This window comes from Temnothorax longispinosus, chromosome 1, assembly GCF_030848805.1.
Source record: "Temnothorax longispinosus isolate EJ_2023e chromosome 1, Tlon_JGU_v1, whole genome shotgun sequence".
In the NCBI taxonomy this organism is placed as follows: domain Eukaryota; kingdom Metazoa; phylum Arthropoda; class Insecta; order Hymenoptera; family Formicidae; genus Temnothorax; species Temnothorax longispinosus.
The window spans coordinates 1251651-1538250 of NC_092358.1; the positions used below are offsets into that span (position 1 = coordinate 1251651).

Here is a 286600-nt window from a genome sequence, read left to right on the forward strand (position 1 = left end):
TTATCCGCGGCTCGCGGATACTTATATAGGATATAAACATGTCAGACAAGGAGACGACCGATCAGGAGATCCAGGTAATATCCGAGAGACTCCAGAGCGTCACGACCATCGAATCGGCGTGCAACAATGCCCAATCACAGCAGCGGCAGCAGCAACAACAACAACAACAGCAGCAGCAAGCGAAGAGCTCGCGAAAGAACAATAATAACGATGCGGCGCGTCAGCCTGTGGACAGCAAAAAAGCTGGAGTCGCCGCCACCACGACTCCCGCGGACGATTATGCCCGCGTGAGGAACGTGCCCGAACTCAATCTACCCGAGAAGATTCTGCTCGTCATCGACACGGTGAGGGAGCAGCAATGTACGCCCTTCAAGCTGGGAACGGGCGCGACGTATCTACCGTTGTTCATGATAAAACGCGTGGTGGAGAACTTTGTTAGCGCCAAGTCCACCATACAGCCTGGGATACACGAATACGCATTGATGAGCCTGAACTCGCGCGGCGCTTGCTGGCTCTGCGACTACACCAGCAATACAAAGACCGTCCTTAACCACTTGGAGAGCATCACGGAGGATGTGCCGGACGAGGAGCAGAAGACCTACGACCTGGGGCCGCTGTTCGAGGTGATACACGCGCGGATTGCGACGCCGGTGAGGAATCAACCGACCTTCACCTCGCGCGTCATCCTGATATATGGACGATCAAATTCCGTCCCGAAGTTCCACACCGGGCAGAAGTATCTGGAGAGTCTGACGGAGAATCCGTACTTCTTCTTGGACGTGCTGTTCGCCCACGAACCGCCCAGCGACGACAACATGTGCGAGGCGGTGTACGCCGAAATCGCGGCTCTAGACACAACGAGTTTCTCTTATATCTTCGAGGTAGGCAGGAACGCTGCTAAGATACACGACAATATGGCAAAACTCCTGGCGCATCCCCTCCAGCGCCCGCCGCAGAAAGACACTTCGTATACTCTTTTCTCAATGACTGCCAATCAGGAAGTGCATACTAATGTGTAGTGACAGGTAACTTATTGTATTTTCATGGAAAAAGTTGACGTATTCTCCGTCGTATATCAGATTTACTTTATTAATACGATATAATTCGAAGGCATTATCGTATTTGCTCGTACCAGTAACATCTTTTAAACGATTTTATTTGTGTTTATTACAAAAGATATAGCGAGAAAGAGGTAGTTGTATATTATATATATTGTTGTCAAACAACTGTCATCAAATAAATCATTTTTATATAGATTTATAAAATAGTCTGTCTTGCGCAAGCAAATCAAACATTACGTAGCAAGTCGGTTCTAGAAACCACTCTACAATGTCTAAGTGGCTAATACGTAATATTAAAATACATTCTATTAATCTTTTTTTTTCCCTTTACAATAATGTTAGTTCTATTAACTCTTATCATTTATTACAGCCTATTATTGTTTTTTTTTTTTATATGTCTCATTACTTCATAATTTATATTACATTATATTATATCATTGACCGATTAGATTTCAAAGCTTCGTGATGCTTTGCCATTAAGTGGGCGGAAAGTTTGATTTTTCGGGTAAAAGTGCGTCCGCAAATCTGACAGCAGAACGGCTTTATCCCAAGATGTATTTGTTGATGTCTGACGAGATTAGACGACGTCTTAAACTTCCGTTCGCACATATTACACGCGTAAGGTTGTTCACCGGTGTGCTTCCTCCTATGCTTGTTGAGATCTCCCGCGTGATTGAATTCTTTTTGACAGAATTCGCATGTTAATTGTTTCTTCCTTATATTTTCCGTATTTTTGCGAACTTGCGAATTGTTGATACCGGCTTTATTTTCTGTGTCAATAGAATCAACGCTTCTTTCGGGTTCAACGTCAGTTTCCGTGGCTTTCCCAGCTTGAAAATTTTCGTTGACTCGCGACTTTTCCATTATCTCTAAATCGTCGTTATTCCGATGGGTGGTAGATCCCGTTGTTGTTGTTTTTTCGAAAGGTGAACGTATATCGGGAAAATTTCTTTTGAAATTATCTTCGAGTTTGATAATACAAGGAGAACAAATTGTGTTCAAAACCTAAGGACAAAGGCAAAGTATTAAAATTATAAAAATCTATTTATGTATAAGATGTAATAAGATAGGATAAATGAAAAGATATAAATTCGATTGTCCACCGATTTTTCTAAATGCGTCTTAAATGAATTGCAAAATACGTTTTATTTAGCGTAAGATATTTTTCATGGTTTCTAGAGGTAATTACAATGTGATATATAATTTACAAGTTGTTTTTAAAATATTACAATAATAAATATAAATACAATAAATGTTACAAAAATTATAATAGTTCAATAAATTTCTCTATTACACAGTCATCTATTGTAACATTTATTTGTATCCTGATAAAATAGATAGATGACACTCGTCGAAAATCGTTTCAGTAATTTGTATAAAGATAATTGACATCACTTTATCTGACGTCTACATTTGACATAATTCTCAAGACATAATATAATTTTGCGTTATAGGTAAATCTCGTTACAGATAACGTCAGTTATCTTCAACCTAGATATATTTTTCTAATTATTGCCTATTTAGATTTGGCATAAAAGATTTCAATTTCAAATTCTTCGAAAGCCACAAATCGATATTAGGTCTTGCAGAACAATTGTAATTGATACGATACTCGCTTGCTGTCTATCGTATATAGTGTTATATGTGCTTACCACAAGTCTGAAATTCAATTTTTGTAGAAGTGTATATGTCTCCTTGTCGCTTCCGAATACGGACACGGTATGTTTCTTGCAGCAGAAATGACAGCGTCCTCGAGCATCGCACGACATACTCCTGAATATTATTATTAACGTATTCTTAAAAGTACGATTAGGCAAAAAAATAGCGTATTGGCGGTTGCCAATGTGCTTGGATAATGACGTAAAGTTCTCCGGGAAAACAGATGATATTGTGCGTTGTATAGTGTATAGTGGAAGTACCATCACGGGGAATACCCGATTGGTGTGTCCAGACAAGCCTTTGGTAAATGCGTATAAACAGATACAGATGTACGTTACACGTATATATGTATGCGTAGTAACAGATTCTATAGGAGAGATAAAAAACACACAATAAAAGAAACAATCTTTACGAGTATCATAAATAAATATTAATTGTATCAAGAGTCAATCTCGCGTAGAAAAGTTGGGGACATTGTTTGGATCCTTGATCCGTTTGCATACTTGAGATCGCATGTTAGATATATGATCAATTGTCAAACTCGGATAAATCGATTTCTGTAAACGATGAGTTTATATATGTTACAACTACGACTGCAAATACATTCCGCGAGTATCCTCTATAAATATCACAAAATGTCATACGTGTCGATCTTTTCTTAACAAAAATCGAGATATCAGTAATTTTTTAATTAAGAAAGAGTTTTTCAAGAATGAAGATAAGAATTTAAAGATATTCTGTATATTTAAAAATAATGATACACATTTCCTTGATAAAAATACACATACACATATCCAAAGTAAAGAATACACAATCATACAGTTGATAACGCGCTTACGAATCGTCTATGGATTATGTTAGATTAAACGCTATATGTACAATATGTGGTTGTAATAATTACAGTCAGGTATCTGTCAAGATGGTCCCGTTTTTATAGGATTATATTTAGATAAGATTTAAAATATATTAGTCTGTTATTAATTAATAAAAGATTCTTTGGTCTATTATTAGAAGTTTGATCAACTTTTTTTAAAGAAAATGTATAGCGGTATCAACATTATATATTTTTATAAGTAGCTTCTAATTCTGTTCAAGAAAAATCATCTGAAACTGATAATTTTATTGTCTATTTCTTTCTTCCAAAGCTCAATTTGCAAGTTCTTTTCTGAATCACGAATGATATATTATTACCACCTGACATTTTCCTTGCGGAGGATATATCGATTCAGCTATATAAATAAAATCGATTCGTTATTGAAATTAATAAAAGTTAAGTTAGAATAACACCGCGTCTACATTATCAGATAGCGTAGTTGGTAATCTGGCAATTATAGAATAATTGTAATCTATTTTTATATCACAGAAATGTAAATCACTTGTTAACATAACGTTAACATAACGTCAGCTCTCTCGTCAGAGATAAATACGCAATATCATCACGAAGTATATAAAAAAATTTCTATCATTTCGTCTAAAATCGGCTTTGCGTGTGTGGTTGCACTTATCTGACCAACGATAATAAAAATGTGGACGAATGCTTTCTATAAATATTAATACTTCGTAATAGTTATGACTGAACGTTCGTCTATTGTATTGGCACATGATTATTTTAATTTATGATCACGTTTTTATACATTACGTGCAATGATTGTCACATTTTTTCGAAATAAGGCGAAAGAAAAGGAAACGCTTGCCAACAAATTTGTGATCATATCGGAGTAAATCTGCTGCAAAGCTTTTCCATAATGTGACTTTAGCACTTTAGGGCTATTTACGTAGATGTATGTCTTAAAATGTTTGCACGCGAATCACAGAACTCAAAAGACAAACGATAAAAAGCAGTAGCGTTACACTCGAACTGGATGCCGAGGATGTCTGTACTTTCAAGAGCTGGTCAAAATATGTCAGATACATCGCGAATTGCTTTATCATATCCGCGATACGCTTGTCGTATCCTGACATTTGCATTTCTTCGGTCGACGAAATTTGAGTAGTCTCGGACTTGTCCTCATTGTCATCAACCGGCGGTTTCCAGTCCCCGCATTTAGGAAAATTATTAGGCACAGGTGGCAACTCCTTGTCTTCGCCCACCTTGAAGATCAGCGACATTCCTATCTCCGCGTGAAACTCGATGTGACAATGGAATAACCAATATCCTGAAGAATATCGATCAATTCAATTATTTCCAAGGCCATATTGATCCCTCGATCTTTTTTTCCGCTGTTTATATGAATGCTATTGTGAATTCTTACCTGGATTATTGGCGTAAAATCGTACAATAGTATAACCACCGTCAGGCACGGTTACTGTGTCCTTCAGAGGTGCTCGTTTGAGTTTTCTGTGTATCAAACCTTGATTATCTAGTTCTCTCACTTCAGCGACAGTAGTATTAGATCCTATCTTTTCCATAGCCACCACGCGGAACTGATAACCGTGAAGGTGAAACGGATGATTCGCATCGAAGGCAACACCTGTCAAGGATCATTAGTTACACTAGTTATAGTAAAGTTTAGACAGAGTTTAAATAATCAGAAATACGAAAGATATATCTATTGCTTACACACCTTCGTCAACCAGAATTAGTTCCACTACGCTGTTGGTCTCAACTTGAAGCACGTGAGTGCAAGCGCAATAATCATTCTCGCATTCCTCAACCGTACTGGAGTTGCAAAACTGATCCGGTTTAATAAGGTGTCTTTCAGATAGGAGAGGAAACGGTGGTAACTTCATTGATATGTGGTTCAATTGCGGTGTGAGCACTTGTTGTTTCACTAAAAATTCACAATCGAAATGTTTTATGAAACAATAAACGATATGTATGTGTACAGTAAAATAAAGTAATTGAAAGCATTATTTAGTAAAATACTTTTCAATAATTAAACATTTAGTTATAGACTTGTTAAAAGATATAACGTACATTCATGTAATAGACATAGAAAATTAATTATATTATTTTATTTTTGAATATATTTTATTATAAATTATTATTTTTAAATATTTGAATATATTTACCTTGATTGAAGCCATACAAATTTTTGCGGTGAAATTGCGGATTATCCTTCCCGTAAAAATCGTACGATATGTAAAATTGATAATCAGGTTCTCTGGTGTTTGAAGCGTCATCGTTGTCCGTCGCATTCAACATTGGCATACTGATGCTGTTATTCGATTCAGTTCCTTCATTTAGAGCGTTTACTTGCTGAAACCAGAGAAATGTTGTTTTTTAAATTTTTTTAAAGAAATCTGAGATGAAGGTAAAGTAACATCTCATCAGAAACTGTTTAAAAGATATTATAAAGAGGGCATGAAAACATCAATATACGTACTAGTCCATAGGTATCATTTCTTGTACGATTGTACGAAACTTCTAACAGCGGTTCTTCCTCAGGTGCGCCTTCGTATCGCAATATTGCGACTTGATAGGCACTCAAAAATCTGTCGTCGCAATCCATCAGTCCTCGAAATCTCATCCAGTAATTGTCCACCGGTTGGTCCATCTCAATTATAAAATCGAACCTTTCACCGGCGTAACTTACCAATGATTCGGCTGCAATCGTTACGTAATATTTATGTATCAAAAAATGACACTTTCGATAAACGATTTTGTGAAAAAGTAGTGGCACGTAAAGGTGAAATCGTACCTTGCACCGGTTCGACATCGCGCCCGTCTGAACTGACTACGTACAAAGTATGGTTGTCGACAGAAACTTCTATAGGGCAATTCAGGAACTCTGCATTAATAAGTCTGAATCTGTATCGGAAATTCTGCAAGCAAATGAAGAATAAAAACTTGATATAAAAATACATACAAATTATATAACTTTATTTTAAACGAGGAAAAAAAGCAGAAATAATCTCTAAACCTTAGAAGCAATTTCAGAATAAAGTTACTCCAACTATAAGATGCTCCCTTTGAAATAAATTGATCTGTAAGATATTTAGTTGACTTTAATTTGAAACACTTTTCCGTATTTTTAATAACATCGAAGATATTTCAGAAAATTTTGCTAAATAAAATATTTCATTGTTTTTTCTTTTAATTTGTCTTTGATGAAAATATTTTATCTTTTTCTTATATAAATACACATTTAACAAAACAAAGATTTTTAAAAATGTTAAAAGTAATAATTGCTTTATTTTAAAATCGGGCACCAACTCGAAATAGAATAATGTGAAACATCTTACAGACATTTGTCAGCCTTTTATGTTACGAATACTTTCTCCTGGAAATTTACCGGTTTTACGAGGAACGTCGTAATAGGCATATCGGTCAGAGTTTCATTTTCATCCTGAATAAAACGGCCCAGACCGTTTATGAGTAAGTTCGGCGCTTTATTATGACCATCCGCATGGTAATGTGATAGAAACTTGGCGACACTTAGTTCATGAATCCAATCAGCGACTACTAGCGTATACTCATCGTAGTCATACAGATCCTTGTGCCAGTCTATTTTAGGAGGTACACGAACAATCAACGGGCCAAACACACCGTCACCTCTTTGAAATCCTGCAGACAGATATGCAATACAAAACACTACAAACGAGACTCTTGGAAACAAATCATTTGCCATAATATGTTATTAATAGCTATCAATAAATTATTATTAATTAAACAAATTCGTTAATTCAAACAATTTTTTTTTAACTTTCCACAAACAATATCAGATTATATTTGGGAAGGACTTAGCGTACCTATGTGAGAGTGCCAGAAGTGCGTGCCGGCTTCGGTGGCGATGTAATTGTATCGGAAGGTCGCTCCAGGATGGATAGGGCATTGCGATACGTAGGGTACACCGTCCATGTACGGCGTGGTGAGATGATGCTGGCCGTGCCAATGCATCGTCGTGCTTTCCGCGTGCAATAAATTCATCATATCAACTATTATCCTGTCGCCTTGGCACACCTATAATTAAAGTAATTCCCCTTGAAATTTTTCATTCTCATCACGCTTAATTTGCGCTGATTCGCGGCAGCCGCTTGTCGCAGATCGCGCTAAAATTAGATCGCAGACCAGATATCATTATCGACGATCGTTCGTGGCTTGTAATTAAAATAAAATTATACACGCGAGACTGAATCACGGTATGTTCCCAGACACTGCGAACAATTCTATTTTCGTATCTAACTGTGATGAAATTGCAAGCGAAATCTAGAGGTGGGAAACGAACGAATGCGTGTCCGCGTAGACAAACAAAATAAACGTCACGCGGATGATTCCTCGTAATCCTCGTTGAACAATCATTACAAGATCTCGGCCTCAAAGTGAATTAAATTATAGGAAATACGATCTTTGCAAAGTGAATTCCACTGCCCTACTCTCGTGATGTCATTGCATAATGAGGAAGCATTGGCGAGCGGCAATTAAGCTCTGCAGACGAAGTGGTGAATCATTTCTTTATGTTATTGATCGAACTAAAAACAATCTGACTAAGAAAATACTAATTAGAGATAAATTGAGTGATAACAACTTGTGCGTATTTCCAAATAATTTTTTTATATTCGCGAAATTTAAGACATTTAGAGATGAAGATCGAAAGAGGGATAATTAGCAAATATTGTATAATTAAATGGGGCTTAACATCTTTTACCTCTCCAATTTAATAAGATATTTAAATTTATATTTATTCGTGAATTTTCCTAATACCACATAAACTTGTAAACAAAAAAAAAGATGACTCATGATCTTCCTGCTGAATGAAAATGATATCAAAGTGAATGAAGCAGGAGCACAGGCAAAAATCTAACAAAAATTTGTTTTTCAATATTACCTCGATCGGCGGGCCTGGCATTTGCCGGTTCACGACCATGAGTGATCGCTTCATGCCGTCCGCCGGGACGCAATGAGGCCGAAAACAGTCTGTAATATTGAAGGGGCAGTCGTAACACGCCTTGCTCATTGTATGATAAGACTCCAGCTTGAAGGTGTAATAGCAGTCCAGAGGCGCCGCATCATCCTCACATGTTCGTCGACATGCGTGACGCTTCCAGTCAACGACATCGGCAATTTCGGGATCAATGGGTGCCAGACCAAAGTCATCGTCCGCCGTTATTACCATTTCTAAAATCCGATAAATGCCGATTAAAAAAAAAAGATTCTCTCTAAAGCCTTATTTTATTTCAATCTAAACGCATTCCTAGACAAGATGCGCATACATGAAAGTTTAAAAAATATTTGATAGCCACATTTTTAATAAATATTTCGATTGACTTTCAAACTAGTTTCTCAGCTAGTACGCGCGATCATTTCTCCGTTATTAATTCTCGCAGAGCAGATAACTCCGATAATTACTGCTCAATTAATTTTGTTTTTTGAAAGTTATATTTTATTTGATTATATTTGCGCTATAAATTATCTTAATTATGTATTATTCTAGAGTATTTTAGATAAAAGATGCGGAATGCGAATGTTTGAACATATTTTTCAACTACAGGATAAAAACTCAATTGTTGCAAGATCAAAAGTAGAGAAATATGACCCAGGCATGTACGAAAATAGAATAAAAGTGAAAACTCCAGTTCAATGTCGCAAGCAAAATTAATATTTATCATGAAAAATATCACTCACCTGATCGACTTTTATAAACAACTAACTGAAGCAGTAAGAGCAGCACGTTCCAGATTGTCATTCTCGATCTGTAACAAAAGTAGCTCATTCAGGAAGACATCAAGCATGTGTAACGTATAATTTGAATTATAACGTTTTGCGAAATCTGATAAATTACGGAGATAACAACTCGACGACGATAACCGAGTGAAACTCAAAAGTCTACTGTATGTCCGTGTTTTACGCAATGCGTGAGCGTGAACTTGTGAGTCTGAAATTTGCTTAAGGCACTGTATAATAGTACAAAAAATAAGTAAATTGATTCGAGTTGAGAAAGAATTAATTTCTAATCTTCGAAAATGAGAATTAATTAGAAAATATTTAGATCTTCATTTTTTTACACTCTAAAATCATTTTGTATATGTATATCACAAAGCAATTAAGCAATAAATCAATTTTCTAAATTTTCCCTGTATAAAATAGTATATTCTTAATATTTTCTTCATTTATATTACAAAAATTATTTATCGCTCAGCTTACAATCTTTCAATTATAAATCAATTATGATCTTGCTTAAGCTGATACTTTTTTATGACGTGTTTCATATCTTTATATGGAGATACAGTCACAGATTTCTCGTACAAATAAATCAGAAGTGTGAAATTACTGAAGATTCAAGGGTATTATTTACTCAGTCAGTTTAGCTTGAACGATCGCGAGGTTCATTTAGACTTTACGTTTTCTTACGTCAAAGTAGCGATAAAGCAGCAATGGTAAGATAATACACGTGTACAGAATGTCCCACTTCTGATGCTTTTTAATGATCGGTTAGTCAACGCGCGCGCGTGCGTCAAGATTTTTTTCTCAACAAAATGGCAAGGATAATCATTTATCAACGATTTTCGGATTGCGTGGCATTACAACTACTATTCTAATTAACAAATTTCGTTAAAGTAATATATTGTAAAGTAGTATAAAATCATCTAACTTGAAATCACTCAATAGACACGTTGCCTGCTTAAACTTAATTCGCGAGAAACCTTTTATTTTTAACTATATTAATTGTGAAAGTTATCTAGGATTAGAGTTGTTCGTTGAGACGGTATCATAAAATCCATTTTGTTTCTTCTTACGGACTTAATATATCCAAACGTACTTCTTTAGTTTAATAAATATATTTTAACATAAAAATTGTCACACACACACACACACACACACACACACACACACACACAATAATGATTATTGCTCTCACGGAAAATTTATGCGAGAGATATACCTCGTTTAATTGCCATAAATTGCCGCGTATAAAGTAGCGTTTTATGTTTCAAGAGGGAAATCGTCAATCGTTATCGGTAATGTTGAAATTCCTAACGCATCTTACAACACAACGTGTCATATATATAGCTTCACAAATTTAGCACACTTTGACGCAATGTGCCTGCATCGTTGCAGCACGCGAGACGTAGCTGTTATCCGCAATTATGTTAATAATCGTTTCATTATTGCAAAAGTTAATTTTACCGTTCCGAGCAAATTTATCGCAGTGCTTTTCGTCTTTTCTTGACGATGAAGCAACTTTAAATATCAAGACAATTATCGGAATCATTCATAAATAAATCCGTAGAAATACGTAATATTATTATCATTAATATTTTTATTGTTAATTATTAAAATATCAACTATCCATCGAGAGAATGCTTATTATATTATACGAGAAAATACTGGCACGGTTGTGGCTGCGTCGCGGCAGTAATAATAATTATTGTGTTCTCTCGTTTTCTGTTGTAACTTTATGATAAAATAAGTTTTGAATCATCTACGGTTGATGCATGATTAATAATTGTAGGTTTCTTTTCGTAATTGTACGATAGAAAACTTAAAGTTTCCTTTATTATTATGTATACACAATTGATTACGGGAGATTTTCAATCATTTCTTCTCGATAAATTCCAACAAAATAGAAAACAATAAATTAATATTCTGTCTCAAAATTCTGTCGTACGATTGAATCCATTTTCAACAGAGAACAAAAGAAAACAATAAGAAATGATAATATTTCTTTCGGAACAATAGGTTACGACAGGAAACGATAAGATTCTTTGTAAATCGTATCGGTTCCTATCGTTTTTTATTGATTTCTTTTATCAAGGATCTTTGTCACTGTACGAAATCAAAGATCGAGATGCGTGCAATCAAAATTATCTTGAATGTATCACAATGCAAATGATATTAGCAAAATAACGAAACCTATAAAAATTTGTGTACATGCGCTAACAGGGCAGTTAATTATATTTAGTATTTCCATTACATCATCTCAATATGTTCTTCGGATAGAGAAAATCATTAGAGAAATCCAAGAATTTCAAGGATATTTCAGTAACCCGAATCCTACGTCATTCTTAAGGTAATAATCGAGAGCATTAGTCAGATAGTATGTAAATAATGTAAAGATTTTTTACATCTAATCACTGTTGGATCCGATACAAAGTCGCTGTATATCATTAAAAAATAATTTGCAAGGGAAATCTAGATATACGTCAACATTTTTTAAATATTACTCTTTAAGTTGATGGAGAGATATTTCGGCAAACATAATGCGATTTTTAATGATACTGTGCTTCTGCGCCTTTTTTTTAGCAGTGAAAAAAATACAAGCAGACTACCGCGACTTACCGCATTGTGCTCTCAATTACGATAAATAATATAATTCGAGATGCTGAGGGTCACGGGGATGACGAGCACTAACACACAAGAATAAAACGCACTATTATAGCCGATACGCGACACGCGTCGTCGGGCGTTCAACTCTCCTGGTCACAGGCCAGATTCGGATGCACTGTGTCACACGGAAATCGTGTCTCTTCTCTCGTCCTTGCCTTGTGACGAAAAAAAAAGAAAATACGACACACCACCAGAACGTTTTACGTGGATGACGCTTTATAGAGGACTGGACCGGCGTCACGACCATTCGCTCCTCTATATGACAGCAGGAGGTCCTCTCCTCTCCCGTTAAGGTTGCACATACCCCACGAGAGGGGCCTCTTGTCTTACGTGTGGTCAGGTATAGACGTACGTACGATGACGACGATACGAGATATAGGGTATTCACAGATTCCTCCTCTTTTGTGGTTCTCAGGTTCCTCGCCTGACCTCGTCGCTCAAGCTTGAAACCAGTAATTCTGCGTTCCACAGTTTTTCCCGAAAGAGAATTCGTCAGTGGACTTTCCACTCGTTATCCGAGCCTCGTTGACCAGCCTGCATGCGTGCAGGTAGATACGCAGAGCATGCGTGAAATGATGACCCGGCGATATTTACCTCCTTACAGAAAATTAATACGTACAGAATATTAATATGTTTCCACAACAACTGACTGGAAATAATAGAAACTCCCGGCAAGCTAAACTACAGATGAAAAAACAGATGATAAAATTTAGATCAAATTTTTCAATTAATCTCACACGAACTTTACTCGAACGGAACTGTAATTTGGAGCTTAATTATACGAAGATACATAAAAACTGCAAAGACGCAAGGAATGAACTTCCTTAATATTTTCGGAAGAAGAAATCGCTTCAGATTAAAAATAGCTTTCGCTGCTTAAAATCCATAAAACGCAATAAAAACAAATTCCAAGTTTATATATAATTTCTTATATTAAACGCACGTACTTCTGCTAGATCTGTTTTCTTTAGTTCCTGGATTGAATTGAATATTTATGAACATGCGATGTTTTACATAACTAGGCGATCTAGCCAATGCAAATAATAAATTACAATGTTACGCGTTAATAAGCTATACATTGATAAAACTGTTTTAAGAAAAGTATACTCATATATTTATATATGATTAACGTAAAGATAGAATTGTAATAATTTATTTGACAATATCGTATAAAAATATAATTTGAAATTCAATCAAGATTTGAGTCATCTTTTATCGATAAATCACCTGTATTACGCATTAATCCAATTGAAAGCGAAATGCAAAAAAGACAAAGACAATTTATCGATCAAATGAGATAAGAAATCTGATGCTTTTTAGAATTTCGAATCGTCTTGAAAACACATAAAACGCATACAATTGAATATACAAATATAAAGCAGTTTACGTACAAAAGAAATTGCACATCGTTATCATCTACATCCATAATACTTTTGTGATATGATATGTCAGCTTAATTTATTATTTCCTTTAAAATCTTGCAACGATAACGATATATCGAATGTATTACGAAATTTTATCGGGTTGTAAATTCCATAATGAATAAAACACCATATAACTTACTTGATATTTATAATCTCACTCACTTTCGGCGTATGTCAAATTTCAATTCTCTCGTAGTCGGAAAAAAAGATCACTGGCTACGTGACATCGTAGCTCCCAGTTTCGGATTCGCGGTTTGATAATGCTATTTCTTAAATATGACGGTTGATGTTTATCAACCGACTTATCTTGTCGATCGACGTGACATTATTCACAGTTCGTCCATCGCCGACACCTTGACGCGTTTGTTTTATACGAGAACGTGGTGTTGAGATGATAAAAAGAAGAAAAAGAAAAAGAAGAAGAAGAGAAAGAGAAAAGGAAAGTGAGGAAAGAAAAAGAAGAAGAGGAGAAAAGAAGGAGGAAGAGAAGAAGAAGCGATGTCGAGTTACGCGTCTTGAAAACCCGATAACGCACTCACTCGTGAATACGAAACGCGCGGCACGCTACGTATGCAATTTGAAAGAAAAATCCCCGTTATCTTTGGCGGAATCGAACTTAATACCCGGACCCCGCCAAATGTGATAAGTAGATTAGTTTCGCAAATCCCAGAAAGACTTGGACGTGTCGTGTCACCTTGCCATCTCAATTCGCACGTATGTAATATCGGCATAATTTCGATCATTTCAGGGTCCTCCTCCTCTTCCCTCCTTTAAAGATTCCAGAATATTCCTCGCAGAGGACATTTATGTATTCTTGAATATTATCCAGTTTTGTTAGTTCTGCAATTCAATATTACAATTCATTAGTGCACGATATTGCTATATCGTTTTATTCAAGGTGCATGTAAAGCATATATCTTTCCTCGGACACATAAAGCGTATCAGGTATATATTCTCACGTCTTATTGCGCACGTTAAAATCACGTGTTTTATCGATATTATCTTCTATAATGAATTCCATTCTTGTCAATGTAATGAATTAATCGAGAATGAGTTCCTAGGATCAATCTACTACATCACCATACATAAACATAAAACACATACACACATATACACGTTAGGCTTTATCGCGTCTAGAATGAAACGGATCGACGTATGTTATCAATTGTCACACGTCGCATATATTGTTTTCGCGAATCGCAAAAACTAAGCGCGTGTTTCGCGATCGTATGCAGGTAAACGTATGCGCGATTGCTCCGAAATACGCAAGCGTATGTCTCAATTAATTAATGACGCAATATTACACCATAATTACTTACGATGCGAACCGAGCAGCTTGTGTAATCGCAAACGAGAGGTGAAAAATGAGAGGTGCAAGTATTCATATATATTTTTAACCGCGACGTGTTTTTGCATATGATTGATGAGAGGTCTTTTTACGAACTTGAAATATCTACTTGCTAATCGGATTAAATCCTGTAAAAAAATGGGTAAACAAAAAGGATGACGCAGTCTCTCTCCATTTCGTGATATACTTCTGTGAATTTTTTATCCTCGAAATCTTTTGTTTTCGTGGTAAAAAAGAAATATGAATCCGATAATATGAGTAACCGACTAATAATCTGTGTACAGAAAACTGTAGTCAATTATGATAATCCTCAATCAAAGATTGAAGATAATCTATATAATTAAGATCGTAAACATCGACCCTGGCACGTCAAAAAGACTAAAGAACAGAAATCTAGAAATATTCTTAATCTCAAGAAATAAATCTTTTTTGACATTAAAACAGAATTGACTCAATTTTACGAAAACAAGTTTTACTTGTAGCTTTTTTCAATTACCTATTGTTCATAATACAAAACAGATGTTTGTGCGCAAGCAATAATATCACTTTAAGGACGCAACAAATTCCTTTTAAACGAATTCGATACATTTAATTTATGTTCGGCAATTCTTGCTCTCTTATATTTATACGACATTTAATGTGTGAAAACGACATTATAACTTTCTAGAGGCTGCATATGGTGACATTCGTATCTTAATGAAACACTTCCGACACTAGAAAGCTAGAGATTCAACTGATAAACACTGATATACATTTTATACGCACGTCATTTTCTTGAGATAAGATACGATTAAGGTATGTTTTCGAGACGAAAATTCCGTTGTGATTTTGCGTTTGTCCATTATATCGGTTTTAAACATAACAGATTAAATCCATATACATATATTTAATATGTAAATCCCGGTACCGGATTACATCACAAAACAAATATTCGGAAGATTAATAGAGGCGGAAGTAAAAAGAGGAGCATTCCGCATTACAAATCAGATGCTATTCTTACTCGGCATGGTTTTTACAAATAAGGCAGTTGAAATCGGTATGGACATCGACTTGCACTTCTTTGGCAAGAATCCCATGAAACAGGTTCCGAAGGGAATTCCCCGTTCTGCCCAGGTCAACGCCAAACGGGCAACCGGTAATTGCCAGCTCGCGTCAATCGATGACGTTTAACCGTTTTATAAGAACTTCCTAGTTTATTTCTGTAACCCGTCTATTATAGTTTATGATGTAAGCGAGTACTTTTTTATAGACTTTATTCACCAATTTTTCGACTGATTATTATCATTATTTTGTGTATCATAATTAACAGTCGTTCTCCTTTAGTTCTTTATAGCTTGTCGAAGAATATAACATTTTGCTACCGTTTCTCGACGGTCATCCTACAAACGGCAAGTGCTGCGATTTTCGTTACGTATTACGATTACCTTGACTATCCCCCTACGCCTCGAAGAGTGTATGTAAGCGTAGCTAAAAGAAGCAGAAAATGGATTCTCTACAGATTAAATTCGCCAGATAAAAACAGATGTGTTTAAAACGTAAAAGAGAGAGAAAGATGTTGCTGCACATTACATAATTTGGAACGGGCCCGCGATTGCGAAGGTCGCGTGATGAACGCGTAAGGAATAACGACAAAATGATAACCATAAGGCAGGAGAGCATTGTGAGAGTAAGAGGCGAATTATCCATATTGTACGGAGACTTACTCAATCGACCAACCAACCGCGGGCCATGGCCGCAAAATCCAAGGGTCATGGAAAGCAGATGCGAGTATAAGATGCGTGTAGATGCAGAAACGTTACGAAACGTTACGACCAACATCCGTGCGTGATACTTCAGTTTTCCTTCTCGCGAAAGAGCGTTAATGTTCAATTTTAATCATTACACATTATCGCAGCCACGCGACCGCAAAGAATATACCAGCATATGATTTTCATAATTTGTCCATTTAGTATTTGCGTCAAACCGTCATACGCGAGGTTTCCGTATTAAAACTTGGAATACGAGCGTAACTACGAATGTAACTTTACGTTACACTCGTTCCAAATTTTAATATATAGCAGATATTTTTCTCTCAACTTGTTATTGAAATTGGATATTTAATGTATTACTACTTATCTACATATTGATAAGCTACATTTATAAGATAAAAATTTTGCCACTTAAAAATTTCACTTAGGTTGCCTCGCTAATAGTGCTAACGTTAAGAACAGAAAAGAAGAAAGAATAGAATAGAACTAAAATAAAGTACAAAACTTTTAAAATTATATTAATATAAAGTTATATACATATGTGTGCATACGCGCAAGTGTATAACAATGTAATATTTTTCAATAATATGGGAATTTTAAATATTGACAATTTTATTACGATAAGTATATAGTTACTACTCCCAAGTAGCAGAGTGACGTCAAGTGACGTATTACTAACGTCTTAATAATGTCTTAATAATATATCATTAAGACGTCTTTAGACGTCATCCTGCTACCTGGATTCTTAACGATTTCACAAGATTCATTATCATCTTTTTTCGCTAATATAGACTGCAAAATTAATTTCTGCAGTCATGTGTTTACCTGCAAGTCCAGATTTACAACCATCCAGTTGCGCCGTGTTAGAATCAATTTTTCACGCGAATCCTCATCCCAGTAACGATCCCGCCAATCTCGACGGACGAGGCGAGAGAAAGTCCAGTCCGGAGTAGGTATATGTCTCGGTGGCGAACGTAACGTTGTCAATGTTGACGAAAATAAAATGCGCGTAACAGCATCATGCAACAAGGATGGAAAGGAACATTCCTCTCGACCCTGCAAGCAAATAAAGCAATTAAATCACTTGCGTCAATCGCGTTACACCATAATTCTTCTCTTTCATCATATAAATATAAATTCTTTTTTTTTTCGCGCAACTCGTGACGATCTCATTCGACAATTCGACGTGTATAAGGACGATGCTTTCGGGCAATTCGTGCCGAAGCAGATAGCAAACAAGTGAATAATATTTGATTTCTTGTACGTAGTATTGAAACCATCTATAATATTGACATAAATGAGATATACAATGGGATTTCGAATGTTCAAGTTTCAAGTTAACAGAAAATTATTTTGATTCAATGTGAAAAGTTCAAGAATTAAAAATAAAATATATAGTTTAATAAATAGGACATTTCGAACTGCACTGACAAGTCTTCTTCAACGTTATTTCGATTGTTGTTTCTTTTGTCCTATTTCAGAGCTTTACCTTCACGTTTCGCGTATTGTCTTACCTTTATCTTTTTACTTTTAAATTCTTGCGATTTATACTACAGCAAAGCAGACAGCTAGGCCTTCACGCATGCCGTTCGTCAGAAATAGCTGAGTAATTAGGAATTATCTTCAGCTTTTTGTAATCGGCTCTGTAAATGAGTGCGATAATAAATGACTTTTTTTTACCGTCCTCAAGGAAGTTGCTTTTTTCAAATATTCCCTTCTTTTGAACGTTTATTTAAAATACAATTATTCAAGATTGCCAAGCATATTACAATTTCTTTATTAGCTGAAATTAATTAGGATTTTTTAAAAATTTCTGGTAAGGAAGAAAGAACAAAATTCAGGTGAAAACTAGGCGCAACAGATAAGGTTAAGGAAATTTTGTACAAATTCACGTTTTACCATATATGTTATTTTTGCATGCGATAAGATTCGAAATCGAGAAAGAAATACTCTACTGTCCAATCTGACGTGGATCGCTCCGAATGTATCCAGCTTGACGCGATAAGACAGCATCTGAGAGCCTCTTCTGAACCTCTGAACAACCTGAACGTCAGTGATAAGGCGGGTTGCGTCGCGCTCGCGCCAGAAACTGAAGAAAGAACAGAAAGACACTCGGCGCGCCCTCTGTGGAAACGCGGGGGAAGCGGAAAGCGGAGTACTCGGCGACGAAACATGGCGTATGTTTTGTTTGTGTGCGCGAGGAGGATGGTTACGCGTTACGCGCCGCGGAGCGTACGGCGGCGGCTGTAAAGTTTAGGGGTTTGTGATATTTCGCGCCCGCGAAGGGAGGAGGCGAGAGGGAAGCGAGAGGGTCCGGGCGCGGAGAGCGGAGCGGAGCGGCGCCGGGCGCGTGACGCGTGACGCGATGAACGCGACGAGCCTGTACGTGTCGACGTGTCGGCTGGTGCTGCAGGCCGACGCCGACGACTCCAACTCCTGGACGGATCTCTACAGGCTGGTGCCGTATTTGCGGCAGAGCCTCAGCTGCACCGTGTGCTCGAACCTGCTGATCGAGCCGCACACGCCGACCGAGACCAACTGTCAGCATCACGTGTGCCGCGGTTGCCGCGGCGGCCGCAAGAAGCTCAAGCCGTCGTGCGGCTGGTGCAAGGACTACGACAAGTACGTGGAGAACGTGCAGTTGCGGATACTGCTGCAGTGCTACAAGAAGCTATGCGAGTATCTCACCAGCACCAACATCTATCGCACCCTGTTGCTCACCGTCACGTCTGCCAGCAACTCCACCACCAACGGCGCCCCGTCCACCATCGGTGCCACCAGCCTGATGGAGCTCATCCAGGAAGGCGCCGGCTTCAAAGATGAGTTCAAGAGCAACGCCGGCCTGTCCAAATCCGCTTACAGTATCTTACCATGCGTTTATACCAGCACTACCTCCACTCAGACGCAGGGCAATAACATCCAGACTACTGAGGCGATATCCCAGAGCATACCTGGTACGGAGTATAAAAACGTTCCCTCGATACGACTATTGTCGCAAGTTCGTGCGAATAAATATGCGAATAAACATGCGAGTAATTAATTATTTACCACTATTGTATTCTTGCTGTCAAATTAGAGTCACCAACGATTCGTACGGTATCAAACGGATCCTCCATATATTCCGTAATGTACGCTGGATCTGGTAACAAAATTACGATAAAACGGAAAGCGGCTGCTACGGAAGACACGGAAAACACGGGGCAACAGGAGACGGATGGAAATCAGCACGGCTCTGTAGGAGGGGTAAAATGCATTCCGTCTTCCCACCTTAAATATGGGACTCCTTCTGAGAAAAAATCTTCAAAGAGCAGCAAAGTAATTTCAATAGATATTCGGTTAATCTTATGCCTTACAGGATTTACATTGCACTGTAATCTTTATTTAAATGCTTAAAGATGTTCGTCCTTGGTTAACACTTCTTGTAAGGTACAATAATTTTTCTGACTCACGTCTATTAACAATTATAGTTGAGCTTAATTAACCTGTACATATTTATCGCTCTTATGTTTTATACTAATACTAGTCTTAAAGAAATCTTGACTCACATTCACTTAGGTCCCATAAGAAAGATTAATGCAGACATTTGTTGTTTTGCCTTTGAAAAGCATATTCGTTCTAGCTTTTAATTTTGACTACTTCTGCATTGATCTGTAATACTTAATTTACTGACATTTCCTTGGGAGTATCGACAATAATGTAATTCACTTTGTTATAAGCAGTCTTCGGGCAGTTTTAAAAAGCCAAGGTCGAGTTCTGCTAGAAGTAAAAGAAAAGGATGCAGATGTGGTAATGCCACCGCGATACCTGGGAAACTTACCTGTTGTGGTCAAAGGTGTCCCTGTTACGTCGAAAGTAAGCCCTGCGTGGAGTGTAGATGTAGAGGTTGCAGAAATCCTCATACGGCAGATGGATTGAAGGTATTCGTCGCTACGCGACTGAGTTTGTTGTATATTCAATTCTATCTTGAAGTGTCTTATATAATTTCTATATATTTCAGATCCGTCCACATATACCTGAACTTCATAATTTACAATTACAATTGTCCACTTCCTTGGATTGCGACGCGCTAAGTGGAGATCCTTTAGGATCCGTGCCGCAGTGTCTCTCGACGTCTCCCACAACGATACAAGTGTTAAATGTGTATTCTACTCCGAGACTAGACATTGACAATGTACCACAGAACTTACCCGCTGCCTTGTTAGTAGGGGAAGATGCTATGGTAAGTACTGAAAGTGAGGCGGAAGATAGTGATATACAGATCGATGTGTGACAAAGTATTTAAACGGACATCGTGAGGAACTATACCGTACCAGTGATTATCCAAGTGTGACAAGTACACCTCTCAACAGAGAAAAACGCGTTATGTAAATAGCTCAACTAGAACCATTAAAAGAAACAATTATGAGAATCAAAAACATGTAATTACGAATTTGCAAGGGTAAATTAGTTTAGAGAAATATATCGTATATAAGAAATGGGGCAGTTCACGTATGGTTCACTATTTGAATATTTGTAAATATTTCAATATAACGCAAAAAATACAGATATTTAATATGATGCTTAATCATGGTGACAGTCAATTTTGCCTATAAAATTAATCACTGTTATGATTTAGCATCTACTATTTTGTTACATATGATGCGTTATATGCGTTAGCGCTTCTAAAATTATGCGAACACTCGCGTAATCTGAACATAGTTCAGTTAATTGTATAGTATAAAAGGCAAGTTTCATAAAACAAAAATATTTCTTATTGATTAGCTGTATCACAGTAATTTTAATAACAGATGAAAGTGTTCCGTTTATACATCCTGTATTTATGTATAATGCTGATTATTCGATTTTATATATTGTATTTCATGAATATATTGGAGCATGTTTTTGATCGACACATGTATGTTAAATGATATTCATCTGTTCGTTCAACAATTTGGGAATTTTTATAATAAATTTAGCTTACTGAGACCACAAATACACGAATTATCAATGTGAATTAGTTGAGATACCGCAAGTTAAATTTAAATATACAAAAGCCGATGAATTTAATATTTACGCGTCAAAAAAATATCCCGTTCAACTTGCCAGTTGTACATACAATGACAAAAAGATCGTTATCTATTTTGCATACTGATTTTTACAATCTCTAAGTATAAAACGCAGCGTGTGTGGAACAGCGATCTGTTAAATTATCCTACAATTTAGGATTGCATCGAAATAATACTCTAAGTGAATCGCGTACACTAACAAAAAAATCTAAATAAATAATAAACGCGAAGAGTGACGTCTATAGTCTATACGTAATACGGATTGTAAAAATTTTTTATTTTATTTTATAGGAAGTTGCAAATGTATTTAGATAAACATGAAGTTCTTATTTGCCTAAAATTTGAAGTTGAAAACGATTTCAATAAAACGTTACTATCAGGGTTCGAGTTACCAGTAGGCACTATAGACATCGGCCTAGAACCGAAATTTTTCACAAAATTGTCTTTAATAAAAAAGATATAATTTTATTATGTTATATTTGAAGAAAAGAAATATTGAATATATTAGAAATATTGAATATATTTAATAACTTACACTTTCTTTAATTGAACATTCTTTTCTCTTCTAATATAGCCACAATTTGGATTATGTCAATTAAAAAGACGAATGGCATTTAAACAAACTAGCTTTCTTTTCAGTAGCACTATTTACGTGTCTATAGGCAGCAAACGAGTAAATCCGATCCTGGTTATTGTATATATTGCATAAAACTTATTTTTTTACGTATAAAGGTATCTTATGTATCTCAAAGACTTGTAAGCTGTATCTAAAAATATTTCTGTTGAATTATTTGTAATATAAATAATATCAATATTATAGCAAATCTCGGGATATTATTCTATTCACGCGAGTATAATTAAATGTGTTAATCATTCATTAATGCATACGAAACATTAGTACAAAATTATGAAATATACGTAGGATACTCTTTATTTTTGCGTACGATTGTGTGTTCGTGGGTACATGCGTGTATGTACGTGAGCTCTTCTGGAGCATTTATGAATCCATCAATTGTTATTTGTAATCGCACTTAAATACAAATAGCGTACATTTTTCTCTTCCTCTCAATTCTTTCACGATAGTCAACAATAGAATATACTTTCACAATATGTAATTGTGTGATCTCATAGCTATCTGGTGGTAGTTTGCGATAAGAAGGTTCGTGCAGCGATCGTGCAAAGAAAAGAATTCATGTAAATGCACATGCATATAGGCTAATTCCTCTTTAAATAAAAAGCGAAAAGATTGATACACAGCATATAACGTACACGTACTCGCTTACACGTTATATAAAAATAAGGCAATATACAATAAAGCTCAACATAAGATAAAATTAATATATATATATATATCATATTTTTCTATATATCAAAGTTAATATTATCAAGTTGCATGTTACATTGCCATTTTTATGAATACAGCTCATAATTTTGAAAATTATAAATATACGAAAGTGATTAAATCTGTTTGTTAATTTTGTCTTATGTAAAGCTAGCGAAAAAAATTGGGAATATATTTGAATTATTTAAAGACTTATTATTTTTTTTTACAGACTAGAAAGCATTGCAAATTTTTTAAAACCAATTGTATTAGATATCCCGTTGCATTTTAATCAACATTATACACTGATTACTATGTTTTATATGTACATATTAAAGTAAGATAAAAATGGCAGTCGGGACCTAGCTACAGCTTAAAATTCATAGTTGAGGAGTGACTTTTAAAATATCAGATATGATCATAATTTGATCATCGATCATCGATCATCGAAAAGCATAATACTTGTAGTAAATAGTTATGATATAGATCATATTAATATGTAATTCACATTCCAATGATTTTATTGGAACGATTTCGTGCAGGCATGTATCTGTTATATTTTGGACAACTTATTTCAACTCTTTTAATATAAACATTGTCGAAGTTTCAAGTGAAATTATACAGAAAGCTAATTAAAAGGTACTCCTTAATAGAAAATCAATTCATGATATTTAAAAAACGAAACGTTATTGAAAAATACAATTGATTCCCGAATGGCGAATATTTTATTCGAACGTAACGTCTTGTATGTAGTATATATAGTGTTCGTTATAATATCTCTTTTTGTTATTCATTAACTATTAATGTATCATGTACATTGTGAAGTTAAGGGACGTATGCTTCAACTATGTAACTTATCAGATGATGTTAAAACTTATCTTAAAGAATGAAAAAAAAAAAAAGAAATTGCGAGTTGCATATTGTCATGACATATAGAGCTAATAGAATAAAAATATTTTACATACTAGAATTTGCATCATTTTGTAAAAAAAAAAGGAAAAATGAAAAAGATACGAGACGAGAGAATATGTATCTATTTTATTTGTATATAAATGACACGCACGAGAATTCTGCGATAAAAACATATTTATAAAACTCTTTATTTGAAATAAACATTTTTGTACATATTATATTTTAATAAGATGCGACAACATTTTACTGAAACCGTATAATATACAATATAGTGTGTAATAGATTATACAATACAAATAATATGGGGTAATGTGGCGAAGGAATATCAGGACATATATCATGATAAAAATATTTGTGCAGAGATGTATTTCTATAGCGTTCTAACTTTTGTTGCAATATTATAAAGCTCTTTTCTATGCTCGCCGACAGTTTTATAAAATTCTTCGAAAAACCGTTTGGCAGCTTGCTTTAGAAACATCTTTCTTCTTATAACTGCATCTAATTTGTCTTGTGCCTCTTCTATTTCGAAGTCTTCCGCTTGTAAATCTGGCATCATATCTTCCATTGCTTTAATTTCGTTTTTCAAGTCTTCTATCTGTTTTATAAGTTTGGCTTTCTCCTTCTTCGCACCTGCCTTCAGTTCATTAATGTGAGATATATCTTCTTTCAATTTGTTTTCATCCGGCAAAGATTTAATTTCTTCTTGGAGTTTCTCCAATTTCATGGTTTCGAATTGAATAAGAGACTCTATCTCGTTGCATTGCTTCATCAATGTCTCTTTGAATGTTCTTATTAAAGAAGCCTTTTCTTCCATTATATCCATCATCTCCGGTTTCAACAATTCTTTTTCCGGGAGCTTTACGTCATCGAAATTCAGACCAACATCATTGTCGATAAGCATAAAGACCTCCTTATTATACGCCAATATTGCCATATTGAGATTATTATTGAAAGACGCGAATTTGATATCTAAACTGTACGATTCCTTTTGGTAATCTTTCAAATGCTCGTCAAATTGGTGTATGTAGTTTTGAATCTCCGTGCATTTTTTAATGATATTTTCCTTTTCAATCTTAGACATGGGTTGATTCTTCACGATTGAGAATAATTCTTCATATTGTTTATTTCCTATTCGAATTTGCTCATTTAAAACTTCACGTTCAGTATTTAACTGATTTGTCTCAGCGGAAAGCTTGCTTATACAATCCTCCATGCTTTTAATATCGTTTAATTGTTTAGATTCCTTGGCGCGCAAAGACGCTAATTTCTGTTGTAAATATTCAATTTTTTTATCGAGTTCTTGTGACTCTTCCTCATGGATCTGCAACTTCACTTCTTCTTCTTCCAATTCTTTATGTGCCTGAGCTAGATCGCAGTCAGTAATGCCTTGTTGAACTAAAACGTTCTGCAGATATCGGTTCAATAGTTCTACCTCCTCGTGGGCTTTTTCCTCGTCATTCCAAACTCTATAACATTCCAACAATGTTTGAAACTCCATGCTACAACTCTGAGCCTGCTGCTCCGTTCCTATGAACGGCAAAGTTTCCAGTTGGTATCTGTTCAATGCGAGCTCTCTCACTTTGTATGCTTCCACCAACCAGCCGATCCAACCGAGAACATAGGGCCACGAATGCATTGCGTTGGCAGTCTTAAGCCATGATTTGTTCATCACGCCAGGATAGTGTAACTTCTTTGCGCATTTTGGTAATTCATCTATGTAATTTGCCATCGTGAGAGTATGCTTGACGTCGAAGTACTTCAATAGAAAGCCAGAGACCTCCACGAACATCTTCAATGTAATTGGTTTCAAACTCCCGTTGCTGTTTAACATCGTCGAGCACTGATTTATCTCAAAGAACTTATCGATCTCTTTTAATAGGTCCATCTGATAAACCTTATCCGCTAGGGGTCTTGTGTCCTTTCTGGGGCCCTTAGCTCCTATGGTGCTAGCACGGTCGCCGGACGGTGATCGACCGATTGATAACGACGAATGATGTTTGCTAGAACTTGCTGTAAGCACTGTACCTGGGATAGCATGCTTAGTGGCGACTTTCACCGGGGTGATTGGAGTTGTTGGTTGCCGTAGCGGAGTTTTGCCTACACACACACAATACATACACATAAGTTGAACATAATTTAAAAAGAAGTCGGAACGATCTCGAATAAAATAAATTAAATTAAATGTTTGTCTTATTGAAGACACGTTTCTATCCTGTGCTGGCTCATAATATCAAGTAATTAGAAAAGATAGAAGTCTTGAGTATGCCTTTACATGTTATACTTTACCTGTTACTTTCAAGTACGATTTTCTGCCGAGCGATCCCGCTCGGTCGCTGGAAGAGCTCCGAAAACGAGCCCTGGGAATATGAGAGACCTCACCAGTCGAGATTCCCTTCGGTTTCAATGTCTGTGTCTTCCGTTGATCCGTTCGAGCTCCTGTCGAGCTCTTATCTTCCCGTTCGATCATGGATATCCTTACGGGATTACTGGACGATCTACGTCTGACTGAATTCTGTTGCATGATTATTATTTTCGTGAGAGAAAACGAAAGCAAAACTACGAAATCCGCAAGCAGGTTACCTCCCGTGAAACTTGGAAATGGAATTTGAATTTTCGGTTAGTCAGCTGAGTCCAGTATCGCCAATCCAAGACGGCAAAATTCTCTCACTTGGACCAACTTGACTTGCTCTTTACCACTCTTTACAAGCTGATCAGCTGATCTCTGATCTTTCTGTACTTTTTATCCTCTTTTTCTTTGATATTTATATATTTTTATTTTATTTTAAGCACAGAAAGTTAAGAAAGATGTTTCGAATGTACTTTTTACGTTTCTTCTCAGCTTTTTCCGTTCAAAGTTGTATATAATACATAATACAGTGTTATTTTGAACGTGTAAAGTGCATAGAGTTTCCTTCATCACGTCAGGTTAGGTTAGATCGATAGTTCTGTTTTGTAGCTGCACTTTCCGTACTTTCCATCTTTTCTCTTTCTCTCTCTAACGTCAGTAACGTCTATTTATTCCATTTTAGGTGCAAAAAGCGCAATATAACCTAGCTACAAAGCAGAGCATATTTTTCAGTACTTACATGTGGGTATTTATTTGTATTGCTTGCACATAAAAATTAAATTTACGTCGAACACATTTATAGAGCTAATTATATATATTGGTGCATATTGAAGACGTCAGTTGAACGTATAATAATGAGATGATTAATAATCAATTGTATTACATTTTGTGTCAATAATTTTACGATAAAATGTGGAACATGATGTTGACGAGATTTTTTAATACAGTTATTAAAAACCAAAGAGCGCAGGTAAGATTTTGTATGTTCTTTGCAATTACAGAGATTAATAATTTTTTAATAAAAAATATATAATTATTTTATGATAGTATCTCATGCAAACTTTATAAATTTATATTTTTGGGTTTTATAACTTTTCTTTAAAACATTTCAATTTTTCTTTTTCAGAGAATTTGATATTCTCTGTCTTATTTCTTTTTTATCCTCTCTTTACAGATCTACAAGCATCAGACACTGAGCGCATTTATTTTTAAAGTAAACAACATGTGCACTGACACTTTTGATATAAACCTTCTCTCTTCAGAAGATAAGGAGAAAATACTCCAAGTAATAAATAGCAAAAGCATGAAAGATCTAGCACAGTGAGTTAATTATATTTTTCTTTTCGTGTATTAGAAATTTTCAATCGTGCATTTATTACTGTTAAAATTATTTTTTCAAAGATATTCCATTACTAAGAAGCGTGCAGAGAAATTAGAATTGCACCGTGCAAATAATGGACCGTTTGAATCGTTGGACGATTTATTAAAAGTACAGAGTATGAATAACAAATGCGTGTATAATTTTTATAAGTCAATTATATGTGGTAAGAAAAAGCCTCCTAAGAAGATTACGTCAGGCTTGGTTGTAACACCACAAAATACTGATACTAGTCAAAGGGTACGAGATATCAAGTTCTCCTTAATTTTCTAATTAAAGAATTATATGAGAAAAATATTAATTGATAGTTTCCTCCCTTGTCTCCATACATTCTAGATCAATTCCATTTATATGTTACAGGATGTCGATACAGTGTTAGGGATATACGTAGGACATAACTTGATAAGTTGGTCATTATTAAATCGCGATTGCGAAGTATTACAGTGGAGTTATAAATCTTTTCCACGAAAAGGGCCAAAAGAAAATATTCATACTTTACTTCAAGAGGTAAGTATTGAAGCATTAAGAAGTTTTTTGTTTACTTCATAAAATAAGCCTGTTGTTTAGAGATCGCCAATTGTAGGATATTTTGTTATCACAACTCTTTCTTTTTATTTAGACAATACCAATTGCCAAAAAATTACCGAAGGCTGATCGGTATATAATGCAAGAGACCGGTGGTGACGTGGGCCGTATACAAAACCGCCACTTTTATCAAAATTTTGTACAACAATCTATAATAGGCGCTATCATTCTGTCGTATCTGACAATGTTGGATAATAAATTTAATGGTATGAAAATTATGCTTTATTAGTGTTTCTCAACGACAAAAATTTATCAATTAGAATAATTATCAATTAGAATTATTTCTTTTTTTTTTCTTTATGAATGGAGATAAAAATTGATTCACGAATAAGAAATATAATTTTCTCTTCCCTAATTTACATTAATTGTTTCGAAAATATATGTTTACTAACAGTTTAAGGAATCAATCAGTCTAAAATAAATGTAAAGATTTTTAGCTACACCCATGATTCAATTCGAAAGATATACACTTTTATCATGTTGATTTCTAGTGCTGATATTTTTGTTACACGTTGCATGGGGAAGAAAAATCTAATATAAAAATTTTGTTACAAATCTTTCAGACACCACAGTATTTGTGGCAAACAACATCTTTATACTTCGGCAGCGTGTATTGCGAAAAATCTATGGACTTATAATAGACAACGAGGGTATTTCTACACAGTATATGGTGCAAAAGCTATTGCAGGAAAGCAACGAACCGATAAAAACAAAGGAACCAAAAGTGTTAATAGGAACAGAATTGAGAAACATGTACAACGCACAAAGTCCTGTTTGTCAAGAACAAATTGGTTGGTCGTTATTAATATCGTTAGCTTTCATAGAATTAATTGTACATAAAAGACCTGACATGATCCTTCGTGAAGCTCCTCAAAGATAATAAAATATGATGTTAGCTATTATTAATTTAATAATAATGCCAACAAAAAAATTTTATGAGAGAACATCAGAACACATCGTTGATGAATATATTTTGTAAAGTAAACAGATCGCTTACAGTGTGAATAAAGAATATTTTTTTTAATGATTGTTTCAATCTATATGGTAGAACAGGAAGAATAAATCCGAAACTACATCAATCCCAAATAAAGTCTGTTATACTTGTATCATTTCAATCAAGGAAAGAAATTGGATGTATCATAAAACAGAGCAAATCTGTCATTTATAACTATTTGGGCATAATGCCGTAATGAAGCAAGTTTAGAATACAATAAAAACTGTTATAAGGCTAAAAAGATTTACATGTTACATTTTTGTTTTCTAACACTGTTCAGATAAATAGCAATATTACTTACAAATTCCAATCTATATGATTGACTTTATTATTTAATTCTGGAATTTAATTCTGGGATTTAAATTACAAGAGGAGTGTTAACAATTCTCATAATACGCAAAGTATTTATCTTCGTATTTCATTTAATTTAAAACAGATTATTTGCGTAACGACGAAAATTGTAAGTGCATAAACACGTGTGAGTTACCAATAATAATAAATAGATATAATAGACTTCTGTACAGGTCCATTCATTTATTATATTCTCACTTTTTATTATGTTATTTATTTATAGTATACCAAGTGTATATTGTTGCTCGCTGCTCGAATACAAACTCGCATCCGGTTATTTCACATAAGATTGTACAACGTACCGAGGCGTTTGCCAAAAAAATAGGATCACCCGGACAATGTTTTGCAGAATCACCGAATGTGTACGAGAGCAGGAGGCGAAGCTTCGCGAATGGGACACGAGAAGTTTCCTGGTGAACTGAATATACATCCTTCTATAGAATTCTTCGTGCCGAGATATATGAAACCACGACGACTGTGAGACACGGTGTTACACGGGGGATATATCAAATGCTGCTACTTAAATCTCGGGCAGTGACGCTGTGACAAGCGTGTACGAAATGTTGGCTGATCAAGCATAAAGGGAGACACACCAAATATTTATTTTCCATTGTATGCATCTGAGACTTGACTTATTTGGTTTACAACCGCGCTTAGGCTCCATCGCGAAAATACGCACATGAACGTCCGAGAGCTCAGCTTACGCGCGACGAGACGCGTACACTGTCGAGTCGAGTATCGCGGAAAGGATTTGGAAGCTGTTTAAAGGGAATGTTGTGATGGTAAAAGTTGATACATAGCGAACTGCAATGACGATGACTGTAGAGACGCAAAGACTATAACATAACTCTCTCAACTTATTGGGAGATCCGGTTTATGCGAGTTGCTCTCCTCTCGTTTCGATAAGCACAACCTTTAAAACAGCATCCAACTTTTCTGCGACATCCTGTACGAGAAGATGATTATAATGATAATTACATCAGCGGTATGCATGGACAAGCTCATTCGATTAATTCCAGTTTCTCGGTATAGCTGTGAATCTCGATACTGATACGTGTTGTTGAACAAATATAGATATGTCGCTAGAAATCTGTTCCCCACTTTTGCATCGAGCAGAAACACTTGGAAAAGAAATTTAATTATAAAATATTCAATAAGAAAAAACTTGGTATGATAATTAATAATCGTTCAAATTAGAATAATTTTTTAATAAGATTCGAATCTTTTTAGTTCTAACGAGTATGTTAGATAAAAATATGTCTGAAGACATTGTGATTTGATCCGAATCGTCGAATATAACAATCACAAATAATACACAATACAATTGAATAAGAAACATAATTAGCTGCTAAGCATCGCTGAGGTACAGGCATACAAAGGCGAACTTTCTAATGTTCAGTTATCGATTATTCGATTGCTCTATCTTGGCCCATATAATGTAAGCATAATATTGTTATAAATATTACAAGTCTGTGTGAGCGCTTGCGGCGAGATTCGTTTTCTTTGTATAAATAAATTTTTGTATTATCGGATCGGAAAGAGAAAAAGAGACTGGACGACATGTGATCGCGCGTCTTACAAATTTATATTACAAAGCACAAAATACTCGTTCAATTTACCCTCGTCCTTCAATTATCGATATTACCTCAGTTTACATCTATCTATTGTACGTAGATAAACCTGCTGCTCAGCATACAGAATCTTTAGTAAAATCTATTTACTTCTCGATACATATTATTAACAAATTATATATAGACATACATCTGCATTGTATCGTACAATAAATCGGATCGTGCGATTGCGCATTCGGTTCTAGATTACTTCGAATCATATCGCTGCCAGATCAACGCATTATAATTATTAGAATGATACCCGATCAGACCAGCTGGAAACGAGTGTCGACATATATACTGATATTTTATATATATATATTCGTATATTTGCATGCATACCTAACGTGTATATGTATTATACACTTTAGATATATATGCTATATATATATCTAACAATTGTGTACAATATACTATAGGTATATGCACATATATATGCACACATACATATATACATATATACGCGCATATTTCGTTATACAATACTATAACACATTGCGAAACGAAGGGGCGTTAAGTACGTACTATCTTGTAATTTACAACAGTTTGTTATAGCTAGAAACGCGTTTCTACGTATGCGCATATGTGTATAAAATCTATTAAATGTACAGGGGAGGAGGGCCGCACTCCAAACAATATTATCAAACATATAGGGTACGGACTGGACAATAATAATGGGTCTATATACGCGCGTTTAAAAGAAACTTTGCGAAGTCTTATTAAAATATAAAATAAGCGATATGTATACGGATATACCGATTGTTCTTAAAGAACGGTTACGTATCTAAGTGCGTGTCTCTTTTCTCATTTTGTCGTTTTACAAAGAATTTTGACACACCAGGCGGATACGTCGTCGAACGAATTACAAAATAAAAAATACACTTTGCAGTAAAGCTTTGACGCGGTTCGCTTTAAACGGCACGTTAAAACTCATTCGAGAAATTCGCTAAAAGACTTATATTACTAATGGAACACAAGGAGAACCATTCTGATGTTATCCGCTATATATATATATATATATAATACGCTTCAAGCAACGTGTACACAGACACATTTTAAGGCTAATTATATATTCTAAATTTATTCAACATTCACAGTACAATCAGAGAGGTTCCTCTTTATAATGCTTTGGTTCGAAGACATAATGGAAAATGGGACACAACGGGAACACGCAAAGAGAGAGACGTACATACTTCTGGGCCCTCGAACGTCCCAATTTTTGCCCGATTGTTCATATATAACCGCAAATAGGAAGTGTACTCTTCTCTTTCATTTTACTCTAATTGCACATAAGCATCCGCGACGCGCTAACTTACATGCTGTCGCTGTCAAAGGAATTTAAAAGCATAATCTCTTTCTTTTTTCGTGGCGAAACATTAATATTATCAGCATCTAAGTATGAAGAGACAAGTACAGTGTGGATTAAGAACGAAGAAAGTGTCGATGTTTAAATGCTAATAGAGATTTCTAAAAGAAGAAATAACGGTAGAAAGTATCAAGATAGTTTTAATGATACAAGCGTTCTTGTATGATGACACCGGACGATTGTCAGCACGCAATCGAGTTTGAGACTCGTATTGCTTTCCTTAATTGCATTAATATGGGGATTTGAGAATTACTTGAAAATTTACTTTTCGCAGATATTTGTTGAGCCATGTACAGGGCTCCAACTTTGTATAAATATATTTTACGGTCACGGTGCACGCGCGTGGAAATAATATTTAAATCACCATGGCTCACCGGCAGGGGCAGTAAAGTTATTAGTATAGGTACGCATGATATTTTGAAATTCCATACAATGGGTTTTTACATCGGCGAAGAATACGCTGTTACGGTACGAAGGAATACGAGCAAAAGGAAGAAAAGATAGTCGCAAGCTCAATTGCTCCTTGAAATTGGTCCGATGCAAAGTGCATTGTTACATGCACAATGACACATTGCTAATCATACATAACAGCTACTAACGCGCTACGTTTGATAAATTAAAACAAAAAAAAAAAAACAGGAATATCGTTGCACAAGGAAAAACACAAGTCAAATGAGAAAACTAAGTATTACTGGCACATTATTAGCCGTTACGGATATTATTACCGCCGTCAATTCATCAACTCTCTGATTCGATACATGCTATTTGGTCGGAAACACTTCTCTATGTCGCATGTCACTCAGGACTAGAATTGCGATGTAGCTTTAGTGATGGATTTAAACAAGTGCTTTAAATCATTACGACAAAAGTTTTGAATTATTTCGAATATTATCTGAAATAAAAAGTTCTTGAAAGACTAGTGACGAAAGATCATTTTAAAAGCCTCCTCAAGTTTTATCTTGAAACATTTGTGTTTATTAAAAATTTTTAAGATAAATCTACATTAAGAAAATAATTAAAATTATTTTCCATGTAATGTAGTCATGATAATTAACTAATCGCAATAATTCATAATAGCTTCAATAAATGTATTCGTTCAAATATTGATACATAATATTAAATTTCTATCGTTCTGTCAAATTATCTTTTAAAAATTCCAAGATTTTCGACGTCTTTATTTAAGAATTTGAAGGATTTTAATGATTTTCTAAAACACTAGCAAGTTCTTCAGATGTTGAAAATTCAATAAAATTAATGATTTCCATATAATATTCAAAATCATTCGAAACTTTAGGCTAGCAGAATTGCTTGAAAACTTGCGAGAGAAAGAGAATCGAACGCCCATCGCTGGATATAGCATGTGAATACATAATACATTGCTGGACATAATGATAAAACACCGTGAAAGTTCCTGGGGCACGATTTTATATCAAATAGCATTATATGACAAATAAAAATGTTAATATTAAATAATATTTTAATAAATAAAATTTGCAATCAATTTCTAGCTAAAAGGGAAATAACGGAATTTTAAATTGGACTATAAATTACAAGATACATTCTTGGAAAAATATTGTAGATAAAAATAAAATTCAATACTTTTTTTCTGTATTAATAAAGAAGTTATTCTGAATCATTCTTTAAGTAAATCTTTTCTTAGTTATCTTATATAATCCTTGTCAATGTCTTGCCGTTCATATGAAATTTTTAATTCGCTAATGTTATTGACTTATGAAGGCATTTATAAAAATTTACTAAAGTGTCGAATCGTTTTATCCAGCAGTGTAGATCGCGGATGTACGACGAAATCTGTATCTTCGATATTTCATAAATCTTTCTCCCTTTGAAAGCAGAAAGACGAAGATCCAGTGGCACAATAAGGCATACTGCTATTACAATATTTATCCGTAGGACATATTTCGGTGTATTGCATTACCTTTAATGACGATAACATGAATTATACAACTATTGGAGAGTGTAAACTATCAATAGTAGCAACATAAATTAACAAATTACTGGCTCGATCGTCACATACACACATGCAAACACATCCACACTCATAAACCACAACACGCAACACATAAGATAAGTCTCATGATAGATACATACAGCAATGCGAATTGGACAGATTCTAACTTCAATACTTCACACTTAATTTAGCGAATGTAATCTAACACAAGTAAGTACTTATGCGTATCGAGTTTACTCAGTATGCGAATTAGCTCTTTTTCTTTTCTTTTCTTTTCTTTTATACGTGTAGAGTTTCTCGTGTCCAACAATGATCAAGTCACTTTTGTTAATCCATTAAAATCTCTGTTGCACTTACATATGTATATAAGAGATACGTTGGTTGAATCATTTAAAACAAATCCATCAGTTTGATGCCTCGCAAATTCGATAACGATTACAACATTTTTTTACGATTTTCTCTTATGAGAGATTACAAGAAAGGAATGAAATACTCAGTCGAAAATAATATCACAGCCTGGAGATACAGTGGAAGACTAAAGATACTGATACTATGTCACAAACTGCTTTTCAACTGTTAACGTTTTAAAATGCGAATTACTTTTAGATCGTTGAAATATTAATTTGATTTATTCAACTATTTATTTGAAAAATTTCAAGAGATTTGGTTAAGCTGTTTATAAGAGAATGAGCTTTGCATGGAAAAAAAAGTTAAAGGCCATGCAAGACATCAGTGTCGCACGTGAAGAATAATTGATACTACAACAGTTATTAACAATTCCTATATTATTCTCTCTCTATTTCACTTTCATAGGAGTCTCCCTCTTCTCCCTCACACGATTGTGATATTATTTAAAAAGCCCTGCCGCTTCATCGCGAGTTTCAGTTACGTGGTAAATACAGTTCACCGTATTAAAAAGTATCTTTTCTTTTTTCGTGACCAATGTAATTGCCAGAAGACAATGTGACAAGAACACGGTCATAAAAAGTGACTAGCATTCGCACCTGTCCATTACTATAATCGAATCGGTTTTCGACTGGACTTTTATCACGATGATAGACGTATATCATCATACACGTAACGTGTCCCGTACTGTAATAAAAATAAGTTGACGGATTCTCGTAATCGATCCTCGAGTTACCATTATTTATCGGCAAGACACACTTGAATTTAACGTTGGCTTAAACGCGCGGTTACCTTTTTACGATAAAATTTACCGTTTTTACCTAATCTGATACATGCAAGTTCAAAGTAATTAAAAAGTGTCACGCCCCTTTCTTCTCTCATTTCGCATTTATGTATGCATGTTTCTATATATGTGTTCTTTTATATTACTTTGTACATGTACACGCGCAATGCATACATATTCGTTTAGCGTCATTATATCCGCGCATTTAAGTCAATTTTAAGGCTCCTTTAGTTCTGGACTTTCTATGACTTGCATTTTTGGAGTACTCTATATCCGAAATAGAATGCGTTTGTACGACTCTGACGTTTATTGATTTCTATTATAATAAGGAACATGTATAAAATCTTTTATCTAAATTTATTTTTTGCTTACTAGAAAATAATTGATTTTTTCAAGTAAAAATCTATTATATACATAGCTACGATAACTTCTGTGAATGAATTGTTTTTAACATGAAAGATATCTTAGTATACATAAAAAAGTAATTCATACATAAGAGTCGAGTGTCTATTTATAAATAAAATAAAATTAAAATAACATTATAAATTAAAAAATTATTTTACCACTATGTGCGCGTTACGTGTAATACCTCTTTGTGTATGTATATGTGCATATTTATTCGCAAAGTGCGTATTTATTACTCGCCGCGAATAATACACAAAATCTTGATTGTCTGACCTGATATTTTATCAAGATATTACATTGTTAAATGGATGTATCAAAGAATATTGTACAGTTCTTTCTCATTAAAAATGGCAATGTTACTTTCATTATCTTCGAAAGAATGATATGCATATTAGGTAGGGTAAAGTGCATATTTCGGATCAGCAAATTTGAAATGCCTCTTTAGCTGACTGTATTTATCATATGTGGATTTTTTCCCCTATCGTCTATATTTTCGCTATCCCTTATCGCTATAGACAATTAGTGAAAAAAATCCACATATGATAGGTACAGTCGGCTAGAGAGGCATTTCAAATTTGCTGATCCGAATTAGGATCTGATCCGAAATATGCGCTCTATTTCGTAGAAACCTTGCAAGAGATTTGTGTCAATATTCAATTACTAATATAGTCATTTCTCTTGTAATATATCTTTTGCCAGAAAGTAACGTTAGAAGAGCATTCAATTTCGAATATTCTATACTCCTACTATGTCTTATAAATGTAGCCGCTGATTTGTTTAAAAATGGATAATGCACGAGAGTATACACGAATTTTGTGAGCATATAGATTGAATACATTGAGATAAACTTGATAATGAATCATTCCGGGGATAAGTTAAATAGTATAATGTCCATGTGGGTTCTAGACTTCAAAATATTATATTCCAATCTTTTACTGGAGCAATAATAAATAAAAGATATTCATTTCACAAACGATCGAGCGCGAGCGACAGAATGCACTAATACTCTCTTTTTGATCCAATACAGTCTTAGAGAATAGTCATTAATACCGTCTCGTTACGTCATACACGCGCACATAATCGAGCAGCCTATAGCTTTGTTCAATGTGTGCCGTAAGTATAAACTTGGTAACTATTATCGACGAATCTTAATAGGTATACGTCTAAGTGAACAGTCATATGAAACAGTTGTTGATTCCGAGATGATACCCGAAACACGCGGGATGAGATTCAGAAATAGGTGGTACAAGTTCTTTTGTGCTCGTTATACATTACGTGCTGTACGAAAGTGTCGCATCCTTTAGTACAGCGCATGGCGACGTAGCTTTGTCCAGAAACAGTTCATCGAATGTCAGAGATGTTGGTTTTGCTGCCGAAAATTTTCACTAGTTGTTCTTCATAATCGTCGATATTACGTTTCATAAGTTCCATACACGGGCCGAGCAAACGTTCAAAAGCTTCAACGTCCAGAACTGTGTGTAAGAAATGACCGTTTGAATAAATAAAATAATTACTTTAGACATACAGAATTGTCATTTTTGTGAATTCATTAAAATGTGACATCTTGTAGACAAAAAATTTCAAAATAGATTTAAATGCGCAGAGAAAGATATCACATCACAACCATCTTCTGTCATTTAACAAGCCCGATTACCGCGGTGAATATCGATATCCGCAATTACTCGGCGCAAAGTTATTGATTACCTATCAATTTAGGAATCGTAGGCAGTAATGAAATATACTTACACGCCAGTTTGATGTTTCCCACAGCGTAGGCCGAAGCAGCGCGTGGTTTATGCGTCACGAGTGCCAGCTCGCCTAAATAACCGCCAGCCGGAACACGATTAATCTGCAGGATATTAAAGGTGGCCGAGTTAAGTAAGGAGAGAATTTTCTTGGCCCTCGTCGCCAGCGTAATCGGATCGTTTCCCGGGGAATCGGATTAATGTATAATATAAATAAATGCACCTCAATTTCACGGCCGTGCTCGCCGAGTCTGGTGATCCTGACGACGCCATCCTCGACGAAGTACATTCCATCTGCGGTGTCGCCCTGCCTAATTATCTGTTCGCCATCGGAATACTGTTTCGGTACAAGGGCATCCGCTAAATTCATCCGCTCGTAAGCCTGGAAGATTTTTCAATTTAATATATTTTACAATTTAAATCTTGTAAGAGCTGATATTTTAAAGAGTAATTTTCTTTGTACTTGAATATTTTTTTTAATTACAGAAAAAGAATAGCTTTAATAAACAAGATACGCAGTAATTATATTTAATCTTAAAATACAAACTCAAGAGCTATTTAAACTTTAAAAAAACACAAATATATTCTATAAATCTCTTGGAAAAATAATTATATAAATAACTACATAATATTTACCTCCAGAGACTTCAACATCGGCACTCTATTAATAAGGTTCTCATACATTTTACGTTTCTTGTACGCGGATTTAAGAAGAATACGTCGGAAGGTTTGCCTGTCCATGGCCCAGAGTGTGCCAGACGTGATACCTTTGACAGTGGCTGCTCTGGGCATATTGTACAGAAGGGCCAATTCTCCGAAAGCACCGCGATTATCGTAAGTGTGAATATGATTATCTGTATTCGTCGTGGGATCTTTGACGTATACTTCGAATTTTCCTCTGAAACACGAAATGCGACAGAGGCTATTGAAAATAAATTGAAGATAGAAAATTGTAAGGTAATTATACATTCATGTTCTTGTCTGAATGATTTCCAATTCTGACAAAATAATCAATCAAATAATTAGATTACTAAACATTATTGTTCGAATATTTTCAGCTCTGAGTAAAAGCACTGATCGACTGTGTGCATCACCTCTTGGTTCACTGGAGCTTCCCGCTGAAGGGAGAAGCCTATCGATACGTTAACTGTAATATATAAAGAAAAAGTATTACCTCTCGATCACATAAAAGTTGTCGCCGTCATCCCCCTGACGGATAATAAAGTCTCCCGGTTGAACGGTTTTTTCGAACATTGCGTCCAGTACGTCCGCCATTTGTTCCTGCAAAAATAATTTTATTATACACGTATAAATACGTTTTAGCACGATATTATCGTCCGAGATTTTAAATATCGGCTTTAAAATTGTAGTACGCAGGCAGGGGGGAGTCACGTTAATATCGCGATGATAATCGATGTATGTACGTGCTTCTACGTACATAAATATGTTTATATACGTGTACGAGGGCGTCTCATCATTACATATTTCCTTTTAATATAATTGATTCTTGACTAACGCGAAATCGATTTTTGCCAAGCGAGAATTTTTAGACTAACATTCTGTTTTCGTCGGTTCTCAATTTGCGATGTTACATAATTCAATATATGTAATTGTGCTGTGCATCAAATAAAGATTAAAAATTTGAATAAATTAAAATGGAATCTATTAAAAAATTAAGTATTTTTTATAATGCTCAATATTATCTAATAGTCAAATAATGGCCAGTAATTTATACTTGAATACACCAACCAATAACTAATGAGAGAAACAATTATACGTCAATTATGCAAATCGTCTTGTTGACAAAACCGATTGCTCCTAATAAGAGATTATTCGTGGATTTCTTGGTATTTCGCCCAACTGGCGCGGGTATATACCAAGTCGCTGTTACACCTAGGTATGCCTATTTGCGATCACGGCTGATGAACACACTATGTTTAACTCGGTTTAACTTACTTCGTCTAGAGCGCGAAACAGGAGTATGTTCTTGACGCTCTCGCTGAGCCTTTGTCGCTGCTCGTCGCTCTTTGGATGGACCATCTGAAATCAATGAGCTGTATGAAGACAAAATAAAGCTTAGATAAAATGCAGCTTAGACGAAATTCTAAATCTAGCACTGTTAAAGTACTAATATAATGAATTATATAATGAGACATCACCTCTTCGAGGCGTTGTCTCCGCGAGAAAGTTTTCTCCCTTGACGAATAATTAGAAAGAGATTTAACGCAGTTCGAATCTGAATAAGCAAAAATTGTGCAAAACGTACAATGTTTCATTCATTTTTTATTTATTAAACAGCATTAAAACATCGTTTATTCATAAATAATAATTATTATCTTTAAATATATATTAAACATTTAAAGTTATTTATTTATTGACTGTCATTTACTATATCGACTATTTAAAAATGTTCAATGTTCATTGCTTGTTCCTTCTGGGTTATTATTGAATTTTTGACTTCTGGAAACTGTGCAATAAAGTCTTTTGTGAGAGTGCAATCCTCTTTAAATGTTACGACGAGCAAATTCGATAGTTTGACTATACAACTTGAGATATTGCCCTTTATGCTAGACTTGATACGGTGAACTTTGACATCTCCCACAATTATTTCAGCGATAAAGCGCATCGTTTATTAGATTTTAAGAATTATCAAGTTATATTACATTTTTGCAATAAAATTCGGATTCTTGGCGAACGTATTAATAACTAAAACGTCACGAGTTGTATAAAAATTATGTAACAAAGCCTTTGATATGTATTTTTCTTTACGATAAAATACAAGATGTTTAATATTTATGTAGAATCTTTAATGTCTAAAAGCATCTGGAACGAGGCGCATAATCACTGTAATCTTCGAGTTAAAAAGTTTCATTCTTCAAAAAAGCCCTCGCTGAAGCTGCGGTTAATATCACATTACATTATTCGTTTACACCCGTAAAAGCTCGCGCCTCTGGTATTAAAAATTATTCGTCTTTAAAACTTGGTTCGCACGTTGGATAGCGACTTGCGCCGTTATATTGTGGCCAGCCGTACTTCCTCGCTTGCGGCAAGTGCACACGCGGTAATCGGTCTCTCCACAAGCGAAGCGAGCGGCGGGTTCTTTTGTTTCGTTATCGTTTCCAATTGTTGCACACAGAAACGATCAATTTCGCAGGGAACCGTTACTCCTCGTTCCCATTACCGATGTGTCCCATCTGCCGCGCCATTGTGCGGCCGGGGCGCGTGTATCGTATACGATTAGAACTTCGTCGAGGGTCAACCGTTTGCCACCAGCAAAACTGTTATTTCGCCGCGTATTCGGCGCATATTCTTTCCATCGCCGAGCACGAACGGTGTCCCGTTTCTCGCGCGTATTACATTTTAACGACAAAACTTTCAGTGCCAATATTTAAAATTGATTTTTCTATCTCTCCAACTCTTCAGTGTTCTTGTATCTCTTTTTAATTCTCCCCAAGTCTGAAGTTAAAATTTTAATTATAATAATTTTAATTATTAACCAAAGAAATTAGTTGAGATTTTTTTTATCTATTCGGTGTCCTGAGGTTTTATTCGCGAAAAGCCCTTTTCTTTTAAGCACCTCGGCATCTTCGCCGAGGAAAAATCGACTCCAAATTGGCCGAGGAATTCACCGTTAAAGAAGAAGAAGAACGCGCGGACCCGATGCACCCTTTTATCGTAAAACGCTTAAAGAAGGTCCGCACGTCGAAGTAGTCTTGTCTTGGCCTTTCTAAAAATCGCGAGTGTCCCAGTTTTCTCTGCTATTGTCCTAGCCGTAGCACGCGGAGAGAAAACATGGTCGGTCGGTCGGTTGGCCTGGCCTATAAGGGGAGAGAGAGAGAGATAGCCGATTTTCCTCTTCGTGTAACCGGCCACCACGGGGTGACGATAATCGGATTCACCAGGGCTGTCTTTGTGAAAATGCTCTCTCTTTCTCGTCGAACCCGACCCCATCGCCGGCGACCCTTCGCAAAACCCCCTTACTACCCCACAGATACATATGTACACACACATACACCGCGCACGTTCCTTTCTCTCTCATTCACGTGCGCGTATGTACGATACGTACACACGACGATGATGCATACATACATGTAAATCATTCCGTGCCAGGTTATCGAACACGAGGCCTGACGTCACAAAGGTACATCGCCGACCTCGCATCGCCGAGCAAAGTAACTCTTCGTCCGCGTTTCGTCACTCGCGCGGCAGCAGGTCGCGGGAGAGAGAAAGAGAAAGAGAGAGGGAGAGAGACTGCGCGCCAGCTATGCTTTAATAGACTGTGATATATACATTATGTACCGCGTGTGTGTATATACACACATATACATGCGCGGCGTATAACGACATTTCGTAACGAGAGAGAGACTCTATTTTCTGCCATCACCAAAAAAACGACCTAAACTGCTCCTGTATCGAAGACGGAGCCGTTGGTCACCGTCGCTCGAATCCTCGTCGAAGCGAAAAATACCGACGATAACGAATATACGTGCAAATGTACTATAGTGCGGAATGTTATATAAACCTGTTCTTTACGTGCGCGATTACTTCGCGCCACGTCTTCGGGGGCCGACCGATTTTAGAATCGCCCGTAGCTCTACGGAAATAATTAACGAAACACGTAAGAGCGCGTAATGGTCTTCGATTAGCATCGCGCCAAAAGTGAACGATCGATTCCGATATTTTTATCTTCGAGGAAATTTTGACCTTATCCGTTGGTTGTTCTCGTGTCGAAATTTCGTCACTTTTATATTCACGCGTACAGAATTTATCACGTCTCGATGCGACGCGCTTCGGCATTTTTTGCGGTCTCGGCGATTATTTACGCAGCTACAATCGACGTATCGGTTTTCGCCAATTCGGACGTGACGAGCGTAAAAAACGCACGCTTCCGAAGGCTTCGACGCTGGAAAAAAATATCCATTGCGACATCTGATGACAGAAGGTCTAAAAGCGACGGCGAGATGCGACGTGTCGAGACCAGAAACGGCGTTTTGTGACGGACAAATCTGCCGTTGTTCGAGCAGCATTAAGTCAATGGAGCATCATTACGCGAACGATCATTAGCGCGATTGCATCGATAGAATTTATCGTAGCATCGGCATGTAATTTATTCAATCAGCTTGACTCTTCTTTTCTCAGTCGTCCAGGCCATTTTTTCTCTTCTTTTTGGATAAAGATACAGACGCGAGACCTCGGCAAACGATGGCGTCATTCGCGTGGTCTCGTTATCGGGAACGTGCGTGACAGTTTGTAGAACAGTAACAATAACAGAGATGATGTGTACCTTGAAGCCGTCATCCTCCTCGTCATCCTCGGGATTGTAAGTCTCCGCGAAAACGCTCTTCCTTCTGGAAGCAAACCGACCGACTGGTGGCTCTGAAATACGAAAGAGACGTTTCGATTAAACTAAGAAAATATAATAAAATACAAAAATCAATTAAACTGGTTAAACGTCGCGTATTTGATAAAATATAAAACGAGATATAATTAAAGTGGGCAAAGAATGGCGCAGCCGGGCGCAGCTTACTCTGATTCTTATTAATTAGAAGAAGCAGCAAGAGGAAAAGTTGATACTTCCAAGTACCATTCAATGCGAATGATTTTTAATTTGGTTGACTGCGATTTGCATCTAGAAATGCACAACTGTCGTGAACAATAATAAAACAAAGGCCCGTGTTTTATTGTAAACGAAAATTATGTATGCGTGTTTACCACGTCGTTGGACATTTACGTAATTGGATGATTGTTTTCGAGAAACGAGTCTTCGACGTGGATTGCAAAAGCAGTCGCGTAAAATAATAGCCTATCGTTCAATTATGCAAATGCAAAAATCTACTTGGCTCGTTCAGTCGTTAACTATAGCGAAATCCGGTCTCCAGGCAACGAAGGAAGAAGGAATAGACGGCGATTTTCGGAGTTACGACATTAGCATTTTGAATGGTGTGGCAGAGAAGTAAAGTATCCCTTAACTTAAAGTTTACGCGACAGAAGCTCGCGAAAGTTTCATCTTCGATCTCTTCGCAATTTCTGGTGGAAATCTCGTCGAAACTTTTTTTTCTGCAATGACATACTGTCGACATCTTTCTCAAGTGTTGACCTTTCGTCTTGAAACACTCCGTATACGTCGAGTGCGGATATATTGAGCGCGATACCATGCTATCTTTCTTATTCAAGAGACACGAATTTCCTTATAAGGTAAAAATTGTATTTTGCCGTTTTCCTTCCCGATTACGACGTATTTTCCCGTTGTTGGCGTGCAACACACGATTCTTTGTAATTACTGGTAACAGAATAATAATTTTACAAAAAAGATAAGGATAAATCTCTTTACTTCCAGGAAAATTTATCTTGAAAATTGAAAAATTAATAACAGTTCGTCTCTTAAAAATTCTTTTGACAATTAACGATCTCTTTTTCTTTCGCGGCTTTAAGTGAACATATCTCTTGAAAAACGGTGCAACTTTATGCGGCGTGTTAAAAGACTCATATTTTCCAAACGAATATAAATTTGCGCATCTCTATTATTTCCTCCAGAAGCAATAACGTTTTCAGTGTCGTAAAAGTTCTTTTTGTCATTTACATAATTATCCCAAAGTTCGCCTCATATTTAATCATTTAGTTCGGACAACGGAGGGTCTGTGGGGTTTCGTTCTTTCGCACCTTTGTCATCCACTGGCTCGATGACGGAGATGAGCGACATTTGGCCCGCGGGAGAAAAGGAAGAGACGTGCACAAGAGAGACACGTTCGTCCTTCTTGGCAGCACGTTCACGCACACTTGACACGAGACAAGTATATCGTAAGCGATATCCTGTACCTGCTTACAAGCAGATTCACAGACACGAATTTATCACGATACTACGTGAGGGGAAAGAAATTCCGACGTGGTACGAAATGAACGTGGCGCGCGGTAAATAACTTCGAAACGAACATCCGCGTGTGGAATAACACGATCATAAATATCCTTGACGTTTATCTTCCCCTCTACGTGTCAGGTCCTACGAGCGTTTTACCTAACGGTCGCGAGTAAGCTGAAGAATCGAACGAATCGAGGTGATGGTGTCTCCGAAGAGGCTTTCAACCACGACTTTGACTTGGGAAAAGAGTGCGCGCCGCGAATTACACCTACGAGATCCGCGCCGGTCCTCGCTCGTGTCTTCGCGAGAATAAGGAATCGCGACCGGGATCGGGACACGTGTGCGATCGCGCCGCACGGAACGGGAACGACGCCGACGCCGACGCCGACGGGACGAGATCGCGGTCGCTGTGCCGGCTAAGCGCTTGGACGAGAAACTGTCGAAAGCACCGCGCATCCGAGAATCTCGCCTCGCGACAGCGCCTGACCAGACCGGACTGGACCGCGTTGGCGCAACTGGGCTCGAGCGAGAGCGATCGGGTTCGATTTCCCAAATCGCGCGCAGGTCTCGAAAAGTAACAAAGCCGAGTTAGCCGAGTCAAGCTGACGCGGCGTTTGTTCGGACTTTCGGTGAAACTTGGAACTTGAAACGACGCCGACGGAGCGTTCCGCTCCGCGCGCGTTTTCTCCTACCAGGTTCTCCGCGCCGCGTACGCGGACGCGCATCTCCGACAAGGCCGAAGCGCGGCACCCTCTCCCCTCGCTCCAGGCGACGACAGGGGTCCAAAGTCCGGGCTTTCATCCCGGGGTGGAGAGGTGGAGGGAAAGGGTGACGGACAGCGCGGAAAACCACGTGAGAGAATTTCCGGAGGGATCCCGATCGATTGCCGCGAGGCCGAGCGAGACGGGGAAACGGACAGCGTTTGGCGAATGATGAAAGACGCGAAAGTTTAGAATGAGTCCGGAATAATTTATTAGTTTCCTGCGGATCCCGTGGATCCCGGCGTAATACGCGGTATCACGACGAACCGCAAGGCTCGCGATGAGGCAACTCGCGAAGGAATCTGTATGCGGCAATAAGAAAGACAATTGGAAAAAGTAGAAAAAGGAAAAAGTTACATGTTGATGAAGAAGAAGAGGTATTAGCTCGAACGTCTATTTTCGTTTCCCCGAGGCGGAGTTCGTCGAAAGACGTCGAGACGTAATAGTCGGGGGATAAAATTTGATAATCCGTGCAATTTTAGAAAAAAAAATATAGGTATTTCGTGTGACTAAGGCAGGGATCAGGGATACTTTCTTTTCGCGTTCGACAGCAAGGGAGATCCAATAATACCCTAAAAATATTTATCTTTCCATGGCGAGTCTCTGCCACAAGAGATTTAAGAGATTTCCTTCTTGATCAGACAAGAAAGAATCGAAAATTGAGTTAGCCTGGGAAAAAGGAGGTATAGGAAGCGCGGTATTGTTTTTCGCAAAAGAACGGATATCGGTTATCGCAGAAGAAAAGGAAAGGAAGAGGAGAAGGACGTCTTAAGTTTCATCGAATTCGACGCCGACTTAAAATTGCGTTCGAACAGAAGCGTATTGATGTCGCGCCGTGCATTTCTCAGTGGAACACCCCAACGTTTGTTCAGACATCCTATACATTTCGCATTACGTGCGCGATTTGTTTGGAAACCAAACCCACCAATATCGTTCAGCGCTAATTCCAGATAACTGCCCATATTGCATCATTTGCGACGTTACGATTCCGGATCCGAGGCAAGGGAGAATCGCTTTAACTAACGGCGGAATTAATATTGGTAGAAAAATCCAGACAATCGACCGATTCGACCGACCCCCGTTCACCGGGTGATTATCTGGTATTGTTAAATTTATCAATGAAGAAAAAACGAGAGAGAGGGAGAGAATACGGCGTAGAACGCAATAAATGACGGATCGTTCGGTGTTATTAAATTATTATTCGTCGCTGTCCATCGCGCCATTAGTAAATTACTGACATTACGGTATATAGATACGGTATTATACCCCGGAATCACGATCTTTCCTCTCTCGACTCTCCGCCTACTCCTCCGCCCCCGATTCACCTGCGGAAGGAAAGTGAGAATCGAAACTACAGCGACGAGTCACGTGTGACGTTGATAGAATAACTTACAACTTACAACCGATATCGATTCGAGCGGCTCTCGACCAGCTCTAGCTTGACTCTAAGTACTAACGTCGTGCGTGACACTAATCACGATGAGTTAACCGAGCTGTCGGTCACTCTCTATGCCTGCGCAAACAATGTCTGATTCTTTCCGATAATTCGGATAGAGAGATATAGAGAATAATCTGTCGTTATTTCTCACGTAATTTCTCCGAGATGATGGTCACGTCTTGTTATCGGACAAATTTTTTTTAGTCCTGCTAATTATCTTCTCTTAATTTATTAACTTAATTAAGAAAAGCTAATGGGATGCTGTTGTTAGTGAAATAAAGAGATTTTGAGGAATCAACTTGGTCGACATTGCTTCTTATTTCTTTCTTTGTAAATCGCAGTACCGACGGTAATACATAAGACATCCCTTTCACTTTAGACCTTTTGATAGATTGCCAGAATCAATTTTTCCTCGTACAGAGAATTAAAAATGAAAGGTCTTCCGCTTAAAAAATATAATAAGGTCATCATTCGGAGAATTCGTTTTGATCACAAAGCTGCATTTAAAATGGACCTTAATCATGGATTTATCCATCTCGTTTTTAGACCTTTCGATTGGGTTAGCTGTAGATAAGCATCATTGACAGAATTGCGCCCCTGAAATGTCACGAGACGGAGACAGGGAATACAGGGATAGAAGAAGAAAGAGACAGAGATAGGAAGAAGGAAAGGGAGAAAGAGAGAGAGAGAGAAAGATCTTGCTCTCCCGAGACTCACCCTCATCGACAGACTCGTCCGGCGTGGACGAGCAGGTCTGGCCGTCCGTCTGGATCAGCTGCGTACGCCGTGCGTCGCGTAGCCGCGTGAAAAAGTCCACGGCGTAGTCGATGATGTCGCCGGGCTGTTCCAGCAGGTAGCTGATGGTGAACTCCAGCAGGACGTCCCGCAGATCGTCCGGTACCGTAATCTTGCCGGCGTTACGTTGGCAGCTCATCTTCCCGTGCCCCCAAAGACGATCGCCAGTCGCAGCTGTCGCGAGAAATGTCCTCTCTCTCTCTCTCTGTCTCTCTTTTTTCCTTTATTCAGCTTCCGACGTTCGGGAAGCTCGACGGAGGCCTCCGAGCTTCCGCACCTCACGCCACACAGCCGAGTTGTCACGCGCTACGGCTACGTCACGGGTTCTCGCGCGAGTCTCGAAGCGAGCGGCGATCGGGTGACAGGACTGATGGCAGATTAGGCTCGAGCCTCGAGCCGGAGCTGGAGTCGGAGCTGTGCTTTAAAACCGGGGCCGAGGTCGAGGCCAGGAGAAGAACGAGGAACGAGGAACGCTCTCGACGCTAGGTACCGCCGCCCACCTTCGGCGCGCTGCCGCTTCACCGCCGCCGCCGTCGCCGATGACCCGCTCTGGCTCTCCTCCCGTCGTCGTCGCGTCGCGTCGCGTCACGTCGCGCCGCGCCGCCGGCCGTCCGTGCACCGGCAAACCGTCGTCGCCGCTCGCCGCCGCCGCTGGCAAGCTCCGCTCGCTTCCCGGTGCGCCGCGCTGACTATCGACGACGGGGGGCTAGCTGCCTACCGTGACGACGCTCGACGCTGCGCACAGTCGCGCCGAACATACGACGGGAGCCCCGAGGACACGGAGAATGAACGAATGAACCGATCGCGGCCGCTAAGATGGCGACTGATAGCGCCCGCACCCGCGCCTCGCGCCGCGGATCGCGCGACGGGATGTCCGGGTACTCACGCCACGCCAAGTTCAGCTCGCGAGTCGACGTCGATTGTTCTCGAGTTCGATTCGAGATGAAATGAACGAAATGAACAAACCCGATGCGCGTTTCTTTTCAAGTTGACGCACATTCAGGCTGTTCTTTTATCGCGATTGTTTGTCGAAAAACAAAATTATAATTTTTATTAATAATCTTTTTCTAATTTGTTATTTGTTCTTCAATTTTATATTTGATAAAGAGTAATGAACGAACAACAGATTTTAAATGTTAGTTTACAAATTGAATGGCACATACAATGTAAATTGTAAATCGTGTGAAATGAGTAGAAGTTACTAATAAATTAGAAAATCTAGATACGTGTAACACGACAAGAAAAGAGAACGGGAAATTATTGTGAAGTAAATTTTTATTTTTCAGTCACTTAACCGCATGGAAAAAAAAAGATTACATCTGGCAGAAGATCCGTCGAAATGTGTGTTGCAATCTTATTTCTTATAACCGCAGCTGCGTCTACGGCCTCTCGCCCGCTCGAACTTTCGTCCCTTGGACCTGACGTATGGTTTCGTGTGGGAGTGCGGCACGCCGGGCGCCAGGCCGAAGTGCTTAACGCTCTCGCGAGCGTTACGCGGTCCCTGCATCAGGACCGTGCGTTTTCCTGTCGGAGCGCGTAATGCCAACTGATCGAACGTAATGATCTCACCGCCGGCCTTCAAGATGCGCGCCCTAGCCTTCTCGGTCACGCGTAAAGCGCACACCTACAAAATTCAATTGCCGTGTAATACGAAATTTAACGGTCAGTTAGATGTCAGTTAGTGGTACACTTGTAGTCACTTACCGTCAATTTAGGGACTTCGAAGATCCTAGCGTCATCGGTAACGGTACCGACGATCACGGCGAGACAGTTCTCCCTTCCAGGTTTTTTCATAAACCTCACGATTCGTGCCAGGGAAATCGGTGGTCGATGAATCTTGCTCATGAACAGTCGTTTCAAAATAATTTTGTTGAACTTTGAATTTGTTCGTCTCGCCAAGAACCGATATAGCTACAACAAAAGCGTTCATTGTTCAACCGTGATGATTCCAATAAACTTGTAGTTCTCAAATCTATGGCCTTCTTTAGAAACTTTACGGGAATATACAATTTATTACAAACTTATTAATTGCAAAAAAATTAATTGCAGAAAAAATGTATAAACATCTTATGAAAATTTTATAAAATTTTGATCCTATAAAAGGTGCAGCCTAATTACAAAATTTGAGAACTATAATTACAAAGTTTTGATTATGTGGGGCACATGTATCAACTATAATAATCGCCCTTCTACGTTGCAAATAAGCGAGATAGGATAGTTGACGAGTATTTTTCTAGCGAACTTTCAAATTGAATCAGACCCAAGCAAGACCTGACACAGAGTGCAGCTCGCAATCTTGAAAAGATAGATGATACACGGTCACTAAATCTCTCTCACTTCAACCAATTGACAAGTGAAAATTGAGGAAAGGTACGATACGAAACTTTTGCATCACATGTAATCACACGTGAAACTAACCTCAATGAGGAACCATCATGAAAGACAAACGTGCATTATTTCCAACGAAATTCGAGTAAAATGGAATTAAATATTTCCGAGTAACAGTTCGACAGTATAATCTGCTTCGCAAGTAAATAATATAAAAGCCAAGGCATTTACCTTGACGAGGAGCCGCAAATAAACATCCTGCGACTTGGGCTCCGTTCGCCGCACCTTCCGATCGTGCTTATGATTGATGTCAATACCCTGCGAAGAGAAATATCCATCGTTAATTGAATTCGAACAATTTTATATCCCGCGATCACGTTCATTTATCACGATTGATGAGCGGCGGTACAATATCGCTCGATTTTTCGATCGAATCGGTCACCGCCGTACCGCCTTACCATTTTGACACAACCGGAAAAGAAACCGCACGAGCAAGAGGCATACGATGCGATGCAAGATCAGAAGCGGAAACAGAGGGCGCAGCTACTTTCAATGAGATGACGCAGTTGGTATGTGATGAGAGTTTTGTTACCGACGAAACAACAGTCCCGTCAGTGCGCCCTGGCGTAGGTGTCGCCTTCGACGGTTAGATTTGAATAGTTTGTGTACAAACCCGCGTTAAAATCGGACTCCACGGGCAGCTGACTGTTGTTGTCATCAGGTTTATTCGCGTCTTCGGTCTGCGGACTAAAATTTTTAGTATTTTCAGTATTTATTCGAAAAATTCAGCAGCATGGCGAGCTTATTGGATTTATGCGAGCAGTACTTCGGCGCCCGTAACTTTTACGACGTGTTAAAAATACCGAAAACCGCGAACGACAAGCAAGGTAAGGAACTGGCGATGTCGATGATGAAGCGGTTCTAACCTCTTGAAATTTTTATTTATGATAATAATATTCGTTATTTGTGTCATCAGTTAAGAAGGCTTATCACAAGCTGTCGTTGCTCGTGCATCCGGATCGGGTCGAGGAGGACATCAAGGCGGAGGCGACGGAGAAGTTCAAGGTTCTCGGTAGGATACATTCCATCCTCAGTGACAATGAGAAGCGCAAGATTTACGACGAATCCGGCCAGTATGACGAAGAAAGCGAGGAGGTCGTGATGCGCAATTGGGCAGATTATTGGCGGTCCTTATTTAAACCAATCACCGTTGAAGATATCAATAATTATGAGAAGAATTACAAGGGATCGGAGACGGAGATCAAGGATCTCAAAAGAGCATACATAGACAGTAAGTTTATATATTATGGGAGCTTTCCGGCAAACGACACAAGTCAACACAAACATCGTTCAATGTTTCTTTTTTGGCAATTAATAACAAAAATAAAATAATATTTGTGTTGATAAAATGATTTGTGCCACTTGCTGCAAAGCTCCTTATGTATAGATGATTAGAAGCTATCAATTTTTTCGAATTTATTGATTATCTTAAAAATAATTTTTATACCGCAAATAAGAATTAATACATATTTGTAAAGAAAAATAGATTTGATTTAAAATTGTTCAAAATTAGGTATATAATAGAAGAAAGAGATATTTTTTTATGTCACATATCAATGTTGTAATATATTAATGTATAGGTCTTGTTTATACATGTCTATGCTTTTTTAGGTAAAGGAGATATGGATTACATTTTGGAAGCTGTTCCATTCACAAACTGTGATGAAGAACCCAGGCTGCATGCCATAATTGAGGATCTAATAGAGAGAGGTGAAGTTCCAGAATATACAGCTTTCACTAATGAAAATAAAAAGAAAAAGCAACGCAGGAAAAGAAAGGTAAGGTATTAAGTATAATATATTCCATTTATATCGGTTTATAAAAACTATGTTAAAAAGACTTCGAGAAAAGAGCTTTTGAAACTGCAGTAGAATGCAAAAGATCAATTAAAATCAAGTGAATGTTAGTGTGTCTGTGAAAATAGCATTCCCTCTTTAAAATTTTGATATAATTGATATAGTTTTGACTCTTTAAAGAATTTTAGAGTTTCTGATGCATTTGCAAAATTATGATTTTCGCAAATCCTATTGTCTGTTATCGTCGAATGTTTATAGCTCGATTTTCTAATATTGTTTTATGTTTAAAACTCGTTTTTAATTATTTTCTCATTTATCCGACATACAATTATATCGTAATAATGGCTATTGTGAATATAATTTTGTATTTCTATTGCTTTTTTATTGATTTTGGAATTTTTTAAAGCATTCAAACGAAAAAAGTTAATTGTTGAAACAAATAACTTGTAATGTAAGAAAAAACATTGTTGCGAAACATCGTTTCATCACCCGTTTGTCTCTCGTCCACGTCCTACTCGCGTATCGATCTGTAACCGCGATCGACCGCGTTCAATTGTACCGCGAATTTTAAATCACGTTAGCACATTCTTGCTAAATGTCACTTCAACAGTCTTTTAACGCCCCGCCGCTCTATTTTCAACCTTCTCTATTTTTACCGATCGACTGTACAGCTTGACGGGTGGAAGGTAGTAGGAGAAATAGAAGCATCACTAGGAGGGGAAGGTCTAGTAAATAAGTAACCTACGAATGCGAGAACTGCTTCAGTCCGCGTTACAATTAGTTCGGCCGTTTACCATTAATCACAAAGCTCCGAACGAGAAATTCCTCTCGCGATGATCGTTACATTTCGTTCCGTTTGATCGTCGAAATGAATTTAATACAGGACTGTTTCTTTCACGACGTTTATCTTTACCATTAACCGAGACGAATCGCATTATTTTGCCTGTAATCCCTTTACACGTCAATCCAAAAAATGGATAGTGCCGCAACTGTAGTGTTACTCGCCTTGCTAATCGCGTTCGTCGGCGATGCCGCGGCATCGTGCAGAGAGGTGACGAACGAGGAGATGCTGGAATATTTCTGCGAGGGTGGCCATCCCGCTGATTTGACCACCATACCCGAGACAACCGAGAAATTGCGAATCACCAAGATGCCACTTCGCAGAATAACCGCCGACACGTTTGCGAGATTCGGCGGGAACCTTTGGGTATTGAGCTGTTCGCATTGCGAGATTACCGATATTGATGCGAACGCCTTTCGACGCCTCGTCAATCTTCAGCAACTCAGCTTGGACAGCAACCGCTTGACTACCGTTAAAGCATCGTGGTTCGAAGGTTTGGACTCCTTGACGTATCTCGATCTCAATTACAACGACATACGTGACATCGAAGACGGCGTCTACAAGAATCTACCCAGTCTCGTGGACCTTAGAATCTCGGGAAATCGACTGCGATGCCTGAATCTCGACGAGATGTCAAACTTGAGGGAACTGAAGCGCATGTTCCTCAGCGAGAACTCCGAGTTTGCCTGCCCGCACGCCGTCAGCAAGTTCCTTGAGAATCAGGGCGTTGCTTTTGAGCAGGATCCCGAGTGGAGAAGACTCGCCAGTGACACGATCGACGTTCACGTGCCACCGAGCTACGTGGAGGAGGACAGAGAAACCTTGCCGGCGCACCGCGAAAGGTTGCACCCCGATAGAAGACCGCCTCCAGAAGAATCAGAAGGACCTTATGGGACGAGAGATAGGACGTTTTATCCGGACTCTTCGGAACATCATTCACGCCACAGGAGACCACCAACCACGACCGTGCGGCCAAGGCATCAAGAAGACCTGTCGCGAGTGGAACAGATTCCGAACACAAGACCCTTGCCCATACCGTCGTCGCATCAGGTAATGCCTTACTCAACGCCGGAAACGCCACGAGCACCGCCCTCGGAGGATATCAAGATGTCAGGAATTGACGAACCATCGCGAACGGGACACACCTCAATGTATCCAACGTACGAAACGACGCCCCGTTGGTCATATCCAACGCCGTACCCGCCGTACATTCCAACGCGTGAAACAACGCCTTATCCGTCGTATCCCACGTCTGAGAGATCACAAGTATTTGCTATAGGTCATCCTACAGAGGCCGAAGTGATGTCTTATCCGTCGTATTCCACGGAAAGATCGCGAGTAGTTATTCCTGCAGAGGCCGAAACGGTAGGAACATTCGGGAGATCATCACAGGCGGAACTAGACACCAGGACATATCCGCTGTATGTTACAACGTCCGACGGTCTGGAGAGAACGCCGCATGGATCCGTTCAAGTGACGCATCCATCGTCCGGTAACTCGGACATGGTTACTTTCGGGTCTTGGTCCACAGATGATTCGATCGAGCATCCGGCCAATCCGTCCTGGACGCGGGAACATCACGAACAATCTCGCCGTCCTGCTGGGAACGATAGAGCGACGTGGTCAACGAAACCGCCGTATTACGGGCATGACCCACGTAAAATGATCGTCGAAGAATCGTCGTCGGAGACCGACGACGACCTCTTTGTCGCCACGGATCGTCCTGTTGTGTACGATCGATCGCAGACCACGACGACGCGCGGCGTACATTACGTCAGACCTTCGCCACCGGAACTGATGCACTCACCGTCGACGGGCGAGTTCTATCCAGGTCCGTATTACGAACCGGGAATCACCGTGCATCCACCGTTGCAGAATTATCAGGAAAGCGACAGGGAGGCCATGGGTGTTCGTCCGATGGAGACGATGACGACGACGGACGAGCCACTTCCCGAATGCAAGAATTCGGCACCGAAGACCCGACCGGCCGCTGCACTAGTGACGTTTATTGTCGTCACCGTTCTCGGGCACGCCGTCGTGGAGCGATTTTAGTTTCGAGCGCGCCTCCCTTATCGTCCAGATCGGCGGGATAAATTCCAACATCACGCCATACAGAAGAAAATCGAACTGAGGTCTCGCCGATCTAAGGAACGCATCTAAACACCGTGTTGTGACTTGGAATTTCGAGCGCGCATTTATGTATTTAACATTGTAATATTTCCTCATACCTAGCTGCCGAGCATTTTCCCAAAGACGCTTCGTAGGATTATTAACCAGATGCAGATAATTAGCGAGAGTGGTCAGATGGGTGAAACTTTCTTCGGAATTGAAAATTTTGTTCTCCAGAAATGGCAGAGCCAGCTAAACTTGATGCGTAGGTATCATGTACAATAGATATTTAAAAATGCGAGGAAGAATTAATTCTGACATTTCTAATGCATTTTATTGCCAATTCCAGGCAATTCATCTAAATGTGCACGTATACAAAAGCTCTTTTCTAATGCGCAGAATGGGAAACGCGAACTTTGATGCTGTAACTTTTTCGATTGACACAAAAAACTTGTTGAACGTCGACTTAACATATCCCAAAGAAAATCAAAGAAAAAATATGCTAAAGTTTATCAGCTACTACTAAACTTAGCGAATCTTTGATCTCACGATCGAACGTGGTTCCGTTTCTCGGAATCGTTCGGGGCGCGGCCATATGTTGTAACACCATGAAACGTTTGCCAAGTAGAAAAGCCAATAGAGCGGGGTGTGTGCGTGTCGTACCGAGAAATGATTTTAATTGCAATTAAGCGGCGACTCGGTCGTCGCGTAGTAATGAAATAATTACAAAGTGTCATCGTCCAAATGCGCGGTCGCGCGTTATGTAACGACCTTGTAACGACTCGATCGGCGTTGCTCTTCGCACAAACGCGTTAAATATATGCTGAAAGGCGACACTGTTAGGAGTCAAGTTCGCACGGCAGCTTCCGTCATTCTTCATGCAACAGGTGCATCTCCGCGGAGAATCTGCCGAGGTCGGTCGCGCCAGACGGGAGGAGAGAACGAGAAAGAGAAAGAGAGGTAGAGAGAACGCGAGTTCTCTCGCGTAGAAATCGAGCGGCCTTGAATAAAGCGTTAATAAAGCGTCCCGTTATAACGAGAAGCGACGTTTATCTTCCTAAGATATGATCTTCATCATCGACTAAACGCGTAGCATTTCCGCGCACATGTTTTCCAAGAGTTTTCCCGCTTCCGAACGAGCGAACTTGAGGGCCGCGCAGTCAATTCTCCGTGGGATTCCATACCGATGACACGATCGTGTTAAATATTTCTTCGCGCCATCCGTGCTTCGATTGCTGTCAATTATTTAACGTCCATTTCCTTGGGCCGAGACGTGACGCGATAATCCCGATCAATATAGACCTCGGATCGCGCTGCAAGGTCGCGGAAAAAAGGTTTCCACCTTCGACTCGGGCTGATGCGCGTACGTGTTGACGGCCTCGCAGATATTTGGCACGGCTCGAAAGAGATCTGTCTCAAAATATTATATTTGCGCGAAGCAACGCTTCCCGCCCGTTTGCATGTTCGAGCGATAGTTCTGTCATCTCTTGATTGACGTAACTCGATCACAAGATAGAAAAATATTATTTATCCAAATATATATTATGTCATTCGTCATTTTCGCGTCTCAGTTTGGTGGTCAAGAAAGTCTTGTTTGATAAATAAGATCTCAACTCGTTACAACGACCACTATTGACTCAGAAAGACAAAGTAAGATCTCCTTCGTTTTTAACCGCTGACGAATCTACCGTCTCGCGACTCGGTATACAGTCAGAATCCCGCGTGACGTTGTGCAATGCACCAGCATTAGGCACCCAGCATTAGACGTACTTGCCAGAAATTATAAATAACGGAATTTCTTCAGCAGCGGATTATGGAGTAGGTCACGCGCGATATGAAGCGTCATCGACGCTTATGTATCCCGGAGGTAGCTAGGCGCTGCCGAAAGGAAAACCTCAGCCGCGGAAAAGCGGATTCGCGATGCTGCGTTCTAGGATTCATGGTCATATCGCGATCCAAGTAGACTCGATATTGTAGACTGCACATCGACGGTCTACTGCGTCTTTACTCTGCTTCGTCCGAGTCACGCCTATAAGTGACGCGTACCCCGCCGCTTCGACCATCGATAAAATCGATGACCCCCTTGAAATTAAACTGCGCCGTTCCCCAGAAGGAAGAAGAAGAGAGGCTTGACTTCGAACGCGAAGTCGCGTGCGCCTAATACTCTCGAGGATCAGCGGCGCGTGGCGCGTTTCGGAAATAGAAACACGTAACGTAGAGCTCTCGCGTCTCCTCGCTCTTGTTACGAGCGGGCTGCAATCAATCTCGTTAACAGAGAACGCGCTTGTGCGTCTCGCGAGCGGCCGTTATCTGCTCTGAAAAATCAATTCCCTTCCGCGGCGAGTCTGGATCGAATTATCAATTTAGACTAAACGCGCTGACTAAGCCGCTCTCCAGTCCGACAGTAAACAGCCATCGACTTCTCATGTTAATTGGTCTGATCGGTCTCTCTGATTACAGTGGGCCAAGGAGGCGGCTGAAGCCGAACGCCTGGAGATGATGCTGAAGATCGAGAATGAGGAAAACGCCACGAACGATCTCGCGCTGGTGATACAAAATCGTAATAAGGCTCGCGCCAATCAATCGGATAGTTTCTTCGACTCCCTGATCGACAAGTACGCGAAGAAGGCTGAAAAACCGACCAAAAAGAAAGCTTCGCCCTCAGAGACCACGAAGAAAACCAAGAAGAAGACATAGAGATAAGCGGTTGTGTCGAAACTGTTGCGCGTCCACGCCGCGTCTTCGAAAATTTTAACCTATTATTAATTCAATCGCAAAACACGAACTTGCTGTAGGTTTTCATAATGTGGGCGGTTGTGTTTAGTTTTTTGTATAAGTTCGAAACGTTCACCGAATCAAATGGACTAACTTGCATGGTTCAATATAAATATCGTCAATTAATCGCGCGTAACGCAAATTAAACCATATGTATCGAATTAAACATTTTCTCGTGGTAAGTGTGCACAACGGCGTAGAAGTATTGTACACTTTATATAAAAACAAATGTCGTATTTCATGCCGAGTTTCATGATATATAATAATACCCTTGAAACCAAGGTGCTTTTGTAATTATTTTCCGTCTAAGATGTGTAAAATAGAAATAGACAACTTTTTTTCAACATCTTTTTCTATAATTTCTTTAAAGGTCTAGTTTAGCTAAGGACGAGAGATCGAAGATAAACCAAGAGATAAGTATACTTTAGTATGGTTAGCGGTATAGCGCCTAGTGGTATAGATCCGCTGAATTAAATATGGAAATACCGCCACACAATTTAATTGAGTGACGATTCTGACACAGTTGGTTTAGCTACAGTTGTAAACGACTTGTTTTATTGTCACATATACGTAAGGTAATACTTTCTAGCCACATATTCGATCAATTTCTCTACATTATAAATAAAAATAATATATTTTTTAATTTGCAAAAGGAAATGTTACTCCTGATTAAAAGAGAACCGACAATTTGTTGACTAATAGGAATGTTAAGATTTCCTGCGAAAACGGTCAAGACTTTTCTAATTCTTTTAGAGACAATTATATATAAAGAAAATTTTTTTAAAGTTCAATATCTCGATATCTCGAATAGAAAAAGAGATGTGTTGAAAGAAAAGAGTTTGCTCACAAATCAATTTTTTTCACATTGCAGAAGCTTCTAAATTTATTTAATACAGTTTTATGTGAATAATCGTGGAAAATGTTATGAAAATCATAAATTTTGGAAAGGTTAAATTCTTATTAATAGAATGTTGGATCAAAATTTTCATAGTGTAGGCGATTAATCGATGCACTCTGCATATTGGCGCTATGCCAGTATTGCCAGCTGCACGCAGTGAATGCCGCGGTCGGCGCGGGCCATTCCGGCATCACTGCTCTCGGATTAAGTGCGGACTTGCGGAGTTAATACATAAATCGCCGGGTCCGACGGCTCAGATTACGAAAAACTGATATATCGCATGTTTATTTAATACATGTGCTTCGCGGATCTTATACGGATACCGAGGATATCGCATTCAATGACATTGACTTTCGATAACATTTTTTTGGATGATTGATCTCGCTTTTCTCAACCTGACTCGCGTCGTTACGTGTCGTGTCGTGTCGCGCGGCTCGCGGCTTCAGAATAAACACGGATAAAAAGATCGAACGGACCCTAAATCGAGTAACGTGTTTAATTAGCGCTCACGGTCTCTAACGTACGTTTAAAATCTGTTTTGATATTTGGCGATCGTGGAGGATAGATGCGAGAGATAATTTAATGTTCATAAATCGATGATTTAATCCAAGTTAACCAAAATCACAATTAATCAGTAAAGCAGCGATCGTATTATTTTCGGTTGGCACGTTGGTTGCGAATATTTCTCTTTGACCTATTAATTCATACATTTATTCCTCTTACGTCGCTTATATTGCAATACGTAAAAGTAATCTCGACATTATATTCCTTGTTCAAAGTGCGGGAAAGTACAGGTGTGGGAGCTGTGGGAGCAGCAGGTGTAGCGCGTCCTCGGTCCTCGCGACAGCTGCTCCGTTGCTCCTGCAGGCGAGTGAAGTTGGCCGCGCGATTTATGAAATTCTCTCCGCCATGTTTAGCGTCTACCTGCGGGGGCTGCGGGACGTCACGGGTGTCGAGCGGATCGTACATATGTTTATTCGTAGCTTTTCCGCCATAATTTTTCCGTCGCCATGTAAAAGTACGCGCCGCGTCGCGAGGTTAATATCGGGAGTGCCGTGCAAATAAGTGTCGCGCGATTATTAGCGACAATATTTTTGCGCGTGAACGTCGTGAGTGAGTGCGCCGACGAAGATGGGACAACGGAGAAGGACGGGGCCTGGGAGGCAACGGGCGACGGCGGGGCGACTGTAAGGTGAGTAATTGGTTATATTCATTTATTATTTTGCTGTCCTGAGCTGCGTTCGAAAACGTCACCCGAGTAGTGCACACGAGTATACTCCTTTCTCTTTCTATCTCAGCGAGTTAGAAGGAGAAAGGAGTATACCCGTGTGTACCCGGGTGACGTTTCCGAACGCAGCCCTGTTAGTCCTGTGGCGGATTCCGCCACTTTCTCAAACGTGATCCTTGATTCGCTCATTATATGTGATACTCATTATACTCGTTCGAGATTTAACTCCGGCGCAATTTCGGAGTTCGATCTCCGGCGAGAAAAGATATTACGTCGCGAACGTTCCTAGGTAGCAAGATGACGTCTGACTGACGTCTATTAGACGTCTCTAGACGTCATTAAGACGGCATTTGACGTCACTTTGCTACTGGGGTTGCGTCTCTCTTGGACACTGTTTTAATGTAAAAATATTTTTTCGTTACAGATCAACGCAGGGTTACAACTCCGCTGTTGCGCATCGGCCGGTAAGATTTTTTTTTTATTTCAATGCAATCGAGGCAATGGATTTAACTCAGTGACAGTGATAACTGAATGGGGCCGCGGCTGCTCCGACAACATATATGAGTAGCGGGGATGGAGTATGGGTAGGCTGACCTGGCTGACTAGTCATGGTGTGTTCGACGGCTCCATTCTGGTATCACTAATAATATGCCATGTTTGCGATCTTAGAAACAACATGCTTATAAACAACGCATATTTGTCTTGACATCGAAGGAATCAATAATCTCCCTTTAAAATTAACTTCGCTACATTTCAAAAACATATATTCCGTCATGCCTGACATTGACAGTTAATACATACTTCATGCATGTGATGTTTGATAATTTCGAGCGCGAAATACTTCAAAGATAAAATAACACGTACATAATTTTTAATCTTGTCGGGCTAATTATATGGGGAGTGAGAATTACAGTATACAGTACAGTAAATATTACATTATATATATTCTTGAATAAAATTACCTTTTATCATATATTTTATTTAATTTTTATATATTGTATATAATATATAGATATATACATGTTAATCAATTAATTTATACAGCTTGTAATTCTTCCATATCGATATTACAGAGAAAAGTATCAGGTAGATTGCTATAACTTCCAAAAGATCGCGCTAGAAGTATTTTCTCGTATTATTTGCAATCTAACTTATCGCTATACGACAAAATAAACATTCAAAAGTTCTTAAAATTAATTATACTTTTGTGATAAATAATTTTGCTGTAATATTTGTCACGTGTAATAAATAAATCTAAACAATATTTAAAATTAGATTATTAAATATTTGACACATATTCTCGAAATTAAAAAGCTTCAAATATTCTATAACGCATCATTATATCAGCGATATTCAAAATGGCCAAACAGCTTTGGCCATTTAAAGTTTAAACAATATGCGCTGAACGCACAAAGGCTCATTAAAAATATATAAGTTTTCTCTAATGCTTCAAAGCTAGGAATATATTTAAATAAAGTGATCAGAATTTTGTCAGTGCGACATAATTAATTATATTATTTTATTCGGCGCTCGTATAGTTTCTCAGACAACGCGTATGTTTAAAAAAAATGTCTTTACGACGTCTTTTATATGCATGCCGTCTGGGAATTAGTTCCGTCTCATTTAAGATCGTATTTAACATATTCGGAGAATATATTTTTATTAATATAAGTTATTAATATAAGGTATTTGAAAAATGCATTGTCAGTTTCACCCTGCGCGCAAATTCTTCGGTGGTCTAGGTGGCACCGTCATTAGTGTCACGGTCATCGATAAGCACCGGCACGGTGTCAGTCACACCGTTGGTCACACAGCTCGTGAAGGATGGGCACGAAGGGAAGAGGTAGAGATGGCAAAAGAAAAAGGGAGAGAAAGAGGGGCAGACTCCTGCCGAGCGCGTCTATTCTCTCTCGCTTGCGCGTCCGGCGCGTCCCTCGTGTTTCGTGCGGCTCGAGCTGATGATCATGGTGACCACGATGTTATGGTGCTCTCAAATCGGTGTTGGTAGAGATGGTATGTACACTAAGCAAGTGGCCGCCTCCTCGCATGGTCAGTCTCGTGTTACGTCTGGCCTGGCCGGAGCGACAACACGGTGCACATCGGGTGACACAATTCCCAGTCGATACCCTTCCTTTTTACATGCGGTTTTATGCGGTTTTATACGCGGTGCGCGCACGTTGGCGTGACATTTACGACGATTTTTATCATTTACCTTTAATCATATATCGACTAAAAAATGATATCCCTCTCTCTCTTCTTTGCATTTATTGTTTATCACGATAAATGTCGTACCGAGTCTCAGTGGTCGAATTGATAAAAATACCCGTCCCAAATAGTCCTAAAGTTCAGGTGTAAAATAAAAATTGAAATAATTTTGCAAGTCAAGAATATACAATACGAATTGCATGTTCATACGAGACTTCATGTTATTCATTTTGTCTTGTCCAATTTTGACAGAACTCTTTTGCCACGTTGAATCGGGACCAGTTGCATTTTTAATCGAACCTTCGACTTAATAGTGATATGAATTATCGTACTTGTTGAACAATGGACGAAAGATTATCTCTTAAGCGATTATAATTAATTACTTTTCTTGCTACCAGCTTTTTGATACACTTTTTGATCTCGATAAAACGAACGTCTGCGAAATCTGTACTGCTCGGAAAACCGAGCCACCCGTTGTACACGAGATTGGCGCACACTTTGACGGAATCACGTACGGGCAATTATGGATATGTGGTGCAAACATAGGTAGCAAAGTGTAAACCATTATTATTTTTAGCCAGACATGTAATAGGAGGCCGGATCGGAGTTTACCAAAGAACGGTAACACAATAGCCCGGCGAGTAACCGGGCTCGTATTTTTTCGCCTCATTAAGCAGCAATTATATCGCGACCTGTTGGCGATTGCGGCAGAACGTTCTCGCAGTTGTACGCAACGGCAAAGCTCGTGCTCCATCGAACAAAACAGATGAATCGTGTTGTGTAAGAGGATAAGCGGTTTGCCGTATTATGAAACAATTTGATTAGCGAAGCGTCGAGCGTTAGAGTTCTCAGGCTGCCACGGAATATTTCATTGTACGCGTTTAGGGATCGATAAATCCGCCGATATATCCCACAATCGATGGGCGGGATAAGTATGGAAAGCTAAGACGACACTAGAATCCGACATGTCGCGAAACTCTTTCGACCTCGCGTATATATCTGCACGTTACTCTAGAATTCTAAATCGGCTCGTTCGTGTTTTGAAAAAGCGTATTTCGCAATGATCCGCGGTTGCCGTTATTTAATGCCAATCGAGGATTGCGAATATATACGAGTGTAAAAAGTTGACACGTTGGCCACGTTTGCGGGTGTAGACCACGTAGCACGGCAGAAAGACTCGTAAATCATCGCGTCGCATGTGCGCGTCGAATAGAATCCCCTTTTCGCACGTCGTTTAAACCGCAGAAATGGGAAACGCATAATCGCAGTCGTGGCATTTAAAGCGGCATAAAGTCCGCAACCTATTTCCACTTAAATTCTACGATCTACTATCGAGTAGCGCCGAACGTGTCGACGACGCGCCAAGTCTCTCTCTCTCTCTCTCTCTCTCTCTCTCTCTCTCTCTCTCTCTCTCTCTCTCTCTCTCTCTCTTTCTCGCTAAGTGCACGGAGAAAGTAGAGGAGGAAACTGGCGAGCGCGCCCTCGGTCATGGAACAAAGCTCCTATCTTCGCTCTCTTCGAGAATCGTCATTAAGATACGTGATGTACGTGATACACCTCCGTCAAATGGACGGAGAGGAGGGAGAGGGAGCTTCTTTGTAGGAAAGCGGAGGAACATCGTCTAAACATCGGGAACCATTCGCGCTCTGTCAACGCTCCGCAACGCGATTCTATTTCTAACCATTTCTAACCATCGTATCCGATCCCCGTCGTGAATCGCATCGAGAGGTGCAGCATGCGCCGCGCGAGATTCACCCCATTGAATCCGAAAAGCAAGCGAAGGAGACGAGGAGGAGGTGGGTGGAAGGCGTGGGGGCGAAAGGGGAAAGCTGGCGGCAGGGTTGCGCCGGTGTGATAGAGCGAGAGAAGACACTCTGTTGCACAAGGGACGGTGGAGCAAAGGGGGAGACCGGTGGTTGTAGCCGAGAGACGGTAGTGGAGAAGGAGGAGAAGGAGGAGAAGGAGGTTGGTGCGGAGGAGAGCCGCAGGAGAAGGGGGGGGAGAGCGACATTCCAGAAGGCGGCGGCGGCGGTGGTTCTCGTGGGAAACCAAAGAGAGAGAGAGGAGAAAGATCTCGTCTCGAGGAGAGGTTGCGGGCCTTAAGGCACCGTTCTCATCTCCCCGACGTGTGACAAGATCGTAGAGGCTTCTGCTGAGGCGCGCTGCCACGAGTCACCGAATTTATAAATCCGTTTGGAGAGACGAGTCCGATTTCTCGTACTATTCTCATACTATCCCCAAGTTAAACGGTGCTCCTCGATTCGCGCGATTCTAACAAAGTCGCCTCGGGAGGTCAACGTCCAAATTAATTAAAATCTGCTTTCACACACCGCTCGGAATGATCTTAAATTCGAATCGGATTACAATTTAATAAATTTACTAAATTAACGTAAAATGGAAAATTGAGACCGCCGCCGATCTTTATGCACGTTTTTAATTATGTATGGATTTAAAGAAAGCTGATTATTTTTACGAGGCTGTTTAGATTGGATGATGTATTTGTTTCTACGGTATTTAACATAACGCCATTTAATTCAATCTTAAATAAAAATCTAAAATTTGAATCCTTGTAAATATTTGTAAAAATTAGGCTAATTTTATTAAGATATATTTTTTGAAAGTACTAATTTTTATTAAAATTATGTTTTTGTTCAGTATTTTTTAAGATTTGTTTTATGAAAGAATATATGATATAATAATTATGCAGAATATATTATATACTATTAATAGTCAAATTAATAATTTCAATGAAAATAAACATTTATCGTTGAATGTAGTCACACGATTCCAAATGTGTAATAATTTCGGAAGTTTTTTATCTTGTAAAAAATTATCTGAATAATTCCGTGAATTGAATCAATTGTCAATGATTTAAAAAATTAAAATATTGTGCTTACATAAGCGTGTTTATTAAAAATCAAAGTAGTATATTGCGAGGAAATTTCGAAAGCATCAGATATTTAATAATATTAATTAAGTATATTAGTAATAATTCAGTCAGAAGACAAAATTAGAAGACAATGATGATAAAGGTCTATTTATACAGCAATAATAAGCGATATTGCACTTTCGCACTTGTCTTTGGTCTTTTGTTTAGTTTCACGCGAACAATCGCTGCATCATATGCCACGGTTATCATTGCAATAATGCAACTCAGCGTAATCCGATTACCGCGCAGCCAATATCGATAACTCGCGCGATAAAGTCGCGATAAAGAAAACCGCCCCTTAAAGAAACGCTTAGCGAAGGCAAATCGGGTAACAATGATCTCGACTGTAATCCAATGACGAAAGATTTCTCGTGACGTGGCACAACAAAGTATTGTAGACGACGATCGACCAGGATCGATTTCATCCTGTTTGCTTGATCAGTGATATTTTTTTATGATCACATTGTCACATTAGAAAATTCTTATTCACGGTGCGACGCGATTTAGCATAGGGATACCGAAACGAGGAACCTGCCTCGGGCCCTGTGAATCGGCCCTTAGGGCGAATCCGCACAAGGTCTCGGGCAACTGCTTTCCAGTCAAGAACGAACGAGTCAAGAGGAGATAATGGCACGTTCACGAGGCGTCGAATCATTACCGACAATCAAACTCTATTTGCGTCGCATCATTTGCGATAAAAGGGTTGTCCCGCAGTCAGGATACGGCGCGAGAGAAGAGTCCTCCCATTCGCGCGAATTCTTTACGTAAAAATGTACGAGTTAATGAAAAGCGCGATATCCCAACAAATCCCGTTTGACTCTTATGAGAGGACGTCGTTTTACGACACACTCCAATCTCAGCTTTCTTCAACCCTTTTAATACCGGTGATAATTTCTCGATTCCATCGAGAAATCGTTTCGTTAACGCGAAGTAACGTGAAATATTGTCAACTAATCATATTATCGTACCGACGTTAGAGCGAGTTTGGCGAGATCGAGATACGATGCATCAGTCGTCTTCACGTGAGTCGTCTATCGCGACTCGCGAGAAATTTCGAGAGATACTTCCGTATCTGTATCTGCTTTCTATGCGCGAGCATACAAGTGTGTGAGAGCGCGGCCGTTCGCGTGAACGCGGATACGTTTTCAATTTCTGGTAACAATGTTCTTATCTCGTCGCGGCCACTTAACGAGCGACAGGTACGACAGGTCGTGTACGACGGGCAGTAAAGCGCCTCATTATTATTACCAGTGTCGTAAGAGTCGGCGCGTCAACCGCGCGCGGCAATTACGGCCGCGGCAATTACGGCGCGGCGGCGATAATCGCGCGCGACGTTATCGCCGGCGATGACACGCAAACACCTGATCTCGCCCGATCGCGAGAATATACCGTAATCGACACGCGGAAATTCAACACCGTCGCAATTAGCGGAACCCCAAATCGTCGCGGACGCGCGCTCGATTTGACTCGAGCGGATTTTACCCTGAAAGGAACGCGACGCGAGACTTTCGCCGCGGCCTGCGAATACCCACGGGGTTTTCGCGAATACCACTTATCCTGAAATCAAAGTCTCCGATCGAGACGCTAAGTGATGACGTACAGACGTCCCGAGGAACACCCTGTATAAGACAGGAGGAGGGGGAAGAGAGGGGAAGGAAAGGGGCGAGAGGGAGCAGCCAGGCATGCCAGCCGCGAGATGAGAAGAAAAAGGAGAGAAGAAGGTGGAGAGTTAATTGAATCCGAGCAGCGTATAAGTAGAATGGCCTATTCCTCCTTTGGTTCTCGCTTCTCTTATTCTTCTTTCTTCCCCTGCGCGCCTCTCCTCCCTCGCCGTCATCTCGGCCCCTACCCCGCGACACCCCGCTTCTCGCGCCGTCCTTCGCAGCTCCTTGTACCCTCTTCGGTCAGGGTACTAAGGAGGATCGGTGGAAGGACGCCGGAGGTTCCGGAGGGAGAGAGAGAGAGGGGGGAGAGGGAGAGAATGAGAATGAGAGAGAGAGAAGGAGAGGGAGAGGGAGAAGGAAGCATTCCTTTGTCTCTGCGCGCACGGATCTAGATCATATATAGCATATAATGCGCAGAGGCAAGCATACGGACGCGTGATATGCGTGCACACACCCGAGCTGTATCGACGACGCACACGTGAAACCGGTGAAACAACGTGCACGGACGAACGGTGCACGTGCGCTTTCAAAGGGTCCTGCCGCGATATTCCCTCCGGCCATCCCGAGGAGGTTCTTGTCTCGGATGATATACTCGGTATGAGTTACGTCCGCGTTAATTCGATTTGCCTCGCGCACGTTATACCCACGGGTACAATTATCATTTGAGGAGTTGAGAAGCCGAGCGCGCGGCCTCTTCTTCGCGGTACTGTACGATATGGATCTTACGGAACCTCCGGCGGAAAGAGAGAGTCGGTCGCTTAAAGAATCTCGTATAGCGAAGTAGTACAGCCGCGAATCCTTTAATAATGCCCAAAAATTGTTGGCCCTAGGCGCAAAATTTGATACACTTTTTTTTTCGAATTTTCGCGAATTATCAATAAACGGATAAACTCGGAATTTTGCATCACGCTGACTTTTGTCGATGATATTACGCGTGCTGGCCTCCACGGCTGCTCGTTGGCACCCCTCGCATACGGGCCGGGTGTATTTGCGTACCCCGAAATAACTCTGGGCTTCCCTGAGACGGCGGGAGAGAATGGCGTGCAGGAGGGCGACGAAGACGAAGAGAAGAACGGACGGTGTATACCGCAAAACCAGTTCGTTGGTGAGTAAACAAAAAACGAGAAAGGGCCAACGCCGCGGCGCGGTCTCGTTGTCCGTTGCGAAGGGGGAGAGAATCGCTGCTTTATTGCTAATTCGAAGACATTCGCCCGGCAGAAATGAAACTTTATAGTCCGCCCGCAGGCTAGGAGGGGCCCCACGTCGCCAGGACCCACGTACGCGAGGATTGACCCACGTGGGCACCGGCTACGTTCCTAGTTCGGCACCGTCTAGAAAAAAAAGAAAAACGAAAACGCTAATGAACTTTTTAGATGCATCATAAGATTGTTTGCGTCAAAATATTACTGGTGGGTGTTTGAAGCAAATAATATCAAAAGTTTATGAGCCAATGTAATCGGTTTGACGCTAAATACTTTTATTGCTGCCCGACAATATTAATCGTCAAAAGTTTTTTTAAATTTATGCATATTTAATAGGAAACGTGCACGAATGTTTTTGGAAATTGTTGTTTTTGGACATTGTTGAAGTTTTATTAATTTGTCTTATAATTTAAGATATAGAATTATTTATAATTCAACGTATGAACATGCTGTATAAAACAGTCTGATACTCGACGTGTTAAGAAATCGATGCTGGAGAAGCTATGGCGCGATATTGACGAGACAACGAGTCTCAGCGGGTGGCTTACGTCGTGAGAATCTTCGGACTTCCCGGAGCGTCAAAGCTCGTTACATCTCATTATGTCCAACGAGTACATAAAAATGCGTGATGCACGTTGTAACGATCGCTTGCGCGCGAGGATCATTCTGTAAATCGCGGTATATTTGGCTGTTCAACTTTCGGTAATCCTCGCGTCACGAAATTCGTAGGTGTATATATTTAGTATATCAATATCGCTAAAGCGAGTTTTCTTCCACCTATGAAACTAGTGATATGCGTGATGGTGTGTAAAGATAAAAAGATGGAGCGCACCTTGACGCGACAGCTGTGTAAAGCGTCGTGATTGCGCATTGCTAATGCAGGTAGGTGCCAACGTGGAAAGGGAGAGAGAAGAACAGGAGAGGAATGCCCGTCAAGGTAGCGGGAGATGCGCGTCAGGGGCCCGTCCTCCCCCTAATTGACAAATTGGAATCTTATTAGAAGCTCGTGATGCCGGTAGAACTGAGACGGGAGGGGCTCACGGGCTCCGCCGACGGGCTGCGAGAAAAGGAAGGTGAGAAGAAACAGAGAGTAGGAGAGGGCCTGGCGGTGGACGTGCTGTGAAAGACGAGGAGAATGAGAGGCATAATGCGTGGACGGCACGATACTAACAGGTTGTACGGCCCACGGTGAAACGAAGAGAAGTACCTTATGCTCGGCCTGCCGGCCGGCAGGCGAATGCCACCCAGGAAGCGTTCGCGCGTGCGCGATCTGTGTGGCCTCGGCGCAATCCGACCACGGGGCCCGACCGAGGACGCACGAGCTCGGTCGAGGTAGCGCGAAGATCCCCGAAGCCGACGTGTGCTGGCCCACCCGGTAGAGCGCGCGCGTGCCGCGTCCTGTGTGGTCCTTCGGGCTCTTGCTCTCTTCCCGTCTCTACCCCTTACTCCATTCCGCTCGTCCCTTCTGTTCACTACTCTTCTTGATGCTCGCTCCCTGAGTCGGCTACGTGCGCGCCACTCTTTCTCTCCCTCTTTCTCTCGCTTCCTCTTCGTCTCTTCTCTGTTCAGCCCATTGCCTTCACCGTCCGTGCCGTCTCTTAGCTCGGCCCGGGCTGCGAAGATGAGGTGGTTCCGAAGAAGAGAAGAGCGGGAGACGCTGACAGTGGCGCGAGTATTGAGGGACGTAGAGAACACTGCGACCACTACCACGAAATCTATTACGATCAGTAGACGCATTGAGTACGCAATATCTTTTATAACGGATTATGATGAATGTAATGTAATCTAAACGTAAATTTACAAAGAAACGTGATCAATCCGTTTCATCAGGAGCTAAAAGATCAACGATGAAAGACATCATAGGTTGATAAAACTATAGATAAAGCCAGTGGTATTTAAATCGTAATTTGAAAGAAATACGAGCAACAGAAAGATAGACCTTAGATCTAGAGATCTCACGTTATTCAGTCTTCTCCCCGGTTACTTATCGTGAATTATCGCAATCAGCCGATAATGTCTACGGCAAGGCTTCCTGAGATCGCGTCGACACGAGGGCTACTTAGAATTCCATCTACGTCAGTGGTTGAAGAAGCGAGATGAGGTAGTGAGCCCGCTTGACTCGTTCCACCTCTCCTTTCCCGCTTCTCGGTTTCCTTCGCACGGTTTGACTCGACCACGTGCTAACTTACGAGCTACGATCGCTGTGTGTACCCTTCCACGTTTTCTTCTCTCTCCGTTCCCCGTTCCATCCAGCTTTCTTTCTCTTCCTTCACCTCTTTCTCCCGCTCGTCCTCCTATCGGCCCCTCGTTCTAGCGCTGCCCTCACGTCGTCGTATCGTTTTTTCGCTCTCTGCGCGCGCGAGAGAGGGAGAGAGAGACCACTCTAGATTATTAATCCACCAACGAGAGAGGATCCGTGACGTTCGCGGAGAAAATTATGGGCTGAGAGCACGGTCAAGGTGCTGCTGCGTTAACAAGCGTCAGCGCGGAACGCCGAGAGAGAATAGCGGCTTCGAGGATGCAAGATCGTGTTTTCTTTAAGAGTCAGGCTTTAGAATCATCGGCGATACCGGATGTCAAAGCTGATATTCGGTGACAATTTGCTCCTCACGAATTCTCCGCGCGATCAACCTGTCCCTCCATGATTTTGCCATTTCTTGCGGCAAAATGGCCTGTCTCGGTGTCTCATGACGTAAACTATAAAGTTACGACGAAGGCACATTGTAAGGCTATAGCTATCGAGTTAGAATACCGTGTCCGAAAAAACATGCGTGTAAAAAGCACTGCTCCGCTTCACGTTATAATGTACTGTGAAGATTCAATCATTAGACGAGAGCTATCACCCACGGAGGATACAGATTCCCTTCATCAGCGAATGTATGCCAGACAGACGGTTTATGCAAAAACCCGACGTGGGTTTCTCAGTGAAGAAGAAAACGAAAGAAGTTGCTTGATACGATCGAGCTGATGAGAACAAGACAATAATTGGCTAAAACAATGTATTCTTACGTGCGAAATGTAAATGATACCTCACGATTTGTGAAAATTTGGCTTGTATATGAAGCAGATATTGAAGACAAAAAGATTAAAAGAGAAGGAAAATGATAGCGCGCTGAGCAGACGCGGCACGAAAAGATGAGAGAGAAGGAAGGGAGAGAAAAAGAGAGAGAACCGCGCGAGAGAGATCGGCAGGGTTCAAAGAGCCGACAGTGGTTAAAGAGCCTTCTTCCTCTCTCCATCTCGACACGCACAAGTACAAGACGCAACGTTTCGAGCTGACTAGAAGGGAGGGAGACCAATGTTCTCGCTTTTTTCTACCGCTTCTCTCCTCTCCCTTTCTCTCTCTTTCTCTCTTCTTCCCTCCGCCTTCCACCCTCCACCCTGCCGTCCTCCCTCTCACATCGGCGCAGCAAATTTATTTCACGTTCCTGCCTTTTCTGGACCTTTCACAATATTTGGCCACGCTGCGGCATCCAGTACTGGCGGGTACCGGTCACTAGAAGATACGGCTTTGAGCCATCCGTGATGGATGGTTCGCTCTCCAGGCTGCCACGAACTGCTGCCTCTATACTCTCTCCTTCATTCCGTTTCTCGGCTTCCTCCTCTATCTAGAGGATGCTAGACGATGGCGAAACCCAGGGCCGCTCGGCTTTGAGAAACGTGCACACCTGAAATCAAAGTTGCGCGTTCCCGCAGGACTGCCTTACGCGAAGCGCGGATCAGGACTTTCGTCGAAAGTACATGTTCCTTTCAAACGATCTCTTTTCTTTTCAAAGAGTCATAAATCCTCCGATTATTAAATTTATAAACGCATCGTCCGGTTTCACGTAGCTTGACATTCGAAGTTACCGAATGCCGAGATTCAAAACGGACCCGCGAAACATCGCCGAAAGTATTGTCCAGGAGCGCCAGAGCATTGTCCAATGAGCCGTCCCTGGGTCGGCGGACCCTTCCAGCCGCGGGACCGTTCTCCACCGAGTTCGTGCAGGTATATAAATTCTGGTGCTATTATTGGGGTTTGCGCCTTCTCACAAGGCCCTCTGGACCCCGCGGCGGCCCCTTTGAGCTACTCTTTCCGCCTCTCTCGCCCTCGGCGCCCTCTCGCTCCTGCTTATCGTTGTTGACCCCCCTCAGCATCTCCGCTCATCGTCCTCTTCCTTCTTCAATCCCACCACCACCTCTTTCCTCCTCCTCGTTCGCCGCTCGCCGCCGCGCCGCTCCGTTCTCTCCTTCTCGCCGGCTATGCCACGCCGCCCCTGTCCTGTTTGTTTTTCCTCGCGTCGTCTTCCGTTTGCTAAACGCACCTTAAATTACGCGCCCGATGATAAATATTTGAGCCGTCCATTACACGAAAGGCCCACTCGGACCGTCGTTCGGCCGGTGTTACCTCTGCTTGCTCGACATTAGGTTCCTCCAGGATATCGTGTTACCTCGAAAAAGAGACAGCTGAGCTCATACGTTCGCGACGCGACGCATCGTGGACCGCTCTCGTCTTGCCGACAGAAATTTTTGCAGGATAAAAAAAAAACTTTCAGCCTGCACCTTAATTTTTTTTAGTTGGGACGTCAATGAAGATCATTATTGTGTGCTATTGCGATTATGAGTTTGATTAGGAATGTGAATGCGAAAATACTTTTTACGATAGGGGACATACCCTGTGATATATGTCACAGATATTAAGACGTTGCATTGCAGTATCAGTATCCGTAAGAATCCGATAAGAATCGTACGTAATCGAGGCTGTTAGATATAATAGGTAGATACCATTTTGATGTGATAAAACCGATCGATAGCATGTTATTTTCGTCGGCCTCATAACTCAGCCGGAGTCAAGTGTCACGAAAAGACCGTCTAACGCGACAGAAGAAATTTTAATCGCGCTTCGTGCACAGGATCACACCGACAATATTCTCTCTCCTCCTTTATATTTTCTCACGATGCAACAATCTTACACGGCACGGCAACGCCGCGCCGTTACTTGCACCTCTCTCGATAGCAGAATTTTATTTTCAATCCCCGCGCGCGCACCACACGTACGTACACGGGCACACACGCCGCGGCTGGCCACGAAAGTCAAAGTGCCTCGTAACAGGATTATGAAATGTTCCGGAGTAGCGTTCCACGGATGTTTACAGCCCGCGAATACTCGTTACCTTTTATTGCCGGCAAGTTTCAGCGATTTCTGGCATTGGCTCCGTTAACGAGCGACATTTTATACTTTCATTGGGCCGTAATTCTCCCCCTTTCCGCGTAGGGCGATGCATACGGCTCGTAATTCGGCCATTGTGTTTCCGGATGCGCCGGGATGAGGAAAATTCACGGAAAATCAAGTTCGCGGCACTACAATGTTGGAACCCGTATGTATGGAAATTTGGATTCCATCCGATCGCCGGAATAGTTTCCAGCGAACATCACAGGCCTGTCTTTGCTAATCATTACTTTCTTGCTTCTAAAAGTATTTTCAATTTTATCTAAAACATTTGCGAGTAATAGGTGTTGCGAACTGCTGTTCTATAAATTTTCCTAGACACATCTGAAAAAAAATCTTACTATTTTTATCTGTCTACGTAGTATATTTGTTGATAAATTTGAAAATTGATTTTTATTTTGCGAAGCCTTATTCGTAGATTACTAATCATCGCATTATAAATGATTACGGTGCGTTCAGGTCAAACACTAACACTTACATTAACAAGTGCGAACAAGTATTTAATTAAAGTAATCTAGTTACAATTTGTACGATTATTAGACCTGCACGGTCAGAGAAATACAATAAATATTTTTATTTAAAAAGTATTTTTATAATTTTATGAATTCAATTAAGCGTCGTTATATTAAACGAAACTTACATATCATCAATTTACTTTCTCGTTTCATTCCTTTCTGCGAAATCGTACGAATAAATGAGCAAAATGTTTATACGATTAGTGTCAAGAATTAGGAAATATTATTTCCCGACCGGACGAAGAGCTTTGCTTTCTAACGCAATAGTAGTTATCGCGGTTGTAGTTATCGCCAGAAATGCCGCGGGCACGTTTCGGCACGACGTTGTGTAAATGCGGACAGGCCAGTCCGCACCGTCTGTGTATTCGGGAAAGATGTTTATTATCAGTAAACTGAACTCTTTGCCGTATCCCCCTTCTCTGCTTGTTCTCTACCCTCCGTGAGGTAGACTTAGACTTTCATATCAGTTGCCGTGTAGCCGTGCCCGGTCTCGTATATTTTACTCGCGCGATACACTCCGCCGCTTATAATGTCGATCAACGGTATTTGGCTCGCATAATCGGTCCTCCGACCTGCAAATACCATATTGCGTTTCTCGCAAACGGATCGAACGATGACGATGATCAATGATCGTGCAACACGCGCACATCTGTAATCGGAATGATTCACGTGCAGATTTTTTTCACGATATCTCGTGAAGCGTGAAGGTGCTCGAAATGATAACGAGCGACTTGTGCCAATTTACACGGTCATTTATCAATTAACAATAAAAAGAAACCACTAAAAAGACAACACTACAGTAAATAATAATTGCTAATTATCATTCACACGCGTCCATATTATTTAGTCTACGTGTAATACAATAATCGTCGAAAGTCACGCTATTTAAATACCAGTTTTGAAGTCCTTTCGTGAAAATCTCACAGGATGCGGGAAGGAATTGCGAAATTACGTCGAAGTGAGCCACGAGTACTAATGGTAGAAAAAGAAACGTGAAGAGTCGAGTGTGAGCGAAGAGGAAGAAATTGAAGAAGAAGTAGAAGATGAAGAGTACGAAGAACGGAATCCTACGGCGTTCCAAGTATCCGTCAAGGTCATTTTCGCAAGCTTCCTACACCTCACGCGTCACTTTTATCACATTTCTAATGCGTCCCTTGAGGGTAGAAAATCATTGAGAACTTGACAACGAATCCTATATGTAACATAATGTCGGAAGGCCTTACATAGTGGAAAGTCTAAACCGAGCTAAAAAAGAGAGCGCGATAGGCGGAAAGAAACCGACGCACTCCGATGAAGAGAAGAACGGAGTAACGAGGTAAGACGGCACGACGAAGAAGAAGTGTAATCCAATCGACGATAGTGGGATGGACGAGAAACGTCGAAAAGAGAAAGATAATCGAAGAAGAAGAGACGGGCGGATGATGAATAACGAAGAAATAGTTGGCGAAAAAGTGGCAAGAGAGAGAGAGAGGGAGAGAGAAGAGAGAAGAGTAGGAAAGAATGAGAGACTGATCGCGTCTAGCTGAGGAAGAAAAAAGCTGGAAGATTATCTTCTTTCTCTTCCTTTCTCTCATTCTCTTTATCTTTTTTCTCTCCTCCTTTCTCGCACTCTCTAACTCTTTCTCTCTTTCTCTCTCCCTCTTTTTCTTTCTCCCTCCCGGCATGTGCACCTGTCTTCGTTTACCTGGTGAACGCCCCGCCCCGGCCAATAGAGGTACAGCGGGCCTCGTGACGTCAGTCACGCGTACCGGGAGGCCCTAGGTGGAGGGGCGAGATCATCCACCACCACCTTTGGAGGCCACGAAAGCCTCACGGGGACCAGCAGCTAGCAGCAGCCAGCGGCGGTGGTCTCGCCGGCCGTTTGCCGCGAGGTGGGGGCAGGAAGAGGGGTACTCTCCTGGACCTGGTCAAACCAAAGAAACAACGCAGGAGTACCCACCGAAACCCATCCTGCATTTCCCACCACCGGCTCGTCCGGAAAACGTGCGCTAGCTTCCGGACGTCGTTCGTCCGAGTTCAGTCAAGTGAGTCGACTCGCACGTACCTCCTCTCCAACGAAAATCGCAGAAGGTTCCGCTCCGGAAAGGCGGGAGTGTTGGCGCGTGCCGACGAGAATTTAAAAGGCCCGGTACTGATAGGGAGAACGTCGATCAGTCGAGGAAACAGTCGCTTTAGAATAAATTTCCGATCGAATCCGACGACGTCTACGATGTAGAGAGATTCGTCTTCGTAGACCCTCCGACTTGGTGCCACGACTTGATAATATTCCGAAGTGGTGATCGTATGTCGGCTCCTTTCGGTATTTACAAAAGAAAAAGAATAATCTTTAACGATCTTTCGAAAGGTTTGTAGCCTCGCGTTAATTCGCTGATCGGTCGCGCGCGGAGTTTATCAACGCAACTACGGGGATCACATCGGTGGTAAGAGTGCGTGCACGGGGGGTGTGTGATGCTCTGGTTATGGTTAACCGTGAGTGAGGTCAGTGGCAAGAGGCGAAGAAGAAGAATCGGTAGCAGAACGTCAAGCGGATTGTCACCCTCGACATCGTTCCTGCCGCCGCCGTCGTCGTCGTCGTCGTTCTGCCAGCCGTTCTGGAGACGACGAGAGCAGTGACCGCGCAAGGTCGACCTCGAGGCAGAGGCACGCGATTATGGTGCACCATCATCATCGTCGCCGCGGCCTCCAGGCAACCCACCACTGTGCCATTGGGAGTCGCGTAGGCACACGCGCCTCGCTCTTCCAGGTTCTCATGTTGATTCTTAGCTTCTGGCTGCCCGTACTCGATAACGGTGGCCTTGCCCTGGCATGCGGACCCGGCAGAGGCGCCGGCCGACGGCCGAATCTGAGAAAACTTACCCCTCTGGTGTTCAAACAGCATGTGCCAAATGTCAGCGAATTCTCCTTACCGGCAAGCGGGCTTCGCGAGGGAGAGGTGAGGAGAAATGACGCTAAGTTCCGAGACCTGGTACCCAATTACAACACGGACATCATTTTTAAGGACGAGGAAGGCACCGGCGCCGATCGTCTCATGACACAGGTGAACGCGCGCGCTTTTCTTTTCAGAGATCAATAAAAGTGCGAATAAATGAAGAATAAAGCATCAATTTCTGATAAAAATAAAATATATAAAAAATTTCTACCGTTTCGTTTCCGTAAATCGTATGCAAATTATTCTTTTTAACTGTATAAAAAATTATATTATAATTTAGAATGATTTTTTATTTTATATTTTATCGATGTACTAAGGTAATTGAGATTTTGACTTGAGATAAGTCGTGATGAAATTAGAATAAAATCACATAATGATTTATTAAAATAAATGTATTGTCTTCATTTACTTGCACTTTTAAGTACTTATTCCAAGACTTATTCTCTAATATGCGACAGATATCTTTAGGAAATATTTATTTAAAAATTCCAATATTTATAAGTATCATAACTGCAAATGGAACCGAACTACCATCACGAAGATTTGCGTTGATAATTCTAACTTATAACATTTATATAAGGGAGGGCCGTTAAATTTTTCTTGAAAGAAAACACATTATTACCTTATTTCGTTAGGCGGCCAGTCAGGCTTTTGGGAAAGCGACTGTCTCGAGTAACCATCATGCTATGACTACAACTGACTAAGGGAGTTTCTTGCCAAGAAACGTGACGTTATACAAACAATAACGCTAAAGCACTTCCTTAGATCAATTATACGAAACGATAACTCTCACAGTCACACGGTCATTAAACCTATCACATATTCTTATAACAAAAACGTACTTCAGACTGCGCTTTTTTTAAACGATGCAATTCGATTCTGAGGCTTCGTTATTTGTTAGGGAACATTTTTAAATTGTAACGGTAATGTCGCCGATGATAAAACTAACAGCTCTGCTTCAAGTTGTGATAAAGACGGTCGTCCTTGAAGCAGTCGACGCACCGGTGAATCATAGTACGAAATGACACCGTATTTGCGGGGGATATCACACGTCCAATCGATCGGTCGATCATGGTCGCGTTTGGTCTCATATTAATTAAAGCGACAATCGGACGTGACACTATCGAGATCGTCGGGTTTCTCGCTTCCTCGTCCTTTGCCTGGGTGCAAGATGGTGAAGCATGATAATCAGAAATCCCAGGAAAAATGCAATCAGAGATTACTTTACATACATCGCTAATATCAGTGCTCGTACAAATTTTCCCAAGAGTTTGCATTATTTTTTTAAAAATGAGAAAGGAAATATCGATTATTTTTACATGTGATATTTAACACCTTAAAGGCGCACATATTCTCGGTAATCTCGTAGTCTGTATAACAGTAAATACGTTTAAGTACCTCGATAATTTCCAATATATATCGATCGACTGTCTCTTCCATGAACGGCGCGCACAGTAACGTGTGTTATTACTTTAATGCGTGTCACCGTACTGTAGTCCGTATGACAAACTGGCTACTGCACGTCGTTAAAACGTCAGCAGGTGATTCACGCGAAATGCTAGCCGGCGTGATAAGCGGCTCGATCATATTCGATCATATTCGCTTCATACGGATAAGATCGATAGTTTATGTACGATACTGTTACATCGCACGATTCTTCCTCGCTGTCAATTTCGAAGTAATCATATTTTCTCAGTGTCATCGGGGCTCGTTTCCCTAGGGAATTTATATAATAGAGACGAAGACAAAATAGTGGAACATCAGATTAATGACGATTAATTAGATGATCTTTGTGAAACGATCTTTCTCATGTAAATTTAACACTTGAGACTTAAAAATCATCCGCGATGCTGTGGGAACCGAATGCGAGAATAGGACCGTCCGATCGCTTGCCCGTCATCACCTTTAAGAAGCGAAGAGACTATTCGAGGTTTATTTCTCTTCCATGGAGGCTCCATTAGTGCTTTATTCATGCATTTTTTATCGGTGTTTGCCTTCCACTTGGCGCCCCCGCGAAGCGTGAAACGATTCTCCTAACTCCCGCTCCGTTGTATTCCAATTTGTAAGTCGACATCGCCGCGTCACACAAAAGGCAGCCTCGGCGCCGCGGACAGTGGTGCTTAAGCGGACAAAACCTGAATTCTTAAAAGCTTATCCAGAAAATGTCCAAATACCGATATAATCTTAATATATAGACCGATATAATCTTAAATTGTTAGCTAATGAGGAGAATCACGATGAGAACGTGGCAGATAACAGACTCTCTAGAAAGCAATTGTCAAATGCAACAAAATATCTTTCGTGCGTCGAAAGACATTTTGTGTTCGAGTGTATTAATAATCTTTTAAAGTATTTTTGATAATATTCTTACCATGCATAATTATGCCTAACATCACATTCCTGTATTTTACATGTAATATTTGCAATTTAATGTGTCCGATTTGTATAAAGCAACGAAGCAAGGAAAGCTGATAAACAAGAAGAACGTAAAACATTTCGAATTCGAGTGATTTTCGGGCATTATAAACACAATTTATCCGTTAATTCTCGCATTCCGCGTTGTGTTGTGCAACATACGAATAAAAGAAAATGATGAGAGATATACATATACACGTAGATATGGATCCAAAAGTTTAGCACTAATACTAATTATTTTAACACAACGTTTCTCATATCAGTATATCGGATGTGACTAAAAATAATTGAACGGGGCTGGATTCCGACCAAGCAGAGAACGCGTACAACTTGCTTTTCATGGCGCCGTATGTCAAAAGAAGATTGATCTACAAATACATATCTTTTGTCATTATGCCAAAAGGAAAGAGCTCATTATGTTTGTTCATTTTCGTCGTGAATGTTCGTTCGTGCTCTTTACAAGCTTGGTCCTGGGGTCCATTTTCAGGCACCACTGCGCGCCGCGCAGCGCCGGACCGGTTGTTGCTCTGTGTAAACTAACAGCCGAGGTGGAAATACGAAGAGTAGACTTTCCTGGGCTCGTATTTACCCGAATTTCGCAAAGAAGGACCGCCTTTTACCGGCACGCCGCTGAAAGAACACAAGGACCGACATCGAATCTATCAACGTCGCGGTATTTTCACTCGTTCAAACATTACCGCAAGATATAACTGCTGCCACTGCCGTTATTTTCTTTTTCTGTCAGGTGGTACATGCTGTGCTTTTGAAGCACACTATACAGGTGACAATAGTCTCGGAGCGCTGATCTTTGTCCGAAGAGACGATCCTTTGTGCCAATATTTCTTAAAAAGCTGAAAATTGCTTTTTGAAAAGTTAATGGGAATTGACCGAAAATCCGGTCCTTAGATACTCAAAAGTTCAAAAGTCACAAATAAAAACTGTTGGATATAAGAAGTTGGTCCAATAGAATGATATATTCTCCTATAAAGGTTCATAAATATTGGTAGCACTTTCTGTTTGACGTAATTTTTTTTAACTTGATTGCAAAAGAGCGATAATTTTTTTACGAAGAAGATTGATGAACTTTACGTTCATCTAATGCTGGTTCAATGATTATATTTATCCAACATCTCATCTGACAATGTTAATCCGATACGTTTTCGGACTTGTCCGGGCATCGATGTCTCTAAAACCGAGCCGCGATCCGTCGGCAGCTCACGTGCCCGTTAACGTCACATTTCATATATATGCATCTCGAAATGTGGAAATACGCTTTTCCGCAATGAGAATGTAAAAGGGTGAAAGTCTGACAATGTTAGGAGAGACAATGGATTTTCTTTTTGCTTGTTCGTAAATAATGACTCATATGTTAAAACGCTTCAAGCATGAATGAAGTAAGATATTTGCTTTCGAAAAGCATAGCAGTTATTTGCTACGATGATTAATGGCTACGTATAATCAGAGATTTTCTTACCACCTCGGCTAAATTAATTTTTGTCATTTATATAAGCAGCAAGACGTGAGATTTCTGAATAATTTACCATAAATTTATAATGATATTTTCAGCTGCAACAAGTGCTCTGATTAGAACCTTTGCTCTTACCTTTTTTGAAAATGTTATATACATAATTGCGATAATTACACTCGATCAATTAACGGAAAAGACAATAATAAATTTATGTTTTATGTCTATAATTACTAGATATGGTTGTGATATCTTGAGCTTCGTTTGCGAAAGTTATAACCGACGTTATAACAAGCAGAAAGTCCGTATATCCTTGGATAAGGTAGACGAATCAATACTTGAAAAAAAATTTAATAAATTCAGTTCATATTCGGATAATCCGAAGTCAACGTCGTTTTTAAGAGTGGCGGATCGCAGAATTGAAAATTGCGCTAAGCGGCAATAAAAGGTGCGCGCAAGAAGCCGAGGGTAGTCAGACTCGAGCCGGGGAATAACAAATCGCCGGTAACTCGTCCTCCGGTCCGTCCGTCGGTCCGTCCGCTTCGTCCTGCCGCTGCTCATCCTCGTGATCGCGCGCGGCGACTAGCAGCGGCCGGTCGCGCGGAATAAATAGGGAGAAAAAGCGCGTACCGCGCGCCAGCTCTAAGTGATTGTGGGTAGTTTTATGGCGGCCATAACCGGTGTTTGGTTTAGCGCGTTAAAGCTCCCCCAATTACGGCAAATAAACCTAATAGCCGCGCTTCTCGTTCCTCCATCCCGCTGTCCTCGCTCCCCGCCTGACCGTCGTTCTATCCCACACGAGACTCCCTTCCCCCCCGATTCCGTCCGATCGACCTCCTTCTCCTTCCTGCCTCTTTCTCTCTTCGAACTCTTTCCTTCTGCAACGTTTTATAATGTTCATCATCTTTATTAGCGATTAGCGAAATGAGTTTATCAATTGTAAAACGACGGAATTGGAGACGAGTTAACTTTGATAAGCGATATCAGAAGCGATTGTTGTTCTCGTAAGTTGTCGTTTCATGGAAGTCGCGTAAGAAACTAACACGTGATAAGGTCGAATGCTAAATTGCGCGCGTTTGCGACCCCCGTATAATCTCCGATTCAGAATAGTCGCGAATGACTATCACGATGAGATCGAGACGATTGCAGTAAGTGCCGTAGCGCATATAGAGTACGAGTCCCGAGCCGCTTGCAGTGACTTGCAGCCGGTGTCCAATGACGGTCGATGATCAACCGGGTAATCCGATAAGCGCACGTGGCGGCACGTGATACGCTCCGAATGCTCGCGAAGCTCGCAGGATCGGATTCACGAGCTGCGCGCGATCGCAACTTACCTCGATCATTCACCGTGTATGCCGATTCCGCTCCGCGAGAGATCTTATGCGCTCTGATCTTACAGCATTCATAGAAATTACGAACAATGCAGAACGATGTTGAAAATCTAGTACGCACGCACCTACAAATAATCGTTTTCTCTAACGATGAATTTCCTTTAACTCGCGGCATTTTTTAAGAACTTGGTTTTGGAAGAGGCAATGACTTTAGAAGCACCATAATGCATTCTCGGGCAGGTCTATTTGACAGACGCATCAACTATAAATGAAACTACTACGGGATTTGTTCATATATCTTTTCCTTCCCTTTATTTGAAAATCAATCGCGTGTCACTGTAATCAATTGGTTAACGCGATAATCGGCGTTGTTGGAAAGCGATAAACAGACCCGCTTCGCTTTCCCGTACGACATTATCCTACGAACGTGTCGGTCGAGGAAAAAAAAGAGCGCTGATTACAGAGCTCTCGCGCGGAGATCAACCCACACACGCGCGCGAGTTCGAATAATAATTCACTTGCCAGCAACGAAAAAATGGCGCCCGGGAAAATTAAGCATTCATCATGCTGATACCGGTTAAATATCCCGCGGCCCCCGCAAAAATTTACGACGCGCGTTCACTACAAATGATCGCACGTCCTGAGAATTTATTTATTGGCCGAGCCAACGAATAGGCGTCTATTTGCTGGCGGACAATAGCAACGATTTACGCGCAGCTGGCTTCGTTGTCGCAATATGTTTCGAGTTATTGGCAACGCAACTTTTCAATACGTACATGTATATATTGTACAAATATGTAGCTCCTTAAAATGTATTTAAATTTTACTAAATGTCTTAAATAAGCAGCAATAACTGGAGCATCATGTCTCCGATCTTTCTCTTCCTCATTTCTTCTCTCTCTGTCTCTCTCTTTATTTCTTTTACAATTAGATTTCCGAGACGAAAAAGTCTGTGATCGATAAACATAAATATGCTCGAACTTTCGCAACCGCGATACGCAACCGTATAGTATATCCTCTGCGTGTCCGATGTTACTTATTGCCGGCTGTCCGTGGCGGGTTTTACTAATGTGAGCGCAGGATTAGCGCTGCCTTAACGTTCCTTTCGAGGGGGCTACCCGGCCTCTCGCGCGCCGTTATCTTCGCACAGGCATAACCTCGTAAATCCACGAGCATTTGTTTCCCGCGCGTCCAGACGTCGAGGTTACCTCCGTTAACCCCGATGCGATCGTTCATGCCTTTACAGCGACAAATCGCTCTCCCTTCTCTCGATTTTCTTATGTTCCCCTCCTCGTCTTCTTGATCCAGTCAACGACGCGAAATGACCAAGACTTTTCAAAACGGATGATTACGTTTTCCAAAATCTTTATGATTAGCCGTTAATTCCTTTTGCGGGTCATTGCTACTCCTTTGTCCGTTTTTTTTTTAATGATATCTAGGATACGTGGTCTTACTTTTTTATTGAATAAAATTAATATAAAGGGCAATTGGCAAAGAATATCATTGAGAAAAGTATGAGTTATCCCAATGCCTCCTTGAAGCCGACGAATCCTAATTAAAGGCCCATTATAATATCGGAACAATTTTATATCGCGTATAGAACCAGTTATACGGACTCATCTGCCGAGGTGCGACCTTTCAAAGGAAATAGCTTTGGCTGTTGCAGCGTATTCCGGTGTTTCTATTCTACTCGGCTATCATCATCATTATTATCATCATCATCATTATTATCACCTTGCTGTTCTAATGGAACTCATCGAGATTAATCCGTCACGACGCATACAGCGTTCAGGGCGGAACCCGTTAACAGAATGTGTCATCAGGCTTCGCCTACGCTTTAAAAGTTTAGAATATCCTTCCGCGCGCTACTTGCGAGAGAGAATATAGACATACTCGAACTAGATTGCGTTATACAATTTAATTCGGATGAATATCACTGGCATAGAATTAACGAAAAGATAAAATCTTAAGATAATTAGAATTTTAACTACGACGTCGCCGATCGAATCTCTCTTGCGCTTTAGCAAGCTTTAATGATGATGAAAATGTCGATGAGAGTGATTTTAGTAGGATTTTTTTCAAACTTTCCTGTGAACGATACTTAAGAATCTGCAAACCGCAGACTGGGACCATGTACAAGCAGCAAAGGAACAGTAAGGAGCGAAAGCCGTGGCGTCTTTCTTTCTCGCGCGCGGCGTGTTCGATTATGTGTGGGATAATGCGGCAACAACAAGAAGGACAAGGAGAGGGAGGGAGAAAAAGAGATAGAGTAAGAGCGAAACGGCGGAGAGAGGACAGCCGAAGAAAGAGAGAAAGATAGAGCGGGTGAGAGAAAGAGTGAGATAGAAAGAGGGAAAAGGGTGAGGAGAGGAGAAAAGCAATGAGTAAGGAAGAGAGAGAAAGACGTAATCTGGTTGGTCCACCGAGTTTCAACGGGGAAAGGATGAAGGAAGGGCCGAGGGCCTTCCAAGCGGCCGCCATAATGCATCGTGAGAAGTGTGCATGGGGTCAAACGGGTCAAAAGAACGTCATGGCGTTGCTCGTCCTTATGGCGGACTTACTCCGCGCGCCGAGTGCCTCGCAATACCGTCATCGTCATGTGTGTGACGTCGCACCCCGACGGTACTGACCGCGAGGACGACTTCATCGCTCGATTACGTCGAAGCGCCAATCGTAAAAATGGCCGACGATCGCATTCGCATCAAGAGATACGATCGTATCTCACGCCGAGCAGGCAACGAGCCGTCTAGTTAAGAGTACCTTACATTATCGCATCTCAATAACGTCTGGACCGAAACTTTCAATAGGCTTAATCGATAGCTGGAGTTTTATTATACGCCGAACGTGTCTTTATTCTTACTTATCTAAGAATTATCACATTCGTCAAGTCGATTGGTTACAATTGTCAGAGAAATTCGTTGCGCGAAGAAGAGAGTTTTACGAAATATGTATCAGCGCTGTAAAGTGATCTTGTCGACCACTTCCTTCATTCGCTCATTCGAGTAAGGATCCGATGACCAGTTTGAGGTCGGCGATGACCGACGTGGGAAAGGATCGTCATCGCCTGGTCTTCCCCCGCGGGCCCCGATTCTCCTGCTTCTCCTTTTTTCCTCTCCTCCGCGTTTCTTCGTCGCGCACGTCAACTCCGTATAACTTATCAACTTATTGCCTTCTTTAACGTGCGCGACAAAAGGCTAAAATTACCGTTTCATAATACTGTACCTTGCGATAAAATAAAGAGACAGAGCACAAGTCATATTCTCGATTAACTCTGAGAATCATTAAAAATAGATAAGAAGAGAAGAATCTGAAAAAACGTGAAAGAAAGAAAAAAGTTTCTAATTAAAGATATATAAGATTGGAGGATGTGAACAACTCAAAAGTATTGAACTAAAAAAATGTGGATTTATTGGCTGTAGGGTCAAATGATGGTAAATAATCTGAAGATACGTTTCGACTTTCATTCACAAATTTAGATGAGTACAATCTTCGGAGGATTGCACACCGTTTTGTCTCGAGTCGCGCTACCAGTAGTCAAAGGAACTTAATCCGCGAGCCTTGTTAGCAGCACGAAACACGAGCGCGCATTTAATAAATAAATAAATAACCGTGTAATGTATGGGACGCAACCATTGTGCATTGTATAAGAAGATGCACAGCTCTTCCAACGGCCCTTACTATCTCATATCTGTCGCCGTGTGTATTGATACAGGGATACCAATGCATCCAATGACTCTCTACAGGCACGTGCAGAAACGCATTTCTATGGCCCATATTCAGAATGGCAGCTATTCTAAAGTTGTAAATTTCATCAAACAGAAGCTCAAAATATATATCAGTTAGTTAAATTTATCAAAATTACATAATGCTTTTCTAATTTAATTCGATCTTGCGTATTTGCTGAGCAATCCTATGGAAACACTTGCTAACTCCATTTCATCTTGAGAGTATATTCGGTGTATTTAACTGAGTACGTCATATGTCACTTATTTACGTTTTATTCATAAAATCTTATTATTTTATTATTAAAATATTATTATTTTTAAAATTATTAGATATTTAAAAAATTTAATTGTTAATGATTGAAGAATTTGTGTAAGATGATTATATTTCAAATTTATTGCCTATCGTCCCTAGATAGTTCTATGACTGTTGCTCTTTACTTTGAACTCCTGACACAATCGTTGTTGAATGCCGCGGATAAAAATCTGGATTGGGTCGTCCTAATAAGCGAAAAGAAAAAAAGACTTACCTCTGACTTCGCGTACAGTACGTTAACGCAATGAGACATGACGTTCGCATTTTTCTCGATGTTTCCACGAATCCGGCTTTAATATTCTTATTTTATTGGGCTCGCGACAGTCTGCCGCGGCTCAAGAAGATTTAATGACGCCTCTGCGGTTCGGTAATTAATCGCGGCCGACTGTGCGCGACTTATTTTCTTTGCGGGCGTTTTACTGCCGCCAGCTTTACGACGATGTCGTACATTTATCGAAGGCCATAATCGCGGCTTCTGTGCTCCTCAGAACGAGCGTCGCGACTCACGTCGGTCTTCCGGTCGCGACGCATCGCGAGACTCCATAATACGGTAAAAATATTTTATCTGGTTGCATGCACTAAATAAAGTACGTTAAAACGTTTAATTCTATATTAGACTTCGCTATATAACTTTACTACTTGCTATGCAGCAGCAGGACACATTTGTTCCTTCAGGTCGAGCAAATTTCGCACTGTACAGTCTCGCTCGCCCTTTGGAGCGCCCTGTAGCGGTTTGATCGCGACCACGGTTTATGGCTCGCGCGTGTTCGGCGTAGGTGGGCAAGTAGGAACAAGCGGCGAACAACGCGCTTATTCAAATACATTCAATTAATTTCCATAGGACGACAACAATGGCTTCCACGGCGTGTAATCGTCCCTGCCGATATGGTCCCCGCCGGTGCATGCCTGCCTGCGTTCGCGTTTTGTGGGATCGCTCGCGACGACGAGATCCCTTAAATATATAACGGCATTAAATCTTCTACCGTCTTATTTATCTCGTGTTCGCAACTTGTTTCTCCTTTCCGAGTTAATAAGCGTGGAACGAGTCTCGTTGTGCAATTTCCTGCAAAATCTTGCATAATCGTGAATGGAAAATGAGCGATATGAATAACGTCGATCCCTTAAAGCTAGAATTGAGAATTGAGAACGTAAAGAATGGCTCGTTAATAAATTACAACGGTTACAGATAATACCATGATAAAAATAGTAAGATATTTCAAGTGTGCTGCACTTATTTCTGTCTGTTTTAAGGCCACAAAATGATACCAATTATCTTACAGTCGCGAATCGTATTGATATATGGAGGCGAAGATAGCATACATGGATATAATCCTCATTTCATGTATGCAACAAAGTTTCGCTCTTCTGACAGACCTGTTTCCCCTTGACGTTAACTGTCTAACTGGTTCTGATGCAATTGCCATGGTGAATAGGCAACTTTGTTTGATCACCTTAATTAATATTTTCAACACAATGTAATCTATAAAGAATGTAAGTGTTCGCAGAACCATTATGCATCGAACTGCAACGCGTGTCGGCCTGAATTTGCAAGTCGCTCGCTTCTTTTCAATTGTTGATTCTTTGACGAACTTGGAATGAGTTTTACCTGCTGGAAACTCAAATAGTCGCCATCTTTTTCATAACTTCTGATATCTACATAATTTAAAGATGTAATTCGCCAACTCTTTCATTCTTTTATTCGTATGTCTCTTACTTTGCTTTGTGATATCTAAATTTGAAATAAAAGAGACAGAGGACACACTTATAAATTTTGTTACACCATTTTGAATTCATTTTTCCATCATGTAATATACTGTTACGCTCGAGTTGGAGTCAACGTTCACAGTTAAGATGGCATATATACCGCATAATAATCGTTAATTTGTAATTACGTCTCTTTTTGCATCTCGGTATAATTAGCCGCACGTTCGAGAAATTGTCCGAGAGAGGAAAAAGAGCGACACGATAGAATGAAACGAAGAAGTACGTGGAGGAGAAGAAGGGAGAGAGAGAGAGAGAGAGATCAGTGTAGCAAGCTGTGAATGGCTGCGCCCTTGGTGGAACGGTCGGGGGCGGAGGGCTGTCAAGAGGGGCAGTTAATTAATGGGGCGGCAACCGACCACTTCCCTTACCTGTACATGTTTTCTCTTTCTACCATTTTTTTTCACGGTTTGCCTTTTCCCTTGGCGGCACGTCAAGATTTTCCACCATTTTCAATCTTTGTGATCTCTCTCGTTTCAGAGATTGGTTCCATGCCAATTCACCAAAATTAAGACACAATTAAAATTATATAATTATCATAGATTGCGAACCCCAAAAAAGCTCGATCACAATAAAGATCTCTTGAGTTTTTAGTTTTTTTCATGATAACTATATATTTCTTATTTATTTATTTTTGAAATTCTGTGTATTTCAAGTAGAAAGAACTGTAGTTTAAGTCATTAATATAGAGTAACATTCAAGCGATCTACGCTGACTTTGACAGATTTAAATTGTATTAATTGTTGTACTTTTCTATTAGATCTGTGTTTTAAAATTAATTTCTATCTCTAGAGAATTAGATTACTGCAATTGACATGCTTGAAACCGACAACATGGAGCACACGTCTGATTTGCAAACGTCTCCTGCAGCTTTCTTCATCTTTTCCTTGTCCGTTTTCACCTCCCATCTTCTTCCCACGTCGATTTCGCTTACGGTAGACCGGTTCTCCGCTCCCGAAGCAATAATAAATTTCGCAAGAAGATCGAAGTGCCAATCACGATCGGAGATACGAATGGGAGTACGAAGCACGTGTCGAATCTGCCGTTTTTACCGGCGCCTTTATTTCATATACTTTACACCATGTATCAGCCTCCGATCTTCAATCCCTTCTCCGTTTCTATCTTCTTCTTCATCGCGCTACGACCGGTTTTGCGGCCATCATCCACGTTGCCATAATAAACTTCACGAAAGATTCCGAGTATCGATCGTGATAGAGGATATCGAACGGAAGTATTAAATCTACAGTGTTCCTCGATCTTTCCCTTTCATCTTTACGTCGCACGCGTACGCGTTATCTCCTCGTGCTTATATCACTTATTCTTGCATCGAGCATCGCTATTGACAATCGGCTTCGTCGTTCGATGCCACAAAGTGTAAAATTAAACAGAAAAAATTTTTGACTATTTTTAAAATTTCTTAATTTTGTGTAATAAAAATTTATCCAGAGAGGGACAGGTGATTCGCGAACCATCAAATGCAGATGACAAGACGTGAGCTAGTTTCTTTATCGACATGTAACTTTCATCGTTCTTAAATCTCGCCCTTCTCTTTAACAGCCTTCCAAAACCAGTTTTCTTATCGCGAATATATAAATTTCGTCAGCGAAAGCGTGGAAATATCGCCCGCAATCATATCTTTTTGAGTTTCTGCTGATGCCCGCTGTATTTCAGCGATCGCTTTTCCTTATCGTTATTTTATCGTTCGTCCTTGCGGATCTTTACCGATTTTTCGGAATAACCGTGCCGTCCCGCGAACCGGTTATTATGCACCCCCTTGGTATCAGTCGCGAGCGCACGATGAGCCATCAATCACCAATGCAGTGCGGGGGTATTATATCGACGTTCCGGATCGTCGACGCAGATTATTCTACATAAATCTGCCTTGCGTGCGAATTACGAGGCAGGAGCGTAAAATTATGCGTCGAAATTATGATTTCGTCGAATACAATTAACTACGTGGGCGGGTCATCGTTATCAGGCGCGATTTATGTGGGCTCTTTTTATATGTCAACAGATATATATGCCATATGTCTCGGTTAATATCACCAAATTACAGATGTGAAATTTTTCGCGATAACATACATCTTTCCCCTGTCATTCATTTTGCGTATGAATACGGTCTTCCATCGATCGGAAAAAGATTGCAAAATTGGTAGAAATCGTAATCCGATATCATCGAAATCGTTTTGGTTTTTGTGCACTCAGATCCGCCGCTTCTCGAGTTTCATCTGTCATCGATTTCTCGTGGCCACGCGTATTTATCCGAGAATGCATCCGAGAGATAGGGCTTCCTTCGGTTTCGAGGAAAATATCTGTTCCCTCCGTGTCGGGTCGTGTCAAAACATCCGCGCGACGGCCGTTAGGTCCGTCGCCGCGAGAGATTTTCATTCTCGAAGGTACCTATACATGGAGAACGCATTTCCCCGTCCCGAAAATGCCTCCATCCGGTACGATCGGACACGTCTAGATCAACGATAACGCCTAAGTAATTCTGATGGCCGGTAATTTGTCGTGAGACCAGCATCACGACCGCGCCGGCCGTTATCAAATTCCTTATCGCCGTTGGATCTGATACCGACCGGATTCATCGTGTGTTAACGCGATTGAGATTATTAATAATAAAAAACGAAAGCAGTTGAGATTATTAATAATAAAAATAATCGAATCACGAGTGCCGGCCGACGACGGCGCAGCGCGGCGTTCCATATATCCGGTCTGCGTGGCTCGCTTTCCACTTTCCACGAAGATCAAGCTCGCGAAGATCGCGCGCTGTAGCGTAGGCTCGTGCGCAAAAATTTACGCGCGCGAGATCACGGCCGGTCACGTTAACCGATATCATTCCCCGTTGACGATCGGGATCATCGCCGGCGATTAAACGAAGACCTTGCCACCGAGCGTATGCACACAATCAATCGGCCATTTTATCGGAAACATATTTTATCGATTGCGCGACAAACGAGATGTTAATAGAGAGGATGACGGCTCCGCTCGCGCGCGAGAAGGGACGCGTAAAGGGATAAAGGAACCAGATTACATCGACAGAATAATTGACATACTTTGTTGAAAACAAATTTTTTAAGCTTGCCGGCCATGTACGAACGTTCGACGTTCTTTGCCGAGGGGTCTCGAGAGTCACTTCTTCTAAAAACCGTCCATATTTTTCGTGGTACGGATTCTATGGATGAAGGTTTGCCCAGTCTGGAATTTCGCGATGAGGAATTACGGGACGGTTTTTCCTTGATGTCCGCAGGTCCATTATTCGTATCGTCCTAATTCGAAGCGCGTCATCGGGGCCTCCGGAATGTCCGATGGCATGCGCCGTTCCCCTTTTTCCTCATCTCTCTTGTTCCTACTTCTCCTTTACTTTTTCGTCTCGCTCTTTACCCCACCGTGTCCTGTTTTAGGTCCCAGTAATTAATTTAACTTCTTGTCACGGCGATAGTGGCCGCTAATGGTTTTCTTGTATCCTGCGTGAAACTCTCTAAGTCGTCTCGCCTTTGAATGCCAGTACCGAATGTCGCGATATCTATCATCAATGGAGAGTTCAGGAGATTTCAACCGGAAATTTCACGCATTTCATGCATTTATAATTAATTAATAAGTAATTTATGTTTTTCTTACGTATAAAAATTCTATACAAATTTTAAAGATTTAAAGATCTTATCGCTTATTGATCTTTTAAAAAGATTAAGAAATATTGTTGATAACTAATTAATGAATAATTTCAACTTTTATTTTTTCTTTATACTGAACATAATATTCCTATAAACATTTTGAAAAAGGGCAAGGTCTCGGAATATATAATCATGGCGATTATCGAGCGCATTATTAAACCGCAAGGAAAGAGATAGTACGATAGGATTTTGGTAAAGCCAGCTCTAAGAGCCAAAATACCAAAATGCCAGTTAAAAATATCGGCATTTCGTGACGAGGGGAGAGAAAAGAGGCCTTCGTTTTCACGGAGAGAGAGATGGACCAAAGAGGCGGCTGGTAAATAGCTGCGTGTGCAGCGTCCGTTCTGGCCGCCGCGAGGCGTTAACGAGGCGGGCAAACACGAAGAAGAGGACTAGGAGGAGAAGATGGAAGAGGTGCCGGACGAAACGAAGCGGGAAGAGAGAGGGAGAGAAAGCCGAGAGGTAGGAGAAAGGGAGAGGAGCCGGGTAAGGCACGAAGACGCCTTTTCAAGGTGAGGTGTAAACTCTGCCGCCCTTCGGCTGCCTCCTCTATCGGCCGCCTCTTCGTGCAACCACCAACACAAAGCACTTCTTTCCATCTTATTAAGACCCCCGACCCTACCGGCACACAACAACCGGACTCTCTCACGATTCTCTCTTTCTTCCTCTTTCTTTCATTCTTTCGCCTTCTCTTCGACATATTCCTTCTCCCCATTCTCTCTGTGTTCTTATCCACGAGATTTCTTCCTCTCTACGAGTCTTTGAGCTTACGCGCTCGCCGACATCGCGCGCCTATCGAAACGGAAATATCTTACGCTAGATTATCCAATTCTCCAGTGCGGAGAGTAAATGAAGAAGAAAATTGAAAGAGATTTCAACAGCAAAAAAGTCGCAATTAGACGATACAATTTTTTATTTATTAACCGATAAACTGATGAGATTCATTATTACTGGATCTGATAAATTTTTATTTGCGAAAATATTTGTTCTTTTGATTCCTGTGACAACTCGCAAGTTTGATTTCTCTATCGCCTTGGATGTCGTACGATGCGATTGGCAATAATGATAATTTATTAACGAGGGCAACTCAAGTCTTGTACGAACGCGCCTTCCTCTTGTTTCTACGTTGTTATTTTAAAAGTACTAATTGCTTTGGTAGCGCGGGTATAGCGCCTGATTGCGCGGCGTGTATTCGAAATACGAACTCGCTCGATTGGATATCGTGCGGAAACAGCGGCGAAGAGAGCAACAAAACGCGAGCGGAGGCGAGCAAGCGAACGAGCGAGCGAGCAATTGCAGGAGGCGGCGAGCAGCACCTTGTTTATTTTAATCGGGGCTCAACGTGCCTGCGAGATTGTTTCGTCTCGCGGCACCACGATGTTTAGCTCGCCGTTTAATCGCCGTTAACGAGCGGTTATCGTTCACCAACTGGAAACACGGCGATGCTAACGAGGCGATCGGCCGGAAGCACGAGCCCTTTCGCGTTCACTTGCCTCTTCGCTCTTCTTCTTCTTCTTCTTCTTCTTCGTCTTCTTCGTCTTCTTCTTCGTCTTGCTCTTCTTCGTGATGTTCTCGTGCTATCCGAAGAAGGACGACTCTTTACCTTGACAACGTGTACGCTACGTAATAATAACTAATTTTTCCTTCCCCTCGATAACTAAGGAAGTCGGCGAAACGAATTACCAATGTCACACATACATTTTTTTATACTCGAACAAATATGAAATATAAGAAATAGGTTGTACAACTTTCTTTTTGATAGATAAAATCCTTATTTTTGAGAAATCACGTTGGTGGTCTCCAACGTCGAGAAATGTGAAGCGAACGAATGCGAAATATTATAGAATTCCATGCTAACCTCCAGTTTCGAGTCATTCTGCTATTCAAACACAGAACTGTCATGTGTCTGGACAAATGTAATCCCCTGTTTCGCTTGTCGGAAACCTCATCGAACTAACATCGTCAATCGTTAAACAATGTTTGCTGTGAAGAGGTGGAAAATCTTTTGACGTGCCCAACCGTCACGCTCTCTTTCTCCAGGTGTTCTCCGGTTCTCCAGTCTCTTCGGAAAAAAGGAAAAGAGAGACTATTTTTCTTTTCCCGCAATGTAGAAACGTAGAATTTCATTCATCTCAAAAGCAGTCAAATTTTACTTTACGGCGCGACTAATCTGGCTGGCCAAATATTTAGAGCGACATGACGAGGGAAGGGTTCCTCTTGTTGTATTAGTACCTGTCACACGGTAGTTAATCCTTAAAATCTTCCCGTTGGGTTTTGTACCGTGGAAAATCGCGAATTAGAAAATCGCGGCTTAGCTTTGCTAACGGACTCCCCGCGGACAAAAATAAAAACTTGTCAATAAATTTTTCTCCGATATTCAGTTTCCATTCGAAATCTATGAATTTCCATTCGTTTCGCTCTTTTTCTGAGAGTCTTTTCATTGTTGCCGTCGCGAAATGTCTCGCACGCTAGATATATATGTATTTTTTTGGCTCTGCGTTATATCTTTATCCATTTCACAACGTTCGTTTGAGTTCCGTTTGAGAATGGCCGAACGCCATCCCTGACAGAGGGTATTAGCGGCGTAAAATACAGCCTAGTCGTCCAGCGGCTCGTTACATTAACGACTCTTCGCGAATCACACACACATCCTACTCGTGTTTACGGAAGCGTCAGTCGCGGTCCAATAAATAACAAGATTATTGCGCGGCATGTCGAACAAAAAGCAGCCACAATCTGTAGATAATGCACGTTTAATTTACGGTGTTTTTGATTCGGCTGATGCCAGCGGGGTAAGTTAAGCGGATGTTTACGACCTGGCGGAACGTTCAACGAGAGTTATCGGCTCTCTGAAATCTGAATTTGATCTGGTTACCAAAATCTCCGCGCTCTTTGGTGATTAATCGAGACTGGATTTGTCGCGATTATGACTCGATTAATGTAGTCGGATCCCCGAGAGACTGTGTAGCCCCCAAAAGGACTTGGCCAGAAGGATTGGAGCGACCAGCACTGTTATACACATCGCGATAGCGTTATGATCGTCATAAGATTTTACAACAGTCATAACAGGTCCGATCTTTTATTGTTGTTCGGACATCCTAGCGAAATCCGTCCCCCCTCGCCGCTTCGTCGATCTCCGGTCTCTGTAAATTTTGCTCAGTTAATCAGAACCTGCTTTGTGAGGGCATGGCGCATGTTTCACGAATAAATTATTGTGATTATTAATGCGTGTAATCAATCAAATGTACACTATTTAAAAAATCAAACTTTTACCTCGTAAAGTTTTATAGAGAGCATTCACGAAATCCGAACATCATCGTTCCGAAGGTGACCGACGACGACGACATTCTGTGTCGCGGACAAGGAGATATCCTGTTCGCCAGGATCGTTTTTCTTTTATTTACACATACGTCACAATAGTCGCCTGGCAGGCGTGATAAATTCTGGTAATAGTCGGCCATCAATCTGGCGGGAATTACGTGCACCGCACGTTCCCTATCACAATGGGCCCACACCGGGCTAGTACGGGACTCAACGTTCTACAGGGGGCCCTATTAATAAACCAACGTATTAACAAAGGATACATCCACTTGTTATTTAAACTGTCGGACGTCTGCCGTGGCGCTCCCCTTCCTCGATCAGACTTGATCGATCGTCATCGATTCTCATAGATTCAGCTATGATAATTATGGCGTCGACCTGATACCCGAATCGAGAAAGAGATATCCGCGTGACAAAGATCATTGCACCCGGAATTAAATTTCAATTTTTCAAAATGGAGGGTCCGTGCGCATACGAGAGTCACGGGTCACGGGAGAGAATATGTGTCAATAGCTGGAATTTTTACTCTTTCACCAACCAACGCGTTCGACTTCTTTCCGATCATACTACGTACCAGGTGTCGCGGTCAATTAAGTCAGCGGGTACAGAATCATTTCTCGAATGTTCTCTCTTTCTCGCATCGATGTCCCCGTGATACGGGGAGATGTTTTCTCGGTCAAGTGTCGTCGGTGAATAGCGATCCGTGAATGCTTATCGCATGAATGGGCCTCCCCTCGACATTCGGAAGCGACGGAATTCGCGTCGATCTTCGCGCCTCATCCCCGTTCCGTTCTCCCCTCTTCTCCACCTCCCCTCCCTTCCTGTTCCGACTCTCCTTGATCCTCTCCATGAATCTCCTGGGATGTAGATGGTGAGCCGAGATAAGGGGGCTACTTAAACTTAACCCTTGCACGAGCTCGTGCTCTCCAAGAGCAGGACGACCGGTGAGACCGGAGGCCACACACCAAGAAAGACTAATAGCCGAGAAGATAACGCTCTTAAACACTTTGCCAGGCCAATGCTTCTTCTCTCCTGTTGCAACCTGCTCTCCCGCCTCCCCTTCTGCCTCAACGAACGAGCTACCACTCGACACCGATAACGCTGCCGAACATTTAACCAGAGGCAGCGAACGACGGGAGCTTCTACAACCGGAGCGTCTCCTCGCGAAAAATCTGCGTGACCGCGTTTACGTAACTTTGCAGCGGAAGGAGTCAATTTATTTTTCACAGGAGGAACTAGCGACGCTTTAAAGAAGTTACGTTTACCTCTCGAGGTCATCTCTGAACTCGTATTCTTAAGGAATTAAGATTACATATTACAAAGCTGTTTCTTCGAAACTAGTTTCCTTCCTTTTTTTTTTTTTTTAAAGCTGAACGGTACTTGTATACGCCAACGCGATCGCTGTGAAGTGTCCCCGGTGTATCGTCAATGAGCTCCGTTCTCGCCTACAGCACGGGATAACGGCTCGATTATTGCTTTACGGTACGCCGAGATAAGACGCAGCAACGAGTTTATTGCTCCGTCGTACGTACTTGTAAATATCGCTAACGACCTCGCGTACACGCCACCTCTGAATGTTAATCTTAATTTCCCGTGACAAGACGCGCCGCTACCTGCTCCCGCTCGTGCACGCGTGAAAGATTGAATTAATACCGCTCGTATACACGCCGTGGAATCATAACGAAGTAGCGCTTCCGAGTAATCTCGCCATCAGCAACGCGGCAGCCGAGGAGTTACTTAGATTGATCTTATCGATTACGCGTTTAATCGGTGCAACCGGCATAATTTGCAATGCCGTGTTTAACGACGGAACATATCTCGCTACATAATTCCGAGACACGTTTGGCAGCCAACAAGCAATATATCTGAAACCGCTTGACAATATTAACGCGCATTTGTACACCGTTAATATATCCGAGATTTTTATCGAGATGATATAATTCGTTTCAATTTACATTAGTTTTCTTCCTCTGTGTACAGACGATGCACCGCATTCTCCATACATTGTGCTGGTAGTAATTGTTTATCTTTTAATATTAAATATATCCTTTTAATTCGAATTAAGATTTGACTATAAAGCAATCGAATTGATATTAAAAATATCGTTATCTACTGATAAACGAAATATTTCAGTTATCATCGTTAAATGACTTTGCAGTTACGTTTGTAAAATTTTTGTTAACGAGAATATCTGATCTAAGAGTTCATCTATATATAAATGTAACAAATTTATTTTTTAAGATACGTTTTGAGAATATGTGAACTTATATCTGTTTTACTGCATTTCTTTCATGTTACGATCTAATGAAATAACAGTAATACACGTAATAATAAATCCGAGATCCGCGGATCTTTAGATCTGAAGGGTGACAAAAAAGTAATCATCGATCTAAGAATCGTTTTATTTGTGAAAGGGCCGACGTGTACAAACACAAAGGCAACAGGTGGTGAGTGACTTCGGGTTTAGGTTACCGGTTCGGCTATTCAGTTTTATTCATGACTCGGGAGAGAATCGCGTATACAAATCTACTATCCGTGGGCTACTCGACCCCTCGAATTCTTTTCCTTCCGTCGACCTTCGAGGCTCCCGGTTAGGTTGGTGCGTCCTGCGGTAATGCGTTCACAATGGATTTAACGATCCCCTTACTTGTCGGGCGCGACTTCACGTCCCGCGGGGCACGGATATCGGATTATCGTTCACAAGTAGCGCAATTACACACGCAATTGTTTAACTAGAAGTTATTAAACTCCATTATCTTGCACCGAGATAGGATATCGATAGCTTCCCGTCGAGTTATCGTACAACTGCGCGCCAACTTGAACTAAATCAAACAGAACCAAGTACCGTAAAATCGTAATCTTGTTATCATTTCCTCTCCATTTCTTTTAATTACCATGATAATATAGCAATATTTTTTGGTCAGATACATACATGTCTCACAATCAGGGTAAGCATTTCGAAAATCATAAAATGGCAAATGTTATATAAATTATTATCTGGCCGGGAATTTGGAGAACGGCGCCAACTGCGCGCCTAGATTTAATCGATAATCGCAGGGAGTGAGATAACCGATACGTGACGGAATGCAAAATAAGAGGGCGATTCAGGCCAATCGTTATCTGCGCTCGATGGCGCCGTCTGTCAATAAACGTCAACGACGTAAACTTGCCGTGCAGGTACTTTTTGATATGTACAATCTATTGCACACTATAAAATATCCTCGATTTAAAAGACTAAAAATATCTTGGTGTAAACAGATTTTGCATTTCTTTTTTACTGATGAGATTATATTTTTTTAAATAGATTGATCCCCAAAACTGAAAATTTTCGAGAAAATACAGACATGTGATAAAGTTGTGAGAATAAAAAAATTAGAATGTCAATGAAAGAAAGAAAAAGAGAAAATATAATCTTGCCGGTAAACTAACTGTAAGAATGAAATATGTTCTATTAATAGAAATTAGTGAAAAATTCAATGAATAAACATTCACAGGAGCAATTTGCATGTGGCCAAGCGACGATTGCAATAAGTGAGTGATTTATAGTTATCACCGTTTAGAATGTAGATTAAGCCTACGATTAGAGCAAACGGCTCGTTGCTCTACGCACGTATTTACACGCGGATGCCTAATTGCGAATACGAATATTTTTCTTCAAGCGCCACTTTGCATGTAGCCGCGATGTACATGGCATGGTCGTCACAATTGTGTTTGAATGATGGGGTATTTATAAATCAAATTTCTAAATAGCGTAATAAACGCGATTTACTCTTGTCTCTCATACTAATTGTATGCAGATACGTAGTAAGCGGATCCGGCGAAAATAACACGCCGAGACTAAAGATCAGTACGGTCCAAAGGTCAATTAGCACTAATTAGCGCGGCTGCTACGACTGATTGATTTAGTGGACGTGCCGTGAACATTTCTTCGTCTCTCGCAATCTCTCCGTGCTTCTTTTTAGGTCTTGCGTCCAACTTCTTTTTCTCAGGTTATACTTTTGCGTTTCTTAAAAAGATGAAATAATTCAAGTCAAGATAACAATATTTTTTAAAAACAATTGCAAGTATCGACAAACTTTCGTTTTTTAAAATAATAATTTGTATGCTAACAATCTACCAACTAATCAATTTTTAAATATGGTTTTATAATTTAAAAAGATCATAACTAAAATGCATATGTATTTTTATAATGTGTTCTTATCGACATACATTTCAGTCAGAATTAAAAAGAAATTATTTAAATTTGTCCAATTCGAATACCTTTCTCCAGGTTGAGAATAACGTTTTCAACCCTTTTAGTTCCTTCCTTCGGAACTGCTTGTCCCACGCTTGTCGATGTCGGACGAGAAAGCGCATTGAGATTGCCATGGATGATTCACAGACAGGTGCTTTAGAAGTTCGTGCCGACGGCACGGAGTAATCACGCGAATGACAAGATAAATAATCGTCCGCCCACGTTGCAGATATTGTGTTGGCTAAAGCGCGTTGCATGTAAAGCCCGTGTGATGTGTGGAATCCCGCTCGAGGAAAATATTCATATATGTTTTATAAGGTATACATATATTTGCACTTTGCATACATTTGTGCAAACGAATCGCGAATCTTAGCTTCATGCAAACATTATACTGTGCACGATCGACAATTTTCTTCAACACAAATTGCATCCTGACAGAATGGTGTCGTGTACGTATGTGTGAAGAATAATCGGGATAAAAATCATTAATCTTTTATACCACGAATTCTGTAACTGTGTACATTCATTGACAATATATGTTACATGTCTTATCAAAAAATATGAAAGAGGAAGAAGATAAAAAACTGACGCAATCCAGATGCACGATGAAGCGATAGCAAATGCTTCTAGATAAATTTGCGAAGGTTCGGATAACATGTTGGAAACTATTATTAAACCGCGGGTAAGCTGTTTTGGAGATAGCTAGAGCACACAAACCGAAATTTTACGAATAGCATCGTTCGGTCAAACACGCTGTATTTTTAATTCGCGATTTGATCAATGCAAGATACGAATGTTCCTCTTACGCAAAGCCAAGGCTTCATTCAACAATTCGCGGAAAATCTACTTTACGAAACTGTATTTTCGCGTTTTATTTGCACCATCAGCGAAGCGTTTCTGTGGAATTTGCTTTTTCAACCGACAAATTTAGAATGCCGGAATCTTTAACTAATATCGAGAGTCATACAATAATAAGCAGAGATCGTTTTTACTCGCCGTCATTCATAGCGGCGATATTTCCGACGCAAGAAATACCCTGTTCTTTTTTTGGTTCTGCTACAGATCCCTTAACGTGACCTAACGTTATATATCCGACACCGTATTACGCATACACATCCGACACCGTATTACGTAATCTGCTATATTTATAATATGATTGCACATGAAAAACTTTTTTATTTTCTGTCTAGACACGAAGAGTCCGTTTTTATTATAACAGCACCTACAAATCATGCTTTTTATTTTATCTAGAATGGTCCTTAATTTTAATGAAATGTACGTTCTATGTGATCAGTGTTTCGAGCGATTTCTCTTTGGTTTATATATCAAGCTTCTTTTTCTTTTAAAAAAGAAAATGGCGGAGGGATCGATGTAGCTTAAGATTAATAATAATTCGATTGCTTAGCAAATCAAACCACTACATATTCGCAACTGTAATTTAATTCTGATTTATTATATTAACTAAATTCTTCTAAAAAAAGAGTTACGCCGCGTGCAGCTTCAACTTTGCGACTGCGCAACTGTGAAAGCACACCGGTTTAACGGGGCGAGACTTTTTGTTATGACTTCATCCCGACCACAAATCAAGGTGACTTATCACGCGCGGTAGAAATCACAGGCAAGAAGGCAGAGATAGGGAAAGAAAGGGAGGGAAGGAGGAAACTAGTCACGATTCCGCCTCGACAGACTCCTCCGTGCGGTCTGCCACGGTCTCCTTACGGCGCGCTCGACGAATTCGCCTTATAACCTGTGATTTACAATGGCATTTACGAGGAGTGTCGCTATATAAAGTTTCATAAACCCCCTCGCCTCCCCAACCACGTCGGCGAATTTTTCCGGAGGCGACGCGACATCCCTCGACTTGAGACGCGCCACGTGTGCAAACTTTCTTCAGACGTGCTAGCACGCTGTCGGTGATAACGATCTTTATCGTCGATAGGAAATAGAACGTGCCAGATACACGTCGATGCGAATCGCCGTGAAATGTCCGCTACGTGAATGTCCTTATCGCCTAGATATCGCCGTCGAGATTAACCCATTCAAAGGAACGCAACTGGATGGAGAGTTTCCGCCTCTATTTTCGTTCGGGCTAATCGAGCGACGTGACAAATTGACATTCGCCTATCTGATCCACATGGAAAGTCGATTCGTTAAATAAGCTTTGAGTATTCTAGGAGATAAGGTAAATCGTAAACAATCGTTGACCACTCAAGGGACACTCATCCCTTTCATTATGGTGATTGATAAGCATTTCATTCAAAACAATGCATGAAAGAATTACTGTCTCGTTTAGTAGGAAATTTATTGATCTTCCTTTGTATCAGCAGAGAGAAACGAGTTCTTTCTGCTGATAAACCGCATCTCTGATAGGGTTACGATAAAACGTTAGTGGATATTGCTACTTATTGTTAGCGCTAGCATTATCGACAAACGCGAACTTAAGCGGAGCGTGGGAAAGCCGTGTAATTTTCTGATTTAAGAGTACGCAAAACATGTGACACCTTTGTCACGTGTTATACGTGGATGTTGTGACGGCGATTAAAACCTCGTTAGGTCGGACGCGCACTAAGCATTCCTGCGGTCCGCACGCGAGATTTAAGGTCCATCTATAGGGTAGATCCCGGGGTTCTCGACGCGGCGGCGGCGATGGCGGCGGCGAAGAGGAACGAGAAGAGAGATAGGATCAGGCTGCTACATCCTGCGGGATCGTAGCGGGCCCGGGCAGGGCCGGCCCTGCCGCGGTATCTAATCTGGCCACTTTTGGAGCCGCGGGTAGCCGTGTTTTGGCCGGGGATCGTGTTAAGGGGATTTACATTCATTTCGATCCTAATAACCCGATCCCTCGGATCCCGATTTGGAACACGATATCCGTCCTCTCTCGTATACATATACCTTGCCCTCTCTCTTCTACCTTCTCTTGCTTTTTCTTTTCCCCTCTCGCCTCTCACTTATTTCTCCTCCTCTTCCTCCTCCTCCTCTTCCTCCTCTTCCATCAGCTTGGCCGGTGCAACAAGCTCTTAAGTTCAGGGCGTCGAGTGTCTCCCAACTTTCACCCCTTTATGAATAATTTCTCGTCCTTACACCGCTCTTTCCTCGGGTGCAGTTTGATAAAAATATCTACAGCTGAATAGAACATTCTTTATCTGCACATTTTATATTACTCGCCTTCACTCTATAATTCTATTGTACGTGTGTATCAGGTTCTCCCATAACACACGTGTCGCCCTGCGACTGCATGATTGGTATGATTTCACAACATATCAATAACAAATTACTCCTTCCATCTTCCTTTATTCCTCGTCGTACTTGATATTCTCTTTCGACCTGTTCTCACGCGTTCTCCGTCAGGTCTTCCAGTTTCTGGCTTGATACAATTCCTTTGACGTAATCTCGCACGTTCGTGACCGCGAAGGGATATCGATACGCGAAGGGATAGCCGGTCGCTTCGCAGGACAGAAGGAAGAAGCCGCGCGAGAGCGATCGAGCAGCGGAGCGAACAGTGGAAGCGACGAGGCGTGCTTTGATTGCGGTGGACGAGGCATCATCACCCGTGGTCGCCTTCGTGGAGTGCCCGAGGAGCCTGTCGACGACGGGCGTGACGTGCCTCGGGGCCAAAATAACACGCCCCTGGTGTCGTTCTGCCCCCTCCTCCCCCCCGTCCCGCCACGTTCTCGCTCGTTCTGCGGGTCCTCCTCGGGCTCTCCCCGCTCTCTCGTCGCCATCACTCCGTCTGATCCTCCTTCACCTTCTCTCTCCGTGGGTAATCCGTTCCCACAGACAAAAGGGCCTCGCGGTCCGTCGACTTCGATCTTCCTCCACCGCCTCGATTGTCCCTCCTCGCGGTCTTGTCTTCCGCTCAGGTATGTAATAAGGATGTAACATGAGCTCCCCCCGGGACACGGCGAGACCTCGATCGGTCCCGCGACAGGTTCGAGCCTCCTTGATCGCGCGCGATCCGGGAGGATCGATCGGGCTTTCCAGGAAATCACGCGGCCGGCCACAGATGTCGAGAGAAAACCAGAAGGATCCTTGATAACTCGATGAGAAATGTTCGTTCGAATGTTCTTTTCATTGATTTTATTCGCGACGTGACGCGAACAGCAGAATGCAACGATCAACGAGCTTGTCATTGCGAAGTAAGATTATATAACATTGGATATTTCTAAGACGTTTGGCTAAATCCGCGTTTGAATTTAACAATAAGACCGTTTATTCCATCATTTGGACTGATGACAAGTATTATACGATTAGTACAGTACGCTGATAAAGTCTGGCCAAATATTTTACCAACACTCTGTACACCAACACTTCACCCTGCTCCGAAAACATTAAAGAGCTACTTTTTAAAGTCCGCAGTTAATACCCGCCTGAACCTTTTAAGTTCTCCTTCGCCTTGTTGTCGCTCTCGTCTTAGAGTGTCACTGCGCAGGTAAGCAATAAGGATGTAACCTGATCTGCTAAGAGCGCAGAAACACAAGGATCGAAACCACGACAGGTTGAAAATTCCTTAGCGAGATTGATCGTCACGTCGATCGGCTTCCCGGAAATTGCATGTTGGCAAGATGACACGTTTGTTACAAGGAACTTATAATTCAGATTTTATAAAGAAAAGTAATATTGTGTAAAATTTTTATAATGAATAAGATAATTTAAAGAGTTTATTATTACTTTGACTATTATTTTCCATATAAACGAGCGCCTAAGAAGATTTGCTTTAACCAATAGCTTGAAAAAAAAAAAAAAATTAATCACTATGAATTGAATTTTTAATTCACAATCCGTCTTCGTCGAGTTTAGACTCGAGATATTCGGTTGTTTGACGAACTGCTAAAATAAAGAACGTAGATTCGTACGGCATACAAATATTACAAATGAAGCTACGAGACGAAAGAAATCAGAATAAAGATGAAGGAAGGAGAGACGAAGAGAAGCGTGAGATAGGTCGTCCCGACGCAGGGATTGCTCTTCAGTCGTTACTGCTGGGACCATCTAGAGAGCTCGACAAACACTCGATGCACCTCGCACGATTCTTTCTGAAAGCACGACTATCATTGTTGCCGTGTCATCTCTTTGGTCCCGGGCCATTGTCCTTCGTGCACCGATCATTTCGTCTCATTTCGATAGTCCCTTTAGCCATCGATTAATCAAGACGATCGCGCCGATCGCGATCGTACGTGAAAAGGGAGAAGAGACGGTGGGCTGAGAGTTTCGACAAAAATCTGCTGGAAGCAAGAAATGGTAGCCTCGATATATGGCAATCTTAAAAGTCCATAAAAGGATTTCAAAGTGTCCGCGCGCGCCACAGACTCCTCTCACTGTCTGAGAATTTAAATCCTTGGCGATCAGCGGAATTGATAAAAGTACGAACACGACGTCGAGCGTGTGGGTGTCACGGGGGTTACCGTCGAGGCGGAAGTGGCTTCCTGGAAGATCAGCTGACGCCTGGGCGGTTCGTTTTGTTGCGCGGTGAATGGAACATTGGGGACCCACTCCCGGGGCCCTCGAATGCAGCCGATATGCGGCCACGGCGGGAACGCCGGGAAGGAGGCGGAGGGTGGTGGATCGCGCGAGAGGAGGGGGTAAAGCAACGAGCACGTTAAAACAAGAAGATTGGAATAAAAGGTTGGCCTGGCCGCGGGAAGGTAAAGCCAGAGCGGGCCCGGAGGTGGAGAAGAAACGGAGAAGAAACCGGTGGGGGCGGGGCTCCGTCTGCGGATGCTGGTATGGAGCCCAGTCCCGCTTCGCACACCATCTTCCTTCATCTCGGACCCAACCCCCTTTCGAGACAGCAGTACGTGGCCCATCTTCGGGTTCCTTTGCTCCCGTCGTTTCTTCTATTTTAACGTGCTTCTCCTCTTCATCTTTCTCTATCCTCGTCCTCGTCCTCGTCCTCATCCTCCTCCTCCTCCTCCTCCTTCACATCTTCCTTCTGCTCCTTGACCTCCACACCCTCGGCCAGCGTCTCCAACTGTTCGGCAACACTCCGACGTCGTTTGTCTCGACGTCCCACTCCTTTGTTCTCGGCGATGGCTCGACAATTTCGCGGACGTTATCTGCGATTTAACGAGCCGTAACATGCACCGAGGGCAATTAGTACCATGCCAAACAGGGAAATTAATATCGCTTTAATGTCGCTACGTTGATTATATACCACAGGATACACGCACGCGAGTCAAGTTGCAGACGCGCGAGAGTTAACACGGGTTTACCCGCACGTTTAAGCGATAAGATACGAAATATGTAAACGAGGTGTAAGGCGACATGCGCTTCGTAATTAGTGGCCATCGGGGCCGAGTGATGAAGGAGAGATAAAATAACATCGGGGCAGAACGCCGAGAGAGAGAGCATCCTTCACACAACGCGACTCATCATCTCCCATCAACCTGACTGGTTTCTCAGCTACTGGCAGCCCGCTATTCGTAATACCACGTGTGCGTGTGTGCGTGTAAACTTTTTATTCGTGTTCGTAAGGATTGATTGGACTTAATTTATCTCCGTAAAGACTGAAAATATCGATAAACTTTTACAAATAATAGGCATATATTCTTATATTTTACTGTCCAGCGTATCACTTATGTATTTTATAGTATGTACAGAAGCCAAATTTGCTAGCATTGTTAGTACCGTTGCTCTCTTTTTCGATTAAATCGAGAACCATTATAATAAGTGGCCGAGCGATATTCCGAATGACGATGCTCCTTCAAACGATTTCCAGGAAACTTTCATCCTCATACCTCTCACAGAAATTGGGATTGGCCCAATTCCATTAAGGTCCTTTCTGTGAACTAAAGCCGCGGCTTCCCTTTTGCGTTTCACACGAACAGTCGTTTTCGGGAGGTTCGGCGCGCGTACAAGCACTCGGGTGAACTTTTTTCGATTTCCGCCGCAATTCTTTTCTTCCTCCCCTTTCCTCCACCGTCTTCGCGTAACGCTCCTTATCCCTAATGTATTACGGGCCGGGCCATTTTTTACTCGAAATGGATTTTCATAAGACCCGACATTCTCGGCTTTGGCCAACCGCGCGCACTCCTTCTCACTCCATCATATCCTGTATCTCTTCAACTCCGCCAAAATATTTGTAAATAGATGTAAAGTCTGGGAGGGGCCCAGGGGGTACCCTGCTGTGCGAACAAGGCTCCCCATAGCGCACTACGGCCGATATATCTCTCGAGCCCTTCACCATTCTTCCCTCTCTTTATATGAGACTCCTTCGCAGCCTTTTATACCTCCCCCTCCTCCATCTTCCTCTTCTTCTTCTTCTTGTTCTTCTTGACTCCGTCGTCATTCTCATGCTCTATTACCTCGGTTCTCATCGTGTATCGTGCAAGGCGAGGACTACGCACGAAAGCCAAAGGCGCATGAGAAAATTTTCGTGGATCGATTTTTTATCATAATCTTTGTATCAAGAATGTGTATTCAATATTTTGGTGACAGGTGAAGTAGGAATACGTATTCCTGCATACGCATCCTACCTTTATAATCTGCTCGACAATATCTTTACGTTCGAGGAGCAGCCCCTAGGAAATCAAAATATATCTTATTCCAATATCACTATAAAATGATTGATTCATTTTAAATCGATTTTTCCAAGGGATGCATGACGATAATCCTTCGCTTTCATGCGCCGGAAGTAACATGACAAGTCGATCGAAAGTTAGCCATGTTATGATATAGCAGATAGCTGAATCAACAGCCTTATAAATTTCGCGAAATGTATCACACACAAGGGAATTAAGGGCCGCCTATTGAACGAATTCGGATACGCTCCGTTCACAGGGGTTCACTTGAACCTCGGGGACTTTAATGGAAATTCATCTGACAGCCGACGGGCGTGCAATTCACTCGCAGCAATCGCGTGCACGTGGCGTGAAGGTTTCCATCGGCGTGGCGCGGCGCGGCGAGGATCCGATCTCGTGAGCGCGAGGAAATAAAAAGGCGGCGAGAAGAGGAGGAGGAGGTGAAGGAAAGGTGGGACCGGTCCCCCGACGCCCGACGAGAGGCCGTCGTCTGCACTCAATAGGGGCTAATTGCCGCAAGGAAAGCTGCAAATTCGTGGACATTGTTAGCTCCGTTCCATTCTCGGGTAGTGTCGAACGGGCCTCATTGTGGCCGCGCGAATCGCGAGCTGCTTCGTGTCCGACGGTGCACCGTCGGGTTGCGCGCCGCCATTGAAATACCACGAGAATGAAAAGGGGTGAGATGCAGGCCGCCGGAGTGTGTAAAATTCGTCGCGGCCGCAGCGCGTTCTCGCGATCGACAGGCACCTCACGACGGCTTCTACTACTCTCCCTTCACCTCCTCTCCCCCCCACTCCAAAGTTGCCAAAGTCGATTGTGCCCTCCCGAAAATTACCTTCTTCCGCGCACTCGGCTGGGAAGAAAAAGTGCAAAAGGAGCCCCTTGGGCAACTCGGGGGAGAGGACCCGCTCGATTTACACCGAGCGCGTTCACGCACAAGCGGGCCTGTCTGTGTTCTGATCAGTCATCCGCATGATACAGCCCTGCGTGGGCGATTGCCCTCCGAGAATCAATTTGAACACGGGCCTCGGACGTCTCGAATGCCCTTCGACAATGCCGCGGCTCCGGTCAATGGGGACTCCCTTGCGTTTGGCTTCTCGCGCCCTCGATACGCCGCGTTCCGGATTAAGCCCGGGTTTACACGGGTCCCGCGCTATTGGGGCCCCTGTCTCACTGAGTCGGGGCTCGGGGCTATCCATGCTTCGTTACGAGAACGCGTACCCTATTGACTCACTGGAGCACCGCCTGGCTGCCGTCGTCGTCGACGTAGAGGTAGACAATCAGAAGGAACGAGAGAGAGAAAGACAGAGAGAAGTGGTTCCAGGTGAGAAGAGAGGAAGCGGCTCGGCGTGACCGAATGATCCTCGACATCGGCCGTATTTATATTCCTGTTTGCCCGCTGATTCGCCACGGATCTGTGCCCGTTAAAGTCTCTTAAAGATCCAGGACAAACCTCATAACCGGTCAAAATACGCATTCGTTTTCCTAACCGGCGATTCACGCGATCGCTCTCTCTGTACCTGACGCCACTGGTCACGACTAAGGTCTCCTTTTTCCGCGCGCACCATGAAATCGACTGAATTCTCCGGGCTTGGAGCCGAGCCGAGCCGAGCCGAGTTGGACCGTCGCTGGCGCGACGTTTTCAAATGTGACGGAAATCGTATTAAGCGGAACTAACCGGAAAAGTGGGTTGCGATGAAAAGTCTCGCCGAAAGAAACGAAAGCCGGCTCTAATCTTGAATTTCAGAATGTATACTTAATCCGAATTCAAAATAAATACACTAAAAATAATTTTCTGAAAGTAGAATATAGGAGAAGTATTACGGTCTCTAGATTTTAATTCCTTATAAATCCTTATAATATTTTTAATCTTTAAAAATAGATTTCAACATGTCAGACGGTGTGAGCCTAATATCATTGCACCTAAAAACAAACTTCCCTCCGTTTGCCGATTAGATTAAGCGCAGCCTGCCGATCTGTTATCAATTTTGACTCGTGCAATATTACAGAGGTGCAAGGAGAAACTCAACACCTTGGCGATCTCGGTGATGAACCAATGGCCTGGAGTGAAACTGCGGGTGACCGAGGCCTGGGACGAGGAAGGGACACACGCGGTAGATTCCCTGCACTTCGAGGGACGAGCCGTCGATATAACGACGAGCGATCGCGATCTCTCCAAGTACGGGATGCTGGCGAGACTCGCGGTTGAGGCTGGCTTCGACTGGGTCTACTACGAGTCCAGGTCCCACATACATTGCTCCGTCAAGTCTGGTTAGTAGTTTCCGTCAGAACGCAGTAACAAATCAATTCGAAGGGATGTACGAGTCGCGATCGAATTGTCTTGAATCGCGCCGAAGAAAGCGAGAGCATTAAAAGCGGTCGATCCGCGGACCGTGTGTGGATTTTAATTGCGGTCATTTCGCGTTAATACCCGCGTAAACGCCGCGTCAATAAAGATGAGCGTATAAACTACCGGACAGTAGTTGTAATGATGCCGTTTAATGCAATAAAGATGCTGGAGTCGGTGCAGTTGTGTAATAACGTCGTTTAATGGAACAAGGATACTAAAGTCGCGCTGTTCTTAAATCGCGAATGACAAAGTGACTTGGCGCCTCGAGTGCATGTATTATATAGATAAATGACGACATAAAATCATCTAACATTATTGATATTGCTGTAATCTGACTGGGATCGTTAAACTTGAATAATTTTTCAAACCAACATCTAGATCCAGTTAAATGAAATAATTAAATGAATACCGTATTGTTTTCTACTTCTCTCGTGAAAATTGGAGCCACTACCTTGTATGTGTCAGTCTTAAAGATGCTTATTTTACCGACTCCTCCTCCCTCTGCTCATTGAGAGTTACGAGTTACACATGCAATGTAGCAATAATAGAAACGTACGACTACTTGTAAATTTAAATTAAATTCAATTATTTCTATCAAGTTTGATTTTAGTTCGGATATAATCAATTAATTAAATAATTCGAATATTTCTGTCTAAAATATCTCTGATATTTTTATATATCAGAAATTTTATTGAGGTTTTTGAAAATAATCCGTCACGTGACTTTTATTCAAATTTGAATCGAAATCGATTCAATTTTTGAAACGATCCAAACTGAATATCCGAATTTTCTCGAAAACATCCTAAATAACATGCAGACAGCAACACCACTAATTAGTTTTCTCTGTTAATGAAAAACGGTCCGCAGAAAACTACAAATTTCAAATAATTATCAGATATAATATCAAGTAGATGTAAATAATTTATAACATATCTACTCTATCATGCATGCTAAATTTTGAGGCATGGAGGAAATTTCTGCATACACCAAAAGATGGCTCCTACAGTATATATTTATTTATAGAGCATCCCTAATTTAACATTTTCAAAATCACGATTTTTGTATTTGGAGAAACACGAGAATGACCCCTTAGAGTAAAGTGATACTTAATTAACCTTGTCGCGCATCTACTTTCTCTTTTGATCCTGGATCCAGTAATATTTATCCGCACGAGAGCAATCAGCGATTCGTGTTCGTTCCAGGCCACGGTTGGGTCTCGAATTTCAAAATAAATGCCGATAAATCAAGGCGTGCCTGTCGGTCCGAATTAAAACCGAGCATAGAAATTGGCGCAAAATCGATACGAGTCGATGTCGAGGGGAACGAAAAGGGGAAACAATGAGGTAGAGGGGAACCGAAGTGTGCAACAAAAAGTGCGAACGCGATCCACGCGCGTTTAACGCTCCGCCAATTTTCACTATAATCACGTTAATTAATCGACAGGCGATTGCGAGCTTAACAAATGGCAACACTTACATTCTCTTTGTACCGTAATTAAAGGATATTCTAATTTTTGAAAATGTTATTACATTTATAAAGTCCTTCTACATCCGCACGCGTATTTTTATCGCAGTCTTCCTTATAGAATATGATTTTAATAACGCTTTGCTTATCTCGGTCGCGCGTAATCAGAGTTTAAAAGAATATAAATAATACTTAATTTAGAGGTAACGCCATTTTCGTCAAGACTAGATCTTGGTAGCCTAATAACATTATTCTCGCGTGAATTTTTGTGTACAATCCTTCGCCTTAGCAAATCCTTCTCTTTATTATTATATAAATAATACTTTTTATTATGATATACATTTTTGCTTTCTTTTCTCTCAATTGTTTCACTGTCTTATCTCTCTTTCGCTTTTAGAATCGTCGTCAGCAGGCAAGTCTAGTGGGTGCTTTCCCGGGAGGAGTCTGGTCCGGACGGAGGACGGCAGTACGAAGAGGCTGGACGAGGTGCATCTCGGCGAGCGTATCGCCGCTCTGGATTCCCGTGGCGACGTTGTGTACAGCGAGGTGATCGCCTTCCTGGACCGTTCTCCATCCGAGAGGAGACAGTTCATCCGCCTGACGACTAAGTCCGGCCGAGTGCTCACGTTAACGCCAGCGCATCTGGTGCCGGTAGAGGGTCGGTCGTCGGTGTTTGCCTTCAGCGTGCAACCCGGCGATAGGATCCTCGTGAGTGACACCGATGCGACGAGCGCGGCGAATGAGGTGGACAGTCGTCTGCGATGGGACAGCGTGGTCGAGACGAAGCTGGTCCTCGAGGAGGGAGTCTACGCCCCGCTTACGATGGAGGGCACCCTTCTCGTAGACGACGTTGTCGCGTCCTGCTATGCCGTCGTTAATAGTCAATCGGTGGCGCATTACTCCTTCCTGCCGCTGAGGATTTGGCACAGCATAACATCCTTTTTCCGGCAAAGGCTGGGCGACCCGCAACACCTCGTGGAGAGACATAACAATGCATCCAGAACGGAACCGACGACAGGAGGAGAGCAAGAGGGCGTCCACTGGTACGCGTCGATGCTCTACTCGTTCGCCTCCTACGTGCTGCCGTCGAAGATGCTCTACAACTGAGATCTTCGATAAGAACGATAGACCTCGTGCTCCGAATCAAGTGTCGAGTGAATCATCGAGCATACGCTCGAGTGTTCAGTGCAAGATTCGAAAGACTTCTCGAAGCCACGAAACTTAGTGTTGATTAATCATCGGGACGTCGCCTCGTCTCTCGGGACTTGATTTTTTATGGATCGTTGTCATGGATTCCGGTTACACGCGTGTCGTTGAGGACAGTTAACGTATGACCGCGGGGTTCCTGTTGTGAGAAATGCGTGTATTTTATACATGGAACAGAAGACGTCGTCGTAGGCGAGAGACATAAAGTTGGCCAGTGACCTACCAGTGTTCACCGAATGACGTGTGGAATATTAAATCCTAGGACGATAGCAAAATAGAAAAAATGGAAAACAGAGCTTTAGGGAGAATCGGGACTTTTTTCTCTTCACGTTTTAAATGTATGTACACATTATACTGATATACAAGTATTACTTCTCTATTTTTTTAGTGTTCGCGAATCGTGTGCGTCTTGTCCGGTATACTTGTTTCTGAGATGTCGAAGGGAATTGCCTTTGTGTCGCGGAAATGTGTGTAAGATAATTGCCGATTATTCTATTGTAACGTTATTCCAAACGATCTTCTGGATGTACGTGCGAGCAGTAAGAAAGCGTCTATATTTCTAAATATACGTTGTTGAAATCGTAATTAATTTAAAGGAATGAAGAAGTATCATTACTTTAAGTAGGATCCACAACGCGTCTTTATAGAATAATAAAAGATTATTGTATATACCCCGCTTTTTTTGTTTTCCCTTCTTCCTCTAACGCAATGAGGAGGGGGTGTAGCCTACTTCTTTTTCTCATTCTATTAACATTGCTTGTATCCCATAAATATATAATTTAATGTTACATATCCGAAATTGTAATTATAGGTCTATTCAGTTCGAGCCGCACTTTCTTTCTTTTGAAAGAAAATCGATATAGATTTGGAAGATAGAAACGAGAGAAGCAAATTGCAAAGAAAGTGCGACTAAAAAAGTAAACAACCTTATAGATATTTATTGTCACTATCGATTGTGGCAATAACTATCGATTACCGCTGTACAATAATGTTAAATCGCATTGTTCTCCGTGTCATATTTTTAACAATAGTCAATTATAATCAACATGTTAACAAAAGTTAATTAATTATTTTAATAATATAAGAACTATTTTTCATTAAGAAACATAACTTAAATTATTATCAAAATATTATATATTATTATATATATATATTATTTTATGTATATTATATTATATATTATAATTATTATTATTTCAATTATATTATTATTATTTGTATATTGCACACAAACAAATTATAAATTATGTATATATACCTCTTCCAAAAAATTGAATTACATCATTAACGAAAGCAGATCGTCGTGTCTTGTTATTTCCGTACAGCGAATGCTATTGATTAAATAAGTAAGTTAGAAAATTTAAGCAAAGAAAGACATAATCCATTACTTTATACCGTAGAAAAATTATTTTATTATAGAAAAATATTAAATATGTTAAGTCTTCTCTTAATTATACTTACAATTAGAAAAATAATTATTTCTCCTTCTCTGCCTCTCTCTCTCTCTCTTCTTTCTGAAATTTAAAATTCTATACTATGGAAGCAACTTCATTTCTATACTGCACCAATAAATCGAAACAAAATGTAATTAACATGAAAAATATCTTTGACATTTCGTTGTTCTAAAATATTTTATATTTAATGCCTGAATTTTTCGAGCGGTTCGATTTATATTTCGAAATAAATCTTATTTTATATAATCGTGATAAACGATTATAATCTACTGGTCACTCGTAATGACGGATAATGAGACAATAGCCGGCACAGAGGACGAATTTGAAAATGTAAGATTAAAAAAGATATTGACCCACAATTTTCTAGCACTCATTTTCTTTTTTCCTTTCTTCTCTCTCTCTCTCTCTCTGCTTAATCTTTTTAATATAAAAAATAAAAATGTAATATAATACAACCCAGGTTTATCTCAAGGTTATTTTATTGCAGCATGCTGGTGTGGCATATCCGCATTTGCAAGAACTCGAAAAAAGGTTTTTCGAAGTTGTCGCTGATGGAAGTGTCACCGAAGTACGGTTATTCCTGGAAAAACATCCAGATTTCAATATAAACGTCATAAATTTCCAAGTGAGTACATAAATTTGTAATTTTTCACGTAATTCTAAAAGTGTATGAAATATTAATGTGAAAGAAAAGGTATAGATCACTGTACTCAAGCAAGTTGAAGAAACTCATTCGCGCGGAATCAAAAGTATATGAGCTCGTTTCTTGATTTGCAATTAAATATTGATTAAGCACAAGAATGATCAAGGATACTATTTACAAATATCGTTGACGATCTGAAATACTAAATTACATCATGATACAATGAGTTTTCCATAAATCACTTGACTTTCTTTTCTATCTGATTCGTTGGACTACCCATGAAGCGGTGCAAACGGTTTCAAACCAAACTCTTAAACAGCTCATAAAGATTTCCGGATTTATCTTTCTCGTCACCGGCTTTCCGTGAGTCAAACGATACCGCCACTCATGTTAGGATTCACCGAAACGACGAAGCGTCAAAAGGAGATACGCTTTTCGCATTTTCGATGTTCAGGTCAACTCTGTCAATCTTTTCTTTAAGATCGCCTGGTGTTAGTAATTTAAGATGTTCTACCGTTTTGAATTTATACTTGACCTTTGATGCTTAGCAGAAAGAGATTCAAGAAAGATAGGTCGAAGTGCAACTAACGGAGTAATCGTTATCGTTTGCTCTAATTGTAATTTATGCTATTAACAAATATCAATGGGTAAATTTTTCATAAAAATTTTCGGAAAAGTTTTTGTACAATTTAATTAAACATTCAGTTATATATATCTTAAAGAATCCAACCGTTTCAAAGTCTTTGACAAACTCATGCGGTTTACCCCGTGCAAGAAACGGCGGAACCAATACAGGAAGAAGGGAGACAAAACGAAGAGAATGAAAGCGATACGAAGTCCAGTTATCTCAGATCTTTACCCTATAAAGGAACACGTACCCCCCGTGGAATGTTTCCTTCATCCATTCGGTCGGCATTGGTAATCACCTCAGTGTGCTCCTTTCTCTCTCTCTCTCTCTGAGAGGGTTCCAGAAAAGCGACCAAACTCTCGTTTGACTTTGAGACCGAAATGCCGAAGCGGCACGAAAAGAGATGGCACGCGAATGGAAGGAGTGGAGAAGAGAGAGAGAGAGAGAGAGAGAGACAGAAGAGGGAACTCGATGGAAAAAAGAGAGAAGGAAGCTGCGTGTTCTCCGGCTGTATCTCTAGCCATATTTCAGGCCGTCTTTTTACAAGACAATGGTTTCAACCGAGACCTGATAAAAATTATTCAAATAGCCCGACCCGCTGTAAATTCCATATGGGAATTCCCTCGACATCGGGAGCTCTTCCACGATCTACTTGCGTGCCTTGACGCGATCTATAATGCATCAACCTCTCTCGATGCGCCAATTCGACCCCGTTATTTTCTGACGGTACTTTTGAGAGTCCCTTTAAACTATCCTTTTTCCCTGTAAAATAGGAATTTGAGATATAAAAAATATAAACTTAGCGAGCTTCTCGTAAGAGGATTATCTCACGTTATGAGGCCACACCTCGGTCATTCTGCCGAGTGTTTTCGCTTACCATTCATACTTCATACAAAAAAAGAATATGGCAAAAACAAATGATAAACAAATATTTAGCCGGGCGTAAAATCTGGTGGAGTCACGGGTCACGGCATCAAGGGCGGCAGCTGTCTATTGTCAAGGGACAGCTAACAAGGGCTTTTTGCCGAACATATATCACGGAGTGTTATTGTCGTTAGGCGTGGATGTACACGGATACTCCCAGGGGCCTGTCGAAAAGCCAAAATATCAGTGAATATTGTGACTGGTGTCGGCGACAACAATGGTGCTGGCCCATTGTTGGGGCCCGCCTCTGTAAACGCACCGCAGATGGGCGAGAAACGTCGTCGAGCCATTCTTCCTACAAAAAGGGACACGGCCGAGAAAAAGAGTGGAGTCGATAGCCTTCTAAAAGTCGATCTCACTGCAGGAAGAGGACCGTGGTGGACTCACGACGGGAAGGAATTCCGGGAAAGTTCAGAATTTCGGTCGTTCAACCATTTGTGGCGTACCGCTTCGCGTTTTCTTAGGCAGATCGCCATTTCCGCAATCGATTATTGACAATTACAGGTAGCAGGGGCAATAGAAACGGAGGGGAAAAAAAACGCCTTCTGAAATTCATCCATTGTGTCACGTACGCTTCATTTTTCATCTTCTCGCTCCGTTTTCTCTCCTAATTTATAAAGAAGCGAACTTTCCCTGTCAGTCAATAAATGTCAATGGAATGTTTCATTTTCAGGGCGTTAGTGCGCTGCATATTGCTGTTAACGAGAGAAACTCGGCGATGGTCGAGTATCTGTTGTCTCATTCGGACATCGATCCGGGCGACACGCATCTGCACGCAATCAGAGATAATCAAACGAGGATCGCCGCGATGATATTGAATAAGCTGAATGAATTGACGCCGGGCCTCGAATACGCCGGTGTCACTCACAGCCCAGATTTCCCAGACGATACAACGCCGCTCGCGGTAGCGGCACAATACGGGCATTTCGAGATGATTGATATGCTCAGATTCCGACGTCACATTCTACAGAAACCACATCCGCCTAGTTGTAACTGCGACGAGATTTGCAAGTACGAAATTTAATTTACGAATTTTTTTCATCCAAGTCCAGACCAACGACTTGAAAATACCGCAATTAAATTGCTTATTCCATTCTTACATTTACCTTTATTTTTTTTCATTGTTATAGACCGGAAAGGGAAAGAAGTGATATCCTGACCATAGAAAAAATGAGATTGTTCATGTATAGGGCGATATCGAATCCAGTATACATTTGTCAAACTGAAGAAGACCCGATCTTAAAAGCTTTTCAATTATCGGCCGAACTTCGTAAAGAAGCTTCATTTGATAAAGAATTCTATCCCGATTACATAGCATTGTCCCATGTTAGTTAAATCTTATTTCTTATTGAAATTTATTGGATATATATTAATAATTATTATCAGCAAAATTGTTCATTTCATTACCTAAGGAAGACAGATCTGTAGAAGAGAGGAGACAATAAATTATCTATTATATTAATGTATTTTGATGATATATGCGACGTGACAAGATATTATCTGTTGCTCATGAAAAATTAATAATGCACCTAGTTTTATGATAAAGGAGGTGTCCCAATTCGCCACAGACTTAATCGGATGCGCTCGTACCTCCGAAGAAGTCGAATGTGTATTAAGACAAATCGCTGGTTTCGGTCGTACCTCTAGTTTCGTCTACCCCCGACTCTTACTAGCTTTGGATTATGAGCAAAAAACTTTTGTGGCTCACCCGAATGTACAACAGGTATCGTAACAATTGATATTCATGTTAATCTCAATTGATATCGTGTCTTACATTGCTGTAGTTAGTACTAAACGATTTAAAAAAATTCTTATCTAAAATAAAAAAATTAAAATTATTTGTCTTCTATAAATCTCTTAATTTTAATAATTTTTTAAATCGGGTTACACAGAATTCATGCTTTACAGTAATTGCTGAAAATTAATTCAGCTTTTCAAGCACGGGCTTAATTTATAAAAGTAACTTGCAAGCATCACCACGAAAGTTTTCGCAAATGATTTTGTTTCAGCTTGTCGAGAGCAAGTGGATTGGCACGTGGCACGAATGGAAGGTCAGAAATACGTGGCTGAAGTGCTTGACGGTAATTCCACAGATCGGCATGCTACCAATCATAGCACTCGTCGTATTGCTCGCACCGAACTCAAAACGAGCCAAGTTCTATGAAATCCCGATTAACAAATTTCTCTCCTCCGTGGCGAATTACCTGATATTTCTCACGTTCGTGTTTTTGCAATCGCGTAGCGACAAAACCGAACAGCTTCGCGGACCACCCAATACTGGTGCACGTCCAATTACCTCCGGTTAAAATTAGATCTTGGTCAAATAGCTTCTTTTTTTTTTAAGTGAATTTGTCCCTTTAGGATACGAATGGATTCTCGCTATTTACGTGATATCGTATGCATTTGCATTTGCTCGACTTTGCATCGTGGACGGTCCAGTTAGATGCTTCAGAACACGTACGAATTGGTAAGACGAAAATTAGTTGATAATAAATCGTAATTAACAATGAATTTTAAAAAATTATGTGCAAATTTTCTAATCTAATTAATAATAATAATCTAATTAATAATTAATTTATGATCACTTTTTAATATAAATATTTTTCTCGTACAATGCAGGTATGAGCTTGTTATGATCGTATTGTTCATTCTGACGTTTCTCTTCTGGATAGTTGCCGCAGTAGACGTTAGAATAAATGGTCAACGTGATTTGGAAAGAAAATACTGGCACAGATATGATCCGACTTTGATAGCGGAAGGGATATTTTGTATCGCGACTATCATGGCCTTTTTTAAATTATTATTTATCTGCCAGCTAGACTATGATCTAGGACCTTTGCAACTTTCCTTAGTTAAAATGATCAGAGACGTTGGCCATTTTGTCGCAATATTCGGTATCATCGTTATGGCATTCACAGTTGGTAAGATCATAGCACATATTAAATTGTGTAAAAAGTTTCTTTGAATCAGTGGAATAACTGTGAGTAATTTATTTAACAAAAATTTGCGTAATTTCAGCATAACATTATCCCAGAACTTTCCAGGTTAAAAGAATTTGTATCTGCAAAAGAAAACCAGTTTAAAACAGTTTCAAAAGGCTTTTTGCACAATTCAATATCTTTTTTTATAGCCCAATGTTTTATGAACTTGAGACATTGCTTTAGGATTGTGCCATCTTTATCAATATTATAATGGAATGGTGCAGACCGATGACGAATCAAAACTGAAGACGGAGCAAGAAAATTCCTTCGTCGACTTCAAGTCCACACTAAAGACTCTCTTCTGGGCTGTTTTTTGCATGAGTCCTGTAGAAAGTGCCGATGTGATCATCGAAAACCTTCCAGGGGAAAGAGAGTCAGAGACAATAATCAATCATCATAGCTTCACCGAATTTATCGGTTATCTTGCTTTCGCCAGTAAGTAACACTATTCCTATCAGTACTGACAATTTATCAAGCCGTTCTAATAACCTATTCTTCCTATTCTTTAGGTTTTCAATTTATTTCTGTAGTAATCGTTTTGAATATGCTAATTGCGTGTATGGCGAATACCTTCACCAAAGTGACCGATAACGTTAATGTGGAATGGATCTTTGGTCGAACTGAAGTTAGTGAATTCTTATAAGTACTTACATTTCAACGTTTACGTTTTTGACGCTTTAAAACAAATTTTTCAAGCTGTGTATTCAATGTAAAAAATGCGATAAATGAGAGAGGCGAATATGAAGTTTAACAAATCGTGGACCATTTATAAATGTCAATATCACATGACCGCTCTTTTTTTTCAGGCTTATGTTGATGTCATGCTTACAACTACACTTCCACCTCCATTCTGTATTTTCTCGATTTTCACGGGAATGCGACCAGTAGTCGAGTATATGAAAATACTAATTAAACCACCACCTGGCAAACGGGCACGATGGGACTTTATAAATTGTTGCTACATAGTCAGTATATTACTAAATCCTAACTGAATTTCACGAAGCAAAAGTACACTTTGCATCGAGCAATCCTTTGTTTCTCTTCATGGCATTTCATTTGTATTTTATTAAAGTATTTATTTATAAACATCAATGTTTTCACACACGATCGATTTATGATCAATAAATAAAAGCAGAGACGTACGTTTTGATTTATTTATTCAATCTATATTCCGTTGCAGGAGGATCTGGAAGAAAAAAAGGACAATCAATTCGCAGAAACCATGACGCAACTGGTGCAACGTTACCTCCGTCAACGCGAAAAGAAAGCAGAAGAAACGGACGTGCAAAGGCTAAGAAAAGAATTGATAGAATTCAGCAATATTCTGAAAGAGGCTCTTAGTCCATCTTAAAAGATATTTCATTGATATTTCATCTCAAAGAAATATTTCTATATTCGCACCTTTATATTAATTTTTTAATTCTTTACACAGTATGTGTCAGAAAGCGTGATAAGATCTCAATATCTGTAACAAAGATTAATTGTTTTTTACTGTATAGAAAATAAGAAATACTTTTTATCAGCACACAATTTTACTAAAATTTTTAGTAAAATGTGCCGTTTTTTTATCTCTCGGAACTGCCACAATTCTGGAAACGTCTGGGCTTGCAATTTATAAATTTCGCGCATAGTTCGCGTAGCGAAGAATGTTATTTTTACAACATCTTTTTGCATTGAGGGATTGCAAAGCTTCGACCCCAGATATCAGTGTTCGACCCTTCATCATAAAATTCCCCGTATGACGAGGCTGAAAATACATCTGTCTCGGACATCTAATATTTATATGAAAAAAACACGATCTCTTATATCCCGATATCCATCACGTTTACTCGAAATGTAGCTCTACGTGCGTCTTAATGTAAATATTATGTACAATGTTCAGGTCCTACGTTATTTAGTTCTTTCTCGTCCGCAATGTTTCTTTTCTCAAATACCTTACGTCCTCTAGGCGACGTGGATTCGGCTTGTTATTTCGTTTTTATTTTGATGGTAGCGAAGAGCATACATCCGAGCTGGGTAAAACTCGAGTAGATATACGGATGATCATTTGATCAAGCGAAAGTATCTTGTACATATTTAAATTTAAATGTTCTCGGAATCTAAAAATATTTAAAGCAAAAAATTTAAATGCCCAAATATTTAAAGGATGCGCTCTTTGAAATAATTACAATTATAAAAATTAAGTGTAGAATAAACGGGATATTAATTATAGCAAGGGAAAGGGAAGATTAAGGAACAATATACGCAGAAGTTTGATCGTGTATACGTATATTCATATATGTTATTTGTATAATCAGATTTACATGCATATACATATATACACTATATGCCATTCGTTTATCGCAAAGTGTTGCAATAAGATTTGGTAAAAATATTCGACATCAGTTGTTGATAATGACACTATATTGTACCTATCGGATGTATATAAAATAAACTTTTATTCATATTTCCCATGCATTATACTGTGATGCATGCAACGCACGTCTCTTTTGGTAACTTATTATTAAACGTCTGAAGATCTCAATTTATGGAAAATATCATTTCACACGTATCTTCACAAACTACAACAAGATGCTAATTATACACAAACTGGAGGATATCTATATTAGAGATAACTCACGCAAAACTTAAAAAAGTATACATAAAAGTAATACGTAGATTTTCTCAAGATTGTATGTATATAAACTAAACATTGCAGTAATAAAAATGCAATCAGAAAACCATCAATGTTTCTCATTTTAATCCGAACTTGTTTCAATTTCGCTTGTTTTGGGTTGTCGAGAACCTGCTCTATCGTCAACCAAATGAAAAAACTAAGAGATATATACTCTTTGTTTTATAAACTTGATTTTATATCTAGATGTTACATAGTACGTCATGTCAATTTTCCTCTTATAGACATATAAGGATCTAACGAATTCTTCTGAAGGACATTGTGCAACGAGTACCTTTCTCAAAGATGCAGACTTGACTAGCTGATTTGATTGTTAGCGATTGTGAACTCTCGTAGTACTGAGAGTACTACTTGGCGTAGAGTCTAGGAAATTAATAATAATGACATTTATCAACTTTCATGCATTTAAGAAAATAAAATGGAGAACGAGCAAAAGATATAGTTGTTTACCTGAGGTTTACAATGTTCCTCCAGCCAACTGAACACGCAACCAGATAATTCCGTAAAGTTGGCTACAGAAATATTAAACGTTTCGAAAAGGCGATTCATTATTGCCTCGAACTGCAACACAATCATACAATACAAATCATATAATTATAAGGGATCATAATTGCGATAATTTCAAAAAGAAAAAACTATTTTCCTTACCACTCGAAACTTCATCTCGTCCGAGACACGCATTTCCGTGTGTCCTGGCTGCGTCTGCTGTGCTTTGACAATCTGCTCGTAATTTGCCTGCATAATGCGTAACGCAACGACTTCCTTTCTCAGTGCATTACGCTCGTCCTCTTGCTTCTTCTTCTGTTGCAACAGAAACTGTATGTAATCGATAGATTTTTGAAGCACCGTAGCCTTGGAAATCTTATAGCCCGAGGAGTCCGTATGCTGGCAGGTCGGTACCAAATCCTGAAGAGAATCGTAACCTTTCTTGATAGCGTCCCGCCTCTTCTGCTCAGCCTGCGTGTGTGCCTCTCTCCTACGCTCTTTGTAGCTTATAGTGGAATTCTTGTTATCGCTATCTTCATCCTCTGAACAACATATCATTCATTGATTATTATCCATTCGCAATATAGAATATCTGTCAGTGCAAAAAAACGTGCGCTTACCTGTATTATGAGCGGATGAAGACGGCGTGTTAACCGATCCTGTACTACTACAACGGGAAAAAGTGTACTTCTCTGTAGGACTGGACGGCTCCAGCTTCATGTCACTGTCCGATCCCATATTACCACTGCTAGCACGCATCGTTAAGCTAGCTGCTTTCAAAAAACAACAAATGCACAATACATTTGAGTTCAAGTACGTGATATTGATTATTAAAGATAGAAAAAAATATGGAATTTAATAATGTTAAAACTAATAATTATATATATATATATATACAGTTATTGTATTTTAAAAATGAAGATGTGTCAAGTAAACCTAAATGGACAGGATTAAATGAATAAAATATGTTAGATGTGACTGTACACAGAAAACATACTTAAAAATGTTTATAAATAGAAATTATCTTAAAAAGCTTGCGTTATTATAAATTTTTCTTTTCTGAGACGACAAATAATACAAGAGTGATCTTACATTACTTACGTTTTGCTGCTTTATTCGTTCAAGTTAATGCGCAGTCTTATTAGTACTGAGGCTTATCAGCATTATATGATAAATGATGGTTATATAACAACGTAGCGGTCACAGAGTCAGATCTCTTTGAATGCGACAATATATAGAATATTTACTGTTAAGACTTGAGCCACCTCTCTTTCCTTGCATTTCGTTTGGCACTTTTTTCTATTTTTTTCCCAAATCCTTTGCATGTACCTACTATCTAATTTTGTGCCTGCTTTTTTTTTACATTTTACAATCTTAATATTAAAGCAATTTTTTATATTTCTTTCGCAATTAAAAAATTATTTTTCTATTATTGTTTTGTTCACATTTCTTGAAGACATACTCTTATTTTGAAATAAAAAATTATAGGTACGCCTATAAGCATGCAACTAAAAATAAATCAGAAGGTACTAGGTAGTGTTTGCAAACGGCTAAACTCCACATAACTGACAACTGACATAACAACGTATACTGTATGTATGTAAACACGAAGCTGCTGCCAAAGCAATCACGTGGTCGGTTGCGCAGATTCAACTGCGCACAAAAGAAACTTAGGTGGTGGGAGACACGTCCCCCCCTTCGCGATATCTCCAAGCAACAAGGCTGCGTTCAAAACGGTTATGCAACTGCGTCAAGAGTGAATATCAGGATGCATTCAAGAAGCATGAAGTTGAAACGTCGTCGGGTTGAACTTTGAACCTTCTCCCGAACGCACCATGATGGCCGAGTGGAATCGTCGATCGCTCTCCGCTCGGAGTTGCGTGTTATTTCACAACCTTCCGAACCGAACGCGACTGTTGTCGTTGTGTTGTTGTTGTTCCCGAGTGTAGGAAGTGCAGGACAGCGCAGGCGCAGGCAGGGGTAACCAGGAGCCAGGAGCAGGAGCAAGCGTTCTGAAGATCGTACGACGGGAGAGAACAACAATAGGGAGGAGAGCTTTGTTTCTTTTTTTTTCTCTCTATTTACTTACGGTTCTCGTATCCGTCCTTGTGTACTGAATCTGCCATGATTGGTCTGGCGCGACACCGACTATTTCTCGCTGAAGGGACAGGGAATCCAAGACGCGCACGTGAAACGCGGTTATAATCGAGAGTCGAGGGACGATCGTATGACGGATTGACTCCGAGATAACGTCGGATTCACATGCGTTGAAAAGAAAAATTTGGAATTGTCAAGGCACATCGGACCGCACCAGATTACTCGGTTACACCCGGTACCCGATCACGACACCGTGAACGATCTCGACGTGTTTGTCTCGTAACGATATCTTTGCGTGGTCTCTACCATCTTGGACAGAAATAGAAATGGAAACACTAGGGAATAACGCTAGTTCCTTTCAGCCGCGCTACGTTGCACCTTCTGCGCTCAGGTTGAAACATATACCGATTGGAACGAGCGCACGGTCAATTGAAGGCAATTGAAGGGGCGAAAGAGAATAGAGAGCGCAAAAGAAAGAATACTGATGCATTTGCTCGTCTCATGTCCATTTTTCTCAATGTAGATTGACTTTAATCTGAATTTAACTTACTTTTCATCTTTTTCTAATTCTTGGACCTAGACAGAAATAAAAAATTAATCAAATCAAGATTAAAGTTAATTTACATTGATAGAAATGGACATTACTCGCATATCTCCCCCGCATTTTTCTTCTTTCTCCCTCCAGAGCTGAAATGAGCTTATTTCGTGTTAAAAATGAAAAGCGCTTTGATCGTATTAACAAAACTGTTATAATGAATTCCATATCTCGTTAGCAAATTTGAAAGAAAATTTTTCTTAGTCGTAATGATCGTTTGATCTACTCGAATTCTACAGATATTAATAAAATTAATAAAATTAAATTAAGAAAGCATAAAACCATTCATTTTATCCCCGAGAACTTCAACTATAATTTCTTTACTATTATTTCATAAATTTATATACATGTAAAATATATATTATATATAGATATATTGTTTGATAAAACGTATGGCTTTGAAATTACTTCATGATTATTCATTAAGAGTATTAATATACATAATACTCATAGAATTAATGACATTAATAAAACATGATTAATAATTAATAAAACTAGATTGAACTGGTGCAAAAAGATGTCGTGTTATCAAACTTATTGTCTGTTGTGTTAAAAGAAAATTAAATCAAAATAAGCGAGGATTTAAAATGTTTTGAGAACTACAATGCGTCGATAAAAAAAATTATAAGTAAACTTTGAGAAATGTTTGGCATGTATCGGACCACGTGGATCAATAAGATCAATTTGCATTTTGTTACGAGTGACAATCAAAATTCAGTAAAGTCATAATTGTTGATATACGTATAATGTTCAACAATATAATAAAATAATTAAGTTGGAAATTAATTTTTAGCTCTCCGAGTAATGCGCGCGTGATAGACTGAAGTTAGAACGATAGATATGTTAAATTATGTTTATTATAAGGTGTATCTAATATATATATTTACAATCGCTTTAATACACGTAAAACCATTTAAGATAATATATCCGTTATTCCTCGGCGTTACCGCGCACCTCGCCGTAACGCTGGCAAATTGTGTTCCTACATCGTCGTTTTTTTTGTCTCCGTGAAGTGTACACGATTTCGGTATCATCATGGGTATTTGTCTATTGTGTACCTGAGGCAAGGACCGTTGCTTGCATTAAATACGCTTGCAGATAGCAAGGCTTCGGGGTGGAGCGAGTAATTCCACGATATATGTATATATATGTATAAATATATATATACACACACATATACATATATATATCCTTCTTTCCTCCCATTCGTTTCCCTTCCCCTCCCCCGCGCGCGCGCACAGCACTTCTCTACCGTCTAGAAAAATTATTCTACTCCTAATTCGCATATTCACTGTTATACTCGATCGTACGTCTAACTTAGATCCATAATATGCGTAGTACACGGTTCTACATTTGTATCGTTTCGGGGACGGATTATGTCGGAAAGCCGAGAAAGAGAGAGGAGCGTGAACTGTTTGAGACGGTGTCGTGTAGAAGACGCCGTCGAAGGTGTTATATTATATGTAATATATCATGTATTATATTACATATAATATGTGTGTATATGTGAGGTATGTTTATGTTTAGACTGAATTGCACCGAGACGGTCTCAGTCGACCAACTCAGTCTGGTTGGCGATTCTCTGTTCCCTTTTTCCACATATTATATTCATTATGAAAGAAAGATATTTCAGTTAGCTAAAATCATATAAAATCATACGCTAATGTCGCATTCTCAATTTAACTTTTGATTCGCATTGACTATTCAGATTGATAACTTGCCGTTCCTCTTACAATTAGTGTTAAAAAGAGGCAAAATCGAGAGATATTGTAGTCACCTGTAGAATAATTAAAAGAAAGGAGTATCGATCACAATTACAGAGAAAACAAGTTTGGTCATCAGCCAACCAGAATTAGCATCAACTGACATTGATGCAATTCGCCGCTGTAGCCGTCGATCCTGGATCTACATGTTCGTTCTTATAGGGGCCCGAATGACGAAATAGAGTCTCGATGCGAATTTCCGGGTAGTCTCGTCCTACGGATGTCCGTGATACACGTCGCCGCTGGTTCGCGAGCGACGTTCTGCAAGTGAACGTACAAGCATTTCGAAATTTCCGACACGTACGATTTGGCTATGCCCGCCCCCGCAATGCGCTATTCAACGTAACGTAAACATTAAGTGAAGTTTTACATGTTCGTTCGCAGCCAGAAACGTCCCACGTGTATTTTATATATTTTTCGGATAAAGGTCACTTTCCCGCGGTTAAATCGATAAAGCATCACATCGTAAATTCTCGTCAAAGTTCAAATTTAGTATATTATCTTCATACATATCACACATTCACCTCACACACGTATGCGCACCGCAACGTTCTCCCATTATATTCACACCCTAAGTTATCTCTGCTTTTCTTTTTCTCTAATTTCCTTTTGACATCGATAAAAAATTATATATATATATATATATATATATTTATATATATTTTTTTCATATATATTTCAATTATTTTATCGTTAATTAATTAATCGTTATATCTTATTGTTCCATTAAAGTTAAACTAAAGTGTTCTGCGTGTGGTATGCGCACCTCTGGCAAGTACCACTCAAATATATATACATACATATATATGTATATACATATATACGTACGTTTATACGCATATATATATATATATATATAAAGATATATGTACGTATATATTTGTAATATATAAAGTATTCACTTATATATTTATCTGTATTTTCCATTTTTCTTTTATAAGTATCATCATGAATAACTCACAATATCTAACTACGCTGCTTTGAGATTAATTGGGTAATCGGTGCAAATAAGACATTAATTGCTCCTACTGTACCAATAATTGTTTATCGCGCAAGGTAAACCATCAGACTTCCGGAGCCGATTGCAAATATCCTTGATTGTTATAATTTATAAACGTGAACGTCCACCATTTTAAATTTGGAACATGTTCTAATAAATACAAATTTCTGTCAATTTTTATTCATAACAAAACTTCATTTTTTTCCGTATAATATACAAAAATAGCATGATACCCAATTTTTTATCTAAATAGAATCATTCCTATAAATAATTATCTAGTTCTATTAATATTGCAATGTGTACGCCATTTCGTAATTGTTTTGGTAAAATGGCGCATTCATAAAAATAAACTAACACCCTTTCAGGTATCCATCAACATTTTGCTCTTTCGCGTACGATGTAAATTCTTTCCAGATATTTTCTGGTTGTTTCGCGTCTTAATACTGGGATGATACTTTTATCATAAAATTTTTTTGATTTTATCCAGCCACACGAATTCATATAATCTAAGTATGTGAACATTGACACAAATAATAGAGCTGGACGATAAAATATTTAATGATTGTAAAAGAATCAATTTTCTAATACAAACAAGCATAACTAATCAAAACGAATTGATATGGTTATTGGTTGTATTTGCAGTACCTGGACGAACCGTCGTAATCTCCCAGATATTTTCCCAGATACCTTTTAATCGATATCGCGAAATTAAATTTACTAGAGACTCTATCTCAAAATTTGTATGCAAAGTACCACAAGCTATGTTGTGTCATAACGCGATCCAAATACTCGAATAAATTTACAACTACTTTCCGAAAATTACTTGGTTTAGATCAATTCAATTTATGGAGAATACGATCCAAAAAAATTCTCAAATTTACAATTTTCTAAAAATTACTTGGTATGTACCAATTTGATTTATATAGGTTGCTTTATGAAATTTTAATGCTGTCTCCATTCCCGTATTATTTCATTCGATCGAAATGTTGAAGACGCGATTTTCAATCAACATTCTAGCAAGGGTACATTATTTTTAAAAATAAGACTGTACATTTTTGATCGAAGAGCAAAATGGAAGGCAAAGTGCCCGTCGCCACGACATTACTTAGTACGTTCTCTCGTACGATACCGCTGTTAAATGCATGACAAAAACAAACATGACAGACAGGATTTTAACCTTCTATCATCTTCAAGTGTACCGCGGCAATGACAATGAAAAAACAAATGAGTTCTAATAAGCATTTGAGAAAGTATAATTAGACGTTGCTTTACGAGCAAAGCGAATGATCGGCTAGGCTTCTTTAGAATATTCATCAATGTGCGCCATGTGCCGGCGACGTTAAGTCCAAGAAATAATCGCAAAACCAATTAGCGATGACAATCGCGGCGGCTAAAATTTTCAAAACGAGGTTCGTTGCGCGAGATGCAGGACGTTCGGTGAGGAATTTTGTACTCTTCTAAGATCATATCGGCTTGCTGACATAAAGAAACGCGCGTAAACCATCATAGAAAGTCCCCTATCTTCGGAAACTCATTAAACTGGTTGAATATTTGTACCATGATCAGTGTTATCAATTTATATCTTTGAGCGCTTAGCCTGACGAGACTTGGCAGTGCGACGTGATTTTTTCGCGGCATCGCCCGACGTTTCCTCTGCAGTAGATCTCCGTTTGAAGGATATCGAAGGCACGGGAGCCTTGGGGGGTGCCATGTCCACCGTCGGAGTCGACGGAGATTGCGTAACTACAGATTGCTGTATCACCTCGGTGGGGCTGTGGGCATCCGCGATCGGAATAAAGTCGTGCCCTTCGCCAAACGCATCCGGTAGCACTCCCTGATTGGCTAAAGCTTGTAAATCCTCTGTAGGGACTGGCATTGACTGGCCACAACCTACGCACACTGGTATTGCTGGTGACTTGGATCGCCAATATTGTAGTTCGGTTTTACACTTGTTCAATTCCTAGAAAAAAAAATGTGTATCTATAAGATGGGGAAATATAGATTTCTGTACTCAATTGAGAGTAAAAAAAACCAATTTACAATCCTACAATTTGTAAGATTAAGCTATAAAGCAAACCTTATATATAATAAATTAAATATTCATCTTTATTTCAAATTCCTGGAATATATCTGGATAAATACCTGTAGGAGTGTGCTGAATTTCCGCGACGTCTCTTCATTCTTTTTGTCGTTATCATCCAATCGAGTAGCGTACTCCACAATTTGTTTCTGTTGATCCGCAATTTTCGCCTTGCAACTCTTCAAATCCCTGCGCATCAATGTTAGCTGACTGTTGTACCGTCTCATGCCCTGTTTGATCTTGCGAATCCGTTTTCGCAAAACCATATTCGATTGCGGTGGTGACACATTGGACTCCAAAAGAGCAGGATCGTCTGAACAATGCGACGAAGAACCTTCTTCTTCTCCAGCATTGCCCGTTTTTCCATTTCCGACGGTCAGGGGCGCGGAATCCAGGCACATAAATGGTTTACTCACGCTACTAGAAGCTGCGACAACAACGTGCCATCAATAAAATTCTATTACGAAAGTATAGAAAAGTATTGAACCATTTGCTTCACTTACAGGAGAAGGTTCCTGCAAGATCCAGAAAATCGGCACCGAAGTAAGGAATTTCTGGTAATGTTGGTTCAATGTGCTCTTTGAAATATTCCATAGCCATAGTACTCAGATCAAACAATTCGTCTGTGACTTTGTAAGGTCTTTGTAATTTCGGAGTAACTTTTATGTAATAGAGAATGCGATAAACTTCGTCTAAGATCTGTAAAACGGAAATAGGATTTTTACTTCCGTTTCTCTACTATTGGGGGTTTAAACGTAATTATATATATACCTCGCCGGGAAAGAAGCAGCAATGCTTCCGTTCAATGTGCTTGCCGAAACTCATTTGCAGCAAGGTGAGTCGCATATGCAGAGTTTCTATAATATCCGACTCGCACGCTAACGGGTGATTCCGACGCGCGGACTCGCGTCTGGGCATTTGCGCTTTGATAGCCTGAAAACGGCTCAACATTTGAGCTTGTAGCTTTTGAAACGTAGAGTTCAGTATTGATCCACAAATGCGATCCAGTTGATGGCAAACCTATGGGATGAATGGGAGGTTTGCTACAGCACGTCACGTGGGAGAAATGAACTGACTTCACTTAGAATTTAGTGATACTTACCAGACGCATATGGGCTACCATATTGAAGCCTAGATAGCCGAAGATTTTCTCAAGGATCTCGACAGGTAAATCCAGGAGATTCAGGTTGCGTGATTCAATGGTGGCCCCATTGTTAGACGTGCCAGCCGTTACCGAATGGTGCTTTTTCAACGAGTTTACTTCTACTTCACCAACTGGTCCACTGCCACCGCTGCTTCCCATGTTACTCGACTGACGTGTCGACACCATCTTTTTTGTTTTTCAATAAGTGAGTTTATCCAAAATCTGAAGCAAAACAGGCAATGTTTTTCACAATAAACAGTAATAATACATATATAAACATGTTACATAAATATATGTAACACAATCAGAATTAGATAAACGGATATACTGTGCGTACGTAATTTAACATTTTCATATTCTCACGTATTTTCACAAGTTTTAAGAGATTGCAAGTTAGCAAGTGTTTTATAATAAAAAAAATTCTTTTAACATATTTTCAAGATTAGCATATTTACAGCGGCAAGATGTAGTATAAGTACACTCTAATAAATAATATTTAACAATAATTTTTATAATTTCTAGAAAGAAATATCAATAGGTGTATTTATAAAGAATGTTATAAGCGATTGTTATTGTACGTTGCGATTCACGGACTCCAAAGATAAAGAATGACATAGGTTAATCATTTTAAGTACACTCTCCGTAATGTATTCGTGTCACTAAAGCGTTTTATTTTTTTCCCACAATGAACAATGAAGTTTACGCGAGCTACTTCCTCTTCCCGCAGAACTTGTTTAAATACCAAACCCTGGCTGCAAGTCAACGAACTTGCTTCAGCGAGCATCTATCGAGGGTCCGAAAGTCCGAAGACCATTACACGAACGTGTATTGTGCAAGCGCTCCAGACACAAATCCAGACAAATAGTCGAAGAAATACAAACAGACGGATCGCGCGGAGCAGCACCGATGACACTCCAAATTAGAACGACGCGTCTTACGTGAGCGGAAACGCGCTCTTCGTTGCGAAATTCATTCTGATGAGGCGTTTTCGCCGTCGCTGCGGAATTATTCGTACCTAGGACGATCGCGCGAATCACCCGCACGTTGCGAGTGCCTCGGGTTCCCCGAGGTCTTTCGGGGTCACACAATCCCGTTCCCGTCGAGAAACGGAATATATCCGACGTCTAGAATCTGACGATCGGCAGGAAATTCGGAGGCAGACGGAGACTTTGGAAGAGGTGAACGGCACTGTGCGCGATGTGCGAGTCGCGCGCGCGTTGCGTAAACAAGATGCTGAGCGATGGTTACTCGGGTTCTCACTGATCACCGCACTCGAATCAAGTCCATCTCCTCGGGTCGCGTCGGCATCGCACGGCGGAACCGTGCTCGAGCACGGACTTTCGATTTTCCGACGATCGTACGTGGTCACTCTGACGTAGACGGGAACGGGAAGAGGGCCGGTCGTCGACCGAAATCAGGCTCACCCTCGGGCGGCGACGACTCCGTCTGGCTCGTGCGTGTCCCGCGTGTCCGTCCCGATCGCCAGATCGGAGCCGACGATCCGACGTGGACGTCGTAAACGCCAAACGTGTCGGAGTCGGAGTCCAAGTCGGAGTACGGCTGAAACCGCGGCCAACTCTATCAATCCAGGCCGGATCGGTACGAAGACGAGCGTTTAACGGTCGCGGGAAGAGATTCGCGCGGCGTCGCGGGGTGCCGAGGGGCGACGGGGGGCGGAGAAGGGGGAGGGAAGGAGACCGAGCCGCGGCGCGAACAAAAGGTCGGAGTCGAGTTAGGTGTCGAGCGCGACGAGCCGATTTCACCGTGAATGCAGCAGAGGGTTCGCTGCCCCCCGCGCGTCGTCGTCGCGCGGAAGCGAAGGAGGCTGGGGGGCCCTCTCTCCTGCTCTCCGCGATCGCCAGTACCTGGAGCGTGATATCGACTTCGGAAGCCTCACTCGCGAGATCGAGGTGTCTACTGTCTTCCCCGGAACCTGTCGCCCTTGTAAGGGAAACCGAGGAAACGGGGGACGGGGACGGGGACGGGGACGGCGACGGCGAGAGGGCGAGAGGAAAGAGGGATCCCGCCACCGAAGACGAGAGGCGAGACGCGAACGACGACGCGCGTAGAGAAACAAATGTTACAAATGTAGAGAAACAAACCGGGTGACCCGTGCGCGCGAGTAATCGATGCACCCGCGATCTTCTCTTTCTCCTCGCTACAAGACCGCTAGAGCCGCCTGGCTCTGGCCGAGAACGAGATCGGGCAGATAGAGAGGGAGAGAGGGGAAGAGGGGGAGAGAGAAGGGGAGGAGAAAGAGAACGAGGCTCGAGGGCTCGCAGGCTCCAGGCTCGAAGGGAGACGTCGAGACGACGAGTGCCCCGAGTTAGACGAGCGGCAACATCACTGTATCCGCGTTGGCGTTTTCAGCGACATTTTGACGGAGAGACTTCCCCGCCTCTCCTCCCCAACCCCCCACAAGCTACTCCCCGCTGCCGCGTTCGTTCTCGCTTCGTTTTACTGCCGAGCTTACACACACACACGCACACTCTCTCTCCCTCTCTCTCTTTCGCTCGCTCCTTTTACGTTCGTGATCGCTCCTTCGTCGTTTTCCTTTTTTTCGTCTTTCTCGTTCGTCCGCTCGTTTACTTACTCACTCACTCACACTCACTTACTCTTTCTCACTCTCTCTCTCTCTCGCCCGTTAAAAGCCCCGTGCAATTATGGCGCGGTTACACATAATCCCACAACCGAGGAAAAAATCGCCACTCCTCCCGCGGATAAACAGCTTTTCCCCAGTCCATTTTACCTGCTCCAGCTAGCTGTCCTGGCCGCGCGCATCCACGGGCACCCCGCACTGCCCCGCAGCACCGAGCACGTAGCTGTCGTAGCTCGCGTAGTAGCGAGTAGCGGCTCGGGGATCCGAGCTCTTTCTCCGTCTCTCTCCCTCCTACCCCGCTCTCCCTCCGTCCCTTCGCGAACGTATCGAAAATAAATGTTGTCACTGGCCGAGACAAGCAGGACGAGCTGTTGCTGTTGCTGGCTCCTCGCGAGTCGCGGGCACGCGAATGTCGCGAATATCGCGGACGGCGATGGCACGCGGGCACCGCGGCGCAGCGCACACCCGGGTTCCGCTTCCGCGGCGCGCGGCCGTTGCTACGCTCCAAAGCGGCGTACCGGGGGGGCACAACGCCGACGTCGTCGACGGCGGGCAACGGCGGCGCGGAGATGCGCACATACGTATTACCGCGGCGAGAATACGCGCTCGCGCTCGCGCGACGCGACACACACCACACCACCACACACGCTCCCGCTTTGACGCGCGCCGCGCCACACCGCGTACCGCGTGCGAACGTGCCACAACTGCCACACACGATCCACGACCGCACGCGTGCGCCAGGGGCCTTCTGATTGGTCGTCGCGACCAGTCGCGACGGTCGCGGCCGCGGCCGCGGACCAGTCCGCGTCGTCCGCGAGCCGCCTGAACGTAGCGACGCGAGCGGATAATCGCGATGCGCGCGCCGATCGAATCCTAGGGGCTTTTCGACCGCCGCGCTGGGGGCATTTCTTTGTCGCGCGACGCCCGCGCAATCTGAACGTTGTCGCGAACTCACGACTACTCACGACCGACGACGGACGGAACGTGGCGAACGTGCGCGGGAGGGAGAATGACGGGAATGACGACGATGACGACGTTACTGAATTTCCTGAATGCTCTTCTCCTCCCCGAACTCCGTAGTTTTTACAGAACGATTCAGTTGCGCTTGCGACTTGCGACATCGTCGACGTTATGCAAGCGTGCGCGTATGTTTCTTTTCGAATCTCGAAGCGAAATTTAAATTGTATTCTTTTGAACTTTGGCCCGTACTGTATTCATAATTCGTTCTTATTTCAAGACTGTTGTAAGATAATGTCTTAAGATGCTTAATTTTACGATTCTGTTATTGGTTTAAAACATCTTAAGATTGTATACTTAAGATTGTCTTAAATATAAGATCGGATTATAAGTACTGGCCTCTATAAGTCCGTGTAACACCTTCAGATCGTGTTTAAAGCCTGATGGAATCTGGGGTCTGAGGGTCGTTATCGTTCTTAATTTATCTAACTTTTTACATCGTGCCATTGAGAGTCATATAATAATTACGACTCGATAATTGAAACCATAAACGGATATAATATTTCAGTCATCGGATCAACGCGGTTTTGATAGCTTTTGTTGTAACGTGTATAGGTTGATGAACTTTCGACGATTACGTTTCTACAGAGTTTTCGCCACAAGAGAGATAACGTCTTATCTTTGCTGGATACGCGAATTAATAAATGAACGAAGTAATGAACCTACGTGAAAATGCATTTAATTTATTTACTTGGCGATACACATAATATACATAATATTAATATTTATGTAACGCGTTACGAGAGAAATAATTTCTGTATAGCGAGACAAAATCGCGTGTTAATGCGACGAGCAAGCTGATTGCATCTCACAGTAAATTAAATGCCGTATAAAATACATAAATATAATGACGAGAGAGAGACACTCGAAACAGTTGTAATTATTTGTCTTCATCACCTTTCCATTTGTATAGGCGAACAACAGGTTACATCGCGCACACCAAGCACCATGACGATGATACGCGGCGTCGACATAATCGGGTAACCAGAACCACAAATTGCGAGCTGTATCGCACGCATTTACCTTTACCCGATTGTTATCTCAATTTCTGGCGTTGTGCAATCGACAAACAATAGCTGAGCGGCGAGCGGCAACATTACGCCTCCGTCGTTCATTCCGGCGCTGCATTGTTAAGCGTGGCCACTTACGTTAATTTTCCAGAATTTCTAGCAGCGATATCTCGTCCCAACGTTATAACGCACGAATCCTAATGAGCGTGACACTTTGCATCGCACGCGCATCGGCTGACGGTTGATCTTTTATCATCATGCATTGCAGGCATAATATGCGCAATTCGGTCACATATAACGCGTTTGTCCTGCAGCCAGTCCAGAATTAAAGTCAACGTGCACGAAACGCGAATGCCGAATCGATCTCGAGGAGAAAACACTTGAATCATTCCTTGATTCCGCGCGATCGATCATTTCTTACGTAATGTACCGTTACCCGGTGCACGAACGTATTGTTCTCGATACAGATATTTCAATAGAGCGAGAACCTGGAAAAATTCCGTCTCCGATCGTGCTTTTTTGCATCAATCTCGCTCGATCCGTCCTCGCTCGCGGAGATTTCTATTATACATCCACCGCCGTTTATTATGGTGAAACGCTTGCGAAATCGAACGCGTTGCCCGACAGTCTCGATGAAATTCTTGTCTGTAACACTTAAGTATCGCCCGAGTCGACAATATTTCGCGCGATATTTCGATGTTTTCTCGGAAGAGAGCGAAATATTAAACCTAATTACCTAAACAGGTATTTTTTTTTATCTACGTGAAAATGATATATAAACTGGCGTGTATGCGTAAAATAAGGTCGAGTACAACATTAACATTTATACTCGACCTTATTTTACGCGTAATTATCTAATGCACTTTCCGCATTTCGTTTTTACGTATTTCTGTGTACTGTTTTTTTTTTTTTTCAGAAGCTACATTGCGCTAAAAGATTTTCTCGTGATTGAAAATTAGAGATGATGTATATATTGTATATATAATGCGAACGTAAGGATATAATAATTAGTCTCTCGTTGATAGAATCCGACGATAAAAGAACGTCGTTTTCCCCATTACGTTATTGATAAAAACAGGATGTTATTAATCTTTCAATAGCCAATTTGAGAAATGAGATCGCGACGTGTATAACAAATCTGCTGGGGATTACGGTCGTTGGGTTGGATTACGCCGGAGAAAACCGCAGAGAATAATTTTCGCGAAACGGAAGTCGAGGAATACCGAAAAGCGCGACGGTAGGAAGGTACCGTAAGTTATTCATCACATATCGCCGGATATATTCACGAGATTTCCGCCTGTGCTAGTCAAACGGACTGCTAAATACTAAATAACACAGCAAACACTAACGGGCTGCATTGCTTGATATTAAACGCGTGCAAAGTTGCACTCGTGAAACATATACGTCTATACAGAGCGTTAAATATATCGTAAGATTTGCTCAAGCGAGGACCTCGCATCTGATTGCCAAACTTTTAAGCGTTCCTCGACGTTCATTTTTTTTTGCTCCGAAGAATTTAAGTTGCATTGCCAAATTTATCCATTAAAAAATGTAATAAAAATAATATTTTAATATATAATTGTTTGGAAGAAATTAAAATAATTACTCTTAACAATTTACCTTTTCATTGAAAAATATAAAATAATTCCAATGCAGAGATTACTCGCAAAAAATTGAGCGCATATTTTTAAAATTCCGAGTCTTTGGAAGCCTTTAATATGACAAAAAGAAGGGGAACGAGGAGAAGCAGACATATATAAACGTAGACTTTTAAAAGTTAAACATACTTATTATCAGAATAATAGGAGTGATAGATTTGTACAATAACAAGCTTTTAAGCTGCCCATAATTTTCGAGCTAAATCGCGAATCACTGTATACATGCAGTACAAAGGATTTGAGCAATCAGCCCGCGATTTGCCAGTTTGATTATCAAAAGCAAGCGGATTTATGCCAGTCGTTATTTACGTCGCCTATTTTTTTTATCTATTGTAGTTTTCAAGGTCGCATCTCGAAATCATTACTCGCCGTGTTGATTTCGTAGATCGTCATGAAACAAATCGTGTTCTTCCCTCTTCGCTGTCGACGCGACGACGCAAAGTCAATCGCACGTCGCGAAATAGAAGCGGCGAACTCTTATTTAACATGGTCGACCGAGCCGGCAGTACTCAGTCTACCACCGGCCGTAATACAGAAATATTCGCATTACCTCGCTGATTCCTCGACGAATCGGCGAGTCGTTGGGAGTGCCGCGAGATTTCATGGTGTACGCGCTGACGGGGTGAACGATCATGGTACTTTCGGTCGTTTATCTCGGCCTCCTCCTCCTATCGGGTGAGTCTCCGCTTGAACCTTCGGCACGATCACTTTGGAACAGCTCCTCGCTCCTCTGCATAAACCTAACGTCGCTCGAAGATGCTTCTTCAAGCTGTTGTTCTCAGACATGTTGTTCTTTGCGGATTGTAGAATTGCAGATTCGGTAATCTTAAATATTCATGCGGCATTAAAATACAAAAATACCATGGCATTTGCGTTTTGACTTTAGAAATAAGATTTTAAAAATAAGATATCAGATAAGATATTAGTACTTTATAGTCGTTTTAATGATTACATAGAATAATATCATAAAACTGTTGAACATAAAATTGATGTTGTTTTATACGTAGAGGTCGTATCAAGTTCTTGTTAAATATTGTAGAAAAATATTTGTATGTCTGTTTGACTGACAATGAGTTGCGATGATTATTTGTTAGTAACAAAGAAAATATTAAAATCACGACATTAACTTCAACGAGAGATTATGAAGACAATGATAATGAAGACAATAATAAAATTATCCGATGTTTCCTGCAAGCTTGTCATATGTGAATCTCGCGATTGAAAATATTATGTCTCGATAACAAGCAATAGTGTGTAACTTACCAAAATCATCATGCTACAGACGTATTTTTATTTTCAAGTACGATAAAATGTGATTGAGCTACACGCGAGTAAAACGAAATAAAACAAATAAATTATCTGTCTCATTAAGTCGATTAATGTATATATAAGACACGTGACTTAAATTTCAACTACAATACCCGAATAGTATTATTAAAAGATGAATGTTTAGTGCACATGATGAAGTGCATTAATACATTGAAATTATTGCTGAAGATGACCGCAAAACATCATACAGGGAATACAGGACGTGCGATTAAGATGCCAATTATAATTTTATCAACAGAGATTCTGCTATATGTAACAAAGCTCAATAACAATTTAATTTAGCAGGTATTTTCGCAAGTTTCCGTTTCCAATACTTCAATATGTATTTCAATATTGTATGAACGCTATGTCAAACTGTAGAAACAATCGTTATAACTAACGATACAGATATAATGATCATCGTGCAAAAGTGATGAGCGTAATTTGACGGATTGTTCTCGTGACACACGTCAGGCGAATCATTATGTTAAGTTAAATCAGCACAAATAAATGTAGTTGTATATCATCATCCGATCGAGTAATTTTACATATTGAATGCAGAAAACTCTCTTCAACAGTCTTGAACAGAATTATGTATTATTGCGTTGTTCGGAACGGAAAAAATTGAATTTTTATCTGAAGCGACACTTTTTTCGTAATCCATTACGCCGTTAAATGATTGTCAACTAATCCTTTCGAGGTAGACTAATGTCTCATATTTTCTTAGTGAGTCGTCTGATAAAAGTTGCCATGTAGGTATCGAAACGGTATTATCATTTTATATAGGTTTTTATGTGTGTGCCTGGTGTGCGCCATTTCTGCTGTCGTTAAGACGCGCGTCTTGACGAGTAATCAGTTGTAATTAAAGAAAGGACCTAGAACTTGAGAATTGCATAATCCCTGATGATCATCACACGTTGTTGTAACGCAAGCACGAAACATTGCTATCGCTTTCGAGGCTTGTTTGCTATCGTAAAAATGTAAATTTACAAGCGATACGCATGTATGCATCATCCTAAGAGACAATATTTGATGGATCGACAAATGGAATGTTAAGGCACATTTAGTGAAAGAATTTTTTTTTATCAAGTACAGACGATGTTGCGAAAGCTGATGTTCGAAAGTTACACGCTTCAAAAGTTTGAAATTATAAAGCGTAATCGAGTAAAATCGCTTAATGTGTGAAGCAAAACGTCGTGCATTTAACTTTAAAGAGAAATTCTAACGATAAATTATAAGTGAAGGCCTCATGCGCAAACATACAGTTTGCATCGTTCTGTCAAATTGTCACAGACGTAGTAACTTTGGGACAATTCGCATAGCCAATAGCCACGCAATATCGATCTCTGTGATTTTGTTATACAAAATTAATGGAATCGTAATCGCGTCTACACGAACGTTCATCTTTTTCTGAATATATTTCAGTCTATTGTTAGAATAGGCTATTGTTTGAAGGCTGTTGTTTGAACAGCCTTTTTTGCAGTTGGTTAAATTCAATTCCCTCGTTTCTTTGATTTACATATGTTATTATCCTTATTATCCTTATTATTATATGTTCAAAAGCAAGCAGGTAATACTTTTAAGATATAACATTTTTTACCGATTCTTCGACCAGTAGCGATTATTATTCGATTTCGCGAGATATTTTTATCATGCATAACGTTGCAGTTTTTTTTTTTCGAAATTTCGCGTTATCGTCAGATGTCTCGGACCTCTGTAGACGATGTCTCTCTTGCATGTGTCTCACGTAATCGTACGTGCAACAATAAAGATTTTGCGTAATGGAAGAAGGACGCCGAGGATGTTCATCATTCTCAAGATAATCACTTTAAATCAGCCAAGGATTTCCAGACGGTGTCACGTCGACGGTCCCCACACTCCTCACGTAACCGTTTGGACTAAAAAACACGAAAACAATATTCTCGAGTAAAGCGTCTCTCATCGCATATGTCGAGCAGATGTGGGGAACCTTAAAGCAACCAGGTGACGACTTGCCCACCGAATAAGTACCGGCAGAAAAGAATCGCGAGTACACTCGTTAGCTAGATAATCAAGAAGCATTCTGGCGCATAATAAGCGCGCGGAAACGGCCAATTGTCTTTCAAGAGACAGAGAACTTCGAATGCACTTTCAACTTCCGCGAAAATCTTCGGCCGATCCGTTAGAAAGCGCATCGATAATATCTGGGCTGAGCTGAAAATATTAATATATTTTCTATAACAATTAAGTTATCAGTTATCACATCTCTACGAATTTCAAGAAGTTGAGATTGAAGTTATCTTCCTCTTTCAATAATTTTTTATTTTCAGACATAAAACTTTACCAGAAATTACTTGTTTATCGAAACAAAGCCGTATATATGTTTTCTTCATGTAACATTGCATTCATGTACTCATTCTTATTCATATCATTCATTATCGTAATCGAAACTTTATTTTATTAGCATCGCCCATTATTATTCGCTATGCGTTTTTCTTTTTACGAGATTTGTGTAATGAGCGACGTGTAAAATTAGTAAACATTTTTATTTTTTCAGGTCTCTGTCGCGGTCAAGAATTCAGTTACGAGGGAAGTCTAGGTGAGTCTGACAGAGAAGTTCGTTATTCGACGTTCATTGATAATGATGCACTTCGAAATGAGATCAATCTTGTTTTCGCAGGTCCGTCGCATTGGGGTGATGAGTATCATACGTGCATTGGGAAACATCAATCGCCCATTAACATAGAGGAGCACAATGTGAAGAACGTCAGCCTACAGCCACTGAGATTGATCGGCATTGACAATCCGTGCCAGTCGTACGTGACGAACACCGGTCACACGGGTAAGAATTTCACGGTTCGGTTCTACATTCGGCACGCCGAGAAAGAGACATTGGATTCGTTAGCTCGAGGTTTTCTCGCGGTTCGCGTTAAGTATTCCCGTTGGGAAACCCCTCGCGATTACATTCACGAGGATTAAAGTCGTTTCGTTACGATATAATTGGGACGATAAAACAAGGAAATGAGAAAAAACAGATACTTTGTACCTTGTAATTATAAATATCCTGGTGTACAAACGAACTCACAATAAATCACATGAATGTTAAATAGAAGTGACTAAAACGCTGACAAGATAAAAAGTTCGCAAACGATTCGTATACGTATCATTACTGGCGGTTAAATCAGCGTCGTAACGATCTCAATCATGTTAATGTAATACGTAATCGAGCTCAGATATAGAGATTACTTTTAACACGTAATATCGATGTTACATAAAAAGATATATATCTTTAATATAATTGCATACAACACACTGATGTCTTTAATATTTTAATAATTGCTGTTGCATGCAACTTTTTTTTTCTTCCAATCAAGTCATGCTGAAAACCAACGAATCCAAAGCAGCCATGCTGTCCGGAGGACCCTTAGAGAATAATATCTACGTGTTTGAACAACTGCATTTTCATTGGGGCCAGAACGATTACGAGGGATCCGAAGATTTAATTAACAACCATTCGTTCCCGATGGAAATGCATGCTGTGTTTTACAAGGAGGATTACAAGTCGATGGATGAAGCTCTTAAGCACGAAGATGGTCTGGCTATTTTAGCATATTTGTACGAGGTAAGAGATCACGTCGATTTCGAAATTTTACTTTGTATCTTTTATACGTTATTATAATTAATCTTCTTGCATCGTTATAATTTTTTTTAAAATAATCTTACATGTTAAAAAAAAGTCTGTTTTTTAATAAAATCATGCAGATAAGCCCTCAACCGAATCCAACGTACGAACCGATTGTAAAATTATTACCTGACATAGAAGCGATGGGTAAGGGAAAAGTATTGCAAGAGCCTTTGTTATTGGAAACAATACTTGTGCCAGATATTGCGAACATGCAGGACTACTTCACATATAACGGCTCATTAACTACTCCACCTTGTCTCGAGGTTGCTACGTGGATTGACTTTAAGGATCATCAAGAATTATCGCGCGAGCAGGTCTCTTAACATGATTTGCGAGTACTATAAACATTTCTCTAACGTTATAATATTATTTATAAATTGATAATTTTTTGGCACAGATTTTCAATCATTTAAACTATGTACATATATGTCTGCAAATTTGATACGTAAGAACACGCAGATTTCTTGTTTAATTTCAGTTGTCTGCATTTCGTGACTTACGGAACCCACAGGGCAACAAACTGACTCACAATTTCCGGCCGGTGCAGCCTTTGGAAGATCGAGTAGTTCTTCACAACATTCCGCAAGAGCATAGCACGCCGAGTAACATTTCTGAAGACCATCATTTTGATGGGCATTCTGGACAACGGAGTGTCAAGGTGCCGATTCTGTTCGTTGCATTAGGAGCTCTTGTGGCAATCTTTCTGTTTGCCATGTGAAATCCTTGATACGAAATATTCTAGTCAAAGAGTGTTTTTCAATTGTTATCGTAACCTTTGAAGGAAGAGAATGACGACAATTAGTAAACTATTACTAAGCGAAAAAGAATCTAATTTTATAATATTGTTTGACGGTTAAGATATTTAATTGAGTAAACGCTCTAAAATAAAGTTTTATGATTTCATGTAACTAGAATACATTTTATGTGATGATTTTTAATTTAACAGCAATAATTTAATTATTTCTTAACATTGTAACAGCGACATAAGCAATTCAAGATCATGACACACACAGCACACATATACATACATCAATTAAAACGTTATCTTTACACATACATTAATCGCAATCATTTAATTGTGATTAATAGTGACATATAACAGTTGCCAAGATAAAATGTTTGCATTAAGATTGAATTTTAAAATAAATAAATGTGTCATTCTCCATGCGAGCGAGTTCAAGTGAATATTTAATTCATAAGGAGCTATATCAATTATTTAGATACCTCATGTGCTACATATAAGAAATAATGATGAATTACAAATATATAAATGTTGATTATTAAATATATATTCTATAAATAAAAAAAATATAATTTATTACGAAATATACATATTTTTGATAACGATACTATTCATTCTTTGTGAGAATTATTTACGTAAGCTGCTAAATCTTGTTGGCCTTGTTTGAGACGTGCCCTCACTTCTTCTGCTATCGCTTTCTGCGTTCTCCTCTCTAATATTTCCAATTTTTTGGCTATATCTCGCTTCAGATCCCAATCAGGCTTTCTCGGTGCTAAATTACTGATATCCTAGTAAGTGAAAAAAGTAAACAAAATAAAAATTGTTTGTGAGAAATCGTGACAGAACGCTGCAGAAATATGGCCATATCGAGGAAATATATAATTCTATATATGTACATATATACATAGAACTTTAGCAGATTATTCTTGATCAATAAATTCTTTGACAATTTTGAATCACGTTCTAGTAAAAACATTGAAGGGCCATCATCAGTAAATAAAAAGTAGTTTAATAGTAGAACAGATTTTGTGGAACGTCCCAAACTTACCAGTTCCTCGATAACCACTTTACTGTTCGCAGCGTCCAGTTGCTCCTGAACTACAGCTTCCACATCGCCGGGTTTCGCATCCTCTATCACATTATTCTTCAAACTTTCGTCCTGCGGCTTATAACTCCGAAATTTTGGCCTGAAAACACAAGACTCTGAGCACGTCAACGGCAATGTGAGGTTAGATTTCAATCTGTATCTTTAAAATAAAACTTACTTTGGCAAATTTTCGACCGTGTCGTTCTCATTTTCTTTGCCCTCTTCATTCTTTCGTTTGAGCGCCTGAAGTCGTTCTTTTCTCTTCAAAGCTTCCTCCTCTAACAAGCCAATTTTCTCTTCCGTCATTTTCAAATAATAAACACTCGTAAAATCACAGATGACACTTGGCTAGTAACTCTGGAGCAAAGTCAGGACACACTACTGACACTACTAGGAACTACCGTGTTCCCAGATAGGCCGGGTTTTTCGCGCGTGCGCAGCGAATTTGATTTCAATAAAATGCTTGGTTTGGGAAGAAAGGTTTCGAAATACATATTTACATATAAAGGACATATTTTTATACAATTTAAAGTAAATATTTTGTTTAACAGAAATTGTATTTTTGGAGACACGTCACGCACAACTATTGTCAATATTAATGATGTTAGGTACCAACTTTTAATTCAAAATTAAAATACAATTAAAATTACACGTTGCGATAATTTATGCCGATAATAATTTATTTTAATAATCCGCATCGACTCTCTTATTGCCAATTTCTTTTATGTTCTTATTATTATTGAGAGTCCTTAATTATATTTTATTATTTTTAATAATCTGTAAAAAATTAAAAATCATTATTCTTCCTCATTATTGCAATTTTGATCAATATAGTCTTAAAAAATTTTAATTCGTATATAAATTTATATATTATAATAGTTTTTAAATATTAAAAACTTTTTCAAATATATTAACATTTTAATAAAGTTTCTGCATGTATTTTCCACGGTTAATTTGTGATAAAATAACCACTTTGTAAACAAATTAGTTTATTAACATTTATACACAAGAATTCGTACAATCCAGCGTCAGATAAATTATAAGCAAATTATATCGAGATTACGTCTAACATTTATCTATATTTTATTTTAAATGTTATTTTATTTTAACGTTACGTTCAGTCGCGCAAAGCCTCGCAGCTAGCGCTCGTAAAGAACTCGCATTTATGAACGAATCGCCATCAACTTTCGCTCACGCAGTCACTCTCGCCGAAGGTGCATCGCAATCCAACATCGATTTCAGTTTCCAGACAAAGCTTTAAATCTTTAATCAAGGCGCGTTTAGCGTTACTCATTTCCTCGCGTTGAGGCAGGAAAATCGCGTAGCGTTCGAATATCGAATCGAATAAATAAATGACGGCGCTGAAAAGATGATTCATGATGTTATCGGATTACTGTCGAGAGAATTTATGAGAAAGAGAATGGCAAAATATGCATTCTTTCCAACACGAATGAACACACACATGGGACACATATAATTCATATACGTGCGGGAGACAATGAGACAAATTATCATGGCGTTATTGTCGTTTGTTGATTACAATGATACCCCGAAAAGTTGTGACACACTCGCTAAATTAACGTAATTGTCTGTAAGTTTAACCGAAATTTTTAAGACAAGTAAAACAAGAGAGACGCCGATGTCCCACGAGATTCGCCGATTCGCCCGCCGGGTGAAATCACGGATCTGTGCCAAACGCTTTGTGAAATTGAGGACATACACGTACCACGTACACGTATACATACGCGCGAGAGATGTGTCTCTCGCGTCGCGTCGGCGGCTTCCTCGTCGGCATTGTGTGGTACCCGCCGGGGAAAGTTTATTTACAGTCGAAGAAGCGTTTTCAATCCCGATGTGCGGCTCGATGCACGACTTCGCGAGACCCCTGATCCCGTACACGAGCTCTCCGTGTGTGTGCGTCTCGTTAGAAGACTAACTCATTAGAACCAACTCGATATACACACAGGCTATGCTGTAGGCTGTAGAACGTCAGCTAATCAATAATATAGAGTTTTGATCTTTAATAAACTTGGATTTGACGGTTTTTTTCTTTTTTACTTATTTTTTTTTCAACGGAGATTTAACTAAAGAGTAATTAGACGGGTGAATTAATGTTTTCTTAGAGTACAAATAATAATCTGTTAGGCGCATATATTAGAAAGCTGGCATAAGATTTATTTAACTTGTCGAATTTCGAAAATGGCTTCGGCAAATTCGCGAGCCATATTTGCCGAGAACAAATTGCGAGATATTTTCCCTTTCTTTCGTCTCTCGAGCGTCAAACCCAAGTGGAACGTAATAACATAAAACTATGTAATGCGAGTCCGGCGAGATTTTCGCCTTCTTTCCTGTCATGTCAAGCGCATGGATTAATCCTTCTCTTCCTCTGTTAACATAAATACTCTTATTGCTACGGTTACGTTTTATGATTACGTGCTTCTTCGCGTTCTCTGCCGTTGAGCGTGCTCTAGCTATTATCGACGAGAACTGGCAGTGTTTTCACGTCGCCGAGCGCTATATCAAGAATGGAAGTGAAAATCAAAAGGGACAAGGAAGCGAGACTGGAGTCACACAATTATATACAGTGTCATGCGTCACGCGAACCAAGTGCGAACTTGCGTAATCGGGCACGGGAAGGCCGTTACACGGGCAAGGCCCTTGTTTTGAGATACATACAATCGTAATTAATACAGCATTATACGCTCGCCAAGGAAATAGCTTTCTCGTTGTGCCGATTCTCTCGCCTTTCCGAAGCGCTATGTTCGTACATCTTTGTCTCACGCTCCTATCGATCCTCGAGATTTGGCGGAGAGTAAAATCTCGCGGAGATAACACCGAGGGGGCAAAAACGATTCGCAACGATTCGATTTCACTTGGATGCTGGTATATTCAAGGTTACTATCGTCATGACTCGCGTACTATTGAACTTACCGAGTCATCCCGCGTCCTCTCGCGAGCTATGAATAACCGTTCTCCGTATGTACGTATGAGTGCGTCTGTACGTATGCAAAATCCGTGATGATATCCGGACTTTTGTCACCGATGTATGCGTGTATGCGTGTTTGTATGTGTTTCAATGCCAAAGATTCGAGAAATTAGAGAAGATATCCATATAAAGAGTAGGCCAAGATAGAAAGAAAACGGGTGAGGGACGAAAGAGAGAAGCAGAGAGGAAGAGGAGATAGAGGGACAGAGAGAAAAAAGAGAGAGCTCGATTTCACCTTGCTAATATCGTCCTGTAGTGATTTACACGACTCGTCCAAGTTTTACATCGATACGTCTATCTGTCTGTTCACGCGCTGCCCAATTTGCTGCGATTATTCGTGATGAATTGATTATAGTTCTTGTTGGGTAACGCGCCAACGTTCAGCGCCAATACCTTGGACACGATGTTGAGATCTTCGTCACCTGGACCCTGTATGTTGCCCAACTCACCGGCGACTCCCGATTGATAAATCAGACGTTGGATTTGCTTGGCGGGCGGCTGCACCCTTGTTGGGATCTGCCTGAACTGCACATAGGGATTGTAAACGAACGTATTCGGGTTCCTTGGTATCGCGTTGAAATTGAATGTGTTCCTCGACGGAGGCGGTTGCTTGTTATCCAGGTTGAAACCAAAATTGCCAACTGCATTAAAGGCTTCCTGCCTGTTAAATCTCGTGGCCGGCACAACGGGCGGCTGGAAGTCAGTAGGAAACGAAACGAAATTCTGTTGCAATCGCTGCTGATGCTGATGCTGTTGCTGTTGCTGGAGTTGAGGCTGTGGTTGGGGCTGGGGTTGGGGCTGTGGTTGAGGTTGCTGACGGAACTGCTGGAAATGTAACTGCTCCTGATAGTTTGAGCGGAATAATGGGGGCGCCGCGACGCTGGGAACCTCCAGGGACACACTTGGTTGAAGATGAACCGTAGGCTCCGAATGCGGCTGGGATGGCTGGGATGGCTGGGGTGGCTGGGGCGGCTGAAGCGGCAATACGTTCGATTGTTCAAATATGTGCGACTTCTGTAGCAATGGGAAATGATTGTGTTGATGGAAACGGTAGATCCTCTGCTCCTCCAGCTGCCTCAAACGCTGTTCCTCCAATTGTTTGATTTTAGCCTGTTCTTCCAAGTGCTTGATTCTAGCCTGTTCCTGAAGATATAGTTGCTGCTGTTTCTGTCTCAACTGCTGATCGTACAGTTGACGTTGCCTGGCGAGAAACTGCGTCTGCTGGATTTGCTGCTGCTGCAACTCCGCCAGCTGCTGCTCCAGTAATTTTTGTTTGAATTCCAGCTGCTCTTGAAGAGTCAGGGCCTGTCCATCGCCTGATTGCCTGTATATCGGCACGATGCTCTTCGGTATACCAAGCTCATCTTGTTGCACCGTGAAGGCCGCAACCAAAGGCGCTTGGAAAATTTTCACTTCCTCCGCTTGAGCTCTTTCCTTATTAGCGCTAGAAGACAAAGTGACATTGTTCCTGAGCGGAACTGTCGGACTAGATGCAGTCGGTTTCGGGGTGATCAGCGTGTTGGTATTGGTAATCCCGTTGCTAGCGCTTTGCGTCAAGCTCTCTGATAATTGCGTAATCGGTTTCAACGTGATACTCTCTACCTTGCTGACCGTGGACGAGCCCGCGGGAGTTTTCTTCGTTTCCGGCGGATCCACTTTAGATTCACGTCGTGGCGTTGTACTTTTATCTGAGAGAGCCACATTCTGCACGTGGAAGCTTCTGGCGTCGTCGTGACTCGCTTTTTCTATCATCGCCGACGGACTCGAGGAAACGTACCTCTTTGACTCGAGAAAGCTCGAATTTTGCAATTTTTCCTCGTTGACGATTTCCTCATCTCCCGGAAAATTGTCAAACGAGAAGGAAGCTTTCGGTATCACGCCGATATTATTATTCAGGTTTTTCTTAACCACTTCATCGAAAGTCTTTTCAACAGTCATAATGAGCGATTTTTCATCTTCATCCTTTCGTTGTTCCGCAGATTCGGCCTCTAGTTCCGTCAGCGCTCTCAGCAACGCTTGCCGTAGATTTTTGTCGAGTTTTACCGCAGGTGGTGCAGTTTCAAGAACCTTAGCTGAGATCTCAGACTTCTGAGACCTAGCCAGACTGAGGCAGGCTACTAAAATTGATATGGCCACCTGCAAAATTAGAATGAGATATTAAGACAATATTGTATTGCACAGACTAGATTACATTTATTGATAATTGCTAAGTGTCGATATTCTTTATCGTGCAATGAAGCTAAACTGTTGTGGAAAATTAATCCCTATGTCACTGATGTGTGTATCGATTCCTTTCAATCACGATTAAAGATCACTTTAATGCAACCAGGTTATTTGGGAAAAGATAAACCACGGGCAGTATTTATTTAAAAAAAAATGTGACGATATTAAGGAGATTTTGATGACACAAAAATGAACATTTATATGACTGGTTTCACCGTATTGATTCGAGAGAGATTGAAAGCTAAAAGTTTCTGTGTCCGCCTGAGTCTATCTCCGTGAGTCCCGTTATGAAGTGGAAGATTCACAACGACCCGTAGGCGATTTTCTCCTCCTAAAAACATGGTAAACACGTACCTATGGCTTTCGAGCCGTATGAGGGAGACCGGCGATTTGCATATTTTATGTAATTACGCGAGAACGCGCATACACGTAAACGTCTGTCGTCGCCGAAAAGACGCGCATGCATAATTAAATGCTTCTTGGAAAATTGAAAATTGTATATAATAACGAATATAATAACTTTTCAGCGGAAGCTATTTTCTTGTTAACTATTTTGCAGGCCATATAAGGTTTTTTTAAATATATGTATATTATTATTATTAGTAATTTTTTAATATATATGATTATTATTAAGTAATTAATATATATAATTATTATTAAATAAAAGAATGCATTTTTTAAAATTCTTTCAAATTTTGTCAGTTTGCTTACTTACACACTAAGATTGCCTAAGAATAATAATTCAACGAGTTAAAAGGTAAAGGAGACGAATATCGATCAAGGAAGGAAACGATAAACGCGAGAACTCAGCGGGGATTCCATTATGTTTCTGTTGAGCTCGAATGCAATTAGAAGCGCGTATCTTTAATTACGCACGTGTATAGAGCACATATGCGCGGGCTCTTGGGAATAAACTTTGGTATTTAAGTGGAGAGAAACTCGGATGGATGCCTCAGAGCTTTGTTACATTGCCGCGAATAATCGAAATTCAGCGTGACGAGGACTACCGTAAAAACGCCCGAGTTACGTGCTTCATCTCAACTCTCGCAGAATTTTCAAAGTATCGTCAGTTTTATTGCATTCCGGCATTGGCGTGTAATGTTTAGCATAATGGAGATGCTTTCAAATGTTTCCCGTTCTCACGGTATTAAGTTATGAAAGTAAAAGTAAATACACATCGAAAGTGCGTGCTCAAGAAATTTTTCCTATGCTCCTTTTGGTTTTAAGATTTTATAGAAATTAAAGTTAATGATTTTTAATCCGTTTTTCGCGTCATGTTCCCTCGGTGAATAAATAGCGAACAATTTTTTTTTCTATTAATCCATTCACAATAATCATCTTCTACTTGGACTCCACACCTATAATTATTTGTCGTCACTACCTCAGGTAGTTACGAACGAGCAATTTGGGAAAGTGCCGCCTTGATGATGCTTTTACGTTTAATGGCCGCGTTCCTTTCGTTTCCATAATGACACGTGACGATGATGAGCGATGTGAAAGACCTCTCGGACAACGGACAGTGTTTGATTATTCATTATCAAGGTAGCGTTCACAGATACCATTAAACGAGGTCGTCGCATGATCCGTCGATTTTATTCAAACGCATGATCTGCGGGATTTATTCAAACGGGTCGGCAACACACGTAATCCATCGTGATGGCACGATCGGTTACGCCCTAGAAAGGCCACGAGCTATCTAACGGAAGCGATTTGTGGGTTTTGAACTTTCACCCCGATTGTGATCCGTCAAATTGCCGCGGTGGGAGCATCGGTATGACACGTTCGCATGCGCGTCGTGGAAATTCCGTTTTCGCCGGGCCGTAAAGCGACGAGGGAGAAGGAAGAGAAGTTATTCAAGTACTAGCAACCATAATTCCCCGTCAACCGTGAATCGGAGAAAATGAGTGGATTCCGCACCGGCGCTAAGCGTTCGTAAGCGTTCTTAAGCGTGCGTAAACAAAGAAAGGAAAAAAAGAAGCGCCGTATCGCACCACACGAGAGCCGTACCTCTGACATTTGTAAAGAAAGTTACACCGCACCCGGAGGAAAACAACAGAACGACACGCCGCACGCCGGCCGGCCGGGTCAACGACGCGAACGTGGAGAATTATCAAATTATGTATTCATCGCGCAACAAGCCCGCTTTAAATGCCGGCGCTTTTGCCGCAAAAGGGGAAAGTCTGTTAGACGTCTGTAAACCATCCCGTAATTTACACATAATATAACAGGGAGCTGCGACGTTTAGCTCCGCTGCTGTAGAGCAGCCCGTTCCGTCCATTCGTTTGATCTCGCTTGGATGGTTAATTTGACTCGCCGCAGACTCTTCTAAGAGAAGCCATACCGGAGTATATTGCGCGAACGTGGCGGAGGCGTAAGATCATTAGAATTTTCATGAGACCTTTTGTTCACTTCGAGTCTCATAAACACTGAATATCCCCTTCGCGGCTATAAACTTGTGCGGAGCGTTGACAATAAAAATTAACGAAACGGCACGACGCATACCAACGATTAGTCAACTTTGGAAACTTTCTAAACCTGTAACAAGCATATCCTCCCGTACCTCCGCGTCGGTCCAGCGTCTCATTAATCTTTACGTACAAACGCGAGGGGCACGCCGACTTGCAGGTGTCGTATCTTTTAATAATAGTCTGGATGCTGGAACTGATTCACATCGCGCTTTTGACGTTGGTTTCACTTTCGAAACTCGCCGACCGAGAACCCTCCCCGCCTGACACGTGTCACCGCCGCGACGGATTTATAGACACACGTTAAGTAATTTCCCGCCGCACGTAATTGCAGAAACGCTAATTAATCGGCGACGAAAAAGTCGAAAGCCGCATAAATGTGTACATGCGCTAGGAAAGAAAAATTACTGCGAGACGAGCGAGGAAGACGAGCGTTGTCCGGACGATAAATCGACCACAACCGGTTGTTAAAAGGATCTCGGAGTCTCATATTTGGCTATCGCGAATCTTTGATTACGGACATTTTCGCGTGGCGAACTCCTGACCCGTCATTTTCCATCGCGGGGAATAACACCGCGAGTTTCACCGCGCCTACAACACAAGTATAGAATCGTTGAATTGACAATGCGCGATAGAAGATAATGCAAAGGAAACTTCGGATTTCGCGTCGATTAGTTATTAGTTGCGCGTCGTTGGGAATAAATGTTGCGTCATCGTTGGAATAAATTTTGCGCCGTCAAGATTAAAATTATATGCTTGAGTTATTAAAATATCGACGAAAGTTTAATAAATTATAAGAATAGAGTCGATTCTCTGTTCTACAGATCGGATTTAAAGCAGCATAATAGTGTCGAAACCAGGAGATACGCTATGTGTTACCTGAATGTTTAATGAACGAAACTACCTTAATTAAATACATAACGACAGACATAAGCAAGCGAAGTTAATTGCTTCACAATGGTAATCAGACTGAGACAATTAAATCCCAAATTATTATAACCATTTTCCAGACTTCAACACCTCCTATTTTATTCATTCAGATTGTACCGTGCCATTAAGGTGATCAGTTTTCAAACAATATAATTAACCCAGAGCAAAGTACTATGGATTCTTATATAAACATCGTGCGTTGCTGTACGTAAGTCAATAGTAAAATACAAAAAATGGAGCCTTATAGATAAATATATCTCAATTATAATTAATTTTTTTGAATACACTTGAATACAATTTTTGGTACATCGCTCGTTACGAATTTATACTCGCTTGACGAAATGTGCGGTTCAAAATATGGATCAAATAGAGGACGCGAATAGATGACAATGATAGCGAGAAATCGAAGGATCGCGTTAATCGAAGGAGGAGAAGACGAAAAATCTGTTTCACGCCATGCGCGATCGGAGTGGGGAAACAGCGTGAGAAAACTCGTCATGTTGATCCGGCTCCGCAATAACACTGTTGGCGCGGTGGAAGTCAGAAGATGAGGAAGAAGAAACCGCGAGAGCAGGCGGCACTTTCACTCGGCAGTATGTCGAGGATGCGCAACGCTCGTGAACTTGCTTCAACTCGGCGTACTCTTGCCGCGCGGCGTGACAGGCATTAAAACCGCCACGCCGGCGCCGTGCCGCGCCGCGCCGCGCCGCGCCGTCAGTTACACAGACTTGTAGGCTCGGCTTTTGTGCCGGATTACGACGAATCGGTTTGACGCAACATCATCTGAGCGGCAACACGCCCGACCGCATTTTTCTCACCCCCTAACATTGACGGCGAAGCTTCCTTATTATGAATGTATCGAATGCAAGAAAATGCGCGCTTGCAAATTTGCACTAATTATATATGTGCGTAACACAAAGTACCACGATGTTTCCACGCATTCTAGAGCTCTTCTCACGCCCTCGATGGAGATGCGTACGAGATATTCTAACACTCCTGACGTTCTCTTTTTAATGTTGGACGAATTCTTTAATTTGGAATCAATTTTTCCCAAACTATCGATACAGAGAAATGAACCTTTGGTGGAGTCGTGACTTATCGTTAGGTAATGTGTTTTGTGCAATCGATGTATGTTAGAAATTAGTATTGTATACGTTAGAAATTAGTAATACAGACAGTATTTCTCAACATCCTTTAACTTAATGACAAATTTTTCACAGAACCTTTCTATCTGAGCGTTATTTGCAAAAACATCTAACGGTGGAAATTGCAAAGTTGTATAACCAGATAATAACCGTCCTCAAAATTTTTAAGGAAGAATCGATTTTCGATGTAATACAAATCTTGCATGTACTGCATTGGAAGGTCCAAAGATAAGTGTGTTTGACATTAAATTATCCTGATTATCGTCATTACGTTTCCGACATAAATTTTACATTATCTCAAGACCCACTCGGACAATCGACGTCTTGTAATAAGCAAGGGAAATTATTAGACTTATGGACCCAACATACTCTAGCTGCTCGAAGTTAATTTGGATCTGGGGGGGATATATCCTAATCAACTTCAATCTTGATTAAAGATTTCATATCTGACAAGCACATTCGACAGAGTGGCAAAAACAAGTAGAAAAACGCCAGTGTCCAAAGTCGTTTCTCCCAAGAATCGCGCAACCGATCGCTAAATCTATTTTACTTTTTACTCATTTTCTCACCCTGTAATCGACTCTTCGCCGTTGACTACGATGTGCCGAGACAACTCCTACCCCCTACATCTTTCGGACATATGAGACGCAGAAACGCGGAAATGGGAAAACGTGAAAGCGCATCTCGGCGATGTCGCCAAGTACGTATACAGATTATACAACGAGTCCTTGGCGTTGAGTAACGTGCAGACCTAGCCAGAGAAGATGGGCCAATGCGCCCGAATGCAATTAAATTAAATAATTGCGCTGCACCGCGGCGCGATACGCCGCGCCGCGCCGCGCCGTATCGTATCGCGAGCTCGGAGAGAAAGTCGAGACGGGAGCCTCCGTCCGTCGAAGGACCGTGCCCGTGTCCGTGTCTCTGCCGCTCGAAACGCTTTATTTTGGCCCAAGTACACGGATACAGACGTATCCATCAATCTAAATTAGTTCGAGGTCGATAATTGGCTAGAATGTTGCTGAGATTTCTATCTCCTCTCGTCTGAGAATTTCCTAGAAACTCTATTATCTTCCTCATGCCTCGACAGTTATAGACTCGTAAGATCACCTAACGGACCTTAGGGTGGTCTCGAGCATTCTACGCCGGGTATACTTTATACACGTAATACCAATAATATCATACTCGTGATAGAGTATCTTTCCGCGTGACCCGACAAAGGATTGGGTCTTGGAAAGTTATCGAGGTAGCTGCGCGGTCGAGTCGGCTAGCGGCTCCGCTCCGCTCGGCGCGGCGGAGGAAAGTATCGGAAAAATCTGAAACATGGGAGCGGTTTAACGCGATTGTTCCGTCGTACGTGACCTTAGGCGTTGGGACGGCGGACGGCTGCCGAAGGATCTATGCCGAACGAAAGGATGCCGATGAGCGCGCGACTTTCCACTTTCGACGCGAAAAATCGTGGCTCCAACGGACCGCGAAACTGTACGTTCGCGATTATTAAGGAAGTTATTGATTTGTTACGGGCGCGCGTACATTTCTGGCGTAGAGTTGGACAGGCCTGTGGCAGAGAGAGAGAGAATCCGTCCAGATATACCGATACGATCTTACGAAACGTCCGGAAACTCTTTCCCATTCAGAGAAGAGGCAGGTGGAATCTTCGGCTACCGTTACTATTACGTGCATGCCGTTCTTGATTAAGAAGCCCCCGTGCACGTCTAGGCGGCATGGTCGGTTACCGTTTCGTAAGAATTTGCCTGCCGTGTAATACGTTTTTTATCCGGCTTATCTCGCGTTCAAGAATGGATCGTTGCGTCGCTCGAAACGGAGGAAAAAAAAAAGAAGAGAAGGAGAAGAACTTTCTTCCCGCGGCCCGCGGCCCGAAAAAGATGCCATCTGCTTTCGAGGGTCATCGAACTCGCCGTCTGACACAGGTATCCACGCCCATCCCTTCACGTCATCAAATCCCTGATATAATTACTTTCTCTCGAAATGCGCGCGCCATCGACCACAAGTATATCTCGTCGGCATGACCGTGCATTAAAATGAGAGATCTCAAATAATCCATTCGGACAGAAGAGATCCTCGAAGGTGCTTTTTCCCCGCGAACGATACGTTGCGCGTCGATTAGAAAACCGGAAAAATTGATTGTTCGAGGTGTAATCGGGAGAAAATTATCGTGCGCGCTCACATCGCACAAATCCATGGAATTGAATGCAAACCTTTACGATCCATCAAATCAATTTGATTAGATTGTTTCAGATCAATTTCCGTTTCTCCGCCGCGCCCTGTGCCGATTTCGAATGAACTCTCACGTAGATACGCGTCTACGTTTCTACGTGTGATCTTTCGTCTGGTCCATTGATCGAACTTATACGAGGAGAGAGCATATATCGTATGTATGTAGACCGCGACGAGTATAATATCTCAATTTCAGAAGTTTCACTATCTTTTTCTCTTCTCCCTTTCTTTTTTATATATAAGTGCAATCCTTTTATGTACATATATATATATGTACCCCTTTTCCACGGTACAGCGATCAATCTCAATCATTCCAAATTAACGGCTCGCATGACGAACCTCAACTTCAATCTGCCCGTGAAACTAAACCTAATGTTAATTAACGCAACACGCGACCGTGCTACATGACAACTGGGTCGTTAGAAGCGTATAATCCATCAACGTGCGCTCGCGTGTCTCGCCATCGCGCGATTCGCGAGCGAGTAGAAATTGATCCAGTGGTCCAACGACTGCACCGGAGCACCTCGATTCATTAATGCGATTGGTAATGAGCCTAGTCGGCTTCACGGTGAATTGCCGTAAAGTGGACGCCAACAAGTAAATTGCGGAGACCGCGAGAGGATCGACCTTTTTACCTGAATCAGCAACTACAAAATGACTGTATTTAGTTTCTTCGTTTCAAATTAATCTCGAGAGCTGTACCGCTGTGGACCGCTTTAAAAATCTGAGGACGAAATTGACATTTATTAACGTTTGTCACGGATTTTCGCCCGATCAGCGAAAGTCGTTTCCAAAAGCAAAGTGATTGATGCTTTAGACTTTTAAGCTTCAGATATTCAGACTTTAAAGAGAAAACACTGGCTTTTAAACAAATATGTAATTAAACATTGATTTTTTAAACCAATGTTTAAAAAAAATCTAAAATATCTCTATATTAATAAAAGTACTTTGTATATTAATATACAAAGTAATGGTGAATGAAAAATAGAATTTAAACGAAACAACTTTTAAGTTAATTACTTTTGAATATATTGAAGTGTACGCGCGTGGACACAACTGTGCAACTACAAATATAAAATTTGACTGATATCCACAATATGTTACGTTCTTCAGATCATATTGCGCGACACTGATGCTAAATACTGAATCATAATTTGCTAATTATACGCAAGAGCGTGTTTTTATTTGGTGAAATCGTTAATATTTACCGGAAATATTATCTGACGGCTGACACGGTCGCGCGAAAAATCGGGCCAACCGGACAAACGATTTCATTAAACAGCTATCGAAAACCGTTAAGTAGAAAAGCATGCATGTGTCCCTTCCGCGCGCGGGTACGGTACGTACACTTGTGAATCTGGAAGTCGCGAAACATATGATGGAAGAAGAAAGTGGCTATCGTGAAATGCTCACACCGTGGGTTTCTTCGCAGCTAGAAACTCAAGTATCTACTCGAGTATCAATGCGTACGCATTTAGTCAGTATTAGAATTACTTGCGGGAAGGCTGCTATCTCCAGGTAATAGCATTCAATTTTATGACGACAACTTTATTAATTCAACTTGGATTATCCGTCGTTTCGCTCCACGAAGAAAAAAAGAGAAACCGAGAAGAGACATCGAACACACGACGTCACCGTATTTTTTTTTCTTCAAGACATCCTAACTGGAACTCGAGACTGTCTCGATTACTAATATTCGATTTCTTTTTGTTCGCTATATGCATTTTTACGGGATAAAATTTGCCTACACTATAGGGGTCTTCCTAAACTTCGATCCGATCACTTGGCACTCATCGAGATCGATATTATTCGAGTCACTGTCACTTGGCACGAGGATACGTAACCCACTACCGCGAAGAAGAGATCTATTGTTTCGAAGAAACGAGGAGAAAAAAAAAGAGAGAAAGAAGAGAAAATCAAAGGAAAGTTCACTAAGTGAGGAAGCTGATCAGTGAATGAATGGTTTCGTACTCACCAAGCGCATGATGCTGTCTGTGCCCACGCTCGTTCAGTACTCGGCTTTTACTCGGGAAGATGATCTCCTGAATAGGTAGGTAGGCAGTGATAGTCTCCCTGATGCGCGACAGAGGTGGGGTCACGTACCCCACCGGTGTTAACACACGTACGTTACAAGTTACACGTACAGGTGGCAGGTTCACTGTCCAGCAGCTGCGTCTCGCCGCTTTCGGCCGTCGCAGATCGGCTCCTTTGAATACCCCAGCGTTTCCGTGACCCATTTCCGTCGCGTTCCCCGAACACGTTTCCTGAGGGAGGGAAACGGGATATCAGTTACGTGTCGGACGCACGGATGTGGCCGATATTTGAATATAAGAGTGCTTAAATACAGATCTCTTTCTTGTATTCCATTTCTACCAATGTACTAATGTAGATTAACTTTAATCCCAGTTTAATTCACTTTTTATCTTTTTTTTAATTCGTAGAACTAGATAGTAGAAAAAGATAAAAAGTAAGTTAAACCAAGATTAAAATTAATCTACATTGATTATTGTTATAAAAATGGATATTAGAGATGTTCCATCTTTCCAATATATCTGTATCATACTTGCACATTTCTGATCATTATGCTTGTATTTACACCTAAATACCTCAGCCAGAAATAATTAATTAAATCAACATCAATTCGGCGTCGATGAATGGTCAAATACTGTGTTTGATATTTTTATCATCTTTAATCTTTCATCATAATTGTCTCATGTTAATTGAGTACGAATATTTCCATAATATTATTCTATGTTTTCGACCAATTCTACATTAAATATACATAATATATATTATGCTTTGCATTGATTCGGCATAGAATTAGCATATAGAGAGAGTAATAGAAATCTTACAGAAATATTCGCACGTGCTCATCAACCGACATAAAAGCAATTATATAAAGTTCCAAGGTGACAAAGATATCAAAATATTTAAGATATCGACCATTTATTGACGCACCGACGTTCATTCGCCTAATTATTTCTGGCTGGCTCTTTCGAATATCTATATTTGTATCTATACGCAGGAAATAGGAAAAAATTGCGAAGGCGTTCGCAATTTGACATCTTGCAACTGAATTCATTAGATTAAATTTATACTTCTTTGAATTGCTCTTTTACTGTGCGCAAATCCTCTTTGAAAAGAAATTGACGTAAATTGCACCTTCCTACAAAAATATCGCGTTATCTTATCGTTATCTTATCTATATATTATCTATGTTATCTATATTACGAATACGAATCACATATTTAGAAAACATATTTATATAGGAAAATAAAATATAAAGGATCGGAGTTACGACTATTACGAACGTTCGTTACCTGTTTACGCGTCCTAAAATTACATTCATTAGGTTAAAAAATTCGGCCGATGTTATTTTCACGATAAACAACTTCTGCTACGGACGCGACGATTAATTATGATGATGGCAGGGACGATGCGTCGATTTACGTCGCGTCGAAGACCGAAGACGAATTGAACGGGTGTCAGGAGCAGTCAGGAGTCAGGAGTCGGCACAGAACAGTGTCGGGTAGTACGGGTACGCAGTACGCACGTCACCTCGCGCAACGACCTTCGCCTTCCGCCAGTTCCGCCTTCCGCTAGTTCCGCTCCACGACGAGAAACGAGAAACGCGCAGAAAGGCGAGAACCATGGCGGCGCTACTATTGGCGAAATTGTGCTTTCGCTGTGTCGTGCGCTTTTCCGACCGAGAGTACATGCGCTGAGGGAGAAAAACCGTCGGGATTGAATAGGAAGAAAAAATGGTACGTGAGAACGTAACTGTCCGTCACTGTCGTCGCGCGACAGACGCGTAATTGAACGCCGGAGTAATCGCTGACGGCCTAACCTCTGACCGGGCGATACCTTTCTTCGCAATATGTTGCGTCATTTCGTCATACGAGCCTCTCGGAAATCAAGATAAAGAGAGAGAGAGTCGACCGACCCCGCTTTTTATAATTTCTTAATTTCAATACATGTGATCAGTGTTTTTACTTAAATCTTTCTACTTTTTATTTTCTGGAATGACCAGCTTGTTTTCTGGAGGACTCGCATTATTTACAATCGTGTTAGATGTATATCGATTACATTTTACTTTTCGTTTTTTTTTTTAAGTTTACTTAAGAATTTACTTAATATTACTAATTCTATATAAATCCTCCGGATCTACTTTAGATAAGAGCAAATCAAAGTCACTTTATATTTGTGTTTACTAGTTATGTTCAGGAAAGATTTTTATTGTACATCTTTAATAAACATGCGTATACGTATCATATTTAATGCTGTACTTAATTGTGTTTAATAAACAATTGTGTCATACATGAAATTTGCGTGGCATAAGATCTTTGTTAAATTTGTATTGATAAAATAAATTCATGTCGTTCCACAGTTTAGCATCTAAAATATTTATTGCTTTATGCATTGGCAGAATCATTGCAGTGAATCTAGCAATGATACGGATGAAGGCGATGATCAAGAGGCGTCTTCTTTGCAAGAAGGAACAAACATTGAGGACACCTTGACGTCTTTCAGGGAACAATGGCAGCGCGAGTTGACGATATCACCTAAGCGCGACGAATCAAAGATGTATTCGTCGAACCAGCCTAACATTGAAGTCGCAAACGATGAAGCCTCTATCGAAAGCAAAGTATAACAATTATTGTCTCAAAGTAAGAAGTTTTAAATTTCCATAACATTCCCATAAGAAACGTTGCTTGTTTCAGGCAAAGAATTTATTTCTTAAAGGCATTGAACACGAACAGAGCAGAAAGTTTTACGAGGCAATCCAGTTTTATAAACGTGCGGTACAATTAGTTCCTGACATTGAAGTTCGTTTGTACGAATCAACGAAAGCAAAAGCAAGAGATATATTCGATGCTGATGATGGTTTTGATACATTAGACAATGATTTTTCAACTAACAACGACAGCGAAAATCATAATGAAGTTGACGAAGAAGGAAATGATTTATTTTTCAAGTTATCTAAAATTGTAAACCGCAATCAATGTGTATGTTTCCCAAAATTTGAACAAAGTGTAAGCATCTCATTTTAACATTTTTTTTCAACATCTGTGTCATCACTTTAAATGCACTATACATTTATACAGGATTGGGATATATTTTATATTCAACATTTTTTAAATGTACTTTAGACAACACATATATCTGCGTTACCTATGGAGATAGTACTTTACATTCTAAGATGGGTTGTGTCATCTGAACTGGATTTCCGATCGTTAGAAATGTTCTCAAGGGTATGTCGTGGATTTTACATATCTGCACGAGACACGGAGATCTGGCGACTAGCATGCGTTAGGTAAATATCGATAAATATTAGCGTGGTTATTGGTTGATATGTAATTGGAATTGTTTTCAATTATAGGGTATGGGGCGTAAATTGTGGTACTTGCGAGCCAAAATACAAATCGTGGAGGGATATGTACTTGAAACGGCCTAGATTAAGATACAACGGATGTTACATCAATAAAACAAGTTACATACGCGACGGAGAAAATAATTTCCAAGACCGATATTACAGACCGTGGCATCTTGTTGAATATTTTCGGTACCTGAGGTATGCAAAAGTAATAGTGCTAATATTTGCAAAAATTCTATTTTCTTACCGCAGTCACACTTTGGCATCTAAAGTAAAAAAATTTTCACGATATTCTTTTTGCGCTTAGATTTTTTCCCGAAGGAAGAGTTTTAATGTTGACATCGACTGATGAAGCTCAAAGCTGCGTAAATTCTTTACGAAATCGCGTACCACGTAACCCATCGGTTCTTGTTGGTCATTTTCGATTACATGATAATTGTGTTACACTTGTGTTGAAAAGGCAGGAAACTAAAGGAATCAATTTCTATAGAAGGAAGAAAAGAGAACCGGTGCATGATAGCGGTGAACAAACGTTCCATATTGTAAGTAATAAAGACTAAATATATCTGGAATTGAAAACTATGTACAAAAATCCAGTCAATACGTTTTCACAATCATGTCGCGTTCATGTCATGTAGGAATTCGAGATACAGAATCATCACAGAAGAGTTAACTCGCAACTGAAATGGATCAGCTACAGTATTTTCACGAAATATAAAAATGGACAAGAAGCGAAGATTTGCCTAAAGGAACCATCCGTAAGGGAATTCAGGGCGTCGCCGATTGGCGGTAGATATCCTCCTCTTAAATTCAGCAGGGTAAAGAGTTACACTCAGGAGAGCGAAGTCCCGTTATAGTAATTACTGTATAGCTCCTCTGATCGACGGCACCTAAGCATTTCATTCTAATTGATCGTATGAATGCATAGTCCGTGTCTGACGAGTTGTACTCTCTAACTCCATTCTCTAAGATACCCTTCCACTGTTCAAATAATTTAATCAGCTGTTTCGGTTACATCAACGAATTCCAATTGAGCAGGCAATCTTTTATCTTTGGCGCTACAAAACTGCTGGATAATTCATCAAGTTTGTACGGTTTCTTATATAACTCTGCTTATATATATCGCTAGACACTGGAAGTTTTCTATTAGGCTTCAGTTTTTCACCTTCTAAAGCTTAATCTACACTTCTATAACAGTATCTGACTTTTTCTTATTGCTATTACGTTACTTCCACCTCATCGTCATCTTTCTTTTCTAAAACGTACTCCACTGGCGCGCTTATTCCTTTCAACTGCTTACTTAAATCTTTACCAGATTCAAATCTCCCATCTAAATCTAGAATATCTCTTCTATTAATTTACTATTTTACTTCATTTTGTTATAATTTATAAATAAATTACGATTATTGGTCGTGAAATACAGCAATAATTTAGCGCCAATGATCATTGTATGCCTTTCTAAACTACCCATTTTGCTTCTCATCAGCAATGAATTTACTTGATTGCGTTTTTTACGCAGGCCCACGATGTCGCTGTCCAAATTCTATATACATATAAATAATCTCGGGTACTCGCAATTCTCCAGCTCGCGTAAGGATACACGGAGCGGTTTCGCGCTGCGTGTGTACTTGACGCGAGATATTATCGTGTCTCTTGATGGAAATGTCTAACAAATCGTATGAATCATGACAGTACAATTATTGAATTATTCTTACAGAAGAAAAATAAATTAGTGAACGTAGTAAATTCTCAATATGTTATAAAATTGAAAATCAAGATGAATATCTAATTATAATTAAATGTGCTTTTTCAAATTATAAATACATATAATATATATATATTTTTTTTTCAAGATATTTATTTATCTTATATCACGCGTTGTATTCTATAACAACAGTTTCTATTAGTACATTATACAACCTGCAAATCACAACTATTCTTTAAAGAATTAATTATGTCGATAGTATGTCCAATCACATGGAAGTGTAACTTATTTATAGATCTAATATATAATTATTTAAGCACTAGAGTTTATAGTGCCTTACATCATTTCGCAATGAGTTACATGCTTACGAACTTAAAGTGTATACTCAAGAATGTAATAATATGGTTTTGTTTACAATTAATTATTGCTCAGCTATAGTTAAGTTTAAAAATGTGTTAATTGAATAAAATTTATGTAAATTTTTAAAATTATGTATATAATTTTATATAATTATATATAATAAATGGCAAGCACTGAAATTTATGATCTTATTTATGCAATAAAATATAACGATATACACTCATGTGTGGTACAAAATGCAACACGTGTATATTAATTTTTGCGAGATATGCGAAATGTATATTCTGTATTACTATCAATTGCTTTTACTACTAGATAATTTTTACACAAAATCGCAAATCTCTATAATCGACTTTTGCTGTGTATCAATTAGCTATATATTTTATAATACGACGTACTCATCTAAATCGAAATTTACATTTCTAGGTTTCCTATTTCTGCTTTGAAATAGAATTTAGCTGATCTTTAGAATAATTTTATTACGAGTTCAATATCACTTGAACGATGAATTATCTTACTCTATAGTGGAATCGAACCACTGATATATTGAAATAATTTTTGGATGTATTATAAAGCGTAACTGATTTAAAGAAATGGACGTTCAGAAATATGTATATTGGATGATTCTGATAGAAGTCTACACGGTCCGAAGATTTTTAATCCTGCTCGAATACAATTTCTCCGTACCTCTAAATTGTTTTAAACTGTTCCTCAAATTTTGTCTTAAATATAGTCCGACGCAATTACAGATTTTTATCAGTTTAATCGAGAAATAAAATAGTTTCAAAAATTACATTAAAAAATACGACGTTTCTCTGAATTCTGAAAAATTAACTTGTTCTCAGCACAATGTTATCGATTATTTTAGTAAAATAGCTTAAAGTTTGAAATAGTTTTTAATCATTTGTATTCGATCTTAATTCAGTTATCACTCATACTATCAAGTATGGATTGGATTCTTGAATACGGACGCGTGTAGACTGCTAAACTCCTGGTTGTTGTATCACAACGATGTACTTGTATTGCTTTCCACATCACCTTTAATACTTTCCCTCATTATACATTAATAAAGTACGTACAATTGACTCTAGTAAATTTCTAACTTTTTTTCAATAGACTTATTTGTTCTTCAGGTAACTATGTAAAAAAAATTAACGAGTTACAAGGAAGAATCGTAAATTTCATTTTGCGTAAGTCATTCCTAATACTTGAATTGTTATCTGACGTTTTTCTCTCTTACTGGAAGAGATATAGATTTTTTTATTCTATTGTTAGATTTTTAAAATCAACAGACAATTTAAAATCTGCAGAATCTGTGTGCAATTAATTTTGAGATTTTTAATTTAAATATATCCTCAACAGTTACAATAAAAGAAAATATATGCACTTCTGATATAAATGTATCAACTTCATTAAAATGGGAAAAAACATAAATGATATTTCTTGCTAGTTATGTTGTTGAAAGCAGATTTTAAAATAAAATATTTTCCCTAACACATTAGACAAAATAATCTTACACATCTTTCTCGCATCATACCCGTCAGTTTCCGTTCACGTTCTTTGCCTCTTTGCGTGTGTTTACAGTAAAACTCCATAAATATCCCATTACTGTTAAACATTCGATATGATAAGTAACAGTACTTTGTACTCATGATTGTACCTAAATCGTCCCGTAATGATCACATTAATTAAGTAACTCTGTATTAAACTCTGTTATATATATTTTTTTTTTCTTTTCAATATCCTTAACTTTATCTAATATAGAATTCAGCACTTTCTGGTCTCCAAATGTCGAAGCACTCGACTAATCGCCGGTTGTTATAGGCTCGGTTTATCACAGACTGCAGCAAGCCGTCGCGTTCTTCATGATTCAATCACAATTCTTCGCGACCCGAAGGAAGAGAGCTTGTTTTATTGCACGTAGACGGATCGGACATCCAGGCGAGGTCCTTCAAGGTTGCGGTATGCATGGAACATACCGCTAGGACGACCATTACATGCATCACATTATGGGAATTCAGCACTAGATCCAACTTGCCGGGGATCCACTTCTCTGGAATGCGAAGAGCGCCAATGGTTGCACCTATCACAGCTATGAGATCCTGGAAATTAATCCTACATCAGCATTACTTTTAACATCATTTGGTACACGCGGCTGTCTGGGATTATAATTCAAAATGAACCTGTAATATTATATGAATAAGAGCCTCGGGTGATCCGCCACCAATGCCGAAACACCTCAGAGTCATGACCAGCATTCTCATTAGGAAAGGAGGGGCAAAACATAAACGCCTCTCCCATGGTGATCTCGCAGTCATTGCCTACGAATTACGTAAACGTTATTTTAAATTTTTTTATCGCAACGAAACATCCGCGAAGAAAACGTGAGTTATAAAATACCTTTAAAAGTCCCCACATACTAAGGGAGCAATAAATAAAAATGCAGCAATACCAGACGTTATCGGCAAGGCAATGAACAGCGGCTGCCATCATCGGTATAGCTCCTGAAATGAGTTTTGCATGAAATAGAGAAGCGTCTATTTGCCACTATATAGAACTGCTCGTAGGCACTCCTTATTTAAAACTTTCTTCGTTTGAAGCAGGAGTCGACCAATACAACAATTTGTCAGATCTGCTTGAAATACGAAGAGAGTCATTTATAAAATAAAATCTTGCAACGTGCGAGCTTTCTAGTCATATACATATATGTTCTTTCAGCAGATTCTAAAAGGCTTTCATTTCTAAATGGATCACACACCGAAACTCTGGCACAGCCATATGCCGATCATGTCGACTTTCAGCAGTGTTCTGTAAAGAACTTCGTCGTAGTTTACGTTCATGAAGAGGTGGTATAGGAAGGATCCGACCCACGGGCTAACCGCGCCGATCAAGTGGCACCAGGACAGAATTCCCACGAGTGTCCCTTTTGTGTTCCATGGGAGTAGATGTGGTACAGTCACCAACATGTACAGAATAGCGAATCCTGTAAGCACACAGGATGCTTTCGGGCAAACGCATTTTGCGAATCAAGTTCTTTGATGATGGAATATAATGCATGGTATACCGTGAGATTGCGATGATCTTTTATAAATTCTTCATTTCGGCCTTCGACAAGTTCAACAATCATACTTTTTACAAAGAAAATTTTGCTACGTCCCGTTAAAAAAACTGCAATGTTTGTCAGGAGTAAACTTTAACAAACTTTTTAATTTCTGTGAATTATCTTCTACTTGCAAATTCCATTGATAATATCACATTACATTAATAACGTAAGACATGAGAAACGATAATAGGAAGAGATTGATGTAGAGGCCGTCACAACACTGTTTAATTTTCTCAAAAAGTCATTTTAAGTATGTATATTAATGAGCTCCTCCACATATACGTGGGTAGCTCTGACCTACTAAGATTTTATTTCACGCACATGTGCGCCGGTCGATACATGAGATTTATATACAGGATGGTCCACCAAAAACAGAATACTCGAATGGCTCTTCTAGTTTCTCGTTTCTCCTTCGAACGAAAGGAAAAGGATAACGTTAAGGATACGCCGTATAATTGTAAAAAGAGGCTGAAAGAACTCTTTTTAGTCTCTCAATAAAAAGAATGCGATTTCGGATGCGCTTATATATACATCGCATCGCCATTTGTTTTTTACGCGTAAAAAGCAGCGACGCCGTACAAACGCGTCAGTTATTTGTTACGTAATAAACCGTTCACGGTACGTTTAGAACGTATTTGACTGACATCCGGTATTGGAAATTTATCAATGAATCAGCTTTAACGGGGAAGGAATATCGTATGGGTTCGCTTTCATCGATCGTTCGTTACCCTGCAATGCGTCTTCGTTGAGTCGCGATGTTTTCACGGAAGTTGGCCTTGATAGTATGCACCGTGACTTTAAAGCCCTTAAGGGACTTAATCTACTTTCCTCAGTTAATCCAATCGCGAGGATGACGAATCTCTTACGTGACATGACCGTGTATTCTTTGGATGAAATATATAGTTGATGTGATGAAGAGTAACGACAGCTACCATCCTACGAATCACGTTCGTTTACCGAGTTTCACAGCGATTTATTTTATTTTGCAATTTTTGCAAAATAATTAATAAAATTGAATTAATTCAAACCTATAGATATAAAATTAATCCAACGTCAAGGATCCACAGTAGATTTCTTGCGATAATTTTTTAAATTATTTTCTTACATGTTATGAGAAAGAGAGAAAGTTTCTTCTGGATACAAAAGAATTTTGCACGCACACTTTATCAACGTCAAACTTGTCGAAAAGTTCAACAGATAGTGCTCCGTTTTGGAGGTAAAAATTTTATTATCGCAATAAATAATTTTCACTCATGTTTTTTAGTGTATCTAATTCCAAAGTATTAAATTACTATTCCTGAATTAAAAATTCTCAGGACGCAATCAAAATTCTTTATATCACACGTATAGCAGTTAATGAATTTAGATTCACACAATCTTTCTCGAGATCTGCAGCATTCAATCTATCAATCGCGCAAACAATACCGGGAAGGACTGGTCGACCTGGTCGTGCGACGGCAACGACGTTAAAAAAACCGTAGGACGCGATAGCTGGCGTTAAGATCAAAGTATGTTGAAAAAAAAGCGAATCACCCATACACACAGTATCCTCGTTTGAATGATGAGTGATGACGTTAGAATGATAATCTAAAGGAGACGTAATCGCGCCAGTCTTGGCCAGTCTCACCGTGCGTCAGGATGTTGACGGTCTCGTTGTGGATGTAGAAAAGGCTACCGAGGCACTGGCGGATGGTCATGAGCGGCCTGTAGCCGGTGAGGATGTGCGGATTGAATTGGAGGTGCTGCGGCATCTCGCTCCATCGTCGCAGCAGCAGGACCTCGGCCTCGGCCTCGGCCGGCGCGGGCGTCTTCTGCGGACGCGGCGTCTCGGCGCCGCCGGGCATCCTCTCGTCGTCCTGACACTCCTGACGCCGCGCTCCGTACGTGTCGGTGTCCTCCTGGTGCGGCGAGCCCGACACCGCCGCCGCATCGCGCGGTCGCTCGTCGTCCCGGAACGGCGTCGTGCAACGGGAACTGCGAACGCGCGGTGCCCGCTACCTCGGGGGAAGAGGGCGCGGTCCGGCCAGCGGACGAGACGCGCGACGCGCGAGGTACACGGGGATCGCTCCTCCGGGCTCCGGGAGCCTCCGTACGAGCGCGAGCCGCGAGCCCTCAACGGCGGCGACGTCGCCACTGCATCGTCGTGCCCGTACTGCCCGCCGCCCGCCGCCGCTGTAACGGGTTACCCGTTACCCCCGTCTCCCGTCCACCCGCTCGCCGCCGCCGACGGCAGCAGCCGTCATCCGCACGCGATTCGGCCTCTCTGACGGTCCCGTCGTCACGGCAACCGCATCGATCCCATCACTCGGGACTTCGGGAGTCGGGCGGTTAGGAGGCAACCAGAGGCAACCTCATCGCGCGCGATCTCGCCGCAGGCCGCAGATGCTCCTAGCTCCTACCTGGCTCTCCTCATCGAGTAAATGGGTCGTAACTATATAACTTATGACTTGGATGGGAAACTTAGTTACGTTATAGTTTAATAACGTCCCTCGCAAAGTGTTTTCCATTTTTCCTGATGATTTTCCGGGGTATTTTGTTAATATTTTAAAAATAATTTAAAAATGATCTGGAGAGATTTGTGACTTCGTATCGTTTATTAGTTTATTTATTTCAAAACGATACGTGGACTTTAAACATGATTGCGCACACTTGTTATGTTACAATTAACGTGTGGAAAATTGGGAACTATATATATCTTTAACGATAGAATTTTTCTTTAACCGACAAAAGGACATCGATATGATTGCGCTTTAAACGGTATTAGAATTTTAAACAGGACACGTAGCTGGCGTCTGGCGTGCAGCCCCTAAATGTTCCATAGATCTTCCACGCGTGACCTATTGACACACGTTCGGTGGTTGAGTGTTTTTGAGTTAATATGCTATGCTGGATCGTCTCCTGTCCCCACCCCGCTCGCGTTATACATTATGCAAAATATACTATTTCAAGCTTGATCGACTTGCCTCAATAAAGCTTTGCTTCGTCCTTGCAGTTCACGTACATAAAAACTATTGTGCTAGAAATAAAACAAATCGAAGGGAAGCTGAAGAACGACTGTATTTATCGTCAGTAAATTTGTATGAGGAAGAGTGTCGCGTATGTCTATCAATAGGGATGAAAATCTACCCCAAAGAAGTGAGGAGATTTAACAGTTGCATTAGTTTTAAAATGTGATACTGCATCCTACAGAAGATGAAACTTGATGAAAGAAGGAAGAGAAACATTGAACATTATATGTACATAAATCATTAGGCATTTTATTCGTACGTAATATTTTCCGTATACTCTTTTACACCACGTTGTAAACGCGTTTTCAGTGCATTGATACCACCCCTCGGCCCTCGACTGACGTTGTCAGCGAAAGTTGATCGTAGCTTGTTCCTACGTCAAGCGCATCGTACGTCAGAGTCACTCAAAATTCGAAAGAGCGACAGGAACGCGACTTGAGTCTTCGTCGGCGACTTCTCGCGGCCGCTGCCGTCGGGGACACGTTCCGGTCCACAGCGTTCCTCTCGATCTGTAAGCCCGCATTCGCTAGCGTACGCTTTCGCGTATAGCAATAATAAGATCGCGGCGGCGCCGGCGACGGCGCAACGTTTTATGCTCCGCTGTTTCCTGCCTCTCACCCCCTCTCGCCTTCTAAAGACTGTTTTAGGACTCTCGTAGGCGACTCAATGGATACAATGGATACCAAACGTCCCGAAGGACCACCTGCCGTCGACCTTGACCCGAAACGTCCGCACGTCCTACTCGGGGTGAGCTCCACCGCGACGGCGACGGCGCCGGCGCACCCCGACGACGGGGTTCGCTATCTGCGGCAAGTACTCCTGGTGAGTGTCACGCGCGCGCGTATGATGTGTGCAAGTACCGCGTTGCGTTCCCTCCTCGAGCTGTCCCGGAGGGGTGTTTGCGGCATGCCCCGTTGCTTGACACGTTGGACCGGCACCGGCCACGCTAGTCGGCCGTGTCTCGCCGTAAAGGTAGCCCGCGCACGTCTGATCTGATCAACCTCTTCTGGGTTACGACGTCATCCTTAGATCTAACCCCCTCCCAGTTAAGCCTTCGTCTGCTACCGCAAAGTGGGGCTGTAGCTTGAAAAGTAACGGCAAGTGATTAACCGAGAATTTACGTAGCCCTGCGTGTCGATGCACGTTGCGTGCGAGATCTCGTTTACTCCGTCTTTTACTCCGACGTACGCTGCTGCGTATATAAGCTGTGTTTTGGCGCAAGTCTATGGGTGTCACGTGGTCTCGCGCGCGAGACACGAGAGCTTGCGCTAGATATATCGACGTTCTGTCAACTGAGTAATAACGTTCTTTGCGAAACTTGCCCGAGCGCGCATCTCCCGTAAACGACACACACCGTTTCCGTTTCTCACTTGTTCGTTATAAACGGTATACGCTAACGGTTTCTTAGAAGAACATTTACGTTGTATAAATATCTGTATGTTAAAATACACATATCTTGTTTTCTTTTTATAAGACCTACGTGTTAGTTTAGTGGAATAACTATCTGACAACTGAATCTACGTGGGGTCACCCGGCATCTCTCATTTGTCGCAAAATGTAAACTTTACGCGCAGTATCAAGGTTCTCCATCGTAATATTGTAACAAACGCTGTGATCCGGTCTAATTTGAACCCTTCTCTGTCCGCAGAACACCTGCAGAGAACTATGGACGATCCCGGAAGGTGCGCGCGCGACGACGGTGGCAAACTACTTCTCCCATGACCAGTTCAAGTACATCTCGTTTGGCGTAGTAACTCAGGTAAAAAACGTAAACGTCGTAGCGTTAAATAAAGCGGCTCTCGCCGGTTTTAAATAAGCAACCCTGGATCACGCGCGCTGCAAAAACCGCGCGTTTTCGCGGGCGAGAAGTACGTCTCTCGTGTACGTCTATTCGGTAGAACGTACCTTTACTTATCAGTTATCTACATCAGTTATCTGGGACGACTTCCACGCGTTCTTTCGTTGTCTCAAAGTCAGTGCGGTTTCTCTTGAGTGGCTCTCTTCTTCTTCTTTTTCTTCTTCGATAACACCCAGACCCTCCGGGTCCACGACGGCCAGTATCTCTCAGTATCTCTCGAGTGGCCCGTGTCAGCTGGCGCTGAAGAAAAAAAAAGAAACAAAGAAATGATAACAATACAGCTCTCGTTCAAACGACACTCGCGGTGTGGTGCCACCTACGAGGGCCATCCCGTCAGTTGTCGGCCTAGTCTCGTTCGTCTCTATGTGTGTCTCGCCGAATACATACATGTTTACATGCTCGTCTCCTGCTGGCCGCTGAGCCCGCCGAGGTATCCTTAGTTTACTCGCAGTCCTTCGCCAAAGTCACGTATAATATGCTCTGGCAGATGATAGAGCAACTGGTGCAGAAAGGCGTCACGTGGCTAGCTAAGAAATATGCTTGGAGTAAGGTACGAAAAACGTCTTGACCAGGGTAAACGTGGGCGGGGTGCGTACGGTGCGTAAAAGCGTGTTTACTTGAACGCCTCGACTGCGATCGCGTATCATTTATAAGACGTCGTCCACGCGTACGCGACGAACGTCGTTCTGAAAGTTTTTACGTGGACCAACATTCCCGAATACGCTTATGTCGCTTACACACCGTCGCGACGTGTCTTTTCTTCACCTTTCGAGTATTTCTTGAAGCTTTCTTCTACGCGCCGCGCGTACGCGTGTCGTTATCGTTATGACTACGATGTTATCTACGATAGTGGATGTAATACAGTTTTACCACTGTGTCGTATAGACACCGTAGACGTTCTCTAATATATTTGTGATGCGTTCCAAAAAGTCTGAACGTCTATCTGGATAAAAGTAAGTAGGGCGAAAGGTCACGTTTATCACGCGACGGCCTGTGTATGTATGTACGAGACAACGTTGGAACGTATTCAGAAAAGTGCAACGCGTGAGCGTACGGTAAAAAACGTCGCACGATCAAGACGTTTATTTCACGACGCTGCGCGCGCGCGCGAACGTGGCGTATGATAGACGAAACTTTTTCCATCAACGCGGAACTTCCGATCGTCCGGAGTAGTTAGCGCGTTCGTGCGCCGTCGCTTCGCTTCGTGCGTCCGCGACTAGTTGCAGGAAGGGACCAAGTTTAATCTTTAGGGGCACGTTACGGGCACAGACGCGCAGAGCCATGAGCAAGGAGAAAGTCGTAAAGAAATTAAGCAACTTACGACGTCGTATATTTAAAAAACCGTGCGTTTATCGTGGTAAAAGCTTATATTGATAAGTTTGCTTATATTTGCACGCTTATCATCAAGGCCGGCGAGTTCGTAATGTTTAATCACGTTGTGACGTAACACCGTGTGAAGTTGAATGGAAGGGCTCGGGCTCGGGCTCGGGGTGTCGATAGAGTCGGCCCTGGCTCGTCGAGAATCGCCGAGAATCGCCGAGACGAGCCGAGTGGAGCCGCGCAGCCCAGCGCAGCCGGAGCGGAGAGGACTCGCCAATCGCCATTCGCATTGATCCAAAGTCCCAGTCACGTCGTTGTCACACACAACACTGTCGTACGTCGCACATTGTCGGTGCTCTTGGGTCATTCTTGTGTTTAGTGGGTTCAGTTCTGGGACCAAAGCGAGCCTATTCTGCCTATCCGACGTAAGTCCGCACTCCATAACGTAACCCCGCATCCAGCTCGTGACGTGACTAACGAACGGTACCCTGCGCTGTGATATTCGACTGGGATCTAGTACGTGTATGGCTGCCGCGCGCCTTGGTGCACTCTCTGTAATTCCAAGATGGCCGCCGCGCCGCGGCTCCGAAGGTTTTCCCCCTTATGGTGTATCATCTGCGTCCTCCTCACACGCAACGCCCTCGCACGCTTTCCATTTTTCGCTTTTAAAAAGTCGCCCCGCGCGGCGAAGGGCACGCGCGCGCGTTCCCCGTTTCCCCCCTCGCTCGCGATCGCGCAGTCGACGTCGACGTCGACGTCGACGGCAGTCGAGAGATGCCATCCTCGAGGCACGATCCGCACGCGGCGCCATCATCGATCCTCGAGTCTCGACGGCCGCGGCGAAGCCACGCGCGCGCCTATGTTCACGACATTAACCCAAACATTAACCCACGTTCTCGTTCTCCCAGTCTCTCTCGTCCGCGTACGCGTCGGCCGTCGCGCGTTTTGGCGGGATCGCCCGGGACGTACCGATCGGGTCGGGTCGCGAGTGACGCGTGACGCGCGCGCGTCGAGTCTCGATAGGTGTGACGCAACGCGAAAGATGCGTGGCCTGCGTGGCTCTATTTAAAGAGAAGGAGAGAGAGCGAGAGAGCGACGCCACTCGAGCGTCTCGTTATCTCGTCCCCGCGCTGTGATCTGTGATCTCCGTTTCTCTTTTTCCCCTCTTCCCCTCATTCCCCCTCTCGCAGAGTGGGCTAATCTGTTACGGCGGTGTCTGTGGACGCTCTCACGAATGCGACTGCCCACGTTTTGCAGAATTTTTTGAGCCGATGTCCACGTGGTTGTCGAAAAACAGTGTCATACCGAAAGCGTCATCCTCACGCTCCTGGATATCGTCCTTCTTCGATTTCATTTGGGATCAAGTGAGCCTGTTCCGCCTTTCCAACGTAAGTACACGCAGTATGGCTCTGTATGGCTCCGGCATCATAAGATACCGGGTTCGGCTACGCGGCTCCCTGTCGGCTTTCGACTCTCTATTCGGCATTCGGCGCCCGTGACACGCGTGACTCCGCACTCTGCCGCGACGCGTTCGACGGCCTTCGACTTCGCGAAACTCGCGAGTCGCGACCGCGTGCTACCGTCCCCCCCGTGTAAACGTCATCCGTTCGCTCCGCGTTTGTCGACTCGCGATCGAACGTACATATGTACCTATACCTGCTCATCTTGTCGCACCTCATTTTCATTAATTTTAATCGCACGCACTATGGTCTGGCTCGGTTACATTCAACTAACTCATTTTCTAACAATAGATACTGTATCTTTAACATGTAGCGTGTTAAAGATACACCCTTTAGATGTTAATATGTAACTGTTCCTTTTTACGTGTTGGAAATGTAAAAAAATATTTTGAAGGACGTATTTGGTTTCTAGAAAGGTCCCTCCGATGATTATAGACTCGTCTATGTTTTACATTTTTTACATCGTTTCTTATGTCTTTGCAAAACCTAAATATAATCTTTTTTTTTATCATTTCTATATAATGAAAGATATAATATTAATCGATTATCTCTAAACTGAATTATGTGTGCATCAAATGTCTAGATTAATGAGCGTGTAGAGATTTTAGACAGTTTTTTCCTTCCAAATTTCAACAATTCTCTATACCTATAATATGGGCAGAAAATAAAGACTGAATAAATTAATTTAGCAGACGCAACTTTACTAGATGCAACTGTTTTCTCGACGAGGGAAAAAATCAATTCTTTCTCGCTCGTGCGGCATATGCTTCTTATATTTTCTGCGCTTGAAACGGAGCGAATGTAAAGAAGTGCCATATAAATAATGCGAGCAGACTTTACGACAACCGGCAACATTAAAATCACAACGCGCATCTGTGCTTGTGCTATCGCTCGTTTTTCTATCCTCGCCTAGCTTATGCACACTGGCTTCTTTTATTCCGCCTCTTTTCATGGAGGGACTGCGATGAAAAGCGGCTGGAACAAATCTCGTCGACGTTCAATATTTAGATTAGCCACTGAGGTTTCTAAAACAACATCGTTAATATCTAATACTTGTGTCTAGTTTTTTTTTGCACTGCGCAGAATTTTATACAGAAAATAATAGGCGTTACCGGTAACATGCATTTATGTCTAAGATTAATATTCTTATCTATTTACATAATTAACACTTTTCCGAATTAAACTATTTTATTTTTGACATCAAAGTACTTGATCTGGTTTGTCAACAGATCTTGATGTTGAAAAAAGCTCATCTTTCAGTATTTGTTAAAGAATCTGTAATTATAAATATATAATTAAAATATAAAATACTTAAAAATATAGTAATGGTAGAAAATGTGATATTTTTGTACATGTTACAAGTAAAAAATATTCCGTTTTTGTTATAGATGCCGCGAAGCAGGAGGCGTCACCGCTCTCGTAGCCACTCGAGAACACGTTCACATTCTGTAGGTTCCCCACAATACGAGCATAAACGCAGACGTATCGATTATGAGAGTCCACCGACCAAAGGAACTTATAGGTAAGTGAACGTGTGTAATCCTCGAACAGAATGTATTCTTTTATTATCTCCAACATTGTGTGATACAATACCTTCTTTTCCTGACGCCCAATTCGTATAATAAGAATTTACACAAAACTACTTTTAAAATAACTACTTAATCTGTAGCGCTCTGTATCACCATGATGATGTTCAAGGAATATTTATTAATAACATTTAAGAATTAGATAATACAAATTAAAATGTAATTAAACCGTATAAAAGATGAGCTATCACGAAGGCGCGTCAAAGCGTATTTTAACAGAAAATTTAAAATCACGTATGAAAGTAATTTTACTTTATAACGATCTCGTTAAACACTTATTCTGAGAATACCGAATACATATGTCTTCCCGTCTCCCATTGTCAAAGAAAGTTGCAATGAAAAGGGGAGAGCGCACGAGAGAGGGAACCAGTAGTTGCGCTGAGACCAATACCGCGAACTCTCCCCCTCTGTTCCCACGTCATTCTAACCGGCAATAGAGCTTCTCCATGGTTGTCTTCATGGCTGTCAGTCGTGATCCGTGCGCTCGAGCTTCAACAAGTCCCACCCAAGACCTGTTTTTGACCCTCGTTATTTGGAACGGTTTATGAAGATATACGTGAGTGTGTGCCGATGCGAGTGCCTCGTCGGCGTCGGTGACGCTCGCATTCGCTGGGGAATAAATTCATGTCGAGCGTGATTTGCGGAGAGATAAAGGAGCGTTTTTGTACGTCTTTGGGGGGGTGTTTTCGAGGTTGAATTTTGCAAATTTATGAACGCTTATAGAGTTTTATTTTGTCAAGTTTCAAAGAGGTATAACGAATACTAATAGCGATCCGAATAATCTTCAAAACTGAAACACTGAATGTTCAAAGTGTTTCCAGATTGACATTTTCACTCTGCGCGCTTGGGGAAGATACAAGTTTATGCTAGAATCACTTTAGATGCAAAGAGAGAAGTCTTGAGAATACAATCGGTCTGGTTCCGTTGCGCAAACTCCATGAAGTGCAACGAATCACTATGGAATATTTATTTATAGTATCGCAATCTGCCGCGCGTACAGGTCTTACTCGTTTTACTCGTCTTATCGCTGTGGCTAACAACCTGCAAACTTTGCGAAACGCTAGACGAAGACTAGAAAAAGAATGCACGAACGAGAGAGTGGTGTTCTAAATAATATTTTTTAATTTTAGCTTGCATTTATATCAGGCATTAGGGTGCAAGTCGGCGCAATAGTGAATATACAATGTCCCACGTTAATATTTAATGTTACCTTGACATTAATTATTAATAGGCTGTTTCCGTGTGTTCTGTAAGCAAGATAAAAATTTTTTATTTTTTCATGATAGAATTCTCGCGTCAAATATACCGCTCTTGAAATTTGATACCACGTAGGCTCTCTGAGACACTCTTATATTCACATCGTGCTTCATTAACCATGCATCTCGAGTAGCCGCGTGAGCGTGAGTCATGCAGAATGCGGGCACGAATTACCAATTAATTAAAACGCTCTTTATACTTCTCTCTTTTAATTTAAGACCGCTGTGAAGACCTGCTTAATGAATGGTAGTAATTTCTTCTCCGCATTACTTCCTGATCTTCTAGGTCAGTGACTGAGCACGATTAAGCCCGGCGATATCGCAGTAAAATCTTAAATGAACCAAGTACCGTTTCTCTCGCGTCGTAATAAATGATAGTGATTTGCGGGGTTTGCGTTTGTCTCGCTGAAAAAAAATGCTATCGATCGCGCAGGATCGAAGGGATCAAAGATGCAAGGACGAATTTTAACGGTGAATACAATAATCTACGAGCAAAACGCTTTTAGCTACGAAATCTTTGGCTACGCGATGTTACATACGTCTTTTTTTTTGCAGCCAGCTTTAAAATCAGATGGTACGCAGATACGCGTAGTTGCGTCACGATGATTTGTCGCAATACGGCATATTGTGATTATGATTGTCGCGAGAATGGCTCACGTTGAAGGCTACAATGTAAAAGATAAAATGTTTCAACGCGTTTCTTTCGTGCACCGAAACCGGGTCACAATTTGTACACAGAGTTTAATTTTCGATGTTGTACATAGAAAATGCATCTTGTGCAAATTGTCGAGTCTTGTTTATGCAAAATAAATGCAAGGATATAATCGCTTACCCTTAAATCTAAATTTCAAAAAAAAAAAAGTATCTCCGGTTGAACTTGCACTAATTGTGCCTATTAGTGGACGCCGTGCGTTACTGCGGATACAATTTATTCTTGCAACGGTAAACCGTAATGACGAACGCTTTTTCATGCTCGATGACGTGCTCGATGAAAGAAGAAAGTCCATTATATATGCGGAGTCTCGCACGCGATTTTCCCATCGATGAGAATCATCAAAATTGAGGGAGCGAGCTGACCTTAGATTAACAAGCAATTGGAATCCGCCTGCGTTTGTTTCGTAGAAAAATATTTGCTTGTGCATCACGGCATTGCAAATCACGAGTCGCTGTCGACATTATCTTAGAATTGAATTAATTATGATTGATAATCGCGCACGTCTCCCAGACGCGCGTTAGAGTTCGCTTGGCTTCTCTACGAGCGCAGCTGTCGAGTACAGCTATCTGTCAATAACACAACTGGCACGTTCGATATTTTCTCGGACGGGCAAACAATTTCACGGCCTGTTTTTGATCGTGTTTGGAGATAATGCGCTTGCAAACCATAGATATTTAGGCCTCTCGATTGATCATTCCTCTGTTCGTTACGATAGCACATTGAAGTTTTACAATTACATGGCTCCGACAAAATCACAGACGTTGAATCATCATCGTATTGAGGATAATCGAGCTGTTCGTCTGCAATCTTTTCCGCTAGGATCACTCGTTCACTGAGATCACGCGAGCTTTGGCAAGGTCAGGGTCGGTCGGTCGGTCGATCGGTCTCGAGCAGCTTGATACCGACTGGAATCATTATCGCGTGCAAGCATAAGTGAAAGAGAAAGGAAAAGTTACAAGTTAATCTTTGCAACTTCACCGAATCGCTGTTCACTTCCTGCGATCAGCTGATCCCTCAGCGATTCTATTCAAAGTAGATCGGTTTATTGTATTTGCACAGTGAAAGTGTTTTCCCGTCGGATTTTCCAGAGTTGAAGAAATGCATTTGAAAGCTATAATTGCGGGTTATTTTTATCGTGCATAAAACGCTAACGATGTTAATATTCGCTATAAAGATTTCCATCGTCGCAATTAGTGTAATCGCACCTACAGCTTTCTAATCGCGTTATGGCGAGAGAAACATCACAGATTCTCGAAAGAGAAGTAAAAATCGTCACGTGTATTTTATATATATATATATATATATATATATATATATATATATATATATATATACATATAAAGATTTTATAATTTTTATTAAGATTCAAAAAGCTTGAAACCAGACAGTTGCTTATCAAAAAATTACTTTAAAGATATAGAAGTAAATATCTTTAGATAATTTTTCATGGCGATAATTTTACTTAAAATAAACGAAGTGTCAATTATTGATAATATTAATGTTATCGAAAAAGGGTCCAGAAGATTTACATACATACAGCTCTATCTTAGATTGTGATAAACATTGATAAACACGCGCATCTGATAAACACTATTATAAACTGGAGATATTTGCTCGATAAATCAACATTTCCCTATCATTCTTTAAACAATTGAAGTCAAGCGGGTTTCGACTAGCAATTATTTCCGTAAAATCGAATCGAACGTCACGAGTCTTCGTTGGAATCCAGGTTGCAAGACGGACGAAAATTAAAGGATGCCGGTCCTGTACGTTGACCTCGCTTCCTGGATGCCAAGGTATAGTATGAATGGAACAGCTCTTTCAGAAACGAAATAATTTTGTATCCGTAATTATCTTAAATATAAAGAAAATTAAAGTTTCTTACAGGAAGAAATAATCTCATAAATAATTCATCTAAAGAAAGAGTAGGAGAGAAAGAGACGTGCAATATGCGAATGACTGATTGTTATATGATCAACATGTTGTTTTCTTAGACAACATAATTTTACGTGCGTCGTTTTGCTTTGTAATATCCTGTCCGCATTGTGACAGCGCTATAGCGATTATGTATAGAGATAAAGTCGTTATCGTTCCTCGTAAATTTATTGACCTGCATCGCACAAATACACGACATACAAAGTAAAATATAGCTGTTTTTCGGGAAGTATTTTTGCTCCTTTTATGCAATCGATTGTGTAGCGATATCTGCCAAATCGTGGGTGGTAAAGTTAAGGGTGAAACTGATACCCGATGACGATCCTCCTCTCGTGTGCCCTATTTAGTTATTACATATCATCGACGAAATTTTCGACTTGGACAAACTCCACGACTCGGTGACGAATTCTGTTTTTCTACTTCCGCGAAACTGCTTCTCGATCGGCCGATTCTCTGTTAATCGAAGAAATGCTAAAACGAGGAAAATTAAAGCCATTATTGAAACAACATTTTTGATTACAAATTTATGTTTGCTGAGCGTCTCGCAAATTAGCATCCAGCAGTGCTCACGCTGGAAAGTTTTCGCGAGTGGAAATCTTCAGACAAACTCTTAACTGCCTGCTACTGGCAGATTTGAATCGTTGCTTGACCATGAACTCATCATACGGTTGATGCCTCTGCGCAGAAAAAAAAAGCGAAACAATGGCCGTCTGGCATGTCACTTGAAACGATTCATCGGATTCTTTTGCGTGCCTCGACGGCTAGTAATCTGCTACTAGCTACTAGCTGGAACAATAGCTTTTTCTCCATATGTATTTGCTCGGTAGATTAATCCAAGTTAATCCCTTTGTGTGCAAAATTTTTATTGGTTAAGTAATTGAAATTCAACGTTGTTGGAGCTCTGCCCAAACTGCCCAAAGTTTCTTGACGGTTTTCGTTTCGTATTGTGAATCATCGGAACGCGGCAAACGAATTTTCAAGCCTTTTCAGTCGCGCTGTAGTGACTGTGATAAAAATACCCCGTGTATTCTTACATAGCTTCGAAGGAGTAATGTTGCATTGATGAGAGCAAGGGATATTTATAACTTAAATGATTCTCGCGCGATTATTATCGCTATTATCTTTTTATGAGAGATATTGTCTCAATAAGTGATGTGTTCTACTGAAGAAACGTTGTTGACTTATTGATGATGAAGCTATAGTACAACAATAAATAAAGTGTCTTGTACATATATCTATAATTAATAAAGAAGTATCTCATCATTCTCCAACCAAGCTTGATAATCTATTTGAGGGGACGGCAGATTAATTGGGTCGTCCCACGGTTATGTACACGATTAAGAACATGTCATACGCGACACGACGCCAACCTTGATTTTCACTTAGTTTCGCTCCAGATCATGTTAAACGTTCGGCTTTTGCGCTACATTATCACTCGACACACTTTTAAATTGACTTGAATTAAATATTACAATATTTATTTTACGAGAACGATCTGTTTTTATAATATATTTTGAAGGTACTTTAAAACGATACAGTACACTCTATCTTATTCCTCCGTTTAATGTCTCTCTACTCGAGTTTTAGTGTGACGTCTAATTAAAAATTAATTTTTTTTGTTTGCCTTGTTTTATTTATTTATTTTTTTTGTTTGGATTTCAGCGGAGAACGAGTGCTGAGGTCCCGGCAGCACGAACGGGGAACCAGTCAGGAACGTCGGTACAAGCGTAGTCATCGCCGATCACCTAGCAGCGGTCGACAGCATGGGCATCGCGAGCGTGATCGTGATCGTGTCCACCTGGCTCACCCCACGTCGTCCCGTCGTACGCGCCTTCACCGTCATCATGGTTCGTCGTCGCCCAGCCAGGAGCGGCACCGCCATCGATCGCCGTCCACCAGGAGTCAGGTGAGTCCGAGGGACAATATGACACACATATTAGCATCGATTATTACGCGCTCCTGTCCGCTATATGTTTTACTGCGCCGCGTGATACACGATCGATCTACAAACAGTTGATCCGATCATGTTTTCAACCCTTTATCTGCGAAAACATACACAGCAGACGCCTGTCGTACTCTATCGTACTTATCGACGATGTTATTGAAAGAAATCTTGAATTATTTGATATATGGAAAGCTCTTTTTAACCTTCTTGAATCCATATTAAAAAAAAAAAAAAAAAAAGATAAAGATTATCGTATGTTCTAATATATTTTCCATATCTTGGAACATATAATATTTATTTTTTTTATAATATGTATATACGATGGCTTGGAAATAATTTTCTTTATTCACACATACATGGAACGTACTCTCTTTAAACATCCTTGTGGAAACCTTGTGGCAAACTTTAATATCGATTACACGGATTTCTGTTTAATATAAGCATTTTATACACTTGTTTTTTCAACTTTTAATTAAACTTTTGACGCGGATTTGCACGATGTGTTAAATTATACCTTATAAAGCCTTATATTAAGTGATTAAAGTTTTATTACCATAAACGCTGCCGTCGTAAAATTTCATAATGAAATAATTCTTCGTACACGGTATAGCGAGGGTTAAGCTAAGTTTCGCATATTTCTTATCAAATTTCGAGCAAGCGATAATAATACACGCATGAAAGCGTGAAATGGAGCCAGATGCAGAAGCTGAGTCGAAGTTAACGGACAGAAACAGTCTGTGAAGAGATTACCTTCTCAATTTCTAACTCAGTTTTTGGATAACAGTTATTCAATTCCTCGACATATTAAACGTGCGGATTAGTTCTTATACCACCTATCGAGCTTTGATACGTAGTAGAGACCCTTAATGATGATCGATATGTGGTAGCGTGAGGACGAGTAGGACACAGAGGGAGAAGAGTTAGCGCGTCGACGCGCTCTACCAAGCGAGAACAGTCTCTGGAGAATCTCGTGGCGCAACGGGTACGCCGGGTGTATACCCGGAGCGAGAATGCCGATGATTCTTCTTTCTTACTCGACGCCAGCTATTTTCGACCGGCGACTATTTTCGAGGGGGACTCGTCACGCGGTTTCGCCGCGGTTTTAGTGCGAGTTTGCGCCAGATGGCCAACGCAACATCGTCGCCGCCGTCGTCGTCGTCGCCGTCGAGGAACGTTGCGCCGGCCGGTTCGCCGAAAGCGGACGCAAAGACTTCTTCGTCAGAAAGTACGGATTTGAAAGCGTCCTCACAGATTTTTGACCTGCTCATACATCCGAGCGTGGCGCATCGACGACATCTAAACTAAAACGAACGAAAGCTCCAGCTACTCTTTCGAATCGAGAAAGTGCCTCGAGAGTAACGAATTAATCTACGGAAAATTAATACTCCGTCTTCGAAAATGGGACGTTGAAGCAGAGTCGTGTCGATTTCCGTTTTATCGCCGCGGTAGGTAAAGTTTGGTGGTACGGCTGACGGCCCAGAATCGTTCAACCTGGATTTAGAAATACGCGCATCTTGCAGTTGGCAAGATGCGCTCGTGAGACGTGGCACGAGGTGTAGGTGCCCGGCTGAACCATCTCTCGTTTCGCGCGTCAACCGTCAACCTGGATCCTGGAAGTTGGGCCGCTCTCGGCGGCGGCGGCGGCGGCGGTGCTTTGGCCGATGGTGGTCCACCATCGGCCACGTCGTCGTCGTCATCGTCCTTCCAGACTCAGGAATTGAGTCTGCTGATGCCTGGAAACGTTCCCTGGTGGCCGCGTCATGGGGATTGGGAAGCGTGGTTGCAGCGCAACGTCACCGAAACCACCAGGGAGTTCGACACGAAACTTGACGTCACTCCCGAAACTAACGATACATCGGCTTCCGAGGTAGCGTCGAGACCTTCGTATAGCTCCACGATATTCAATGTTAATTATTTGCTCGAGTAGGATGTGTATGTGCGTTTCGGTATGTGCGTGTTGTTTATGCTCGCTATTTCTGCGACCATATGCTGGCTTGAAACGTATTCCAATTCTAATCCACTTCTCATGCACTCGAAAAATTTTATATCGTAATTTTGTTAATCCTTTTTACTCTTGTTAAAAAAATTATTGATTATATTAAAAAGAAAAAATTAACCACGCGTCAAGACATTTGAAGAAGCAGAGTAATTTGAGCGTAAAAGTTTATTTTGTTTTAACTGTGAATATATTAGAGTTCTATAATGAGTTTCAAGAAATATAAAATTTTTTTGTTTGAATATTAATTAAAGATATTTCTAATAGCTTAAAAAAGCTACGTCGTTCAAAATATCCGCGGAAATTTGTTTTTCTTTTGTAAAAGGGTTAACGTATAAAACGCGTGCGTTCATTTCTGTTGGCCGTCCGCCACGCAGCAACGGCGATGACGATGACACTGCGCGAGCCTACCGAGCTGATTAGCCGGCCAGGACTTTAACATTTAAGCTCGGCGCGTTGGGTTTTCTGTACAGCATGACGATCGTGGCGCACGCGTTTCAGGCCACCAGTTTATATTTGGCGTAGCCCATTCTCGAAGACGACGACGACGACGACGACGACGCAACTTGGAGAACGAGAAGCGTGTACTCCAGTACGGCGCTCGCTTCTCTCCATCTTCCTCCCCGTTTTTAACCCGATATTACGGCCTAACCTTGGTCAATATTAGGTAGCGGAAGAAACACGCGTAACTTTTCGTAGCCCGAGCAACGGCGCTTTCGTTATCGCAACATGAGCGATTTGGCAGAAGTATTTTTTTCGCGATACGATAAAATACGATCCGTCAAGCGAAACGTTTATAGCGGTGATCCATATTGATTATGGCTCTTGCTGTTCTGCATTCGCGATCAGCGCGAGCATTGTATTTGGTCTCATTCTTCGAATTGCTTGTGTAACAATGGAATTTTTATAGAAAAAGCTCGGCCTTTATAGCTCTACACTTCTACAGGTTTACTGGACGATATTTAATCTGTTCGTTCTTCTTTTGATAAGAGAAACGTATATGCGTATCTGTATTTTTTTTAAGTGGTCTGATTTCTAACTCGAACCAAATTAATCAATCGCTTCGCCAGAAGATATTTTGGAGATGATTCTGAGACCGACACGATGCGGAGGTATCCGTGGGCGAGTAGTCTGCGCGAACAAACTGCGTATTTTGTAAACGGCGTGTATTTATACCGATACTCGGACTTAAAATCTACGACGATAGGATGGTATCTTCGACACCGCGACCTTGGAGACAATTCGAGCTTTATTAATAGTATTAGAGTCCACACGAACCTGTTCACTAATTTTTTGATCAAGCGCTTTTGATTTTTAGACCAAGTTTTTAGGATTTAGCGACGTGTGCTTTATTTATTCATTCATTCATTTCTTTTTGGATATTGGATTTTGAATCGTTTTGCTTATTTTATATGCGATACGATTGACTAGTTTTGATGATTCTCGAGTGAAATTATCAGATCTTACTCGAAGATTCTTTTATTCATATTTGCTTGACTTTTTTAAATCTAAAAATTAAGAGAAATGATAGTCTCGCAGTTATCATTGCGCGAGGACAGTTTTCTTTTAGATAATCTCTAAAAACTTAGTTTTGTTTTGCTGATTGGAATAATAACAAAATTTTGAAAAAGAATTTTAATGACTGGATAATTTAACACAGATGATTGTATAGTTTCTCTTCTATCTCTTGTCATTTTTTCTTATGATTCTTTATCCTCCAAAATCTTCCAGAGGAGACCTAAAGGCGCTTTGTATGCGTACAAAACGCAATATACTATGTTTATCTAATATCTGTATTAAAAAAGTGCCAGCGTTGTTATTGAGTGACCAATATTGGACCATGCAATAGACCTACTCTACATTGGATTGACATCGCAATTAAGCAATTTCTATGTGTGTCAAGGTATACGGAGCAAGTGGGAGAGAAAGAGAAAGATAGTTCGCGTGAAAATAGTAAAAATACGGTGATGGTTCGTTATGATGCGTTTTCCCATGACGCGTGCAAGTAGCAGGAATCGCGTTCTTCATGGATATTTCTTCTTCATGGATCAGGAAGCACGACGCACGGCGTTGCCAAGCACAAGTCCGCATAGCGCGTGCGGAACTTCGGCACGTTTCGAATAAGCGTTCCGAGACAATTTACGTAATACACCGCGGATCCCTCTCCTTTCCGTCCTCTTCGCCCTTCTCATCTTCTCCGCTTTCCACCTGCGCTTTTCTTCGTCTTCCTCCAATTCCGCTCATCCGTCTCTCCTTCGTCGTGATCGCGCGTGCGAGTTACGCTGATCGTTCTCTTTCTCTCTCTCTCTCTCTCTTTTCGTTACTTCGCATCCGATCGCTCTCAAAGAGTCGCTTTCGAGAGAGGTGGACGAATCGTTCTCGTCGGAGCGGGCACACCACCGCTCCCTGGTATTTTTAGTACGACGAGAGAGTATTTGGCGGGGCGCACCGAGTTTCGCCTTCTCCTCGTTGTTGTCGTCGTCGTCGTCGTCGTCGTCGTCGTCGTTGTCGCTACCACTACTGCTGCCGTCTTCGTCTTCGTCTTCGTGAACGGCCGACGTCGTCCTGCTGATCATCGTCGTGTTTGTAGCTTAGTGCTTTGCTTGACGGCGTTCTTTCTCCTTTCGTGATCGGCGTGCTCGGCGCCTTTTCGTAGTGATGTACCTGCGTAGAAGACCGTTTCGTCAGCCTCGGTGTCTTCGTGTTCGATCGCTCTTGCGGCCAATTTCCTCGCACGACTTGGCCACTACGGCTCGGGCATGTCGCGCTGAGATCACCTCGCGAGATCCGCCAGGACGATCTTGAGTGTTCCGCTCGAGGGTCGGATTATCTGATCTGGGAAATCGTGGGTGGTTCGACGTAGTTCGCGACTTGACAGCGATCTCGAGTTCATATTCGCCCAAATGTTCATATTCGCACCGCGCGACAGCATGTCGACGTCTCGACAGAGCTCGGTCGCGCGACGAGGTCGTTTCGCACGCTCGTCCACCACGACCAGCGTGACGCAGATGCTAAGCGACTCCTGTACGAGTCTCCTCCAGAAGTTGACTACGAGGGTGCGCGGAACGTCCGCGCTCAACGACCGAGGTGTCGGCGCCACGGCCGCGAGGCGATCGCCTATTGTCGGCCGACTGGGTAGTACGCGAAGTCGCTTAGAGGACAAGTACAGCACGATTTTAGACAAGTATTCCAGCAAGAGGCACGCTAATGACTCGGAGCGAAGCGCCCGCGGTTATTCGCGGAGGCAGGAGCGCGATCACAGCTATTATCACCGAGACGACAGTCCGTTTGTGCGCGACGACAAGACTCTGGAGCCCTCGATGACTCGTACCATCATCAAGAGTCCCACCAACGTGATTCTCAGCGAGAAAGCTTATCCCTACGTGAGCTCCGCGATAAGCAGGGAACCCAGGCGCGAGAAGACGCCCGCCTACAACCGCACCGCACGACAGACTTTACTGAACTCGGAAGCTTATCGCCGCTACGGTAGACACAAATCCGGACACGCGGAAACGCGCAGTCGGAAGGTGAGACCGCATCGAAACGGCAAGAGCGAGCAGCTGGAAGCTCGCTCGACGTCCCTGAAATTGTCCCGACCAGTCAAGATCGAAACGTTGACGTTTACGGACGAGATCACGGTCGATCCGGACAAGACGCCAGTCGCCAACAACAACGCGGAGAGCAGTGACATCGCTCAGAATGTTACGCGGAACGCGTACGACGTGCTAACCGAGGATGTGGATCCGTCGATCTCGGATCGGGCGGCCAAGCGAAAGGAAATCCAAAGCCTGATCCTGAAGTACGCCGCCATGGAGGACACCTACAGCCAGTTGGCGGCCGGCGGACAGGCGAACGTACGTCCCAGCACGACGGATCTCATCGCCAGCAAGTACAGAAGGAGCAATCAGCGTAACAACCAGAAGGAGGACGCGTCCAAGGGCGCGGTAGCCCCGAGTAGCGCGAGCGCGATTAACGAGGTGGACGCGATCCACGACGCGATCGTAAGTTGTCGAGCCGCGGGTTGTCCGGATTGCGCGATCTCGCGAAAGCGGCGCCGACCGCCGTTTTAAGCAGAGCGTGTCCGTTGCCGCTGTTGTCTTGTCCTCCTCGTCCTCGCCTGTGTGTTCGTTTGTAGTATGTGTGTGTGTGTATATGCGTTTGCAGACGCGCGCAACTTGTGTGAAATCCCTTTCCGTCCTAACACACTCCCTAGACTCACGCTGACTGGCGTCTGTTACGCGAAACCGTTGAAAGGCCTATTAACCGCAGTAGTCGCCACTACCTCTCCGATAAGCTAAACACTGCACGTCTGCCAATGTTTGCCGTGAGAGTACCCACGAGGATACCCTGGAACACTCGCCTGCCACGCCGATCTACCTTATCGCGTTTCCAAGTGTAATATTTATCAATCTCTTCTGTTTCCGACTCGGGGATTGAGAGTAACACGTTCCATGTAACATATACATTTGCGATGTAGATACTGTTTGTGCTTAAGATTCAATTCGGTTATCCGACCATTTGAATCGATCGAACCGTCATCTTACATGGCGGCTGGATATTCAAGACTACGCTGCGGTACACTTGTAGAAAGTGAACTAAATCTCATTAAGATCAGAATTGTATCGACATCGAAGATGCAACAGTTTTGTTTACGATTATCTCTCTTTTTTTTTCAATGATCTTAATAACATGTTGAGAGTACGAAGGACTACGAGAGAGTACGTGGCTCTGCTTCTCCTCTTTCTGTTTAATTTCATCCGTACGCAGAAGTGACTAGCGATCGACGATCCGAACAATTCGACAGTTCAATCCGCGTGTCGTATTCTCGATAAGGTAGGATCGAAATCCCCGATCAGTATTGCTCCGTATTGTGGCAATGAGGATCGTGCCCCATGAGGATCGAGAGATATCTCTATCGATCGTCGTGGAGCGGCGCGGGCGGTTTACGCGAAACACGTAAGTACTATGACGAGTCTATTAAGCAATTAACAGTTTAACTAAGCTACCTCTCCGAGTCCGTGTTAGATGAAAGGTAACGTGTTACGAGCACTTCGAAGGAAGCTGTCCGGTCGTCCGCGTATGTTTTTTTTCTTTGTCTCTCTTTTTTTTATATTTGTTTATCTTTCGTCGAGATTGGGATTCGGGCAAATCGGAATAATTCATTGTCTCGTTCGCAAAATGATCATCGATGAAATATAGTAGTATATATAGTATAATACATATATATATATTTATTTATTGTCATTTAAATCATTGCCATATATACCTTATCGCGATTATCCGATTATACGTGTACATAACGCACATGATTCTCTCTCTGCTTTTCTCTGTCTGCCTACGTTAGAATGTGCATTTGTAGTCGTTTCATGTACGAAGTGCTCTAGTCCGTAGAGCCGTGCGCGTCTTGAAACCGGCTCCTTCAAGGCACGCATATACCAGGTCTAACACGAATACATATATAACGAGTATATAGGCGAGCGAGATTTAAAAAAAAAACCGGAAACGGATAAATAATTAAAATAAGAGAACGTCTGCCATACGAAAAAGTAATGTAAAAAAAAACATAGACTAAAGAAAAGCGTAAAAAGTAAATGAAAAAAGAAAAGAATATACGTATTATGTGCCGAATGGTAAATTCGTAACCGCAACTTTCTGACTTGGCAAACCATTTTGCCCTCTCCCCTTTCTCTCTGATTGTTGGGTTACCATCTCCGTTGTAATGGAATGGAATGGAATGGAAACGGATATGGCACACACGGATTGGTCACAACTATGGTCGACCGGGCGCTCGGATCGGGTTGGCGTCTCTCTCTCTCTCTCTCGATGACGATGACGATGTTATCCTACCTTCCTACCCCCACCGACACACTCGTACGTTCGTCCCGTGCTTACACACGTCCTCTGCCGCGTGTTACACGGGTCTCCGCCGATTCGCGGTGGTGGTGACGACGGTGGTGGATGGCACGGTGTGTGGCAATTAATTGACGATCGGCGGCCGTCTCGACCTGGATACCATCATCCCATGACTGGCCACGTGGACACGGCGGATGTGACCCGACGACCCATCGACCGGCCAACGGCGCCTTCGACTCTGGATACGTGCATCTACGACCGGCATGATCTCTCCACGGTTCCGAATCGGACCGACGCGAACACGGAATACCGAACACGGCGGGTCCGCGATCTGCGATTGGGTCCAACTCTTGGCACGCACCGATACCGATACCGCCGGCCCAAATAGAGCCCACGACCGCCCTCCGTCGAGGACGATGAAGACGGCCACCTTGTATACCAATCCGGCGACATCCTGGCAAATAGATGTTCGTGATCATGTGAATACACTCATTGTAGTAGATTTAAGCAAGCCTCAGGTCGATTAACTGATCGGTTATCTACGGTATCTGCCCCTACTCTTTGTCTTTCTTTCTCTCTCTTTCTTTCTCTCTCTCTCTCTCTCTCTCTCTCTCTCTCTCTCGTTTCTTTTTCTACTTCTCTCTTTCACTTTCTTTTTCACTTCTCCTTGCTTGAACTATGGGTATTATATATGAAACAATATTTACACTAAAAAACAAGAGTAACAATTCACGCGTTAATCACGTTGTTGATGTATCGATGTTCTCGCTGAGCGTCGCCGTTCAGCATACACATACGCGCATATATTGAGATATGTTATATATATATGGAACCACTTACCTGTACACACATTTGTGCGTATTGGCGCGGTTCTCTGTCTAGATCGAAAATTCTCCCTGTCGATCTTTCCGGACACTTTCGCGCGCTAACTCGGTATACGCGAAAGGTAAAAAAAAAAAGATATAGTTTCTCTTTGTCTGTCTGCTTATGTAAGATTTATCTCAGAAAGATATCTAAGAAATAATATGAATATATATATTTAGCAACCACATGTTTCAACAGCACGTAGGAAGTCCGTCGGCTCGATGACGACGACGACGACGATTATCGGGAAGCCGGCGCAAAGAGATTTCTTCTTGATTCCCCGTTGAATCGCGGATCCCTTCTCAACGCGAGGGTGGTCCGGTGGAGACAGAGAGCTCGGAGGAAGGGAGCAGAGATGAATGAGAAAGACCGAAGGGCCTTACTCTTATTTTGCGCTATCTTCTCGATACGTCGTCCTCGGGACGACGTGTTCCTCGCTCTTGATACTCGCGCGCGAGGACGACTGGCATTTACTCTCATCGTCTTTATATCGCTTTATATCATTGAACTCTCCTTGTCTACGCGCGGTTACGTTAAGAACGAAGGACGGGACGACGTAAAAGGTTCTCCCGTACGACCGACAGTAAATGCCACGTCCCGCGTGTCCGTTCAAACGATTACGCTGCTTACCCCGTTTTAGGGCCTTTAGGAGAGCAGCGATGTTTCCGATCGACATTTAAACTATACGATATCGTTCCATTTAATACCGTTTATTCGTTATCCCGTTCACCATGAACCGCGCGTGTACGATAACGCACGATCGGCCGAACGCCCACACGGAAGAGTCTCGCCCGCGTTCCTTTGCGACCCCCATTTTTCTGTTTTTTTTTTCTCTCGTTCAAGCGCGACGGCTCTCCTTGGGGAGAGAGCGGTCTTCCTTCTCCTTTTGTTAAAGGAGCGATGGACGCGGATCACACCCGCGTTTGTCGAAGCCACGAGCGAGAGGGTGTCCCGTTCGATTGGTGAACGCAGGCGAGCACTCCCTCCTCCCGTGGGCCGCGAGGCTCGTATCCGCTTGGTATTTATCTCGACTTTTGCATTGCAGATAAAGTACTGGCCACCCTAGGAGAGGGTACTTTTGGAAAAGTTGTCAAGGTTAAGGACTTGCAAATGTAAGTGCCAGCTCACATAAGTACATAGGTAACATATTTCGTGTCTCGCACGTCTCTACGCGCGCTACTCATATGTCTACTCATATCTCTCTTTCTATCTTCCTACCTACTTATTTCTATTTATCTCTTTTCGCGGTCGCGCTCGCTATCCTCTTGGATCTCGCTCGGTTCCTCTCGCGCGTCATCGTCAATTCGCGCGCGGAGGAAAATCCTAAATGCGCGCGTTACGCGACGACGTTCCGCGGGCAGAAATAGCCATCCGGCACTGTCACAAAATGACGCGCGAGTAGTCGCAATAATAGGATGGCCTTGCACTTTGTTTTACGGGTTGGGCATTTGTGACGGCCGCGAATTAGATCTCTTTAGCGGAACATGAAGTTACGGCAAATGCCCGCGTGAAAAATATTCTTTACGTGCGGCTTCGTCCTCACGGGATGCGGGATTTGAGCTGAGGAGAGACAATTTCGGTATCAGATATCATAATCGTTATGAACATTCTAGGGATCATGTGATGGCTTTGAAGATTATTAAAAACGTGGAGAAGTACAGGGAGGCAGCGAAGTTGGAGATAAATGCTCTTGAAAAGATCGCTTTTAAGGACCCGGAAGGCCAGCAGTTAGTATACAAATCGTTTTATTTATTCTTTAATCTTTAAGTAGTTTTATAGACGAGAAGCTACTCTACAAGCAAGGATATTTTTTGTTTCAATTTAAATTATAAGTTGAAGAGTGGCAGCAACTAACTATCGATTATTCCATTTTAGTCTATGCGTAAAGATGCTCGACTGGTTCAATTATCACGGGCACATGTGCATCGCGTTCGAAATGCTCGGTCTGAGTGTTTTCGATTTCCTGGTGAGTATCGAAGTAAGTACCTCAGACGAATTCGACGCTATCATATTCGGGATGTTGACGAAATTATTTTTACAGAGGGATAACAGTTACCAGCCGTATCCATTGGAACATGTCAGGCATATGGGCTATCAGCTTTGTTACGCCGTAAAGTTTTTGCACGACAACAAGCTGACGCACACGGATCTTAAACCGGAGAACATCTTATTCGTCGACTCGGACTACGACAGCACGTATAACAATAAAAAGGTGTGCTGTTGTTATTATTTTGTATTATCAGTCCGTCGAGCTTCGATTCGGCATATAGGATAAGCTTCCATTCTAAAGTGTTTCAAAAAAGCTCTTTCTTTTCAAGCGGAGGGACATGAGACGCGTAAAGCGAACCGACATCAGACTTATCGACTTTGGTAGCGCTACTTTCGACCACGAGCATCATAGTACGATCGTTAGCACGAGACACTATAGAGCGCCCGAAGTAATTTTAGGTCAGTGCCTATCTTAATATATTTTTTTGGTTGCACGTACATTTGTATCGCGATCTCCATCGTTAATCTTGTATTTTTCTGTATGTAGAACTGGGCTGGTCTCAACCCTGCGACGTTTGGTCCATTGGTTGCATCTTGTTCGAGTTATACCTGGGCATCACGTTATTCCAAACACATGATAATCGCGAGCACTTGGCGATGATGGAACGCATACTTGGAACAATACCACATCGCATGGCCCGCAAAACTAAGACCAAGTACTTCTACCACGGCAAACTGGATTGGGATGACAAGAGTTCGGCCGGTAGATATGTACGAGAAAATTGCAAGCCGCTACATGTTAGTATTTTGATTTTACTTCAATCAAGTTCTTACATGAAATTTTAGCTATTAACCATACGAATTGGACAAAGGTCCAAGTAACCGGAATAAAGTGGGTAGAATTATTGTAATTAGAATTTATTCAATTAGTGATAAAATTGTTTTCGATAATGATGCAATTGTTGGTTTCGAAAAATAATATGTACTTTCATGTCTGTGTAGCGTTACATGCTGTCTGATGATGAGGAGCATCGTCAACTGTTCGATCTCGTTCAAAAAATGTTGGAGTACGAACCCTCGCAACGCATTACTTTGAAGGATGCTTTGACTCATCCATTTTTCGATGCTTTACCGGCATCCCAGAGATTGCCCGACCCGCGTGCAGCTGGTGATTCTCAACAATCTCACGAACGATCACATTCACTCTCTCGATGAAGCTAGGAAAGGGACCGACCTCCGTGCTGGACAGACACTCCACTTTCAACGACGCTACTGCCCTACGTCTTCGTTCTGATATCATTAGTTTTCATGAAAACATGTCTCTTTCGTAATTATGAAACTCGATGATGAGATACGACACGAACATTGACATTTAAAAGATAGTGCGTGCATGGGTGTATAAATACCGATCATTGGAATTTCTCATTTAATTCGCACTCGATTTAACTTGGAACTATGTATATGTAGGAACTACACGTAGGGAAAGCAGTAGTGCGGTGGTGCCGTGGAACTTGGACTACGTCGAATTCGATATATTTAACGATGAGCGATCAGATTACTACCCGTTACTCGATAAGGTCCTTAGTGGTCCGTTGTGTTTTTAATCGCAATTGTCGATCATGAGGCAGCGACGAGGTCCCTGTTACTGGCGTGCAAAGGCCAGTGTGTCTGCTCAGTGTAGCGTAACAGAGTCCCACAATTGTAAACAATTTTTTAAACGCTCTTCTGTACATTTTTTGTCCCTTAAATTTATTACCATGTTACTGTGCGATGTAAACGAGTTTGAGTAAAGATCACTTTCGGGGTCCGCAATTTATAATCCGTTCTAAATTGATGACTACGAACGTGTTCGAGCAGTATCAGACTAGTGATAAAGTGGAAGATAGTTTTACGCATACACGTCAATAGGGTTGACAGGAATCGAGAGAAAGCGAGAGTGTGTGAATAACTGAATAACGATCACCAATTCATCGTTGTGAATTATATACATCTTGAAACGTAAGAATACATAATTGTCTTAGAAAATATTCTCTCAACGGTTCTTTTCTTTCATTCATTTCTGATATATTGAATTTGAAAAAAGAAATCGCGCAACTTCTTCACGACTTGCCGACTTAGCACTGCCTTTAAATTCTTGGCCTAATTAAGCAAAAACTTTTTGTCGATTCTACATTTTACATTATTGTGCTATAAAGATTTTAGTTAAATTGGTGACGTACGCCGGGTATTATGGGAAATGATATGTCGAACGTGAAAAGGCAACTTTTTTTTTTATCACGGACATCTTTAATTTGCACAACTGTATCACCTGTGTAAGTTTTGTTTGACCTTAGTTATACTACATCTACGAAATAAAGAATATTATATCTACTGCTCGTTAAACGACCGGGGATGTCTACTTCTGCAAAAAAAAAAAACCGATTCTTTAAGTAGCAATAAATACATTTCTTTCGAACCAGCATCGATATTTATTTGTTCAACCAGCAAATCGATTCTTATATGAAGCTCATATACTTTATTTGCAAATAAAGCCTGCACATAAAAAAAAAATTCATTCCTGTGAATTTCAATAATTTTATATTGCACATTGGTCACATTCGCATATACGTGGCGCTTGAAATAAAATAACAGCCCGATCAACAGGCTTTAGAGAAGCGAGGAAAATTCGTTTCCCGAAGAATTCCCTCAAAACATTATGTGTATATTTCTCTTCTGTAGATCCGAGATAATTGTGCGTGGAATTATATGACGTCAAATTAATGAAAGTATTACAATTTCGGCCACGAGTAAATTGGAGGTATGGATGACTTGTAGCTTGGATCGTACAGCTGCGCCTTAATAAAACTCTCGTAATCCGTAGGCTCGGGATGGACAGTCGCTAGGCCTGCGCATAAGAAAGATACATGAATAATTCATATTATATGTTAGAATGCACGAGACGAGATGCTTCGTATATGCCCGTCTCCTCCGATGCATTTGCAATAATATTTATACTCACAGTTGTCATAGGCATATTTCATGATCGCACATGCTATACTCAGCGAGCATTTCTGTATGTCAGCCAACGGTGGATAAAGATTTCCGCTGTCCAAGTCTGCTTGCGTTACCAAATCAGAAAGAGTTGTTGCAGCAATAAGAAAAGTCTCTTCGGGAATTGTGCGCATACCGGCGCATATCGCGGCCAGCGCGATTCCAGGGAATATGTAACTATTATTACCCTGGCCAGGATAGTAAGTCTTATTGTTGTACGTTACTGGTGGGAAAGGCGAACCGCTCGCGAATATGCATCTTCCCTGCACAATTCAAACGATATTTGATAAAATTATTTAGGAACCGTTGAAATACCATACTCGTTAGATATTTCAATAAAAATCAGAGAGTTCTTTAAGGACAGTTTGTCTCGAATGCGTAATCAGCTTCTTACCTCTGTAGCAATGTACGCTTCCTCAGCGGTGCACTCTGCCTTGCTCGTTGGATTGCTCAGAGCGAAAATGACGGGTGTCTCATTGTGACGCGCCATTTCCCTCAGTATTTCTGTTGTGAAGGCACCCCTGATAGCAGCTGCGCCGATGATAACCGAGGGTTTGGCAGTCTTAACGACGTCCAACAGAGTATCGATCGGCTGGTCCTCGCGAGCAAAGTGCAATTTATGCTCCGTCAGTCCGCCTTTTGGACGATTTTTCACTAACAATCCTTTCGAGTCTACCATCCAGATTTTGCTCTTAGCTTCGCCCTCGGTTGCCCCTTCCTTTTTCATCGTCATTACGCACAACGACGCGATACCTAACGACGCCTACAAACAGTTGATGATTTACGATAAACGCGTATCGCTCTCACGGCTAAAGCACGCGTGCTTTTTTGTCGACGGTTAATGTGTTAACTAAATGTGATAGCAAACCTCTCCGGCACCCTGAAACACGATCGTGTTCTCCGAGAGCTTTGTCCGCGTAACGCGAAGAGATGCCAGTAATCCGGCAACGGCGACGGAGGCGGTGCCTTGAATATCATCGTTAAAGGTACAATACATATTGCGATACTTGAGAAGCAATCTGAACGCGTTAAAATTTCCAAAGTCCTCGAACTGGATTAATGTATTCGAGCCGTATCGTTTCACGACAGCCTTCATAAACTCGTCCACGAAGTCGTCATAGTCTTGTCCGGTAACACGTTTGTGTCTATGACCGATGTACAGGGGATCATCCAACAAAGACTGCAAGAAAAATATAAAAATCAAACACGCATATATGGATTTAAAATTAGAAAAGAAATCAATTCGCGGTTTAGTGAGAAAATCAAGACGCCGTTTTTATACTATAGATCTAAAATATATTTTCGCGTACCTGGGTATTGGTGCCGACATCCAGAGTGATAGGCAAACACTGGTGGGGCTTGATACCAGCTAATGCGGTGTACAGTGACAATTTGCCTACGGGAATGCCCATGCCGTGAGCACCCAGGTCACCTAATCCCAATATTCTTTCGCCGTCCGTGACGACGATCGCCCGTACGTCGTGCTCGGGCCAGTTTTTCAAGACGTCGTACACGTGTCCTTTGTCGTGAATGCTTATGAAGAGGCCGCGCGGCCTACGATAAACCAGACCGAATTTCTGACATGCCAGACCCACGGTTGGCGTGTACACCAGCGGCATCATTTTACCTACATCTTCTGCCAACAAACGGTAGAAGAGTTTCTCGTTTCTGTCCTAAGGAACAAGACCCTAATGTGAGAATCAACGCGTACAGATAGGAGCGGGCCTGATAACTGCCGTGTTCATGTACCAGTAGGCCTATGAGATATATGTATTTCGAGAGATCGTCCGTATAGCGTTCCAGATTAAGACGGCAGAGCTCTAACTGCTCTTCTTGGGTTTTCACGGCTGCCGGTAGGAGACCATGTATACCCAGCATCTGCCTTTCCTCGATGGTGAACGCCATGCCCTGAAACGTGATAATGTCATATCATTAAATACACTGTTTAAAAAGTGAAATTGAAACTCACCCTAGCATCTCTACCTCTCTTAAAAATCTCTAATAATTCTATGATTTAATTTTATTTATCAAAATGTTTTTCAAAATTAATTGTATCCATCGTTCAGACTATTTCAAATGTTGAGGTTGCACGCGCGTCGCTATCGCTTCTTTTTCTTGTAAGATCGCAAATCGGAAAAAATTAATCGATGAGTCAGAGCACCAGACTAGACTCTGACCTTCAATTAAAAAGACTGGTGGTGCCGTAAATGCTCTGACTGCGCAACAATCATTAGTGAACGTGGGTGAAAGGTGATCAGCTGATCGTCGTTCCACTTTGATTTTTACAAATGCGTTGATTAATGTTGCATGAACGTTACATCCGATGATCGTGATTCAGATAAATATATATATCAGAATTTACCCGCGAGACTCACATTTTCCATGATCCACATTCGCTTTCAAGGTTAATGACATTATAAATGCCCGTGGCAATTGTGTCTAATTTAATCTAGCTTGTATGGATGATGTCAGACAAACACGCGTTATCTCACAAAAGTGATCAAGAAAATATTCGATTGCATTATTTAATCTTTTAATCGACGTTGAAGCGACAACACAAAACCTTGTATTTAAGAGACGTTTTAAATATCTAATTTATTCTCTCGAGTAAGTTTAATCCGAAATATCTTAACAGCTAGTACTTTCAGAGATAATCGCGTAAGTTTAATATAGAACACCCTTTATATTAGATTGGATTATAGATGTAACACATATATCGTTGGCATAGTGATGTAACTGCATCTTGTAGGGACACTGCCAATGCTTTTTTAAAGCGAATTGTTAGACTGTGCCAGATAATCCTTAAACTATCGGTCGATTAAACGGGCTATTGTCAACACGGTATACGATTATTTCACCATTAAAATTTAACGAATGCCCGCGTACGTTTCGCTCGCTCGTACTTTGAACGCAAACTCGCTATTAGTAGAAAGTATTAATTAATTAACATTGCTCGCGTCAGCTCTGTTAATTATATGTTACATTCTTACAATAATTACAAGATAACAATTGCAATTACAAAAATTAACGAAAGAATTATACTAATAAAATACAAATTATTCTTAAAATTAAAAAAATGAAATGTGCTATAATAATTTTCCCGTTTTCTCATTGCGATAATATCTTTCCAACATTTTTTAAATGTCGACAAGCGAGATTAATTGTAAGACCAACAGAATAAATTATAACGTCGAATCGCGCGATAACATAATAGATGTTTCTAATTAATAAAACGTCAATATTGAAGGAGCAACATAAGTAATTTATGAGCTGACTTGTTATCCCGCCGACTTATCTCGACTGCGGTTGATGAACCGCATTGCTTTGCATTGATTTCATTCATTTTTAAATGCCGGAAAAGTATCGAGCTCTTGTCCATTATTCTCGAAAAGTGATAAACCGGTCCGGTCTGGTGTTAATAATCGAACTATCCGTTAATATTTCCCTTGATGGCTATGGTCATTTTACATCTTCTGATTTTCTTCCACACAGTTTGCTTCCATACAGCGCTATTAAACGATATAAGATATTCGATCTCTCTCTTTTATTTATCTCTTTTTTTTTAATTCGATCCAAAATCGATATTTTTTAAAAGAAAATGTGCCAATATACGGTCGGGCTGGATCTTTTGTGTCTAACACAAAGATTTTTCGCGTGAATTTATATACAATTTGTTGTCGGTCTTGAAACACAGTTTGTTGAAGCTAGAATAATATTATCGCATAATTATATTGATAATTATATTAATAAATTTAATAATACCGATACTCTCTCTCATGCGCGTATCTGTAGAAACACTGCAAAGAACGTTGCAAAAAATTGCGGAAATTTTTCTCGTCAAAAACAAGTATTGTGACTTTTGTGCGACCGAAGGTTTCCGCGTGTGGTTCTCGATAACAATGCATTGTCGCCGGTAAATGTAAATGGTGCATGATAACATATCTACCGCTTTTATATCCGTTCTTACATAAGATGTCTCTTGATGATAAGACGTAAATGTGGTTTTGCGCGAAAGCATTTAACAACTTTAATTTGTCAATACGTAAGATATATGATGTTTTTGTAATCCTTGAGTCAATTGTTGTTGTTTAATCAGTTTCTGATTAAACCATAATTTATATAATAATTTTATCAGCTTTTAAAAGATGATTTTTTTCGAAATAAATGATATTGGTCACACCACAACGAATTGAATGAAAAATTAAATCTAATTCAATAGAGAGGTCAACGCTCGTAAAGAGTACTTTTCCATTAGGTGAGGTCATCTCCGCTTTTTGATGCACACCCTAAAACGATGACCAACTCTATCTTAAGTTTTATCAATAAATATTCTGCATTCAAACAAATTAAGTTCTTCATTCTATTTTTTTAATTTTGAAATTGGATATAAAAGAGAAATAAGATTTAGAATATAAATCTGTTAACGTAAAGTTAATTATTATCCACAATTTCTAAAATTTTTCATATTTCATAACGAGTAATTAACGACGAGAGGTCAACAATGTCTCCCTTTTAGGAAAGTGGACTTTTTCTATTAAAAAAATGTATATATAAATATTTGTAATAAAATATTTTTATAAATGGAAGTTTCTTTAACGCACTTGAAATGTTTTATCTTACTTAATGTTAATATCACCACACAATATCGCAGTTTTGTTTGTTTGATAGAATATAATCTTTGCGGTATGTTTATCTAGCTATGAGTAAATTGATAATGCTGACACAAGTGACAAGGCCGTCTGGCTGTGGAAGTGTTTGTCTAGAATGGCTAAAGTAAAGCTAATTATTGTTTTCCAATCACACTCTCTTCATGTTTTTATATCGACTATATAGGAATCTCTCATTTTCTCCATGGTGATTAACTTCCAATTATTATACAACTATTTGTAACCTTTGTTCCTTATTGCAATAATATTATTAATAAGATATAAATATATTTTTTAACGACTATCATTGCAATAGACACGTGTCAATAGTAATTAATATTAAAGCATATTTAATTGTGTCTTCTTATAGATCTAGAATTAGGAAAAGATAAAAAGAATAAGCTAAATTAAAATTAACCATTAAAATTAAAATATTCGTTTTAATGCATGGACAATAAGTGAATCTCACAATATTAATAAGACATAAATGTTATATATTTTCAAGCGTCAAGACAATTATAAAGGGAAAGTTTTGTTTGGTTATCGCGGGAAAAAGAAAGTTGAGATTTCGGCGAGATTTACAAAAGAGAAAGTCCAGGGCTTCGGTCCGAACGTAAATGAGATCGCAAAATCAAGCGCAAGTAAGAACGAGCTGAACGAGTACCCTGCCATCCAGAGCGAGCAGTGCCTCAGGGATGCGCGTAGCTCGGTTCTGATCCGGAACGAGATTCCACCAGTCGGTCTCCATTATCTCGTCGCACTTTCACTACCCGAACTTTTCCCTCGGGATTTTCGTATCCCATGACAAACAACCGACCGTGGAAACGGTTGCTGGGGTTCTTGACTCCCGTGACGGCGACCCTTCGGTCTGTGCACGGATCGATAGGCAGCCCTATTCTTGAATTCTTGAATATAAAGTGACTCCGTGACCTACCCCAAGTATTACGTGTACCCGTTGCTTAGCAAAAACGAGCCCGCGCGAAACGTTCGCGAATGATTTCACAGATATATTAGGTGCTTTACAGAGAGAAAGAGAGAATATGTTTTATTTTCTTTGAAATATTTGTGCGCTCGAGTTTTCCGCTGGAGAATTTCGATTGATTATAATCAATTCCCGAATCTCATTTGCTTCATAAATGATATCGCGAAAAATATCAAAGTAACTTTTTACAATCTGAAAGATACAGTTAAAAATGCTTTCAGAGCCGTTGAATCGACATTTTTCTGAATTAAAAGTGGATGAAAATTTTTTATGTCCATCAGGTAACTTCAGAAGGAGAAGCAAAGAGCCTTTGAAAAGGATTGAAAAAATTGCATTTTCTTTATCTCGCAAAGTAATTGAAGACAACTAAACATGCGATTTCAATGGTGACCGGATAACTTGGAAGAAATTTAGAAATAAGATTGTGAAACTTCAGGGCTGTGATCACCCTCTGAATGGGACACTTAACTATATTGAGTTTCGAGATTGCGCAAGCGCGGGGGGCAATTACCGCGAGGTATTTCGCGTAGTCATCTTGCATTCTGCTGTCGAGTTGCAATCCGATTCGCCGTACGTACGCAATTGCTGCATGCAGCAAAGTCTTAGATTTCGCTTCGCAAACCATTTGCGAACTCTTTTATCTGGTATAAATTATCAGATCAGCGAATCAATATAATTGGAGATTACTCATCAGTTACTAATATTTACTTCAATCATTAAGGTGACGCGATGTAATCTTACGTAAAATTACATACGTGAAATTAATTTTCAAAATCAGCTTTATCGGCTATTAAAATCTTCACTTTTTTATTCTTTACAGTGACGAGAAGATTTAAGGAATCACAGGAGAAGAATCAAGTCATATATTTCCTTAAACCGGATCCAAGTGTCTGGTTAAAGCGTTTTTCTCGGAATCTTCCTATTCCGGGTAATTTTACACGACCGGCCGTGTATAAATCATTATCTTACAAAAAGCCCTGCATGTGACATACACACACAATGACAAATATTTCGTCACTTAAAATGAAAATATAAGTACGTGTTCACTTGTGAATGATAACGAGAGCACCGGAAGGATGTTTAAAGTTAAAATAATTTCGTCTTTGATAAAATGCGCTCGTTACGTTCCTCCTCTCGTCATCTCTTTTTCTTTCTTTAAATAGACTTCCGCGTACTGTACTGACAATGAGTCAAGTCCGTGTTATGCGGATCCGTAACGGCGACGGTACGCGTGCTCGCGTCTATCACAAGCGGCAAGCGGCGTTTATCTCAAGCGGCGAAATGGCAAGCGCAAGGCATTTTCTCGCGCGACAGACAACGGCCTACCTTGTTGAGCTGCGGGTCCCTGATGTGGTCGAGGCCACGCAGAAGGCCGGCGGCGCAGGCCGCGTCGCCGCTACCTCGCTGGCCCAGCTGATCGCGCTCCAAGCTCGACATGGTTGACGTTTTGCTCCTACTACAGTCGGGCTGGCTACTGCTCTGGGTCCTGCGAACGAATGCCACTTGTCTGAGCGGACCACGCGCAAACTCGCGGTAAGATGGTAGGACAGGGAACAGGCAACGCGATAGCGAAGTGAGGTGACACGGTGACGTGACGTGACGCGACATGACGCGTCGCGTCGGCGAAATCAAAGGGGTAGAATAAATCAACACCGCCGCGCGCCGTGCCAGCGACCTTCAATCATTGATCCTTTAACCTCAAGCGCATTTTACTCATTGTACTATACGTTGACACGTAACTGATAGACACAACATAATCAACGTCGAACGCATCTTATCAGTGCTTCAAATCTTTAAAATATTGCATCGTATTATATTGTGTAATATAATACACAATTTACGTTTTATAAACACATTCAATAAGGATAAATATCGAACGTGGCGTTTTCAATAAAATTTCTGCAGAAAATTTCAGAATTTTTATTTCTCTCGGACATATTCGATATCGGGTATATTCTGGGGGTGCAATCTTGTCAGATACGCACCTGCGAGGGGGCACGGTTTAACGCACGCGCATTTATCGCGTAATCACGCGTTGTGCATTTGCGGAATAACAAATGTCATGTTTGATTCATCGTGAGAAAAACATGCAAACGACTGCAGACATGTCGATATTAGAATTTTAGAAAACACTATCGTGACGGGGACAAAGTTCGACAGGGTCCGCGAATGATGTAGATTGATGACGTATATACGTTCCCGTACTCTCTTTTGCCCTGACTAGATCAAAGTTTAAAGTGTACGTCCAATCGTCGTGACTGCGCATTATTTTCCCTTTGCAAAATTTTATTGAAGCAGGACGCGTAATTGCTGCATCGTTACGAGAAAAAATAATTAAGAAATTACATTAACGATAAATATTAAAGAAAAGTTAGAAAAAAGGATAGGAGAACTTTTCCTTCAACAAAGTTTGTGCAACAAAGATTAATTTACTCGCTCTGGTAGTTGGTTGAGCTCATATAATTGAGCTAGCAAGCTGTTCTTGAATGTTATGGTGATGATTTGCGCGTGTCCGAATTGCGTAATAGGGAAAAAACTGCGGTCAGTGCGGTCTTTCGCCTGACGTAAGAAAAGTAAGAAAAGTAGGTAAGAAAGAAATTCAACGAAACGGCGATGACGCGGGGGATTTTGCGCGTTTCTCGGGCAACGTCCACGGACTTCGATGCGGAATTCACATCGATTTTACCTGTTGTTGGACGGCTGATGCTGACGGTAGATTTCTGCAGGTTCGAGGTCGCAGGTATCGTAACGCAGGCCGCTCGATTGACGGAGGAAACTCGTCAAGTGACAGCCGAGCGGCGTCAAAAGCTGCTTCGTAGACATGCTTTGCATAGACTAAACGTCTCGCGGCTTCTCGCGGCTGTTTCTTATCTCCCCCGTACAGCGTATCCGGGGGCAAGGACGTATCTCGCTCATATGTGAGCGCCAATATTTGATCAGAATTTACTTTCCCCCTCTCGGAGCTGGATCGCGAAATGGAAAGATTGATCGGAAGACGGAAGACACCGTGGTGTCTCATGCTTCGTGTTTATCCTTGCACAAAGTTATCAGCGTGGACAAGTGATGCGGTCGATGAGACGCGATAACGCGACGCGTACGTGTCGCGATGGCCTTAAACTCTTTTAGTCACCAGCGTGATATACCGATCGCACGATTCACGCGATGCATCTTTAGCCAATGCGAAATTCAGACGGCATTATCGTGTAAAAGTTATTACAAGATATGTAAAATGAGGAAATATTAAAAATTCTTTTACCAATATGAGGCAATATGAAGTACAAGTTGAGTCACATACATTTTCGACGCAAATATCTTTTTCTAAACGTCCCTAAATGATGCAACCACTCAAAAACTAATTATTAGTAAGATTGAGGATTTAAGATATTTATCCTGTGCTGTGCAGGAATAAGTTACATAATATATTTATAGCTTAAGCCAATAATAATAATCTAAAATGTTAGTTTTATTTATTCTGCGTTACTGTTGTTACAACATTTCACATCAAAGTGCTTATTTTTAAATTCTATTTTCTCTTTCTTTAACGATACATATTCTAAAATCCTATTTATCATCAAGAGAGAGAGAGAGAAAGAGAGAGGAAGTTAGCCGCAATTAAGGTAAGTACAAACAAGACAAAGGCACTTACATCCTGCCGTTTCGTTGCGCATTATTGTCTTTGGAGTGTCCGCTGCCCATTTCGTTGACGAATCGACACTTAAATAATTAGCTGGACGATTTGCTAGTTGATTTGCTTGTCCGGATTTCGTATCGATATCGCGGCGCGAACACGTCATAACTCTCTGCGCTAGCTAGGGCAGGGAAGAGCGCGCCGTATTTTGCAGCTGTTGACAAAATCAATCCCGATAAGGGAAGCGAGATTTTTCTCGAGAAGAAATGTGAGCCGCCCAGCTCCGATCGCACGCCGCGCCGGTGAGATGTGAAATCGACTGCCCCGATCACGAGCAGATCACGAGCGTGACTAGTGGGTTTTGCCGTCGGATCGTCAAGGAGGAGAACGTGGTGCTCGCCCGTCGTGTTGCAGCCTTTGCTCTAGTTTATCTAGATTCCCCCCGTCTCCTTCGAGGAGAAAATCGGGCGAGAGAAGCGTATTTTCGGAGGGGGAACTGACACTTCCTCTGGTCTGACATTTACAAAGAATACTTCTTTTTAACGGCCTTCGCGATTTATTTTAATCGAACTGCCGTCGTCCACGGCGGTGTTTGTACTTAGTTGCGTAATCTTTCGTTTGGGATCTTTTTTTGCTTAATGACACGACAGAAATTGCGTACTTACGTGCGTACGAAAGTTTTCCTGTCGTGCACAGAGAGAGATGACTTTGCGCGACTGAAAGAGATTTTTTTGTTTGTCAAGACTCAATCGCGTACGTCACATTGCACTATCGTGTGCAATTTACCTGAGAAGGTAGTTCTTCGCTCGGGTCTTCCCGAACGCGAACAAACTCTTTCTGACAGCCATTCGTCGACGATAGCGGCGTGGTCTCTGTCCTGAATATATCGTTATCTAATCGATAATCGCTTCTTGTGAATCTTGTGATATGTCTAGTGGATAGTCGCGCAAAGAGACAAAAAATCTTTATTATTTTGCACATCACGAATAACATGGCTTGTATTAATATAAGAATCTTTTTAAACAGCTAAACAAACGTCTCAAAAGTATGAATAAAAACATGAATAAAGAAGTCGAATAAGCATTTAATTTTCGCAAGAAGCATAAAAAGGCCGAAGCATGCACATCAGACTTTTGCATAACGCATAATATAAGTATAAGAAAATAATTGATTGGTCCATATAAGAAAATAGACCAATCAATTTTTTTATGCTTATACATTATGCTTCGGCCTTTAAAATGCTTAATGGACATTGTGTTAAATTGTTTTTTTGCATATTCTGCGACAGATTTTCGTTAATATTGTAAATTATTCTTCAATTTGAGAACGTCAATTGTGCATCGGAATGCGGGTACATTGAAATTTAATAGGGCTCAAAGTAGATTATTTTTATTCTCAAAAGTGTAATTGTACGTTTCATTATCTACTATCAGGATCAATATATATAATATATATCATGTAAATAATATAAATATTATAAATCCTTATGTTTGAAAGGAACGCGAATAACGGATACCTTCGATCGTTGCGAGAGTTTTTTCCCGTTGTTCTAATTGTTTCTTAATGGCGCGGTGAATGCATGGTGAAAGTGTTAATGTATTACAATTACAATGTAATTGAGGAGAAGAGAGCGAAAGAATCTCGAGCGGCGGAACGTGATTGGCCAGATCCGGGGGCTCGACTCACGACCCAATCGCGTTCGACTTTTCGCCAGTCGCCCGACTGTGCGGCGGCTCGGGCGGCTGGCGCAAGTACGATAAATATTAACTTATTTTATATATTTATATTATACATATGTTAAATATCTAATAGCCCTCTCTCCCTTGCTCACTTTTTCTCTTTCCGACACTGCCGATAAAACATCATTTTGGTGCAATATACATACATATGTGTATGTGCAGATTTGATGTCCGTGTTTGCTCTAACTTCCGCAAATTTGAAGATATCGATCTATTTCTAATTTTATTATATTTCTCAGTCTTTTTCACCCCTATTTCATATATAATTTTTTAAGATTTGGTTGATTAGACCCAGCTTTATACGCGATCAAAGATCCATAATTTTGATCGCATATAAAGCTAAGTCTAATCAACCGAATTTAAAAGAATTATATATGAAATAGGGGTAGAAAAGACTGAAAAATATAATAAATTTAGAAATAGATAGATATCTCCAAATTTGCGGAAGTTAATATGTTCAGAGTGTTCTAAAATGTCGAAATATTGCATTAAAATCGCATGTCCGTACGTATATATGTGTATGTGCAGATTTGATGTAGCGTCAAGTGGACCACAGCCTTTGTCGTCCAACGCCGCCCGTCGGCATTTCGCAGCTACCTTTTTCTCGCTAGCTAGTCTTATGCAACAACGTTTTATAATTATTTATCATCTAAATTATATTCGAGAGAGCATGCCTCGTATTAAAGAATACATAATAATATTAAAATAAACGTATTTCTCGAGATTTATTTGGTGTCGCGTGTGGTATTTCGGAGCTCCGAATACAGTCGTCCAACGCCGCCCGTCGGCATTCACAGCTATATCTTTTTCTCGTTGGCTAGCATTATAGAACGGCATTTTATAATTATTTATCGTCTAATCACATTCGAGAGAGCATGCCTCGCATTAAAGGATACATAATAATATTAAAATAAACGTATTTCTCAAGATTTATTTAGTGTCGCGTGTGATATTTCGGAGCTCCGACTTTGTCGTCCAACGCCGCCCGTCGGCATTCGCAGCTACCTCTCTCTCGTTGGCTAGCATTATGAAATAGCATTTTATAATTATTTATCGTCTAATCACATTCGAGAGAGCATGCCTCGCATTAAAGAATACATAACAATATTAAAATAAACGTATTTCTCGAGATTTATTTGCAGCCAACGCCGCCTGTATTATTCGCAGCTACCTTTTTCTTAATTGTTATCTAACATTATGCAGCAACATTTTTAAACTCTTTAGCGTCTAATTACATCTGGGAGAGCAAGTCTGGCATTAAAGCATACATAACAATGTTAAAATAAATATATTTCTCGAGATATGTCCCAGTGTCGTAGCATTTCGGATCGTCTACCTCTATACAATTCCCGCCGAGCGCGAGCGACGGCATTCGTAGCTTCCTTTTTTTCGTTGGCTAGCATTATGCAGAGGCATTTTATAACTCTTTATCGTTTATTCTTGTTCGAGAGAGCATGCCTCACGTTAAAGGACACATAACGATGATAAAATGAACATATTTCTTGAGATTAGTCGTGTCGTTCGTCGCATTTCGGACCGTCTATACCTAATTCTCGCCGAGCGCGAGCGACGGCATTCGTAGCTTCCTTTTTTTCGTTGGCTAGCATTATGCAGAGGCATTTTATAACTCTTTATCGTTTATTCTTGTTTGAGAGAGCATGCCTCACGTTAAAGGACACATAACAATGATAAGATAAACGTATTTCTTGAGATTAGGCGTGTCGTTCGTCCAGTTATAGCCGGCGTTATAGGAGCGAAAAGGTTAATGCAAAGCACATTACCTAGTAATAATTAATTTAACGATAAGAAGCTTTAGAATATTTTTTAATAACGGTGATCCCTCCATGAAAGAGATGAAGCACTAAACTCCGACATATACAGTACTGGACGATTCACGAGACATATTTCTATGTTGATATAATGTCAATTAAGTATCCTTTAATGCAAACTATGCATTCTTCTAATAATTTCAACAAGAAAGAGTTTCAAAAATAAATTATTTTATGACGTCAAGAAAAATGTCAGCTCAGATTTCCGACAGACGACGCTGCATGAATAATCTCAAGAAACATCTGTAGAAACATCTTTATACTTGTAATATCTTGTAATATCTTGTATTTGGAAATGGGAACGAAAAGCGAAATAGATGATAGAATTGTTTTAGAATGCTATCAAAATGGTGATTGACGAGAGAAACAGAGCTCCGAATTCCGTAACCCGATTCTAAACGAGTCTCAGAAAATATACGTTGACACAACTATAATCTCTGCTGTTAATCTTTATTAAATAATTAGAAATTTTTTAGCAAAATAATATAAGTCTTTGTAATGTATTTCGCTATTTCGTGGAAAACATGTACATTACGTGTTCCTTCAATTCTCTATGTCATGTATTTAGCGTGAGAAATGAATTGGAGCGTTTTGCGCGCCGCGCATAAGTGTGAATATTACTTGTATTTAAACGAATATATAAATTAATGAATATCATAATAAAAGAAATTTTATATTTCAATAATAGGTTAAAATTAAACAATTAGAAGAATTTGATTACGTATCGTAGAGGTGCACAACAGATCATAAAAATGGTTGAAAGTATACATATTAAAATGGCCCGTTAGGTGAAAATGGCGATTCTCGGCGTCGAAAACTCTGTTTAAATCGGCAAAAGTATCAGGGTAGCATGTTAGGCAAGGAGGTTGACGGAGGTATTCTGAGCGAGGGTGTTGCCTCCCCACATTGCCTCCGCGAACTCAACGCTGCTATTGGTCAGAGCGCGGGAGCCTACTGCCCCTTCTGTGCATACCCGCCAGCGTTCTGATTGGCCGTCGTGTTGGCTGGGCTGGGGGCATCCGTACCGCGCGCCGTTCCGACGGCGGTGGGTAATAAGTGGGGGTAGGCGTGCCGCGCGCTGCCGGAATAACTTCCTTGCTCATCATGCTTCCCGCGTAACAGGAGCGATTTCTGAGGAATTACAAACGACTGCAAACTCGTTTTGCCGCTGCGCGCTGTTCGAATACCTCCTGCAGTGCAACTTCCTTGCTTATCATGCTTCCCGCGTAACAGGAGCGATTTCTGAGGAATTACAGACGACTCCAAACTCGCGATTCTCGCTTTTCTCACTACTCAAAATTTTTTTCATAACTTTTATGATCTTTCAAGCGTGTCAACGAATACATAATGTATTTTTCACTATTACTTAATAATAATTTAATACTAATATGTTTTGTTCATTAAATTAATATGTACTTATTAATAACATTTGCTTATGTGATACATATATGTATTCTATAATTCACGCGTACGCATATATGTGTATATTGCAAGATTAACAATAAGATGATAACAAATTGAAATCAACTGTAATGAATGTTTTATCCAACGAAGTATACCTCGTGGTTTCAGGGAATAGTTTGTTTCATTAATTAATAAACAAATTAAATTGCCAACAAATTAAAGGTACTATTTTATAATCAGGAGAATCTTCGTATATTGCAAAATCTATTTGATCGATACGAACACGTGCTGTCATGTTGATTTAATATACGAGTATGCAATAATTAATATCCTATCGGTGATTACCGTTGCCGTCGGATCTTTTTTGGTTAAGGTATATTAAAAATATTAATAGTACATTGTTTATGCCTTTATGCCAATAAACAATATGCGATTCAAAGATTTTAAAATAAAATGTTTTAAAACGTTATTGAATAATAAAAAACCACAATAAAAACGTTTCCTAAATCAGCATACGAATTTTAGAGAATTCTTAAAAAATGACGTTACGTTAACATTGTTATGTGCCCTTTAACATAGTGCATGATCTCTGCTCGAACAACATTAAACGGTAAAAAGTCTCAGAATATTGTTGCATAATGCTAGCCAACGATTAATACATTCTTATATGTATCTCTGCAACCACCACATCAGATATAAACATTATTCAAAAACGACATAAAATATTGTAATTAGCGCTAATGTGATTGCAACATCATTAATAATACATCTCACATTAGGGAGGAAGCTGTGACAGCGTAAACGACGCTGCTTGAAAACAGGCCTCTCGCTACTTAAAATAAACCTTATAAATCAGTTAGCAAAAACATCGAAATATTTATGAATTTTACGGATACATATATATATATACACACACACACGCCGCGCGCCGGCCGGCATTCCCGGACTCGGTGATCTAGGTCAAGGCCAATTTAGAAAGTAAAAATCAATAATGTACAGCTGTTCGTCGAAAGTAGGTCAAGGCCATGTGTCGCTGGCTTGGCGCGAAAAAAAGTCTTCCCTATCGTTTATCGCAAATATCTGGGCAACCACCCAAGATATAGAGATGATTCAAAAAGGACTGTTTAGTTTATACTCCGCGCTATTGGAATATCTCGATTTTGTTACTAACACGTACGTCCTTCCGTTTATTTAACATGATAAAGGGCGCGCGTGCCGTAACGATCGGGCGTAAAATGATTTTTTACTTTCGTAAAACGCTTATATCTCGGCAACCGTAAATGATAGAAAGATGAATTAAAAAAGATTTTGTATTTTGCCCTATTGGTATTTCTCACGTGTATTACTCGCAATTATGTATCATGCAGATTTGATGTCCGTGCTTGCTCTGACTTCCGCAAATTTGAAGATATCGATCTATTTCTAATTTTATTATATTTCTCAGTCTTTTCTACCCCTATTTCATATATAATTTTTTAAGATTTGGTTGATTAGACCCAGCTTTATACGCGATCAAAGATCCATAACTTTGATCGCATATAAAGCTAAGTCTAATCAACCGAATTTAAGAGAATTATATATGAAATAGGGGTAGAAAAGACTGAAAAATATAATAAATTTAGAAATAGATAGATATCTCCAAATTTGCGGAAGTTAATATGTTCAGAGTGTTCTAAAATGTCGAAATATTGCATTAAAATCGCATGTCCGTACGTATATATGTATACATATATGTTGCAGATGTAGCACGGACACGCACCAAAATAATATACATTGTTTTATCGGCAGTGTCGGAAAATGAACGTGGCTACGTAGTACCACGTTCGAAAATGGATGTACGCAACATACTGGCGGTAGTGTATACAGGGGCTGCCGGCTGCCGATGCCGGCTGACAGTCAATGACAGTCTCACAAAAAAGACTAGCAATATAGCGTCATATGCGTCCTTGCGCGTGTTGTTTACGACGTATATCGTTTATAATACAAGGACGTAGGATATTTTATGAATTTTTCTTATTGAAGAGCTGCGAATACACATATAATGGCGCAAATAGGGAACGTGGTAAGTGAATTATTCTTTCCACACGTCGACGTTCACGATAATAATTTTATAACCTAGACGATCATGTCCAACGCGAACAAAACTACAATGTAAGAATTGTTGAATAATTGGCAATTATTTAAGTTGAAAATCTTACTTGATTAAGATTTGTTCGCATATTTAGTAAATAATTATTTCAATAATATTTATTAGATAATTCCTCCCTTGTTTTATTTATATTTTATTTGATACTTATATAAGTTAATTTGTGAGAAGTGTTTGATTATATATGTAATTAATTGTATATTTAAGACGGCAGATCAATTAATCGCTGGTACCAGCGTGCTGTCGAGACCCGCTGAAGAATTTGAAAATGATGTGAGTACAACGTCCAAGTAATATCTACTATATATTGCAAGAAAACATTATAAATATATATGGAAATATTTTTGTTCTCTTTGTTTTCATCATATTTCTATTTTAGCCGTCTCTGGAGGCAATGTGGGCAATGAAAGCCATGGAACATGCAGAGGTTTATTTCAATGTAAGTTATACAGTTATTACACACGTAGAAGTTATGAGATAAGTAAAGTATAAGTGATAGAAATATCGTCTTTCAGATTTTATGCTCGGTTGATCCAAAGCTTTTGAAACTGACACCTCACGACGAGCAGATCTATAAGACTTTTAAGGATACCTTTCCCAGTATGAAAGTGGATAAAGTGGACGAAGACGAATTGAAATCTCTAGAGGGGAAGACAAAGTGGAGGTTCTTCTGTGAACAGTTTAAGGACGTTGTGGAGGACTATAGTTTTGGTACATTATTGAGAGCAGATTGCACCGGAGATTATTCGGAGCAGAACAGCATACTAACAACCAGGATACAGTTTTACGCTATAGAACTCGCAAGGAACAGAGATGGCTTCAATGATGGCGTGAGAGAAAGATTCAGACCGAAAAGGATTGTAAGAAAATAGCCAATTTTAATATTAACATTAACATTATTGGAAACCGATTCAGATATACAATTTTTCGATTACTTTTTTTTAAATGTAAGAGACAAATAATGCAAGAGAGAATTTTGTAAGATATACATATAATAAAAGACATATATATATATAACGTAAGCATTAAATTAATTTAAATATATTTACCATCTTAATGATTTAAATATATTTACCATCTCTGCATGTTCCATGGCTTAATGATGGGATAAACTTTCTCTTCTTAATTTTATGTAACATCGAAATAATTTATAAAAAGACATAATATGCCGGATGAATGAATACCTAGAACTATAGTAAAAGGCTGCAGCAAACTTCCTAAGAAAAGAGAAGATTAAAAGAAGGGTATAAAATAAAAATACATAAGAATCTAGGGCACAGAAAATGTTTGATAACGATTAGTAAGGTCAAAAAGGTAATAAGGTAAAAAAATGTACAAGAGCGGTCATTTCTAGAATATATTGCTATATACACACTTTAATAACCAAAAACAAACATTACAGCAATAATATCGTTATTAATATAATATTATATGCAATAATAGAATCGTTTATCAATCGTAGTGAAAACACCGAAAACCTTGTTTCTTCTCTTACTGGAAAGAACAATGCGTACGATTTGTCTTCTTTTTATTATTAATAATATTAATTCGCATAATGGCGCTCGATCGACCGCACTCGCGTGCTGTTGTGGATCTTCAGAAAAAAAAAAAAAAAAAAAAGAAAATTGATAGACGTTCGCCACACAATAATATATTGGTGCGAATGCGCTATCTCGAGAGTGCGGTCGACCCGCGTGCCGATCTCGATCGTTATCATAGAATAATAAATATGACAGTGCGATATCTAAAAAATCTGTCTTTTTATGCAACTTGCACATTCAAATACAGATGTATTCGAAAAATGTACATTGTTTTATTGCCCTTACGAACGTTAAGGGGATATAAAAGCTGCCAAATCGTTATATGGCGAGTATACTTTAGAGGCAGGATAATATACCCTTTTCAATCTTTGCATTTTAGTGACAAGCGCGCAAAGGAAGAAACAATCTTCGAAGAAAACCGCGTCGTTTATCTTCTTTCGTATCATTATCTGATACGCGATAATCACCTGAAATAATCGTAATTTGATTATTTGAGATAATCATCTGAAAATTGCTCCTCTTTCAAATTATGAGTCATCTAACGATTTGGCAATTCCGAATTCTCCTTGAGTCTCTATACGAGCGGTACATCTGCGACTTCTCTCCCAATCTCGCTCATTCTCTCTCTCTCTCTCTCTCTCTTTCAAACTCTTGCTTTCTTTTTCTCGCGTTCGCTCTGTATCTCTGACCGCTAAAAAAATATTCGATACAAGATCATATGAGAATTACAAAATAGAGCTTTGAATAAAATCTGCTTTAGATGAGCGTCTTTCGTATGAGCGTAATTATAAGTAAATTAATTAAATAAGTAATCTAGTGTATTTTATATATGTCGAAGAGGTGGAATATTTTTACATACTGTAAGAGAAATTTGTTATTTCTCTTTCCAGAAAAGTTAATTCAAAAGTATTTAAAAGATATCACATTTATGTATTTCTCTCTCTCTCTCTCTCTCTCCCCCCCTTATCTTTCTCTTTCAGTTTATTGCATCTCTATTGAATGGCGCGACCAGAAAATAGAGCTTGCCGAATCTCACGCTTATTTCTTAGCGGTTGATGTGACTCGCTCATGCGTAATAAATTACAAGAATCACGTATAACATCAACCCTCAAATAATGCGTCAGAATCAGAATTTTAATGATCAGATCTCCGCTTGACTCTGTTCATTAATTTCTCCCGTATCGTTTGAGAGCGACTGGTTCTAGGGTGCTTGAAAAGGAAGCGTAAAATAAGACTAAATGTACAATAACACTGAGTTTAAACGCATGATCTCTATTAAAGTTAAAAAAAAAAGACGTGTACATATAGTTCACCCTTAAACACTAAATGCCGCCAAATGATCTTCATCCTAACACTTTGATAACACACTACAGGTTTTTCATTTCCATACACAATAAATCAAATTAATAATTGAACGACCGTGTTTAATACTACGTGTGATATGCAAATATATAGCGGATATAGCTGACATTCTCTGGTAGTTATAGGAATAATAAAAAATCATAGATCTTTTTTGAAAGGTGCATGCGCTATTTCTATACATGGATAAATTCAATTTGATGGTCCCTCAGAGTCTTATTAGTTTCATTTAATGTACTGTATCTTTATAAAATTCATGATTATACATTTGTTTTGTGCATCTTTACGCTCTTTTTCTCAAACACCTTAGAATAAATGTGAATTACACAGTATCGTTTCTTATCCCGAGCAAATAACTCATACATAATAAAAAATGATATAATTGTCGTCATTTTCCGAAATAAATAAGTGAGGACGTGTATGATCCTGTACAAAAGTCACGACCGTGTGTAAGAAATTCGTAATATGCGACGGAAACTATACGCTTGAACGCCTTGAACACGTATCCCGACGATGAACGATCGTCGATAAAAGATAGAGGCGAGGAAATTAATTATCGTAACTATCCTTAACAATGACGGTGACAGCGTACTCTCCGATCGCGCATTATTATACTTATACATCTCGCCAAGTTTTCATCGCGCGCGTACGTCACGTTCTTTAAATCTATCGCTCCTCCACGAAGAGTCTCACTGAGAGAAAATCGCAAGTCGATTGCACTTTCAATTGCGCGTATAGATCAAACTGCGATGTTAAAAAGGAAGATGCACATGCATATATTGCATTAAGGCAACGTGCTCTACGAATCCTCTACGAATTAACTGGTTATCGATCCGCGTCCTTTTTTTGCCACGACAACACTTCCGACAGGTGAATTTATTGAAATGGATTATACTTTCATTTTGCAGCAATAATCTTTATTTCTTTTCTTTTTTACAAAAACACTACTTGGCACAGCTAATAGTTTATATATTAAATATTTTTGCATATACGAGAACAATCGACATTAATAACGAGCACGATTGTCACTCTTCTACAGCAGAATGCTCTCACATCCGAACTAATTGCAGGAAATTATCGTTATCTTAATTAATTAAGGCAACTTCAGCGTAATTAAAACTTTTTTTTTCTCTCAGTGCGTGTAACCGAGCGCCGAAAGTGACAACGATGCAACAGTGTGTGGAAGTAATAATAAGCCGTCAAGTGTAGGTAAGCTCTACTTTACAACACGTGTGTGTGATCTGTAAGAAACTGAGAAACCTAGAAACACAAAGCGAAAAACTCACGCAGTCAACGATCTCCTTTCGAAAGAATTCATCTCTCTCTCTCTCTCTCTCTCTCTCTCCTCTTTTTCTTTCGCGTTACTTCTCGTTCCCGCGCGCGTGATCGATAATTAATCCAACAACAACAACAGGGCATGTCGTTTTTACGCGACCTATGGAGAGGTGTGATACAGTAGCAGTATTAATAATAATAAGAATCATTATAGTTATAGATCGTAGTAGTAAGTATTAGTGTTAGTAGTGTGTGATAACTGACAATACAAATATATTTTCTAAACCTAGGATGCACCGGGAGGAAGTCGGGGAGGCTCGGAGTGAGGAGGGGGGGGGGAATGGAGGATGAGAAGACGAGGGGGGTCAGTCCCGGGTTGAGAGTCGCGAGAATAAGGGGTCGAGGGGTTCCGAAAGCTATAGTTTCCCAGAATCCTCGGGCTATACTCTAGAGGCGGAGTGTGCCCCGATCAACGATGTCCTCTCTACCTCACTCGTGCTCTAGAACCGTGCAAGTTTTTCCGACTTTGATCTGCGGGAGGATCGGGATGAAAACTCTGGGTTTTTTTTCTTTTCAGGAAGATTTCCCTGGTGTTAACTAAATTTTGATATGTAGGTTGACGTTGGGCGAGGGTCTACGTGTTCTTCCCTACGAGTCTATTCGCGTTTTAGCCCGAGTCTCTCCGCGCCCGGGTAACGTTAAACGCGGCTGTCGGAGAGGATCCAGAATGCCTGTTACGTTTATAAGCTAGAAAGAGCATCTATATATCCGATACGAAACGTCGGTGGTCGATGCCATTTGGGACCTGCGTTGCAACAACGATGTCGTATTATACTCTTAATTAAATAATCCTTATCACGTGGTCCTTTCTATATCGTAGCCTTATTTGTAAAATAGGCAGGGAGAACGTAATATATATTGTTTTACCAACATTGTTGCAACTGGTCCGTAGGCAAGATCTGTATAAATCATAGTCATGTTCTTCAGGATCATCGTGATTGATCTTAATCTTTTTTCTTTTTCTTTTTCCTTCTTTTTTATTAAATATGAAGACGCGAGAGGAGACAACCACGCTTATCGTTAAACGTGCGGCGAATGAACCCGGGCTACAGGCCTCCCACACTACCATTAGCGTTTTTCGTTTCCTGCCACATGTCAATACTTTGCTGACGTCGGTATTTTGCAACGATTTTGAACGATTGTGACGTTTCGCAAACGAGTCGAAGATATGTAACGCCGACTAATAAGAGATATAGCTTATTCCTCTCCTCTCCTCGCACACGCACACGCACCCTCTCATTCTCCGTTCCCTTTCTTTTTTTTCTTTCCCTTTCTCTCTCTCTCTCTCTCTCTCTCTCTCTCTCTCTCTCTTTCGTCCATGCGATCCTTAACACGCTAGCCGAGACAAATCACCTGTCAACGCTCGCAAGCCCTGTACACGTAATGACACGACGAATGCAGCTATATATAAAGTATAAGTATCTCTTATATATATACTTACGGTGTAATTGTATCTTGTATACATGTATGTATATATGCGCATACGTATACGTATGTTACGTATCGCCGGCCTACAGCAGGTGTTTTATTTCGTCTCTCTCATTCTTCTTGGTAGTACGATCATCACGAAAGTGTCTCTTCTTTTTAGCTTCCATTCACGCTCTCTCATTCTCTCGCTCGTTTTCCCTTTTTCTCTTCACTCGTCATGCTCATGTGTTTTCCGTGTGAACGTGTTGGTTGTTAAGTGTGTCTCGTTACGTGTGTTTTTTGCTTTTTACATAAAATATTGCGTACCAGACGATTTTACAAAACTTTACCCTGGAATAATGTACTTTACGCTGCGAGGCGACCGATCGCGAGGAAGACATCGCGGATACATTTTCGTGGGAGATCCCTTTGGTCTCCGACGCGCGTGCACTCGGTCGAATCTCGTCGCGATCGGTACTTTCAATGTGCCCCCCCCTCTGCGATTCATCTCGTAATATCGTTTACTTTATTCTGCGATCTCGCGACGACCGACTCACGTGCGTATCGCGATCGAATGTGGCGTATCCCTACGCTCGACCCTTTCAACAGCCACGTTACACATCTAATAAATACTATTGGTCGACCGTGTATTGTCACACATTGGATTTTTGAAAGCAAGGATTACGAATTACGTTAAAAGCAGACATCGTAAAATCTCGTGACGTATAAAATTAATCAAATTAAAGACACTCGGTCTGTCCATCCGGTTAGGGATGCTGAAAAGGTCAAGAGGTTCGCAGAAACTCGACTATGAGATCACATCTTGCGCTCTCTGCGCGCAAGACACGGCGTGTCCACGGGACGACACATGTTACAAAGGGCAACGATCTCTACGCATTGAAAGACGCAGTCGCAAATCGTACACGCGACATTTTACACCTCACATTATCTTTTTTTTTGTAAAAAATTTTATTCTCTTTTTTTTCTTGTTACATCGCACTACTACACCTCATTTTGTTTATCCCTTTTCTTTCTTAGTTTTTCTTTCGCGTTAAAAATTTAAAATACTCGTATTATACGTAAGTATTTATGACCCTGTTTTCGTAAAGGCTTCCTAACGTAAATCGATTTCTGGCCGAGGAAGATAAAGGAAATGGGATTCTAAGATAGAGGAAGGGACAAAGAGGGGTCGAGAAGACGCGACTGCGTTGGGGAAGAGAATCGAGGGTAAGCTCGAACATGAATTACCCTTATCGTTACGTATTTGTTTTTTTTTTTTTGTTCTTTTTTCATTTGACGCTTCTCGACGGCGAACAGAAAGACTAACGGAAGAACAACGTTACATAGAAATAATGTTGAGACTTCGACGATGGATCAAGTCGCAACAATCCGCAATAGTGTGTCGCCACATTTTCCTAATGGATGAAAATCTCTGTGTGATTTTTCTTCGCGCGATCACGATATAGAAATCGCCTATCGTCAAAATTGACGCGCTCGCTTGCCATTTAATATTTTATCATACCGCTTTAGCATTCTCGAAGATAAAGTTCGAAGTCTTCTACTGTCAAATCGTGACATACGCATATTCTACGAAAATACAATATCTTACGACGAACACTTTTCTCATCAAAGAAGGGGATATCTAATTTATTGTTCTCATCGATAATTGATATGACTTACGTTTTCGTAAAAAAGGAACACCCTCACGATAAGTTGTAAGATCATTTTGTCTTTAGAATCAGACTTTTTCTGCCTTGGTAACAATCTATTGCAGATTGAACAACAGATTGTTGAAAGTTTAATCGATAATGCTAAAGAGAAAAAAAAAGAGTAGAAAGAAGAAGAAATACACGGTAGGAGGTAATTACGTTAATGAGAGGAGAGCGAAATGACTCCGTTTAATCTCCACGAGATAACGCGAGTCATTGTTTTCAATGTATTGCAAGTGCAGAAACTGAGAGCTTCCCGCGCAAAATTGTAATATCGTATTTTTTTTCTCTAACTTCGGCGTCCTGCCGCGTTATCTGGCTAGGGTGCAACTTTTAATTTACATACATTCGAGTTGCCAAGAAAATGTAATTCATTTCCCATCCTGACGTTTCGATTCGACGAGATTGCCATTTTTTGCGGTTTCGCGGCGATTTAGGCGCAATATTCGCATTACGGTGCAACTAGAGTCGAAAAATCAAAACCATTATTTTAAAATTTTAAACAATATGCATTTAATAATAATTATATATTTATATTAATAATTATAATTTTCTGTATAATATTTTTTTACAAGATTTACAAATTCAGGACGAACTGGAAGAATAGAAGAGTAGCGAGAAGAAATGGTTTTACCTAACGACATTTATACCTCACGTTAGGAATTCAGTCATTGCAATTTTCTAAGATATTGATAATAAAAAACAGATCAAGTTATAAAAATATCACTAATATTTCATGATTGTCTAAAACGTATTTAATTGTTTCGTCGCGACCATCTTCTACGTAGAAATCTTCACTAACTTAGTGTAACAAAATATATGCCCGCAGCTAAATTAATTTCTCTTAACTCACGTGCAAACCTATTAACAAGATTAACAAGAACACAGCGTTGAAAAGAAAAAGAAACTTGCAAGTGCAAACGCGAGCGTATCTCGTCGACGTTCTCGTGAAGTCGTCAGGGGGGATTTCCTACCCGAAACAGGAGTGATTAATAACAGCGATTTGGCACACGTGTTATACTGCTCGCAATTTGTGTTAGCTTGGCACAAAATTGAGCCGCTCGGCGACGAGTTTTCACAATCGATTTTTGGCACCTAAATCGCGTAATCAAGTGGTGACCCTTTTGGCTCTATGGTCGACAGTCCTTATTATGTCGACTACGTGCGCTCGATTTTTAATTCACCTTAATTTATTCAGGGAAAAATCGCGATATCAGGACCGCGTAGACGACAGACCATTGTCTGAAATCGAAGCATCAATTAGCTTCGCGTACGAAGATTTTCTGATTACACCGCGGAACGCTGATTATCATAAATAGCAATCGCATATTCTAATTTTACTTTCAAACAGCGAATAGCAATTGACTGTTTAGAAATTCATAAATCGTTAGGAATCATTTATGGTGTTGCTGCTTTTAGAATAAAATATTATTTCATGAATACAGCGAAATGCTGCAATCACAGCGTCGCTTGTTCCGTATTTTCGTCGTATATTTTTGTATGTTTTATTTTATGCCACGTGCTATGCTAACATAATCGTTTTCGCCCTCGAGATTCTTTCCCGCTGTGTCACACGTAGCTGGTAACGGTACAATTTCGAAAAGCTGCAGCATATTTTAACATTACAGCAGTTGATCAGAATAATCTGTCTGTCGTCTGACTCGTCCTCTAATCGCGCGACAATGCGGTGTCAAGTGGTCACAAACAATCGCCCCATTTTTCCTTTCGCGAGGAAGGAAGGGGCTTTGCCCTTTAAAATTCCACGCCCCGCCGAAGGAAGGGCGCGATTCAATATTCTATAAAAACTAAGTTTATTTCTTAGCTGATTGCCTTGCGTTACGGTAATGTTAGGTCCCTGGCGAGAATTGCCGCGGACGTTCCGTCCTTGAAGCACCGAAGAAATGGCTTTCCGAACATCAAGAGATAGATACGCGACGCTTTCCCTCCCGAGTTATCGACGGCTCTTCGTAACTCATTTCCGTAGACACGAGCCGTTTGTTCCGAAAGCCGACGCGCAAGACGTACCTTGAAAATCTTGTAAAGGCAGATACCTTCCACCGATTTGTACTTGTATCTGACTCGAGCTCGATATCTTACAATAATCCGGCTTATAATCTTCGGCGAAACACACGGCCCGTACGCGCACGTGCGATCGCGCGACAATCCTCGGTGGGACCCACGCAATAAGGATAAGGCCCCTGCACTAACAGATTGCTCTACGCCACAACGATATGATCGCAATGGATGCTGACATTTGCTCTTCTCTCTTACGCCCGCTTTACTTTTTTTCCCCGTTCTTCCTTAACACCACTGTGTCCGAAGGGTGAGTCGGGTTCCCCGTGCCCGCTCTCTGCGATTAGCGTTTTGCCGCCGATCTTTTTTTTTTCTTCACTAGCTCGTGTATGCACCTTAACGTAATGAGGGGAAAGGAGCGTACGTACCCGGGACTTTTCAACGATCGCGCTACTTTCTTTCTTCTTTCCTTCCTTCCTTCCGCTCACCACGATTCCGATTCCGCGCGAAAATAACCGCGTCCTCGTTGAAATATATTGGTCAGCGTCAGTTGCTCCGGAGTTAGGTCTAACCGTTGTACAAACGCAAAGCTTTCTTACATGTAAATGACTTTTAGCCAACAGCACAGATAGCTCTGACTAAACTAACATTTTAGATATTTTAGATATTTCTCGTTTCTGCCGAGAACACATCCCTATCTATAATACAGAAAGCATTATATCGTTAACTGCGGTTAGTGCTAACTATCGTTGGTGCAACAGATCTTAGGGGGAAGGGGGAATATAATTTAACGTGTCCTAATCCTCGTTGATCGCTCTTAGAGATTACTCCTCCGTAGATACCTGTTTTTGTCTCTCCGATATTTTTTTTTCGCGAACACGCGATAGACGATATCTTAACAATCACTAGAAGCTACAGAGAGTCGATTGAATCGAAGTGCCTATATAAAGGTGCTCCGAAATGTACACGTAATCGATTTCTGAATGATGGATCACGCCGGATAAATACAAGCTAGCTTATTCGGAGCAAAAGAGATATTAATTATTCGTAGCCTAGTCATATGTGTCATTGGATATGCTTCTGGAATATGTCAGTGCGACAAAGGGACATCTTCAGATGGTAGGTGAATTTGGAAGCGGTAACGAGAAAACCATCAGCTACAACAGAATCGCCTTAACCGGCCGCTCACTTGCAAATGGAACAGCAGATGGAAGCTTCAAGTACCCGATCTTATTACTTTCCGATCCCGACAATTACTTCACTTCCAAACTCTGTAGAAGCTTTTTTTTTACAAGGGATTGTAATAACTCTCGATAAATGTTCACAAGCCCATAATTACTTTGTACACATCAAACAAAATTAAATCTTTGCAAAATAAGGCAAAGTAAATCCCAGTATTAAAATTTTAACACAGTAGCGAATAAACAGTTTGAAATCTTTACAAAATTATTTCTAGGCTCTTCTCGTCTGCGCTGCTACTGTTCCTTGGCTCCCAAACGAGAGGGACATCTTTCAATTAAGCATCCTCGAGTCGCGCCGTCCTTTAATTACTTATAATAATGCCAAGTGAGCCAATTTGAAGAGCGAATGGGATTTTCAATTAAGATAACGCTCTCGCGGATCGATTTCAGTCTTTCCTGGTAACTTTCCTAATAAGCAGAAAATTAGTTATTTCCGACTTTACATAATTCTCTGGAACAATTTTCCGTTTCATCGGATCCCTAAAGTTCCCAAGAATTTTCAACTTTTATCTCATTCAATCTTTAATCCCATTTACTCGTCATTATCGCGTAGAGAGCTTCTCATAATTATTATATTATAATTATTATAATTAACAAATTATCACACGCGTCCGTATTCAAAACTGCTTGATTTTTATGTCCATGTCGTATACGTTCCTTACGAGGAATATCACTACGTACTTATTGCTCTTGACGCTTAGCCTGCACCATAGTAAACTATTAGAATCATTTTTTATAAACGCTATCTTACGATGCTCACGAAAATGTAAAACTTTTCAGAAACTATCGTTGAAATTTAGAAGACCACGTGTATGAAGAACAATGATAAAAGACAACAAGACAGTTTGAATTCCAACTCTTTCTCTTCTTGTAAGCACGCGTTTTGGATACGAACGTCACGCGCAACGGCGTCTTTTTTTTTTAACACAAAACGTAATCTTCCATTACTATTTCCGCAAAGCGAGATTGATAATAAAAATTAGAATGTCTCCGTCTTATCACTTTGAATTGTACGTTCGTTAAGAGTAGGTCGTCGTGATCCGTAGCGATATAAGTTTCGAAATTATCGTTAAAGGGGAAAGTATACGTCATGTATACTTCGTGAAGACGCATTCGAAGCCTATGGAGAGTAGCCTAAGCGTGTAGCTGGTGGTCACCATTTTACTGCCGTGTTCTTTTGTGCGCGGATAAGAGAAACGTGGTTCTTCCGCACTCGACGCACTTGGAAAGGTCATCGAAGTTTCTTCGCCTCTCGTCCACTTCGATCCTCGCTTTTGCAACGATATTTCTGTGCAAATTCTGCATTCCTGACCCTTCCAGTACCCGCCAAGTGGCGTCAGCTTTTAGCATCGACACTCCGCGTACATGGATATTAAATAATATCTTTAACCTACATAGAGTAATACACGTTTACAAATATAAAATATTCCCCCGAGGGTTCTAAAAGTGGATAAAATGGAATAAAAAAGATAGATCGAATTTTTACATCTGATTCCGGTACTGAAAGGATTTAGTCAAGAGACACAGAGTTCGAGTGGGAAGAGATCATGGATTTATCTTAAAACGTAAACGCATGCAGCAATCGTCTTTTCGCCTTTTTCCGTTTAACGGCCCGTTTTCCTTTCTCTTTAATCTGATTTTAATATCAGAGAATGATTTGAGGATTTTCCACGCTCCTAGCGATTGGATACGAATAATACCTCTATCGAGAGGGTTTATACGCACGCGCGCACGTACATACTTCAGTCGCCTATAAAGTGGATCCTAAAAATCTCCCCTATCCTCTTGTCGCGTCTCTCTCTCTCTCTCTCTCTCTCTCTCTCTCTGCCTCTTTCGCACTCGTAAACAATCATATGTACACTCACATACACTCTTTCTTCCTTTTCCCATCTCTTTCTCTATCATATATTAATAAGTACTCCTTCTCTTTTACTTTCTCTCTCTCTCTCTCCCTCTCTCTCTCCGCGAAGTGCCTTAAAAATTGATCCTTAACTACTTACTAATATAATCGATTCTAATCACAGCAATTATTTATTGTTGATATACACAATCATACAGCGTCTCTCACTAATTGTTATTTTCATCTTTTTTTTATCGACTTTTTAGCAGAGACTACTTGTTGCTCGATGCCGTTGCTCGTCTCATGTTTTGCCGTTTTTTTTCTCTTATATAATTACTACTGTACGCCATCATTGTCTACCTATCGGTGGAGAATGGGGGAGCAAGGGCGTTAGCGAGGGTGAAGAGGAGGAGATGTTGAGAGGAGTGCCTTGTTGCCGCGATGAGAAAAGAGAGAAATACTTTTTCTTTGTTCTTTTTTTTTCTTCTTCGAATTGTATAATAACAAAAATAATTTTCCACAAATGTCATATATATAAATAATTATAAATAACAGGATTAAATTTTTCAAACATAATTTAATGAGTCGTCAACGGACTCTCGCGATCGATCGTACCAATCACAATCTAAAGTTTGTCCAGCAAATTAAAAAAAACGCATTGAATCCATTCGGACTCTTTTTTTTTCTTGCGAGATGTATACAGATTGTGTCGTAAAATATGGTTGAATAACTACGTCTCTTGACGTCAACTTAATGAAACATTGATTTTGGGGCTTTGACTAGTCTTTTCAGAATCTTCAGCAGTTGAAAGATTTTGACAAAAAAACTTTCTAGTTAAAAAAAAAGTTTTAAAATACCCATTTACTTTAAATGAATTTTACACCAAGAATAAGATTTATAATTGTGTTAACGTATGGATTAGATGGTTGGCGAGAGATACGTTACCAAGATTAAAATTAACTCCAAACTCGTTAAATTATTTATAAATCCCACATTGAACGACACAACTGAATTTTACGCAATTTTTCGTGTTTTCCACGGAGGAGCCGTTAGCAACTTATTCATTCGGCAAACAAAATGGTGAGGCGCGTGTTGCGATCAAAATGAAAAGATACGTTGATGTAATAAATAAGGTGAAATCGCAGATGTCGATGCGAGATGTTGATATACATTCCCAACTAAAAAGCCATCGTATAAACAAGATGCTCCGAGATTAATAAAAATATGTACAACGTGAAAACATATTTACAATGCGCATCGAAAAGAAGCGAGCACCGCAAAATATTTTCAATAAAAACAAAACGAGACAAAAAAAATATATATCACAAAACTGACCCACAATGTCGTTCAGTTATATACACAAACATAAAATTGGAGTCGATACACCTATCAATGTTACCCTTTTTTCTTTTGGAAGGATTAATTTACATATTAAAATTAAGAGCACGTTCATACAACGTGGGTAGGATGTATAAAAGTGATACGTACGCGCGAAGACCACCGATTATTAATTGAGCTGACACCGGAAGCACAGACGTAACATTTTCTAGCAAATGTTTTTTTTCCTTTTTTCCCCCCAAATTTTAATTTACGTTTGGCACATAATGGAAGTTATCGGTGCAGGATACAAGTCGCAAAGTGTAAATCGTCCGCGCCACAGCCAATTACATTGGCGTTAACGTGATATTACAACGGAATTCAAAAACTAGTTACATATAGCTATTATATATTTCAGCAATTCTAAAGCCCCGTTTTTAATAATAATAATAATAATTCCTTTAATTTAACTCGTCTCTTAATATAGATTGAGACAAAACTAGACACAAATATAAAATATCCAACAAGAAATCTCGAAATACGATTATTTCGCACGTTGTGTACAGACTAGTACATAAATAAAGTTTACTAGAATAAAACAATCTCAAAAAGACGTTGCACAATGCTGCGCGCGCGTGCGCGCGCATTTTTCTTCCGAATAAAGTAATAATTTTATTAAATATCAATATCGTAACGACTATAAAATAACACGCGAACGAAGAGTCGATAAAGAAACGTAATGAAGAAACGTACGTACGAAAGAAGAATGTATAGTATATTTAAAATTGATAAAAAGATAAATATCGTCGTTATGCGATCCTTGAAATTCGCGAACCAAACCGCAAGTGTGGGACCAAATTCCGATATGAGGAGGAGGGGTTGAAATCGTCAATGGGAAGCTTGAAGTGGATGATGAAGAAAGGAAAGGATGTCTCGAGTCTGAGCTTGAGCTCGCACCTTTTCATCGCTATTTATCTCTTCTCTAATTATCTTTATCGCGTATAATAAATATATATATTATGTGTATATATATATAATATATATCATTATTTATATATATTCCACGTAATAATTTCATTTGTTCCTTCAACAGAAGCGCGCGCTCGGCATCGCCCCCGGCCGGGTGTTCGACACTCTCGACTTACAAAGATCGCCGCAACGGAGGGGCCGAAGGTGCCCCAGGAGTCTCGCGTCGAGGACGATACCGAGGATGCACTAGGACGCGGCTACCCGCTCGTTCCCTCCGCGCTCCCGGCGAGGGGAGCGCCGAGCGATCGACGGTGCGAACGTCCGCAGTCGTTTTTTTCTCTTTTTTCCACTTTTTCTTTACTCTCCCCCTTTAAAAAAAAAGAAAAGCTTTTACCGACAATTTTGGAATCCAAGATTCACATGCAAAAGCTACGCAACTACGTAAAATTTTCACCGCGCGCGATCAATTATCTTACTTTCCCTCGGCGCTCCCGCGCGCACGACAGTTAATCGCGATGATGTCACTCGTGAACTTGGTTATTTCTGGCCGTTGACCTCGCGGCCACGGGAAAATTGGCCGCGGATGCGCTGACGGGACCGCGTGAGACCACGTGATTGAGGATCGGGATCATATAGGGTGCGCGCGAGAGAGATCACGCGACCGAAATCGGTGCGCGAGACGTGAGGCGGGTTGACGTTCGATTACGCGGTCGAGAAAGATATGTGGGACAAGAGACCACGTAATCGAGATGTCCGACACACGTCCCATCTTCCCCCGATGCCGACAGGTCACGCGTGATATCGAGATCGATGTACTCTATACGAGATTCAGTTTTTAATCCTCCAAGTCATCCGGAGACACCTTCCGAAATGTCTCGATCATTAGGGAAACAAGACGCGCACCTCGAAATAATCAGTCGAAAAGGTCGAAGGTCGAGAAGCGCAGACTCGAAACATTCCCATCCTAAGACAAATGAAAAATATGTGCAACTTTTATTAGCGCATTTGTTTGAGAACTTAAATTAAATATCGGTGATATCTGCGTCAAGCAATTTAGACTTTCTTCTCTCGTTAAAATTCATATATGCCCGTAGATATCGCCGTTTCTTAAGAGTGGCTGCAAATAATGATATTTAATTCCCATTAAATTTACAGTCTCTATATTTGAATAAAATTGCAATTTTACCGGAAAGTAAAAAGTACTCGCTTCGAGCTCTTCGACTACCAACAATTTGGCCGAACAATGGTCTCGTGATACCAGCTGCACTTCCGTCGCGCAACGCCGCTTCTCTTCCGAATGAAGTAACCAAGCTCGCGAACCGGTCGCGAAAACCGTATGCAATAGAAAAAACGCTAACAACCGGCCTAATATTATTTTTATTTAGCATCATCGTTCGTAGTAATATAATTAATAATAATTCTCTCCCGTCTCGCGTCATCATTTTTTTTTCGTTTAAATATAAAAATGAAAACTAACATATCTTTGGCTTGTTCCCTTTACCAATCGGCAACAGCTCGCGGCTGCGGCGTGCATCATTATTTTTTTTTGTTCTTTTGTTTAAATAACTTTTGTACAGTTTTGTACACTCAAGTGTGTCTGTGTACGCGCGTGCGTATCTTCATCATATTTCTCCATGTACGTTTAACTCCCCCTCAGGCTGTCGCGTGTGCATGTATGTGTGTTGCATATTATGTGTATGTATGTGTGTGTACGCATTCTTTTTACGTATATCTGTGGTCTTATTAGAATATGTTCGATTTTAACGTACACGGTCTTATTTAAAGCGCGCACAAGTAGACTCCTTTTCTGAATACGTGCGAGTGTCCTAGTGAGTACTTATTGTGTGTGTCTCTTTCTCTTTCGCTCTCTCTCGTTCTCTCTCTCTCTCGCTCTCTCTCTCTCTCTCTCTCTCTCTCTCTCTCTCTCTCTCTGTCCCTTTCTCACTGTCATGTGTCTTGTTTCTTTTTGCAAGTGTATCGATTTGCAAGCTGAACACAGTGTGTGGCCCAGCCCCATATGCCACTGACAGCTTCGCGCGCTTCCGCGATGCTCCGCGTCCTTTTCGACGACGACAACGACCACGACGGCTCTCCACATTTAGTGGATGGGCGATTTCACAATGTGGTCCGGCGGGATGAAGTGATACGCGGGCATAGGCACCCCCGACGTCTCCATCGATATCCTGAAACACAATCGATCGCGTCGTGAGAAACAGCAAGGTTCATTTCTGCCGGTCGTGTTTTCGCCCCGACGAGGACGAGGGGAGAGTTCGAATGATCTCTATCACAAAAATCGGTCCACTTCGTGGAATATATGTTCGCGCTTGAAAATTATCAAGCAATTCTCCTAACTCTTCCCTCGTGCCCTCAAGGCGAGAACCGAGACAAAATCCCGAACACATTCTCAGCTTCGGAGGAAAAGACTAATGAAGCTGATTGACCTCATCTTTTCGTCCGAATAAAGATATTGCAGCATGCGACGCGAAAGTAGAATACAACGCGAATCTAGTGGCTCTCCGTGAGCCGTATCCCGTATATAAAACTCGCGTGTCTCTTATAGTTTGCATGCCCGGTCTACGAATTTTGTACGAACCATCAGCCAGAGCGTTATCACAGATGCTCGAGATCTGTGTCGTACCTGCAAAACAAGGCTATTACTACATCCGCTAAGGATGGTAGAGCAACAATGTTACCGCGCGACTCCGGAGATGGTCTATAGAAATTTTATCACGCGATACGTACTTCTTCTCGAGGATTTTTCGCGAGCTCGGAAGGATTTAGATGATTGGTACATATCTGGTATTAAAAAAAAAAAAAAATTGCGCAACGACTGAATTGGAAAGTAAAAACAAAAATAGAGAACTGAGAAACGTAGTAAATGAGAACTTCGCAGCCAACAGGATAAGTCGATTAACAGGACTACGAAGGAATGGATGGTGCTTACCAAAAACGGTCAGGAGCCTGGGTCAAGTTGGTTGGATGGATACATCTTCTCTTTTTCTCTCTCTCTCACTTTCTCTCTCTTTCGTCCTTTTTATCTAAATCTCTCTCTCTTTTTCTCTCTCTCTCTCTCTCTCTCTCTGTACGAGTTTCTCTCCGATCTTGGTTTAACACTTAACGCTTAACACTTATGTATACATTGGTGAAACATAGTACATATGTATATACGGATTTCAATAGACCGTATTTCTTAGCGTACATTGAGCGTTAAAAGTAACCGATCCTGATCCGAATCCAACGTTTGCCGTGATTGATATAAATGTACAAAAGACGAATGCACGGCGCTAAATGTACTAAAATACGGTCAAATTATGTACACGTGGTTCGACAGCAAAAAGTACTCGCGTTAACAAGAATCGAGAAAAATTTAGTAAAAAAAAAAAAAAAAAAAGTCAAATTTTGCTTGAAATGTAACTGTTATTAATGTTAAAGTTAAAGTAACAAAACGGTGGAAGAAGCCATGTCGCATTCTCGTAACAAATTGAGATATCTTCATATGCAGAGTCATCCCTGATTAAAGTATAATAAACCGAGTGGTATATACATCTCTTTCATTCAATTCTTCCTTCAATTATACTGATTTAGTAAATCGCCGAAAGATTAACGCAAAGACATCGCGAAAAAGGTGGTAATAAAACGTTCAGGTGCCGTAAAGGTGGTCGCGCAATATATTGGAGACCGTTCAAATAAAAGAAACGTGTTAGCCTGCTATGCAAAAAACAGTCGTCGAGAAACAAATTTTTCGCATTGTCGAACACGGTCATGTACATCATTCCTGCGAACCAATGCATTGCGGGACCTCACTCGCAGGAACGCTAGAGCTGTTTTTATTTGGTATTGTATTTCTCTTACTGTATTAAACACGCCTAGCTTTATTTAACAAGATGATACAGGGTGGCTAAAGTCTGTTAAGCATGTAAGTTCTGCGATATCGTTATAGACTAATGTACAGCTGAAGATTATCTGCCTACATGATTCTATGCACGATGCAGGAATACCAGGTACAGCAATGGCTTCCCTTATCAGATATTTATTTCAAATGCGAAGAAATTCTATGTTCTCGTTAAATATTGCGAGTATTTTTTTAAATTGCGTCCAATGGTTTCATATTGTTTCCCCGATTTATCACCGTTATGCGCATCGCTTTACTTGATATACCTACATGATAGGGCTGTGTGTACTTTCTAATGCATTATCCTCGCGATTTTCTCATTTCTTTCATCGTAAACAGTCCTTAGCTTAGAGTCCTGGGCGTGATTTTATTTATTGTCTCGAGAAAGAAATGGACCGAGAGACCATGCAATCTAAAATAAAATAAAAAAAAAAAAGAAACCGCAATGAAGATATTTCGCGATTATGGCGACGGTTGATCCGATCGGAATAGATTTTTCTGCGAACGGGACTGATTCCTCGTGCGATTACCGCGCGTTCCGATAAACCATGGCCACGCTCGCGATAAGGTCAGTACTCGGGATAACCGAATTGTTATGTCCTACGCCCGATCGGTCGCTACTTGCAAATACTCGCTATGAACTAGAAGATTGAGCACACAAACACTTATCTGGTGATTTCCATTATCAATCGTCTTTATCCAAGCGATGAAACATCTCGAACATCTGTCCAAACTGTCCTCTCCCCTTTTTTTCTGCGATTGCGTTAGACTTAGATCTAACCGATCAAACGTTCCTCCGCGGCCAGACGATCTCGAAACCACGTTTTTCAATCACTTACAAAACAGTAGATCAAAAAAACGCTCGAATTACCGTGGAATTAGAAATCTAATCGTGTCTTCTGTGTGTATATACGTGTTTTATTAGTTTAATTTCACAAAAAACATAATTTACACGCGATCCCATGCAGACCTCTAGTTGTCTCGCGTGCAGATGTATAAGGATTAAGTTTATTACCGTTATTACAACAACACACTATGTGTATAGCTTGATTGATTATTTCATATTGCGATGGTCGATTATAATGCTTCAAAATTCACCGTATTCGCATTCTTCGCGAACTCCTCGATCGCTCGGTTACGAATCGTTTTTCGTAAGAAAGAAGACCGCAAAAGTCATCTAAAGCACGTTACATGATTATGACATAGGTAGTGCATTTCCAACGCGATTTATTACAAAGACTGATAAACACATGATTCAAAGGCGAATTCTCTCACGCACTTTCCTTCTCTTTCTCCTCAACACACATATTCATCCGCGCGCGCGCGAAAAACTCTCTTCTATCGATAGAATTCCTATCTACTACGAGAAAAAAAATCACATCGGAATAGCTATACTATAATAAGAATTTTTGCTTCAAACAGTAATTAATTATAATCCATAATATTGTAATAATAATAATTACAATAATAATTATAATGTAATTATATATATATTTATACTTATATAAAAAAAAAAGGCTGTCTTGCGACGGTGCATGAGCGATCGCGTCCTCCGAGCCTATCCGAAATCGCTCGTAGAGAATGAAACGCAAACGTATGACTAAAGCTTCATGTCGTTAGCTGTAAGGGATCTCAAGAGAATTTATCATTAATGATTTCCGCCACTTCGTTACATCACACAATCAGTCTTTACACGATAGCGTCGAAACATCCCGATCTCGGAGGGCGTGTCACGATAGTATATGTGTTGTTTCTAAGACTTAGCATCGGATCATACGGTTTAATAACACAAAAGATTCCAAACGCTCCAATCTCTCTTTTCCTTTTCCTCAGCTAAAGATAATACATCAAAAACAAATAAAAATCCTACAAAATGTTTTCACACAGTGATTCTTAAGAGGAAGTGAGCGAACATGGGCAAGCAAAGCAGTTACCTCCGGAAAAATGATTCAAAAATGTTTCATCTTTCCGAGAGAAATTTCTTCTTTCTAAGATCAGTCGTCGATCGGCTGAAGGTAATCCCTTGTACGATCGAGGATCATCTTTCTCCTCGGCTTCATGCATTTCGACCATCGTGCTCACAATCGTGCCCATCTCAACAATCATTTAGTAACAAAAAAAAAACAACGAGTCGATCCTTCGCCAAGTCTTCATACTCGCTACCCTGGCGTCCGTACGCACTTTACTTCGGTGTATTACACATGTGTACGCTATAAGTGTGGTAGTAGTAGATGTATGTGTTTGTGTGTATGTGTAGTATTCCCCCTGTAACATCATCGTTATCATCCCGTCGCTTGTCCGTTCATTCAGTACGGATTGTACTTGGTACGCTCGGACTTGAACTTGCCGCTGTCGGTCGGGCCTGGTGCGCCCGGGCTACGGAGCCTCGGCGTAAAGGTCTTGTGCGATCGGTGCACGCCGGTAGTCTGGACCGGTAGCGCGGATGCAGCTGCGCCAGCAGCACCACCTAGCAATTCCGTGAGTCCGCCGAGGGCGGTGAGGCTAGATAGGGCGTTGAGGGCGCCTGGCTTGCTTAGCAGCTGAGCCAAGGGGATGGCGCTGGCCAAGGGAGAGGCAGTGGTAGTGGTGGTAGAGGGGGAAGCACTGGCCCCGGATGCTCCGGGAGTGGTACCGCTGCCAGGGGTTTGGGTATTTTGGGCCTCTAGGTTAGCTTTCTGCAGTTCGACACTGGGGAAAAGACACAAAATGTAAAAAGGTGAGGGCGGGAACGTTCCTCGTAAAACAGTGTGTCAAAGAGATTAAAAAAAAAAAAAAAATAACATAAGAGATGATAAAAGTAAAGAGAACAGTAAAGTATAGTAGCAATAGTTATAGTAGTAGTAGTAGTAGTAGTAGCAGTAGGAGTAGTAGAAGTAGTAGACGTAGCAGTAGTAGTAATAATAATAGTGGTAGTTGCCGCGGCGAACGCAAAACGGTGTGAAAAAAAATATATATGAAAGAAGAAAGGAACCATCAGAAAAGAAGAAACTAAATCACAAGTTGTAGGCTTAGAGAGTTACGTCAGAGGTGCTCTGTGGAGCATGATTATCACGTACACCGGCTACGTGGTTCGTGGGGGGGAAAAAGTCTTGATCGCGTCAGATCGCATTTAGACCCTACTGAATGTTCGCGGACACTCATACCGGACATAGGCTGACTCGCTGACGAGTGCGGGTCAACCTTGCCCGTGGAGAGTGAGACGCCGAACACGAAGTCGGTCGAAATGCGTCCTGATCGTAAGGAGCGCGGTAGTGGAGGATGCACACGAAGAAGAGGAAGAAAAACACGCGTTCGCTAGTCTACTCTTTCAGAATACAAATTCCTACAAAAACAAATGTCACATCCACCACTAATAAGTAGATTTGCGAACGATACGATGCGATTGTTTTCTAGGTGTAACGGGCTCGTGGTTCGTTGTACAGACAGGAGACCCCGTTGAGGGACATCTCCCTCAATAATTTTTATGAATCGCGTCATTCGTAGCTTGCGCGAACGGAAAGGGCAGGTGGTCTCCACGGTACGTCGGTAGAACGAGCCATTTGCCTCGTGGCTTATAGAGAAGGCAGAAATCAAAGTAAACCAGGCACAACGGGTATGCGTTCTGCCACAAGTTGCACTACGTTTGAGATCACGGGATATTCGTCTAATCGCGACGATGAATGATCGATGATCGACTTTTAAGCCTACATGGTCTGAACGAGAAGTCAGAATTAGATAAATGGCAGAGCGCAGACCCGCGGCCGACGGGAGTGCCGGGGATACACGATACGTAATAAACACGATGACAAAGTTAACGGGCAAAATACAGAAGTATTTCGAGATGATAAATATATATAACGGCATTGCGCTATTTATATGCAGTAGTAAAATGTGAGTGGCAATCTGGAATAAAATATAATGGATTATAATTATAAAGTGAGGGTGTAACGTGTAAAAAGTGTGTCGATTCGCGTGTTTAAATTGTACTTGGCTTGATGCTGGTGGGATCTTACGTGTGGCGCGAACTTGTGCCGACTTTTGTCTGTCGTCCTCGAATCTCGTCGATGACTACGTTAGTACCGTTCACCATTCTAATGTCGCTATGATGGAAGTAGATTAGTTCCATAGCATAATTGAAAAAAAAAAAAAAAAAAAAAAATAAATAAGTAGTAACAGATCTTCGACACCGACCAATGAACATTAAGCGATGGCAACAACAGCGATGAAAGCATATAACTAAAATGTAAAGATGCTACGGCGAAGGTTCCTGGCAAGGACGAGGGAAACCCTTCACATTTATCGCGCAAATAAAGACGCGACGTTTACGCAACGTTCTTCTGTGAAATGTCAGAAAAATACTCGCTCCAAAGGCAAAATGTATCGTTATCTTTCTTTCTTTTCCGCGAGCCGAGTTGAATGATAAAACAGAATTATAAGCGTAAATGTTATAAGCTGATCGTCCATTACCGGGAGCCTGTCAAACTAGAAAGAAATTTGTGTCATTAAAAAACCGAATCGAAAGGAGGAACTGTGATACGTTTGTTTGGGACTGTTCGGGAATTGATTGTCACTAACGGAGCGACAGTCCTCGTACATCTTTTCATTATGTCTTTCAGTCGGTATAAGTTTATTTGCTTGAAAGGACAGCCAGCGACAATGGGAACAGATGTTGAGCGGAGTTGTGTTCTGCAGGATACTCGGGGTACTGGACCTGGAAGACAGGACCTGGAAATAAAGGATTAAGATCCTCTTCCGTCTCACGACCGTCGTCGGTGTCTTCCATCTGCATACGTGAACGCTGGTGCCTCGATCACGGCCGTCGATGCAACGTCTTCTCCTTGCATCTTTACCTTACGACTACGTACGACCTGTTTCGCTGTAAACTGAGGTGGCGTTACGCGACGACGAATCTTTTCCATTATCTCAACCAGAGACTCTTTCGCGATAAATTACCGTTATGTTGCCCTGTCAATAGACTACACACGCCCATTCCGCAGCGGTATCTTTCTCAGCGTAATGCCACCTCTTTCATAACATTTCTCGCGGCGACACGCAGTAGAGACGACTTTTTTTCCTAATGCCAATTGTACTCCTTTCAAAAACATCGAATAAATCTTCTCTAATGTCAACATTAACATTTTGCTCATTTAAACTGCAAATCTATTGGGGAGAAACGAAATATATACATATATGGTCTTAAAACCATCCCCCTTATACGAATAACGTATCATTAAGCATATTCTGTTGACGTTCTTAAAACTTTATCTTCAATTTTATTTAAATTTACTTATAGCTTGCAACATTTATACGACAGCTTAATGGGCATAGGAAAATGTCGACGAAAGTCATCTGTACGCGGGTTGTCGTGAGCAAGGGTGGTAACAATGATGATGGGAGTTATCGCGGGGGGTGCCGATTCGACTATCCCTTACATAGTCTCACCATTAAGAAGACATCAAAGTTAAGTGAGGCAGCAGGTTGTGTGAGGAACGAGTAGCACAAACAGGCGAATCGGCGGATCTCGATCGTGGGTAGGGTCAACAAGAAGACGCGAGACGCGAGACGCGCACCAATTTGGCGGGCGGTGTCGGCAGAGATGCGGGAAAAAGAGAAATAAATAAATAAAAAGAGAGATCAAGGGGGAAATGCATCGCGATCCACTGCAAAACGTAGCCGGGACGAGTTCGACTGCTTTCTATTGAAAATGGAATTCGGTGACACATCGAAAGCCGAACCTTGGACGAACATCTCGGAATGACTTCCTGTCGGTCCGAAGGTTGACCTTCGATCTGATGGGCCTGAAGGGGAAATGGTGGTAACAGGCCGTGTGGTACTCACCTCATATTGATGAGATACTGTGCCAACGCCACGGCGTCCGGGTTCCCGGTTATGGTGATCGTGCGGTCCGTTGCTCCGCCCTCCCTCTCCTCGCAATTGCTGATTCGGATCATGGCGCCGGAGATCTGACGGATCTCGGCGATCTTGGTACCGCCCTTCCCGATGATGCAACCGATCAGCTCATTTGGCACGGTCATCTCATGCGTCTGATTGTTCGCCGCCGGTTGCTGTCTGTTCGTGTTGCTCGTACGTAGCTGGCTTCCAGCCAATGCGGCTAACGCTACGCGACCATCAATTGCGCAAATATTAGAAAAGTTCTTTCCCGAATCTCGGCATAGTCGTTAATTGAAAAGTACAGAAAAAAGTTGCTCTTTTACAGAATTAGATAATCGATGAGGCAAACGGAAGAAATACGTTTGTATAAGGCTGCTCCCGATAAATTAGTTGCATTGAAGTTGAATTCCGGTTTAACTGATACTATCGTTATTTCCTCTGCCTCTTTTCCTCTAGTTCTGCTCTAGAACTCCAATAAACCTTAACTAATGTTTGTGGGAACAGTTCATAAATAAATTTATATAACTTCTCATTGCGGCATATACGAACCTGTTTTAGTGTAGATCTTACAAATTTGTTCATACAGGAAGAATTTATTGCGATACCATAAATATTGACTATCAACATAGTTTTGAAATTGACGATGTTGAAATTTGTATTTCAACAGATATTACTACGCATCCAATTGCTTAATCAATTGCCGTTAATTATAAAAAATATCGAAATAGATGAGAAAATAATCAATCGTAAGAAAATCATCGTAATACGTAAATTTGCTTTTTTGCAATCCCAATGATCGACAGATAAATACCACTCGACATCACATGATTACATACCACAATGAAGATAAAGCGAGATAGAAGAATAACATCGACAAGATACTTGCCAATTTATGGATTTCTCGAAGACATGTATTGACTTACCTGCTGGGTTAAGACCACCCGTATTCGCCGGTGTGGCGAGACCCCCGAGGCCTAAGGCTGCCAGTCCAGCCAAAGGATTGCTACCCAGTTTGCCCATCTGCAACAACGACGAAGAGATCCATCGTTCAGAAATTGGGGAAGGGGGGGGGGGGTAGGGGTCCGCGGGCGTCGGACAATCACTTGGGGTGTGCTTAAGAGGAGTTTGGGGTTTACGACGACACCGAGAAGTATATCTATGTATGCCTGAAACATGTTCGCCACCTCACGCATCACGCTCGAGGATCTCCGATTGCGAGCAAGAACTCTTAGCTCAGGGGCAGCCTCGCTGAGAGAGAACGTTCGGTTCTATGTGAGAAGGGGGAACGGGGATATCTTCCGCACGCAATCGACGATTCAATTCGACTATCCCGGACTCATCCCCTCGTGACATACACGTGATCAACGCCTCGTCCCGACTTCCTGGGACCGGTCCGACGGCTTCCTCATAACGGGCACTACGATGGCCATTCGAGCGTACCGTTTTCAATTACACTTATCGACCCAGAGCAAAAACTTTAATATAGCAAACAGATAAGGTTTTAACGACGAATATTTTTACTTCTCTTAGGCGGGAAGATTTGATTGATCGTTAAAATTGATCTTGGCGTATGCGCTATCTTTCCATGGTAATAAATTCTTAATCCAATACAGAAACTATCGTAGAATAGAACGAGATTGGAAAAAATAAGAAAACATCCTAGCAACAATCAATATTTAAGAGAAGGTAGTTACTAAGCTTCAGTTCAAACGCTTGTAAGAATTCCGTCGCTCGATTTTCAAGCGTTTTGAAGTCCAGGCCGTGCTGTGACTATACCCGATCTAGTTTGGGAATATCATTTTAAATTTTAGTTTTTTTTTTTACAACAGAATAATTCGTCGAAGATTCCCTCCATCCCGCTTCTGACGTCACAACGTATACGGAAATTGAAGTGAGTAGAACCACCGTCTACCAGTCGCCGTCTTAAGCAGTCTACATTCCACGCATTGATCGCAGAAACAAAATCTCGCATGCCTCCGAAATGCATTAAATTGATAAAGAGTGATATATCCCGTTGCTCTGGGAGGATAAACGGCACGCGGAACGGCCGCCGATAAGATAAACTGTCGCGTTGCGTTACTTCGAAAATCGTGGCAGAAATTACTTAGGAATAGCTTGATGAGGAAGGGGCGCACAGAAAGAGAGAGCGAATGAGCACGGAGAGAAGAAGGATGTGTGTATCCTTGTACTCTCGTGATACCGTTAAATCACGCGAAATGTAACGCAGCAATTCTCTTCGCATCTACCGTTTCCACATTACAATTACAAATACTTACATGAAGTTTAGCATCATTTTACTTGCATCGAAAAAGATTTTATCGCATTTCATCAAGTATAATCCACTACGACCCTATTAACGACATGTTGCAGTTACTATTAAAATATAATGTAATTAAGAAATAACTAAATATTCTAACTTTAGTCGTAAATTACTTTGAGTGACTGCAATAATTATTTAGTGAGCATTAAAACGAGCTAATCGTTTGAAGCAAATACAAAATGTTTGAAGAAAAATTGTATCTAATTACTAATAATGATATATTCTATCTTCATTTTTAAAAAGGATGAAATGAAAGGTAGACGGAAAGGATGGGATGTACGTATGTATGTCGTGTCCTTAACGAATGATAATACTTCATTCCCTATATCACTGTTGTTATCTAAACTAACTTATGTGCAAAGTTTCTAAGCGCTGTTGCACTGTATGAAATATATCTTAATTTTAATATAGGTATACAAGATGATATATATATATATATATATATATATATATATATATATATATAAAGCATCATTAATACAACATATTATCTGAAAAATTTTGTATATCCACATATTCTACGTATTATATATACATATATAATACACAAAATTTTTGTAAATATAACTGAAGAATATTCTATATCCGCTGAGTTATTTAATCGCATATATTTTCAATAACTGGAAATTTAAGAAAAGAGGCTACTGTGTGTGTATGTGTGCGCGCGCGCGCGCGTGTGTGTGTGGATCGTCTACGGTCGATAAATTATCTGAAAAGTATTAAAGGTCTATTCACGAATATGTAAACGCCTCCTCTCGTAGACGAACCGTCCCGACGTGATCTCTAATGTGTTTAAATGGTGGAAAGGTAATGTACAGGGCAGCCCACCCTTACACGAACTCGTCGCTGACTCTTAGCTAAAAGAGTGCCGGAAGCCATGCTGTTCTAAACAGAATGCCAAGAGGACAATGAGCAACTCAGGATGGAGGAGGAGAAACGAACAAAACGTAGCGCGACAAGAACGATATTAAATGTGTGTACATGTATTTATGCCCGCGTGTGTACGAAAAGTATCTTATCTTTTTTATTTCTCGCGAAGTTGAAGTTGAACAAAGGTCTACAAATTTAATATAAATAAATGCAATTGGTTGCTATGTTGAATAGGTCGGTATGTTATAAATAATTTATTTTACTCAGTAGTTAAAAGAAAATATTTTTCAAAGGCATTTTTTATTTTAATTGAAACACTCGAAATAAAAATATTTTACCTAAATAATATAGCATGTTAAATTTAAATTTCATATATTACTATTTTTATTGTTTATTTTATTGTCTAAATATTTGATAAAATTGTGATACGTACATCATAGTATAAAAAATGATGTTTAACCTTTTCTACAATTTTAGTTATCTGCAGAAAGTTCGTAATCTGAATAAGTCTTGTAAATCATTTTAGATCTGTTAAAGGCAAAAAAAATCTTTTAAATGTGATTCACAATATAAAGTATATAATTAAATTAAAATTCCACAAAAACTCAACAAAAAGATGGACAATTGTGTTCAATATAAGAAGCGAGAAATAAATATTTAGAAACAATTACGCGAGAACTAGATTAGAATCTTGAATACGTTTTTTCCTATGATCTCGAGTCTTAAAGGAAGTTTGGTTGTGACTGGATAAGGAAGTTACTTTTGAGGAGAGCAGGGAATTATTTCTTATGTGAGACCGTATAAAGATAAACAGAAACAAAAACACAAAATCGGACAGTATATCAAAAGAAGAAGCGAAGTAGTAACCGTGTACTGTAAGCCGTAAGAGAGTTCATCAAGCAGACTGAGAAAGTATTAAAGATGGGATCGTGAAAGTAGATATAAAGCGCAATAGTAATAATATATCTAGGTAATCTACCTCTTTTCGTGCCACGCATGCATGTCCTTGTTCGTTTGTGATTTTGTCGTAATTAATTATTTCATCGCTTCTACCGCTTCAACCCCACCCTTTCAGCCACGTCTCTCGAAGTTAACGGGCAATAAGAGAGATCAAACAGGATGAAAGGAAGAAAAAAAAAAAGAAAAAAAAGAAAAAAAGAAAGAACAAAACCAAGGAAAAAATAAAAGAATTGGTCAAGCCGCAATATATCTGTGGATAATAGGACGTATTATGGTATAGACACGTTCCTCCTTATCGCGCATCTCGTGTTCGTTCGTTTCGTTTCCGGGTAGCAAATCGGACTCGAGGAAGTCGGGCTCCGTGTCGGACGTCGGTCGTTGAAGAGCGCACAGAAAGAGAAGATAGGACAGAAAGTGAGACACGACGACACGCCATCCTGATAATGCTTTATGAAAACATTTGGTCGATCTCGAAAGTTTCGTCGCGCAGAAGATTCGATTAAATATTACAAATTTTCTATTTAAAAAAGTACTTCACGGAAAATAAACACATTTCAATGTAAATCAATGAATTGGAATACCTACATAGAAAGCGAGTAATTTTACGTAAAATTTAATTTACGTTCACATTTTCAAAGCGTATGAAATTTATCAGAATTATTTAATCATCATAAAAGACAGAAGATTGAAACCAGATCCGACAATCTGATATTCTGATATTGATAACCAAATGTGAAGACACAAAACAACCTTTTTACTAAATTAAATTACCAACTGACAATGAGTTATACCATATACATATAAATATAATGTAAAAAAAAAACGTAGCAAAGAGTAAACTGTCGTAATTAAAAGAATGATATGGCGCGTACTCGACCAATGAAATTTCCTATCGCGTCACGAGAACGATCCGATTGATCATACGGGCATTTATCAGGGTGACGTTTCATGGCATCTGCCGATCGATCGGCCGGATGAGTGGATTTTCAAAGCACTACCATAGTAGCCCGGAATTAGAGCGTCGGCTATTTGGTGATTTTGGCCTCCTCATTGATCGCAAGCCGTTCGTGGAGACTTGTAGCGGTAACATCTGGGACCTTCTATACGTCTCTCTCTCTCACTCTCTCCCTGACCGAATCCAACGACAAGCCATGACGAATCCATTGTGCGACCCGTGAGCAAGCATTCATGCTAAGCAGGCCCGATCGTTCAGCGCGAGGCTCAGAACAAATCCCCATTTCGCCTCCAAGTTCCTTCCGAGAGAGCGCACAAATTGCCGCTCTCGGACGATGATCGTATCGAGAAAACTGGGCTATTTATCTGCTCGATGCAGTATGTCTGTGCCGAATATATATTATAGAGACCGATTAACTCTATGTGTGAATATCCTGTATTTTTCTCATCTAAAAATAGATGTAAACGATAGGAGAAAAAAGTAAGATTATATATAAAAGAATAAAAACAGCTAATTGGTAGTTCAATACGATCATCAATGGAACCATATAAATGCAGTAGCTAAATGCACGACCAAAATCTTCAGATACCAAGTTGTAGATGAATACTTTAAACTTGAGATCTTGCATCGCCAATAAAAAAGTCGCGAACCAGTGAATTGCTAATATCAAAATAAAGTAAAAAGATATTAATCTCAACAAAATTGGAACTGAATTGACAAGAATCAAACTAGATATATCGTGTGTAAATATAATAATTAAAATCAAACATACTAACACAGGTTTTGTTAATTCAACCTGGTATCGGAACTCATATTACGTCGTACAATTGCACATTTTTAACATAGCATGCATCTTAAAATTTCTCTATGCACTGTGAGAGACGGCAAGCAATTTTTAAGGTGATCAACCCACTACCAAACGCAAGCTTACGAAAGGGAGACACGTGTACACAGGTTCAGGTCGAGCTTGTTAGAAGCGTCAGTGAACGTCTATCTAGGACTTAGAAAAAAAGTAACCCAGAGAGAAAAGCATGCACGTAACAGCACGTGCGGATCACATATAAAGCAAAGCTAGCACAAGTCTCGCGTGACTTCGCTGATATCGTAAAATCACCAAAAGATATTTGTTCATTCTAAAAATGTAAAAGAAGGCAAACTTTCTTCTGAATCACTATTATTAAAATGTGATTCATAGAAATGTTCTCTTTTCAATAAATAAAAAAAAGATCGTAAACATATCGTACTTTTGATATGAGAAACCTTCCAACAGCAACTAACAATAAGTGGCAAAGTAAATTCTAGTCGCGTTGTAAGTTACTATTAAATATAATTACAGCATGCCTTATTTCGTTCCACCATGTTATGTCTAATCAGATGTTGCTACAGTCGAAGTCACGCGACTAGAAAACATAAGGGTTTTGAAGGTATGTACGGTCAGAGCTAATAGTGCATCAGGATCCTTTCGATCGCATCTTCACGCAATCGAAGCCAACTTGCAGAATATGCGACACGAATATTCCTGGACAGAAAGCTCAAGACCGTACGGGGATATCGAGCAGAAAGCCAAGGTATTGATGCATATACGCGGAGGGAGACAGAGGACAGTAAAGAGTTTCAAGAGGGAGAGGAGACCAAGTGACCTAGATAATAATGAAATATATTGATAAATATATTATAAGCTTCCACGGCATTTGACGAAAATTGAAATAATCTCGAATCCAGAGTCACATTGAAATCAGTATATATTGTTTACCGTTGTTCAGTGACCAGCGCTATCTAAACCATGTATTAGCTTCGAATGTAATACATAATGTACCTCGAATTATTGTCCAAAATGTTCCATCACTGAATCTTAAATCGACTTACAATGTTCATGCTCACTACAGCCAATACATATTCAGTACATTTATTTTAATAAAACTAACTAAGCCACAGGAAAGATCAAGACTTCCACGTTAATCTATAAATTTCTCACAATTACCGCGCTCTTTCGCCTTTATAACGAAAGCCACAGTGTTTAATCGCTGTTGCAACAAGCGAGTAACTGCACGCTTGACCATTCGTTTATCTATAAAACTTTCTACCCTCCCGATTGCGCATTAACTTAACCGCAAATTAATCCCACTAATACCATGAACAAGCGTAGATTCGTTGCGCAAGTGATTTCTCTTTCTCAACTACTATGTAGAAAAACATAATAAATGCAAATATTGAAACATATTGTAAACGAATAAGAAATATCAACTTAACTGCGATAATATTGGCCTTTCAGATGTCTCTACGTTCATATTTTCAGTTAGAATTATCTAGTTTTCTAAAGAAACAAATTACTGTGTTTTTCCGTAAGCCATCTCTGTCTCTTTTTTCGCGATTATTCCAACTTTGAATCATCTACCGAGGTTGCCAGTAAAGTTGAAATTTTGCTGGATATATTAAGGATTATGTACAGTGAAAAGACATTGAACCGGGAGGGTGTATCAATTTTTTGGACAAGTGGAACGGAAATCCATCGTATGTATATTGTTACCCTGGTGATAGCCAGGTTGGTGATCGAGAATAGGGTATGGGAGAGGGTGGAGCACGAAAAACAAAAGACTTACGGCGTCTGCCACGAGGTGTGCGGGCGGGAGGGCTGCCTGCAAGTGTCCACTCTTCAGCAGGGGGTCGGCGAGGCCTGCCACGCTGGCGTGTAAGGGGCTCGGGTGGAGAGGATGATGGGGGGTCGTAAGATGGGCCGTGGATAGGAGCGGGTGCCCGTGAGAAGCGGCGAAGGCCGAGGAGGGGTGGGCCGCGAAGGGCGAGGTCGTCAAAGTTTGGGTATTCAGCGAGGGCGGGGTGTGCCCGGCAACGGGCGCGGGCAATGGTAATACTGTACTTACGTCCGAGTGGGCGGGCACCGCGTAATTACCCTGGATGGTGTAGGCTTGCCCACCAGCCAGGATCACTGGCCCACCGACTTGGGGTTTGGGGCGATAAGGGATCGTGGCACCTTTGGGAGGGGACTGAAACAGAAAGAAACACACACACGAGTGCGAATACACCGATCGAGCCGTTACATTTGGTATAGCATCCGCGATATCATAAAAAAAAGATGGCCCTTTTATCCTATTAAAGTCCAAAAATAATGACTCAGTCCACGAGAGAGTCGCTTCATGACCGAAAACTTCAGCAGCGAGAGATACATACACCGCGTCGCTCTGAAGAAATTTATAAATGGAAGAAAAAAAAAATAATTAAAATTGTTATTAATACTCATTTACTCTGGACTTTAGTAGGTTAATCTCATTTATCATAATTCAGTAAAATTGTTTGAACGTGTGCAATCATTCTTTTAAGATTAAATCAATATAGTACGAAATATCGCATTTAAGTTTTGAATGTTGGTGTAGTTACTATTTGTCAGCAGATCAATAACTATAAACGTTTCTATAGACATGTACTTAATGGAATCAATGGCACGCTCATGAATGATTACGATTACGTAAGTTGCTTTCGGCTATATAGTTTTTCCGGACGACAATTTCTATAAAGTCAAGTATCAAAGGGCGAACTAGAAACAAAGAGACGTAGATCGACCGTCGCGAGGTCGCAAAACAATGGTACGTACCTCTAGCATAACGCAGCAGATATGATATATGCATTGCGTGATCGCCTCGCTGGTACCGGATATGGTTACTGCACGTTCCGTCGAATTAGGCAGCATCTCAGAAGCGACTTGGATAGAGGCGCCAGTAACCTCCCGAATTTCTTTGATCTTGGAACCACCCTTGCCGATCAGGGAGCCGCATTGCGAAGCGGGAACGATCAGTCTGAGTGTGATGGGCGGCCTCGATACACCACCACCGCCTCCGGCACCGCCACCCTGAATGTCGTGGAACTGGGAGCACCACTCCTCAAACTTCTTGCATATCAGCGTGAACGCCTTGAAGATCGAGTTCGTCGGCCCGGTGACAGTCACTATCCGTTCCGGGCAGGAACCATCGGAGATATTGATTTTCGCGCCGGACTACGTTAAGTGAACGGAAAAAAGTATTACCGATCATGGGTCTTCGTATATATGTATATAGATATATATATATATATATATATATATATATATATATATATATATATTATATATATACAATTATTTTCAGCTTCCAATATTCGATAATCAATGCCGGCTATTCTGAGAGGTCAAGTTAGTGTGTATTAGTGAAATAATGATTAAAGTAGAAAACAAACTTAAGAGAAAGACATGTAAATGTAATCTGTCCTTGACAGCTGAACCAATCGTAAAGCACTAATAATAATTTACATGCTTTCACGTAGAATATCATCTTGTGATACGTGATGCGATTACACGTAACTCTTTTTTTATTGTCAAAAACTTAGGTGTATTTCGCAATAGGAATTGATACTTACTTCTTCACGGAACCTCTTGACGATCTCTCCTTTTTTCCCGATAATGCTACCGACTTCCTGCAATAAAATAAGAATATTACGTTAGTTTACGTGTCTTTAAGATCTTAGTACACACTAAACTCGATAACACAAACGCACGTACGCATAATTACTTAATGCCCTGAATAATGCAGAATTGTTACTATAACTCTGTCGATGAAATAAAAATACGTTATAGCGCGATATTGTGATATTAGTTATTTATTATAACGTAAAAACATGATTGGTACAATACAATTGTATATCGGTTATCAATCGATAATGATAATCATAGAACATATTTTGAACGCGTTTGTCAACAGATATTTAATGCACAATTTTACTAAATATATTGATATCATCACATTTTGTGATTACATCAGTACGTTATGCATAAAAGGAAGTAACTGCGAGATATATGACAAAATTGGCACGCAAGCCTATAATTAGTAGTACGCATAAGTAGCTGATGTCCACTCAGACTTCGCGTCTACCCTGATACCGTCTGACCTCGGACGTCACTGTTACTTCCGTAGCAACCACAGCGCGGGTATATTCCTGCGCTCTCTCTAAACTTAGATGATGTCTCCCGGACGAAATGCCAACGTTCCTAACGACGTTAACAAGTTTCGCATATCTCGCGCTATCGGTTTATCGTCCCCTGGTTTAAGAGGATCAAAATTTCATGTATTGAAACAGGCTCGCATGCTACCTCGGCACATCTTATCCCCGTGAACGGAATCGCGTGCCAGTGTTCGTGCACCAGCGCGAAGTCGCAAACTTGTGAATACGGGCCGCGACGCTGACCCTAATTAGGGTTTATACACTTTCATAGTTCCGCCGTTCGTTCCGCGCGAGCGGTAAACAAATCAACGACGGCGACAGTCGTGAATTCCTATTGACGTGCCCAAGGTAGCGCGATCGGACAAGCGTCATCGCCGACGAATTAGATGCACGCCGAAGCAAATATAGCCGGAACAAGAAGACAGCGAGACGATGAGGGAAGAGGGCTTGGCGACGCGCCAGACACGAGGGTCAGGCGACGATCGGCGAAATCCGTGAGATTGCAAGTCCTCGAGAGAGAAAGAGAGATCAGATTGTGTCGAGCCGCGTTATCAACCTAGGACAGTACGTCATGGCGGCTCCTACACGGACGTCGTTTCCGAGAGCTATGTATAGCCACGACGCTATACCGGTCAATAGTTTCAGCGCAGCCTACTTTTATGAAATAAGATTAAAAGTTTTCCGATATTGTCCTACTTCTGTAAATATACCGTATCGCCATGAGAGGTGGAATAAAGCGCAGAAGATATAGAGTGAATAATATAGAGTGGCATATGGAATTAAACAAAATTCAGCTTTATGTCAAGTCTTATACGACGTCTTGAACGCTAATTTCGATTCGAGAAGTGCCAGCGAAACACTAAGTATATAGTTCTAACTATATAGTAAACGACAAGTGACAGCGACAGAAAGTCTTTTCGAGCTACGCGTTTGTCACAAGGATTAAAGTCTACTTTACTGAAGTCTGCTTTGAGGAAACAAAGACGGTGTAGCAAAAATTAGACTCTCGAGTTGCTCTATGATTGCAGACTGGAATGATTCCTGAAGGCTCGCAAGTATGACCGGTTGGCCGATGGCCCTGGCCGGCGTCCAAACCCCGCTGGAGTCCAGAGATTCGCCAAAAAGTCCAAAACAGAATACACTGGCAGCGAAAAAAGCAAGAAGAGGCAAGCGCGTCCTTTTTCCCCCTTGGGGTGTTTGGAGATCATTAATCGTCATCTCTCTCACAAAACTATTGAATTCAACCGGCGGAGCTGGATGGAGAAATTAGTGCTACGTAGCCGGGACAGAAAGAAAATATTTAGATAACACAGGTACGAGTCGGCTCAATAGATAAGCTTGGACCCTAGCCAAATATTTACGTCATAATGATATCGCAAGATCGGAGACGCGGTAGCGGCCATGACATTGTTCAACAATACAATACGGGAACGATATCGTTTAATGGCGGAAACTAAAATGGACTCTTGCTGCTGTTCATCGAGAAATTGGTAGAAGATAAAGATAAAATTGCGATTGCAATTTTTGAGCCATATTTATAACGCTTCATTCTACTGGCGGGATAGTTAAAGACTAGATGAAAAAGTATTTCTCGTAAAAGTTAGCAAATTTATTTGGCTGAATTATTTTACTGACGTATATTGATTTATGGATATCGTATACTTATGGGGATAAGTCACCGGGACCGTGCCATCGGAAGGATAATGGAATCATGATAATCCGCGATGCACCGGCCGATTGGCTTTTGGCCCTGGCCGGTGTCCAGTCTGCCCCAGAAGATCACGGTGCGTGCTCCACCGGCAGACATAATGCCTCTCCGGCCAAAAATGCGGCTAGACGTATTTATTTCGCGCGAAGGAGGCTGCTCGACTATCCATTTACCCGTTTGCAGAGCTCCCAAAGCGAGTTTTGCAACACGCGCGACCACGGCATTGGCGAGCTGAGTAAAGAGGCACATAATTAATAAACGTCCGTGAGATCAGCGTGTCCGCCACGTCCGAATTGTAACGTTAACGCGACGATCCGAAGACGTTCTTTATTGTTTGATTTATTGTATTGAAGCTATTGTTATCAAGATGTGATAATATATTACGGCTGCATTCAGAGAGCGCGCTATTAACGTTATTGCATCATTCTATCTTTATCGCTCATTAGATGCAAGACAAGGATGGAATAACCAAATAGCGCTAATAGCGCGCTCCTCGAATGCAGCCTAAGAGAGAAGAACAAAAAAAATTAATTACTTGGAATGATCTGCCAAAAGGCGCGACATAAAATATATATACAATTAAATTACAAAAGCGCTAGATGAATCTTAAATGTTTAGTTTACAATGTTCTGTTAAAATAATAACAAATGTTATCAATTAACGAAGAAAAATAGTCACGTGAGATGTCCGTAACCTTATAATTGGATTAGTCTCGTAATAAATGTACGCGTAATTAGGTAAGAGGTATTACTTTCCGTCATTAATCTTCAAACGCGAGTTGATTTTTATCCTGCTGTAACTAAATGCAGACACCTCGGAAAAAAAAAAAAACACGTTGACGAGGGGACGAACCCCTAAATACGCCATGACGTAGTCGACGTATCATCGTCGAGACGTAAAAATGTGGGTATAATAAGATTTGCCACGGCAATATTTTTTTGAACCGAGGACACAGTGGTTCATTTAAAAGAGAGAATCAGATTCAGCTGAAGGCTGACAGAATGTCGGGAAACTCTCTAAAGAGATCGAGAGAGCTCGAGGAAGATGTATCACTGGATGAGAGATTGAACCTCAGGCGCGGCTTTAGGCGGCTGAGTATCGTTCAAACATGCAGGAATATGCAATAATTTCTATGTCGCACTTTAGCACGAACTTGTACGCGCTCACGTGTGTGTGTGTGCGTGCGGCGTAAACTATTCTCTTAATACTTCTTAGCTCTTTCTCTCTTGTCAAAATTCCTTTCCATAATTCAGTTTAATTACTCCCGAACGTCACCGTCTTAAAAAAATTCCAATGCTCTAAGTGCCGTGTTATCACAAATCTCGCGTACAATCCGATTGGATTAAATAAAATCTATTTAGTCTCGAGCTGTTGGAAAATCGCTGAATTTAGCAGCTGTGTCCACCGCACTAATACCCAAAGAGCATTAACAGCAAATTGTAAAACTTGGCAGATGTACGATCGCCGGCGAAAAGATCTACGCATCGAAAGGGACATCGGCGTCTAGCTATATAGGCGCGATTAATTACCGAGACGGCGGACATTAATTACTCGTGCTACGATGGTATTGCACCTCGTGCACGATAATTAATTACAAGCAGAAACGTTTGTAGGTGACGTGTTCCTAGAACGAGGATAGACACCGAGTACAGGTGAAATAACTTTGACACTTGTCCCGTGAAAGGCCAGCGCTCCGTAGAGCGATTTTTCTGCAGAAATTCCGTCTCGTGATAATCTCGTAGATGACGTAATTAATATACGCATCGAATTACATTTCACGGAAAACTTTCACTTTCGAGCCACAGAGGGTGAACTTTTCTGAAATAATTAAGCTCTCCATAGAAACTCCCTCTTTTTAGAATACCTATATTTTTTAACGTAAATTAGCTCGTAAAATTCTCAATTAAAAAATATGTATGTTAATTAACGAATTATTAGTAATCATTGACTGTAATCATGAGTTTTTCCGGAAGAGATCGATTTCACGGACCGAGGATTAACGGCTCGTAATAGGACAAGACCGCTAACAAATCGAATCTTTCACCGAAAATGACTGACAATGAAATTTCAGACAAAGGTATCCATAACGTGTGCCAGTTCTGCAAATGTCTGCAAAGGGAAGACGTAATATGCAGGGCAAAGAGTTGAGGCGCATAACGAAAATTGCTTTCGCCGATGACCACGGGTGCTCCTCTGCCGCTTGTCATCGCAGAGCTGAAACGTACGTTCGTGTAATTGCTCTCTGCTTCATTCCCGCGCACAAACTTTTCAATGGTTGTCCCTTTTCCCGGTCTTTCAGCCCACCAATCGAAACTCCGCATGAGAATCTCTCTTTGAATATTCTTGTAAGAATCAAAGAATTATATCAAAAACGACCTTACAGATCTCCCAATATAAGTTCAATAGTCACGCGTTCAATGAACAGACGACGTTTCCTATCGCCAAAGAGTCGATTCTTCCTAACCATTTGCAATGAACGTTGTACATACGTCTTTATCGCAGCGAAGATTACTTTCAAATTTATTGGTCAAGGATGCGGTAGTCATGCAACTCTCCACGTCGCAAATTCGATTGCTGCGTAATACCTAGTGAACCTCGATGCAACATAAATCTGATTTGAGGCGCTCAATACCGCAAGGCACGCAATACTGCCTTGCGAAAAATGATATCGACAATTGGGGTAAATGCTGATTTCTCATCGTTTTGCATAGACAGAAATTCCTATCTCGTCAGAGAGCCGGCTGATAGAAAATCTGTATATAAGTTACCCTGTGCGACACCCTGTGCACGAAGATCGCAACGTAGTTTACGCGAAAAACAACAACCTCGGATTCTTGGCATTGCGTCAAACGTTCGTACGCTTCAGGCCACATTGTATGCCTCATGCGCGGTCAAACGTGATTCCGATGAGCATCGCCGATGATGCGCTCTACTCTAAGGGACTGCAGTATGTTCAATTCACTTTTCAGTGGAAAAGATCGCGCAAACGTAAAACGTAACGACAAATAACCTTTAAGACATCTCGATAGCGGGCATTATCTCAGCCAGCCCACACGATTAATTCTTACGTGCTTTATCGCAAGTGAAACTTATTTCCTGCAGATGAAACTGATAATGACTTTGATATAACAAAGAACGCTAATAACGTCGTAACTCCGGAATCTTATCTCTTCCGCGCGTTCCCGTTCTTCGCGTATCGATTCAAATCTGCGTTGTCGAACGGTGTCGATTCGTAGAAATCAATTTAAAAAAAAGTTGGTGGAGACTAGATGATGCGCTATTCTAGTTGCCTCTATGTAGGTATGCGCGAATAGATGTCAGGCTGATGTAAAATAAGCTCGGCTTTCCTATTCTGATGAGAAGAATTATGTTACGTGCCAGAACTGCGCTCTCTCTGTGACCAGCCACAATGTGTCGAAAGGCGCGGTCCGGCCTCTCGTAAATAATTCGCAGTAATTGTCAAAAAGAGAACACTGTAAGTGACAGTGAGGACCGCGAGTGACGCGTCTGAGATTTATCATCGCCACGCAAGCTAAGCAATTGTCTCTTACTTGGGATTCCGGCAAATACGCGTTATCGCGGTTATCCAGAGTGTGACGACCGACGGCGAGTGCTTAGATATTTTCACGATCGCCGCGTTAAAACGCGAGCGCATGAAATACAATCAATCCGAAACATATCAATACGCGCCGACACGTATTGCCAAAAATAACTTTAGCATGCCTTCAATATATATATATATATATATTTTTTTTTTACCGATACTCGCAAATCGTCAAAAATCATGCGCTCAGAAATGGAATACGAACGATAAATGTGATTTATTCTCCGAGTCAACGCGCCTCTACAAACGGATATCACTTGATATCCAGTGGGAGGTTGTTTGATACCACGAGATTTTGAACGCACACGCGCGCACCAACGTACACATATGCGCGCACATGCACGAGTTTTCCGCCCTCGATAATGCATTATCTTATTACTGTTGCTTCTCCAATTTCATAGCATAACGAGACACGCGAGTAATAATCTCAAATGTATAAAAAAAGTTATGTTCATATATCTATATTCAGGTCACCGAACGAATGCAAAATAACGTGAAAATTATTGAAAAATGTGTATGTAAAAAGGCATTGAAACTCGTAATATAAAAATGTGCGTATTAAGATAGACATTAAATTCCTTGTGCAATTTCCTATAAAATGCTTAACGCTCTGCACTTTGGATTAGTCGAGAAAAAAAAGAGGCAGAATGCATGCGGAATAAACCAAATGAGTGACGCTAAAACGCGCGATAAACATGCCCGGCGATTCGGAACGCCGGTTTAAAACTCCGATTAAACTTGCGTACTCGATTAAATAAGCTCGATGAAATTATTTTGCGCCGAGATATAACGGGTAGCTTACTTTGCCCTGCATAATCAGGCGGATGGTCAGGGTGACCGAGGGATCATCGTTCAACACCGGCTTGTTGTCCATGCCGTCCATTGCGTGATTGCGGATCTTGTGGCTTCGATTGGAGACCTTCTCGACGTTCGCGGAGGGGAAGGACGCGGAGGAGGGCAAGGAGGACAGGGGAGAGGTTAGGCGAGTGATTTTGATCGGGGGAGTCTCGGGGGACGTGCTCCTCAAGCGCTCCCAGGTAGTCTCGGTCCTCGTACTGAAATCAGAGAAACATCTGGGTTACGAAACCATTTTTATATTGTAGAACATGCTTTTAAATTTCGGCAGGAAGGATCTTTTTGTTTTAATCGACACCCTTTGTGTTTTGAAGAGATACGAGATGTTATTCGGAACGTCGTACAGTCGCGCATTTTATCATTGTAAATTATTATTACTTATTCGTTCATTATTAAATTATCCGCTATTCGTTATTCACCCTTTTACCGTCGGACTACAGAATGCCGTCAACCTCCTTTTCAATCACAATCACGATACACGTATAATATCGATCATGATTGAATGCTGCATGCATAAACCGATGATGAAATTTGTACGTTTGATTTATGCGACACGAGAGATTATCGTGGTGGACGTTATTTATCGGGGCGTTGAATTCACATGCATAGAAATAAGTGGTTTGAAGTGAACTCCAGGATTAGCATAACAATAGTGCGCGGCCGAGGAGCGGCGATTCCGGGAATGCGATATACCACTGTATTAACTTATTGTTGGTGAGTCCGTGCAATGTGAGATTTATGGAACTCTATATATACTAATAAGTCCATATAACATAATCAAATAGTTTTATACGCAAAACTCCGCATTCCTCATGCTTTATTATTTTATTATTTTATTCATCAAATGAAGCTATTAATAAACCTATCGGACTCATTTTGACCTCATTTCAAAATGTTCAACCCTTTACACGTATTCAATATTGTGAAATATAAAGATAAAAAGCTGTAACGTTCGCTCAACATTTCCTTTCCGCAAATATAAAATATGGCGTCATTCGTAACGCTTGTGTGCAGAATCGAGCGAAACAAAACATCACGTTCGCAGTTCACGGTCAATCTCGTTTTGGCGCGATGCACTTTCACTCGTCGAATCGGCCAACGAAAATAAAGTTTATTGTCACAAAAGAAAGAAAGAAGGAACGCTCGACGATTCTTCACGGAGCTCACCGCGCGGCGCGCGGGCACTCGATCTTTATAGTGGCGAGCATTAAGTACGGAAAAAATGCGAAAATTTTCAAGATATTACACAAAAGCGTACATATATTTACAATAGAAATTATTTTCTAATTAATCCCATGTCGAGAATATAAAATGCCGTTTACGAGGAAGCTGGTTAAATGAGAAGAAATACAAGTTTTGTAAGAATTTCAATTCCTTACACATATCACGATGATGAAATAACACGGAAATAATACATTTGAGGAATAACGCGGTTGTAAGGGACAAAAGCTGTTCGCGGATGATCGATCAGCGCATTCCGCGGCATTATTTTTCAGCCAGCTATAACGTTAATTACAACTACTGCCGGTTGTTAAGCCGATCGATAGGCCGCTGGAAACTTGGCCGAGGAGAAGTTCTCCCGAGATATTCCGTTCCCTCTCTAAAGGAAGGAGACGTAACACCGCGCCCCTTCGTACCCCTTCTCTTCAATGAGAGGGGCCCGACGGCCCGTACGAGCGCGCGGCGCGAGACAGGTTTGCTCGGTCGGTCCGTTACGAGCTACGCAGAACGCGTTTCTGGTTGTGCACATTTATTTCTCGCACGCACGTACGCACGCACGCGCGAGAACCGGAGACTCACCGCTAAGAAAATTATTAGCGGCAAAAATCTGTCGTTACCGATCGATGAAGAGCAGCGAAGAGGCTCAAAGTCGTATAAAGTTTACAATTTCTGATGATCGCTTCGAGCAAATAAGACTCGTATAATGATCTCCGGACTTTTAAACCAATTACGTTCTCCTACAATAGAAACTTATATATTTGAGACGTCTTTCGCAAGATACTCCTGAAATAAAAAATTGCGCGTAACGCGGATCTTGAACCCCCCGCGCGTGCATTGATTCTACGTGACTCGAGTGTTTGCGGACTGACGGGTTTATATATAAAGTACGGTACAAAGGATGGAGGACTTATAACATCGCGGATGGAAAGCCGCGACGTGTTTTCTAGGCTGCGTACGTTTATCGCGTTTCACGGACAGCTTTGTGCAAAAGTTTACTTGGTCACTTCGGTCCCAGGCGGAAGTTTCCAAGCGAGTCGTCGCGTCGCACGGAAACTTGCGACTCTCCTATATTAGTTTTGCATCCACAAGTGCGACGAGATTTCCTGCGTTTTTCGACCCACGTACGTTCGTTACAATCCTGTGTATCCTAAAAAGGCGCTTGTCGCAGGAAAAAGCTCCTTTATCTCTCCATTTATTTCACGGTCCTTAATTTTTCGCCCTCCGCCAATGCAATCGTCATTAGATTTTTCACGCGAGACACGTGTAACTCAATAATTTACGTCAGAATATATTGTTGACGTACGTAGGGATTAAGCGTGTCGGGGGCGGGCGCGGTGTAGGAAATGCAAGAACGTTGTATCGAGCGCCGAGAGAGATGCAAGGGCACTTTAGGAAACAGTATATTATCCTTCGTTATAATATATCTCTCTATAATCGGCCACGCAGGCGACTCGCCGTCCGTCGTCTCGCTCTACTGCGGCTCGCGATGCACGTGGACGGTTGACGTTAGTGCGATCCGCGTTCCGTTATGCGTGCGTTTAACATAAGTGAAGTTTTAATGACGTTTCGCCAAAAGGCCAATCACACACGGGAGTGGAAATGATTGTTGTTACCCGGCGCGCGCTTTCTTCTCCCGCAATTTATCGGGATCTCCGGGGTCCACGGGTCGTTGCACGTACACGTGCGAAATGGGCGGATCCAGAGATCTATCCGCAATTTACTTAATCTTATAAAATGTCCCGTTTATAAATGTTGCCAGTTTATAAGTCTCCCTTTCAGATTCGTCGCGACGTCTCCACTCGTGCAAACGAGACAAAGTAAAATCAAGTGAAATTTTTCACGAAATCGTCGCGAAACTTTTCGTCGATTTTTCACTCTCAAGCGACGCACGTCTTTACGCGATGCGAATAAAAATATTAATAAATCGAGATCGACAATGGAAAGCTCGCGAGATGAGACGCATATGTAATTGACCGACCGACAGCGACATGGAAGCGTCAGCGCAAAATTTTCCCGCGAAGCTATACGATTCCTGAGAGAGATAGACGAATTTTTATGTAACTCGTAAACCGGTTTTTAAATTATCATAAAGAGTTTCCTGTCATAAAACCGCGCATTTCTCGTTAATCCACAAAATAAGGGATTTAAACCCGATTTATCTAATCTTCAGTTCTTAGTATAAATACACGAATAGATTCTCGCATTTTTAAACCAGCTCCTAGGTTTCCAACTTTAAGGACTGGGCGCGCAAACAGATATTTTACGTCGAAATAAATTTGAACCTAGCAGAGCAAAAGTGATGACTTTTCGGTTTAAATCGCGTGATACCGGCTTGCAATCGGGCCGCGTGCAGTCACGAAGGGTCTCGAAAAAGCAGGATTAAATCCCTGAACACATATATTGTAGCTAAATATTGTCACTCGATGCAGCACGAAATTCGAACCTTCGAAACTCCCACGTATCGTTCGTGTTTTAAAAATATAACGTGCACCGGCAATATTGAGAGCCTTCCTTTTTCTCGCGCTTTGACGCGAGATCCAGCTCCAGACGTGCTTCGAAAAACCGACGAGTGTCAGAAGATAAACGTCGACGTTGTCCGTCCAACTGTCAACACGAACTGATAATCATTCACAGTCGATTTGCCTCGAATACAAAATTTTCATGTCAAATATATCTTGTTTGTATACCTAAACAAGTATCGAACGTGTGAGAAAATAGTCATTCGTCATATCGGGAAAAAAAAAAGAGGAAATATTTCAGCACGAAACGAAATACGGAATACATAAATATACACGTTCCACGATATTTCCCTTTGCCTCTAACATTTTTCTAGATGTACGCTCTCGTACGTGTTTAAAATATGAAACACCTTGTACATTTCGGTCCTTAGAATATATGCAATCTACTAATGTAAATACAGAATTAAAAGTGCCTTTATATGTAAAGTTGCACGCATATCGGAGCATATTCGAAGCGCGTGCTTCCTATCCAAATATTCGCGCATTGCGACTGTTACGTATTCGAGAAACATTGTTACATTAATTATATTGTTATTGTTACTCATCAAATATCGATATGACAAACTACGAAATATCGCTTCCACCTGCTTTAACAGTACGTGGCAGTTGGCACAAATATTTAGATAGAAAGCACCCCGATACGCATACAAATTCATACGTTAAGGTCTTTATGAATTTTCCGAGTGCAATATAATCGCGTCACTCTTGAAAATCGTCGACGTCACGAGGATAGGAGTAGCGGTTGTCGTAAATATCGACGGCCATTTCCTTTCGCGTCGCAGTCTAACGAATACATGTCGATAAGTATCTTACGCGCTTATCGGCGTCCAAAGTCCTTCGTAACCGTCTGGTCGCGCGGGAGGGCATTAGTCCCTTTTCGACGTCGCGGATTGCGGATCGCGAATCCGGAACGCGACGGTGACGTCGCCAAACGCGAGCGACTTTTCCTCCGGGGATCGGACGTGCGACGTGCGGATAAAACACGCGGCATTGTGTTCGCATGCCGCGCCGCGCCGCGCCGGGGAGAGTGTATCGAGCGCGAGGAAAAAGGCACGCAGACGGTAGAACGCAGATGCATGCGAGAGTCGTCGACCAGAAGCGGTACAGTCGCGGCAGAAAGCTAAAGGCCTGGGACAGCCCGTTTCATCTCGTCTTCTCCTTCTCCTCCTAGGATCATGCCCGACGGCTGCGGGCCTCCGGTCGCATCGACTAATCCCGTTCGACTTCTCCCTCTCTCTCTCTCTCTCTCTCTCTCTTTCCGCTCTTGACTTTCAAAGGGAGATACGTAACGTGTCTCAAACTTCCGGAATCCGATTCGACGAGAGAGAAATCGAACAACGACAACTAAACGGAAATCGAGGCGCCGCGCCGTGGCCGTCGCGTCGGCATTACGGCCGTGCTCTCTCGGATTTAAATCGGAATACGCGGATCGTTGATGCACCGGTCACACATTTCGAGGCGTCGTTTTAATTCGTCTCGTTCGCCGTCTACATTACAGATGGTGTAGTCGCGAAAATTATAATCACTAACCACGAGAAGGTTGGGTTAGCCGAAACGCGCGATGCGGTCCGGCAGGTGCTGGTTCAACGTCGACGTTGGACAACCACATCTCCCCCCTCCTTCCCGCCACGCCGGACGCATAGGATACGGCACGGTACGACGCGACGCGACTGCGACGCAGCGCGGGGATCGAGATTACGAGACGAGAGTGACGAGACACGGGACGACGGGTGCCGCCGGCGTGGGACACGTAATCCGGATCGTCGGCGCGGCCGAATGGCCGAATGCACCTAGGGCTTCAACCGGGAGCCGATCGTTCGACCTGGCCGGACTATAGCGGCGCCCGCCGTTCCCGTCGCCTCGTATCGACTCGCTCGGCCAACGACTGCGTGCGCCCTGAGAGAAACTAAACCCGTCACTCGCGCGACGTACGAGAGAGCACGAGACGGAGCTACGCACGCCGCGGCCGCGTCGCGACGCTCACCGACGCGAAAAGCTCGTTGAAAATTATCTTTGTTCGGCGGCTCGCGTGGCGCGTGCCAGGCCGGGCCGGCAAGAGCGTCGCCGTCGCCTTCAATCCGACGCCATGCGAGAAGACCGAGAGCGAGAGAAAGAGAGGGAAAAAGAGGGAGATCGAGCGAACGTGGCAGTTGGAATTTTTCCGACAATGACGGAGTCTCTGTCTCTCTTTACAATATATCCGCGCGTCTTTCCTTTCTTTTCTCTTTCTACGAACACGTTTGATCCTTTCGTTTTTCGTCACGGTCCTCGAGATTCAGCTCGTAAGATCGCGTATGTCCGCGTCGCGGCTAACATCAGAGTCGGGAGGACACGCCGGCATGTCCGGTATGATGGCGCACGGAATAGCTCTCCGCTCTCCGCTCTCCGTCGCCGAGAGCGTCCTCCTCCTCCTCCTCCTCCTCCTCCTCCTCCTCATCGCCGTCGTCGTCGTCGTCGTCGTCGTCGTCGTTGCCGTCGTCAACGTTCCCGTCGTCGCTAGCGACCGTCGCTCGGTCGCCCTGTTCTTCGATCGGGGGCGCGGGGCGCGGTCGTGTAACGCGCGGGGGAGGGCAACGAGAATTATTCCTAACAATTTACCTAAAATGCACACTATTCAGTCATCAGGGGGGAAGGACGGGCGGCCTCCTCATCGATGCAGATGCACACTGCACTCGGCACGCGGAAGCGCGGGGAAGAGGGGTGCGGCGAAGAGAGGAAGAGAAAAAACACTACACTACGCGGCACTGCGAAACTGGCACCACCTCGGCGGAACGCGGTCTTCGTTCTTTCTGCCTCCGGCCAGCCCACCGCTCGCTTCCGACGATGCGCAGCGCTACCGTGCGTCGCGTCGCGCGTCTCTCGCGTCTACGCCGTGCGCGCCGGTGGCGCCGCCGCACCGCGCGCGCGCGCGCGCGCGCTCTCGACAACTCTTGCGCACGCCGGCTGCGCCGGCATCCCGAGCGGCGGGACGTTCGAACGTTCGAACGGCGCGTGTTACGGTTTCGAGTGTTTCGAGTTTCGATTCGCGGGAACGAGGACCGAAAACGTTCGACGGTGATAGAAATATCGCGCGCTCTTCCCCTTGTAGACTATTTCGAGTGTACGTTGAAAGGGAACACGCGTGTTTGTGAGATTGAGAAACGAATATGATTTGTCTTGGACGATCTCCGAGGAGAACATATACGTCTGTTCTTCTGAACTTGTTTTTGAACGTGTGATATTTAAGTACTAGTAGGGGGGATTTAAGTGTACGTAAGATCAAATAGTCATCAGAATATGTCACTGCCTTTTATATGTATAAGATCAACTCTCTTAATGGGGATATCTGGTATTCGTTTATAGCGCATTGTAAAAGGATACAAAAGAACTATTAAAATCTTATTTCCAACTTTTTACAAGCGTTCGAATGTTTTGAAAAGACTTCTTCCACAGGTCTTCCCGCAAAATTCAACATTGCACGTAACGATGACTCACCGTATAGTACGTTGCATGTAGTTAAAAAGTTTGAGAGATAATAGAAGCAATAGCATACCGTATTCCGTTATTAAAAGCGTAAAAATATGTTTACACGTAATATTTTAACACAAACTCTACCTTGTTCCGTACTAAAATCTACGTATCGCATTCGTGTCCGGCGTTTCACGTAACATCTAATAATGGATTATCTCGCGTGCTCCAAACACGTCGGTCAAACGCATTGTGCGCCGCTAATTGTTTCGTATGCCCACGCCACGTTGCCCGCGAATGGATCTAACTGACGTCCAACGAAAACTCGCGTACCACGTTTTCCAACTCGTTCTCTCTGGTAATTCAACTTTCCTCCGGACTTGAAGGACGGTCGGTTAAATAGGTCGTTCGCCGAAGGCGTAAAAGTGAATGTTATCGAATCAAACTTAATAATGAAAGGGAGAATAAATCAAAGAACGACACATCAACCGAAACAGTGCGTATAATCTCGGTACGAGTGAACAGATTCTTTTCTTTTTATTTTTTATTGTTGGCAAACCGTGTCAAGTGTTTTCCATGAAGATAAACACGCGGTAATGTTTCCAAAATACAAAAACAAAATTCTTCCTACATTGGCCACGAGCATTATTATAGACAAAGCTGTTTGAAGCGAAACAAAAACGATTCTGGTTTAAATAAATTGTTCCGTTTGAAGCACGGGCAATAACGATGAAAAAAAAAGAAAGATTTTTATTTTAGGTAAAAACGTTTTTTGCTTTTATTTCGGACGAATCGTTTGCACCCCTGCTGCAAGTGAAATGTTTTCGTTACTGGCGAAATCGGTTTTGTGCCTGTGCTCCGCACAAAGCAATTTTACTTAAAACCAAAACCTGATTTTTCTGATTTAGCTTGTTTTGCGCTTAAAGTTTATCGCGCTTAAAAAAGCAGACGTGCGAGTTCTCGGCGCGTCTCGTCCATAAACATGCATGTCGAGAGATCAGGGAAGATGGGGCGCGCGTTTCCATCGCTAATCTAGTTTTGATAACTGAAATTTGCATCGTTTATCTAAGAAGAAAATCTTCCTTTTCATGGGAAACCAGAGACAAGCGTACGGCTTCTCTTACTGTAACGCTTTCGAACACAGCCATTATGATCACAATGGTATGCCACGCCGGGTACTGATGCAACCAGAAATTTAATTATCATTTTAGACGGCGCGGGAAGCAATTATCGGAAATTTAGTTTGCGATCGCGAATAGAATCTTGCTAGAGAACGGCAGTAACCACTATTACTTCAATGTCACTATGAAAGAGCGAGCTCATTAGAATCCCTTTTGCTTCGGTGAACATGCACTCTTTCTATTTCTCCAACGCGAGTCAAATAAAATTCACATAAATGTATGAAAGTTATCTTAAAAACGCCGCGTAATTTTACAGCATTTTACGTGAATTAAAAAGACTTGTCGAAAAAATCGTGATTTATTGCAACAATCTTTAGCATTAAACATCTGTAGCTTGTTATTAATAACTGTATTAATAATTAAGCGATTCAATTGAAAGTCTGATAAAATAATATTTAAAATTAAATAAAGTTTAAATGTAACGCCGAGCGCGCGCGTGCGTGCGTGCGTGTGTGTATGTGTGTGTATTTGCGCATTTTAATTTATTCGCCAAATGGTACGTAGGATGAGAAATGTAAATAGACATGCTATTGTTTGGCTGTCAACGAATTAGATTGCAAATTTTTTAAATTAAATTTTTTAACAAATTGTGTAACGAATATCGATCAATTATTTTTAATAGGTACAGATTGCTGTTTTTTTTCTATTTTTTAATTTTTTAAAAATGTGCTTTTTTTAAGTAAAATTTAAAATTTTCCTTTTGACGCCGCTGAGAAGGGGGGACGTTTGTACACATATATTAAGAGGCGTTATGTGAAACGTTTGCTTTATTCATTTATTGACAAATTTTGAATAAATACGCGCGTTTCTATATTCCCCTCAAATTCCGCACAGAAGTATATATCATAAAAAAATAGCATTCTGTTTTTACTTGATATGAGCGATCAATATTGCACGCTTAATCGAGAACATCCCGTGTGCAAATATTAATAGATATATACAAATAGATATATAAATCAATGCACGCGCGCGCGCGCTATAACAGATGTGTACGAGTGGCGAGTAAAGTAGTATTCAGAACGGTAGAAAGAATTGCTATTGTTAACAATCTGGAGGCCAATTATGGCGTAATCTCGAGTTCTTTGAGTGCGCCGATTCGCACAAAAAGAAAAAAGCTGATAAATCGAAGCAACCGTCTGCATACTTGAACGAAACAGAGAAGAAATAATTACCGAGGCAAGATTGACTACAGTGCACGATTTCGTTTTGTTAATTGGCCAAAGCTAAGGGCATGGCGACGCACTAATGAAGACCCCCATAAGAACATCGTTTGCATCGACAAAGCTCTCTTCGCAAATGTTTACATAATCGGCGGAATAGAGCCACGTAAGCGCCGGCATGAATAATTTATTTTATTACCGGAGGGCGATTCAAAGTAATGCTCGTAAATGTAAGTGCTTCATAAAATCGAAGAAGCAACCCAAGTAACGTCGATGCAGGCGAGATTGATCATGAAAACTGAATCGTTAGATTTGTTCTATTGGATTGTGCCGTCCCAAATCGGTCTTCATTTCAGGTCGATTCGAAGGAGCGGACCAGATCGAGCATTGCAGGAAGGAAGGAAACTGTAAAACGGTTCTTATTTTATTCGAAACCTTTCCTGAAACTGAATGTTAATCGCATACCGTAACAGTTATCATCATATCCAAGCTATTTCAAGCCTGCTATAAAATTCTGAATCAGTCATATCATCGATTATCGAGATTAGATTCTTTTCTTGATTCTATGCTTCGAATATAATTTAGTTTAATTAAGTATGATACATGAAAATGCAGAAATGCTTCAGTAACAATTTATGTATTATCTTCCTTTTCTACATCATTTCCTCTCTCTCTCTCTCTCTCTCCCCTTCCGTGCTCTCACAGTCCCTGCTCCATTACGCAATTAAGCTCCTTAGAGGATTACGGAATAGGATAGGTGACTTGAAGAAACTGGCCAACGTTATAGTGGACACCGTGTTTCTGTCAGGAAAGGTCGTCGTGGAGATGATCAAATGCCTAATATAGTTTTCTACAATCGAGCGAGGGTGTATCGCGCGAGCAACGTCATTGGGTTTCGGGTTTCACTCAAAGAGATTGCGCCGTGCTTCAAGTGCCCATCTAACTAGCATCTCACAGGGAATTTATTTAAAATGAAAACTAAGTTCGAATCGGCACTGCACTGAAAGAAAATTAATCTCATCAGCTTAAATTTGGTACAAATTTCACGCGTTAGTATTCAGGACGAAATTATTATCTCCCACGCTTTGTTCGGCCCATTTCTCTGTCAATAATCTATGTCACTCACAGTAGATCGGGGAATTTTTAACGGAATTTCTCGTAGAAGAAGGTGATCGTCGATGCTTGTAACGTCTCTTGCAAAATATCTCCTGTAATTTGCCTTGCAAAATATTTATACTGAGGATTAGGTGTCAGTGGCAAGCGTTGCAAGAGTTATGAGCGAGATCACGATGCGACGTTAGAGAGTGCGAACGACGCCTTCGGCCTCAGACGAGGCTGAAAGAGACTTTAGGGTTGACAGAAATGAGGCACCGCTCGGTGTCGCGATAAGATCTCGACGTGAACGTGGTACGAGGGTAATTCCCCTTCCGTAAAAATGGAGAAACGCGGTGTCGGGATAAGCTGCACAGTTATTGGAGTTCTTTACGCACGGTTGTTGGAACTAGTATAGATACGACTAGATTGTACCTTAGCAGCGAACAAATTTTCGTTTGTTCCTTTAATCTCTTCTTTTTTACACCCTTGTAAATTTATTCCGTAATTTCTTTGTGGCGTAAACTGGAATTAAAAGTAAAACTTTGTGTTTTTTGTTGCTGAAATTCCAAACCCGAGTGGCGGATCTGCATTCGGCAATTAAATCTTTAACAGTGCCAAGAAGAATAGTCTAAATTAAAATTTTTTGTTGCTTGATACAACGATAAATTAAATAATCGATCGTAAAATCCTAAAAGGAAAATATTTATTGAGAAATAGAAATATTTTCAGAAATTAATTCGCGGTAGAGCGAAGGATGTCCTCAAGGCTCACTTCTCGATACGCATGAGATGTCTCAAAGAGACATAGCGAAAACGACAGTTATTGTTTTGTTTCCATTCGTGCGATTAATTACAGTGCACAGTGGTGCGGTGATATCGCTGGGACGCACGCAGAGGAAAGAGAGACGACAGCTATGAGGTCTCTTTCATTCCGGACCTATTGTTCTTTGGTCTCCAGCTCTTTCGTCTTTCTTGTCTTCATTCTCCTCTCATTCTGTTTTGTTTCGTTCTTTTTGCTTGCTCCTTCCCTCGTTTCGGTGCACGTTCGCCAGCCTTGTTCCACCCTCTGTTACCTTGACCAAGCAGAGTTAGTTTAACCAAGCATCGTTGGGACAAACCTTTTGCGATGTCACCTCGATCCATCCTCGCCGCAAGTGTTTCTAATGAATTTTAAATTGTCCGAGTAACCGAGTTAATGGTTGCCGTTATCGCCGTTACGTAACGCGGTTTAATCCTGGAAGGATTAAAATTGATAAACTGACATGACGGTACTATTTACATTATTAATGCGCAATGGACGCGTCCATAGAGGGCCTCGATAGTTTTTGGTTCTGCGACAACGGCGCCATAATTTCATACTGGTTATCGCAGAATCTTTCTGGATTATCCAGGATATGTAATCTAACATCTCGCTTTTAGAGGCTCGCCGCGTTCTCTCGCATGAGCGAGCAGATCCGTAATTGGACGAAACCCATTGCCTGGATATGATGGATCCTGCGGGTTCTGGTCCGGCGATTATTAATATCGCGGTCACCGAAATTGATTCGTTACCGGGAGCCAATGACGTCGTCATACAAAACAACCGCATGTGCCTTTCTATACCTATCTGCTAAACTGCCAACCGATTTCTTTCGCATACAATCATTACAAATCGATTCCGGATGCGGTATCAATTCGAAAACACTTTGTCGGAAAATGCGGGGATATCTTGATTGTGTAAAATAATACGGATAATCGTTATTTAGTGTTATATTATCGATTAAAATTGTCAAAATTGATTTAATGACCCGCATTGCGATTAAATTTCATCGTTCGGATTAATCGATTTTCCAGAACAAATCGCCGTTCGGTAAACCGCAACGCGGAGTCAAGCGCTATCCATTCGAAACGAAGCATAAAATTGTTCGCGGTCTGTCGTTGTTTGTCAACGATTTGACAATTGCGGAAATTTAATTCGCCCCGTTAAGCGCCTCCCATGCATATGCATCCCGAGTGCAGCGGAATACAACGTAGCCGTTCGCACACGGGTAGGTATTATACAAATGTGGGGAAGAGGGTGGCGAAGATACCCTTCCCATCGAGATTCAGTGCTCAACGATTATATTTAAAGGAACCAGAAAAGCGCAAATTTAATATTTATATATAGGATATGGATTTAGAGATGTATGATATAAATATCTTATCTTCGTGCATTTGCCTTACATTACTTCCAAAATAAACGACCTCTTTGTCCATCTTCCCTCCCGCAAGCCCTTCCGCGGCCAGTCCCTCGCTGAAATAATTAAGACGGTATTTATTCCCGTTGTGCTGTGTCCTATTCGGGATGGTAATTGACATCGACTGTTATCGTCGCGTTAACGTCGAAAGTTCACCTTGGAGATGAAAGTTTGCGGGATAACTCGTCGAGGTGTGCCGCATTTAATTGCAAATTTTCCTAGTTAGCGCCAACGCGCTCCTTGTCTGCCTCCTGACGCGCAATCTTGCGAGATTCGATCAAGAATATAATTCGCTAACTACACAAACGTGATGGAGAGAGAGAGAGAGAGAGAGAGAGAGAGAGAGAGAGAGAGAGCTCCCTATTTACTATAAGAATAAATTATAATTTGCGTTTCTGGGATTTTATCGAAGCGCTCGGTAAACAAGGTTCTGATGAACGGAAATCTTGATAAAATAGTCCTAATCAATATCCGATGTCAAATCGAGGTGATGGAACGTAGAAAAGCTCAAAAATATACTGTTAACGTGAGAAGAGGGAGAAGAGAAATATACCGCGCGCGAGATATCTCGGAGACATAACATAATATAATGGCAGCGGATGTTTCGGGGAAAATGAAGAGGAGATTCCGCGCGCGTTGAATCCAGACGTGGCGTTCGATGGCGGATTAAACTGACAGCCGGAATGGCATTAGCGGATACGTCGTTATTCAGGCTCAGCGGTACTTACGTCTCGTCATTACCGCCGCGTGAATCTCGCAAGCAGAGGTAGCGGGGCGGAGAGAAGGACGAAGAAGGGAGGACGAGAGCTGAACCGGCACGATTGAATAGCCCCGGCGACAATCGGGTCTGTCACAACGTCGCCTGGGAAATTGTGACAATGTAATAAGATTAATAAGTGATAAGGGAGCTGTCCGTGTCGCCGAGTTCATTGTCGAGCTGGGCATTGAGATACTTCGACGGGCACAATCGCCTCGCGTTTGTAGAGAGTTAAGACGTAATGAAATTTGACTCGCGAAGAGTTGGCGCGGCAATGCATCGGTTTCCACGGCGCGGCGCGGCCGGGCGGCGCGTATTGTATCGAGCTCGGAATTGACGGCTAGTTAAACGTACGAAACTGATATAGGTACGCGCGATATATACAACGAATATCAGTTCCGACGAATTCGCTCGTCTTCGCGACGACAACGTCGCGAAAATTGCGATAGGGGAAGAAACGCGACGATGAAACCGGTCGGCTTGTCTCGCTCGTATCTTCGCTGCGTTCTGTACGTGTACCTTCACCGACGCGACGCGCGACGACGCTCCGTGAATGCTACCGCAAGGGGCTACGCAGGATCATATTTGATTCCCCCGCAGAAACTGCGAAACGGCACTTTCCGATGAATTCCAATCCAATACACCCGCGATACACGCACGCAGAATGCTCGCTCTTGCATAAACTACCGTTCCGTATCTTTACATATGTTCTTGAAATCTATACCCACGGAACCCGACTTCAACTCTCATCCCGAGGAATCGATCGAGTTATTAAATTCTCATATATAGTTTCTCATTTTGACGAGACAAAAAAACACACACGTACACATATGAACGTTCGCGCAATAACGTTACGTTGATGAAGAGAAGTTCGGTTCGCTTATACAATTGCCTTTTTCAATTGGAATACTTAACTGTGGCGGTAGAATATATATATAATTGTGGGATCTCACAAAATTTATCAGTGACACACACAACGCGAATAGTCATTGAAAATTAATTAAAAACTGAAAATTAAGAAAAAGAGATTATTAAAAGATTGCGCGGCCGTTAAGTTTGAGAAGTATCTATTAGTGTTTCGACATTTCGATTTGTATTGAAAAAAATATCAACTCTAAATTAGTCAAAAAGTTCATCGATACGTTTAGACAAAAGGATAATACCCTATACCGAAGTTATCGATGAGAGGAGAGTTATATAGGTATATATGTATAGATCTATAGATATATAACCCATCCACCGTCCTACAACCATATTGAAATTGTTCCAAACATCTCGCGTCGGATAAACGGACCGCTTTTCTGAGCATCATCTTCGAGCATCTGCCACAAGACTTTGCCCTTCGAGTTCGCAGCTGGTGATAATCCCGACGAATATCCACGCTGCGGTTCGCGAGGAGCGAATTTGCGCCGCGAGAGCTTCGCGAAGCTACGTCCATCGTGCCACGGCAAAGCTGCCCGGGAAAATGCAGGAAAGGATGAGGAGGAGGAGGAAGGGCAATGGAAGATGTAGGAAGAGGGCCGGGAAGTTCGCAAAAAAGATCCCGGCTGCTTTCCAGCCTTCGGACTGGTTTTGACTTGGATATCGGGGCCGAGGACTTCGGCTTAGCTCCCTCGGCAGGGGATGGACGGAAGGGGATGCAACGGCTGGAAGCAGAAAATTCGGCGATGGGAAATGAAGATGCCTCTGGCTGTCTATAATGCTTCAGCTGAGACGACAAAGTGGAGGTTTCGGAAATCGAAAAGTCGAAGACGAGGGTGCGAACGACCGCGTATTGATTTACGCGCGATGGAAGCGCGCCGTGTTATTTACGAGCAACAAAAAAAATCTCGAAACGCCCACGTCCAATTTTCACGCGTAACTTTATATGAAACAGCAATTCAACAGAATCAAGCGAAATTCAATCAATTAATCAAGCGAGAAGCTAAATGTAAAATATGAGAGCGAGGCGTCTCCTCTACAAAAACCTCAATTGAAAAAGCAAAGTATATTTAATTGTACAGCGTCAATTATGAAAAAATTTACCTTTATTGCGCGAAATATAGATATAACGTACTCTTTCTAAAAATATAAATAATTTCGAGGAAGTTTCCAAGAGATTGGATATAATTTACAAAAATTTACAAAAAGATTATTTTATAAAAATAATTTCTAATTAATTACAAAAATGGTTTTAAAAAATTGCGAATCTTCTTTACTTCTTTCTGTTTTCGATATACTAGAAACCGAAAATAATAGTTCCTAGCTTATCTCGAAGAATCTTTATTTTACAATGTCGAGTAAGATTATATCCTTTTCCTTTCCATTTCCTCTTTTTTTCTTTTTTAACACAAGCGTGAATTTTTTGACTGCTAAAACGATGTAATTACAAGAACAAAAGGATTGTTTTAATTGCAATTAATACATGCGCCGCGGCTACTGTTTTTGATGTTATCGCGGAAATACCAGTAATTATGTAAAATATTATCGGCGCACGTTACGCGTACCAGAGCTTCAGCTCTCAACGCTTGTTAGCACGATTCAGTTTAGCGCAGGTACTTCGCACACAACACCTCTTGACTATATCGTCTGCAAAGTTCCAGGCACACACTCGTTGCAGGTGAGCAGGGAATGTGGAAAGCCGGGCATTGCCAACCATGTCATGCGAATTATGCTCTCCTACCAGCTATGACATTCCTCGTGAATGTAAATTAATCAATTTAATCCTTAACTGGTGCTTTGGTTATAAGCACCCACAATTAGCTACTACGGATGTGTTGTGCTGTCACAATATATCGCTGTTTTTCTTTCATAATAAACACCAGAACTTCACTTCGACGCAATAACGCGGATTGGACATTATGGAAAAAAAAAAGATTTCAGATAAGAGATGAATTTCGATTTTATTTTTCCGTCTCTCGTCTCTCGTCGACGTTTGTAAATTGAACTTTTACACTACTATATTCTCCGAGATATCTAAAAATTTAAGACACTCGTGATCAAACATTCTTTCGTTCAACGATATGGTTTCGCAATCGGGTTTTGCACTTTTGCAGTAGCCTGGTTTCGCGCGATAACGTTGCTCAAAGAGATTCGATTTCGGTACACCATACGTTCCTTCGATCCATGTCTCTCGCACACTTCTTTCATCCGTAGAAGCAAAAGTCCAGTTCAGAGGAGGATCGTGAAAGGCAAAATAATGGAATCAAAATCGACCCAGTCTCTTTGCCGATTTCAAAAAGGGAGAAAACAAATAACGGCGGGTTATTCGCCATTTATTCCAAATCGTTTCTGTTGCACGTAATCAAAATTTACATACTGAGAGAATCGAAACAATTTTTCGCTTCCGGAGAAAGGTAATCGGGTGATGTCACACAGGCATCGCGTGATCAGCAATTAATTTCCGTTAAAAATAAAGATTTGATGAGCAATATAAAGCAGGCATTCAGCGGTTGTTGATACCTGATCAAAAACGCCGCAGTTGGTCTAGCCGTGGATTAATTTCACCATACGTCGAGGCGAAAGAAGACGGGAACAGCGAAAAGAAGTAAAAACTGGACGGAAAACATCAACTAATATAAAATATCTTATGAAAAATTAAAAGTATCTGAGTTTCTTTCATATCGTTTGACAGATTTCCGAACGAGCGAACAGATGAAAATCCCACTTATTGAGAATTCCGCAGATATATGTTTTGCAAATGCCGTTCTGCTGTATATACGAAGAACACCCTTCACGCTCGTAGATTCATATATTTTCCATAAAAATAAGAAAAGAATGATATGCCCTGTTGTTCGAATTTTTGAAGTTTGAAAGGTAATTTTAACTCCAGAAAACCGTTTCCTGGCCGTAAAGATAAATTACCTCAGCTAACTTCATTAACTATGGACTTCTTATTGTAGTTTAAGCCTCAGTCGACGGTAAAGGTTACCAGCCCGCCTCGATATTCCGCGCGCATGTTTCCGTAAACAGCTTTTTCGAAGGGGGCTTCACGAATCGCGTAGTTGGCTCCGAGCGGTACCGCGAGATTTCCCGGGGAAATGAAACCGGTTACAAATCATCAAACGTTACGGGCTCCCCTCGAAGCCGATGCACATTCAATTCCGGAGTCCGTCGTTGTCAAATCCGTCGATTTTTCCCTATCCCTTCGCGCAAGGGCGTCTCGCCGCGCCGCCGCGCCGGTGCGCGGTGTCGGGAAAAGGGGTCCGGGATCCCGGCGACAAATCACGCGCGACGCCCTTCAAGTCTCGCGAAGCGTACGTAAAATGTACACGAGATAACCGACTGTCTGCTCGAGTCTGCCTGACGTTTTTATCTGGCAGCCGGTGTCTCCGTGAAACACGGAGAGGATGTCCAAGGATGTTTACGTGAACGCGCTTTTGTCAAAAACCGTCACTCTCCGTCTCTCTCTCTCTCTCTCTCTCTCTCTCTCTCTCTCTCTCTCTCTCTCTCTCTCTCTCTCTCTCTCTCTCTCTCTCTCTCTCTCTCTCTCTCTCTCTCTCTCTCTCTCTCTCTCTCTCTCTCTTTCCCCGAGATCGCGTCCCATCCTTACGGCAATATCGCGCGTGGTGATCACTCTTGCACACCCTCGCACTCAATTTCCTTTCGATACAACAACGGAGTTCGCAGTGAATCCTGTATTACTAATTGCACTTCGCAAAGAAGCACGGTTGTGCAATTGTTTAGTAGTTATATATAAATATATTAAGTCATAAATTTATATATAAAAATTAATAAACACTTTTCATTTATCGTATCGGAGTTATCGACTCAAATTGACGAAACTCATTAAAAGTCATTTAAATGGAAAGCACTTTTTCCCTCTTTGGGTCATTGACTCGTTTATTGCTTCGCAATATGTCACTCTTATATAATTGAAGGCTCTTATATTGAAGACTCTATGAATAAAGTTTCAAGATTGATAAATTCGTCGCTACTAAAAAACGTACGAGATGAGTAAATCAACCAAGTTCATTGCGTACTACACACCGTTATGTTATAATAAAGTTTGGAAAGAGGGAAAGAGGAAAAGAGGAAGAGAGAAAGAGAGAGAGCCACAAACTCTCTCTTACCGTATACATGTACTAACTTCTTCTCAAATAGATGCCGGCCGGCAAAGCTTTTTCCCGGTATATATAGAATAAATCGCAGTTTTCCTCCTTCTTTTCTTATTCGACGCTAAGAACCCTCCCGGATCCGGAAATGGGATGCCTCTTGTCGCGACGGCGTGAAAGTCGCCGTGAAACTTTGAATTTGCAATTTACCTCCGGAAGGAGGCCTTCTCTCCCTCGGTCGCTCTACCTCCCGCGAAGCGAATTCGAATTTGTACAAGAAAGATTTACCGTGTAAACAGAATTACCAACTCCGCCGAGCGCGCGGATACGATGACGCGACGGGTTTTTCCTACTTCGCTTACGCCTCGCGAATTTTTCAGATAAATTTGACGTCGCACAGGGGCACCGAGTAACATAAAATTGGTAGAGAGAATTTCGCGAAACAAGAAACGTAATAATAATTGCATGTATATGTATAGTAGTGGTCGTAGTTACTGCATTAATTTCTTTTAAATATAACAATGTCTCTTCGTTTCTCTAATTTTACAAGTAATTTCTAACAATCAGTAGATTGGCTGTTATAATATTGAGTAAGCTTTCATACTAATTATTTTTATTAAGAGAGAATAAATATTAAATCGATAACATTTGTGAGTGGTAACGGGAAACTGACCAAGTTTGACATTAATTGTATCTGATACATAGCCCGCGGAAGCAGGGTATTATAGATCAGGGTATTATAGATCCGACATATGTGTGTAAAAGGTATAGAGCAATATATAGGCGAGACCACACCACACATACACGCAAGGACGGAGTGACTATAGCGGCTAGCACTGAATATCCCAAACTTCCGAGAATTTCACCGCTTAATTAATACAGGCGAGTTGCGCGTAATACGTCCCGTTTTTGCTCATAAGTTGAATTTTGTATTGATTTTTTTAGATAAAATTATTAATAAAATGCAAGCTGCGCGCTCTCCCAAATTAATATACAGAAAAATGTAGTCAATGTTTTATGTTTTAAAGAAACTGTAGTAACGAGAAAAATTTAGCTTTAGAAGTCGGAAATAACGGATCACTTTAACCGATCGTGATTGCAATTTAATTTCAAGACACGATGAAGTGGTTTCACGGATTGCGTACTGCAATGTCAGGTGGAGGATCATCGGTGGGGAGATCGGATGCCGCAGCATCCGAGCTCCCGAGAATTCCATTGCCTGATTGATATGTGTCAAGCCTGCCGCATGCACCATTGCCTCGCGGCCAATACCCGACGGCGTGCACACGCCACGTTATAGTCATATCCCCGTATCACGAATCGCATTAAAGCCCCGGCAATCAGATTCGAGCGACGCGCGCGTGGCCGCGAAACGCGAGCCAAACTAATCGCGATGGATCCCGAAAATCCTGAAAATCCGCGACGATTTTCCGCGAAATCGGTGTCAACCGCCACTCAATTTGGAGCGTGTGCGACGCGAGAAATATCTTTTATTCGTGCTAAAACAGACAAAAAAAGAGGAAAAAATCGTTAAATATCGTTCACGCGATCAAAAAGTTTAGTAATGGAAAAATCCTTTTTACGTATATTCTTTGTGTACCTACATTGAAAAAAATGTTGTGACCCGTTTACCTTTCCTTTATAATTCCGATTGAAAGAAAACGTTACAAAGACGTACTTATAGAAAATAAAAGAATACGTGCTTCAAGGGGTGTTTAGACTTCCACTCGCGTGAAACGCTTCGAGCACGGTCGACCGCGTGGTACCATGTTGACCTAAACTTCGATCTCAACTGCCGCAAAACTGAACACGTTCTAAATCGTGCCCTTTGTATTTTCGGAATTTCGAAAGGAAGAGTAATGTTCCTCTCGTTCCCCTCGACTCGTTGTCCGCGACTCGTGACAATCGCGAGGCGCGGAACGGAGTAAAACCAACCGTCTCTATAGCCGCCGGATCCCGATAAACCCTACGGTGCAGAGATCGAGAGAGGGAGGGCAATAAAGGGGGGCCATTCCTCGAAATCCTCTAATGGCGAGAAAAGTTTACGGCCGGCGGAAATGAAAATCTCGGACGGCAGTATCGACTCGCTCCGTTTCCTTACTCACCCGCTCGGCGCTCTCTCCTCGTCTCGCGTCTTGTACGCGTTACATACGTTACGACGATGTTAGCCCACGATGCATGTGCATTTGTGTGCACATGCACGTATGTACCTTACGCAAACACGCCCTCCACATCTCGAGGTCGCTTGGCCCCGGGCTAAGAACGACACAGACGAGAGGCAGAGGGACGAGCGGAACATAGGTCGAGGGTGAGATTGACGTGGAGTGGGCGTTGACTGCCAGGGTGTTTTACCTTTCGCGCGGTCTTAGACGGTAATTTATTTCGTGGTTTACTCCCCCTCCCTCGCAATCTCTCCCGTCTCGTCCCACCGAATTTCCACTTCGTCAGGTAGAACTAACTGGCTGTAGCTGAATTCCTTATCAATCGTAGGAGCGTTGCAGCTTTTGTCCGGGTTAGTCGTTGTTTAAGGGGGTACGGTCTTTCTATAATTCTTACACGCGAGGGCGTTTTCAAAAGAACGCTCCGCCTGCGCGATTATACGGCTTCGCATTCAGACCTACGAGAATGCGCTCCCGTAGAGCGGGTCTCTCAATGAACCCCCCCGGTGAAAGAAAATTGGAGGATCCAGATTTCTATTTTTCCACCGCTCGACTCGCATGGCCCCGTTCCTCCATATCCATTACGTCAGCATGCCGCCATTTGCATGGTCAGTGTATGACGGCGCGGCGAGCGGCTGTTCGTGTAGATTAATTAATTAGTCCGCGCTTCAAGAATTAAAATCGGAGAACGCTGACTCTGAAACTAATAATGAAGCCCACCGAAGCCCACTAAATTAACATCATCTGAAACGGCCAGATACTTTCGGACGACATGAATAATTGAGTATGTTTAATTATGGAAAAGTTTACTTTCTCGATTAAAAAACGGTGGGGGCGAAACATTCTTCGTGCACGGGGAGGGGGAGAGGCTCAGAGGGACAAATAATAATAAAACAAAATTCCGTTCTTCGTTTAATATTAAGAGTTTGCTCTCGAGCAAGAGTTATACGGTCGAGCGGATAAAGATTTAATGGCGAATGACGCGGCGCGCGTCTCGACGCGGTTCAACCGCTTGATACATTCCAGTTTTCGATTTTCGATGTGCCAATAATGGCGTCCCCAGTCGTCTCCCTTTTAGCCCATCCCATTCCGGCTTCGATTCGCTCTAACTAATCCGTAGTAGTAGATGTACCGGTTCGCTCTGCCGGCGACTGTATGCGAAAATTGAAATCCGATAAAAAGCCCACCGTAGGTAGTCCGTAATCATGGCGCACGTCCGGGAACGCGTCGCGCAACAATATGGACGTTTTTTAATCGAAACTTTAATTACCGTCGCTATCAAGCGTTGCCGAGACCACGTGTTCAGATAAATTAAATTGCCAAGATGGCGCACGTACAAGTTATCGGCATATTTCGAGGACTTGCATCATGGACGGAGGACGGAATACGTTCGATTATTTATAACGGTCGATATGAATTAAATTGAAAAGATTACGGGGCGGAAATGCTGGGATGACGGCTCTTAGCGACTCGAGGTCGAGGGCCATAAAGCGCGGGGCGCTTTCGTGCTGTCAGTGACAAACATCCGTCGTCGGTACCACGTCGCAATATTAATAAACAATTAGCCGGGATCTATGTGCGAAAGCAGCGCGTGGGGCTTCGAGTGCTGGACGTTGATCGCTATCTGTTAGCCCGCAGGCAACACCGAGCAAATAAAGCCGACTAACGTGCGTGGAAATTTATTGGCTGCCGGAAGGTGGTGCGGAACTCGACCAAGAAACGTATCGATTTTCTCAGAATTATCGGGTATTCCGAGTTTTGTCACGTGAGTAAAAATTGCGGGACAAACTGTCCTCCTTCCTATATCTCCACTCCATCTGATATATTCCGATTTATATATATATATATATATTAAAATAAATGGTTGAGCGCAAAAATTGAGGTTTTAAGAATATTTATTTTTATAGGGAGAATAACGAAAAGTTCTTAAAGAACCTAAATCTCGCGTGCCACGCGCAATGTCTGTTTCCACAAGATCTGGTTACTGACCACAAGCTGTTTCGGAACAAGCCGTTACGTCACGTTTCCGTCCTCATCCACCTCGTACCGAAACCGCTACCTTCGATTCTCGTCAGATAACCCCCATCGCACACGCGGCCGCCATGTTTCACGATCCTTTGGTGTGCTCAAGAACTTCCAACAAGCTGTTTAAAATTCGGCTATACGTTATAAATAATTCTCCATTACATACATACTCCACTATATATATCTCGTGATTTACCTAGTTTATATATCAAAATTAATGCGATTTTGCGTTCGCTAAAAACAACGAGAACAGAAGAGAACAAAAAGTCATCTCTCTACGTAATAACCGTTGTACGGCGTTAGTTATTGATTATTAAATGTTTCGCGTTGCAGCTCTCGCTTCTTATTTTCACAGCGGGTCGCGCGCACGAATCGATAAGTGATTTATCGGCTCGTAATTATGGAAGGCGCAATCCGTAAACGCTTTTTCCGTTCTGAATCACCGTCTGATTTGACATGTGAAACGCACGCGATTGCCCTAGGCGCGATTCAATCCTATTAACGAGTCAGGTGGACGTAGACAAAAGTATTGATCATCGACGAGTTCGGCGGGCCCTCGAGATGCCCCCCTCCCTTTCTCCTACCCCTTTCTACCGTTCGTTCCCTTTTACTCCTCTCTTCCGACTCTCCGTTTCTCTCGTTCGTGTGCGATTGCCCCATTGAAATTCCCAACGCTGCATATTAATGCCGCCATATAAATCCAGCTGCTAACCGCCCTCTCAGCTTACCCCCTCGAAGGGAAAGAGGAGGTATATTCCCTCATCGAGGAGGGCCTCCTCGAGTGTGTCGCCTCACCGGATAATCTTGGCCTGGAATTTCGTGAGGCCTCAAAATTGCGCGATTTGTACGAAACGCTGACTGACTGAAGACGGGGACTCGCGTCTTTGCACATATCGATCTGGAAGTATCTTCTTGTCGACTGCACGCGCGACGCTTTTTAGTCGCTATACCTAGCTATATAAGTCAAGTCTTGACACAAGTCTCATCGAGTGCGTTTACTTGAGCTACTTAAAAGCGATCTACGATCGCTTTCCGACGAAATTTCTCGGCGTTCTTTTTTTTACGTTATTCTTTTTAAACCCTATTAATATTCATCATTAAACACCTTTGATTGTTCCACAATTAAAATGTTTATATCGATTATACCGCTTAAAATTGAGAAAAAAAATATTCTAATTTGCACACCTGCAGTTCGACTCACGCTTCGTTATCGCTCAAACTATATAAAGTTCCTAATTGCCTCAGCACTTTATGAAATGGACGAATTTGCGATAGTTGGTAATTTTGGACACCTTATGAAGGAATGAGTCACAAGTTACTCATCCGCAGGCGTTGAAATAGTAACGCAATTTCCAACACGATTTGTTAATTATCGACAGCCGGCGTGCCATAATGACTTCGTCGTGCATACTGATTAGAAAGCCGTGTATAATTGACGAGCGAAATCAGCAATATTATTAATTGATACGTTGATTAGAAACTCTAATTGCACGTCAACTTCTAGCGACTAATCCATTTTCGTTCGCGAGCGCGAGCGCGTCGCTTTCGTCGAAATTAATGAGAGTTTAAATCGATTTGTACGGCAAACAAGGTCGCGGACGTTCCCGGTCGATTTGAAATAATTTATCAAAATTCAAAACACTCAATTTTCCAAAAACCAATCTTGAAGTGTTCGAATAACCGCGATGGATTGAATATTATAGTGTGTGTATGTGTGTATCTGTGAGAAAAAGAGCGAGAGAGGGGGGGAGGGGGCTTGCGTAACTGTCGGAATCGAATTATCATCCGTGAATTTAGTTCCACGTTTGATATCTGCTTCGATTTCGAATCCATCTTCTCCCGACAAGTTTCGCCACGCCAGCAAAACTGCTCTCGAACTTGGGCGAATTCTCGCTGTTAACTATGGCATGCGAATTGAAATCGAGCCTGAATCCATTCGGCTGTGAAGAAGAATGCATTTTATTGCCCAAAAGAACCCAATGGACTGCGTGTGGGTGTGTATCTATATATCGAGATGCGAGATAAATTCAGAAAATACATTCGACTTATCGATCGCAATTCACATGCTTTGTTCTTGCCCAGCAGCCACTTAAAAGTGAATTTTTAATTAACCTTTTGAGTCGGTATTTCCTTTAAAACGGTATAAACAAGTTCTTCTGAGTTTGTCAAACAAAGTGCGCCATACGCGGTTAAATAATCTCAAAATGGTACATAAAGATTAAAACGTATCGAATAGCGTTAATTTATTTTTATGAGAAAGTTAAAAATCGTCAAAAAAAATTCTGATAATAATAAATCTATCAAAATCGTTTATATCACTGAAACAAACCACGGTATATTTTATTTAGATAAAATTTATGCGATTTTTCAGGACGTTAATATAATCATATGTATGTTCATAAATTTTAATAATAAACAATAACGATATTACAACAAAATTATAGGTCAGAAATTAGATTAGTTTCTCTTGTTTCGATGATTGATTTGGTTTCCGGTATATTCCCCATCGTATGGGGCCAATCTCAGGCTTTTTCACAGAGTGCGCCTAACAGCATGCTACATACGACATTAATTAAAGCGCTTAGCAAAGCTCGTTATCGAATGAGTCGTTAGCAACTCTACCGGTTATATACCGAGGTTGCTCGTTTCAGCAATATCATACGACAGCCTGGAATGTTACAAACGCAACAATACAACGAGAGCGCAACGGTGCATTCGCATACACGCTTGTTAGTGTAGCTACCTTAAAATTCGACCAAAAACTCACTAAAATCTATCAGACATATTCGTGTAGATTCACTCTGGCGAATATTTCCAAAAAATTCAGTTACACCGATCCGCATCGATAATTAAAAGCGCGCTTATAGTTTTTCAGGTCTGTCATATTTTTTGCAAATATTATATTAGAATTGAGATCTTTCTAGACTCAAAACTCGAAGAAGTATTTCGCGTCTCAATAATAAACGTTAGCATGTCAAGTCTGTTCTGTAAAAATATACGTAAATCAAAAATGACTTCAATAACGCTATCCCTTTATATTCAAAGCTCGTTACGTTCATCAGGCTGAAAAGCTTTTACCGAGATTCCATTCCATCAATAAAATGGCCAATCATCCAAGTAGTATCAACGTCCAGCTATGAACATTAAATTGGCCGAAATAATATATTGACAGAGATATAGGCATCCTTTGCTTAAATTTTTCAAAATCAGCATTTTAAGATCTGAATATATGTATATAAAATAGAATACAAAATTTCACAAAATAAAAGCGTTTTGCAAGATACAAAAGATTTAAAAAAATGTAATATTATAGAAATATATTATTTATGCATTTTTTTGATAACGTACAAGTTCTAAGAATCTGTATACGTTTTCTTTCCTTTGTTACTCTTGTTATATTAAAAGCCCTTATAAAATTTCTATAATATTTTATTCGTTTCGTGAGTCACTCGATGGTAAGCCATAGGGGGAATTCACGGACAGGTCGTATTTGAGCGTGCTCAAAGGCAGGAAAATGCATAATCCTGCCGCGAATGCCACGGAGAAGCTAACTGTCCCGGTAAATATTTGAATTTGGAGATTGAAAATTTTAATTAAAGATCGGCTATATAACCCAGCGGGTGAATTCATTGGCAATTAGTAATTAGCAAAACCCTGTTCGGCCATAGGCTCGCGCACATCCGTCCGCGCGATGTGCAAAAACCATTATCCGTATGGCGTTGTGGATGTGCGAGTTTGTTAAATGAAGGGAATTTTAACGGTACACGTCGGCCAGCAATAGCGGCATTAAATTTCACAAGCGACTCGCGCGAAATTATTACTCGATTTATCGCAGAGCCGAGATGCTTTCATCACGCCATCATTATAATGCATTGCCCGTTTATTATTCCGCTGCAGAAGGTCAGTCGAGCACCCGGTTCATGTCAATAAACACGCGAAACTCAACTCACGATAAATCACGTTAACGAGAGAGAGAGAGAGAGAGAGAGAGAGAAGGGTAGAAATTCCTTAAGAAATGGAATGTAGAAGATATTATCGTGCGACAAAGATTTTAAAATGGAAATACACAAGCACTGTCTCATTGCGACATCATCATTTCGACGCAAGTAAGAACACAAAAAGTCTCTTGTGTTCCGTGCTAATTCGTGCCTCTTTGAAAACCGAGATTAAAATCTTGTTTCCGAGACGGAGGGAGAAAGAGAGAGGAAAAGAATTATTTTTCACATTAATATCCGCGTAATAATATCTGAGTATTTCCGGCTAAATCGTAACGAAGAATTCTCATTAGGTCCTCCTACCGGGCGGTATCGGCGTATAGAGGGCTCAAGCAAGAGTCGCGTGTATTATATGAAATTATATTACCGTTATGCGGGATTAATTTACACATTCGCTCGCAACGCCTAGCATATAATATCGTGCTTCATATCATTGTAAATGAAACTCTTGAAATTTGTTTCTACCTGCGAACGACGTAGAGGACGGTTTGCGTAGATGACTTTTTATCGATTACATTTACGATATCCAGTTGTTCCAACAAGATCAGATCGATAAAGGTACATTATTTCTGTCGGTTTATTCAAAATGTTAACATATAAATTGGCATATCGGTATATACAAATATAATTTATACATTAGCGTAAACCTTGTAATTATATGCGTTACCTACGTGTAACGCAATTAAAATTGCTTTAATTGTAACCCTCATAAAACGCCACGCAATTTAAGCTATACGCAACGTCAGGACAGAAATCTTAGCGTAATATTTGAAATCACTAGCGGAGCGCAGTCCGCCGTGTGGCAGATTAAAATTTATAATATAATTACGCGCGGTGTCATTAAGGGGAACATGAAAAAATGCAATCACGTAAGCCCGCACGCCGTGCTCATATATATAATCTACGGTACTTCGCGCCTTGTTAATTACCGGCTGCAAGCATGAAGGCGGACTCTTTTGATTGCGCCTTATTAAATTAATGCCGACGTATCTCGAAGACAAGAAAATGGAGTTTACGACGAGGGAAAGAATATTGATTACGATATTGCTTCAGCATACCCTTTGGAGCCGATTATAGAGCGATATAAAACTGCGCGCTGAAACCTTTGACACTGCGAACGTTTTATTTTTATTCATGTTTTTATGCTGATTCTCTAACAAACAAGAACGTTAAATTAGAATAAGAAAAACGTTCAAGAATTTATATCGTGCACGTTAAAATATTGAAGAAATATTGAGAAAAAATAGCGTCGTTAAATGTTTCTTTAAGAGAAAGAAGGGCCGTCGAATAATGATATCCATTAATATTTTCACCAAATCAATTCGAAATTCGTTAAATAATCCGTAAATGCATGGAAGGCACCTCGTTGGCAATTCTTGGTAATAAACGTAGTACATGCCAACATGCCATATTTATATATAGGCACGGTATATTAAATTAACAGGATTAAACGTGCAGTGGAAGTAGGGGGCGGAAGTCGACTTTGTCACATCTGTGATTGCGCCAGCCTCGATCGCACCGTACCTCTTTCGTCTTTCTCGTCACCGGAGAGACTTTGCCGCAAAACTTTCAGAATTTCCGGGAGAACACGCCACGTCGAAATCCAGATCGAACTTAACGTAGTGTGGCAAGATCGATCCAACGTTCCCACCGCGTCGCGTCGCGCTGCGCCGCGCCACGGCCCACGGGAGAGAAAACTTTTCTGTCTCATCTTCCACGGCCTTCCACGATCAACTTTGTCTTGAGGGCCCTTCAAGTTTCGCCGCCGCACAAGAATTACCTTTGCTCTCGAGCCCCTCGTTCATCTTCGTAGCAGCAAAAAAAAAACGAGATCCGGTGAAAAGCTAGACCTACTCGCGTCTACGAGTAATCGTGATTACGATATAACTAGCTGTAAAAAGGGGAAAAGATCACCGCGCCAAAGGCAAGATATTTCAATCTCTTCGGAAGATTTTTAATCAACTTTTCAAAAAATTTGAATCGATTTTACTTGAAACAGCGCTATGAAAGAAAGTAAATCTTTTATTTAATAAATTAAGTAGGTAGAAGTTATGGCACTATACCATCAAGTACATGCGTTCTCGAGTAGCGGGCATTAAAAGGATTTGGCAATTACATAGCGAGAGTGCTACGGCTTCATCCAATAAGAGCGAAACCTCCACAGTACGACCTATAAACATGGCGTGCCGTCGAAGATAGAAGCCTATTCACGTAGATGGCTTTTCTCAAACCACCGTGCAAAAAGTAGCTTCTAACGCGAAACACTTCGTTTTATCGAACACAAAGGACTTAAGTGACTCACCCCATTTACCTTCTTCCTCCACTGCCATCTCTTCCCTTCTGGACAACGCACTCGATCATTTCGTAATGCCTAAAGGCCACGCATTCTGACCCAAAATGAACTAAAATGGCGAGCTTTCTTCCAATTTCGTCTCATGCGATCGCAATATTCGAACGGAACGTCTTGAAACCGATTTTTCCACTTACGAGACAAAGAGACGTGGTCATGCAGACCAGTCGAATCATCGTTGCACGAAAATGCCAAAGTACAAAATATTTAATCCTCCTTATACATATTTCACCATCTTACAAAGTTCCGTTTACTTTCATAATGTGCCTGAAGTTATACAACCTAATTATTAATGCTGATTAGTGCAGTAAGTAAATCACAAAAATATGTATATATTTTTTTAATTTAGTTGCGCACAGTGTCTATAGTCGGACAGTTATCCAAGATAATGTGAACAAAGTAATCTCAAAATTTGCAATTCGCGTTGCTTAAGTTAAGTCGCATTATCGTGTAGGACGCACACGAGATTTTCCAAAGAATACAATTTCCGCGCTCTCTCCGTTCTCCCTGACAAAAATGTCGAAGAATTATATCGCGGTGGAGGTGCGCGAAATCTTTCGCCGCTTATGTACCGACAGTCATGGCGTCTGATTCAATATTCGATATCCGATTTTGATTATATTGATTCAATCTCAGCTGCGATTCATCGCGGGGCGCGATCTCTCTCTCTCGATTTCCTTATATTAATATTATTTCTCCCCCTCCTCTCCCCCCCCCCCCGGGACTGCCCGAGAGATTACGGGTCTCTGATTTCGGTCTTACACAGAAATGAACACGGGTGAAAATGGGGTATTTATTAAATCAACGTTATCCGACGAGATGGGAATGGCTTCAACCACTGCGACACTTGTTAATAATTAAATTTAATTCCGGCACTTTTCGATTACGGACCTGCGTGCACCAGTTGACCCAACTAAAGAGAAAGAATTCGACGCGGAGCCAATTATTTTGTTTTATAAAAACCACTCAATTCACAAATCCAATTAGCGGAAAGAGACAAGAGAGAGGGGCGAACGATAAATATAGGAATTATAGAGCTTTAATACAACAAAACCGCAGGCACGAGAAAGCTGTGGTATAAAAATATATGCCTCCTATATTAAACTACAGAATATTATAACATATTTGAAGCTCGTTAAAATCAGAGAGGAGTAAAGTTCTCTTTCTCTCTGTCTCTCTCTCGCTTTCGCCCTTTCCTTTAAAACCGATAAAAGGGCCTAAACTTAATGTTGTTAGCAGGATTAATGAAGAGTATAAAGAAAGACCTCGCGTGTAATAACTTGTTCGTTAAATAGGAAAAAAAAATTGTTTTGAATTGCACTAACTACCTGTGGGATAACGCTATCTATAAAATATTTATTATATTTCGTTTTACACATCACATATTGCAATGACAATCTCCCTCGGGTCAGAGTAGCGTCCATTTCGAAAAGGCCGATTATTCGCTGGGTATAGGCCGCGCAATCAGCGACATGCATATACGGTGAACCAATTGCATTATGGCGTGTCGCTGGTCGAACTTTCCGCTGGTTCATAACCTGCCTAACTCCCGAGTTCGACCGGCCGTTAATTGCGAGACAATAATTGAGTTTGAAGACACGAAGACCAGAGGTGTTCCGCCTGACATTGCCATCTCGCTGATTTTCCTTGGGCAACTACCGTCTCACCTCCATCGCGTGTTTATCGATGTCTTACAATTAAATATTTCTCGTGAGTTTCTGATGCACTTGAATCCTCCTCGACATTCAATTTTTAATATTAGCGTAAAAAAAAACAAATATATCATGTACATTTTATCTGATTGTGAGACGGTGCCAGACCATAAAGAATCAAGTCGGCAACTTAATTGCATAGGGGTAATGGTAATCCCGTCGTATTTAAAGAGACTGCAGTGTCCAGGTAAATAGAAAGTTCAATGTTTAATTTTAACTTTTGCAGAACTTGCCTGCAGGGACTTTATTGGGAACATATAACCGGTGTCTCTCCAGAGACGCGGATAGGCTGATGACAATTTCTGCGCTCGCCGACAGAGTCCTCGCTCATGTTTCTATTTATTGCGATAGCAATGTTATTTATTCGGGGAAACAGTATAACTTAATTAACTTCTAATTTAGAATATATTTTTAACTGTGTTTAAGTTTTATTATTTAATCGATCCCGACAAGACACCTCTATTCGTAAAAATGTAGGATTTCTACTTGTACATAATTATACATATAATCAGCGCGTTCTTCGAATTGCATTACAGAGTAAAATGTCCGGTCAAGTCAATTTCGAAATGTTAAAATGTGATTAATATCGTTATTGCACTTATATGAGCCTTATTGTCTTTTTATTGTTAATTAATGCGCGGACTTGCGTCTGTTCCTATATGTGGCCAATAGATCGTGTCCTGTCGCGGAATCCATCACTCTGATGGTAAGCTGCTCATTTTGTCGAGTAAATTGACTACGTGCACGAAATATCCTACCTCGCGGTTACCGAACGGCTGCGAGCGGACATGGACGAAAGGCGGTAAGATTAACGCATCTGGGAACAAAACGAGCTCGTCGAAGGCGAGCCGCCATCGTTCTTGAGCGGATACATCTCCGAGAATCCTCGAAGATGGCCACGCAACGACGAGGATAAATGTGGTATCCTGCCGGAGAGATTTACGAGGGAAAATTGAATATCGTCCGAGTGCTTGGCAGCCCGTATATTTTTCTGGAAAATTTCTAGGAAAAGAAGGGATAAAGAGGCTACCGATTTTTATTTAATCTCGGCGGTATTTCTGATGATATTTTTACTTCTTTCTCAGATTCGCGGACAGCTGAGGTAAAGAGAGAAACCGTAATGATTATATGATAGCTAATGAATTACCTTACGTTAGGCACATAATTGTCAGATTGTCTATCATCTACCGCGCAACATTTATTTCCTATAAAATACTGATGGTAATTATGATCGTCTACTTGATATTTTTTCTATCTTTCATGTTTAATATTTACATTCGATGTATGCAGATTGCGGGAAAGCAATCGCGGAAAAAAATTTTTTTTCATACGCCCGGGGATCAGGATACATTCCCTCGGTTTACTCAGATAATATTTTTTCCCACCGTGTAACCGATTAAAAGTACTTGCCCGTAGGGGCGGGCTTGAAATCCGATTCGAAATCTCATTCCCCGCTGGGAAATAAGTGCCGGCAAATGAGGAAAGATTTGATAAAAAGAAAGCGGATTTTTAGTTATCTTTCTTATACATCCGCGCGGTATCCTATAATAGTTTTCTTCTTTTTTCACCAATAGGTTCTCTTCATCGATTATCTTTATTTCATTCGACGGGGTTACGGACAGAAAGTTCTCCGTTCTCGAGAGAAGAATATATAATTTCGCGCCCCGAGTCTCATGACTTAAGGAAGCATTATTTCCTAAATGCAAGGAGCATTTTCGTATCTGTAAACTCGAATTCAAAATGAAGGTTGGGTCAACTTCTCACTAGACGCGCATTAATATTCATTTAACGAAACCATCTACAGGACGGAAACTACCCTCGACCTATATTTCCTATATTACTCACACGTACGTAAAAACGCACATACGGATGTAGAAGTAGGTTATCCCCGCGACATTTCCGCGCCGATGTACTTCATATGCACCTATAAATTATGTGACGGAAAATTCTATTTTTCTCGCACCCGGCTTTATCCCTTCCATTGTTTCTTATGTCTAATAAAGCCCGTATAACTTCACAATTCCATTTTCTGAAACGGTGCGGTAAGCAAGTCATTTTTTTTTTAATTTTCTGTAATTTAAGATAATATAAATTAAATTTATATAATTCGCTGTACAATCTATTATACTAAGATATTATATGTACAATATATAATAAATCTAACTATTTGAAATAAGCGAGAAAATCAGTTTGTTATTTTAAGAAGAAAAAAAAATAAAACGGTCAAAAATAATAAATTAACGTAAACTGCAATTTCCAACTAGAATGTCACGAACCTCGATTAGTCGGTAAGACATCGTCCAAAGGGGATCAAAGAAATTGAGCAACTGGTATTGTTCGCGTTTGGCGCGACAATCGCGGAATGGTCTTGGCCGGGAGCCTAATTACCTCGTCGAACCTCGAAACACGCATCGTCCCGATGTATCATGAAGTAAGGATTGTTTTTGCAGCGTGTATAATTATAGATCAAGCGACCGGTCGAAACCGGCGAGGGATTCTCGATCGAACGAAGCGACGATCCCCTTTCTCGTCGAGGAACGCTCGTTATGCCGTGTAGCCGAAGACAATCTCCGAATAGTCCACTCGTTTCTACGATCGAGCACTGTTTTTAACTCTCTATCGGGAGGACACATCTCTCTCGCGAGGTCATCAGCCTCGAAGAGGCCTCCGTGAATTCGGTCATGCGATAGACTATCTTAAGAAATTCGATAACATAGATGAATTTTCTCTATCTAAAGAGCTACTTTAAAGTCTCCGCTCTCCAGTTTATTAATAATCTCAGATCGGTCAGGATTTATATATTTCCAGGATATAACGTTCGCGCGGTTATAAATATATACTCGAAAATTATTGCATATGCATGGCATATATTACATTCAAAAGTTGTACTCTTTCGGATTGAAATATATTGTGTCTTCTGCAATTAGTTTAATCGAATCACATAGTTTATTATTGTTGCACAAAAACGCTAACTCTTTTTTAACGAGCCCTCCACCGCAATCAACGAATTCAAATCGCCCAGATTACATATTCCACATTTGTATGAAATAAACCAATGCAAAGCGCAATTAAATCTTTAACTGCTGGAAAATGAATTAGATGAAATTGAATTCGGATTAAATTACGCAATAGATAACACGTTGATATAAATATAAGCAAATGTTTATTTCATGGGCCGATGCTTGTGATAATTTTATATAATTTTGTTTTAATTACCTTTCTGTCGCGCGCTACTTTCCTGACACGACGGGTGGAAGGGTAAGCGCATTCTTTTAAAAAAGAGACTAATTTATGCATCACTTTGTTTGAGGCACAAGCGATAAAAATATAATTTGAACTGTAAATCTATAAACGTCAAATGACGGATGATTGTTCAATATTTCATTGCCGAACTAAAAGCAGGTCACTCGTAAAATGATTATATTTTGTTTGGCAAACCGTAGCGAAACTTTTACAGTGATTTATTGGAAAGTAAAAGTCGCTGCCGTGACAAACAATCATAGACCACATAATTCTCAAGAATCTACAATCCTTTTTCATAAATAACGTCGGTTAAACACAGATCAAATTATAGAAATAATCTATAAATAATTTTTCCTGTCATTGATTAAATCTCTTAAAATGTTTTTCGTTTATTTTTTCTTCATTTAAATTAATTTTAAACTATAATAGTTATCTGTAAATTATTCCTCTTTTATTTTGTTTTATCTATAAATATTTTCTTCTGAGATGACACTTATAGTTTAAATAGATTCACGTATCGCAATACTAAATACAGGTAAGATATGACTTTTATTATTTTAATTTCTAATCAAGAAACGAAAGTATTTTTTTTTTACGTTTTATTGTCGCTACAGTTGGAAAGAATGGGAAAGGCGTTTAAAAGACGAATTTCGAGCGAAGGCTTGAAATTCAAAGCACGGATCGTTAGAATGGCGCACTTGCGAGCTAAAGCGGCTAAAAATAAGAAATTAAGTTACGCGTTTCCCTTCGTCGCGCCCCTTTGATCTCTAACACGCCGGAATTCGATTTTTCTGCCAGCCCGTTTCAGGCCGATCCGACAAAGTGGAGCGTAAATTTCGCGTTTCCCCGCCAATTCGGTTCTCGCCAGCGTACCGCGGTTGATCCCGGACCTTAAAATTTTTCCTTTTCCGGGGAAAAAATCGGTGAAAGGCCGTTTGATTAAAATATCACCGCCTGTCGTCGCAGAAAGAGCAATGCCGAGCAGACGTTGATAATGCGAAAGCCTTCTCCGCATAGTGCCTCGCTCTCGTCTCTAATGTTGCGTCGAAGATGAATGCGGAAGCGCCGGATGTTGTGAGGACGAAAAATCCAGGAATACTTTTCCGCGCGCTCGTAGAAACGTTTGACACGAGAATGAGATGCGAGCGCGGTAATCCACCTCCAATTTGATTGGTATTGTGCTCTTTGAAGTCGACGTGGATGTGGATCACTCTCGCTGAGAGCTCTCATCCTTCACGTCTGATCCGTTCACGCACTCTCTCCGTATCCGTACTTTTTATTCCGGGCCAAGTCGCGGGATAAATAAAATTTTAACGCCGGAGACAAAAGCGGTGCGTGATTGTGAGTCGTGAACGGGATCTCAACGCCATTGTGTCGTTTCCAATCGGTCGAATCGAATCGTCGACTACAGAATAGTCGCGTCCGCGC

The 286600-nt window shown here is 41.0% G+C and overlaps 23 protein-coding genes and 1 long non-coding RNA gene across 63 annotated transcripts in view; 11 read left to right on the forward strand and 13 right to left on the reverse strand.

Moving 5' to 3' along the window:
- LOC139820880 (BRISC and BRCA1-A complex member 1) overlaps nt 1–2362 on the forward strand; it is a 2746-nt gene extending 384 nt beyond the window's left edge. The window contains exon 1 of the mRNA XM_071791488.1: nt 1–2362. This exon is cut by the window's left edge and continues 384 nt beyond it. Coding sequence (XP_071647589.1) covers nt 39–1019 — 981 coding nt within the window. The 5' untranslated portion in view covers nt 1–38 and the 3' untranslated portion in view covers nt 1020–2362.
- On the reverse strand, nt 1436–3344 carry LOC139821005 (uncharacterized). The gene is made up of 2 exons (XM_071791728.1): nt 2714–3344; nt 1436–2066 (listed from the first exon to the last, which is right to left on the reverse strand). The coding sequence occupies exons 1-2, from the start codon at nt 2981–2983 to the stop codon at nt 1491–1493; spliced, it is 846 nt and encodes a 281-aa protein (XP_071647829.1). The 5' UTR covers nt 2984–3344; the 3' UTR covers nt 1436–1490.
- Nucleotides 3345–4039: 695 nt separating this feature from the next.
- Nucleotides 4040–18587, reverse strand: LOC139819663 (uncharacterized). 8 transcript variants are annotated; one of them, XM_071789232.1, is made up of 15 exons: nt 18464–18587; nt 18023–18151; nt 17334–17564; nt 16185–16227; nt 14107–14252; nt 9286–9353; nt 8489–8778; nt 7413–7623; nt 6956–7227; nt 6362–6485; nt 6047–6267; nt 5733–5919; nt 5285–5491; nt 4973–5191; nt 4040–4876 (listed from the first exon to the last, which is right to left on the reverse strand). In XM_071789232.1, exons 5-15 carry the CDS (start codon nt 14112–14114, stop codon nt 4509–4511), a joined length of 2175 nt encoding a protein of 724 aa, XP_071645333.1. In that variant the 5' UTR covers nt 14115–14252; nt 16185–16227; nt 17334–17564; nt 18023–18151; nt 18464–18587; the 3' UTR covers nt 4040–4508. The 8 variants fall into 8 exon arrangements, with proteins under 8 accessions (XP_071645333.1, XP_071645826.1, XP_071645744.1 ...); XM_071789725.1 differs by having other exon boundaries at nt 12033–14252; XM_071789643.1 differs by having other exon boundaries at nt 11941–14252.
- Nucleotides 18588–18692: 105 nt separating this feature from the next.
- Msl-2 (male-specific lethal 2) lies at nt 18693–21690 on the forward strand. Of its 4 annotated transcripts, none has more exons than XM_071790869.1 (4): nt 18693–19462; nt 19585–19823; nt 20225–20425; nt 20506–21690. In XM_071790869.1, exons 1-4 carry the CDS (start codon nt 18874–18876, stop codon nt 20776–20778), a joined length of 1302 nt encoding a protein of 433 aa, XP_071646970.1. In that variant the 5' UTR covers nt 18693–18873; the 3' UTR covers nt 20779–21690. The 4 variants fall into 4 exon arrangements, with proteins under 4 accessions (XP_071646970.1, XP_071647104.1, XP_071647032.1 ...); XM_071791003.1 differs by having other exon boundaries at nt 18694–19462; nt 19585–19751; XM_071790931.1 differs by having other exon boundaries at nt 18695–19462; nt 20228–20425.
- Nucleotides 21691–23860: 2170 nt separating this feature from the next.
- On the reverse strand, nt 23861–26450 carry Ndc80 (kinetochore protein Ndc80). Of its 3 annotated transcripts, none has more exons than XM_071790092.1 (3): nt 26367–26450; nt 26073–26298; nt 23861–25883 (listed from the first exon to the last, which is right to left on the reverse strand). In XM_071790092.1, exons 2-3 carry the CDS (start codon nt 26251–26253, stop codon nt 24157–24159), a joined length of 1908 nt encoding a protein of 635 aa, XP_071646193.1. In that variant the 5' UTR covers nt 26254–26298; nt 26367–26450; the 3' UTR covers nt 23861–24156. The 3 variants fall into 3 exon arrangements, with proteins under 3 accessions (XP_071646193.1, XP_071646107.1, XP_071646036.1); XM_071790006.1 differs by having other exon boundaries at nt 26073–26287; nt 26367–26444; XM_071789935.1 differs by having other exon boundaries at nt 26073–26446.
- Nucleotides 26451–26862: 412 nt separating this feature from the next.
- LOC139820815 (transcription elongation factor, mitochondrial) lies at nt 26863–29120 on the forward strand. The gene is made up of 6 exons (XM_071791399.1): nt 26863–27103; nt 27308–27453; nt 27535–27751; nt 27872–28018; nt 28131–28302; nt 28660–29120. The coding sequence occupies exons 1-6, from the start codon at nt 27044–27046 to the stop codon at nt 28974–28976; spliced, it is 1059 nt and encodes a 352-aa protein (XP_071647500.1). The 5' UTR covers nt 26863–27043; the 3' UTR covers nt 28977–29120.
- An 899-nt stretch (nt 29121–30019) lies between these two features.
- Pka-r2 (cAMP-dependent protein kinase type II regulatory subunit) lies at nt 30020–48398 on the reverse strand. Of its 2 annotated transcripts, none has more exons than XM_071791193.1 (8): nt 47498–48398; nt 43010–43101; nt 39682–39765; nt 38900–39006; nt 38362–38623; nt 37949–38107; nt 37727–37829; nt 30020–37452 (listed from the first exon to the last, which is right to left on the reverse strand). In XM_071791193.1, the coding sequence occupies exons 1-8, from the start codon at nt 47712–47714 to the stop codon at nt 37322–37324; spliced, it is 1155 nt and encodes a 384-aa protein (XP_071647294.1). In that variant the 5' UTR covers nt 47715–48398; the 3' UTR covers nt 30020–37321. The 2 variants fall into 2 exon arrangements, with proteins under 2 accessions (XP_071647294.1, XP_071647376.1); XM_071791275.1 differs by lacking the exon at nt 47498–48398 and adding an exon at nt 44386–45014.
- A 434-nt stretch (nt 48399–48832) lies between these two features.
- On the reverse strand, nt 48833–50651 carry Rpl18 (ribosomal protein L18). Of its 2 annotated transcripts, none has more exons than XM_071792450.1 (4): nt 50577–50651; nt 50135–50221; nt 49280–49486; nt 48833–49199 (listed from the first exon to the last, which is right to left on the reverse strand). In XM_071792450.1, exons 1-4 carry the CDS (start codon nt 50619–50621, stop codon nt 48930–48932), a joined length of 609 nt encoding a protein of 202 aa, XP_071648551.1. In that variant the 5' UTR covers nt 50622–50651; the 3' UTR covers nt 48833–48929. The 2 variants fall into 2 exon arrangements, with proteins under 2 accessions (XP_071648551.1, XP_071648633.1); XM_071792532.1 differs by lacking the exon at nt 50577–50651 and adding an exon at nt 50362–50390.
- LOC139820149 (J domain-containing protein CG6693) lies at nt 50579–57824 on the forward strand. 2 transcript variants are annotated; one of them, XM_071790305.1, is made up of 4 exons: nt 50579–50790; nt 50880–51194; nt 51575–51741; nt 57170–57824. In XM_071790305.1, exons 1-4 carry the CDS (start codon nt 50697–50699, stop codon nt 57404–57406), a joined length of 813 nt encoding a protein of 270 aa, XP_071646406.1. In that variant the 5' UTR covers nt 50579–50696; the 3' UTR covers nt 57407–57824. The 2 variants fall into 2 exon arrangements, with proteins under 2 accessions (XP_071646406.1, XP_071646312.1); XM_071790211.1 differs by lacking the exons at nt 50579–50790; nt 50880–51194; nt 51575–51741 and adding an exon at nt 52482–54974 and having other exon boundaries at nt 57170–57226.
- Nucleotides 57825–59291: 1467 nt separating this feature from the next.
- Nucleotides 59292–119056, forward strand: LOC139814392 (short transient receptor potential channel 4). Its single transcript, XM_071780616.1, has 14 exons — nt 59292–59345; nt 59402–59574; nt 60035–60074; nt 112981–113118; nt 115362–115699; nt 115819–116014; nt 116235–116411; nt 116698–116968; nt 117050–117155; nt 117308–117609; nt 117853–118104; nt 118179–118294; nt 118476–118634; nt 118850–119056. Exons 1-14 carry the CDS (start codon nt 59292–59294, stop codon nt 119018–119020), a joined length of 2493 nt encoding a protein of 830 aa, XP_071636717.1. The 3' UTR covers nt 119021–119056.
- Hh (hedgehog signaling protein) lies at nt 73795–111710 on the forward strand. Its single transcript, XM_071790745.1, has 3 exons — nt 73795–76371; nt 108029–108290; nt 110231–111710. The coding sequence occupies exons 1-3, from the start codon at nt 75985–75987 to the stop codon at nt 110938–110940; spliced, it is 1359 nt and encodes a 452-aa protein (XP_071646846.1). The 5' UTR covers nt 73795–75984; the 3' UTR covers nt 110941–111710.
- Nucleotides 119057–119705: 649 nt separating the features above from the next.
- Nucleotides 119706–123430, reverse strand: Bigmax (helix-loop-helix-leucine zipper transcription factor bigmax). 8 transcript variants are annotated; one of them, XM_071792391.1, is made up of 6 exons: nt 122919–123269; nt 122664–122841; nt 121450–121599; nt 120992–121371; nt 120794–120904; nt 119921–120706 (listed from the first exon to the last, which is right to left on the reverse strand). In XM_071792391.1, the coding sequence occupies exons 3-6, from the start codon at nt 121586–121588 to the stop codon at nt 120641–120643; spliced, it is 696 nt and encodes a 231-aa protein (XP_071648492.1). In that variant the 5' UTR covers nt 121589–121599; nt 122664–122841; nt 122919–123269; the 3' UTR covers nt 119921–120640. The 8 variants fall into 8 exon arrangements, with proteins under 8 accessions (XP_071648272.1, XP_071648492.1, XP_071647954.1 ...); XM_071792171.1 differs by lacking the exons at nt 119921–120706; nt 122664–122841 and adding an exon at nt 119706–119768 and having other exon boundaries at nt 121450–121602; nt 122919–123430; XM_071791853.1 differs by lacking the exon at nt 122664–122841 and having other exon boundaries at nt 121450–121602; nt 122919–123380.
- Nucleotides 123431–124360: 930 nt separating this feature from the next.
- Dmpd (F-box protein dmpd) lies at nt 124361–132790 on the reverse strand. 4 transcript variants are annotated; one of them, XM_071790416.1, is made up of 6 exons: nt 132258–132790; nt 129467–129730; nt 129136–129384; nt 128868–129063; nt 128427–128791; nt 124361–128244 (listed from the first exon to the last, which is right to left on the reverse strand). In XM_071790416.1, exons 2-6 carry the CDS (start codon nt 129692–129694, stop codon nt 127861–127863), a joined length of 1422 nt encoding a protein of 473 aa, XP_071646517.1. In that variant the 5' UTR covers nt 129695–129730; nt 132258–132790; the 3' UTR covers nt 124361–127860. The 4 variants fall into 4 exon arrangements, with proteins under 4 accessions (XP_071646517.1, XP_071646584.1, XP_071646654.1 ...); XM_071790483.1 differs by lacking the exon at nt 132258–132790 and adding an exon at nt 131611–131895; XM_071790553.1 differs by lacking the exon at nt 132258–132790 and adding an exon at nt 130933–131280.
- A 3488-nt stretch (nt 132791–136278) lies between these two features.
- On the forward strand, nt 136279–142090 carry LOC139820943 (carbonic anhydrase 2). The gene is made up of 6 exons (XM_071791602.1): nt 136279–136467; nt 139637–139678; nt 139760–139921; nt 140454–140701; nt 140842–141078; nt 141243–142090. The coding sequence occupies exons 1-6, from the start codon at nt 136425–136427 to the stop codon at nt 141480–141482; spliced, it is 972 nt and encodes a 323-aa protein (XP_071647703.1). The 5' UTR covers nt 136279–136424; the 3' UTR covers nt 141483–142090.
- On the reverse strand, nt 137015–142953 carry LOC139821531 (coiled-coil domain-containing protein 12). Its single transcript, XM_071792663.1, has 4 exons — nt 142772–142953; nt 142555–142693; nt 142142–142294; nt 137015–138998 (listed from the first exon to the last, which is right to left on the reverse strand). The coding sequence occupies exons 1-4, from the start codon at nt 142897–142899 to the stop codon at nt 138924–138926; spliced, it is 495 nt and encodes a 164-aa protein (XP_071648764.1). The 5' UTR covers nt 142900–142953; the 3' UTR covers nt 137015–138923.
- A 612-nt stretch (nt 142954–143565) lies between these two features.
- On the reverse strand, nt 143566–158125 carry LOC139825177 (uncharacterized). Of its 2 annotated transcripts, XM_071797683.1 has the most exons (3): nt 157898–158125; nt 156553–156841; nt 143566–147715 (listed from the first exon to the last, which is right to left on the reverse strand). In XM_071797683.1, exons 2-3 carry the CDS (start codon nt 156559–156561, stop codon nt 145886–145888), a joined length of 1839 nt encoding a protein of 612 aa, XP_071653784.1. In that variant the 5' UTR covers nt 156562–156841; nt 157898–158125; the 3' UTR covers nt 143566–145885. The 2 variants fall into 2 exon arrangements, with proteins under 2 accessions (XP_071653784.1, XP_071653794.1); XM_071797693.1 differs by lacking the exon at nt 157898–158125 and having other exon boundaries at nt 156553–157835.
- Nucleotides 158126–158178: 53 nt separating this feature from the next.
- Nucleotides 158179–162258, forward strand: LOC139825237 (F-box only protein 9). Of its 2 annotated transcripts, none has more exons than XM_071797806.1 (7): nt 158179–158341; nt 159004–159222; nt 159281–159610; nt 159728–159891; nt 159958–160149; nt 160259–160493; nt 160590–162258. In XM_071797806.1, the coding sequence occupies exons 1-7, from the start codon at nt 158339–158341 to the stop codon at nt 160806–160808; spliced, it is 1362 nt and encodes a 453-aa protein (XP_071653907.1). In that variant the 5' UTR covers nt 158179–158338; the 3' UTR covers nt 160809–162258. The 2 variants fall into 2 exon arrangements, with proteins under 2 accessions (XP_071653907.1, XP_071653916.1); XM_071797815.1 differs by having other exon boundaries at nt 158182–158341; nt 159299–159610.
- A 1459-nt stretch (nt 162259–163717) lies between these two features.
- LOC139825293 (progestin and adipoQ receptor family member 4) lies at nt 163718–167323 on the reverse strand. Its single transcript, XM_071797916.1, has 5 exons — nt 166747–167323; nt 164775–164999; nt 164417–164520; nt 164200–164337; nt 163718–164118 (listed from the first exon to the last, which is right to left on the reverse strand). Exons 1-5 carry the CDS (start codon nt 166961–166963, stop codon nt 163891–163893), a joined length of 912 nt encoding a protein of 303 aa, XP_071654017.1. The 5' UTR covers nt 166964–167323; the 3' UTR covers nt 163718–163890.
- A 1180-nt stretch (nt 167324–168503) lies between these two features.
- LOC139825330 (uncharacterized) lies at nt 168504–174291 on the forward strand. The gene is made up of 4 exons (XM_071797984.1): nt 168504–168638; nt 168775–169099; nt 169776–169886; nt 174154–174291. Exons 2-4 carry the CDS (start codon nt 168794–168796, stop codon nt 174289–174291), a joined length of 555 nt encoding a protein of 184 aa, XP_071654085.1. The 5' UTR covers nt 168504–168638; nt 168775–168793.
- On the reverse strand, nt 169072–172268 carry LOC139825369 (uncharacterized). Of its 2 annotated transcripts, XR_011735519.1 has the most exons (4): nt 170751–172268; nt 170373–170512; nt 170033–170225; nt 169072–169210 (listed from the first exon to the last, which is right to left on the reverse strand). It is a non-coding gene; the product is annotated as an uncharacterized lncRNA (long non-coding RNA). The 2 variants fall into 2 exon arrangements; XR_011735518.1 differs by having other exon boundaries at nt 170373–172268.
- Nucleotides 174292–182092: 7801 nt separating the features above from the next.
- LOC139825016 (uncharacterized) lies at nt 182093–193363 on the forward strand. Of its 4 annotated transcripts, none has more exons than XM_071797620.1 (9): nt 182093–186199; nt 188440–188518; nt 189961–190027; nt 190529–190642; nt 190791–190893; nt 190957–191127; nt 191219–191363; nt 191452–191702; nt 191907–193363. In XM_071797620.1, exons 1-9 carry the CDS (start codon nt 185102–185104, stop codon nt 192117–192119), a joined length of 2241 nt encoding a protein of 746 aa, XP_071653721.1. In that variant the 5' UTR covers nt 182093–185101; the 3' UTR covers nt 192120–193363. The 4 variants fall into 4 exon arrangements, with proteins under 4 accessions (XP_071653721.1, XP_071653680.1, XP_071653750.1 ...); XM_071797649.1 differs by having other exon boundaries at nt 182096–186199; nt 190791–190881; XM_071797655.1 differs by having other exon boundaries at nt 182099–186199; nt 190791–190881; nt 191234–191363.
- Men (Malic enzyme) lies at nt 193349–204053 on the reverse strand. 4 transcript variants are annotated; one of them, XM_071797671.1, is made up of 9 exons: nt 203977–204053; nt 203856–203906; nt 200889–201048; nt 195684–195842; nt 195245–195607; nt 194803–195114; nt 194329–194697; nt 193903–194197; nt 193349–193788 (listed from the first exon to the last, which is right to left on the reverse strand). In XM_071797671.1, exons 1-9 carry the CDS (start codon nt 204036–204038, stop codon nt 193673–193675), a joined length of 1887 nt encoding a protein of 628 aa, XP_071653772.1. In that variant the 5' UTR covers nt 204039–204053; the 3' UTR covers nt 193349–193672. The 4 variants fall into 4 exon arrangements, with proteins under 4 accessions (XP_071653772.1, XP_071653773.1, XP_071653770.1 ...); XM_071797672.1 differs by lacking the exons at nt 203856–203906; nt 203977–204053 and adding an exon at nt 203209–203608; XM_071797669.1 differs by lacking the exons at nt 203856–203906; nt 203977–204053 and adding an exon at nt 202249–202672.
- Nucleotides 204054–210045: 5992 nt separating this feature from the next.
- On the forward strand, nt 210046–211933 carry LOC139825338 (protein PBDC1). The gene is made up of 4 exons (XM_071797994.1): nt 210046–210224; nt 210516–210581; nt 210688–210747; nt 210824–211933. Exons 1-4 carry the CDS (start codon nt 210204–210206, stop codon nt 211178–211180), a joined length of 504 nt encoding a protein of 167 aa, XP_071654095.1. The 5' UTR covers nt 210046–210203; the 3' UTR covers nt 211181–211933.
- A 3880-nt stretch (nt 211934–215813) lies between these two features.
- Nucleotides 215814–286600, reverse strand: part of Mub (poly(rC)-binding protein mub) — a 117838-nt gene continuing 47051 nt past the window's right edge. For 2 of the 6 annotated variants that reach the window (XM_071797717.1, XM_071797723.1), the window contains 7 exons: nt 251008–251260; nt 244312–244368; nt 243515–243913; nt 242508–242909; nt 235726–235822; nt 234749–235028; nt 228862–231619 (listed from right to left, as the gene is read on the reverse strand). In XM_071797717.1, the coding sequence (XP_071653818.1) occupies nt 231238–231619; nt 234749–235028; nt 235726–235822; nt 242508–242909; nt 243515–243913; nt 244312–244368; nt 251008–251088 (1698 nt within the window). In that variant the 5' untranslated portion in view covers nt 251089–251260 and the 3' untranslated portion in view covers nt 228862–231237. Of the gene's footprint in view, nt 227223–228861; nt 231620–234748; nt 235029–235725; nt 235823–242507; nt 242910–243514; nt 243914–244311; nt 244369–251007; nt 251261–256330; nt 256617–257398; nt 257654–286600 lie in introns of those variants that run through there. The other 4 variants (XM_071797742.1, XM_071797709.1, XM_071797734.1 and 1 more) reach the window with 4 other exon arrangements.

Bases quoted from the DNA above. Each gene is read 5' to 3' on its own strand.
- LOC139821005 (XM_071791728.1), bottom strand. From the start codon at position 2,983: ATGGTACTTCCACTATACACTATACAACGCACAATATCATCTGTTTTC. The intron at 2,067-2,713 runs GTAAGCACATAT...CTTTGTCCTTAG, and splicing joins AATTGAATTTCAGACTTGTG to GTTTTGAACACAATTTGTTC.
- LOC139819663 (XM_071789318.1), bottom strand. The intron at 7,228-7,412 runs GTACGCTAAGTC...ATCTGTCTGCAG, and splicing joins CTTCTGGCACTCTCACATAG to GATTTCAAAGAGGTGACGGT. The intron at 5,192-5,284 runs GTGTGTAAGCAA...GATCCTTGACAG, and splicing joins ACTAATTCTGGTTGACGAAG to GTGTTGCCTTCGATGCGAAT.
- Msl-2 (XM_071790869.1), top strand. From the start codon at position 18,874: ATGAACGCGACGAGCCTGTACGTGTCGACGTGTCGGCTGGTGCTGCAG. The intron at 19,824-20,224 runs GTAATTTCAATA...CTTTGTTATAAG, and splicing joins AATCTTCAAAGAGCAGCAAA to CAGTCTTCGGGCAGTTTTAA. The intron at 20,426-20,505 runs GTATTCGTCGCT...TATATATTTCAG, and splicing joins ATACGGCAGATGGATTGAAG to ATCCGTCCACATATACCTGA.
- Ndc80 (XM_071789935.1), bottom strand. From the start codon at position 26,307: ATGCAACAGAATTCAGTCAGACGTAGATCGTCCAGTAATCCCGTAAGG. The intron at 25,884-26,072 runs GTAAAGTATAAC...GTGTGTGTGTAG, and splicing joins ATCGTACTTGAAAGTAACAG to GCAAAACTCCGCTACGGCAA.
- LOC139820815 (XM_071791399.1), top strand. From the start codon at position 27,044: ATGTGGAACATGATGTTGACGAGATTTTTTAATACAGTTATTAAAAAC. The intron at 27,104-27,307 runs GTAAGATTTTGT...CTCTCTTTACAG, and splicing joins TTAAAAACCAAAGAGCGCAG to ATCTACAAGCATCAGACACT. The intron at 27,752-27,871 runs GTACGAGATATC...TATATGTTACAG, and splicing joins ATACTGATACTAGTCAAAGG to GATGTCGATACAGTGTTAGG.
- Pka-r2 (XM_071791193.1), bottom strand. From the start codon at position 47,714: ATGAGCTGCCAACGTAACGCCGGCAAGATTACGGTACCGGACGATCTG. The intron at 38,624-38,899 runs GTAATACTTTTT...TTCGTGTTTCAG, and splicing joins AACTTTTATGTGATCGAGAG to AGGAAAATTCGAAGTATACG. The intron at 37,830-37,948 runs GTGCATTTATTT...AATATCCTGCAG, and splicing joins AGCACGGCCGTGAAATTGAG to ATTAATCGTGTTCCGGCTGG.
- Rpl18 (XM_071792450.1), bottom strand. From the start codon at position 50,621: ATGACAACAACAGTCAGCTGCCCGTGGAGTCCGATTTTAACGCGG. The intron at 50,222-50,576 runs GTTTGTACACAA...TTCTCTTCGCAG, and splicing joins GGAGTCCGATTTTAACGCGG to GGTATTGACATCAATCATAA. The intron at 49,487-50,134 runs GTAAATGCCTTG...CTTTTGTTGTAG, and splicing joins ATTTGCGGCTCCTCGTCAAG to CTATATCGGTTCTTGGCGAG.
- LOC139820149 (XM_071790211.1), top strand. From the start codon at position 52,733: ATGGATAGTGCCGCAACTGTAGTGTTACTCGCCTTGCTAATCGCGTTC.
- LOC139814392 (XM_071780616.1), top strand. From the start codon at position 59,292: ATGTTTAGCGTCTACCTGCGGGGGCTGCGGGACGTCACGGGTGTCGAG. The intron at 59,575-60,034 runs GTGAGTAATTGG...TTTTCGTTACAG, and splicing joins GACGGCGGGGCGACTGTAAG to ATCAACGCAGGGTTACAACT. The intron at 115,700-115,818 runs GTACGAAATTTA...TCATTGTTATAG, and splicing joins AACTGCGACGAGATTTGCAA to ACCGGAAAGGGAAAGAAGTG.
- Hh (XM_071790745.1), top strand. From the start codon at position 75,985: ATGGTGCACCATCATCATCGTCGCCGCGGCCTCCAGGCAACCCACCAC. The intron at 76,372-108,028 runs GTGAACGCGCGC...GCAATATTACAG, and splicing joins CCGATCGTCTCATGACACAG to AGGTGCAAGGAGAAACTCAA. The intron at 108,291-110,230 runs GTTAGTAGTTTC...TTTCGCTTTTAG, and splicing joins ACATTGCTCCGTCAAGTCTG to AATCGTCGTCAGCAGGCAAG.
- Bigmax (XM_071791853.1), bottom strand. From the start codon at position 122,955: ATGGCAGATTCAGTACACAAGGACGGATACGAGAACC. The intron at 121,372-121,449 runs GTAAGCGCACGT...TATGTTGTTCAG, and splicing joins TTCATCCGCTCATAATACAG to AGGATGAAGATAGCGATAAC. The intron at 120,707-120,793 runs GTAAACAACTAT...TTAATTTCCTAG, and splicing joins AGGAACATTGTAAACCTCAG to ACTCTACGCCAAGTAGTACT.
- Dmpd (XM_071790416.1), bottom strand. From the start codon at position 129,694: ATGGTGTCGACACGTCAGTCGAGTAACATGGGAAGCAGCGGTGGCAGT. The intron at 129,385-129,466 runs GTAAGTATCACT...TTCATCCCATAG, and splicing joins TGGTAGCCCATATGCGTCTG to GTTTGCCATCAACTGGATCG. The intron at 128,245-128,426 runs GTATTTATCCAG...TTTTTTTTCTAG, and splicing joins AATTCAGCACACTCCTACAG to GAATTGAACAAGTGTAAAAC.
- LOC139820943 (XM_071791602.1), top strand. From the start codon at position 136,425: ATGGTACTTTCGGTCGTTTATCTCGGCCTCCTCCTCCTATCGG. The intron at 136,468-139,636 runs GTGAGTCTCCGC...TTATTTTTTCAG, and splicing joins CGGCCTCCTCCTCCTATCGG to GTCTCTGTCGCGGTCAAGAA. The intron at 139,922-140,453 runs GTAAGAATTTCA...CTTCCAATCAAG, and splicing joins GACGAACACCGGTCACACGG to TCATGCTGAAAACCAACGAA.
- LOC139821531 (XM_071792663.1), bottom strand. From the start codon at position 142,899: ATGACGGAAGAGAAAATTGGCTTGTTAGAGGAGGAAGCTTTGAAGAGA. The intron at 142,694-142,771 runs GTAAGTTTTATT...TTGTGTTTTCAG, and splicing joins ACGGTCGAAAATTTGCCAAA to GCCAAAATTTCGGAGTTATA. The intron at 138,999-142,141 runs GTAAATAATTCT...CGTGTTTTTTAG, and splicing joins AACAAGATTTAGCAGCTTAC to TCCAAACGGTTACGTGAGGA.
- LOC139825237 (XM_071797806.1), top strand. The intron at 159,223-159,280 runs GTATAACAATTA...CATTCCCATAAG, and splicing joins AAGCCTCTATCGAAAGCAAA to AAACGTTGCTTGTTTCAGGC. The intron at 160,494-160,589 runs GTAAGTAATAAA...CATGTCATGTAG, and splicing joins GTGAACAAACGTTCCATATT to GAATTCGAGATACAGAATCA.
- LOC139825293 (XM_071797916.1), bottom strand. From the start codon at position 166,963: ATGCCCGGCGGCGCCGAGACGCCGCGTCCGCAGAAGACGCCCGCGCCG. The intron at 164,521-164,774 runs GTGTGTGATCCA...AACTCATTTCAG, and splicing joins ATGGCTGTGCCAGAGTTTCG to GAGCTATACCGATGATGGCA. The intron at 164,119-164,199 runs GTTCATTTTGAA...ATTAATTTCCAG, and splicing joins TTATTCATATAATATTACAG to GATCTCATAGCTGTGATAGG.
- LOC139825330 (XM_071797984.1), top strand. From the start codon at position 168,794: ATGGATACAATGGATACCAAACGTCCCGAAGGACCACCTGCCGTCGAC. The intron at 169,100-169,775 runs GTAGCCCGCGCA...CTCTGTCCGCAG, and splicing joins GGCCGTGTCTCGCCGTAAAG to AACACCTGCAGAGAACTATG. The intron at 169,887-174,153 runs GTAAAAAACGTA...TTTTTGTTATAG, and splicing joins CGTTTGGCGTAGTAACTCAG to ATGCCGCGAAGCAGGAGGCG.
- LOC139825016 (XM_071797579.1), top strand. From the start codon at position 185,102: ATGTTCATATTCGCACCGCGCGACAGCATGTCGACGTCTCGACAGAGC. The intron at 190,028-190,528 runs GTAAGTGCCAGC...TGAACATTCTAG, and splicing joins AAGGTTAAGGACTTGCAAAT to GGATCATGTGATGGCTTTGA. The intron at 191,364-191,451 runs GTCAGTGCCTAT...TTCTGTATGTAG, and splicing joins AGCGCCCGAAGTAATTTTAG to AACTGGGCTGGTCTCAACCC.
- Men (XM_071797669.1), bottom strand. From the start codon at position 202,394: ATGCAAAGCATGTCTACGAAGCAGCTTTTGACGCCGCTCGGCTGTCAC. The intron at 201,049-202,248 runs GTAAAATCGATG...ATTCGTTCGCAG, and splicing joins CATCAGCCGTCCAACAACAG to GACCCAGAGCAGTAGCCAGC. The intron at 194,698-194,802 runs GTTTGCTATCAC...AACTGTTTGTAG, and splicing joins TGTTTCAGGGTGCCGGAGAG to GCGTCGTTAGGTATCGCGTC.
- LOC139825338 (XM_071797994.1), top strand. From the start codon at position 210,204: ATGGCGCAAATAGGGAACGTG. The intron at 210,225-210,515 runs GTAAGTGAATTA...TGTATATTTAAG, and splicing joins TGGCGCAAATAGGGAACGTG to ACGGCAGATCAATTAATCGC. The intron at 210,748-210,823 runs GTAAGTTATACA...ATCGTCTTTCAG, and splicing joins ATGCAGAGGTTTATTTCAAT to ATTTTATGCTCGGTTGATCC.